We start from the raw sequence: 288,358 nt of genomic DNA, 5'->3' as shown, positions 1-288,358 counted from the left end.
CACACACACACACACACACACACACACACACACACACACACACACACACACACAGAGAGAGATAGAGAAAGAGAGAGAGAGAGGCTGATTAGTTTAAGAGGGCCTGAGGGCTTCATTACAATATCACAACAAACAATTATCATGTCTCTGGAGGGATGGAAAACACTCGTGGAAACACACACACACACACACACACACACACACAAACACACAAACATTTTTTTTGGAACATACTCCTGATGACAGCGTGTGAAAATTAAAAGCAGTGCTGCCAGTGTTTCACTTCTTTCGGCATATTTTACAACCTTATAAGTTATAAACCTTTTAACATTTTCCTTTTCCTCATATGCAGCAGGTGTTTTTGTGAAGTCCAGAACAAAATATCAGAGTAAAGTCAAAGAACGTACTAAACAGGTTTTCTGGTCTTAACCCTGACTTCCTGTTGTTCTTCTGTCTCTGGGGGAAATTCTGTAAACTCTGTATAGCTCGTTAAACCTGTGAATTTTACTGTTCGTTATAAAATACATTTTAACATCACAAGCTCTGCTTTACATTAACACATGATTTGCTTTCAGCTACACACTGTCATTACTGAAACAAGAACAAAAGCCTTTTTTTTTTATTTTTTATGTCCCTGTCAGGAAGAAATAAAATCATAACCAAAGTTAAAACTACAGACTGTTAAATAAATTGCTTAAATTATCTATTATTAAGTTGTTTAAGCTCATGTAATTGTAGGAGGTAATGGTCATATGAAATGAAAATCATGTACACTATTAAAAAATTGCATTTGGAAAGAAATGAAACACTCTGGTTAGCAGGCTGTGGTGAGCTGCTGCCCAGACAAAGAGCTGGTGTTCGGTTGCAGTGCAGTAGCCTTTGCTCAATACTCACCGTGTGCACGCACGTGCATATACACACACACGGCACTGACCTTTTACTCATTCCCCAAGCAAAGGTTAGTTTGCACATAAATACATGCGATGGGAGTAAATATGTGCAACATTGAGTAAATTCAGTGTTTGACAAGGTATTTTATTTATTTATTTATTTTATTGAAAGTTAAAATGCATTGCTACTTTTTTAATCTGTAAGTTTAATTCATTTTCCCCCAGTGTCACATTTTTTTCCTGAAATTATTTTGTCTTGCGTGTGAAGTGTGTGTGTGTGTGTGTGTGTGTGTGTGTGTGTGTGTGTTCTGGCTCTGATTACAAGGTATAAGACTAATATTCAGTCTGTAAAAAAATAAAATAAAATTGAACCACTTAAGTAATGAAACACAGTCATCAGAGCTGATGCCATACAGTATATTTTTGTGCTGTCATCAACACGCTAATTATCTACCTGTCCAACAGCAGCCCAAATGTATTAAAGGTTAGTAATACGCTCATTACTTGTCAACAATGTCCAGAGCTCTTGTCAAGCTCATGATTAATGACCCTCTCACTTGGACAATATTTTTTTCTAACATGATTTTTAATAGCGGTACTTGAACTGCCAACAACACCCAGAACCAACTGTGGGGTGATCTCTGGATAAAACACAGAACACGGACACTTATGCAACAGACACTCAATTGCTGAGGACAAAGCACAGACATGGATAAATGTGTAAAATCATACATAGTGTGCCCCACATCCCTATGTCTATCTCTGCTGTTTTTTTTTTTAACACAATGTGTCACTTATGTGTGAGTATAAGCAACATTCTTACATTTTATTCATCGAATGTTTACAGAATTATGTGAAAACAATAATGCACCTCACTTTGATTTTAGATTTAGCTTTCATTCACCAAAGAAATTTTCCATAAAAACAGCCGCGTCAAATATCACCCCCTAATATGTCAGTGAAATGAAAATATACACTAAAAAAAACAAACCTATCATGCATCTCAGAGTCACTTATGTACACAGCTTATTTCACTTTAAGATAACAGAAAGATTCCCGCACATGAAAGGCATGTCATTTAAAAATAAAGATACAATGTTTATTTTTTGCCCGTAGCATAATATCAATTCTGCGTTTCCGCAAACATAATATCAAAAAACCCTTAAATGGGGGTAATGGACCATCTTTGGACTGTAATCATGTCCTCGGGCTGTCTGTCCAGCATTATGGACAATGAAAAGATATCATTGTCAGTCTCAGCTGCAGTGAATTAACAGCTACAGAGTTTCAAGGCTGAGCCCAGCAGCCTCTTCTGACTTGAAATAGTCTCTGGTATAGTGCCCTCTGCATGTGTGTGTGTACTTGGAATTGTTGATTTTTCTGGTATAAAAACTGACCTTGTCAGGACCAGTAGTCCTCATGGAGACCAAAACCCGGTCCTAATGAGGCTGAAACTCATTTCTGAGGAACTGATTAAGTTTAGGGTTAGACATTAACTGGTTATGGTTAACCTGGTTATGGTAGGCCGCTCAAATGAATGGAAGTCAATACAAGTCTTTAAATGGATAGAGATACGAGAATGTGTGTGCGTGCGTTTGTCTCTGTGTGTGTGTGTGTGTGTGTGTGTGTGTGTGTGTGTGTGTGTGTGTGTGTGTTCCACAGCCGTGAGCGCTGTTGAAGGCATTGGTTGGGAGGCTCAGCAGGGACTGCAGCATGGAGTCCTAATTCAATCTAAAGCTCTATTTGGACAGGAGTTAAGCGTTAGCTGGGGTGACAAGAAAGCTTAGTTGTCTGCGTTGTATGGATGAGGAACGCACACTTTCATGCATGTGCCCATGAAACACACACACACAGACTCGGTGCATCACTGGTGAATTTGTAATGGTGACAAAAATACAATAAATCACCTAAACTCAAAGCAGTGGGATCGTATTTAGCAGACTCTCCACATAATGAAGTCTCCGTCTTTCTCCATTGTATTATCAGTTTTGGTTTCATAGCTCTGCCTCGGACTAATTTGATCTAGAAGGAGAGATTTAAATAAAAGGGAAATACTCATTTCGCTAATAAGTGCCTTAAGGAATGAAGGGGAGCCGTGTCATCCACCGTAAAGCGCAGGCGACAAAAGCTAATAGCAAATACCACAAATTAATATACTCAAAAGAGACAGCTATTCTCTCTGTCTGCCCTAATTACACGTGTGTGGGGTGAGATGCGTGCGTGTGTGTGTGTGTGTGTGTGCGTGTCTCCCGTATGACCCTCTAAGTATATTCATGTGTGGAAATGTGTGGCCCCCTGGAGACAGAAAGCAATATGTTAGAGATTTGCATATAGAGCTGGGAGAAATATACAATAAATTCTAATTTTGTATATTATTAATCATTTTCCCACAAGGGGTAGGTAAATAGGTATGTGTTCAGCCTAAAGGGTGAAGCTATATGCATACACTGCGCTGTCTGCAGTGTTGAGTGTGTGTGTTTATGTGTGTTGGCATATCAGAGTGTGAACACGGTGCCGCTCTGTATGTTCTGCAGCATGTTTGCGGTCAGACGTGTGTTTGTGTGTGTGTGTGTGTGTGTGTGTGGTGTCTGGACTGTGTGAGCTGACCGTGTGTGTGTGAGAGAGATAAAGAGAGAGCGAGAGAGAGAGAGGAGAGAGTTACACCAAAATCAGTGAGAATTGGATGGAGACAGAAAGAGAAGTGATTGCAGTGCACTGGTAGGCAGGGTAGGTTATGAGGCCCTATCTATTTCATGTCCTCCCTTCCCATCGTCTGGTTTCCTGCCATTGATCAGAATAAACCCCCCCGCCCCTGATGGACACGAGAGAAACCTGATCGTCGGGTGAGGAGTCAAGGAGTGGAGGGGGGGGGGGGGGGGGGGGGGAGGTGCAAGGGAGGATGGCAAAGAAGGAGAAGAGAAGGTTAAAGGCATCAGTGCCGTCTGCAGCCTCCTTTGTCGACAATGCAGAGGACCCTGCAAAGAGAGCCACATCATAAGTAGAGTATCTTATTCTGCCTTAATCTAATTTCCCCGTTCCTCTCGGCTTTACTGTACAATGAAAAGATCATCTGACGTGTGTGTGTGTGTGTGTGTGTGTGTTCAGGGGATTGTTAGTGGAGAGGTGAGAGTGATGGTGTGTTTTCCATGGAGCAGATGTTGCACGAGTGTCAGTCACTACTATCATGAGGACCCTGTTTGCCCTAACACCCTCAGAGCCATAACACAACCCTCTCCCCTCCTTTCACTTTGTTCCTTTCTCCACACACACACACACACACATATCCACACGCTGGGATTTTGAGCGACAGTTGCGCCCCTGCTCTCACTTGCTGGGGGGGGTCATCACCCCGTCCATCTGTTCCTGATACGATCGCCCCCCCGACGTTGAAAGCAGTCGCCTCGCAAATTCTCGTCCCTTGAATAGAAAAAGAGTAAAGTCAAAATGTGTTGTTTGAGTTTCTTTCTTTTGAGGCAGTTTGAACTTTAGGACTTGACATGTAAATGTGAAACATTAGAACAAAGAAACTCAACTATGAGTCCGGGTTATATGAGCAACAGTGCGGGGGGGAGGACAGAAATGGGTTTCAACAGGTCTTTGAACCATCGCAGACTGCTGTCAATAAAGTTGTCTCTCTGCATTTGATGCATAGACGCAGCATCGCACCACACCAAGTGGGTCAGTACAGTAAAATACATCAGTCCACTGTAACACTTCGGTGTTGAGTCTACAAACAAATAACAGGAGTGTTGAATATTAAAAACAGATCTTTTTTTTCCAGTTTTTTAAATAATGGTAGATTGGGGATGTTTGATGAGAAAGGGTCTCAATATGTATTGCATAATTAGGACTCTAAATTTGTGTCTGTAATCATAAAAGCAAATAAAAAAACTGATAAGTGAAGGTTAAGTTCAATTAAAATAATTATAGCAATTAAGTATGTCGGTATTTAAAATGAAAACAAATTATATAAATTTTATTTCAGCATTTGCAATTAGTTTATATTGTGAGAAGCACCGTTCGGTTAATTCTAATATTCTTCCATATGACTTTGCCAACACGTAACCACATTTTTATCTACACCAGAATCATGATTCTGTGAGGACAGTAACCATCACCTGAGCTTTCAGACACCTGCTGAATATTCATGCTCAACTGTTGCCTTCATCTTCAGCTTCCCTTATTGAGAGGGAAATCTTTTACCGAATAAAGACAACACCTGGCTCTATTTCATATTGCAGAAGTATCTGTGATTGTTTGCTCATAATAATATATGGCTTGTAATAAAAAAACATAATCTGAGGAGTGTTAAGTATTTGTTTCTGCTTTGGCCACAAAGAGTCACTACCATGAAGCGCTGCTGTAGTTTGACAGCCTCATGTTACTTCACTCGACTCCCACAGCTCAGTTTACAGTAAATAAATGTTGTTCCCTTTTTGCTTTAAACATTTTACATATTTAGCTTTAACGCGGTGAAAAATGTCCTTTTGATTCTGAGCTCTCCGTCCTCCATCTCCAGTCAATACTGCAACCCGATAGGCCCACACAGTCTGATCCCTAAATCCCCGTGGGTCGCTACCTCCACTGTCGCAGCCACACCAACATGTTCTTTTATTTTACCTCCAGTCTCTGAAGAATCACAGTAAAGGAAAAGGGAGAAGTTGTCAAGAGGAGACATGGTGATGAAGTTAAATGAAGCATGGAAATTCCTCATTCCTGTACAAGGTTTGTGGTTGTGATTCAAAGATAAGGCTTGGATGGTGGTTTACGTTATTGAATGGCTGGGTGAGTTTAGCACTACGTGACGTGACGAGATAAAAACACATTCTCTTAACAGCTTATTTACCTTAGATTGTCTGCATTCTACTCGCAATTCATCAGTACATCAGTGGGCCTACAGGCTGCAGATCATGAACACAGGTGTCACTAAGTAAGTGTTCATTTTATCTACAGAGGAAATCTGGAGCAGATGTGTATTCATCAAACTGACTGCTCTTCTCCACTTGCCTGTGCTTTTTGTTGAGCTGCCACTGTGTTTCTGCTCCCAGAGTTGGGGAAACACAGCTCAGGGTAGACTTCTTTGGGGATTATTATGGGCTATGAGCAGAGGCCGACTGGTAGAGGCAGAGAGCTGGGTGAAGTGGTGGGAGATAAGTGGATGTGTAGGGGCTGAAATGTGCTGTAAATCCAAGCAGGATGGGAGTACATGGGGAAGATGAGTCTAGGACGGCCTGTTTCCTGCGATATAAACGACTGTATATGTGTTTAAGATTAATGATCGGCCACTGTGTGGAAGTGTGTCTCTGAACATATGGCGTATGTAACTGGAGACAAAAGATACACACGTGTAAAAACACGAGACGCATCGTTTTATCAATTTTAGAGTCATTGTCTGTGGTTTTTTTAAAAGTCTGATTTCACACTGCAGTGAAAACAAAGCCACTGCTGAGGTGAACTGATCATAGTCAATCTCTGTCAAGACTCTGCTGTTTATGATCATAATAAAAAAGAGCAAACACACACACACACATTTAGGATGCACAAACAAATTGCCTGAGGCAGTTTGCAGTGCCTCCTCAGTAGTTTATTCCCACACTGCTCAGCTAATAGAGTCAGATAATGAATTTACTCCCAGTCACCAAAGCAGTTTTTAATAAAAGGCAAATTCTCTCTCTCCCCACGTGTTATTGCCAGCAGTGTCCTTACCACCTCAGAGACCGGCAATTATACCCTAATGGCATTATGCTGTCTCGCTAACAGTAATTGACATTAAAACTGTTCATACAGTATATGCAAAGTTATTATATGCAAACCTTTGAATGAATACATGAATAAATTCACGTTAAGTATTTAGTTGTGAGACACACACACACACACACTGAAAATGCACGAAAGTTAAACATGAGCACAGTGAGAACTCTGCAGAGAAGTCTGCATGTGTATTAGTCAGAAACATGAGGCAGATTTATTTTAGTCAATCTAATTTGCTTTAAATTAAACCCTTAACCCCTTGCCCATATATTAACAGAGTGTATAAATGGATTACAGTATGTTAAGGCACCTACGCTGTGTTGGTCACTGGTGGAAAAGGAGGCATTTTACTGTGTAAATAAATGATTTAATGCATTGAAACCTTTCCCTTAATTTACCCACAGAAACTTCACAAAAACCCAAGGTTATGCGAAGGAAATTAGATGATTTCATTTTCCGTGCTGTAAGAAAAAAAAGAAAGAAAGCTGCAGCTGTCATTTTTGTAGGAGTTAATAAATGTCATGGCCAGAAATTGAAGTTTATGTTCATGACCGGTGTACACACCCTGAGCGAGGTCGCTGTGCAGCGGCAGAGAATATACTGTGCTCACTGTATTCTCTGGCCCTGCACACATGCAGAATAAATGTTGTAAACTCAGCCGACCGTAAAACAAACTGCTTCCTAATTATTATTTCGTCATCTCCTGTTGATTTATTTTCTTAATATTTACTGCGGCAGGATTAACACATTTGCTCAGATTTAAAAAAAAAATCCCACTTGAGGGAACTTCAACTGTAGATTTTCAAAGGTTTCTGTTAGTTAAACATTTTTTACAGTTTATATTAAGAAATATCGATGAGATTGAGATGTGTCTATTTTAAAGAGAAGTGAATTAAAATAGTTCATGAGCTCAGCTTTTTAAAGACGATTGCATGAAGACAGTTGTTAAAATAGCACGATGCATTTTAAATGGTAAAGATAAGAAAAAGAGACAATATTTGATTTGATTCACTCTCATTAGTGCAGCCTTTCCTCAATGTACTAAATTCATCCACAGTATTTTTATTTTTATGCTTCCTCTGGGCAAACAGTTCTGTATATGTCTCCGTGTCAAGACTACATATCCCCACTCATCTTCATCAAACAGGGAAACACTCCAATAACTAGTCTTATAACTACAGCCCATAATAAATCACTCATAATTTACAGAAGATCCCTTTAACAACTTTGGACTGCGCATCAATCAGACCCCTGGGTCCCAATTTATCGTCCCCTCTGTGCTAATGCAGCACTAATGCAGTGAACTGAGGGCTTGTTTTTATTAGCTAGTGTCCCACTGTTTGGATAATCTCTCGATTTACCAAAGCCCCTTGTTGACAGCTCTGCTAGTCGAGCCCCGAGTCCCTACATGTGTCCAAACACCGGCTAATGGAGCCAGCCTGATTTTTACACAAGACGTACACGGGGGAGAGAAAGAAGCGCCCGGGAAGATGTTTCAACTCCATTTTCAACGCGGGTTTTTCTTACAGATTCATCTCGAAGTTGCTGCGTAAGCACAAACACAAGCACAGGGAGGCGTGATTTAAATAAAGAAAATCTGAAAACTGAAATGATGTACTAAATAGGCCACTGAGATGCTTGGGCCAAGTTCCACTTCCACACTGACTGTGGAGCAATCACAGCACGTCAAACACAATTAGGCTTCAACTTTAGCCTGTGGATGAGTACCATGTGTCCAAGCTAATAAAGCCAGGGAGAGGCATCGTCACTACTGTGCTGATATTGATGATAGTGCAGGAGACACATTGATAGAATGAATAGCAGTAAGTAGGATGTACACATTTATGTTTATTTATGATTCCACACTACAGGGAAATGATTTTGCATCTAAGTTCATTTCTCGTCCTTGCATTTTTTTTCCCCATTGATACAGACGTGGATAGAGAGAAACAAATTCTTGGCATGTTTATTAAAAACATAAGAAAGTCAACACATACTGATTTTAGTTCATTTCACAATTAGTGAATCTCCCAAAATTTCGAACCGTTATTCCCTGAAACACCCTAATCCACAGGAACAAATCTCCTCAATCTGTCCTTTGCTCCACCTCTTTCTACTAAGCCTTCCGTAGGTGTTATAGTCCCTGAAAAGGAAAAGACAAGCAGAACAAATTGGAGGTACACAGAAAAACGCAGCCAAAACGTGTAACTAAAGTGAATCTTGATGACTATTGTATTCCCCTCTGGAATGTAGCGTACAACCCTGTCGAGAAAGAAAGTGCAGTCGGACGTCCGCTTGTGTGTGTATGCGAGGGTTTGCTTCATGTCAGCCCTTTGGAATGGCTGATGAGTTCACACCAAGCAGGCGCGGGGGTGATGATGGGATAGGTCTTAATGTAGACAGCCATAAACACAGCAAGCCATGTCTAATCCTGAGAGGCTCCTTTGTGTACCTCACACTGCACAAACTGTTTTGATGAATCCTCCGACCCCTGACCCTTTGATGACGGATGACGCTCGGAGGGGAAGTGTAACTAGAAGGCAGTGGATTGCCTCGCCATCCTGTTTGTGGGAGATCTCTTGTGGACTCTTGCTTCATCATCCTCGCTTTATTGCCATGATATATATGTAGTTTTAGTCCGGCATAGCAGACTGAAATATTTAATACACGGAAGAGGAGTTAATGTTTTGTTTTTATTAATGAGTATTGCTCGGATGTAAGTAAAACTTTACATTACACTTATTTGTATCGTAATAACTATGTCATAACTTCATAATAACAAGTGTGTAGGACATAATTGATATATTGGAGAATTTAAACCTTATTATAGCCCAAACATTTCAATGTAAATATATTAATCTGATAGTGGCCTACAGTAATTTTCATCACCAAGCTATAATCTCAATATTACTTTTTTAAATGACTGTAATGTTATCTCCTTATTACCACACAATTGCCATTGTTATTACCAAGCTGCAAATTGCATTATACTATAATGGTGTTACCATAATACTTCCTCCATTTAAAAAAACAATTAGCGGAATGTTGTTGTTACTCAGATACTATACATATATTTATATATGTATATATATATATATATATATATATATATATATATATATATATATATATATATATATATGTATCAAACATAAACCCTCACATTCAGACATTTCATTCACTTTGTACTCCCCTTCACTGAGTGAAAATAATCTTGTATACGGTGACTGATCGCACAGGAAAGGTCCACATGGAGCGAAACGTCGAGTATTGAAGCTGTTGAACATCTGCGGCCCAGACACAATCACTTGTCAAGAAATCTAAACTACATTTCTGCTACATCATACCAACACTCACAGAACATTACGCTGAGCATCAATCATGATTGTAGGAAGTGTCACTGTATTAACGGCTTAATTTTATCAGTTGCCCTCGGTTGTTATTAGCGTCAAGTAGCTGTGACATTAAAGTAGATGGGGAGGAATTTAAGTTATAAAATCAGCTCAGTTTTTGGAGGAAAAAGTATTAATGTTAGTTCCAAAGCCAGAGAAAAATCAAATTCACTCTTTTAAAAAAAAAAAAAAAGTTAAATACGGTACATTCAATTTAAAGGTCACAGTCAAACTTTTTAAAAACAAACACCAGTGTGTGTTTGACCTGAAGCCTTAAGTGGGGAGTAATGGAAGCATGATAAAAAAGGGGTAGAATTAATTTATTTGCATAGAAAATAGGCAAATACAGTTCAGACTGACACACACACACACACACACACAGACACACACACACAGAGGTCATGTCTCTTTACACACAGCCTGTTTGTAAAGGCAGCACGTTTGTGAACCTGACAGTGGAAAATATGAGTCGCTGCCTCAGCCTCCGTTTTGGTCTTGGCGTTTTGATTTGTTTGACAGGGAAAAATTATAACAGCCGGGGAAAAAAATATAAAAATATGACTGGTAATACTTTCAAAACAGATATTTTCCTCTCTGTCTTTGCAGAATCCATAGTGTGAGTCTGTGTGTGTGCGTGTGTGTCTAAAATGTGTTTGTACTGTGTGCATGTTTGCGCACATGTTTGTTTGTATGTGTGTTTACATATGCCGTGCATGTGCATGTGCGCACACGGGAATGTGCATCGGGTTCCAGCGGTGCAACAATAAATCATCTTTACTGAGGACATGGTACGCTAATCGTTTGTCTATATCTTGCAGGTTTGTTTCCATATCTCAGGGGTTTCTTGTGGTCTCCTCGCCATTTTTCTGTCTTGATTTCATGATCTTCTTCTCATTCATGTATTTATTTATCCAGCCTGCTTTATTGCTTTGATTCTCTTCGCCCGGGGTTATTTTGTTTTAATGAACGCCTTATACTCCGCTTTTGTGTGAGTCAGTAACTGAACTTTTCAGAGTAAACTATCTCATTGGAGATGATGGTTCAGTTGAGGAGAGCAAACAACAGCCTGCACTCTGATCATTCATAAATCTGGCATATTCACATGACCGAGGGAGAAAACCCTGAAACACTACAAGGAGGAAAATTCATCTTCGTCTGTCATTTCTTTTTTTTTTTTTTTCAATCTGTAATTTTTGTCTTGTTTATTTAGCCAAACACTATTGGTTTCCTCTTTCAGGAAATGCACCTGATGCTGCCAAAAGGACACATTTCTTTTCCAAACAGAGACCCTGTGACACTTTTTTTTACCACAGCCACGGGACCTCACTAAACTCAGCGGCCGCTTGAAAAAAAACTAAACCAGGAAACAACCCCAACAATTTAATGCGACGCTATAACTTAGTGCACCACTAATTCTGCTAATTCCTGCAGTTGATAAGGTAGGAACGTGAATATTGTTTTAGGGTAAAACAAGTAGAGCTCTGGTGGAGGACTGTTTGTGTTTGAATCCAGACTAATCACTCATCAGCTACTGTGTACGGGCTACTACTACTGTGCACATAGCAACTCGAGTCCCCAGAGAGTGTCACGATACAGTCAGCTTCAAACAGGCACTAATTGGCTCCCAGCAATAACACAACAGCTACATTCACCCTGTAGCACCAGGAGCTGAAACTCTCACTGTGTGAATTGCTGCTGTGACAAAGTTACTGCTCCAAAGCTAAATCTTATTTTGACACAGAAACTATTTTTTTTTTTTTTTACTTAAGAACGTTGATAATGAACAAACGCCTGGTTTGTCACAGAAACCTGGTGTTCTTGCTACCACAGTACGTTTCACACACTCACTGAGCAGACAAGTCTTTATTGGATGAGGCAGTGCGAGCTAATATATCAGACAAACCTGTGGTGAGGCGAGTCATAGAGATTAAATGACTGTTCAGTGTTTAGGTTGCGAGGACTGAGGAGTGTTGGCCATTGCTCATATGCCAGAAATGAACCTAAATTACACAGTGGCAGAAAAACAGACACCGAAAACACTGATTCTATTGTGCAGCGTGTGTGTGAACCCAGCGAGTCTGTTAATGTGGTGGTGAAAGAGGAGCATGACATATTAAGGATCCAAAAATGAGGAGCGGCAAGGAAGGAGGTGTGAAATAATTGCACAAAGGACATGGAATGACACAGCAGATTAAAATAATATTAAAAAGAAAACAAACTGAAAAATAAGGGAGGAGAAAAAAAAGAAAACAGGAAGAAAGTAAGTGAATGAGAGGGAGTTTTAGGAGAATTGATGCAGCGCCTCTCCACTGGGACCACGCTAACAGCACAGCAGACCGTGGATCTCATGTGTCCAGTCGATGGCTGATGCATTAGGCTGCTGATACCCGCCGCTTTGGGTTCAAACACACATTTTCTTAATACAACATGAGCCCATTTCCCTCCCTCATTAATCATGTAACCTGATTAGGGCTCGAGGTCTAGCCTGTACTGAACCCTGCTCTGCTCACAGCCTTTCATTTTGTCAGGCTTCTCATCACACACACACACACACACGCATGCACAAGCACACGCACACACACGCGATTACACATGTGATTGCATTCAGTCAAATTAACCCGTGCTTTCCCACAGATTCAGATGTGTTCATGCAATCCGGCCCACTGTACGGTAACTGTACTGCAAGTATAAGCACACTTACAGTACAGTTACCATGAGCCAGAAGTCTGAAAACACTTTCCAAGTTATTTGAATGGAAAAGTAGTGCAAACAGCAGTGCTCAGAAGGTGCTGTTTTGTATAAATATTTAAAACCAGGATCCATTTGTACCAACTGAGAGCTCTGTCACCTTAATATTTTTTCCTTTTTAATCAGCTTGGTGGTTTTAATGCCTGTGGTACATCTCTAAAAATACATTGGTTTAAATTTATACTGTCTAAAAGGCTAATTAAATCACTATAATCAAAAGTGCTCTCACCTTTTTGACTTCTCTCTTCTGTTCTGTCTGATTCATTTTAAGCCTTGTTGTTGTTGTAAATAAAGATATACTCTTTTCAGAGATAGTTTCTTTAAACGCAGCAGTTCTTTGCAAACAGGAGCAATGTATTCATGTTTAATAGTTTTCATAGTTGGAGGACTCCTCAACCCTAACATACACCCTAGGATACAACACTGTGGTGTCACAGCTGTGGGAGAAAGCGATTCTATCCCTTTATAAAAAGTGATCTTGGAGATGTCAACATTATGGTTAAGACTAATGTCAGCCACTCGTCAGGGCAGTGAGTGTGAAAGACAAGGTGACAGACAGAATTAAACATTATACCCCTCTATTGAATACCAGTCTGGTATTCACTGACAGGTGACAGGTCCAATCATTGATTTCCTCGCGCTCATTGTCATGCAGAATTTGAGTTGTGACATATATAGCTGTGACCCGAAGCTCACATTTTCTTTTTTCTTTCTTTCGTTTTCTCATAATATTATGCATGCACATACAGTAACACACGTGTGCGATCACACATTAACTGGATTCACAGGATCACAGTGTGTGTGGGGGGGGGGGGGTTCCGCTTTTAATAGAGCAACATCATGCATCGGTGAATGCCACTGTGGAACCATTGCTTTGCTTGATGTGAGGAGTATGTGTGAATCTTGAGTAACGCTGGATTTACTTGTTGCGTTAGCACTTTTCGGTGTGCAGGTCTGATGCTTAATGCTGGAGGAAGCTATGGATGATTAGTAGAGCAGGTACAACAACCTTGCACAAGAGCCTCGTTCCAGCTGTGAAGGGTTTGAGCTAAATGTTGAATGTAATTTGATTGGCTAGCAACTGTTTTGGTTTATTTGCATGACATGATTTGATTGGCTGATGCTCGAGCTGTTGCTTGGAAAGTTCAACATTTCTCAACTTGTGCCGAATGTAAGCAAAGCAAACCAAACCAACGTAGTTCAGCAACACTGTCTAGTACATTTATGGGCAACCTGTGGCCAAGAGGAGACGAATTGGGCTTCTAACATGAGGGTCACTCGTTCAAATCCTGGGGCTCCCCTAAGCAAGGCACCCAATCCCCCAAAGGATGGGTTACATGCAGAGGTCAAATTCACTATCACTAATTGGTGTGTGTTCAGAAATTACTAATTTTAATTGTACATGTGAATCCAGCAAGTGTTAACTCTGTCTTTCTTCTCACTCACCTTTCCTCTTTCTGCTGCTTTTCTGTGGCAAGATCTCACCACTGTCAACACACACACACACGCACACACACACACACACACACACACACACACACACACACACACACAGAGAAAGAGTTATTAGTTTGTGAGGCCCCTCATTTTGATATCATAAACAATTCTCATGTTGCAGAGGGCAAGTACACATGCACACAAACATTCCATTGACCTTTCGAAGTACAAACAACTTATCCCGAGTGGAGACACAGATGAGCCTTTATGTCAACTGAGAGGACGGGTCAGATGTTCCACTATGATTTAACTTTTCTGCTGCTTTTGCCTCAGTGGTTGGAAAAAGTTGCGCGTGTGTCTACTTAAACTTTCAGTGACTCCGGCCTGTTTGTAGGTACACATGAACACACATACAGTGCGCCGCCCATGCAAACCATATTAATATTTAGGTATCCATGTTTAGCCCACGTTAGGGTAAATTTCTGCTCCTATACCTATAATCCCTGAAGTAACTAGAGTCACCCACACAACACTTTAATCATTTATAATGGAATAAGATGGGGGGGGGGGGGAGTAGCACTTATGTCAGAGCATTTATCTAAATATAAAAAACAATATTAAGTGATATAAAATGTTATATGAGAGCAATGAAAAATTGTGAGACGTTAGATATAATTTAGGTTTAATTATAAGTCAAGTCAAGTCAGTCAAGTAGTTTATTTGTCAAATGTACTATATGTACGACATACAGCACAGATGAAATTGCAGTCCTCTCAGACCCACGGTGCAAAACAGGCAGTAAACATAAATAAACAATCAACAATAAACAATCAACAGACATGAAGTAAACAATCAACAAGAAGAGAATCTTCTAAGAGAAGATAAGTGAGGTAGTGCAGTTTAGTGCAAAATAGTGCATAGTGCAATAGTGAATAAAAGTAGAGATAATGCCTATTTATTGTAACATATAACTGTAAGATTGCAACATGTTTAGTGCATTTGTTTGAGGGGGATATGTAGTACATGTGAAATATCTTTAAATGTATTAACAGTGTTAAGTAATTTCGCAGTTTCCAGCTTAGTTGTATTCCGTTTTAAACCTGTCAGTGTATGTCGCTGATTAAATGGCCCTGAAGCATTTTTTTATGGTCAACCAAAGAGGACAGAGAGCAGCTGATGATCTTCAGGGCAGTGTTGATAATCCTCTGAAGGGCTTTGCTCGCCGCTGCTGAGCAGTTGATATACTACACAGCAATAAAATACGTTCAGCGCTGTCTCTGCACAGCAGTGATATGACACCAGCAGTTTCTCCTGAGTATCCTCAGGAAATTGTGTTTCTTCTTAAATATTTTGGTGATGTACATAGGAGGAGGACGCTGTACTCTGAACGCCACACTGTCAGTCTTTTGGTGTCAGACTATTCCTGCAGGCTGCTGCAGAACCCACTTTGCAAAGCACATTATTAGTTGAGACATGCATACGTCTGCCATTCAAATCCAGCAACATGGGCAGAACTTCATGATTCAACACTTCACATAAAGTGGCACACTATTATTATTATAGAGTTCATGTGCTTTGTTAATATGATGCCTCTGTGTCCACTGCAGTTCATGTAGTTCCTGCTATTATCTTACAGCCTTAGTTCAGTTTACAGATTAAAGTTATTAAATTACATTATTAACGTAGAGAAGAGATCAGCTGTCTTCAACATAGTTAGTTATGGAACATCTCGTGGATTTACTTTTCCAGCTTAGTCATTAGACAACATGTCATTGAATTCAAGTTGAGTAACTGCAAAGAAAGCACTCATAATGGACCAGTTTCAAGTGTTATTTATCGTTTAATGTAATGTTGCAACTTTAGCTACTTACTGGTGGATGAAAATATTTCTGTTGTTTTCTGTTGAAAACATGCCTCATTAGAAAAACATCACCACAAGTTAGAACATCAGCATGTTGGTGAGTCAGCAAAGGTTTGTGTGTTCGTGTGTGCGTGTGTGTGTGTGTGTGTGTGGCACCTGGAAGGCCATAGTAGACCAGGTCAGTCTGGGTTTACATTGCTTGACACACTGTCATGGATACCCCCACTGCGCCCGTCATTTAGCACAAACATATAAACCCAGACAGCGACCAAACACATTATACACACGCACACGCACACGCACGCACGCACACACACACGTGTGTGTACTTGAACATGAACATTATCGGCCACTGCCCGATCACTATCTCTCAGTAAAAGCACAAAAACAATCATATGTTTCACACAAGTCTCTCGATTGGTTTTATTCTTGATCTGATCAAAGACCAACCTCTTTGCAAATCGCCTACATTCACAATGAATGAACCCACAAAATGAATAAAAATAGAATATATAGAGCTGTGCCTTGTATACAGACAAGCAGCGATTATATCAGCTGAAGTATTAATTACCTTTTTCCTTTGGTCATGTAAATTGATTCTTACTCTCAGCCAAATTACTGATTTCACAGATGAAGTGATTGCACATCATCTTTTGTTGTAGGAAAGAACAGGAAACCTGACTATACCTGAAGTTTAGAGTGTGATTTAAAGTATTTAAATTCAGTACAATGTCATTTTCTCTCCTTAGCTTAACCACACACACATGCAGACATATACACACGAAAAACCCACACAGGGATGATATTTCACTCCAAAGACAGTGCACAGATTTTGAGCATGCTGTCTCTGCGGTTTCCTGATGGAGATTCAGCCTTCAATAATCACAATGGCTCGGATACAGGATACCTATCCAAACACACAAAGACACGCTTACCTTCGGCCCATAGTCGCATTCAACTTGTATGTGAGAACTGATACACTAAGGACATTGAGCCCCTAATTTAAGAGATGGCAGTTAAACAGCAAGATGTATTTCCTAGAATACATTGATGTCTGGTCTGCTTTGTCCTCACATTTATTGTATTTTAATTCTTCATCTTGCTGATTCCTCTTGTAATTATTGTCATAAACTGTAAAAACTGTCCACTCAAGGTATTGTTTCTAGTTTGGTGAATAATGTTGATTAAAGTGGCCTACTTGGTCATTTTCAAGTATATAAACTCATGTCTACATTGTATTTATGAAATCCTCCACCATTTTGTGCTTATTTTGGTTTCGCAAATCAATGTTAAAATTCCCACAAATGAAAATAACTTTTTAACTAGTTTCCTCTACCCAGTGGTTCTCTAAATATACAGCTAATTATTACATTTTCCCTTTTTATTTACAAATTTCAATTGTTATGCATTCTAAGATAATGTCAATCACAGTTGACAGATCCTCTACCACCTGATAATTCATTTTTTATTCACGTAGCCTCCTCCCATTTTGTTCCTCCTGTTTTTGCAGTCAATTTCATACCCGTTCTGTTCAAAATTCATTCCTGAATTGGTGATCCATGTTTCAAATATGGCAATTATAAGCTTCTGCTATTGAAGTGGGTTATTGATCATTTGTTGTCTGTTTTAATGGTCTGACTGAACTATTCATCTGTGCTGTAAAAGTATCATTTTCCAAGTCCAGTAAATTATGGTCAGTATATTGAAAGGTTCTCAGTTCCAGTTTATCATGAACACCATTCGTTTCTGTTATGTTGTTGTTACCTCCAAATGTAGATGAATGAGTCATGGTTGTGTCAAGTGAGTGTTCATACCTCCAGTTCATGATGCTTGTACGTACTTGTCCAGGTCCTCGATGTTTCACATGATCTTTGACTTGCTCCAGTGTTTAGTTTAGTTGAATGAATACTTTACTGTTCATGGTCCATGTACTTTGAATTTAGTCCCTATTGTTTCTTGCAATGTTGGTGTTCCTCTTTGACAAATGCTTCTTTAAGAAGCTTTTTGAAGCTTTATCTTGTTGGCTTCCGTCTTCGTTGTTTTAACAGTGCAGTTTTGTGTTTTCTGTTGACAAACTCATGGTGATGGTTGGATTGTCGCTGTCTCCTCTCCGGGTAGACGGTGGCATGCCTCAATGTTGTCATAGTCCATCATTTGAACTCCTTTGGATTGAGGCAAGGTAACCACCTTTTGTTGTATGGAGCTGTTGTCCAGTTTGCCGGGCTTTCCCTTGTTGTAAGCGTATGGCCGGTGTTTGATGATCACATCATTTATCCTGGTGTATTGTTCCAAAGCTGCGACTCTACTCCCAAGGTACACCAAATACCGGTCTTTCTCAGCGTTCTGCATACTGTATCTTCACTACCAGGTCCAGTATGGCTTTCTGCTGCAGTTTGACAGCATCTCCTTCTTAACCTTCCTCAGCTGTCAGTGCCTTCTTGGGACCCATAATCGGTAGCCAAGACTCATGCTAGCAGGCTTGCCAACGAGCTCAGTTCTTTCATCTGTGTTCCAAAACTCAATGTCTCAACCAGGCAGTGTTGAATCCCAGGGGGTCGACAGATAATCCAGTGGTCAGAAAACACAAAAACAGTCGAAAGCCGAGCACAAATACACAAGCAACCATCAAAACAGTCTTTCCAGGAAGTGACAGGAAGAATTACAATCTAAAGGTTGAAGACCTTCAGACAAGAAAAAAAATCACTGTAGTTATTTTAACACAGTTGACATGTTCATCATTTGGGTCCAATGCAGAGACAAAGGCAACTCTGTTTTCATTTTAAAATGCATAAATTCAGCTCCGGATACACCTGCTTTTCACGCTACCCCAGAGTCTCAGCAGTTTAGTTTGGACAGGCAGAATCAAAGACACTTTCACATTCTCCTCATGGTCAGTCTCATAACAGAAATAACTGCTCCATATTTTCACAACAGTTGTCTCTGGCTATTTGTACTTTTTTTAAACTCGACTTTCCAATTGTACTCATGTGCAGCATACCAGCTTACCCGCATGGACACGTTTGAAAACAGTTCTTTATCTGAAAACCATAGTAGTATCCTATTAGTACAAGTCTCTTAGTATACAAGCTTCAATCAGTGCTCTGTGTATTTCTTTCTAACCTTGAACACTCTTGTAGTGCACAAACAGACTATTGAACAAATATCACACAAACCTCTGAAATGTGATTGGCTGAATATGCTTCTCGTTGATGATGTACTGAATGTCAGATGAGAACTATGCCTAGATCTTCTCAAACAAAGCCTTATCTCTTCGGTCGGCCATGCATGACCTTCAAAGACAATCATGGTAATAATCCTGGGCAATGAAATTACTTGGTGGTTTGTTATCATGTGTGTGGTGTCTGATTCATTGCAGGCCACAGAGAAATAAAAGTGTTTGCCAAACAAATGGACATTTAGTTTGCTGCAGTCACAAGTCACATCCTTACAAATTCTCCCTCTGAATAAGATTTAACTTTCCCGTTTCTCAGCTTGCTTACATCTCATCTTGCTCTTAAAACACCGTCTCTGTTCGAATGTGCCAAAGACTCCACTCAAGTGCATTCACTTTATCTAAGCACATGCTTCCATGCAAGTCATCAGGTTTAGCTGCATGTTCCCAGCTGCGATGATTTCAGAGTTCTTATCACTGTCCATCTGGCTTGTCTTCACTTCAACAAAAATAAAATAATTGCGAGTCCATTTGTCTTGGAAGGATATGATGCTTGTCATTGATAACATATGATACCGTGACCATGACCTAACAGAAAGGACCACCCTGAAGGACATTTTTGTTGAATATTATGTATTTTTTTTAATTGGAGAGATAATTAGCTGCTGTCATTAACTTGGTGGTAGTGGTTCTGTGCTAGTTTTTATATTTATAAATTGCCTCAGGTGTTGTGTACGACTCTGAGGCTGCATGTTCTGCACCCCTGGACTAATGAGCCTCCATGGTCTCCAAATCAATAGTCTTAAGAGCCCTTTTGAAAATAACATTGCAGTGTTAAGTTAGTCTGTCAAGCTTAAGGTCCACTCGCTGGAAAGAGGCACTTGAACTAAAGAGCTACCATCTTGTTAACATGGATTCACTTATCGCTGGGTTCGTGTGGACTCATACAAGCATATACCACTAACACACACAATGAAAATTGTGCTCACTGGAAATCCACTTATTCTTCCACAACTACTATTTTGTTTGGTTCAATTGTTTTAGCGCAAAGTTGATCACGTATATCTTTTAATTTCAATTATAAGGAAGAGGAAGAAGTGTTTTGTGGTGACAGTGTGATTTAAATTATTGAAAACAACAAACTAAAATACATATTAACTATTTAAGATTGAAGGTAGCTGGACTGATGATTTGAAAGAAAGTTGAAAATGCAATAATATATAATACAAATAATATAGAAAATACTTTTATTTACTGAACTGGACTTCTCTTCCAGATCCATCTCTCTACAAGTCACATTTAACTTCACTCTTTTTCCCACCCACAGCCCAGCAGCACACACACACACACACACACACACAAACACACAGACACACACTCGCGCAGTAAGTTTGAGGGCGAGCTAGCAAATTCCTGAAGGCTATCAGGTTTCGGGTTGCCTTGACGACTGAGCAGGGAGGCAGATCCATTAATCATTGAGAGCAGTTCACTCCAGAGTGGAGGTCAGACTTATTGCCGTGGATAGGGTATCATCCTAAAACACACACGCACGTATACACAGACACGCACAAAGTGTGGATGAAGGACCATCATTTGAAAGAAAAAGTGGAGTCTGTTTCTTTCCCATCTTCCGGTAATCTTCTAAAACACTTACCAGCAAAAAGAGAATAAAAAGAACGTACAAATGCACTGGGACTGAATTAACAACTACTGAGCTGTTAACGTGGAGAGGCAGATTGACGTTAATGCCCAGAATTACTCTTAAACTTTCTTGTTGCTTTCTCGTACTTTGGCTCTGTTTGCCTGTCTGGAAGACACACAAAACAATCCCTCCTTTCCGTGTTGTCTGGGCATCAGGACGGTCGTGGTGGTGGTGTCGTGTGACGTGGATGCGTGGAGCCCAGTGGATTAAGAGATTGGAGCTCCACATTTATTTTTCAGGGACTCGGCTGAAACACTAAACCTGCACAGGTGTCTGGGAAAACTGAGAGAGCAAGACAGACAGAAAGAGAGATGGGAAAGAAAAAGACATACGGGAGCAAAAAAGAGACAGACGTGTTTCCTTCTTCTCTGTTTTCATGCGTCTGCCTCTTCTGTTGCCAACTTAAAACGCCGTATTAGTTACTTAGCATTATAATTGCTTCATGTTATAATTAGCTAGATGTGATCTGACAGATGGGTGGATTGAAACCTCAGTTCAAACAAAAGCAGAAAAAAGGGTTTTTAGTTAGTTTAACGGATCAAGCATTGGAAATCTGAGCATATTAAGAGAGAGCAAATGTTGCAGCCTCACTTATTTAGATATAAATAGGTAGTTACACACAAAGAAGTGAAAGATAACAGTTGTGCATGACAGTGAAGTGGATTTCTACATTAGTTTGCTGAATGCAGACTAAGCGTGTCCACATTTGGCTGTAGCGTGACAAATAGATTGCATTAACTCGGGTGACAGAATGCGATATTTCTTCATATGAAACAGAATTGTACGCAAACCTTTTAATTATTATTTATTTCTTGAAATACAGTGACTATTTCACATGGACTGAGACCTGACGGGGGATCTTGTTTCACTGAGTGGTGCTCTGTTGCTTAACATTCATGTTGTTGTTGATGGGTCCTCACAGACCTCCACCTAACACTGCGGTTGCTTAACACTTTTAGGCCGTGATTGTTTTTCTTAACAAACCATGTGTGAAATTGCTTAAAACTGAGAGCAGCGGTGTTTGGAGCCATATGTAGCTACAGTTACTGTGAAGGAAGAGAGAGGGAAAAGGTTTTTCCTGTATGACTCCATGCAGGGTCATGGTAGGGTATGGATCAAGTCGTTAGTGTAAAATGGGTCAGGGAGCAAACGCACATGACGTCAAAAAGCGTTGGCAACAACGATGCTGGTTATGGATTTTATGCTGCCTCATGTCTATTGTCAATTACTATATTATATATTACCACAGTACAAGTTGAGTGCATGTGACAAAAATGTCAATTGGTACTCTGGAAGTTTACATTTACAGAAGTTAAAACTGTAGTTTGGAACTTCAGATTCAAAACTGTTGTTTAATGAGTTCACACGATGCTGATTAAGCCTATCAGATCAATGTGAATTTCCTCGGCACAGCGCGACTCCATGGTTTCTTTTGCTTTTCCATTAGTGATAGTACCTGGTACTTTTTATTAGTCATGAGCGCCATGTCCGACACAAGAATCAAACCGAACAATTAACGCTGAACTGCAGATAGGTTAAAAAGACTTAAAAATCCTGAAAACATGCATTAATCTCCAAGGAAATGTCTAAAATCTCAACATTGAACAGAGGAGTCTGGTGCATTTAGCGACAGCACTGATGAAAGCAGCAATCCCGAGTGGCGAGCGGCATCACGACTCCTTCTGCCTTGCTTGAGTTCAGTGACTATGTCAGATGGACTCTGTGCTCCGGTCATGCAGGAAGTACTGAACACATCTTTTTAATTAACTGAGTCTAATGATTCAGTTTCACCAAAAACAACTGCTTTACAAGTCACTAGACACTAGTTTGTGTGTGTCACATGTAAAACGAAGTCACGGCAGTTTCATGCAGCTGGTGCTATGATGGCTCCGCCCGCGATAAGGAGGTTCTATAGTAATGGAAAATGAACCAAACCGTGTAGAGTTGAGCCGCACTGTTCCACCCCGTGCCACGCCGAGGCGAGACGTGCCGGGACTGTGCAGTGGAAGAGTGCCTATAGTGTTGCGTTGTTCATGCAGGCAGAATAATAACATAAAGAACAATATAACAAAAATAACAAAAATCACAAAAAGTGACACTCCGCAGCTTTAAGAATCACCTCTGATGTCCTATCTGTTACATTGCAAAATCTATGAGCAAGGGTTGACCACAGATGGTTGACCACAGATGGTCATACATGGTCCTCATGCATGTACACATACACACACACATACCCACACACACACACGCACACATTCAGTAACAAGTATCTATTTCTCATGCTGTTTGTGCAGCGAGATTTACAGCATCCCCAGAAACTCGATGTAGACGGCCACAAATCAGTGTGTATGAAACAGAACGCCACACGTATATTTATGCACACATGTGTACGCACCGAATCTAAACATGTGTCGCACACACAGGAACAGAGGCACAGCCATGCGTGCGCACGCTCATTCTGCACACAGGCACAGGCATGTGCACACATGAAATATAGGTACAGGCACTGCACCACTGAACCGACTCCCAAAGGTGCCCACTAAATTTACTGGCTCCTGCAGCCACTTCAAAAGCTCTCCATAACTTAGAGGCCAGACGATTTTATTGTTTCAAGGAAGAAAGGATGATGAAAAAAAAAGGAGTAAAGGAGAGTGAAGGAGTGAAAGATGCAAGTAGTGGGACAAAGATTAAATCCCTTGTTGTCTCAGACAATTAAAATTCCTTTGGTTGTGAGGCACGAGCACACACATCTACAGTACAAGTGTATGCACGCACCTTTGTCAATGCACAAAGTCCACCTTTAATCTCCTTAGTCCAACTTCTGAGGTTTATTTCCTCAACGTGGATGGATTCATTTGTTTGTTTAATCTAATGTTTGTTTGTTAAGTATCTGTTTGGCACTGTGTCCTTGTCATACAAGTTTTCTTTTAATTAGTTAAATTTCTGTGGTCCCTGTAAGTGAAAGTCAGAATAAGAGTCACGGTACTTTCACACCAAACGTGAAACGTTTTGGCAAATGTTGGCCTCGGGCTAATGCTAGAGCTAAACAACAGCCAACAATCAAGCAACAACGTGGGATTCAGAACCTACAACTTCCTCCCTCGCTTTCTGGCCCAGTCCTCTTCCTCTTCGTCTGGTCTTGCTCACTCACACATGCAGCATCTGTCAGATCCTCTGTTTCGGATACAACATCAGACAGCTGGAAGAACATCTCACGTCATCACGTGCTGAATTTAGTGATTAAACACTGTTAATTTGATGTTTTTGCAGGATTTGCATCATTTGCAACTGACGTGAAATTGCCTTTTACTCGCCTCATTGTGTGAGGACTTCCTCTTGCGTTCTGTGTTCAACTAGTAAATGGATTTGGATTTATGGAAGTACAGCAAAACTCTATAGAAGGATGAGAGGACTTGTGTTTGCAAATACAGTGCTTTGTGTGTGTCTTTAAATACATTCTTTATTCACCAATTTATTGTGTACAAACAATCTAAAAATGAAAAAAAACATAAATCCAGGGCATAGACAGGTAATGTGACATTGAAAGAAGAAGAAAAAGTTTTTTTCAAAAAACTTTGAACCTTCCTCACCCCTCCACAGTTATTCATTTATATTTAATTGTTATATAATTCACATATTAATTGATATTCATGTGGTGGTAATTCCACATGATTCTTTTCCTTTAACTGTATCAGTAATCAAATACTTACACCTCAGTTGTTGGTAAAAACACACACACACACACACACACACAGGGATGAGTTAGATGAGACTTTGTATTAAGCAAACTGAGCTTCCCGGCAGGTGGTCCACCAAATGTTATCTTACTGACCTCTGTCCTCACACACACACACACACACACACACACACAAGCCAATTTATTAAGTGAGCAGAGCGGATCATGGTGTGATAAGGACACCTCTGATGGTAAGACAGAGATTTACTGACTAAATCAACCTGAATGAGAAAAAGACACACACACACATATACATGCAGACTGTTAGATTCTGTAAAATGGTGAGTTTGGCTGTTTGTTATCGTGTCAAAGTAATGCTAGTTGATCAATAGAGTCGTACTATCTGCTTTTTGCAATGGTTAGAGACCACCAAACTCTGGTGGTTTCGGCTTTAAAAACACCACAGATTGCCTACACGTGTTTATATGTGCATGTATGCATGTGTGTGTGTGTGTGTGTGTGTGTCCGTCTGTGCATGCATGTGTGTGCATCAATGTGTCGTTCTTAACTTCTTCATAAAGTGAGGTGCTGTTGTGTGTACTCTGCAGCCCACCAAGTCAGGGACCCAGATGGGATGAGGGATCGTATTCTTGATTAAAAATCATGAAGGCGGTGCTCAACTCTTCTGTGTGTGTGTGTGTGTGTGTGTGTGTGTGTGTGTGTGTGTGTGTGTGTATGTGTGTCTGAACATACACTCACACAGAGTGTGCGGAGTCAGTTAAAGCCTGGCTCTGAACTAGTTGATAAATTCCAGATATCCTAATCCACCCTATGCACAAACTGTGCAGATGGAAAGAGAAACGTGGACGGCGCGTACTTATTCGACACAATTAACCTTTAATTAAGCAGGAAGACGCAGAGGTGAGGCTGCAAAAAGCCACCGAGGAACAACACGCTGTCTGTTCATTTACTACATGGCGTAAGAGTCTCAGCCTAAGTCACAGCCTGATGGTTTGATGCATAAAATCTGTATTGTGTTTGATCAAAGCGTTTTGAAATGAATTGTTATAGGCACCATAAGAATCAACAATAAATTCAAGTGCAATCAATTTTCTTTATGGTAAATAAGCATTATTTTCATAATAAGAAACACACAGCAGATGGCTACAATACTTGGTAAAACAACAATTTTGCATTGTAAAATTTAAACCAATTTCTCATTGTCTGCTGTGGCTAATAACGGAAATGTTGGCCGGTTAAATGTAAATCCGAGACTCGACCAGTGCTTTGGAAATATGTGGTCTACAGAGGATGGATTTTAATATTTTTGGTCACTCCATGATCTTTCATGCGGTGCCATCGTCAGTGCAGAAGTCATGCAACTACCAGTAAAATATCCCTACAATCTAATAAACAGATCTCTGATAGATAAAAGTTCGGAGTGAATTTATGCTTTCGAGAGGACGAACTCCCCTTTTTCCATTTTGGAAACTCTATCAGCTTCAATTGCGCCAGTCTCGGAAAAAAAACATATTTATATTTTGACTTGCTATCCTGCATGAGAAATCAAATCATTTCAGGTTTTTACTCCACGTGTCATGGACACAGATTTTCCACACGTCTCTATCATGGGTCCTAATCATTGCACATGTAAAAATAAAGACAAAGTGTGTCTGTGACAAAAAAAATATTCCGTGAAAAGACACATCTATAGATTATGTTTATATGTCCACCACTGCTTTTGTTACACTTTCTGTCAAACAGGATTAATTTATCTCATGTTGTAAATGCTCTTACCATATGCAATGTATTTAGGAGACAGTGCCCAGGAAATCAAATTAAGTGTGCTGTAGACACCTCACATACTTTATTTCTTTAAAGAAAAAACTAAAAAAAAAGGAGAAAAAGAGTCATTTCTGATCTGTGCGTTTAAAGCGCCGACACGTGACTTTTTATGGCAGGTAGCATGGAGAGGAGATTTGCTCTTTTCCTGTCAGATATATCTTTGCCCTGCGCTGCCCTGCAGATCGCTGCACACACTCCTTTGACTATTTATGGCTGCAGTTAACTCCCAGTGCTCTGGTAAAGAGCTTCAGCAGCAGGTGAAGTCAGCGATGTAGCGGAGAACCATATCCCAGACCCGATACAACATTACAACACATAAACTTACGGGGATGAAAAATAGCGCAGGCCTGTCTCACCAGGGTTAAAGATTAAAATGTGTGTCTTTGTGTGTGTGTGTGTGTGTGTGTGTGTGTGTTTGTGTTTTAGGGTTAGTAGTGCGATAGCAGATTGATTCCAGACTGGGGTTTTCTGTGGATTATGGAAAGGGAATACGCCCTGCCCTCCTTTCGCATTAGCACTGCTGTTGCATAGCCTCGATCCATTCAACTGATGGATGACGCCCAAGAGACTCACAAACACACTGCAACCTGCAATGTCAGGGCAGAGGAGAGGACAAAAGAAAGAGGAGAGAAAAGAATAGAAGACAAAGGAGGAGCAGAAAAGAGATCTAGATGCAGCAAGGCCCAGTGTTGTTCAGATTGTACTGGCAGCCACTTCTCTGCTGCTCTACTCTACTTCATTCTATTCTTTCTGTGACACACAGCTTATTGTCCATTTCACCTTCCTCATTCCAACGGAGCATCCATGCCTCAGGCCACAGACCATTTCAAAACAGGCCTTATTGTAGCATGCTGTTTCTTTTGATTACAGGACAGTCTCACTTTACCCCACCACTCCATGGCTGAGGATATTGTATTACGGTTGTGTGAGTGCATCTGAGTGCACGTCTGTGTGTGTTACTGTGCACATGTACATATGTTGTGTCCATGCATATGACATGTTAGTTGTTTGTGTTTGTGTAAGAATGTGCAGCATCGTGTTCTGTGGATTGACCGCGTCGTTCAGGGCAGATCTTCTGTTCTGTTCCCAGAAATCTGTAAACATTGTGGGCAAAATTGTCTCTCCATGTTGCATCTCAGAAATAGTGTTTTATAGAAACACCTGTATTATGCGTGCAAGCTTATTTAAAAATACTCATTCAATGCGTCTAAAGTAAGGGTTAAAATACCTTTTTTATATCTCTTTCCAAATACATGACTACCACATTGGGTGTGACTTACTTGAATGCTGGGAATAGAGTGCGCATTGTTTAATAAATTGACTCTGACTGGCCAATAAAACTCTGCCGTCTGTTCTAGAGGGGTCATGCGGGGGTCAAGGGCCCGGCCCCTGATCCAGACAGACAGCCACAGTTCCATGTTTTCTGGAAAACACAAATGGGTGAAATTCATACTTCGGCAATGTCAGCTTCCCTCTGCAGCGTTGTCACTTACAGCACATGCCTCAGAGAGTGCAGAGAGAGGATATATCCTGTATCATTTCCTGTTCTGCCAAGCGATGTCTTTCTGACCTTGTTCATGATATGCCTCCATTCTTCTTAGTATCGTGTCCCCTGTGCTTTTAGACACGATTCTGTCTCTGTATCTCTCCCTCTCAGTGATAGTTTGTCTTGATCAGTCTCCCTCTTTCTTCCTCTTGGCCCTCCCTGCTTCCCTCCATTTTTATCTCTCTCTCTTTTCCTAACATATACTGTACCTATATGGCCTGCAGCTGGCAGCAGAAGGGGCACATTGCTAGCTGAGGTTGGAGAATTAGCTCCCCCTCTTCTCTCCGGGCATGACGCCAGATGCCACCTCTCCCTCTACATCAATTTTTGACCACACCGTCAGGAGGGACTGTTGCTCTTGGACCGCACTTTCAAAAAAGCCTTTTCCTCTCCCTGTCTGTCTGCACTGCACGTCTGACGAAAACTCCGACTCCTTTTTTCCAACCAAAAGTGCTAGTTCTGGCAGGGCGAACAACTTTCTTCACACACACACACACACACACACACACTGAAACAGCAACTATTTCATTTCTAAAGCAGGGACGAGGAGGCGAGAGGTGAGCGGGGGGGAAAGAGATACAGTATATTTATGAAAACAAACTGGCTGGCTGCTTTGATAAGTGCAGTTTAGAATGTGGGTATACACCAACAGGAAAGGTGAGAGGCAGGTAAATGTAAACGTTAATTACATTACCATCGACTGCTGAGCCTCTGATGTGTGCGCCCTGGTTTCTTAAAAGCTCTCCTCTGACCAAAGTCTTACTTCTTCTAATTCCACATAGAGCGCTGGGAATTTATTCAATTACCTAAAATGATCACCTAAGAAAAAGAGCTTCAGAATGTGCTGAGGTGCACAGGATAAGCTTTCAGTGCTCGCGACAGAATCTCTTTAATTCACCAAAAGTGTGTGTTTTACAACATGAAAGTGCCTCAGAGCAGCGTTTTTTTTTTTTTTTTTGCTGAGTCCATTAAAATCTGCCACGTTCTTCTTGTGGTAAACAGGGAAATTATTAGACATACAGAGTGAATCTGTCGGTGTAGTATTTTGAAGTCTGTGCTTCTTACTGGAATATTTATTAGTTTTATACTTGCTATATAGAGTTACACGTCCTTCTCCTTAACGTGTTAAATGAAGCTGTGTGATTCAAATCTTGGAAATCTTGTTCAATTGAGTTGATTCAGTTTTCAGTTGAGAACTATGGGTCATGATGATATTAAATTTAATTTTTGTCATTAATCCAAATATATTAATTGCATTAACATATATATATAAACAGAAATCCACCTAAATACTTTCATTTACTAAACTGGAAATAATTACTTTTGAATTATTTGTCAGTGCTTGTTCATGTACAACAATAATGTCTGACTATTTTAAATGTTTTGTTATTTTGTCACAATATGACATCAGGATTGCCTAAGTGACAATTGCATAGTAATAAATTACATGTTTTTTTCTATGACGAAAAAGGATTTTGCATCTAATATTTTATTCATGTCCCACAAGGAAGGAATCATCTGTGAGACAATTCATTGTCTGAAACACATCGTCTCTCCTCCCAGAGTCGCTCTGTCAGCACCTTTTTATTGTTGAAAAGTCTCTTTTTACCTTTTACAAGACTTATCTGAGCATGAAAAAAATCCCCACCAAGACCGCTACACACATACATTTTGCCAAATTCCAGATGCACCAACACAGAGAACACTGTGTTAATGACTCTGCTTCTGTTTCCTTCTCTTTTCCTCTCCATCAGGGAATATAAAGTTTAACAGGCATTTTGCTGTCAGTGACCCTGAGGAGAAAACACAGTCACAGCTGAGAAAGACAACTAGTTACACACAACGCTGTGGTTTTCTCTCTGTGTGTGTGTGTGTGTGTGTGTGTGTGTGTGTGTGTGTGTGTGCAGCACGTATGGATGCATTTGTTTTCTTAAATGTAGTCTTGCATGTGCAGGTAGTGCGATTATAACCACAGTTTGCAGAGTGACTGTATGAACTCTGTGTGTGTGTGTGTGTGTGTGTGTTTAGGAGGGGCTTGAGGTGAAGTTTGAGATCGGTAGGTGGGTTGGGGTTGCAGACTTATTTATGTCAGCACTATAGCAAGTTCCCAGATTTATTAATGGTAATGTAATAGGGGAGATCTGCTTCTTCAAAAACGCTCTGCAACTCCCCCTTCTGCTTCCACACACACACCTACACACACACACACAATTGTCTTACATCACTTGTGAGGACACTTGTGCATTCCTTACACACTTACCCAAACATTAACCATCACACATAAATCTATCTTTAACTCTAAAGTCTTCCACTTCCACTTCAAACAGCACTTCTAAAATGTGACAATGATGGTTTCAAATCCAACTTTGTCCACTCAACTATAGAAAGACATGCATGAACACACACACACACACACACACCCTCCCACCTCCTGTTAAACAACATGTCTGTCTTTCACACTGAACCTGACTGTAACTGTAGAGGCCATACTGCTGCTGTGCTGACACAAAGGACATATGGTCCCGAAAGAAATCATTAGAAGTGTAGGAGGGTGGAGGCACACTCTCTCCCTCACACATACACACACACTATAAAATGGAGTACTTGAAATTTGTGGAGGGATTAAAACCAAAAAAAAGGGGGGATGTGAAATGGTTTGGAAATGCCCACTAACTTTTCGGGAGCAATTCTGTGTCTTCCGCAATCATTTAATTATTAACATTTATTTGTTAGATACATCAGGGTGTAATATCTTAATAGTAGTGCCTTATACAGTGAGGACCTTCCCAATTGAGGTGTTTAATATTCATATTTGTTACATAACGTGATGTTGGGATTGTCTGTCGTAAAATCTCATATGTTCATTTCCATCTATTTGTGTGGTTTTATTTTTCACCTATTCTAGTCTTAAGAAAGTAACCTATTTGAATATTCCTTATCAGTAAAATATCTTTCTCTTTGCATGGCCGTGTGTATTTGTATTTGAGCCCCGAGTGTCTCTTGAATGGAGATGAGGCGAAGGAGAAAAAAAAAAAAACTTCAAAAGTCTTGCACCAGAAAGCTCAGTACTTTTATATGCAGGCCTGGGTTCTCTCCCAGCTGTTGTTATTTCTATAGAACTAAAGGCTTATAAAGAGCCATGTTAGGGTTATTATGTACATCCTATCTGCTTCAGCCTTCACTGACCCTTAAACCGTGTGTGTGTGTGTGTGTGTGTGGTCATTAGGCAGAGCTACAATGGAATCCGTTTACTCAATAATTTTTCTGTTCAGTTTTTGTGAGCCTGAGAGGAGGAATGAACATCCTGAGTTTATTGGCCATTAGAGTGCTCTTTTGTGTGTGTGTGTGTGTGTGTGTGTGTGTGTGTTTCAGGAGAGGTAGTTTGTTTGGCTAAGTGAGGCAATTTTGGTCTTTAAGTATCTCATGTCACTTCCCCTCAAAAAGGGGCAAGTGATACAAACGCTCCATTCTTAGCAGCACACACACACACACACACACACACACACACACACACAGACAGAGTTGATTATTTCTAATCAGTTGGTCATTTCAAAGACTAGATTTGTATTAAAATATGTGCCGTGAGCAGTAAGCTACACAAAAAAAGATTCTCTCATTCACTGTTGTTTTTTCATGCATATCCATATCGTGACTAATGACAAATGTAATTGAGATCAAAGTAGTGAAAACAGACCCACTGATAAGGTCAGGGAAAACAGAAAATCCCAAGCATGTACTTCAGTGCATCACAAGAAGAAAACATGCATAGTTGCTCTTCAAAAAGTGGCCTAATTCCTGTAAGTCAAGTACGATGTTACCTGATTGGTTCTCCAGGGTGGTCGTCTGATTAACCTGACGAGCCCCAAACCCAGCTGCTTTGATCCGTGATTGGTGAGGTCACTCAATGAGGTCAGCCAGCGTCTGCAGTGAAACTGAGAAGGCCGGTGATGAAGCATTTGAAGAGCATCTTTCCAAGATGAGATGTGACACCTAATTAAAAAGAAAAGGGGAAACATGATTGCTGGCATGCATGACAGTGGAACTCATTGATTTAAAATGAATTCATCAGTGCGCAACAGTCCTATAGAAAACACAGTTTCACTCTGGTATGTTTGAATAAACAAAGGCTTTTTGATATAGATATTCTTTATAGATATTCTTTAGATATTCTTTAAAAAAAACATGGACGTGTCTTAAACTACTCCAGTGGGCATTATCAACAACCTACAAGCAACCAGAGCGACAGAAATATGCAAACAGACCACAAAGTGCAGCAGCTGTTGATGAAATATTCCGTCTAGTTTGTGTAATACTGTCTCCACATGAGACTGAAGACACTTCTCCACATCAACAGTAGTCATGTTGGTTTTTAGCCTTTAAACTTCAGCAGTTCTTTGTCTGTTAAACCTGCTTCATTTCAGGTAACTGTTCATGGGTTCATAGTCTTACCAGAGTCAGGATGAAAGGAAACTGGTCTGAGTGAGAGAGAAGACGACTCAAGTGATGTTTGATGTGGTAATGCATTATTCAAAAAACTTTATACATCAGCTTAGTCTCAGATTATTTTTTGGACAATGCATTACAGTGTGATTAAACCCACAGTAGCAACTGACTGTTTTAATAAACAAAAGTTGTACTTATTATTTCAGTCTTTTGAAACAATTACAATTTTTTTTTTCTTTTTTTAGTGGATCACCCTTTGAGAACCATCTTGTTTTTGAGACAAAACAAGACATATTTACATTCATAAACATAAATAAAAGCTTTTTTATTCGTTGTGGTTTAATGTTAAAATTTATATTTTCTGATTTTGGACTTTAGTTCTACACAAAACAATAAATGTGCAGAGGTTGAGACAAGCATTTTGTCCACTATTTAAAAACTGTGCAGTTCACATATTATCAAGCAACATAATAATCACTAATTTTTACGTTTAAATTTGTGTCTTTATCTGCCCTCTTTTTTTCCCCTCACCCTCGACGTTTCTCTTTCGTTGTCTCTGCCCTAACGTCTCTGCCTTCGTACAACCCGCTGCTTCAGAGACAGAGGAACTCAGAACAGCTGTGGCGCTCCCTGCCTGCCATGAGTTATAGCAAGCCGCTGTCCTTTTGGCTTTTATTGATAATATTACACTGGCTGATGTAAATATGACTCTGGCTGCGACAACTCTTCCTGCCCCCTCCATCAAACTAAGACAAACCTGGGACCTGTCTGCATTTGCGCTTGGTGGTGAGTGAATGTAACGTGTGCCTCTGAGTGTGTGTGTGTGTGTGTGTGTCATATTGATTTCCTGACCCAACACATCCCCAGGTAGAGGCACAACATCAGTTATCAGGAAACTGAACTAAAATGCAACTGAAGTTGTTGAAAGGAACATCCTGCTGTTGTGTTTTATATAACTTGTTGTCTGTGTATGCTGAGCTGTGACTTTCTACAGTTCCTACAGTAAATAATATGCATTTCATGGGTTTGTGTCTCCGTGCGCTACTGACAAAGAAACATGAAAGCTGGATTGTACTGTTCAGTCCTTGACTCATCTCAGGCAGTCATTATTATCGTTAGTGCACAGAAGAGATAGAAGAGAGATGGAAGAATGAATGGGATGGTGATAATCAGTACAGGTGTGTGCAGAATAAAAGACCTGAAAAATACCACACACACACACATATACATACACACACACACACACACACACACACACACACACACACACACACGCACACAGTGAGCCAATAACTGCACTGTTACCGCTCATTAGGTTTTTGTGCCCTAACCTTAAGGTGTAAATTCTACATGAATGCCTTGTCTATTAACCTAACTGAACTCTGATGCTCTCACAGCTGAAGATCTAACACACACACACACACACACACATGCACACACACACTGGTTTCCATGGCTTCAGAGGACATTGTATTGACTTACATTAATTTCCTGGAGACTTACTCTAACCTTAACCATAATTACGACTGACCTGATACTACTGACTGTGTAAACAGATTTAGGTCCCCACAACATAAGAAATACCTGGAACACACACAGTATACATGTGCATACATATTCAGACTCACACAAGGAGACAATTGCAGCTGCTGTCCACCTACACACCCACACACTCCAACCATCTCACTCGCCCACCCCCACCATCCACACATGCACACACACAAACACACACACACTGTATTACATTCACATTACAGACAGACAGGAAGCAAATGTGTCGTTCATTGGGGCCTGTTTCCAATCTGTGCTGATGATGAATATCTCCCATCTCCCTCATGCTGCTCCTGAATATTCTGAAACAAAGGCCTCTTATGAAATTATACTGTCATTAGAATGACTGCTCTGATTAGATACTGGGACTGGATTAGCCATCTGCTTGGCTCTCAGGCAGAGGGAAGATATGAGCAGAACTAATTACGACGTATTCCTACACGAGAGCCCAGTGACGGGTTGAGTTTCAGAGTTGATAAGCTGCGTGTATTTAAAGTGAGTGAAGGATTGCCCTTGTGTGGTGGCGTTGATCAAATACTTTCACATTGTTCTTTAAGAGACTACAGATGATATGAAAAGGGAGTGAAAGATTTTCTTTGCTCCTAAATCTCTTACTGATATGTATCGTGTTTAAAGACTGCTAACACTCATGAAGGAAACAAAGTATTTTGAATATCCCTGTACAAGCGATTGGACTTCCACTTGCTCCTACAGTGATGTCGTCCCCACATGTCTCCACACGTCAAACAGCATAAATGAATGGAGATCGTTGTGGCCAGTGTGCTGATGGCAGGAGTCGCCACTGTGGAATGGACATACAGTTTGCGAGCAATTTATCACTTGTCTCTCAGCACATGTGTGGGTGGCCTCGTATCGGGTATTATTGCAATTTGGGAGCAATTGACAGTAATCCTCTCCTTTCTGCTCGTGCGAAAGCTCATCATCCCCCCCGCACGCCCGCAGGCACTTGAGATCACTGGTGGAGATGACCCCCAGATCTGGTACGAGAAAGTTTCGGATCAGTTTTAGCTCGTGTTGTATATCATTATAAGCTCGCCTCTAAAAAATGTTTCCTGGTGGTCTTGAGGGGTCTTCTCAGGGGAAACCGAGATCCTCTCAGGGAATCTAAAATAAATAAATAAATAATTCCTGCAGACATGGTGATGCCAACAGCAGCAATAATATTCATGCATAATCTTTACTCATGAATCCCATTGTCAGTGTTATATTACTGATATTGTATTACTTTATTCAGTAACAAGTACTGCGAGGATGTACAGTTCATCATCAGTAGGGATATGCATTGAGTGTTTACAATTCTGCAGTTTGACTGCTAAATTTAGTTTTAAGAAAGTGTATTTGCTTAAAAAAAAAAACTGGTACATCACTTTTTGATTGCATTTACAGTAATATGACAAGTAATTAAATCTAATTTGATAGCAATACACAAAGTCATACTATTTATTTATAAAGATCTGCAGCAAGCACAAGTGACAAATGTTCACTAATTCATACAGGAACATTGTTTCGGGTAGTAATTCTGTATATAGTAGAGCAGTGGTCTGGTCCTTAACTCTAACGAGAGTTGAGCACATTAGAGGATGTGGCCATGAATTTGATAAAGTAACAACATATGGACATAGCTCTCAGTTTAGAGGTCAGTTCTCCATCTACCCTTCGCCTTTGTGTGTGTGGCACTAAAGTAATAAGATAATAAAACTGATTAAAATGCTTATTTACTGACTATCTTTTTAGACGTTGAGGGGAGGAGAGCAGCGTGGGTGGTTTTGACACCAGGGACCAAAATTCTCTGGTCGTTGGCTCAGACACTGGTTTAAATCAAATTATGATTTTTGTGAAAAAAGTGTCCTGTCCACTCACAGTTATTAAGTAACCTAACCTTGAACAAGTTTTTAGAGCAACAACATGCAGATATTTTATGGACAACTCAACAAATTATTGAAAATGATGCTCCAATAATGTTTTCATCAGAATATTGTGTTGAAATGCTTCATTGACAATGAATGAATGGTAAATGAAGAACACAGTGCCAGTGAAATTATCCATTTGATTGTTACGTACATTAACCAAAGGACATGAACATAATTTAGCAATGATTTATTCAACACAGACATGTTGACAACATCTAAGAGCTTTAGCAAGTGGTGGGTAAATGTTTTAAAGAAGCTATCATGCTATATTATAGTCATGTTTTGACCACATTTTATCTGCGCTACATAACAATGTAACACTAAAATCCGTACACTGGCTTAAAGGGAGAAATTTAAAAGGGGATATAGGCTGAATCACTGCCATAAACAGCAGCAAAGTATGGTGAAACCGAACCTTAGCAAAGTCTAATGATGCATGGCAGTTCCTCGGCCTTAGCCCCATCTTTTCTCTCAAATAGCTGTGGTTGCCATATGCTCAGATTGACTATAATTGTTAGTTTCCTGAACAAAGTGTTCGGCGGTTTGCAGGCATTCAATATACCTTCCAGGCTAATTTAAAAAGCAATCATGAAATCCAATTCTTTCATGTAAAAACAAATGAGTGATATGCTGTGTCACCCTTCTATTTACAAAGGAAACTTGCTCTTTCATCTTCACATAATCTTATATTCTTGCTTAACAGCGAGCAGAAGACGGCAGAAAGTTTGACGGATGGTTTGGTTTAATGGGAACAAAATCATTTAGACGATGAACGCTGACACGTTAGAGGCCTTGGTGTGCAAATGGTATTTGTCGGGCCTGAATAACGAATACGCTAAATTCTGCTCTCAACTCCCTGTCAGTATATTTACAATGGTGCTTTTCCATTTTTCGCCATATTAAAGGATAAAGGGGTGTTTGTGGTTAGCAGTTGTGCCTCCATATGTAAGTCAGTATGTGATTGGTCAATATCAGCTGGGATTGGCTGCACCTCCTCTTGTGATGGTCAGAGTATAAGAGAGGTGGACGAATGGATGAATGGACAGAGTCTTGGACTCTGCTGGTTGCAAAAAGAAGTCAGTTTGAATGGAAGTCATTTGGACTATGACCCTCCACCTCACTTGATTTATAACATCAGTAAACATTTTGTTCTCAATCGCTAGTTTCACGACGGCAGAACATGATGATGTAAATTATGTTCCCATTTAGAAAAAAACAAAAGACAATAAAGCACAGCTTATATGATTGGACACCAGAGTGATTGACAGCTGCTATTGTCCTGTTGGTGCCAGGTTGTGTGTGTGCGTGTGTGTGTAACCTGACTTTACACAGATCTCTCTGCTTCACAATTAGTATGCAGTCTACAAGCACGTTTTCATTTACCATATGTGAGACACTGTATCTAGTTTGCTTAATACTCTGGCACAACATGTTGGACAGACATCATTACCTTGATGATGCCACCATTAAGTTGATATTTGTGGTTTTAATTAAAATGCCTCGACATGTACTTAAACCTGAGAGTCCCCTCTGGGTGAATTGTTAAAAACAAATCTTTGATCATTTGCTAATGTAGCACATTCAACTGTATTGTGCGCTGAGTGCAAATTAACAAGTGAACAAAGTGCACTAAATAACAGCTTCAAAGAGGCCGTTGAATTGCCACAGACGCCCTTGTCTATTTTTACCTGATCACATTAATTGCCTTTTAAAACTGGTTTTAATCAAAGTGACAGTGCAACTGAAATCAATGTTGGTTGAATGCTGCATTTCGGATGGAGGATAGATTTTCCTCCTTAGGGATGAGAGCATTATTAATGCAAGTGCAAACAAATTCATATATTTATTTGCAATAGGAAAACAAATTACATTTAAACTTGTATGTTAAAAGTGCCTTGTATTGAGCTGTTTTCAACCTATATTGACATTATGAAAACTTCACTTTTCACCATCTTCATTCCACAAAGACACTGTGAGGTAAAGGATGTATAGTAGCAGTCTGTCTGCTGTACAGTATCAGCACGAACACTGACTCTATCACGGAAATATTTACTGCCCATATGGCCAGTGACACGGGGTCAAGACTATGTTTCAAGTCAAACCACCAAGTGTTGTAAAAACCCTGCGTACAGGAATGGATACAAATTCAAGCATTAGCACATTGCTAATTGCAGCGAGTCCCTTTTAATAAATTCTTTCCTGACATACGAGTTCCAGCACTGGTAAAAGGGAAGAATGTTGCATGAGGGAAAAACATTAAGCAGCACTGCAGACTTTTGCTTTAATGAAAACGCTTGGGCTCGGGGTAAAGGAATACTGTGCTGTAAGATGTATAAGATTCACACAGGGACTGAAATCCCCCGACTGACTTAAATATTCACACATTTCTTGGCTATCCGAGCCATGTTCTCTGAGAGAAAATAACTTAACAAGCAGACAGCGTGTAAAAGCTGCACACCGACTGCACAGCTCTCTGTGGGTAATTTGACATTTTTGTTTTTTGCGTCTCCTTTGCTTCTTTCACTATTTTAGTAAAACCAGTTTCCAAAATATGTTCGACTCGGAGCCCTGGCCTCATTCATGCTGAAATAACATTGTGGTATCGCAGTCAAGTCCTTTTTTTATTTATTTTAGGGGTGGGGCAAACTTTCCCCTCATGTTTCAGTTAAAAAGTCATTTATTTGCTGTTTTGAATGTTACATGATCAGAGGCAATTGGTTATCATGTTCCAATTATATGTCCCAGGCTTCTGTCCACTTGGCTGCAGCAGGCTATGGTTTATCTGATCCTACATATTGGTCCCATGGTGGTTTTCCTAGTTGCTCACTGTAACAAAATACTTAAAGGGAGCAGGTTAATTTCTAGCTAGGTTTACAATTTATTGGAGCATTAAAACCAGAATCAGCTTCTCCTAAAATACATACTAACTGTGTTAGTTTAGAGCGTTGTGCATTATTCAGATTAAACGTAAAGCAGAGTAATAAGTGTTGTTTTTGTTTTTTTTGCAGCAATCTATTAAAAATCCATCCGTGAAGAGCACACGGCCCATAAATGTGTTCAAAAGAAAGTGCATGCATGCAGAGGCTGCACACTTTGCCCTGTGCACCATTTGCCAAATTGTAGAGGATAATAATACATAATTCCACACCGGAGTGTGTTTGCAGTCATTTAAAACAAGCCCACAGCGTTGACATAAATCAGTGTGAAGCTCGTATACCTGCATGTCTGCACACTACAGGTTTGACGAGAGACAGGTCTGAGGGGATTTCATCATAAAGGTTAGGAACCGTGAAATATCTGAGAAGTGCTGGAACCGCTCTCCTCTCCAAATTGTAGGCGAATGCATGCTACACAGTCTCAGTGGTCGAGGGGGGAAACGCCTTGGCAGAGCATAAAGGGCTCAGTGTGTGGCTGAAATGACCGTGTGACTCCTGAAAATAAACAGGAATCAAATAGAGTGATTGATCGAATAAATTAACCTCAGCAGCAAGCACACGCTGTACCTCTCTCTCTCTCTCTATCACACACACACACACACACACACACACACACACACACTCATTAGTCATTAGCCTTGTAGAAAAACAGACACTTGTTGCTGTTTGCTCCTGTATTCTGGCCAGATGCAATTTTAGTGAAGGTTCCATTCCAGTGAGGTGGTAATGGGTGGGCAGTGCAGTTTGGGTTGGTCAAGAAGTGAGTGGATGTAACTGCATAAGTGCAGTACAGTGACTGGGGCTTAATTGCATGGCTTTTAATTTCTTCTTTACTCATGTGGAAAGTGTTCCAATTACAATTATGGGGGAATAAATGCACCTGAACTCAATTTAACTGCATGGAAACAACTTGCCTACTTGTTTAAGATAAATAACTGTACAATATAGCTCTTTGAATGACATGTTAGAATTAGAATTTGTCATTTTTGCAAACACACCTATTTGTGATAGTAAATTTGACCTGTGCATTTAACCCATCTGGGTGCAGAAGCAGTGGCCAGCACTTGGAGCAATTGGGGTGCCTTGCTCAGGGGCATCCCATCCCTTGACCTGGGAGTTAAACTGCATGGCAACCCTTTGGTTACAAGCCCAATTCCTTTCCTCTTGGCTATTGATCCAAATTGCATGAATAATACATAATCAAAGCATTGGTTAACCATTAGATAACAATAGCCAAAACATTCACTACATTTGCTTTTAGTAGAGTTTATTATCAAACTGTCAGGGATTTTGTCTCAGAACTATTTCCATCTTGGAGGAAAAATAAGGAGGAAAAAAGTTGGACAACTATTAACTTTTTATCTCACCAACGTATTAAGCAGAAATATTGAATTTAGACGACCCATGTACACCCCAATTGGTAATAGGCTGAAAGTGCATGTGAAAAAAGGTTATTCAGTAAAAAAAGAGATTAGCTTTTCTGTCCAATTTTGTTGATGCTCATATTTGCTCTTTGATGACCGTGGAGCTAAAGGTGACGCTCAACTCACTTTTTTGCTGTGCAGACCATTAAACTCTGGGCCTGAAACAAAAACCACACAATCTGATGAACCTGTTGAGCGCTCAGAGGCTTCTGCAAATTAAGACAAGACCTCCACACACACACAGAGACACACACACACACAGAGACACACACACTTCATTCCCACCCCTCCCTGCTGCTTAGCTGTGCAGTTTAGTGAAATCTCTTCCTTGCTCTATAGCCCCGGCCTCTGGGGTAACAGGATAGATGTAAACAACCAATTATTGGATAGACCCTCATTCATATCCCCTTAACCAATATAGACACAGAGGTTCTGGTTTTAATAATTTCTCCCATGCCCAGCATTTGGATGTGTGTCTGAAAAAAATGTTACTCATCAACCCCTTGTTGTGCTTGTCTCAGGTTGGTGCATGTAGCTGTCTTACAGGATGAAAGCCACATCCCCTCCTGCACACCACGTTCACCAGCCCAGCACACACAGACACGAAACACACACACACATCTTGCAATAATCAGCTCAATTAGTGGAGGTCATGGTGGAGAGTGGCCAAGGTGAGCGGTGGGAGGTTGTGAAAATACAGGGATTGTCTATTAGAGGAAACATGAGCTCCATTCATCAGCAGGCGTAATAATTACTGTTTCAGAGCCAGAGCCCTCTGATCAAACTGATCGGTGGAAACAAGTGGTTTACAAACACTGTCAAGGGCCAGACACTGGACCCTGATTTGCTCTGTCACTGCCGGGGCACACGCTCAGCATAACCAACCATGAACAGGCCGGTAAGGTGAGGATGCTTTGTGTCTGCATCAGGGATGAGCCACTACGATACTCAGCATTGATCTGATGGAGGTCAAAATCACATCGCTCAGATATCAGAAAATAAAATGTGATAATGCCCAAATAACCTGATTTTTCATAAATACTTCCTTAGGTACACTTTGTAAAAAGGTGATTTCTTCTTTATTGGAGTAAAATATTTGTCATACTTTGTTAATATCAGCTCAACTGCATTGGACTGATATTGTGGCCTTAGATACTCAGTGATCTGATATCAGCATCAGTATTGGGCAAGAAAAAGTAGCATCCATAATTTGTATTTACATTTTACTTGCTTGCTATTCTCGTATTTGCAATATATCCTATAACATTTCGTCACTAAACTGTCAAAGTGGATGCAGTCAAATAAACACTTTAACTAATCAGACAAGTTTATCCAGGAGTGATAAAGACAGATTGAGCAATAGATGTTGACGGATTTGTTATGTCAAATATTTTACTATTGGAAAAAAACTAACAAAAGAAACCTATAGTTAATTTGCTTTCATGTTTGGCAGTAAAAACACAAACAAAGTCCTGGCACCATAGTTACATACATTACACACCTGCTTTCCCAAAGATCCATGCACATACAGTATATAATGTCTCATCAGAATGACGGGCCATGCATCTGAAGCTCCTTTATAAGACACTGGACCCTCTTCTAGTTACAGCTGCACCCATCACCACCCACAATAATTCAAATGACTAATGACACAGAGAGAGAGACAGAGGTGAACTACAGAAGCAGGAGCACACACAGACACACACACACACTGCTGTAACTAAGTTAAACACAAATGACATAACTGGTGTCAAAATAACAGCATCAAAAGACTATTTTTAAACTACAGTTTGTATAAAAATGAATATGCTTTACAATCAGAGTGGCCTTTGCTGCAACGTGTCATTATTTTTCTTGAAAGAAAATAATCTGTGTGTCCGCTGAGAGCAAAGTCTGCTCCTCATTCACCAGTGGAACAGTCTCCTGTGGGCTTTAGGCTCAGTTACGAGGTCTTCAGGTGTTAGATGGACAGCAGTGATACGTTTTTATCTGAGCTCGGTTTAAATGTCACATCTGTCAAACAGACGCTCGTATTTTCACTCATCGCTGCTGTTTCCTTGAGCCAACTCATTATTATATTATTATTATATATATTATATTTTTATTTGTATTAGTATTATTATTTTTATTGTTGTTGTTGTTGTTTAATTTATTTGTCTTGTTTAACACGTATATGAGCTGCATATGGAAACACAATATATATATATTTAAATTGTTTTTTTGTTTTTTTGTTTTTTAATCTCCCGGACTATTACCATCAGTCATCCTTTATAATGCCGTGATGTTCTGTGTTAATTGCTGTAATTGCAGGCGGGACATAACCCGGAAACAGGGATCAGGCTCCCCATCTCTTGTGATGAACTAACTTTATAATTACACTAATCATTTATTTTTAACAGCGACATATAGTACAGCTGCAGGCCCGTCACAGAGGAGCAATATTAACATATTGGTTTTGAAAAGTTGCACTGGTTCAAATATGAATTGTGATTTTGTGAAAACATATTTGTGAATTTCTTTTCTTATTTCGAACCCCAGTTTTTTCTACATAATCTTTATTTTGTAAATACAATACTTACGTTAATTACTCCTATTCTTAATCATATTATTAATTTATAATCATAAAAATAATAATGTTACAATAATAATCATAGTTATTTTGCGTGTGTGAACGGTGCCGCAACAGGTCTGCCACGTGTGTGCGTGTGTGTGTGTGTGTGTGTGTGTGTGTGTGTTTTGAGGCTGCGTAGAGTGTGGGTGTGCACTCACTGACAATCGTATCTCTAATGAAGAGGTCCCATGGTGAGGCGATAGAAATCTAGCAGCTGGTCAGTCTTTGGCCCATGAACAGTCAGTGACACACACGCACACGGACACACACACGCACACACACTCGTCCTGCTGCTGCCACTGTTGTGTGTTTGTGCAGAGCTTCAACACTTCCATCACTTTCCTCCAGCGCCTCATAAATCCTCTTCACTGACACATCACTCCCCTCTCACTCTATCTTTCTTTTTTTTACCTGCCCTCTTTCTCTCTGCCAGTCCTCAATCACCAAACCGAAATAATTATTCTAGGCTTGTCTTCAACTATTTTTTCCTCTAATCGTGTTTGATGATATCTGACTTTAGATTCCTCTATTGTTGCGCCAAAGCGTGTGGTGTCAGCTCGACGATTTGGATATAAATGGAATTTTTTGGTCTCACCGGTGCGCGATGATGTTGATGCCGTTTTCCTTCTCTCTTTGCCCAGGCACTCTCTCCCTCATCTCCTCCTCCTCCTCCTCCTCCTCTTTCGCTTCTCTCTGCCCAACAAACTTGCGCACATGCACGAACTCCCCTTTTTACCATTACACCTTAAGATTGTTTGCCACAGTCTCTGCCTCAGCCCTCATTTAGATATTCATCATTACCTTTTGTTGTCACGTGCACGGAATAAAATGCCGCCTCACGACAAATATTGCGTTATAACCAGCTGTTGAGTAACAAGAGAGAATAATGTGTTTAATCAGATTAGAGTTTTTAATATAAATCACTCAACACAAACAATTGTAACACTTATTATTATTACATTACATGACGTTATTATTCGCCTTATATCCCATTCTGTTATAACTCTACATGCATATTTAAAATCGTTTATATTTAGTAAGCTGCAGTTACAGTGTCTAAGATATTTAGCAACATGTGTGGTGAAGCTGCGTGTTGCAGAAACACCATCCTTCCCTTCCAAGTGTGTTATGTAGCATTCAGTTGATATTAAAGCATGTATTATAAAAACATGGTGGTACAAAGTGGTGGAGGTATAAATATATAAATGTAAAAGTCTCAGTGTGAAAAACAACACTTCATACAATCTGGTGATTGTGCACTTATAAGTAATTAAATGTGCTTATTTCATGGTTTATCTGCCAAATGAAAGTACGTTCGACTAAATTTAACATACTGAAACTTTAAAACACAGTGTTAATTATTCCAAATCAATCTCAAAACACTTACCTGCGACTGTTAGAGTGCATGTAGTGTCTCTACATTTAACTTTTTCTAACTTTTTTCAAAAGTATATTATTTTCTTACTTAATTGTCATATAACAGGCTTTGTGGAGTTTTTCTGTAACACTCACTTCACCTGTAAGAAGTGACACGTGTATGACGTTAAAGTCTCAGTCTCTGTCTCTGTGGAAGTCATTTCATAGTCGGCGCAGCTGCAGCATGCGTGGCTCTGTGCGCGCGGCTCTGTGCGCTCTGTGCGCTCTGGCGCCATCCTGCCCTCAGCTGCAGGATCTCCTCTCCTTTCCTCACCTCTCTCTCCTCCTCACACTCCTCCGGCTTTGCGCTCTTTGGCTGCCGGAGGTGTCTGTCAACGTGAGGGTGGGGGGCGGGTGGAGACGAAAAAAAACAGTTTGAGCCGAAAAATCTGAGCAATATTTCTATTGGTAGGCGGGCCGCTCGTGAAGGGAACAATTGGGTTGACTTTGCCAGGGAGCCACCTCAAAGCATATCAGGTTACTTTGAGTGACAGCGTAACCATGGCAAATAATTATACTAAGGCTATTGTCTTATCCTCACCATCCCCGGGTCAAATAACCGACCAATCAGAGTTCATATAATCGCTTGTCTTGCCAGCTTAGAATAATATTATTAAAACGAGCCAGCGAGCCCGGTCTGCGGGAGAAGGTTATGTTGAAACGGTGTAGAAAAGGTGGAGGAGGACGGTGGAAGGAGTTGCAACTTTCTTTCTCTCTTTCTCACCAGTTTCACGAGGAGTTGTCGCGTGAGGTTTTTGCGCAGCTGAATGGACTTGAGTTTATTCCTCAGCACGCGGCTGGATATTAAAACGCGGCTCACTGTCAAACTTTTTGGGACCTTTTGTCACTTATGGACTCACTGCGTTCTGATTTCATGTGAGACTGAGTGTGGGGAGACGTGGAAATAAGGCACAATATAATCTGCAGCGGTTTACGTTGTCGCCATGTCCATGCTCCCAACGTTTGGGTTTACGCAGGAACAAGTGGCGTGTGTGTGCGAAGTCCTCCAGCAAGGAGGCAACATCGAGCGGCTGGGCCGGTTCCTCTGGTCCCTCCCGGCGTGCGAGCACCTCCACAAAAATGAGAGCGTCCTCAAAGCGAAAGCCGTGGTCGCGTTTCACCGCGGGAACTTCCGAGAGCTCTACAAGATCCTGGAGAGCCACCAGTTTTCCCCGCACAACCACCCGAAGCTGCAGCAGCTGTGGCTCAAGGCGCACTACATCGAGGCGGAGAAGCTGAGAGGCCGCCCGCTCGGCGCCGTGGGGAAGTACCGCGTCCGGAGAAAGTTCCCACTGCCACGCTCCATCTGGGACGGAGAAGAGACGAGTTACTGCTTCAAGGAGAAGAGCAGGAGCATCCTCCGCGAGTGGTACACCCACAATCCCTATCCGTCTCCGCGGGAGAAAAGAGAGCTGGCCGAGGCCACGGGACTGACCACCACACAGGTCAGCAACTGGTTCAAAAACAGACGACAGAGAGACCGAGCAGCGGAGGCAAAGGAGAGGTAAGACTTTTGAATAAACTTCTAATAACTACTTTTTTACTATTATCACGCACACCGTGCACTGTGTAATTTAATTATCTGGAGATTTATTACGTATAATTTAATACATTTTAACTATATTAGTAGGAGAAACATTTTTGAAACTTTATAAACCCTGGTCTGTTGCTGTTTGGGATAATTATGCAGACCCTGAGCATGAGTTTAAAGTTTCTCCCGAAAATGTAATGACGTTTTTGTCTGGCTAATTACAAGTCTATAATAAACTCCCCAATTACTCCGCTTTTATGCGTTAGTAATTGCATTACACTTATTATGAGAGGGAATGTAACTTTCACACCAAGTTCAAAGAGCTAAACAAACACTATTAACTTCCCTGATAGTGAAGAGAACCCACAGTAAAACACCTTAGAACATGTTTAAAAGCTGTTTCGTTGGTGTAAAGTCGTGGTGACTCTTCAGTCTCCTTCACTTCAGCCTACATGACATTTCATTAAGTCCTTTTTTTTGTTTTTTTGAAACACACTCGGACACTCAGCAGAGGCAGGGGAGTTTTGGAGCTTCAGCAGCAGCAGTCAGGTGCTCGCTGGCCTGGTGTCTTCTTTCACCCTCTGGCCACTAATTCGGGCTGAAAGCTCCACGTAAATCATGTCTTCCCACTGCGAGCAGCCGCGCTCACTCAACGCAAACAGGCGTGAACTTTGCCATGTGCAGCGTGCGCGCGGTTTGCGACGATTAAACACGTCGTTTATTCCCAAACAACACAAGGAAAAACGCGTCCACAGTTTACAGGTGTCAGAGGGTCACTGTGGTTTCATTAAGTTGCAGTCAACACACACACAAACAGTGATGCAGCTTTAACAGACAAAGATTTATTGTTTTGGGTCAGTCACTCACTGTAACTCAGTAACTGGGCACTGCTGCGGTCAACTGCGCGATAGCCTCTAATTATTACAAGGACTGACTAATTGTTTGCTCCTTAAATACACGCGTTTATAAATCACTGGACTATAGAACCGCGCGCGTGGTTTTATATATATATATATATATATATATATATATATATATATATATATATATATATATACATATATACACATACATATATATATTATAAATATATATATTATAAAGTATAAAACACAGTAAAAACAATCATACAAATTAATAAACAATAATAAGAGAATAAAAACGTTTGCATAAAAATGAATAAGGCAATTACAGGTGACTTTATGATGAGGACTTTTTAATAGACCTGGGGACAAATACACTTATTATTGTCAGTTTCATCCACAGTGTGTCTGCATACAGACCTGCGTCAGACTCGTGTGTGATCTACATTTTGTGTTTTCTGTTCGCAGAGAAAACAACGAGAACTCCAACAGCAATAGTCACAACCCATTGACTTCTTCAATGAATGGAAATAAGACTCTATTGGGCAGCTCGGATGACGATAAAACGCCCTCGGGGACGCCGGATCACACGTCTCAGAGCCCGGCTCTGCTGCTTGCCTCAAACGCCGGTTTACAGTCCTTGCACGGCCTCGCTCCCCCACCGGGACCCAGCGCCATCCCGGTACCGGGCGGCGCAGACTCGGTGCACCACCATCACCACTCATTGCACCACGACACCATACTGAACCCTATGTCTTCTAATCTAGTGGACCTTGGCTCTTAAAAACCGGCACTTGAATAAACTCAAACACCCTCCCCCCCTTCTCCTTCTCCTTCTCCTTCTTTTTTTTTTGGGAAAAGTATTTCAGCGAGCTTGAACCACTTGCCGGAAAACTATGGTGGTGAAAAAAGCCACAGTTACAAATCATTTAGCCCCAATTTCTAAAAAACAAAACAAACCCTGAAAGTCTTACAAACACAACAGGAGAAGGAAAACTTTTGAGTGGACTCAGAATCTCCAGCTATCAACATCCTTGTTGCAAGGAACAAGTGACAATAGAGCACTTACTTCAAAACAGTCGCCATTTTCTTACACTATTGGCATATTTAATTTTTTATTGTTATTATTATTATTCATTTTACTACAATGTAGCGTGAAAGATGAATACTTTTTTTTGCAGTGGTGGTGCAGATGAAAGATGAGGTTGGTTATTTAAAAAAACAGAGACTAAAAAAAGGAGGGGACAAAATAAATATATTTTACCGGAATGTAATAACACAACCTGTTATATTGTCGAAAACAATACAATAAAATGTCTTAATTCTTGTTATTATTATATTATTTGTAGGGGTTTAGATGTATCAGCGGACTCTGTATAGGCACTGAGTTAAAGGCACCCCATCGCTTTTTTTTGTTTGTTCGTTTCCATATTTTTTTTTCTAAGAGAGCCATAAACAACCTTTTTTAAGTGTGGGCAGGGGGTGGGATGTGGAGTATGATGATCATATATCAAGTGTCTTATAAGAGCCGTGATGAGATGCAATATCTTAATCTCTTGATGATATTGTTATTATTAATATTATTTGCATTGTTTCATTTGGAAAGAGACTGCATGTAAACTTTGCGACAAATGATGAAACATAAAAAAACGACTCACCTATAGTTTCATATACCCTTTACAATAAAAGAGAAAAAAAATCAACTACATGGATTAAACCGGAGGATTTCTTTCATTCTGAATGATTGTGTGCAGCAAACGTTTCTGTAGTTTGTCTCCATCTGCATGCGGATCACTGTGTTATATGAGATTATATCGTCATAGGTCTAAATGATTCCACTTTGATTTTGCAGACATGGACATTAACGCCTAGAATTCCTGTGCATTATTAATGAGCACTGAAACACCAGTTGCTTTAAAAACGACAAACAAAATACGCAGAATGAGGAGCATTTGACGCACATGCCTGCAGCTCTGTGAAAAAGTGGATATTGTTCTTCTTGTGTGGACAAACTCCCCGCGCGCATGGGTCGATATCCCCGGGATTATCTACCATCTCTGCTCATAACTGCTGCGAGTGAAGGCGTTAAGGACGAGAACTGTCTGTTTCCTCTTATTCCCCCACAAGGCTCGTGTCCTTGGCTTGTGCAGTTAAAAGTGAAATTCAAGAAGTTAAGGCCTGCTAAAAAAAAGAAAGAAAAGAATGTGCAGTAAGCAGTTTAGTCTACTGGATGTGTCAATGCAGTTTATATCTTAAATTATAGCGTTTTGGGTGGGGGAAATCGAACTGCATTGATTTTGAAAAAAATATTTTTCGTCATATTTCTACCTGAGAAAGAGTTAAAAGTAGTTGTTAATGAATCTCACAAAGTATTGGAAGTTGTGTTCATGAGTGTTTTCTGCAATCCAGGGTTGTTTTGAAGACATTTTTTTTCAGTTTTATGTGATGCATGTTAATTTGAAGGCTTGTGCTTTGTCCATGCAGTTTTGAAAGCTCTGTCCATTTTGGCCCAGTATTTTATTTTATTTTCCATATACAGCACTACAGTGAACATTGCTTTTCTAGTTGCCCTGGTTTTATTTATTTTATTGTTAAAAGATGAGGTTAACTTTGACAAAAAGCTGATTCTTGAGTCAGTCTCACAATAATTGTCTCATTACATTTTGTTTTTAAGAAGGAATAGAACATTGCAGTTATATATACTATTGAATCTATTAAATACAAATCCAGTGGCACCCAAGTTTGGATACAAAAACCTGTGCCCCAGCAGCACTCATTTTAAAACAAGTTTAATTGTTTTTTCTTAGATTTATTTCCAAACATCTGAGATAAAAAAAAAAAAACATTGATCGCTGACGTAGGTTAAAGGTCAACTCTTCACTGAGAGTAGACAACACTCACTCCAGTGCTTTGGAAAAAAAAAAGAAAAAAAGAGAGTGAAGCATGTGGCGTGTGGCCATTAAAGAGACAAAGCTGGGCGAAATTCAAACGTGCTTTTCCAACAGGGGAACTCTGATGTGATGACACCTTATCTCTGCGCTCGACTGACAAGGAGAAAACTGCCGCAGAGGAAAAAAAAAACTAAACAAAAAACAGCACAAAGTGTTGAAAGAAGACGCTCTGCTTGAACAGTTTCAGCAGCGTCATCCCCCTCTCTCCCATTCTTCTACTCATTATTACTCCTTCTCCTGCTCTATCTACAATTTATGCCACATTATATTTCATTTTTGTGCAATTTATTTTACTCTATATCTGAGCATATAATGTGGGAATATGCACACAAAGTGCACACTGTATATATGCGCGGTGCAAATGTGTGTTCTCCACTACTTTCTGTTACTAATGAAACAAAAACAAAAGAACTAATATGGTGGAGTAGTAAATTATCTGTTGGGTTCGCGCAGACGTCTCTCGTGGAAGAGTTAATATATATTAAAAAAAGCGCTCGAGGAGAGAGTGTGTGTGAATCTCACGGTTGTAAACGCGCAGGATCGGTCGCGCCTTGTTGTGTAAGCTGCAGCTCCTGACGCGTGAAGGTCAATTACGCACTCGGCCTTTGGAGGCCGCGGTTTATAATTTCTGTGACGTCACAGCGTGAACGTGTCCGTCTCAGAACAAAGATCTAAGAAGAGACACGACGTGGACTAGGTTGGTGTCTCTGTGGAGACTTGTAACGAGCTGTGATGAGTGTGAACTCTGAGGCACAGACTGGCTGTTAAACGGTAGTTTGGGCAGAAGATGTGGAAAATCCTTCAGTGTGAAGGAAAAAAATAAAGAAGCCTCACAAGACGCACGGGTTATTAGCGCCGATTTAATTCTGCCGAGCTGGTTTGTGAGAATAATTGTCCTCTTAAGAGCAGCAGAGCAGTTTAAGGATAAACACTTAGACAGGTGCGAACTTGTCGGGGTTTCGCGTACAAATTCATCCTGTCAGTTCACCACGGGGTGAGGATGTTGCGGATATTAAACGTCAGGTGTTCACCGGGCAAACACTCTTTTTTGAGAGAAGTTAATCCTCCGTCGCCTCGGGACAGAAATCATGAAGAAATCACAGGAGAATGCTGAGTCATGATCACACTCAGGACGAGCTGAGGTGTTCTGACCTGACATCTGTTTCTGTTCATCATCATTCACATTATTTCACAGTGTGCACAAAATGCTTTTTACGCACACATGCTGTAATATGCAAAACGCTGTAGTCTTGTTTTTGATTTGCATTATTATAAAAACAAAAAATATGCAAAGGTTTTATACTAACACGTCACTGTACTGTGTATCAGAGCTCTCTTTTAACTCTTTTTAACTCTCATACATTATTATTTTAATAAGATAATTCAATAGATAGATTTACATTGTCACAGCAGCAAAAAAATAATAAACGTTGCATTTCCACATAATTATGTGAAAGTGCAATATATAAAGATATTAATAATACGACTTATGCATTTAATTTACATACTTTAACTATAGATAACATAAATGTTTAATCACAAATATAATACAGGAATTACTCACTTTAAACTCGTGTTAAATCAATTTATCTTAATTACTATAATTTTCTATCTCTGTCAATTTAATGTTTTTTTTGTTATTATTTTATTTTACCCTGCACTCTGATGTTTGATCCCAAACACAAGACATCACATGAATATAAGAAGCTGATTTAATTGCATATTATATAATATTTTCAGTAATTAGGACAGTAAATATATTAGAACACAAATATTTCAATGCAGCCAATACACAGTGATGAATTATGCTCAGATTTTTGAGTTTTCATTGAAAACCTCTATAACTTGCAAAGAAATGCTACTTTCACAAAACCTTGTGAAAAGAGAAAAGTGGACAGATAGTACATATACAAACATATTTATTATAAAAATCCAAAGTGATCATTTTTTATAAAAGAGCACATTAGTAAACACATGATAAAGTTGTCCACACTTGACACATGAACTGATAATCTGCAGTAAACTTTAGATAGATAATGGATAATCATGATGGTTCTCACGGTGAAAATGTTTTGTATATTGACTGTCATTCTGTCATTATTAAAAAAAATATTTTCTCAGATTTTCTCAGATTTAAATCCCCCCACCAGCTCCACTTTCTTTAACCTGTATTATGCTGAGAAAAAACCTAAACAAAGCTATATGATCAGAGACACTTAAACACATAAATGACTAATGTGGTTATAATGTGACACATTATTGCTCCCAGGCAAATTGTCTTTACACTTAGACCCCTTGAGGGAGGTCAGAGGTCAAACTCTTTTTTACAGCGGCAGCAGCCTCAACACTGGAAGAGATAGACAACAGTATTTTTGCTCAAGTAAAACCGTGCCTTCAGAACAGAGAGGCTCAAACTCACTTGAAATCTCTGGTCAACTCAAATGATTTACAGACCAAATGTGCACCACGTGACAGATTCCAGTCATAGTTGTCAGGAACGTGAAGTTGCTGCGATGGTTGTTGCGTTCGGTACATGCGAATATTTCTGAGTGTGAACACTTTATGACACGCCACTTGTTGCTTTGAGAGGTTGATGACTGTGCTAACAAGTCAGCGTGACAGCTGGGATTAACATTACTGATACTACTGTGACTGCACAGTGCACAGTGGAAAGTGCAGGCAGACAACAGAGAGCAGAGGCGCGCATAGACATTTCAAGAGAGCAGGGGGGGGGGCTTTAGTCAAAAACTGGCAACCTCAAAATGATTAGTTGAAAAATATAATGTTACAGTGGCAGAATTTGTACTTAATTACACATGCAGACGTTTTACTGAAGAAATAAACTTACTGCACTTAGCTGGTCAGAGGGCAAAGGTGCAGGTGCTTTAGCACCACCTGGGGTCGATCTGTGCACGTCCATGACAGAAACAAATAGCAACTCATTCCATTACCTTCTTTCTGTGGGGTTGACTTAACCACCCAATTTAAACAACTTATATTTTAGTTTTAAACAAACACCTGAGGAAATCTAATTCGTAACAAACAGCACATCGCCAGTCCTTCAGTCCAATGTGTTTATCATATTCACTTTGACAGTATCTGACCTGAACTGTAGCCGGCATTAACTTCACTTAAGGCGGACGTACACTCTTCCCTCTCCTCCGGTCGTAGGTAAAAGAAGACGATTCATCAACACAGATCAAACTGTCATGTCGAATGAGAATAACATGTTTAATACTGAAATTCCTGCCCGGTAATGTAAAAACCACGGCTGGATAACATAAGAGCTGTAATTGAATTGCCAGGAGGAGGAGACACTGGACAGTAAACATCCTGCTCCAAAAGGTAAAAATACAAGTATGTATATACTTGTATTTTTTTTAATATATGTATATATATATATATATATATATATATATACATACGCTATATACTATATTGTGTATGTATATACGGTATAAAGAATCTGAATTACTTATCTTGTGAGCATAATTATGACGAAAAGTTTCATTTCGACTCTTGATTTTGTGTGATGGAAAATACCTGCTGCTTCTATAGGGAGTTCTGGGCTGGACCTACATTCAATCAGATACAATAGAAATTGTTTTTAGATGGTACAACTGTCTGTGTTTTCATTCATTTGTAAACAAATTACACTCTACACGTCCTACCACACAAAGGCACAGCTGGTAACCTGCAGTCACTGCAACAGGACACAACAGGTGTCTTGCAGTAAAGCATCAACCAGCACTATAACAAAACAAAAGAATTATATTGTTTCCTGATGGTGTAAGATTTATTTCAGCACATTTTGTAAATAAAGCAGTGTACATCTTAACTACGACCTTCTGGGGTAAACGAAGCAATTATAACAATTAGTGCCAAACTGAATCTCTTTAAATACCTTGATTGGTCTAGAATAATAAAGTTTTTGATCCATATTGACGTCACTCTGAAGTCAAACACACTGCTGTGATTATTGATGAGCACATTGATTTGAGTGTCTCTTCAGCCATTATCCAGTTTGTGGGGTGTATCAGGTGTGTCCCATAAAACGGAATAAAGCAGTAGGGGGTTTTGGGAGTGAGGAGGAGGAGGAGGAGGGGGAGGAAGGGGGGCACGGTGTAGAGTTACGGTCAGAAGAGAGAGAGAGAGTCACAGAGAGGGAAAGAGAGGGATGGCTAAGGGAGTACGAGCATTAATGCACTCCCTGTGTGCTGGACGCGTACAGTTACAAAACACGCGCACAGACACACACTGTGGGCGCCCTTTGCTCGAGTGAAAGGTCAGACTAAGTCCTGAGACACGCAGAGACATGTCAACAAACTTATAGATCACTTCTTTGGCTGTAATACATTGATTTAAATAGCACGGCTGTAAATGTGGTCACATGAACTTGAGTTCCTATTTAGCATTTAGCATAATACAAACTTATTTTACTCTATGCTGTTGGTCATTACCTTTTTATTCATCAGGTAAAGGAGGTTGTGGGGAGCCGTATGTGGAGTTATTGTTTTTGACAATTGTTTACAACATTTGATTATGTCGTAAACTATTTGTAAAACGTTTACCTGCAGCCTTTAAAGTGTTATAAATAGGGGGGGGGGGGGGGGGGGGGATTTGATTTGAAGAGGGGTTTTGTACTGAAGCTTCATGTGCATGTGCAAGAAGAAAGGGCTATAGTATTGTATAGTGGTACTGAATGTGTGTGTGTGTGTGTTTGGGATGGGTGTCTGTGTGTGTGTGTCGGGGGGAGGGGGGGTTAAGAAAGGATCACCTGTGTTTTTCCCCCCCTACTGTAAATTCCTAGTCAGGAGACAGACACGGACTATTCTGATCGCATTAGGTTCACTCCAATGGCTTTTCCAGCTATTGTCACTTGACACCGTTCCATTAAATCTGTCCACCGTAAAGATTAACTACACGTTCTTTATGCTTTCACTGGGTGTTCACTGTGAACGCCAAAGGGCAGGTTAAATCATGCACAGGATTTTCATAGTGCCCTGTATTTCATGTTCAGTCCATCGAGCATTTTACTTGATGTTATATCAACTCGCCGAACAGAATGACACCAAGAGATATCGTTGTAAGAGTAGCCCATTCATCAGTTTAGTCACCCTTTCATTACGGTTAGTCGTATCTGACAGTGCACTAACATATACACATGAAGCGGAACTATTTATAAAGAACTTACCTTTTGTCTATTTGCTAATTTTCTCTCAGTGACTAATTGTAATTATGATGATATAACAATTATGGCACCATAAATTTCACATGCAGTGATTTGACTAACAATCGTGAGGAAATCCTTAAGCAGCACTTATTTATTGTTCATTAATAACCCCATACATACAACTCTGTGCTTTAACTTTTGCCAAAATGTGACTCATTGGGTTCACTGGGAAATCATATTCCTTTGTGTTTGCTTTGTTTACTTGGAAGCGAAGCATTTAAAGGTGTGAAACATTCGGACACAATGCCATAGTCAAGGTAGTGAGAAAGTTGTCAGCTTAAAGTAAAGCTTATAAAACATTTTGCTGTCACTGTCAAGTATGTTTTTTAACCCTTTTTTCAGACAAATATGTATAAGAAGCAATTACAACGTCACTGTTTTCTTTGAAAATACTCCAGCTCATTGTGTGTGATGTCCAGCACATTATTTTACAACATTATTTGTTTCCAGTCCCATTTTGCTTCCTGTCATAACATAGTTCATATCTAGTTGTCTCTATTTTCTATAATTAAAATTGAACTCTATATAGCTTTTTTTATGACATGTACTGATGTTTTGCAGGATGAAAACCCTGTTTTTTTTTTTTTTGCTCCATCTCATGAGTGGACGAATTTTTAATTGATCAGTATTAGTGTTGATTGTGCACACTGGGCCTGTCTGTCTGTGTGTTTACAGTGCAGGATCCTTCATCTGTTTCCAGCTAAACACACTAACGGGTTCAACCTGCCAGACCGCTGTCTCAGCACACAGTTATGTGTGCACAGGATTTCATGTTAACATTGGCTTAAAAATAAGAGAGGACTTAACGTTTTAAAGACATGTTACTGAAGACGCACGTTGTGTACAGAGTAAGGTTCACACAGACTGTTGAATGAACTGTCATTTTGTAAGTTGCAACTTTAGCAACAGTGTGGCCACTCACATTAATACTTGTTTTTATTTTGTTGTGCAAAAGAGAAAGAAACAAAGCCTCTTATAAACATCCCCTGCACCTGAGATGAAAAAAAGGAGCAGAAAAGAAGGATGAGTATGAGTGAATGTGTCTGCTTAATAAACCCAAACATTTTTTTACATGATCCTGTGACAACAATTAACACAGCGTGACCTGAGAGATAGATGCCCATGAAACCCAACACTTCCACTGGTGCACCGAGACACGCTGTCACATTGTATTAATTCCACTCAGAACAATGTAGATTTGTTTAAGGAGTAACTAAACCTGAGGACAGATGTGATGAAAGCAAAGCGTCTGGTTTTTCCACCGTAATTTATCGTAAGACAGCAGAGTTTGCAGTAAAAAAGAAGCAACATTTCCTGTGTGTGCTTAGCACTGCGCTCACTTGTAATGTAATTGGTTACTGTAAATGCTCGCCTGTTCACACCTGACGAGACTCTGGTAACAGTGGTGAACACAAGATACACAAGGTGGCACAGCTATTAGCTAAGGATGTGTGCTGTGGTGAAATGGCAACACATTCACAGATTCACAAAGACAGCATCAGTAAACACAAAGGAAAAAATGGTCACACGTCACTGTGAAATATCACATAAAATGATATGTATCGTGAAAGATATTTAAAGGCTATTAATCCAAAAACAAATCAGTCATTCTGAGGGTGGGGCTGATACAGTTTAGGCTACATTTAAGACCAGCCTTGTATAAAGTACCTTAAATGGATACTTGTGCACAAGTACAAGTATCTTACTAGAAAATTACTTTGGTAGAAGTTGAAATAACTTTTTTCAATATTACTTAAGTAAATATCTCAAAAGTAATTTTCTGATATAAAATGTACTTACATTTTAGAAGTAAAAGTATTAAAAAAGTGAAGTGGAGATTGATGGCTCAGTGGTAGGGCAAGTTGACCTTAACACATGTTGCAGTGTGTGAATGGCAGAACTATGGTGTCACCAGCTCATCGAGACTAGAAAAGCTCAATATAAATACAGACCATAATACCAACTCTTCTTCTTCTGATTTTATGTGTTAGTAACGATGTAACTAAGCTAGTAAGAGGAAATGCAGTGGAGTAAAAGTAAAAGTCCCAAGAAATAAGTTTTTACACCTGTGACCTCTCAAAATGGCTGCTGTGCAAAGGGCCCCCTCATTGTCCTGTAGTGATTTTATTTAACAAAAACATGCTTAACTTGTCAGTTCATGCTCAGAAATGAATTTGCAAACCACATGTTCCATGTAATGTAAGTAGAACTCACTATGAATCAAAATACTGCCACTCACCCAGCAGTCTGAGCTGAAGGACACTTGTGTATTATTGAAAGCCATTTAGAATGATAATATTGTATTTTCTTTTTTTTTTTTATCTATGCAATGACTTCTGATGGAAAAACTGAGAGAAAAAGTCACCTGCGTAAATACTAGCAAACAAAATATAATTATTGTCCAGTGTGTTGGAATTAGTGACATCTAATGGTGAGGCTGCAGATTGCAACAAATAGAGGACTCCTTTGCTTACCTACTTTTTCCAAGTGTGTCAGGAAACTTTGGTGGCCTTAGCATACCACTTAACAGCATGAAATGCACGCCCTGGCGTTTTTGTTTTTTTTGCCTTGTTTTCTTTTTTTTACCGGTGAGTCTTTGTTACTTTCACATTTCTCACACAACAGGAACGTGATCAGGTGTTGGAGATAAATAGCTTAATAAATTGAAAGGTGGACCAAAAAAAATTATAGTTTTTATTTGGGTTATACTGACTTCTAATTATCCAGTAGAGTGTCTGATTGGAATGCACAAACATAATTATATTAACCTCACAAGCTCAGAGAAGTCAAAGCTCTGCATCCCCCCCATGTGATCTCTGGCGCCCCCCTAAGGGAGGCTTGGACCCCAGGTTGGGAGTATATAAAAAGGCCTATTTTAAATTTAAAGGGTTTTTACACTTATACAAACATGTCTGCCAATAAACCCTCTAAATGTCACACACTGGACCTTTAAGTGTCACATGGCAGCAGATTCAGTATCCGTTGGAGTGTTAATGTCAGTACATTTGTCATAAATGGCTGTTAAATTGTCTTTCTTGTTCAGTAGAAGTAGCTGCAGCTCGCTCCTCTCAGTGCGTCCATGTGTCCACTCTTCTTACTCCTCATAAGTCACACCACACTGATTCCTACACTGTCGGCTCACCTTATTGTTTTCTTTTCTCAAGCGCAGCAGTGGCAGCAGCAGCAGTTTGAAGGCTTTTGCTTTGTTGACACTCACTTGCTGCTTGATTAGTTTCTCTGCTGCACCTCAAATGCTTCTGGGTTTCAGCCAAAACTATTTTGTAGGGAGAAATGCAGACAGCATGCCACAGGTGTAATTTCACTACACAATGCACACTATACACGCACTGTGTGTGTGTCAGTGACCTTACAGCTTCTGTTTACACCATTTGTTATTTATGGCACATTTGAATTCACACATCATTTACTGGAATGGATCTGGAGGCCATGGATGCCATCATTAGATGCCACACATAACAGGAAATGCTTCTCCTTACAGTAAATGTATAAACGTATGATAGTTTTACATATGGCATTTTTAACGAAAGCGTTCCCGACACCGATGCTGCTTCGATGTTTTACTTCAAGCTTATTATTTCATGAATTAAATCAAATTTCCAAACCCGGGCTCATGATGACCCCTTGTGGCTAAAGTGAGACATTTCTCGAGGCACAGATGAAAATGATTTCTTAGGTTTGTGTCATTCTTAAAAAATATAACACCTACATTTTATTCTTGTACAGTATAAACATCCACCATATTTCGATGACATGTAATAATGTATTTGTTTCTATTTATTGTCACGTTACTCCAACTCTTCTCTTTAAATTGCAGTTTTATTCATTCATGTATTATGTGGCATCTTAGAGGGTGAATCTTAGGAATATGACACCTAGTGTCACAGGCCTAGTGGTGGTCTTTTTCAGAGAGTGTTGTTATGATATTTAGGATACAAATGAATTGCACTGACTAATATGACAACAGTTGCCCATTAGCAGTTCATGCTGCAAAAAGAAACAACATCAGAGTGTCAATTATCCTCAGTCAAGCAGTTTTTTGTTATCTGTGTCAGAATAACATAGATATGAATTATATTTCAGTGTGGATGGATTTGCTGTCTGATGAAAAGGAAAATGTGGTGAAAGTGGCTTTAAATGAGTCACTAGATGGCAGTGTAACACAATCACAGCTTCCTACCGTGCAAGTACAGACTCACACAGATAGTGTGCGTGTGTGTACAGTGTGATAAAATAACACAGTTGCTTTCATACTCAGTGGTTCCTCCTCTATATGCTCTGCATGCATGCGTGACATTTGAATGAGTGGCCGTGAGGCAGTGATATCTTAATCCCAGAACAAACAGCATCTCACTCATCTCTCTCCTCTGGGGGACTTCAGAGTACCACCAGTCCACTATGCTGCAGAGGATTACATCAGCCAAATCAAAGGAGTGTAGATTTGCACGTTGCCCACTGACTTTGTCACCAGCGCCACTGAGTTAAGCCAATTGACCATTTACACAGCTCTCAACCTCCCCCTCTGCCCTCTCTTGATTCTCTCCTACTGTTCTCTTCAATTATGCGTGTGTGTGTGTGTGTGTGTGTTAAACCAGCAGGATATTGATGGAACAGTATGCATATTCTTTTTTTTAATTTTACTCTTTATCAATTGCATGTGTGGCTGTGGCCGCATTGTCTAGAAACAATTTAGATTCTTTATTTTCTTCCATCGTTAAACATCTGCACATCATATTATTTCTCTGTTATTTATTCACTCTCTCAGAATAAAACATCTAAACTTCATGACACTGGGGGAAATTGAATTCACTTTAAACTCTAACTGCCTCTCTACTATCCACCCTCACCGTCATACAGCTGGTCTCTGAGCTCCGAACGCTCAGGCCGTGTGTTCTGTCTCCTCACGTGCCTCTTGTGGGAGCCGTGCAGCTCCTGCTGCTGCTTGCTGAAATGGACAGAGTGAAGGCACTGTGGAGGACAAGGCCAGAACATGCTTGAATAATGCATGTGTTTTGGAGGCCACCACGGGACAGGGGCCATTTTTAAAGAGGCGCTTTAGAGATGCTCCACGACCAACTCATGTACAGGAACCTATTAAAAATAGAAAAAGTGGTCGGACAAAACAGCCGGCTTCAGCTGAGGACCTCTGGAGCTCAGTTATTAAGTAGCAAGCTACATCTTACATGAACCTGTTAAGTACATGCTCTCATATGCTGTGGGTTTCAGAGACTTGAAACAGGAATTTCATTTAACTTTCTCCTTTTTCTTTTTTTTTTCCACATGGTTAATCTCCATCCAAGAGCGGCTATAACAAGTAAAACCTCTCAGCTGGATAGAGAGAAGTGAATATACATGTTGGGAAGTGGACAATGGAACGTTCCAAATGAGGAACGTATAAAACAACTGCTCCTACAACATGCAGGCATGTGCTTTAAATGTTAATCATCGTTATTTATCTTACAGTAAAAAGTCTATGTGCCCAGTGACTTTAAAATACACACATCCGATCAGCTTTTCCTTAAGTGCATTTTTTGCCTCCAGGACCTATTAGTTAATACGGCTGTGAATGTCAGATGTACATATATCTGTGTAAATGTTGATCTGGTCACACTTTAAATCAACTCCAGTGACCCCAGATAATAGTTACTAATACGCTCATGTGAACCTGAAATCAGGCTGGTATCGTTTTAGGGCATATGAGTGCAAACAAAGTGGGGGAAATGAAAAAGTTATTGCTCTTGGCATGTAACATACCCATCTCCTCCTGCATCGATTTAATGGTAGATTCACATGTATAGCTGCCAAAAGCATTTTACTGTCCATTTACAGTGAAACCTCCTTGTTGCCGGCTCTCTCTCTTCATCCTCCCTCTGCCCCTGCTCTCCGCAAAAGGGGAGTTCACCTCTAAAAGGCCGTGCTCCAGCGGACACCATTATCCCACAACCCTCTCCCCTCCATCACACACACTTTCACCAGGCAGTCGCTTGGCTCCTTGGCGGCCTCAGTCAAACTCAGGGTATCAGTTTTGAAATATTAAACAGGGATCAGGGGTTCCATTACACTCTCTGGTATCTGAATCCCTGATCGAGCACTAAATGGAGGAGCCGTCTCAGTGTTCCAACATCATTTGACTTTCATGCAATGAAACTTTAATGCATGTACAGTGTGTATATGTATGTGTAAGGGAAGCATGACTTCACTGACCAGCAGGTCTGTACATGCACACTATATGTTCGTGCCTACACAGACATTAACTGGAGCGCATGGATGGAAGGAGAGGGTCTGTGGGCCATATATGCTTCATGGAGGACTGATGGGATAGTTTGTCTCTGCGTTGTAGACCATAATAGTGTAAAACCACTTAAAGAACACTCTGATGGAAACATGGCTGCATCAGCAGAAGCTGTCAAACATTGTTCAACAGCGCCGACATGTAAAGGTGCCATGTATGCCCTACAGAGATGTATATAAACAAATACAGGAGACTTGTTTAAAGCTCCAGTGTGTAACTTCTGCCACTGTGTCGCTACCACCGCAGATTTGCCTCAGGTCCACAGGTCAACCTGCAGAGGTTTCTGAAAGGATGACCCTATCACCACATTCCAACCAATTCAATTTGTTTCAGTATCTCACTACCCCTATCCAGTTTCAGAGAACTGGGTTACTTCCTTAACCTATAGTTCTCTATCAATGTTTCAGAGAACCGGGAATAACATTAAGTTTACTGTCATCCCTCTTCTGCCTTCTGCTCATACTCATAACTGCACCACTCAGCAATACTGAGAGCTTAATCAGTACTGTAGCTTTAACTTATTTGACAATATTTTGAACATATTTTTTTCAAAATGTTCACATCACAGCTTCACTATATAAAAATGAAAGGACTACCAGAAAGGTCAAATACTAACTTGTCTCTACATCTTCACCTTCTATGTCAGAGACGCTTAACATGAGAGAAACAGTTACAGTAGACTTGCTCTGGGGTCAGACTCTTCCACATAATGCCACTAGATGGCAGTCAAGGAACATGTTTAGCTCTCTGCTTCCCCTGCAGGCCCTGCACCTGCCTGTCCCACCACTGTCCCCCCACACTGTGGACTTTCCTGTGGTCGTGGGCTGTCTGTGCTGTGAGCTCAGTGAGGATGACATTCTGGGTAATCCATCCTATGACTTTGTAAATGGAGGTTAAATTGATAAGGACACCCAGCCCCCAGTCAATCTCTGACCTTTGTTAAATTGAGGCGTGGCCCCAACAGGCAAGCTTCACCTTAAAGTGAGGCTTTTGTCACAAAGGCCAATCGCTGATATATGCTGCACTTCTGTACAACAAATGTGCTATAGATTTATAACAAATTGTGTGAGCTGTGCAGCTGCTCTTGAAAAACATGCAGCACCAAGCAGAATCTGTTTAATGCAGTTTCCTAATTTAATTTTATTACACAATTTCAGTTTTACTTTTATCATAAATTAGCTTGTCTTAAACCTTAGTTTGGGGAGCTGATTTCCCCAAAACATGAAGGTTTTTAAAGGAAAATGTGTGTGTGGATGTAAAAGTCACCAAACGCACACGTTTTCGAAGTTATTTATTTATTTATTTGATAAACAAATTGTCGAACAGTTAGTGAGATTTATCAGATGAGGATAAGTGAGAGCAGAAATCAGAGGCAACAGAGCTGTAACCAAAGAAAAGACATGTTTTGTTTTGTTTCCCCATTTGTTAAAGACAAGCTGCAACAGCGAGGCTTTGTTAACTGTAAACACGCTGCAGTGATACCAACGATGTGATTCTATAAACGAGACCTGTTTTATTTTATTTTTTAATAAGAATGTTGGGTCAGAACATGACTGAAAACGTGGGTTCTCTTTAATCACCAGTGTTACTTCATGCCCCCACTCCGCACCATATTTCCCTTTTATTCCTGGCATATGGCGGGTGTATCATATGTGCTCGTTGACGATTGCGCTCCTCGGTGCGCACATCAGTGCAGTGCCGTGCCATGCTAAGAAGGCCTGAGAACGGCGGTAGAAAACACAGGTGCTGGGGCATAATTTAAGCTGCTCAGCCCTCTGTCCGGTCAGTGTGCAGGAGGCGAGAGATCACAGGCTGCAGTGAGGGCCCCCACCACACACACACACACACACACACACACACACACACACAAACCTCCATATGTGCTGTGCGTGCAAGGCTGTACGCGTACACGTGCGCGTGCACGGCGGTGGTGCTGGGGGGTGTTCGCTTGAGTAAGCCACTGTTGGGTTGCTTTCATGTTATGCTTGTTTTAAAAAGATGAGGCTTGTGCAATGGCAGTCTTCACTAATAAGCATTAGACTGAACTATTTATTGACACCCCCCCTCCAATCACCACACACACACACACACACACACACCTCCCAACCTGACTATGAAGAATGATCCCATCTGCCTTTATATACGGTAGCCTTTGGGCTAATGGAAGCTTATACACGACTGATCCTGTATCATTGCCTCCTGCCTCGTGTGACCTCCAAATTACTATTTAATATAAGTTGTGTTTTTTTCTTGTTTTTTTTTTTTTTTTTTTTCTTTTCAAAAGCTGCCCGATAGACAGAGTGACAAACACACAAACACACACACACACACACACAGGGCAAGAGGAGTTGACCAATTGACAACAAGCAGCAGGTGCGTTGCGCCTGGCACTGGTAAACAAAAAACAAAAACCCGCACAATTTGTGCGTCTCAGTCAAGGACACGCACATAATTGGAGTTACACAATAAGACACGATGTCACACACCTCGTGGCGTTTACCTGCACAGGGTCAAGTCACAGTTTAAAGGTGCAGACCTAAACACTCAACCACACATAGTGAAGCCATTCTGAAATAATCCCAGCTCAGTTAATTTGTTTGTTTATAAACTATGGTATTTTATTCATGATATCGTGAGGGGAAGAAGAAGAAAAATAATAATAATAATAATAACTGTAGCTGTTTTGTGTAATTCCTCTGAAGCCGCTGTGGTATAAGGGTGATGCTGAGGTTAACATATAATTTGTAATCAGTGCTGACGCGCTTGTTTTGGCCTTTGATAGTGACTAATTGCTGCGAGCGTGTTTTTCCACTCGGCGGAGGAGGAGGAGAAGAAGAAGAGCAGCAGCCGTTGGTGTAAAACACAGGCAGACTGGCGGGTCATGGTCATATAACTGAGTATAAATGACCAGTCCGTCAAGAGGAATGCTGCAGCTTGTGTCTTGTCTATTGAGGGAAGTTTAGTGCAAAGGGTCCCGCTCATTCCTGCACTGACAGCCGCTCTGCTGAGGCTATAGGGAAGCTGCTGCTGCATGAATACACACCAATAGGAAAGTTGTGTTCAGTTAACCGGTGAAATCCGAGAAGAAAACAGGGCAGGGCAAGTATTTCTCACCGCCAGACTCTGGCCTAATAGCCCCCCCTCCCTACTCTTGTTCTCTATAGTTCTACTGACAGCGCCTACATTAACTTCCAAATCCATGATGTTGTAGTTGAGAATGAGAAGGGGAGATAAACTTTGACCCCTGGACGCATCATCATCATCAGGACGCAAACGCAAACACGTTTATATTTGTCAGAGGAGGATTCCGCTGCGCCTGTCTCCTCTTTAAAAACACTTTAAGTCAACAAGACTTCAAATCTGGAAAAAAATATAATCGTCTTTATGTTGTTGATCATGTAAATCCGTTGGACAGACGCACTTGCAAATACATGCAAAACAACTTCACAGGGCGAAAAACAGCAAAACAACATGAGTGTGTAAGTTGGATATAAGCACAGACCGACATGTGTGAGTTCAGGGCCTTTGTCTTGTGTGTGTGTATTATTTTAGTTTTATGTTTGCTTGACACCAGGCTCCTCCTTGAGAATTCACTTGTTATATTATGAGTGTTTCTTGTACATGTGCCTCTCAGTGTTCCAGTTATATATGTTGTAAAACACTGCAAACAAACAATGGTGGGAATCACCGAATCAAACAAAAACATGCGAGTCTCCGTTGTTGCCGCACTTGTCCCACAATCTCGTTTACTCTCGTGAAAGTATCACACACACAGATTACTCCTCGCTAAGTTCCTTTGTCTCGTGATCCATATTTGAGTTGACAGATCACGAACACGAGCTCCCCCACTGTTAATGACCCCAGCCTGCAACAGATCCACACTTTCAGCACTTTTTTTTTGCCACTCTGGCCTACATATGTTAACACCAAGGACAATTATGTACCTGTTTATGTGCTTCATATTTACACTCTGGATGGAAAAATCACTATATTTAATTAATATTGACTTGTTGTGTCATTGGCTTCATAGCCACGCGTGGGATCCCCCCCCTCATTGTTTCTCGAAAGCATAGTTTGTATTCATAAAACCAAAAAAGGCTGCAATTTGTTTTCATGAAGTGCGACCGCAGCGGAGCCGTGGAAGGCTGTTAAAGTTACGTACACGTTATTCCAAACAAACAGTGCTTGTATAATTATCTTCTCAAGTTAAGTTAAGTTTGTGTCTGCACATTTATTCCAGAGCCTTGAGTTTAATGAATGTAACATTTCGCAAATGGAGCACATTCATGGCTTCTTTTGTATTCATGAGTCTATCTGAGGCTCCATCTCGTAGATACAGCTCTAATCCTCGTGTCTTCCTTTGCCGATAAAAAAAATGCTCTTCAGTTTACGATTAATTTAATCTCAATCATAGCCCGGGTCTTGTCGCAGCCAATAAAACTTGTGGAGTGCGTAAATGGAGAGGTGCGGTGTGTGATAAGAGTCTGGTGCTGCTGCGGTTCCACGGCCTCTCGATGCTCTTTGATAGAGCCTATCTGTGTCTGACAGCCCGGTTTAAGATTTAAGACCCGGGACTGAGTTAAAATATGACACAGATTTTCTTTACATTTGCAATCGACTGCCACTCCAAGGAACTGCTGTCACTGCCATCCTCGCACTCAAGGCAGCACTGCCTGCTCCTTCTGGTTCTCCCCATAGTGAAACCAGTAAAATCCTAAAGAAACCTTCCTCCTGAAAACTCATGTCTTCCGAGAAAACCTTCTCTCCTGCACGTCCACCACCCCAACAAGCACTTATGCGCGCGCTCCTTCACTTGATCTCATATTTATACCTCAAAGTTGCTCTGTTTTAGTCTTGTCCCTCACTTGTAATTCGCCGAGGATAAAAAAGCAGCTAAATTATGTAAATGCGCTGTGTGTGTGTGTGTGGTTTGTTTGAGGCACACAGGCTGCGGGGAGCTGCATCATGGCCTCGGTTATTTCAGGATCACAGGCCCATTGAGTCTGCAGCTTTTCACACACTTGTTTCTGTGCTTGGATTGGTATCCGTCTGGGTTAGAGACTTACGCACGGAGATAACTTATGCGCACATTTCAACCAGTGCAGATTTATGCAGAAACAAAAAAAAAACCAACAGAATCCACTGTGAGAGCTCAAGTTATCTACAGCAAAGTATGTATCACACTGTGGACTCTTCAAATAAAATAGGATTTCATTATACAACAACAAAGCAAACAAAAATATTTCCACTTGCCCGTGCGCGTTTGTTAATAACTTACAACCATAAACAAAATTGTGGTTTGCATTTTCTGTCCTGCTCTGCGACCTCACCGCGCGCATTAGTTTATAGTTGAGTTTTCAGACTTTGCAAACAATTACACAAAACACCCTGAGAAAAATATACTGACATCTTCATCCCTGTCACCACAGTAAAGGCCCAAAAGGAGCCGTGTTACGCAGCAAAGCGTCAGTTTCAGGTGCAGAGACAAATCTGTCACAATTACAGAGCTGCAAGTTTAACGCTGCCGATGTCTCCCTGAGCCAAACACCGCCGTCTGTCCTACTTTCTGCTGCCAAAGACGCGGCTGCAACTCTCAACAGAGACGCGCGAAGCTCGCGGTTATTGCTGTGTCCTGTTTAAAATCCTCGCCGCTGCAGCCAGGAAGCAGAAATCTTTGCGCAAATGTTTTTTTCCACCAAAACTCTAGCTCCTGCAACAGTGTCCTGTAGCAAATCTGCTCTGCTCTGCTGCATAATTGGTTGGGGATTTAGATGGAAAGGGACTGCAGGAGAGAAAGCCTTTTTTTTGGAGGGGAAATGGTTCTCGTCCGTGGAAGAAAAGCTCTTTTCAGCGGCCCACAATGGGAGATTGGGACAGGGGAGGAGTCCCATCGTGATTAGCCCATTTAATGGCGCGTTTACTTAATTTCTGCATTCACTAGCAACGGTAAACAAAAAGGGAAATAGCACTCAGATTTTTAAGTGCTGCATGACGTTGACATTTGCCAAAAGAAAGTGTGCATTATACAGGAGCTGTCATATGGGACGATTTTTTTTAGCAATATCAGTCACTTCCATTATAAATAATCTTGCAAACTCTATATTTGCCATGTGTCGGGAACTAGAACCACACTGATTGTAGGTGACTTCATCATAACCAGCATAAGCCATGACGAGCATTAATAATCCAATAATGACCCAATATGAACATGTGTTTAGACACTCATCAATGTCCTTATCCTTAATCGGACGGAGAGACAGATATCATGCACACAGATACAGCAAATTGAATACTGTATTTGATTTAGAAATGTATGGTACATTAACATAATAACCACACAAGAAAGAAACACTGAATGGGCGGATGTAAATAAGCGCTTTGTGCGACCCCGCGGGGCAGCAGAGGGCAGAGAGAGAGAGGGGGGGGGGGGGGGGGTGCAGCCTTTAGACACTGGAATAAATGTTAAAATTATATTCCACCTTCATCTTTTTTGTCTCAAAGGTGACATGTAATATCATGTCGTGATCATCAGCCCCCCCCACCCACAAAAAAATAAAATTAAAAATAAACAACTGAAAACAACAAAGACGCCTAGAGCACTTTAGTTGTAAGTTTTGACAAATATTTTATGTAGGAACATCAAGTCAAGAAAAGTGAGGGAGGGATAGAAAAGAGGATGAGACGAGGGAGGGCAATAACTATGTACAAGCATATTTCTACACGTATATTACAGACCGGGAGAATGATCGCATTATTTGAGATATACATAATTCAATATAAAATTTTGAAAATAAAAATAAAAATCTGATACAGTCATAAACCGACATTTTCTTTTTGAGCATGTACCCCACACAGGCAGTGACAGAAGTGTTTTTAAAAAGGTGCTTACGACTTAAAAATGATTGTCTGATGAACACAAAGTTAAAATAATAATAATAGAAAAAAATAATAATAATAAATAAAACAGGGTTTGCATCTTGTCTGCGGCTGCTTCACCGTCATCATCATCGTCGTCGTCGTTGTCACTTGGACTAAAAACGGAGATGAGGAGGGAAAAAAAGGCGACGAAGACACCAAGACGATGTGTTTTTATTCCCTCTGATCGATGTTCCTGATGGAAAATCTTGCATTCAGGTGGTTTTCCCTGAATACAAAATGAAAAATAAAAAAAATAAAAAAACATCATGCAAGTGTAGTGGGTGGTGGTATGGGGGTATGAAGAGGAGGGGTAGGCGTGGGTCCTTTTTGAAAGCGCTTTTGATTAAAAAAAACGACGTGCTTTATCTCTTTTTTTTACTTTAATATTTATATGAATCGGTCCTTTTTCATCCGCGATATTTCATAAGTCTCTTTCCTTTCTCTCGGGTCCATTTTCCCTGTAAATATTTCTCTTTTTGTTTGCTTTTATGCGTGTTTTTGTTTTTTGTGTGTCCTCCGTATCATACATCGCACTCCGAGTCACTGGATGTGACGGACAGGATGGACGTCCCAGTGTCGACTCTCTCTGTCATACTGGAAACGCTGGTGGTGGGACTGGCCGCGGTCGAAGGCGACTCTGCCGAGCTGTGAGGGGTGAGGCCGGCCTCCGACAGCGACCTCATACCGGCCGGTCCTATTGCTTGGTGCTGGAGCCTGGAGAAGAATAGAGGCGAGGAGGGGAGAGAGAAAAAAAGAGAAGAAAATGAGTGAAATGGCAATTAGACCTTAGAATGTCCCCCATTACCATTCCCCTCCTCCTCCTCGTCCTGCTGCAAAATAGGGGTTCAAACTCGCCTTTCTTTCCCCCTGCCGGCCCCAGCCATGCATGCATGCTTTTATCAAACAGCCAGCTTTCAGCGGACAAAAACACAGCACAATTTAAAGCAGCACATGTAATGCGGTGTCTTCCTCTTTCTTTTTGCACGGTTTTTGTTGTTGTTTGTTTACAAAAGTAAGCCTGATAATCGCACAGATCAGGGGGCAGAAATTACTTGTTACATCACTGCAGAAAAATATGAGCTTTAATTTAAATCCAACTTGGAGTTGTTGACTTTCGGAAGGCAGTTTAAGCGCAATCTTTGCAGCAAGTCTGTATCTTTTTTCCTCTGATATTGTAAAATGTGTAGCACATTTGTTGTTGTTGTTATTATTATTATTATTATTGTTATTGTTATTATTATTATTGTTATTATTATTATTGCTTCTGCTCAGTGTTATTTATCCCACACAGCACGTGCCTCTACGGGCTTATAAAGGCATCATTAACTATTCAAATTGAACGAGATCTTTTTATACAAATGTCCCGTTGCTTTGACACGGTCGTGTTTCATTGTGACCCACAGTACGTGAGTGAGTGACATCGAGATCCAGGTTAGTGCAATCATCCTAAATGTTTATCTCCAATCCACTCACGATAATAACTCCATCACGGCGGGATAAATGTCAGTGTGGAAATATATCTCTTCATTTAGCAGAAAGATTAGAATACTGTTCATATGGCTTAGTTCTCTGCGAGGTATTTTTCTAATCAATTATTGCATTTCGCTGGAATGATACCACACTTAATGTTATCAATATAGCCTCTCTGGCAATGTTTGTTTTTTTTTAATAAAAAAATAAATTAATAAATAAACACCCACGCTTACTTTGCTCATGTAATATCAATAACATCTCCATTATCCTTTGATATAATCTTCACCAACAATAGTCACATGTGATGTTAAAAAATAATAACAAATGCACTGCAGCACACAGGAGAAATTTAGTTATCATATGTTTTAGTAAATCAATACATAAAAAATGCAACACTGTTTAAATGTATGCACGAAATAGCACAATTTCAAATTATATAAAAAACATTATTTATTTAACTTTTGGCAAAAATAAATATTAAGGCTCTTCCTCTTTAATTTTATTTCCCTGATTAAAATATTGTGTTTGGCTATTCACACAAAATATTAGTCATACGTGTAAAAAAAAACTATTATATTCATTTCATACAAGTTGTCATTTATTCCATTACGGAACATATATTTGTAAATTACAGTGCACAGCAGCAGTTTACATTTTGGTTATATATAATAAGTTTATGAGTTGAAAGGTTACTTTTTGTTGTGTGAAAGATCACACAACATTCTGCAAAAAAAAGAAAGAAAGAAGTTGTAATTATGCTGCCATGACGAATCTGCCGTAAAACGTTTGTATTCGCGCTTGTAAGGTGTGTATATTTTTTACATTTTCAGATTCAGCCAACTTGAAGATATTTGCAACAGCATAAATAATGTTTTCCATGTTTATACTGACACCACTTCAAAACAAAAATGTCGCCGCAGCTGCTCCCTCCCTCCCCGCTCCTGCCACACAAACACAAGCGACAACACAACTAACTCCACGTTTGAGGAAATCTCTTGTTTTTGTTGTAAATGCGCACATTTAGACCAACTTTGCAGCGTTGTCGTGTTTCCGTGTGTGTTGAAGGAGAGTATAGGACAAAAAGATCACCAACCTGTTTTTGGCTGCCGCGGCTCTGTCTCGTTGCCTCCGGTTTTTAAACCAGTTTCCGACCTGTGTGGGAGTGAGTCCAGTGGCTTGAGCCAATTCCCTTTTCTTGCTGGGGTTTGGATATGGGTCCTGAAGGTACCACTCCCTCAGCAGGCTCCGTGTCCGCTCTTTGAAACAGTGCGTCTTCTGCTCGCCGTCCCAGATGGTTCGAGGCAGCGGAAACTTCTTCCGCACCCGGTACTTGTCGACCGGTCCGAGGGGACGACCGCGGAGCTTCTCGGCCTCCTGGTAGTGCGCCTCCAGCCACATGGCCTGCAGTTTGCCGTGCGAGTCCTTGGTGAACTTGTGGTTCTCCAGGATGTGGTAGAGGTCTCTGAAATTCCCCGTGTGGAACGCCACCACGGCGCGGGCGCGCAGGATGGACTCGTGCTTGTTGATCGCTTCGCACGCTCCCGGAGCCACAGGCAAGGACCAGAGGAAGCGGCCCAGCCGTTCGATGTCCCCGGTCTCCTCCAGCGTCTCGCAGACGCTCGCCACCTGCTCCGGGGAGAAGTTTAGGGTCGGTAGCTGAAACATGGACAAGTCTTCTGGAGACCTGGTGGTGGGAGCGCTGTTCGCCAGGAGCAGAGGGCGATCAGCGAAGTTTGGCAGGAAGAAATGGGAGGGATAAAGCTCTAAAGGGGACCTGAAAACCATGGAAATGACCTGAGAGAGAAAGAAAATTATCGAGAAAAAGGAAAAACCGAAAAAATACGGCAAGTAAAAAAGATTGAATGATTCAATGGCTATCGCCTAATGACACCAGCCTCATAATATCTCCCCCCTAAATCCGCCGTTGAGTGTAGCATTGAAACATTTTGTTTCCCTTTTCTATTGGTCTTCTTGGTGTCGTTGTAGCGTTGTCATGGCAGCCCTGCCAATCACTGTCAAGCGTGCCAATCATTAGCCAGTACGTAGCGCGAGGCTTTCACCACTTGTGCAGCAGGCACGGGGGGTTATCAGAATCTCGGATCTCCACAGCAACCCTCCCACCGCACCGCGCGCATCATGCACAAGCCAATGCTCGCCTATCTACTGAATGGAATGAGCAATTAGAGGGTGGAATATTATTGCGATCTTAACGAGGCTCGTTAAAGCTAAAGGAGATATGTAGACTGGAGATGCTCAGGGAGGGAGGGAGGCAGAGGGAGCTTTAAATGGGTGACAAATGGACAACCAGTGACTGCTACACGGGAATACACGTTTTAAATAGAAGCGGGTCCACTTGCACATTATTTTCGTATAGTTTTTTTCCCCTCTAGTTACTTTTTAATCTTTTTTTTATCAGTCTATTCATATTCTGTGAATGGGTGAGCGATGAGCGAGCGAGCACTATAGTCTATTCTGCGCTTTTCCTACTGTATATTATCACTTTCCATTCTCTTGCTTTCTAAAAGATGACATTATGACAGTCCTTTAATCCTTTGGCTTTTTCCCTGGATCTGCATGAGATTAAAGAAAATGAGATTTTTATTCCACAGTCTGAGCATGACTTACTTGTCTCGTGCACGCTGCTGTGTGGTCACTGTCTCTGTGTTGGTTTAGTTGCTGTGACTGCAGTGTGATGCCGCTGCTCCCCCTCCTGCTGTCCCCGGCCTTTCCTCTGGGACACCGGGCTCAGCTCTGGCCTGCTGCCCACTGCCACTTCTCCAAAAGATATTTTGTTTCTAATGAATATCATTGTGAAACATCGCAGGGATGTGTTGATTAAACACATATCATGGCGGTTTAGTTCGAACGCTAATTTGCCAGTGGCATCGCCCCTTTAATGCCACCACTTTACCAGTTTTTTTTTTTGTTTTTTTTTTTTTTTAAATAGTCCAGCCCTCTAATTATTACAACTGGTGTTGGAATTACATTGGAATGGTGTCATGGACTCGGGACATAAATGTAGTTCTCATGTATTTGATCTTGTGGTGAGGACATGATCATTGTCCACATCCAGTCACAGGACTCGGCTTACAGCGGTAGCCACGGCGGTGTGATTTTAATGTTTATGGCTCAACCGGCTTCATATTTAGACAGAGCTTACAGGGTGTTAAAATAGTGTGAGTTCACTCTCACACGAACAGTGCCCACATTGTGAAAAGGCCGTGTACAAGGCGTAGCATCTAGACTCCACTTAATCCGCCCTCAGTAAAGCTGACATAATGATCCTAAGCCGCCTTTTTACAAAATCATTCAGGAATTCAAAACTTTTCTTTCCCTTTTTTTCAGATTTGCACATTCTCTGGGGCCGGACTGATGGACCGGCGACTCCAGGCTTGGAGCGACAGTGAGTATACAAGCTTGGCTTGCATGACTATAATAATCTGTTTATTTAACCTCAGTGGATTTTCTGCTGCAATTACGCGTATTTACGCACTGGTTAATGACGGCGTTTTGGGGCAAAGTGAGACCCTTTGGTGTCTGCAGATGTGTGAGATACAGAGCAGAGGTGATGACGACGACGACGATGATGATGATGATGATCTTGTTGCAGGGTCAGGCGCTGGGTCTGTGTGCGCACGCGCGCATGTGTGTGCGTATGTGTATGTGTGTGAGGAGTATATTTTCAAACCTTAGGACCACTAATTCCAAGTGGCAAGACCAAGCCCCCTGGACTGGAAGTGAAAGCTGGTATTTTCATGCTGGTGTTAAAAGTAACCTCCACCATAATCATCATCATCATCATCATCTTCATCATTATCATCATCATCATCACCACCATCATCTTCATCATCGTCATCATCATCATCTTCACCCTTTCCCTGTGTCTCTATTACACACGCGCACTCGCCCCTGCACGCAAGGACGACCCCAAGAGTGCAGGCTTACACACACACACACAGACAGACACACACACCTGACTGGGCTCCAAACTGAGGCGGTCACCATTCAAGCAAAGGCTGCTGCAGGTTTTCTCCAGCATTATGTTGTGGAGGTGCCTTGTTCAGGAGTATATCCCTCGCAGGCAATACGGAAATCACTTCATGAAGAGAGAGCCTGGTGAAATGTAAAACCTGAATGGGGATTGAGGGGAAAAAGCCACTGCTAATTCACATTCTTTTACATGGCTTTTGTTTACGTTAAGCATGTAATTAACACCCCCAAACAAGTTTATTCACCTGCCGTAATTGTGTGTTTATCCGAGGACTTGCTGAATGTTCCGAGCAGCGGGGGACGAAAGCTCTGAAAGCACGCGGAGTATTTAGTTCTTCTCCGTTTACCTACAGCCTAAAATCTCCAGACTTGACAACACAAACAGCAATTTGTCTCGTGAAACACTGGAAATGTGTGAGTCGAGCTGCAAACAGACGCGCATGCACGTCTTCTCCTCTCCTCTGCGACCTCCTGTTAATTAAAAGTCTCAGTCAAACTTTGTTTGCAAAGTTTTATATCAACAAAGTTATTGTTTACGGTCGAGGGGGGAAACAAATTCTGTTATTCTGCGAAAGTATCAGCGCAGCAGCAGCAGCAGCAGCAGCGCATTGAGTCTAAAACCTTAGCATTCTCGTTAACTGCCAATTAGAGAGTTATTTTCATTATCAGTCTGTTCCAGTGAGATGAGCAAATAAACAAAGCTGGATGTTACGTCATGGACGAGAGAGTGAGAGAGAGAGAGAGAGAGAGAGGACCGGATGAGATGGAAGAAAGAAAAAGGTGTTGGCTGTAAAAGGTAAGAGGGGAAGAAATGGACGGCACGAAAGAAGGGGTCTTGAATTTTTATTATTATTATTTTTTATTTATTTATTTAATTTCATTTTTTTCTCTGTTTGCTCCCTCGTTGACCCCACGTCTGGCAGAGGCTGGTCAGAAAAGGCACCTCCTGCAGTCACAGCAGAGACTCCTGCGCCTGCTGCTCCATCCTGATTCACCGCAGCAGACTTTGGAGAGATGATGGGTATGTAACAGAATAATCACATTTTCCCCTGTTTTCTTTATCCCTGTAAAACTATGGCTGAATAGACTTTCTCTGAACGCACACGTGCATTTGTGCGTTGATTTTCTTTTCTTACTTTTGAAAACTTTTTGAAATAGTCATGTAAGACCCTAATATGTTATTTATCAACGGACATATGTATATATGCATATATATGGTATTTTTTATTATTATATATTATTTTCTTCTTCTTGCTGTTTTTCGACCCCCTGCAGAAATGTGAGCAGGTCTCGGTCCACGCTCTGTCACGGACCATTCCAGCTTGAGACACTGGTCCATTCACTGCAGGTCAATATGTCCAATCAAGACCAGGAGTAACATCCAGCACCTGCTTCTGTAAGTTCCGTCCACGCAGTCCCGTGTCCACATCTGCTGCTCAGTAAACGAGGCGATTTTTTTTGTGTTTGTCGGACACAAGAAAAAAAAACTCCCATGTCTTTCTTCTCTTTCTCTGTCACTTAATCCGCTAAAGTTAATTTGTCACAAGTGCATTTTTTTTAATTCGCGGAGCAGCGGGGAGATGTGTGCCTTTGCACAGCAGATGTCAGATGCTGTCGGGACTGAGCGCACAACGCGCTCCGTACCACGCTGGCCATGCCTGTGTGCCAGATCTATACACTGTAAAAAATATCGATCTGAACAAGTCATTGAATGTGGGCCTTGCATTTTACGAGTCTTTATGTTTCTTAGAATTAAAAAAAACAGTAACAACACAGAAACGTGTTGTGATTATTTCATTATGTTTCTATTACAACTTGTTTTTATGAAAAGTTAGAATCAGTTTACTTTTTGAAAATAGTAACATAAATTACCAATATGATACCAATGTGTTTTTATGCGTAAAAATGCGTAAAAATCACCGCATCAGAGCACAAGCAATACATACATATATAAGTAAAAAAAATAGTAAAACAATTTAGTAAAAAAATTAACCTGAAAATGAAGTTGATATTTTTGCAGTGTACCTTCTCTCTTGCTCTCGAGGACAGAGCCGCTGCCGAGACGATGTTGTTTTAATTTACAAACCTTTCTTTCTTTGGCTAAAACAACACGTTCCAATATAATTCTGGTTTATTTTTGATTGAATGACAAACTCAAAACAACTGATAGTGAACTTACTCAGTCACGTGAGCAGTAGGTCAGTCCACCCCCAGAGCACAGAGCGTGCATTTACACAAACATGAAGTAAATACAACAGTGAGAAAAAGATAGAAAATAAAGTAACGGGTGCAATTTATTGTGATAATGTTGGGTGAATGTGGCGCCAACCTTAACAGCAAAGCTTGTACAAAAGTTTTTTAACCTCTCTCTCTCTCTCTCTCTCTCTCTCTCTCTCTCTCTCTCTCTCTCTCTCTCTCTCTCTCTCTCCCTCTCCCCCTCTACCTCTCTCTCCTCTCTTTTGTTGTTTTTATTGTGTGGTCTCATTAGGGGGACTTCCTGGCAGGGCTGGGAGCTTGTATCGGAGCTGTCCAATCAGTGTATTTACACGGGTTGTTAGCGACAGTTAATGAGGGCTCCTCCGCAGGCCGGTAGAGAAAGGCGCCTAAACATTAAGATTTACCTTGTGTCAACTCGTTACTTCTAATGAACCTCCACGCAAAAGCCTCCTGTACTCAATGGTGCCGTGCGCCCGGATCCTGTGTGTGAGACCCTGGAAGAGTGAAGCTGCAAGACGGCATCCTTCGCCCCCTCTTCTTTACCCCCTTTTTCTTCCGCTCACTCAGGGAGACATGCTTTTTTTCTCTCTCTCCCTCTCTCTCTCTCTCTCTCTCTCTCTCTCTGCAGGTCCGAGCTCTGTGGTGCATGCATGCATGCTTCTGCGTGCGCGCGTTCATTGTGAGCATGAGTGTGTGTGTGTTCCCAAACTTTTAAAATGGGGACCAAGATGACAAACTCACAGGACACACTCTTCATAATAATATAAACCGTGAAAACCGCACATTAGTGCGTAATATGACGTTTCCGACTATTTTACTCCAATTTCTGTAACACTTGATTATGTACTTTCGTGGAACGAAAAGTATATTCATGCGCTATTTATTGAATTTAAGTAAATAATTCAGCAATTTGGCGGCTCCAGAAATCATTCCCCGACTCATGTCCTGACCCTGACTCCTGGATTGACTGAAAGAGAATATGAATTCATCTGTGTTGACGTGGATACAGGAGCAGGAGAGCGTCTGTGTATCACAGACACGATTTGTCTTCTGCTGTTTGGTGAATTAGGCTTGACATGTCAGCTTACTGCCTCTGTAGAAGTAAGTTCACTTCATAATAATCACCCCACACCCATCGACGCGCTCCAACAGAGCACGGAGCAGCTCCAGCTATGGCCCCTCCGTCCGTGGCCCCCCCACACACACAACTGCTCATCGGTTCAGGTACAAACTGGAGGAGTTTGGACCCTCTTATACTTTTTCAGCCCATAGAGACGCCACTTAAAATCAATTAGTCTCGTCTCCTCGCGCTTCATCCACGCCAGTCAAACATTTCAGAAACAGGTGGCTTCCACCAGTTTTTGGGAGAGATTAAAACGTAGGCTTGTGTGCATCAAGATCCATTATTTAATTTGATCCATGAATTATTGGACATGCTCCCGCTTAAACCCTCCATCTGCCTTCATGTGTGCATTTACATTTACGTCTATAGGATACATTTCATTAAAGACATAAATATGCTGCAATTGTGAACCATTCATTTAAAAAAAAAATCTTAGCCCATTTATTTAATTGCAGGGTTAGCGATGGCGATTTGTTTGCAAAATAATGGCACAAACTGGCAAAAGACAACATCCAGCAGCAGCAGCAGCAGCAGCAGCAGCAGCAGTATAAGCAGACGACAAAAGGAAACATATATTGGCACTTGTCACCTGCTGATTATTGTGACAGAAAATATCTCCTTTAAAATCATCTTATCATCCACAAAAAAAATCTTCTTAGCTCCATTTCAGAAACAATTTTTGTAAAGAGCAGCAGCAGCAGCAGCAGCAGCAGCAGCGCTGGAGGCCGTGTGATGTGCTGGGCTATGCTGTGTGTGCGCATTCTTCCAGGTAGATAGTCTGATTTGGAGACAGAGATGGAGGAATAAATTGAATGGTTGCATATCAGATGCCCCGAGCTCTACATATGATGCTCACCCTCCATTCCCCAGTGAACCCCTTTTTTCTCATTTTGGAAGAGCATAACAAGTCGTTTTCCACAGTTTATTCCATCATCTTTGAATATGAGTTTTTCACCTTCCCGCAGTGCCGAAACCACGGCGGCCTAAGTTACATCAGCACATGTGCTGGTTAAAAATATCTGAGAAAGTAGGAACTGTCGGGCTCGACTGCCAAGGCTGATTAAGTAGACAGAGAATGTGGAGTTGGCCCTTTAGCCCAGTGTCACAGGAGGCTGACAAGCCGTAATTACACTCCCTGACACTCCAAGCTTTTACTAGTGTTTGTGTGTGTGTGTGAGAGAGAGAGAGAGGGAGAAAGAGAGAGAGAGAGAGAGAGAGAGAGAGAGAGAGGTGGATATTACAGACAGCATGTACACAGTCCACACCGCTTATAGTCCGATTAACCGAGGATCAGAATTGGGGCTGACCTCCTGCCCAACAGCTGATCTTTTACCGTTTTAAACATCTCAGTAGTGATACGATCAATTATTTATAAATAATAGATTTATAAGATGCCTCATGTCCAAAAGTTAAGGCTAAAATGTTGAATTTCTAACGTTAAAAAAAATAAACGAGCACATACCTTACTGGATTTTAAACCACTTTACTGTACTTTTTTTTTACTTGAGTTAACTTTACTGGGTCAGATAATTATTGTCGAGGTTCTGAATGATAAATTATGTGTTTAACAAATACACAATACCTATTTATAGAATGAATCATACTACATTAGGTAAAGACTGTGCCACTTTATTTGATAAAACATAAAAACCCCTACTGTCAGGGTGTTAATATGAACTCATAACGTTATATATACAGCATAATGAGCACTGAAGCTGGCCATATATAACTAATGTACTTTAATTACTTTCACCTAAATGTTAAAAACAAATTGTATTTGTAATTTCACTTCAGGTTTTTTTTACATATATCTAAAACATTTTTACACTGCTATTGTCGAAACTTCTGTCTCTCTCAGTGTGTGTGTGTGTGTGTGTGTGTGTGTGTGTGTGTGTGTGTGTGTGTGTGTGTGTGTGTGAAGGTTACAGTCACCGTGTCACCAACGATCCTGTCATTGTCTCACATTTTGTTTGTCGCAGTGTTTGCATGACGCGCAAAGAACAAAACCGACGTCTCTCTCTCTCTCTCTCTCTCTCTCTCTCTCTCTCTCTCTCTCGTCCTCTCTCGCCCTCTCTCGCCCTGCTCCTTGACTGCAGATTCTGACGTTACTCCGCTCGATTGCCAGTTTACCCCCAAGTCAAGTCAAGTCTAAGGCGAGCGTGAAGTGTAAAAGAGGTGGGTCATGTCATGTCCGCTCAGTGTGCGTGGGACTGTTGCTCTGCGCGACTGTGATCATTGTTCAGCAGCACAATGGCAGCATATCCAAGAAAAAACACAAAAGAAAAGTTGGAGGAAAGCTGCAAAGAGAGGCTGCTGCAGTGTCACCAGATATAGATGTGTTTCTTAGTGTTAAACTGCTATTTAACTCACGTACTTTGCTGGACAACCATATGATCAAACTATTATCAACTTTGCATTAACTTTAAAGATATTAATATTATGAGTTATAGGCAATGTGTTTTCCTTCGCTGTGAAAGTCAGTCTAAAACCTAATGTTATCAGACGCATTGCATAAAAGTGTGGGGCCTAAAAATAGAACGACATTCAACACTTAGAAAGAAAATGGTTGACACATTTAAAGCATTTTTTTACTTCCGTTGTTAACATCCAAATTAAGTAACCAAGTAGCTTTTAAACAAATTGCTATTTCTTTCTAAGTTTGTTTGCCATTTTCTTTTATTCTTATAATTACCTTATTTTTTTTTTACTGTCAGTGAGCATAAATATCTTCATGAACTGAATGAAAGGACTTAAACATGTCACATATCTTGTCCATGGTCATAAACATATAGATTATATAGTAAATATGTTTATAAGCCATGTCTGTTCACTCAGTTGTCCTTTGCATTGTGAATGTATATGAATGGAGCGCAATTCTTCAACAAAAGTCAAAGCACTTAGGATAAAATCGCTAATTAAGATGTAACGTTTTCGCAGCTATGCATAATGGTTGCCATGGCAACAAATTGATGCCGCTGTTGTGGTTATAGAGCACATGCATGTCGTGGGGAAGTCTCAGGTGAGTGTTAATCGAGCGCATCACAGTGACTGCGCCTCGGCAGCCAATCACAGGTGAGCACCGGGATGAACCGCGCACTGGGTGGATATTAGTTTACAGGATAATAACGGAGGGATGCGGCGGCAGAGGAGCCGGTTACTCACGGGTGAGCAACGCCCGTCCAATCTGATTTGTGTCACGCATCTCCGATTAGCTCGCGAGATCAATAGCGGACGTCTTTGGGAGCAGGGGGAGGAAGAGGGAGGAGGAGAGCGGAGGAGGGAGGAGGGAGGAGGGCTACAGGAACAAGGACACCGAAGAAAAAGGTGCAACAGGTCAACAGCAGTTTACATGGAGCAGGTCCACTTTAAATCAAGTGTTCTGTGCAAATGATGCTTATGCAGACACAAGTTTAGTCTGTCTGAATAACCAGCAGCAGCAAAGACATACAGGACATCTGTTGTTTACCTGGGAGTTATTATTTTATTATTACAATCGTTATTAAAACATAACACTAAGCAGATTATAACCAATAACGCCTCAGGTGAGAAGGCTTTATTACCACACACACACACACACACACATATATATTTAATTAATGATAATCATACTAATAACATAGTAATAACAATAATAATAATATACTAGTACATATTTTGTTATTATTATTTTGATATTGTTATTATTTGTTATTATTATTCAAAACTTTATTCAAAACTACAGGACTTTGATTAAGCACTTGTGTTTTTTGCAGGTTTAAAATCAGTGTATTTTTTCACATTTACTTCTTCAAAGGTGCACTCTGAAAGACGAATATGACACATGTTTCTGTTTCATACGTCATGAAGTGTTTTGTCGTCATGGGCTGTCTTTGTGGACAGGGTCAACTTTTTCCTGATGATGTGATTTGGTCTGGACCCGACGCTGATTGGCTCGTATACTTTCAGGAGTTTGTATCAAGTTAGACAGACTGCAGCACCCACGGCCTGTTACTGAAACCATCATGTGTACATGTACGCGTGGGCCTCATATGGCTTTGCTGAACCCACTGAAGCAACACAAACACACACACACACACAAACACACGCACGAAGACAATCACAAGTATTTGTGTTGTTGTGAATTTATTAAACAAACTGAGAATAAACACTTCTCACAGCACATACTTGACCTATATTGAGACACATCGAGCTAGTTCTGCTTTATTTTTTGAAAAAGGGCTTATTCATTATTCAGGTCGGGGTCTATTAGTTTTAGGATGGCAGATGTCAGAGCGTGATGGAGATGTTTATGTTTGACTGATTTAAGAAGCCATTATCCCGCCTGCTTATCAAACATTCATGCGTGGCAGCTGTAGTCGTGGATCTGCCCTCCGTCGTGTCTCTCGTGGCAGCTTCATCTCTCCTCTGTACGACCTTTCCACACAGTGAACCAGTTCTGTGTTTGAACCTTTAACAGACACCAGTCTCATGATATGTGTGTATGTGTAAAAATGTTTTAATAGATTCATTAATAACACACATATTAATTTACAAAGAATTTGTGGGATTTTTTTTTAATCCAAAAACGACCTGTCATTGTGGACATTTATTAAATTAACCAACATTGTCTTTTTATTTCAGGTTCAATCCATTAAAAGCATAAAATGAGGTGACGTAATGCAACCTATAAAGCTTATAAATATAATACATTGTTTTCTATTACTGTTATATTTCTTTAGTTTAAAATTATTATATCCATGCCATTATTTATTAGAATTTGTAAAGACACAAGTTAATAGAGTTTCTATATATTTTCAATTTTTAATTTTTTGTCTAACCTTTTAAAGTGAAAGAGGGAAAATGTCAAGTTTAATATTGAGTGTGTGTGTGTGTGTGTGTGTGTGTGGTGTGTGTGTGCGCATGCATGCATGCGCGCAGCTTCTAAAAGTCCGTGCGTGCAGCATTATAATATGTCTTGTCCCTGCAGAGCATCCAGCGTCCTGGTCTTTTTGTGATTGCCCAGCGAACATGATGGTTTTCATTCTTTCGACCCCTCCACGACCAGCACGCCGCCGCCTCCTTGTCCCACCCAAACTGCGCCACACAATGCCGCAGTGTGCGTGTGCGCCCTGCTCCGTGTGGGCCAAAATGTCGTGCAGAGGTAATGGGAAGTAGTCGGAAGGTAAGGTCGCGGGTTCACGGCGGGGTTACAGAGACCTGACCGTGGCTCCTGTTTGGGTTTTTTTTCTTTCTTCACAACTCCACTTCCTTCCTACAGGAGGATGTGTCCAGTGCGCCATCGTCCTCACCCCGCAGCATCCCCGTCACGGCCAGACTCTGTTTGTTTTTCTGAGTTTATTAAATCTTCCCCCGGCAGGAAAAGCACCAGTAACACCACGTCACTGTGTGCTGGTGAGTTAAGCACTCTGCATCCCACCCTGAGAAATCTTTTGTGTTTGTGTAGGCTACAGACAGCATGTGAAGTCTGCTGTCTATTTTTACCCCGCGCTGGCTGACTCTTCCAGGCGGGTCCAGTTTATCCAGACTTTTTCACCCCCGAGCTCTTTTCAAGGTTTTATATTCAAACGACCAAAGTAGATTGTCGTTTTTTCTAATTTCAAAGCAAATAATGAAATGTCTTAATTATAAGGATCTAAATGCTCAAAATCATGAACTGCCAATTTTGTGTTACCATATTTTAATTTAGGCCTCCACTCCTACATGCCCTTTGTTTAGAAATTGTTTGACTGCAACTGTGTGTGTTTTTTTTTTTTTTTGTGTTTTTTTAACTTCTCCAGGATTAACAAATTCCCCCCCATGAATCTATAATATTCAGGTGTATTTGTATGAGAGTGACATAAGGGAAACAGACCTAAATTATGTTGTTTTTTCTTTACTAGAGATTATTATTTTCTCATTATAGGGAGACCTTCTTTCAGGTCATGTGGGTTTCCCACCATTTTATTTGCATTATTGTTAACATGTCACTTACAGTGGCAGAATAACTGTATTTTCCTTTAGATTAATCCTTTAAGAAGAAGCCAAGTGAAGCATGAATCATTAAGGGAGTTCTATATGTTATAATATAGAATGTCTTTAGTCAGATTGATTTTAATATTAAGTTAGACTGTAGAGTCAAAGACTGTTTGAAATTCGTGGAATAAAATTTGTTTTTTCACCAATTTGACGTCTTTTTTTCCTTTACTTTTGAAAAAATAACTTTGGATTTGGATTTTGGATTGAAATTCAGATGTGGCATTAAAAATGACATATAGCCAGTTGCAGTTTCCATCTTTAATGACTTCACGATTCTTTTTAAGCTCTCAGTTTTTTTAAGTTTTGTAACTAATTAACAAATTTAATAACGGTAATTTTTAGGTTACAGTCATGTGATATATATATTTTATGTAAAGTAAATGCAATAAAACAATAAAAACCTGTCAAAATAAAAAATACAGGTAGAATATTTTCTGTCACTGAGGCAATTTAGATTTAGATTTAGATTTAGATGCTACAAAATAAGTGCTGTGCAAATATACAATGCTAATATTACAACGGCTAATATGCTGAGAAAGAAACGTAATATTATTTATTATTTAAGAACAATGAGTGTGTGGAAGTTCAAAGGTTCACAGAGAACAGCGACACAATAAAGAAACTCAGTAAAGATGGGATGAGGAATAACAGGATGAACTAGAGAGGATCCTGGGAGAAAAGATTAGGAGCAGAGAGAGAGAAGTAATGGAGAAGTCATACATCCTCAAAGAAGGTGATTGAGATTCACCTGACAGAAATAAGACAAGAAACAGACAGTGTGAGTATAAGAGGTGCAGTGGTGCTTTGCAATGACACAGAGAGGGCCTGTTCTGTTTTGACTTCCTCTGTTTCCTTCTCTCTAAGTCTTTTCCATCCTCTTTCTCTCTCTGTACGTCTATGAAGAGACATCTGTGAGAGCGAAGGAGAGAGAGATTTTGGTAGTCTGCCTATCTCATCCTCACCATGGCGCCCCTGTGACCAAGCAAGCAAGGAGAGAACACACACACACACACACACACACACACTGTGAGTTGTCACTGAGGAACAGCTTGGCTCTGTGTTACACTGTAAACCGCACTTTCCCTCAATAAGACAAACAGGTAGACAGCTGGATGTTACACTTAATCCCTTCCCCATGTGTCCTTCCTATAACAAGGGCTTTGCTCTTACACTTTTTTGTCACTTCCCTGCTCTCCTCTTTATCTCGTGCCTCAAGCTCAAACCGAGAGGAGACAGTGAGCTTTGAGAAATACTATAACTGCGATATGACTGCTAAATGCAAAGCAGTTACGAGTCGCTTAGAAGGATACCGTAAATAAAAGGCAAAACGCATCCAGCAGTGGTGTTATCTCTTTTGACATTGACCCCAGTTTTATTCCTTTTAAGAACCACTTCACCCCCCAAGTACACATTTAGTGGTTGTACATGTGCACATGACAGGAAGATGAGAGAAGATGTTGGTCAGGCTCAGCCACAGAAAACCCTGTGTTGTTACAAGAAATGAAGTCATCGCACACTTACACATACAAGCCCTCCTAAAACGCACACACACACACGCTGACAGCCTCTTCCCACCAGTCTTTTGTTGTGCTTGCCAGTGATGATGATCTCACCACATAGCAGAACTAAACCTCAATAGTCAGTCAGTCAGACAGATTGGCAGTCAGACAGGCAGCCAGTCAATATGCCCATCAATCATTCAGCCCACCAGTCAGTTAGTAGTAGCTAATTATCAAAATAATAAGTTATTCAGCAGTTGGCCAGGTAGTCAGCTACCAAATGAGATCACATCGCCCCATGTTAGTCAGAAGCTTCAGTTATCACCTCACCCTTAAATCATCTTTTCTCTACTCTTATTTCTGTTAAGAAACCTGAATCAAGCATTCGGGAAGAGTGAGAATTTAAAGAAAAAAACATTACTTTCCCCAGAGCACATCTCTTCTTCTTCTTCTTTGAGACAAATCAAGTGAGAAATCCTGCTGTATGGGCCCAGATATGAAATCTAATAGCCACATGAAGTCAATAACAAACTCTACTATAATCTTAAAATCACATCACAATTGTATTTCCAGCAGGTTGAGCTTCAAGACTCTTTTCAGTTTCCTTAAGACTGTGGCTGATACACAGGTCAGACACAGGCGGAGAAAACTGAATGTGTTGTTTAAAATACTCATCCTTTGTCTGGGAACATCTTTCACGTGTATCCTCCTGATCTCTTGGGTCATCAGATACCTGCACTCAGACCATTATCTTACTTGTACTTCAATTCTAAACCCATGCCCACTTATGTATTTCCCTCCTTTAATTAATATCTCCATGTCACTATGGATTTTGCAGACACTTGATTTAATTTCCCCCACATTATTCACAAACAATGTTTTATTCCTTTTAAATTGATAGTTTGTGTTTTCTACTTTAGTTGAGTTTACTTTTTTCTTTTTTTCACTTAAAAGGTTGAATTAATCTTGAATTATGTCAAACATCAGTCAGACTTTTTTTTAATTTTCTTTAATGCACCTGCAGGTACCACAACATACACACTATTTAATATATTTAAGTAGCTCACAGTAGTTTAAATTCCTGTCCCAGTAAAAAGCTCCTCATTTTAGTCAGATACAAAGAATGCATCTCCATTGTTTGCGTCTGTGAGAAAACACTATGAACACGCCACAGAAATGTGAAAAAGAGAAAAGTGTGGTCTGATCGATTGTTTACTAGATAATGGCTGCACTGTCATTACCTATTAAACACTACCTGCCTGATTGAGTTTCACTTCCATCAGGCTACCCCACAACTGTAGCATGGAAAAAATATTCAGGTTTATTAATTTATTTAGTTATTTTAAATGAGAGTCAGGCGTTGATATGTAAGTGGTATGACTGATGAGCAAGAACAAAACAGAGTGCTGGAGTTGGAATATTCTAAGAACAATTGTATCCGTTGTTGTGCTAATCCTAAATGAAATATGTATTCAGTAAAAGGATTAGGGCGTCCAGTGTCATAAAAGAAACCACTTACCAGCACCAAAGGTAATTTGTAACCTTAGCAACTGCTTGTGGAAATGAATGGGGGATTAGGATTGGCTGCAGCCAGTGTTGTCCTCATGCTCAGTCAAAACGGCCTACACACACTATTTGTTCATACCAAATTTAGGCATACTGAGTACATATGCAGGCAAAAAAAATATGGAAAAGTTGTGCACTTACACAAAAGGAGGATTCATACATAATGTAAAAGTAACAGGATTAAAGAGTGAGGGGCAAAAGAGAAGAACAAGACAAAACATTAGTAAAACTGAGCCTGTTCTTATAGTTTAAAGGGGATTTTATTCTCATTTTTAAAATGGTAATGTCCAGGCATGTCAGGTTTGCACTGCATACACTTTAAGCTACTGACAAAGTGAAATTTGTTGGCCTTTGTTTACCAAAATTGGGCGTCTTTGTTTAAAGGTGTCTGTCTATTCCTACATACCAGATCTTGTGTGACAGGTCTCAGAAAATGGAGGCATCAACTGTACAGCTTCTCACATTACATCTAATTATGTCAGCAGTTGCTTAAACATACAACAGTGAGTGTGCGCCTTAATGTGTACAGTATGTTCACTATGTTCGCAGAAGAAAGACGCTAGACAGACAGAGACACACCGCACATACGTGTACGCTCATAGGCTGAAGGCTACGCAGGTGCAGACACATCAACAGATGTGGAGATAAATTCAGTCAGAGTGGAAGAGGAAGAAAGCAAGAGAGGGATTATGTTCTCAATAGCCACTCCTGTCTAGCTGCACCACCTCATTGGAGACATCTCAAATAGCTAATTGCTTAATCATGTGGAAGTGACAATAGAGCAGCCTAGTTCTCATCTGTTCTCTTTCTCTCCGCTTAATCCCTCGATCATTTCGTATATATTTCCTCATACATGTGTGCATTTGTTTGTCGCCACACTTTGTCTGTCTCTCACTCCATGTGACTCATCATCTTCCTTCTCTCACCTCATACTTTCTTACTTCATGTCACTCCCTCTGTAAGTCGCAGGAAGCTATTAAAGAGGTGGCAAATAGCTTCTCGGGTGACATTTGCTGACATTCAAGGAAGTGCATTTAGCGGCGTACTACAGTTCACCTTGGTGAATGAAATCCATTTGTGCCACTGTGGCCTGGTGGCCTCGCTCTCTTTCTCTCTCTCCCTCCCTCCCCCCTCTCTATCCCCTGTCCCTAAATTGATGCCCAGTGTGCAGGGAAATGGCAAGGTGGTGTGCAGCTTCGCTGCAGCTCTCAAATGTCATGCTGAACACAAAGTCTTTAATGGGCTAAGTGTAGCCTTTCCAGCCCTAACTTGTCAGATAATCAGAAATCTCTCTCTCCCTGTGTCTCTCTCCTCACCCACCTTTTCCTCCCTCCTCAGCTCCCCAGGGCCATGACACACCACTAATTACCTGTTATACCAATCGGAGCGAGGAATGGCATGAAAGAGGAAGACTGCTTTTAAGATGGGAGGATATCTCATCCTCTTCCTCATCACTTTCATTTAGTCACGCTACATATTTTTAGCCTGTTTATGAGGGATTTTTGAAGCCAAGGCCGATCTTCATGGCATTGGAGTCACCTGTAACATGACACCACTTTTTATAAGTGGGCGATTTTCACCTCAGTGTCGGGATTTCTTTCACAATACCTGCAGGGAACCAGTCTTACCATCTGGTTGATTGCCACTGTTTCTCTCAGGAGGGTTTACATTGTGACACAGGAAGACAGACTTCTACTCAGACTGTAAACAAATCCAACTTAAATCGTGGCAAAATGTTAATGGAACGCATAGCATGTATTCAAATTATACGTTCCATATATACACAACAAAATGTGAATGTAGCATATTGTTTTTGCCCCCATTTTCCATAAATTGAAGCTTCACAGCAAGAAGGTTGCCAGTTCAAATCCCGGTTTGACTGAGGGCCTTCCTGTATCTGATTGGACACTCTAAACTGACTGTAGGTGTAAATATGAGAGTTAGGGGTTGTTTGTCTCTATGTGGCCCTGTGATGGACTGGCAACCTGTCCAGGATGTAACCCGCCTCTCACCCTGTGTCAGCTGGGATTAGCTCCAGCTCCCGCGACCCTCATGTAAAGGATAAAGTGGTAGAAGATGGATGGATGGATATATATATGAAAACAAAGCTTTATTTCACTTGAATTTAGTTCATACATTTGTTTAAATCTGTATTAGTGAGCACTCCATCCACCTGGCTGCTGAAGATGCTGATTAAAGAGTAGGATTAATGCACAGGAGAATCTTAGACTGGTCATAAAAAAGGCCACACCACAATGCAACAGATAACAGATAAGTAGGGAGTGTGTTATTGGCATGCTGACTGCAGGAATGTCCACCACAGCTGTTGCCTGTGAACTAAATGTCCATTTCACCACAATAAGCCTTTTCTAATGTGGTTTCAGAGAATTTGGCAGCAGGCCTCATAACTGCAGACCAGGTGTAACCACGCAAGCCCAGGACCCCACGTCAGATGTCTTCACCTGAGAGATGGTCTGAGAGCAGCTGGTCAAACAGTTGCTTTGAGTCAGAAAGCGGACGTTTTGGCTCGTTGAGTAGCACAGTAGGTTCCAATTCCTGCCAGCGTCCAGCAACTTTGCACAGCAATTGGGGAGAAGTGGACCAATATTCCACAATCACAAACTTGTGGTCATGGGCTTGAAGGGCCATCCCACTTCAGGCTGATTCCCACCGTTTCCGGGTTACCTGGGTTTGAAGTGGGTTCTAAGTGAGCATTGCACACCCCCCCTTAAAAATGCCCTATAGTTCAGTGGCTAATTAAGGTGTTTCTTTAAGATAAACTGCACATTTTGGAGTTTAGTTTGTAGTAAAGTTGTAGTGCTCACTAACACAGATTTTAACAAATGTGAACCTAATTTTACGGGACATCTTGTTTGTATACAGGGCATCTTAAAAACTTTTACTTCAGTTAATCCTCATTAGCTTCATTAGGAGGTGCCAGTGTTGTGTTTAATAGCATGTAGTGTGTAGTTCAGCATGTGGTACACTTAATCCCTTGTGTCTCGTGTCGCCATCTAAATTTAAATGTTACCATTCACAATGAAGGTGAGTAATCTGACAAATGTGTATGTGATGGTGAAGTTCAAACCTGGCAGCAGTTACTGTCTCACCCTGTGGGTGTCAGGTGATTGACAGTAATCAGTGTCATGTAATGTGCACAGCGGTACTGAGACACTTGTCTAAGACATAACAAAATAACAATACGCCAAGAGCAATGATGATAATTATATGACTGATTATATTTAATCACTTAATGCAACAGCTATTAAATGCAGTTGTATCCATAGGCAGAATTATTGCACACGGATGCAAACCTAAATAGTGACAATGAAGACGGATTAACATCTACCAAAGTTTGCTTGAACCTTTATTCTGTTTACGTCTTGCCAAAAACTGTGGAAGTAATAGAAGCAGATGAGAATAAAAAACAGAAAGGCAGAAAGTTAAGTAGTTTATTAAGTGAGCAAAACATTGTTTATTGTTATGTTCTGATGGAGGTTTCTGGTTTTTTTTGTTCCAATTGTGATGGATTTTTTTTTACCCCATTAAAATCACTGACATTCTCTTTTTGTCAGCAGTCTTTACAGTAGTGAAATGTTATTCTGTTCTGTTGGAGGCCTCTGTTTTGTGTGTGTGTGTCTATTGTGATGGATATTTTTTTCCCAATAAAATCACTGACATATTCTCTTTTTGTCAACAGTCTTTACAGTGCTGAAATGTTTATGTGTGTTGTGATTAAAATGCTAATGTCTGCCGAGGAGCGACCGTCTGAAGTGCTTTGTACGTGGACAATATTCCAGGTCAGTGTAAAGAGACGAGCCAGGGGAAGGTTGATTGTGGGAGCAAACTCCAATCCACCTGACCTACACACACACACACACAGACACAGACACACACACGTAAGAGGCTCATTCAGTAGCAGAGTGTAATGTTATTTTCCTGGAGGCAATGTTTTAAGAACAAGAAGCAGAATGAAGAGATGAGGGAGGCGTGATGAAATAGGAGGCATGAAAAGAATTATGAGCGAGAGGGACGAGAATAAAAGGCATTAAAGGATTGATAGTGATTTCCCACACTGATTTTTTACAGCAGAGCCAAATATAGTTTTTGTTTTTTTCCTGGCACACTTCAGAAAACATGCAATGTGTGAGAGTATGAGTGCAATTCCTGACATAACATCCTGTTGTGGTACAAAGTCATTCCTTTTTAAATCTGAATATATTTTAATACATATTATTTTTATAGATTTATGTATGCCTAAAAGATGACAGCATTCATTAAAAGAAATATAATACAACCCAATACTTGAACACATGAACGTCCTGAAAAGACTGTGTTATGTTTGTTATTTGGGTGAAATTAGTTTTTTCCCCCACAATATTTCAATATTATGTAGTATGTCATTTATGATTTATAAATCATCTGTAAGGTCTGTCTAGTTATATATTTGATGTAAACTGCTGTTTTCATTGATAAATTCACCTGTTTTACAGGCATTTTAGATAAGGAGGGTGAGTTTGGCCCTGCAATTTTCTGTTGACCATCATATATCTTTGTTTTGTGTATATATCATATTATTATTTTTCATCAGTTACAGTTTGCCTTTAATCGTTTTATTTATATAAACTGCATAAACTTCAATGGACTTCGCAATGATTTTAGTTTTTACGCACACGTCACAGTTAAGGGTCAACTCAACCTCGGTGCAGCGTTTCCACTCAGGCTTTCTCGTTGCTACAATCATTCTTTAGGGAAACAACAGGAACTCCTCTAAACTGAGTGGCAGCCATACAAGTTTAAAATCACAAGATTGAAGATGTTTTATTTAGAAAATGAGTCATGGTGAAGGTTATATTTAACTATGTGGGATGTTATTGTTTTGTTGCACATCTTTTGTGACTCATATACTGTAACTCTGATGAAAGCAACGTAGTGCTAAAGGTTTATCTGCACCAAAAGTGTTCACGTTACATATATGTACCCATCTTTGCATTACTACACTTACATTTTGAAACACGTGCACACTCACTTCAGAGAGTTGTTGCAGGTGTTTATTGTTGTTTTTCAGCTCTGCAGTCGAGCTGAATAGGCAAAGGTTTATGAGTTTGCCATTTACTTTGTCAGCCACGTGCGTTGCCTTTCCACAAGACCAGACCTTTATAAGTCAACCCTTTCTTCCTCCCCACATTCTGGCTTTTCACAGTGCTTGGCCTCTTTATTGATAAGCGGGCTTTTCATTCAGGGGAACATGGACAGCCACACAAAGAGTTGAGAACTGGGAACGACCTTTGGGGTTACACATCATTCGAAAGAAATTATTCCATTTTTCGCAGCTTGGCTGTATAAAGATGCAGGTCTGATGCTGCTAATGCATTGTATCACAACAAGACGGCACACAAGGCAAAACACATGGGGACAACTTATCTTTTCTTGCTGCCTCACTCTCACTTGTTTCTTTTTCTCCTGTCCTCCCTGTGGGTGCCACAAATAGGGGTCTCTTACTGTGCAACACAGCTGCTGTCAGGGATTCACCCCCACACTTCGAGTGAGACCAGTCTCTCAGGGCCATGTGTGTGGAAGTGGTTTTAGCAATTACTCATGTTGTGGGGACCTTAATCTCTTAACATTAAGGGGACTTAAGGAGAGCAAACCAGACACAACACAAATCCCTAAATTTTAAGGTGAAGATATATGCTTAGGTTTAGGTTACAGTCAGGGTTTAGGATTAGGAAGTAGTTATGTTTAAGCCTCCAGGAAATTAATATAAGTCAGTGTAATGTTCTCTTAAGTGATGGAGACACACCTGTGTGTGCATGTGCACGTGTGTGTGTGTATGTTGTGTGTGTGTGAGCACGTGTGTGCGTCCACATGCAAAGCTATTAGCGTAGCTCAGCATCTTCACAAAAAAAGGCCACAAAATATCTTGTCCACAGCTTTCCCCAGACAGCCTGTCCATGAAGTGCTTTTTTATGTTAGAATCTGGGGCAAATGTGTAAAGGTGTACGTGTGTGTGGCTGTGGAAGCCCCTGTAGACTTTGCTCTGCTACCAACAGTGAGTTGACGTGAACATGACTGAGTGGGTGTCTCAGTTATGATACGGGAGACTGATAAAATGTCTGCAGTTTTTCTTTCTGCATTTCATATTAATCAGAAACAACAAACACCTACAGTCCCGGTCTAAGAACAAGTGTTCATGGTTCTCAAACTGTGGTACGGGTACCACCAGTGTACCACGTGAGCTTCCTCTGGTGGTACTGATACTGTTCTACTGTATATACCAGGGTTTGTGATTGGCTTGGAGCTGAGGAATCTTCTACAAATGCATCGAAAATGAAACAAACAACAAAAAGATAAAGAAATTAAATAATACTAATTAGAGCCACCTTATCGCTCACTCCATCTTAATTTAATTTCAATTTTTCTGTCTTAACTGACTGCCTGTGAGTAAGAGGAGGATGATGAGAGAGCAAAGTATCTTATTTGGAATAGATAGATAGATAGATACTTTATTCATCTCACAGAGAAATTCACAGTTCAGCAGCTCCAGAATATGTCAGAAGATAGAAACATAAGAGGCATGCAATGTATAGTATAAATATAAACTGAAACATATGTATAAAAAGGAAAAAAGAAAAAATATATAAAAAATATAAAGACGTTAAAAAGAATGAGATGAACATGTACATGTGTGCTTGCGTGTATGTGTCATGTATGATGCAGGTTGAAGAGTCTGATGGCATGGGGGAGGAATGATCTCCTCAGTCTTTCTGTGGAGCAGGACATTGACAGCAGTCTGTCACTGAAGCTGCTCCTCTGTCTGTGTATGGTGCTGTGGATTGTCAATGATGGACAGGAATAAATCTGCCTTCAGTGAAAAGTTTTTGCTCGTCTTATTTACATCACTGTATTTTAACGTTGGCAATCATGGTGATATTTTTGCAGCTGGTACTTGGTATAAAAAGTTTGAGAACCACTGTATTAGAGCAATGTTTTTTGTAATAATTAATTTATTTGTGAGAATCATCTGTTCTGTGACACTGAATATATGTTATCCCCATAAAGAAAAACATATGTTGATTGTATATACATGAATCAAATTAATTTGAGCAATATCCGCTCCTTAAGGACCTGTTTTTAAAATAATGATTTGTAAGCGCCAGTGACACATGTGTTGAATGGTGGCAACGTCAAGTTTCACTGCCTGTCATTTGCATTTTGGAAGAAGACACCTGCGCAGTATGGCCTTATTTACACTAAAGTTAGCAGGTATATCCAGGAAGTGTCATCTGTGCATGAACTGTGGTGTCACCACGTGCTGGAAACGAAACAAGATAGTAAACACAGTTGTTGTTGTTTGTCGTTGCACTTGTGTTGTGGGACAGTATGGAAGAGTGAAGGCACGTTTATAATTTCTATATTTATGAATATTTTAGGAAAACAAAGAAAGAAACACCACAGAGCTTACATTCACACACATACAGTAGAACGCACACACTGAAGATGATCAAGTATCTCTCTCACTCTCCATCGCTCTCTCTCTCCTTAATGAAAAAAGCATATCTGCAGTTAAAATTTGTAATTGTTAATTAGTAGAGAGTACACTCCCCCGCAGTTCTTAGGAAGGTGATGGGGCCATGGTGATAAGATGTAGCATCACACTAATAGTGCCATCCACCAGCACGACACTTCAAAGATGCTGGGAGTGGCAGGCATGACACTTTGAGGCTTTGCTGAGGAGGCTGCGCTGTAATCATAATTGTTTCGAGATCAAGAAGGCCCTAATTAATTTGCCTGTCTTGAAGTTCAGCAAAAGGAGAAAATGTCTGCTGGTGAAGAGGAGACAGTGGAGGGTTGTGCATATGTGTGTGGCCTTTTTTTAATTTCCTCCGAGAGCATCTAAGCTTTGCAAAATCAATAAGCAGGAGAAAAAAAAAGAAAAAGTGTGAAGCAATGTTTTGATGTTCAGCTACGTGCCTTCTGTGCGTAACAAAGGCCAAGGTGTTTGTGCATTTGTGTGTGTGTGTGTGTGTGTCGGAACGCCATCCTATTGTGATGCAATTGAAATTCCATAACGACGGTGTGTCCAGTGTGCTTCCCTCCACTTAATAGTTCCGCTGTGGCGGCATTTAATGCAAGGGGCCCTGGCTTTTTAAAAACTATTTAAAAGAATGCACACAAATCACAGTGTGCAGAAAATGACCGTCTTAATGAAAACAGTGCTCCCTCACCACTGCCCTGTGGGAGGCCCAGGACCTGAGGGAGTACTTGGGAATGCAGGGACCACAGGGTGCAGAATAATGACCATGGAACCTGGACTGCAGAGTGTATGCTTGTTATGCTAAAAGGCAGGACCGTTAGCCCGAGGGCTGAGATTGGAGGGCAGAAACATACATACATAAACAGAAGGAGGAGACAGCCGTTCCTTAATAACCTCTGGTAAATGGGGTCTGAGGTAATTAAGGTGCACAGTAGGAACACAATAGGCGACACTTTCACTCAGCTTCAGTAAACAAGTTTGGAGATCCAGACGAAAAATGACATTCACGACAGTCAAACAGTTGTTTAATTCTTTGTTAAAATGACCTATTTACATTTTCCTCGCCACAAAACTCGCTGCCCTTTCCTTCTCATTAATGACTCACTTCTCTCAGTGAAGAGGAGTTGGATGTTACATAAAGTTTGTAAATGTTGCAATAAAATGTAACCACATTATATTATCTGCATCGATCACCTCGATCATAAAAGTGACACAGTCAATATATTTACATGACTAAATCTGGACATTTACAATACATGTTAATATGGTAGTCCAACTGAAATTGTACTAAATTGGATTTCTCAGTCGCACCCAAATAATTGGGGGTCAAGCTACTAAAGCATGTTTATTTTCAGTTGCTCCACAGTTGCCATCATCTTCCCTGGGCTTTGACTTGAAAATAATAGAAGAAGCAGAAGAAGACAACAGATATGGGGGGGTGACAATCTCATAGAGTGAAAGGCGGGGGAAAACCCTGGACAGGTTGCCAGTCCATAGAGACAACCATTCACTCTCTCTCCTACGGTCAATTTAGAGTGTCCAATTTGCCTAATCCCCAACTTTTGAACTGGACTGTGGGAAGAAAACTGACACGGTGAACAGAAAGGCCCTTGTTCCGTCCGGGTTGCGAATGCAGGTCTCCTTGCTGCAAAGGCAAGAGTGCCAACCACTACACCACCATGTGGCCCCACACTTCATTCAATCATTCAATTTCCCACTTGTGTTCACATAGTAGACAGTAGTCCAGTAGCAGTTCAACGTAACTGTGCATGAAAACATACTGAGTATGTTTTGTACATTCCACTGTTTTTTGAAATAGCCCGGAGAAGTTGGCTTGCTTGAAATATTATTATATTTTTTTTAAATAATACATTTGGAGTATTAACTTCCTGTTTTTGCTAATGTTTAACCTCTGCATGAACTTGAATTTGGTGTGGCAGTTCACAGACATCATAATAAACGGACTCAGTGCCATTTCCTTGTGTGCATGTGCGTGCATTTGTGTAGGTGTGTGCACACGCCAGTGGAATTATATTTAACATGCACTTGACTAATGTAATAAACAAAGATTGCTGCCATCAGAATGCCGCGATCATGGTGAAGATGATGATGATAGCAATGACGATGGCAGATTTGATGATAAGACAACAGCTGTCACTGATGATGGCAGTGATGCTTCCTTTGTTTGTGTGACTATATGTGTGTGTGCGTGTGTGCGTGCGTGTGTGCCTGCCTTATTTTTCTTCATCCTCAGATTGGATTCCAGAGCAAAGAGGTGTGTTTCTAATCTTTGCAAGAATGTCAGGTGTGTGTGTGCATGTGTCTGTGGATGTGTGTGTCTGCATACGTGCACACTTGTGCATGTGGATGACAGAAACAGGGAGAGAGAGAAAGAGAGAGAGAGAGAGAGAGAGCGTTGATTACACCCTCCTCTCCAGCACCAAGAGCCGACATTTCTCAAGTGTGTGTAATTATGGTGAGCACACAGCCTTCTAAGCATCCTGTCAATCTGAATCAGAAAGAACACACATACTGTAAGCACGTGCACAAATGGATGCATTCATACGAAAAACTAGCCAAAAAAAAACAACAACAAAAAAACTGTTGTGTTTTAAATGTGTGCCTCAAATAGTGTGCACTGAGCTTGTGTGTGTGTGCATCTAACTCTAACCCAGCAAACCTCTGTTCTATGTGAGAATTTGGCTCTAGAGATTGTGTGCATGTCTGCACAGAGCCTGCTCCTTGCTCCTCCTCTTGCACAATGACAAGGTTTGGGTTTCACACACACACACACACACACACTGACGATCAGGTGTTAAACTGAGGCTACACCGATTACCCTCTAAGCTTATAGCTCAATTATGGTCTTAATGAGTATCTAGGCCTGAGGCCAAAGCTGTCAAAACGTCCTGTCTTCTGAGAATTCAAGTCATGGTTGGGAGGTGAGTTCACCGTCAGAGTTGATAGTAGATGATTCTGTAAACCTTGGATCCGGTTCAATGACAATGTTCACTGAAAGTTCACTGTCAACATTTTTGGACATGTGACATCTAAGGCCCTGGCACAGTAAGGCAACAACAACCACTTAAATCATTGCCATTGTTGTGACACCACTTTATGGACTGATCCAGATGTGACGTTAATGTGCTGCTGTAATTCGTGTTAAACAGTTACATAATTACTGATGGACAGCTGACACAGACATGTAGCTCATGTTCTCTGGATACCCCTGCACCCTGAAATGATGTGCAGGTCAGGTTACCTGGCAACTCAAAATCAAGGGAATGTGTGCATGGATGGTTGTTTGTGATGGACTGTCGACCTGCCTGGGATGTACTGCAACTCTCACTCCAGGTCAGACTGGGTCCAGGTTCCCTGTGACCCACAGAGGATAGGGTAAGAATGCATGGATCATAAATCATGAATATAAAAAAGAACATCTTCCAAATTAAATGTTTACAATACTTAAATATGGTTTTCTTAGGGTTCTCCAGTTTCCTCCCACAATCCAGAAACATGCAGATTTGTGGATTGGGCAAATTGTAGAATCAAATAAACATTGACAATGTTTTGGATTCTGGAATTAAAGTAAAATATGCCATCTGTCGTAGTTTGTAAGGTTGCAGTAGAAGAGGTGTTTCAAGTCAAATTCCTGACTGACATGAATCTGACAGCAAAATACATCACGACTGAAATCACACCAGGTGTTCCCTTTTTTTTCTCCAGATAGTTATGTTTAATATGTAGTGAAAAAAAAAGGTTTCTAATAAATCTGTTTCCTGTTTTATTTTAGTTGTTCAATATTACACATTACACATTCACCACCTCTGTGAAACAAGACCTGATGCAACAAGACAAAGGCAGTTTTGTCTGCAAGTGCGTGTTGTTAGCTGCCATGTGATGTTGTTGTTGTGTGTTAAACATGGTCTATTCATGATGGAAACCCCGGGGCCTGCTTGAGTTTCGCTACCTCACTTTCTCCTTCTTGCTATGAATTAAACAGAGAGACGGCGAGAAGAGGGTGGTGAAGAGAGATAGAGGGCGAAGGAGAGATGTGGTAAATTACATTGTCAATTCAAATCCTGCCACTAATGCATCTCATTGAGTCTGTGTCGCTGTCGTCCCGCATGCTCGGTTATCTGTGTCAGTGCAGCCAGCATAGGAGGGCTGCCATGTTAACAGCCCAGCGGAAAAACGGCACCAAGTTTAGCAAGAAGCTAATGTGCCGTGAGCTGGGAAGAGAGAGACAGGAGAGAAGGCAGAGATGAAGTAGACGTGTGAGACATGAAAAATGAATCTTTTCTCTGTGTGTGTGTGTGTGTGTGTGTGTGTGTGGAGCTGTATCAGTTTAATTACACCTAGCACCCCAGCCTCCATTCCGACACGGCCTCTTTCCTACATGAATTAAAACACCCCATGTAACTTCTCTCTTTCTCACACACAGCGTTGACATGCACACAGCCACAAGTACCAGTGCTACACACATGTGCACACCAGCCTGTTGTAGTTGTCATCCCCTGCACGCCCCCTCCCTCCCGCCCTCCCTCCACCAGCCCCATCTCCATTCCTTGTCCTCAAAACTATTTGAAAATCAATTATCTCAACAAACCAGCTGTAAGGAGCGGGTGCCAGCCACTTATTCCTGAAGTGAATAACTTATTTGAAATTCATTATTGTGTCGAGCAGTGTGACAGGGCCCTCCAACACTCTACATTTCCCACTCTCTCTCTCTCTCTCATTCTCTCTCTCAGTGTTTCTCTTTCTTAACACAAACTAACTACTGTGCTTGGACTGATCTTTTTTTTCTCCTTCTTTTTTTAATCTCTCCCCCCCTCCTCCTCTTATTCTGTCATGCAATTTTAACTAGCTGAGCTCCATGGACACACTGATTCAACACACATACAGAGAGAGAGAGAGAGAGAGAGAGAGAGAGAGAGAGGTCTCTTGATTGGTTCAACTCATTTATTTATCATATGCAAATCATGAAACACCCAGAGTTTTCTCTCCTGCCTGCTCCTTCAGGCATGCATATGTATAGTTGGAGCAAAGCTGCCATGGTCAATGAGGAAACCAGAAGTGAATATGGATGGGCATTCTAAATTATATTTGCTGCAATATCAATGAAGACTTTATGATTTATATTGTCACCTATACTTCAGTTTTACACAATAATGTCCACAAAATGTTATGGCAAAGGTTTGACAAGGACAGTGATTCAGAATGCTCAATAAGGCTCTGTTGGTTCACCTCCACGTTTACTGCATCTCAGTGGTGTGCTCAGATATTGGGACGGAGAGGGTTGAAATTAAACCATGTTAGAGGACAAAGTTGCACAGGCATCTTAGGGCACTGCATCACTTCTCTCCATCACTTTTAATTTAGAGGCCACACCTCATTACTCACGTCTCTGTGTCCAGGTTTCTGTTGTTTATATATAAATATCGATTTGTTTCCAACAGGCCCAGAGAAAAACCTGATTGCAACAAGAAGGCGATTTCCTCTTCCCAACTCCCAAAAGAATCACCAGCAACAAACTAAGTAAACCATTTTAAAGGTTTCTTAAAAACAAGTTGAAAACATCTGCTGGCAGTGGTTCAACTGAAGTCCCCCGCAGCTGTCATGATCAGGCCTCTTATACCAGAACCTCCTGTGCATGACCAATCAGCTCCCAGGATCCACCTAGACACTCACACGCCTGTCATTCACTCAAACATGCACAACTGCAACACATCTCACACTCACATGCAGACACACACACACACACAAGGAAAAAGCAGTCACCACCCTGGGGCCATAACACCATTTAACAAAGACACTAATGTGATACAATGTCAGTTAAAAACTGCAACAAGACGGACGTTAGAGTGAATCACACACAAATAATATCAAATTAATTTTATTTGTGTAGCACCAAGTCACAACATTCATTCTCTCAAGGCACTTAACATTATATATAACATTATTATATTATCCCAGTGTTTTTTTAGAATAAGACACAGACACATTGATTCAATATTACTGCTCCTATTATGAATGATCATAATGTATTACTTCACACAAACACACACAGGCAGGTGGTTTGTCATTAGTACTGAGGTTGACTGAGAGAGAAACCAGTGTGGAAGCACCGTCAAAGTGACTTGATATAGTGACACTGTATCAGCTTCCTTTTTTTCTTTCTTTACTCCATGTCTCCCCTGGTTCCGTGTCTGCTCTCCTCTTTTTTCCTCTCTGTCTTTCCTCTCACCCACTGTGTATGACTCTACTCCACTCTCCACACAGCGATCTCTTGATGGAGGAGAGGGAGAGTAAATGAGAGTGACAGCACTGTCATGTATGTTCCAGCAAAGGCCAGCGAGGGCCAGTGCAGAGACAGGAGGTGTCATATCCTTACATCTCTCTCTGTTTCTGCCACCAGCTGGACTTTCCATCTCTCTCCTTCAGTGTCACACTCCATCACTCTCCCTTTTCTTTTATGTCCTACGTCTCTCCACCTCTCATCTTCCCACACTCACACTTCTCTCTTCTTTCTCCCTCTTCTTTTTGCATCCACACTAAGCCTGCTAAATGTGCAAACACGTCTGCATTTTTTAAAAGAAAAATAATGGGGAAAATAATTTACTTTATATTAGTCACATATTAAAATCGAAATTGAAATTTTGCATCTTAATAAGTCCATAGCCACTTGAAAGGGCAAATTAGCTTCCAACCAGGTGGTGAAAGAGGATTGCAGAGTTTAGAGTGGGTGAACTCTAACATGGTTGTAGCAGCAGCATCTTCAGGCCTTCATTTGGATCCACACACGGTGAAATCAACCACAGTACTTATGTGTTTTTCTGGCAACATATGAAACGGAGACTGGAGATGGATAAAACACAAATGTAAGAAAACAACTATACTGTATTGGTGAAAATAGAATCAGAACCATTATAACATACATAGAAGAGATACTTGCTGCTTAATGATATTCCGGTCTTAAATAAAGATCAATAAAGCTTCACCTTCAGAGATTCTCTGACACAAAACATGGTCAATTCCTTCCTTTGCTGAATCCCTTTGTGTCTTTTTCTTCCATTTTCATTTTTTAACCGTGCATGCTCTGTCACCAGCAGCAAACACCATCTGTGTCTATGTGTGTGTCGTATTTTTAGTGCATGCAAGTCCTTGCATATTGTTCACTTACTGTGTGTATGTGTATATGTGTGTGTGTGAGACTCTGCCCTGCGGAAATTGGTCAGCTGAACCATCAGCGTGAAAATGGGGTCAAATTGGCCTTTCAACTGGCCTTAATCTTCCAATCATTCCTAAAACCTGCCTGCCGCTGCACAATGCAGCTCGACTCTGTAACTCAGTTCATTTCAACGTTTGATGAACACACAGAAAAAAAAACAAAAAAACACACAGCGGAGCATCCGCTGAAAGCCTGTGTGTGTGCTTGTTCTGTGTAAGTGTGGTGAAGTTTGAGTATGTACATGTTGTGTTTGCCGCTCGGCTCTCTATGTGAGTGTACATGTGTGATTAGTGCGATCGCTTTGCCTGTGTGTTCACATGCCCTCAACTTCTGCAGTTGAATGGGGTTTGTTTGCATTGGGAGGGAGTTAGGGAGAGCCACGATCAATGCCAAAACCATTACGGGACACGCTTTAAGTAGAGCAGCCCCATTTTAGCAATTTGGCAGTGGCCGAGTCCCGCATATGGAATTATTCTATCAATAGTCTTGCGGCTTGATAGAGAGGAGTAAATTAGAGGATCAATATTGTGTACTATGCTGCTATCTGCTCACTTTGTTGAGAGTTTCTGTTTGTGTGCGTGATTCCTCTTGAATGTGAGACAGTGATTGTGTGCAGACAAACAAACGCATGTGTAGGTGCAAATATGTAATGCATTTTTCTGTAGTGATGTGGTGTGACAACAGCATGTATTGTTGTTAGTTTTGCTTCCTACAAATTGATGTAAAGAACTTGCTTCCACAGGCTATTCCTTCGCTTGCTTTCTGGACATAAATAGGCTCTGTTTTTAGAATGGAAGCAGATATCAGGGATATCAAATAGCAGAGATGGAAATAGAATGAATGGGGAGTAGGAGAGACACGATAAATCATTGATGTGTATTATATAGTGGCTATGAACACAACACAGCGAGCCATCATCTTGGCTATTCTCCTCCAGCAACACACTCCTCTCCTTCCACCAACAAGTACACCTCACATACCCCACCATTTATAATACATTTAAATATAATCCATGTCCACAGACACATATGTTATCATGTTCTCTCACTATGGTACATATGAGTGCAGACACACACAAAAGACCAAGAGTGTTTTGGTTGCAGCGAGTGTCATCTCAGAAGGAAACTCTGACGCTGAAGTGGTTCATGAATAGGAGGTGACTTTTGATACATTCATACACCTCGACTGTGAGTCTGTGTCTGTCTCTGAGGATGAGATCACTACCCTCTCTGTCACTTTGAAACACTGCCTGTGTACGTCCAGGTCTGTATGAGTGTGAGTGGTGTAAATGTGGGTGAAGCGATACCTCTCCTCATTGTAGGTTCACGGTCACGTACGTGTCATGGAAGTCACTGAGAGACAGAGAGAGAGACACGCTGATAGCCTGACAGAGCCGTCTTGGTTGGAGCCTGATTTGTTTTTTTTCATTCCCGCTCTCTTCCTCTCTCTCTGTCTTCCTCTCTCTCTCCTGTCACATGATAAAAGTTGAACCATCGTGGAACGATGAGCAAACGATAAGAGGAGGTTGGGGCAGGAGGAGAAAGGGATGGGTGGAAGGATGGAAGTAGGGACTCAGGAAGGAGGAGGGGCGACAGAACGACACAAAGGAGAGCCTGTCACACTCACTTAGATGCTGAAATATTAAAGTGAGCAGTCAGGTTGTAATTTTCCTGAGAAAGCCCAGGGAAGAGGGGGATAAGTGAAGCGAGAGAAGGAGGAGGCGGAGGGAAGTGATAGAGACACGGGGAGAGGAAACGTATCACAGCTGATCTCTCTTTCCTGTCTTCTTGGAGGAGACACGGGCACACTTTTAATACCACAACTTTAATTAGCTCGGCTCTTTACGGTCTGTCTCTTCCTTTCTGCTCCTCGTCTCTGCAAGACGTGAATAATTCAGCAGGAATGGTGTACCGCTGCTCTTTAAAGACAGAAGGCCCACTGATCTGCAATGTATCTGTGGGAAAAACATAGATGGTGAGAAAGGTCAAAGTAGAGGTCTCCAGCATCAGGGAGTAGGTGCTGCTTGTCTAAAACAAGGCCCTTTGTCCCAGTTTGACAGATCAGTGTTTATTTTTTAATCACCAGTGGTCTTGCTTTGCTTCAGTTTGCTCAGTGTCAGTGAACACATAAACAAGTGTGGTTAGTTAATTTTCATTTTCATGTCATGTCAAAAATTTAGACCATCCCACAGGGGGATGACAAAGCAACGCTGTGTGTTAAACAGCACAAATATCATACAGCATATTCCAGTCATACGTATGCTAAATCAATTGGAAATATATAGATGTATGTGTATATATATATATATATATATATATATGTGTATATATATATATATATATATATGTATATGTGTGTATATATATATATAGAGGAAGACCTTGTTTGGCCCTGACATTACGATTAAAGTGTAAATTGTGGTTAAGGTTACATTTAAGGTTAAGGTTAAGCAAACCTGTGTGTGTGTGTGTGTGTGTGTGTGTGTGTGTGTGTCAGACTCTGCTTAGCTCAACAATTTGAATCGTTGAGGATGATGTGTCAGGACACTGCAGGTTAATGGTTTAGGTGGTGGACGGGAAGAGAAAGAGGGGAGAAACAGTGATGCAGCACCTCTCAAGTCAAATATGTCATGATGCTGATGATATATATCCATTGTCGTGTGTGTGTGTGTGTGTGTGTGTGTGCCGGCTGCAGAAGTATATTATGTCTTCATTTGGTATGAAAACCTGTCAACCTGCAACTCAACTCCAAGAACCCCTTCTGTCACAGCCTCTAAACCGTGTCACTGTCTGCATGGATGGGTTTGGTGATGGAGGGGGTTGTGATGGTGTTAGTCGACCAGACAAGGTGAGGGTATGTGGGCCAAGCTGAGGTGAGTTGTCCCCAGCGTCAGCGGGACCTTCACTGTCACTGCTGCGGGGAATAACGCGCGCACACACACACACACACTAATAATAGAAGCACTGCTCTGCTGCTGGCCATCTTTCAGCATTTGAATAAGTTTTAATGAGTTGAGAATAAAGAAAATTCCCCCTTGTCCTCCTCTGTGCTGCTCTCATTCTATCTTTGTCTCTGACTCCCCTTTGTGTGACTTGTCTCCATTCCAATCATTGCTCGCCTCAGCGATTGCTGAGTCACTTCTGAAATAGAATCAACATGGCAGCCTGAGTCAGCCAGGTTAGCGAGCTGAGCGCAGATTAGTCACCCTGGTGAGGTGCTGTTGTTCAGGGACGATGACCGAGCTATGAAATGAATAGGAGAGTGATGCACTGTGGGTTGTCTGCCTGTCTCATCTAGGGTTTACAAATACTCCTCAGTGTGGTGAGTTGTGTGAATGTGTGTCCGTGTCTAGTTCTTTAAAGAGTCCGGAGTTACTTTGGAGTTTACTTAGCAGTGTTTTGTTTGTCAGCATGAGCTGAGCAGATGTGCAACAGAAAGCTCAATACACTGTCCTATATCCTGGTGTGTTTGCCATGATTTTCCTCCTGTTGACTGAAAGCAGCCACTTGTCTCACACTTGTAAGGACTGTTTCGGAGTTTCCCAGTCAATCATGATCCACAGTCACTAATCTTGTTTGCAACTAGATCCATCGCCGTAATCCTTTCCAAAACAAAGCTACAGCGCACAGTGAAATCCTCCTCCAAGCAGGATGCAGTGCTCTCATGGTATCACACACTGAAAATCTATTTTATCATACCACCTATAATTTGTCATTGAAAGTGCAGCATCCACTGTGACCCTTTTTAATTTCTTTTATTCAAAGCACCAACTGATATGCAACCAATTTGAATTATGAACATAAAAAAATATTTTCCATTCCTGAAACTATTTGCCATATAAACTACCAATTTGGTAAGATTTTCTACATTTTTCAGATGTTAACTTTAACCTCTTTATGTTTTGAGGATATTTGGAGAGACCAGGGACAGGTATATGTCTGTGACTCCTGTATTTTTAAATATGTCCATTTCTCTACCTTTTCCTCACGAATTTGTTATTCCTCGCTGTGTTGAATTGTATTTACTTGACTTTCTCATCCATGAAAGAACAAAGGAAACATGTCTGGATTAATGTTTTTATGGGAGAAGATCTGAGCTGAGAGAAACTGGCCCCAGGATACTTCTGTGTTTCGAAAATTAACTACAGTCCTGTTGTATGGCATGTTTAATTTTCCCCAATCAAAATGCTCAGTTTGACAAATCCTGAGGGAAAATTGGACTAGATACAGGTTTAATATGATCAGCAGGGTTTATATATATACATTTATCATTCATATAAACATGTTTATATGAATGAACAGGTTGTAAAGCTGCTTGTTGGACATCTGAAAAACAGATGGCCACATGAGACAGAGTTGTGGTGACACAACTGTCCCAGCTGATTTTGGGACTTTTGAGTGAGCTGCAGTGTTTTGATGACACACACACACATACAACCTGGTGGCTCTCTAATTTGGACTAAGGAGGAGTGTGTGTGTGTCTGATTAAATAAACTTTCATTTGTAATTCTCCTCAGACGCCGTGTTCTCCGGTGCCGTCACAGCAGAGGGATGAGAGAGACATTCCGCTATGTCTGCTGACTGAGAGCTGCTTCTCTAGTTTAATGGAGACAAAAAGATACGTCTGAAAAAATCTCACACAAAACATGAAGAGAGATGTTTAATCACAGTAGGTTTTCTTTCATTTCCTACACGCTACTCTCTTTACCCCCACATGGTCCTGCTGAAAGGCCATGCAGCTTATGTCTGTGTTTCTTTCCTTGTAGACTGAGAAGAAAATACCGACTGAGTGTGGGAGCCAAACTTTAAATTTAACAACATATGTATAACATTGGTCTGTTGTCAGTTGAACTGCTCTACATGTGCAACCAGGGCATCTTCTTAAAAGCATTCAGATCACTGCGGTCCCATGGATTTGCAGGTCAGCTAAAACAATTTAAATGCCGCGACACTACGGATGATTCAGTTTTTTCTGAGATATATTCTGAGGTCACTAAAAGCAAGCAATACTGTTTTCACAACAGGAGCCTCTGTTGAAGCTTGTTGACTTGGATGCCACTCAAAGCTGTGTGGCAGGATTTGCACAGTCAGTGAATTCATTGTTTTGATTCTGTGCAGGAATAAAAAAAATGGAGCAAAGCAGATCCAGTGGTGGATGACCCTGTTCATACCATACGTCTACACGAGACATAGATGATCTGATTACAAGTGGACAGAGATCTGATCGGTCACACCACATACAGAAGGCTCTTGTTCACAAATGTGGCCACACCACATCACTACATCATCGTCATAACACAAAAACAAATATTAGGCTTATGTTTGTCTTGAATGATGCCGTTTTCATTGAACAAGCCATCAAAAGCCAACAAAAATGTTGCTATTGGATTTCTTCTTCTGTTAATCTGTGGCAGATTAGGCACAGGATGTTCATGGCTGCCAGGCAGGATTTTCTGGGGTTGCTGGCAGTGGTGAAGAATACAGTAGAACCCAAGTTGTCGCTACAGTACAAAATTAATGTTCACATCAAATGCAACTATTCTATGCTTCAGTGAAATCAGTAAATTATGTTGAAGCACTACACTTTCTTGTTGTTCTTAGCATTATTGTAAAGTAATCAACCAAAACCCTAAGGACTGTTGCGTTTTGTAAATTTGTTGTCAAAAAAATGTAAATTTGTTTCAACTTTTGTCTACTTAGGACACTGTGTTGTCTTTCTTTCCAGGCTCATCACACCTTAGTCATTTTCTCCTTCCACATCCATCCTCTACCTCTACCTCCACCCCTCCCTCTTCCTTAATTGTGGACGGTGGTGAAATATCAGTATTGTTTACGCAGAAGATTAGGGCAGAATTGGGCGGAAGGCGGTTGTTCTGTGACGATGGAGATAAGATAGGAGATGGAGGTACACGTGTGTGTGTGTGTGTGTGTGTGCCCCTGTCTTATCTCTGCAGTAGGCGTAGCAGCCATATGAAGTTGTTCACTGTAATTACCTGTGGCAAGAGTAGATTTCTCATGGAGATTTACGGGGGAGCATGTGACAGAACATACGCAAGGGAGCGAAAAATGTATAAGAGAAGGTGAAGAACAAAGGAAAGAGAAACTAAGTGTGGAGATTCAGGGAAGGGTGTGAGGAGTCACAAAATGCACTCTGTCTCTGAGCATTTTACCGCTCTCATCTGTGATATCTTAATGCAGCCGCGTCTTAATGACCTTTTGTAAGTGTAACATCTTAGCCACTGTTCTAATAATCAGCAACTCATGACTCATCCCCATCTTCCGTCTGTTATTCAATCAGTGATCTTTTCTCTCACGACTGCCTATTGCTCTCCACTATAATTATCACACTGGATGAGAATGTCAGGTGCAGTCAACCAGATATTCATCTTCAAATGGAAAATCAATCCAGAAACATGCTCAAACTTATGCATATTTTGTGAAGTGTCATAAAACTTTCTAGCCAGAGAGTGTGAAATGATTTTATGAACAGCCTTCGATATTATGTTTGATCTGCGACAGGAATCTTGTTGACAGCTACACAGGGAAAAGGTCTCTGAAGGTTCTCAGTCATCAGGTCATCTTCAGCAATTAGGTTGAAACTGTTAACCATCTTTAAGATCAACTACATTTGCATCAACATCACTTCTAGTTTCTTCTGCACTTCTGAACCATGTAAAGACAACACAGATGCTATCAGTCTGTTGGACTTTCTCTGTAAATGTCAAAAGAAATGAAGGCCATGAGATTATTTTTTTATATTATTATCATTATTATTATTTTCAATCAACTACCATAATTAAAACAATAAAAAATGGTTTGTTATTATTTATCATGATTCACAATTTCTACATTGAGCCTAAGAAAGTACAGGTCATGTTGTCTCGGGAACGTGACTTTATTACATTGCAGAGACAAACTCTGTCATATGATTTTAATATAACTTAAAAAACTTATAAATATTTAAAACAAAATATGAAATACACTGTGATGGGTTAAATTCAGCACAAGATACCACCAGTCATATTTTAGAGGTTGTAGCTGTAGCTTTACATCACACTTCACACCTCACCATTTACCTCCTCATTACCTCTTGTTACAAAGATGCTAATGTTGAGCTAACACAACACAAGCTTTTAAAGTCTGTGTGTGTGTGTGTGTGTGTGCGTGTGTGTTTAAGCTTTTCTTCAGTTGAACGAGCCTAGCAGGAAACTTGCCGGAGGCAGACCAGACTCAAGGAAAGAGCCGTGGAAAATTGATTCACTTAAATTCAACTTATTCGGCCTCAGATCACCAGTGATCCATTTATTTTTGCTGCTCTAAGGCCAGGGCAAGCGGCTTTCACATTATTTTCTCAGTGACATCAGGATAAGGCTGGTCCTAATGGTCCAAACAGAATTGCTATTCGGGACTCGATGCACTTTATAGTGTACTCAGTAGAAGAGAGGAGGCTCAGTTGAAGGTCGCAGTCCTTAGATAATAGTTGAATGATAGTGCAGGATATAAGTTAAACAAGGCCAGTGAAAATATGTGAGAATCTGAGAAAGTTTAGGGAAAGAATCACAAAAATACATGAAGCCCTTTGAACCAAAAGTTGTTTTTCCCTTTTAGTATAGCTCTGTAATTCATTCATACATTGTCTACCTCTTTATCCTCCACATGGTGACACAGGGCTAAAGGCGAGGGACACCCAGGAAAGAGACAAACATATTCACACCTACGGTCAATTTATAGTGTCCAATTAACATCTGCGAGTCTTCGGAAATGCAAACTCCACACAGAAGGACCCTCAGTCGAACCGGGTGGCAAACCTGTGTATTTTTGCTGTAAGACAACAGTGCGAGCCACTACGCCGCCCTGTGGCCTGTTCTCTGTCACCTCTCCTAAAAAGAAAGACTCTGCATGTGAAAATGCTCAATCCGTAGATGAGGTTTTCCAGTTGTGTCGGGAGGAAACACCTCAACTGAAATGCAGACCATCATACAACCATGGTGGTTGTAGATGTTGTATCTTAACGGCACGTCTGTTCTCACATGCTTCGCATTTATCCGTCAGACTGTGAAGAGTAAACACTTAGAATAGTCTGAAGAGTTACGAATAATTTCCTCTGGGATAGGATTAGGGACTGTTCAACCGAAGACTTGTCCTTGTTTAATAAGTAATGATGCAAACGTCTACAGTTTTCAAGGTTGGAAAGGTATGTGCCTTAAGAAAGGATCGCAAAGCCAGCGGTGGCTGGTGAAAATACAACATACGGGAAGCTATTTCTTTCAATGGATGATGTGACATTATTATTGTAAAGTGTTGCTTCAAAAGCCCTTTGATGTCACCACAGGAATGTCATCATTTCCTAACACTGAGTGGTGCATCCCTGCCTTTGTAACAGTTTAATGAAAAGAAGTGGAGGTCCACAGTCTTGTCAAGAATTGATAATATTTTGCGGAGAAATGGGAAATTAATGTTTTTGTGTGCAGGCTATCAGTGAATGGTGCTTTGTGTCGCCCTCTCTTGTTCTTTTGCCACCTTGGTGCTGAAGCACAATGTGTGATTTGTGCATGCCTGTCTAAAGCGACCTTGCCATGAGAGAGAAAAAAACCCAGAAGAAAAAGGCGCTTAATCAAACTGTTAGACTCACTCTCTTTCTCTGTTTTGCCCTCACTCATTTATTCCTGCTTTCAATGAGACCACAGTTTTGTTTTGAAAACTGACGATAAAGCCGCTGTCGTCAAATCTTGTGTGTTCGTAAGAAGGCATTAAATATCAATATAAAAATAATATGAATAATATAATAAGATGAGAATGGACTAGTGCAAATAAACTGGAGAATTTTTGTTTTGTTTTTTAGATAAAAAGAATAAAGCAAAGCATAAAGACATGGAAAGAGGTGAAAACATTTGAAAAGGAGAACGCATGAACACGGAGAAGAAGAAAACTGGACAAGTAGACACATTTAATCTTATGTAGTATTATACAGCAAACTAAACCTATTCAGTCATGTTGTGCTTTATTTATATATACCTGTTTTAAATATACAGTATGTCTTAAAAAGACACACAGTCTGCTCAGCAGACACAGCATTAAAACATTGTTATAAATGATCTAAATAATGAAACAGCAATGTCTCATGGGGGAAAAGAATGCCCCGAGATAATCCTCAGAACTCACTGTCAGTCAGGTTAGTCAGGTTATAGTGTGTGTCAAAATACTGTACCCCAAAGCAAAGTCTTAGTCGGCGGGTGTACTGAACTACTCCTCTTCTTTTTTTCCATGAGTTTTCACTGAGTATGCTGCACCTCCTCAGGGCAGAACACTGCCTGAAGGAAGGCGCTGACTCACAATCTGGGAACAAAAGGCAAAGTTAATACCACAGATTAAATGAGAAATTGAAACATGACTGTGAATGCTGCCTTGCTCTGTGAGATGAATGCTGATATGTGTCACATGGTAATTTTTGTGTACACACATAAGTAAAATCCCCTGCTGTACCAAAATGACGCCTTTGCTTCCCAAAAGTATACACGGAATTAGCGAATGGTCTGTATTCATGCAGCACTTTTCGACCCTCGATGACCACACAAAGCTGCTTCACACTGCGTTTTTTTGCCAGTCACCCATTCTCTTTCATAAAGTGCATCGATGTGCAGCTGACATCTTTCACGCCCATTCACACAGCCGTCAGGAGCAACTTCGGTTAAGTGTCTTGCCCAAAGACACGTCAGCATGTAACACTGAGCTCCCATGTTGTAAGAGTGCGTTATAAAACCAGGAACCCTGAACAGGAAATAAACAGGATTCTCCTGTCTGCATGGCTCTTCATGTCTGTGTTTCAAATACAAACGCACGCCAATTGCCTCTGCTGCCAGTGGATTTAAACGCATGACAAATCCCTTCATGATTGTCTAAAGACATGTGTAAATATAGTATAGAGAAAGAAACGTCACAAAGTTTTGATGAGCAGTGGGGCACGGGTTTCCAGAAAGGAATGTACCGCTGATGTTGTTGAGCCGTGTTTTTCTGCCTGCCTCCCATCTTTCAACTGTCTATGGTGATAATGCTTCGCTCATCTATCATTCATCAGTGCTGACTTTATGATCCAGTTCAGACGATCCACATTTAGCTGCCTTCCGTCCTCGTGCACTGCCTCTCACCAGACCTTTTGATTCCTGCGGATTTGTTTTGTCCCTTTGTTTCTGTGTCGGCTCGTCACTCGCTCTAGCGATCTCTCTTCACTCGCTCTTCACTCTCATAAGATCTGCTTCTGTAACTCAACTCAGACACATATTGATATGTTCGCGTTTTCCAACGACAATGCTTTTATAATACTTGAAGCATTTTCCTTGTCCTCGCTCTCTTTCGCCGCCTCGCTCGCCTCCTTCAATTTCTCTAACATTTACACAAAGTCGTTCTTGCCACGTCATTTTCTCTTCCAGTGACTCTGTGTAAAATACACAAGGTGAGTGAACTCTCAGAGACAAACTATTGACAGTCAACTAGGGACATTCCCAAAGACAGCAGTTTATTTGACACTTAGCCAATCAGGTTTTTGCTTCTGCATGACTGACAGCGGAGGTGTCTAATTACACAGGAATGTTTGGAAGCACCAGGCTAATCCTCTAAATATCTGTTTAAAACTAATACTCCCCACTTTGGATAAACAGCACGAACAGGTCATTGTATTTCTAGTTGAATGGGGTTGACGAGCCGGGGAATCCCCACTCAACTTGGACGATTAAAGTACATATTTAGATGTGGAGAAATATCAGTGTGAGAGTGCACCGTAAGTGTCCAGACAAGTTCTGAGGAAAACCAGAGGTGTGACATTCAGAATTGTGCTCCTTGTTCCTATCCTCAAAGGAATCAGATTCTGACTAGTACAGGTAAGTAACTGGAGACGTGTCCAATAAGCCATTAAATGTGATGTTTGAGGCTTTACATCAAAACAACGTTCAGTGCTTTTTAAACACCTCTCATGGAGGTTGCCTAAGGGGAAATTTAAACCAGCCAACATTTAGAATGACGCTTTAGATGTCGATCACTTGTCTGGATCTGATATTGTGCGAGTTCTACAAATGGCTTTGTCCACAACAACAACTCAGAGGGAACTCAGGATGGATCATAAAAAAAAAACATGCATATTGTTGCATGTTCTTTTATGATCCATTGTTGTCTTACAGAGTGTTTAACTGTATCTGATTGATTAGTAAGTACTTTCCAGTTTTAGCTCATGCATCTCTCCCTTGTAGAATCACTGGACCTTCATCTGAATAGCAGCATTCGTTGGCGTGGACAGAATGACACCAACTGGTGTTGCATGTCTGCAGTGAATTTCAGCTGAGAAATACAGTGAGAACAATCACTAATGTAATAAAAAACAATAACAGCTCATAATCACGTCATTTACATTGTTGCATGTGGAGTGACGACTGATTGACTGACTGAGATTGACCACTGTCCACAAAAACAGTGGTCAATCTCCTTGACAACAGTGAGCTCTTTTAAGTCTATAGTGGCTTATTTTACACGCCAGATAATGTGCTAGTTATAATTCACTGTTCCTGGTGCCTTCACTGTGCATCACTGAAATCAAGGCAGAATAGTAGGGAGGACAGAATATTGTGCAGCTGTCAAATCAGCATTGAGCTAGATGTGACCTGATTTCCTTCAGTTAATATCACATGATATTTTGAAAATTAGCAAAGCAGACATGGGACGCAAGTCATTGTTTGCTTTGGGTAATGGTACGGTACCCATTATGCCCACTTTTGCCGTGCCTGCCTGTATGTGTGTAAAGCTGGGGACACACTACAAGATATTTGGCCCGATTTTTACACACAATTCACAGTTGGGCGGCGTCTGCACCAGTCAGCACTATAGTTGGGGACAGTAAGTTAAATTGGTAGTTTGCACAGAAATCTGTATATGTGTGAGGGGTAAAGACTTGCTTTGGCACATGTGTGAGGGTGTGTGAGGGTAACATATATATATATATATATATATATATTTCGTTCACTTCGGGTGATGGTAGTTCAGTGGTTCAGTCACTCGTCTTTCAACTTAAATGTACTGGGTTTCACTCTGGCCTTATACTAAACTATGCCACTTTGTTGCGATTTTGGACGAGATACTTAAAATATGACATTTTGGTGACTTTTTGGACGACATGCTAAACTATAAAATTTTGATTCCTTTTTGGACGACATACTATGGTATGACTTTTTGTGTGATGTCAGAAGACATACTATAGTCAGTCAGTCAGTCATCATCTACCGCTTTATCCTCCACCAGAGGGTCGCGGGGGGTGCTGTGCCAATCTCAGCTACATCGGGCGATAGGCGGGGTACACCCTGGACAGTTCACCAGTCCATCGCAGGGCCACACACAGATAGAGACAAACACCCAAACATTTTTGGGTGATTTTGGACGACATACTATAGTATGACTTTTTTGACCGATTTTGGACGACATACTATACTATGACTTTTTTGACTGATTTAGGACGACATACTATACTATGACTTTCTTACCTGATTTTGGACGACATATTATACTATGACTTTTTTGACTGATTTTGGATGACATACTATACTATGACTTTTTTGACTGATTTTGGACGACATACTATACTATGACTTTTTTGACTGATTTAGGACGACATACTATACTATGACTTTCTTAACTGATTTTGGACGACTTACTATTCTATGACATTTTTGACTGATTTTGGACGACATACTATACTATGACTTTTTTGGGTGATTTTGGACGACATACTATAGTATGACGTTTTTGGGGGATTTTGGACAACATACTATAGTATGACTTTTTTGACCGATTTGGACGACATTGGACGACTATGACTTGCTTACCTGATTTTGGACGACATATTATACTATGACTTTTTTGACTGATTTTGGATGACATACTATACTATGACAAATTTGGCTGATTTTGGATGACATGCTATTCTATGACATTTTTGACTGATTTTGGACGACATACTATACTATGACTTTTTTGGGTGATTTTGGACGACCTTTTTATAGTATGACGTTTTTGGGTGATTTTGGACGACATACTATACTATGACTTTTTTGACTGATTTTGGACGACATACTATACTATGATGTTTTGATGTCATTTAGGACAACATACAATAGTAAGGCATCACGAGGAAAGTGTAATGGTTAGCACTCTTGCCTTTCACATAGAAGACCTTGGTGCCAGATCTATTGGTGCCATTTTGGACGACATGGACTATAACATTTTTTTGTGATTTTGGACGACATACTATACCATGACTTTTTTGACTGATTTTGGACGATGTACTATACTATGACTTTTTTGGGTGATTTTGGATGACGTACTATACTGTGACTTTTTTGGGTGATTTTGGATGACGTACTATACTGTGACTGTTTTGACTGATTTTGGATGACATACTATAGTATGACGTTTTTGGGGGATTTTGGACAACATACTATAGTATGACTTTTTTGACCGATTTGGACGACGTACTATACTGTGACTTTTTTGGGTGATTTTGGATGACGTACTATACTGTGACCTTTTTGATTGATTTTGGACGACATACTATACTATGACTTTTGTGGGTGATTTTGGACGACATTATAGTATGAAGTTTTTGGGTGATTTTGGACGACGTACTATACTATGACTTTTTTGACTGATTTAGGACGACATACTATACTATGACTTTTTTGACTGATTTTGGACGACATACTATACTATAACTTTTTTGACTGATTTCGGACGACATACTATACTATGACTTTTTTGACTGATTTTGGACGACATACTATACTATGATGGTTTGATGTCATTTAGGACAACATACAATAGTAAGGCATCACAAGGACAGTGTAATGGTTAGCACTCTTGCCTTTCACATAGAAGACCTCGGTTCAATCCCTGGTTGACACAAGTGCAATCTTGAGATCTATTGGTGCCATTTTGGACAACATGGACTATGACATTTTTTGTGATTGTGGACGACATACTATACTATGACTTTTTTGACTGATTTTGGACGACATACTTTACTATGACTTTTTTGGGTGATTTTGGAAAACATACTATACTATGACCTTTTTGAATGATTTTGGATGACATATTATACTATGACTTCTTTGACGGATTTTGGATGACATACTATGACATTTTTGACTGATTTTTGACGACATACTATACTATGACATTTTTGACCGATTTTTGACGACATACCATAGTATGACTTTTTTCCGCGATTTTGGACAACATACTATAGTATGACATTTTTGTGGGATTTTGGACGACATACCATACTATGACATTTTTGACTGATTTTAGACGACTTACTATACTATGACTTTTTTGGGTGATTTCAGATGACATACTTTAGTATGACTCTTTTGCGTGATTTTGGACTACATACTATACCATGATGTTTTACTGTAATTTAGGACAACATACAATAACAAGGCTTCACAAGGACAGTGTAGTGGTTAGCTCTCTTGCTTTTCACATAGAAGACCAGGGTTCAACCCCTGGTTGATACAAGTGCTCTCTGCAATCTTGAGATCTATTGGTGCCATTTTGGACAACATGGACAATGATATTTTTGTGCGATTTTGGACGACATACTAAACTATGACTTTTTTGACCGATTTTGGACGACATACTATACTATGACTTTTTTGACCGATTTTTGACGACATACTATACTACGACATTTTTGACCGATTTTGGACAACATACTATACTTTGACATTTTTGACCGATTTTGGACGACATACTATACCATGACTTTTTTGACTGATTTTGGACGACATACTAAACTATGACATTTTTGACTGATTTTGGACGACATACTTTAGTATGACTTTTTTTTCCGATTTTGGACGACATACTATACAATGATATTTTTGGGTGATTTTGGACGACATACTAAACTATGACTTTTTTGTCAAATTATGGATGACATACTAAATTATGACTTTTTTGTCAAATTTTGGACGACATACCATACTATGACATTTTTGACTGATTTTAGACGACTTACTATACTACGACTTTTTTGGGTGATTTCAGAGGACATACTTTAGTATGACTTTTTTGCGTGATTTTGGACGACATACTATACTATGATGTTTTAGTGTAATTTAGGACAACATACAATAACAAGGCTTCACGAGGACAGTGTAGTGGTTAGCGCTCTTGCTTTTCACATAGAAGACCCGGGTTCAACCCCTGGTTGATACAAGTGCTCTCTGCAATCTTGAGATCTATTGGTGCCATTTTGGACAACATGGACAATGACATTTTTGTGCTATTTTGGACGACATACTATACTATGACTTTTTTGACCGATTTTTGACGACATACTAAACTATGACTTCTTTGACTGATTTTGGACGACATACTATACTATGACTTTTTTGACCGATTTTTGACGACATACTATACTACGACATTTTTGACCGATTTTGGACGACATACTATACTATGACATTTTTGACCGATTTTGGACGACATACTATACTATGACTTTTTTGGGTGATTTTGGATGACATACTATACTATGACTTATTTGGGTGATTTTGGACGACATACTATACTAAGATATTTTGGTGTCATTTAGGACAACATACAACAGCAAAGTTCGATGAGGGCAGTCTGGTGGTTAGCACTCTTGCATTTCATATAGAAGACCCGGGTTCAACCCCTGGTTGGTACAAGTGCTCGCTGCACTCTTGAGACGTATTGGTGCCATTTTGGATGACATACTATACCATGACTTTTTTGACAGATTTTGGACAACATACTATATAGTATGACATTTTTGGGTGATTTTGGACGACATACTATACTACGACTTATTTGGGTGATTTCAGAGGAAATACTATAGTATGACTTTTTTGGGTGATTTTAGACTTCTTTGAAGGATTTTGGACGACATCCAAACATGGTCGTCACACATTCACGAACAAAATAGCAACTGACGTTTATGTCTTCCGTTCGAGCCGCCAACACTCTCCATACTTCTACATTTTTGACCGATTTTTGACGACATACCATAGTATGACTTTTTTTGGTGATTTTCGACGACATACTTTACTATGACTTTTTTGTCCATTTTGGACAACATACCTAACTATGACATTGTTGTCAAATTTTGGACGACATACTAAACTATGACTTTTTTGTCAAATTTTGGACGACATACTAAACTATGACATTTTGTTCACTTTGGGTGATGGTAGTTCAGTGGTTCAGTGACTCGTCTTTCAAATTACATGTAATGGGTTCGACTCTGGCCTTATACTAAACTATGCCACTTGTTGTGATTTTTAAATTAACAGTAATGCAAAATGTTGCAGTGCCTGCTGATTTTTAATTTAAAGCACAAAAAGTCTGAACATTAGGAATCTTAACTTATTAGTATTTCAGGTGACTATGTAGGCCTTTGTATATCTGAAATAATGTCACTCTTCCAGCTCAAAATTTGAAACATGCACTGGCTGGTTTGTCTGTTTGTGCTGCTGTAGATCACAGCAGAGCAAAATGGTGGCTATGAGAACTAAATTATTTTTATTTTGAAGTGATCACACACTTTAGCGAACATATTTATGAGTAGTACACACTGGGCCTTTGTGTTAAATAAGTCTTACATGACACAGATGAGAGGGTGGATGTAATCTATAATCAATCATACCATGGTTATATTACTCTACATTGTATTTGTGAGCTCAGAAAAAAAAAGATACAATATATTGAACGCAGCTTCACAACACCCTGGATTTTCTTTTATCACACCCTCCCATTGATAGAACTTAATTGAAATATTTCAGATAAACTCAAGGTAAAATTGTCGTTTCACAGTGTGTATGTACACAAAGTTTGTTTTTTATTCTTTAACAAATGACAGAGCTCAGCTTTTAGTGCACCCCATTTGCTCATGAAATTAAATACTACAAAGTATTTCAATCTACCGCCAGTTTAGAAAAAAAAAATCAATCATCGCAATGTTTGTGTGCACAATGAAAATGGAACATTTCTGTTGTGGCAAGGTCAGGGAGTGAGATTTCTGTAAGTCGTCTATAGCAGAGAAACACCAGGTTGGACACACGACACACACACACTCTCACAACCTTGTACACGCACGCACACACACACACACACACACACACACAACCACACAATCCAAAAGGCTTTTGGTGAGTAAGATTTGCTTCTTGACTGAATTGATGAATGACTCTCTCTCTCTTTCTCTCTCTCTCTCTTCCTCCACTTTCACAGCCTTCCCACTGATCATCACACACTTGGTTTGGTCAAGAGAAAGCCAGTGTGTGCTCGTGCTTGGGTGTGTCCATATTGAGACATAAGTGCTTATAAGTGCATGTGTGATTTGACATATTATACGCCAGCTCTGTTGTGTGCGGGCATGAATGTGTGTTTTACTTGCACTTGACTAGCCAACTATGTGAAATGTGTGCAAATGTGCCACTGAGGTGTAAGTGTGTCTGTCTGCAGTCTGTCTGTACACTGTGTGTGTGTGTGTGTACTTGTATTTGTTTCCAGTTTAGTTGTTTGTTTACTTTTTCTGGCATAAACACTGACCTTCAGTCAGGACCAGTAGTCCTCATGGAGACCAAAACCTCTGCGAGGATAAGATAAGATTTAGGTTAGGGTTAGGCATTAACTGGTTATGGTTTGTTTAGGCTGTTCAAATGAATGGAAGTCAATGCGGTGTCCTAAGAAGAATAGCTGCACCAGCATGTTTGTGTGTGTGTGGTTGCTCTTACAAGTACTCGGACAGCGAGCTTGTGTACAGTGAAGGAGTGAGAAAAAAGAAAGAAACAGTGAGGAAGCAAGTCAGGGTTCTCTGAGGGTCAGTGGTGCTACATCATTGCAGTTGTTGTGGTTCAACCTGTTGTTGTCCCCCCCCCTTCTCTCCCACTCTGCCTTTCCCTCCTTTCCTCCCTCTCCCTGGCTTGCACCTGCCTACTCCGCCCCAGCATTGTGCCGTTGTGAAAACGTTTAACCGATGCTGAATGAAGCAGACGCCCCACCCCACCCCACCCTCGCCTCCCTCCCTCCCCTGCAATTCCCTTCAGTGTTAGAGAACTAGCAGGGGTGGTGGAAGGGGGAGGCAGGATATGGAGAGATAGAGAGTGCAGCAGGGGGCAACAAAGGGCACACATTCTCCCCTCCCTTGCATACTTTGCCCCACTTCATCTGCCCAGCCCAGAGCAGAGGGCTTTGTTTCAGGTGCAAGGCAGAAATATGGCCGATCGTTTCTCTCCTCCAAAGTGAGCATCACTGTGTGGAAAGAAAGGTGGAGGGGCAGAGAGGAGAGGAGAAGCGAGGAGAGGAGAGGCACAGCGTAAGGGTTAAATGGGTCAGGTTCAGGCGTACAGATATCTTCTCAGGTCAGGTGAGTTGATGTGTTTCATCGAGGACCTGAGTGTCTCCTTAGGCTGTCAGAGCTTATGTGAATATTATATCAACAACAGGGGCTCATGATAACATCAAACAGGCATTTCAGTGACAGCCTAAGCAATGCAGTGTTGCCACTATCATGTAACAGTCAGTACATTTCCATGCATGGTAAAGTTGAGCTATACAGTTAAACCTCATCTACACTGTTTACTTGAACTACTGTCCTTGAAGTGCCATACTTATTTGTAGGATGGGAGAATAATTTACTGAATGAAGTAAATAAATTCTCTACACTAGGTGGCGATATGTCCCGTGTCAGCTAGTTAGTACTCCGGTTGACCAATTCCATCACATACCAAGACAACTTGGCTAGTTGTTCGCATGTTTGAGGCTTTCTACCACCTACAAACTTTAAAATTTAAAATTCTTTGAGGATTCAGAGCATAAAAACAGTCCCTTCATCAGTCCAAAAATAAGTATCTGCCTGGACCTGAAAAACCATGTTTTCTCTATGTTGGTTTATGTAGTACGTAGTGTGATGGTGCCCATGAATATTATCCAATTAAGAGCATTGCTGCATGTTTTTGGAGATTATAACTGCAATAGCTTGAAGAGCTCCCAAAGGATGTCTCCTCCACAGTTAAAATGAAAATTAAGCCCTCGTTGAAAAAACATCACATTAAGTATTATTGTCTGTCCACTCTAAATTTCCCTCAAGTGTGAAAACTTGCATCACTGTTGTATTCTGGTAAGTGGCTCGTTAAAGAGCATTCTGGGAAATATAGGAAATCACTTAGGAGTAGATTTAACCCAAAAAAAAAATGGCAACAAAATTCTAAAATTCCACTTTTTATAATTGGCCCTGAAATAATTCAAGCCGTTATTTGAAACCATATTGGACTCTAAAATAAATAAAAAAAATGCTAAAATAGTCTATGTTTTAAGTGTGCTAAATACTGTCGTTCTGGTTCACCTGCAACTGTAAGCACATGTATTAGCTGACATTTTGTTGGTGCATCAGGATTTTCTGCATAAACAGAAAGGTTTGGTAACGCTGGAAATGAAAACTGAATGTGAGAAAATGTGAAGCTGAGACTGGCTATGTTTCCATTGTTTAGTGTCAGCTCTTGTCTCATTATCGTAGCAAAATGTATTTCATAACACGTGCTTTTACACCAACAGCCCTCTGATATGGAGGAGAGAGAAAAAAAAACAGCTAAGTAAACACATTTCAAGACTATATTCATTTTGAATTAAACAAGGTAAGTTCATTCAAGCCATGTTTTCGGTCTGTGTCTCTTGTACAAATTTCCACAGACACACACATGCATAGGAACATATCCATAGAGCGAAGCTGAAAAAACAATTACAGTTTCTCATTAAGGCACTCCTAATCCCTTTATGCAAAACACAGTTACACAAGTACACACAATGAGGAGAAAGACAGAACGAGGGAAGGGGAGGAAAGAGGAGGGAGAGTAAAGAAAATTTGTAGCACAAATGCGGGGAGAATAATTACATGTATCATGAAGTCGTCCCTTTTATTTCGGATGTCACTTCTGATGTCACTGGCCGGCTTTGGCGCTAATTTGAATTCAGACCTTTATCAGTCGCCGGCAGCAGATTTTGAATGACAGCGCGACCAAACGCCTCTCGCCAGCCGTCCTATTGATTTCTCTAAATCCCCAACAATAGCATTTGCATGCTTGTTTCTGTTATAATACAGATATGCTGTTTCGGAAATTAAAGAGCGGCAGGCAGACCAGAGGTAACTAATTGTGTGCCTGTGTAATGAGTGCAGTTTCAATTTGATATAACCCACAGCTTTTCCCCTCGCAGGCCTGCGCTAAGTACTTTCAAGTCTTTGTGGGGAAATAATTGATTTTTTGTGCTTTGGGCACAGGGAAAACTATTATGATCTTTTTGAATAATGGCAGCAGGAGGAAAGGCCCGTTGAACGATTTAAATTGGTATTAGAGGAGGGGAAGGAAGGAACGAAGGACTTGGTGACAGGCAGAGCACTGATAGCACGGTGGAGTCCTGGGTTTGACTGACATTCAGCAAATGGCTCCCGGTTTGCTGATTATTCATTCTCTTACAGTGGAAGTGGGGAAATGTGAGGTGTCGTTGAGGCAGTAAGGGAAGTCACTGCCAGCCTGATACCTGGACTGGTGACACGGTGACATGTGGTAAGGAGACGCTGGAGAGGTAGTGAGAGCAGAGTGGTCTTCTGGCTTGGATTTGTCACACCAAAGGCCGGTTAATGGGCCCAAACAGTTGGTGAATGGACAAGCATGCGGGGTGGGTTTGGCACACTGTCATTAAGCTCCAGAGTACTGTGTGTGTATTCTTAAACAAATTGTAAAAAGTGGTGTGCAATGTGTTAGTGTGTATAGTTGCCTTAAAAATGTATGTGTGTCTGTACCTCATGCCAACCAGTCAGATTTATTTGAGCGTAACATGCTGTGAAATGTCTGGATATCAGTGAGCCATCCACTCTCTTTCTCTCTCCTGAGGTTGTGCATCCTTTGTTACGAACGCGTGGTTTCTAAGTTAATTTAGCGTGTTTGAATTTCACTCTCCTAATTGCACGCAGAGATAAACAGGTTTTTTCCATTGTGGCTCCGGATTTGCACTCTTGTTGTCATTTTACATGGTGAAGAGGCAACAAACGCGCCATGTTCTCTTATCCATGTTCTCTAGAACTCAAAGCTTCTGAGTGACAGCGAAGTCAACATAAAGGGGAATAGAAGACTGGTATTCTATAGTCATCTGTTAATGCTGTGAACTGGACCCACTATTGTACCACCAACGTCACACATGGGATGAGCCTCACTCTTGCATGTCCACACTGATTAAAGGTGTCTCCTATTAAAAAAAAAAAAATAATAGAAAGAACAATAAGAGCATATGAATTTGATACAGTAAGTAATGTGTCCCCTTAGTTTTGATTGATCACATTGCTGTTGATCTTTTTTTTTTTTTTTTTTTTCAGTGGATTTGTGCATTACATGAATGGAATATAAATGATTGAATGTATTTTCTTACAGTACAACTGTGATTTGTTTGTTTATAGCACTTAGAGCCAGTTGTGGATTTTACACATTATGTATAAATTATCCATATTTAGTTTTTACTTAATAATTCAAATATTCGCTGGTGAAGACAGACCCAAGATATTTATTTTTTCTGAATGATCTGTTTTATCTGGTATTTTTCACTTGTAAACACTTGTTATACTAAAAAGGCAAAGTGACAAAATAACTGAAATAAAAAACAGTCAGTTGCACTTTTATGTGAAAACCAAAAATAAAGTGTGTGTGCCAGAGATTAACTGCTGGTAAATAAGCTTGTGCGCATTGATTTCTGGATTTTGTGAGAACATTTTCAGTCCTTTTGGTGCTATAAGAATGCCAGAGAAAAGACACAAATACAGAGATGGACAGAGGCAGCAGAGCTGCAGGTTGCTGTGCCTTGTACTGTCTCCATCTCCTGTCAATACAGATGTGATTGTGATGGCTTAATATTGTTAGCACAGGCTTAGCCAGGCGTAGTGTGACACTGTGTGTGTGTGTGTGTGTGGTCAACTAATGTAAACAGAGAGACAGTGTGTATGTGTTTGTGTTTGTGTGTGTCTGTGTGTGTATGCCCATCTCCCAAGCACACACACACACACATAAACAGACACATACAGACACATACAGTCCTCAGTATTGTGCCAATCACAACACTTGTTCCTTGGGACCCTCTGTCAAGAGAAGGCATGCTGTTAAACAAAAAGCAAAACAAACACAAAATACTGGGCATGATTTTGCCGGATTAACAAACAACATTAATATATTATTATTTAAACTTAAAGGCAAAGTTGAAAGTACAGTTCATTTTATTTTAATTTGAAATGCATCACTGATATTGTTTGACTGTAGACCTTTATAATGCAAATATATGTATGAATGAACACAAACACCTTGAAATATTTTAAATCACATACAATTTAGCATTACTTCATCATTCAGTGTGTGAGTGTCGGTGCAGTTTCAGTTCATCGGGTCTATTTATTTATCTGTTTATTTCGCCTAATTCTTTCCAACAAGGTGCTGAATGTGATAAAAAAATAAATAAAAAAAAACCTTTTAATGCCATTAAATGTCTTTCCTGCTCGAAGCGTGGCAGCTCGTAAGCCACAGAGATGCTGACAGGTGCAGAGGGTTTGTGACACTTAGCAGAAAATTGTGTTTATTTTTATATGATATTCTAGTCAGCTGCCACTGACACTGACTGAAAAGGAGAGCACTTTGTCAGGTGTCCTTATCACGATGAGGAGAAGTAATCATGATGAGTGGCTCAGTGCAGAGACAGTGTACAAGAGTGTGTTTGTCTAAAGGAACAATAAGAACATTTTGTATTCACTTAAGTCATTTTGAAAACAATGTCTGTTTGTTTTTAGACTTGTTGGTTAAAATACTTCCTGTTGGCACCAATGTCCCGTGTGCATCATGTGAGTGTCATGATATAATCTCAGAGGGTGTGTGTGTGTGTGTGTGTGTCTGTGTGTGTGTGGCCTGCATTACATACATCCAACAGTGGGCGATACAGTGTTTGCCACTTGATAGTGTACATACTCACTGCTCAGAGCACTTGGCCTCTCTCTCCCTCTATCCTGTTCTCTTTCACTCACTTCGCACCCTCTTTCCATTAGTCCCCTCCTTTTTGTCCCTCACTTTCTAAATGAACCACCTCATGCTCATTCCATTTCCCTCCATCCTCTTTGCTCCCTCCATTTCAAAGTCCCTCCTCTTCTCTCTCTCGCTCTGTGTCTCTCTCTCTGGGAAGCGGCAGTAGTTCATTTAGTTGGTCATAACTAATAGCGGCTAATCTGCGGGCGGGAGTCTGCTGAGGATATTGGACAGTGTCGAGGTTAATCGCAGCCCGCCCAGTTAGCCAAGGCAGACAAGGAGAGGGGAGGGAAGGAGGGTAGAGGAGTTGGAGGGGGAGGAGATGGGCTTAATTCCACCGAAGGCAAATGGCATGCCGGTTTTTATCTGGGCCCCTGATAAGGGAGCGCTAATACACCGAGGAGAATGGATGCTCAAGGGCCGGGTTCCCCTTATCAGCAAACTTTACAACAGGAGCCCCGGACTAACGCTGCAACCCCCACACTGTGCACAATAAGCACCTCATTTCACCTCTCAAGCAGAACTATCACCACACCACCACCCACTACCTACCCACCCCTCTCATATGCCTGCATGCATGTACACAGACGAAAGCAGCATCCTCTCCACTTCACTTTTCCTGGTATCCACCTCCAGCAACCCCCCCCCCCCCTACCGCCGCCATCCCATCAAGCCACAGAACACACACATTTACGTGGACACACACGCTTACACACATACCCGACGCTTCTCTGTGCAGCCCAGAGCAGGCAGCCACCAGGAATTGGGGAGTATTATGAGCGTGGGCTAATTGGAAGATCACTCTAATGCATTAAGAGATAAAATAGTTTGGCTGCGGGCCTAGAGGCAGGATCAGAACAACATTGGAGGAAGCTATCTGGCCCTGTCACACATTCGCAGATTTCCATACTAACACAGTGAGAGCAATTACCCCAAACACAGAGCTCTGTTGGCGCTACAACACACTCCCTGCCAGTAACATGGCCCCGGGAAATTAGAGGAGGTGTGTGTGTGTGTGTGTGTGTGTATGTGAATAAGCTTCAGCAAGGGAGGAAATTGGCTTAGTGCTGTTTGATTGTGTATTTGTTTTCTGGGTACAAGAGGCAGGAATTGGCTTTAGGATGAGTTTGGGTTTTACAGGGTGGCCTTGGGTCTGTGTCGTCAAGGGAGAGGGAGACCGGGAAAGAGACACACATCCACCAAAACAAAGATATTAAGACTGTAGTCTAATCAACATGGCTAATAGGGGACAGGCATCAGCTTGCTTACACCCCGTCTGTGTTGTTTTTCACATGCTAATCACTATTTGTTATCACCATCAGCGGGAGGTGTGTGTATTTGCGGGAAAGTGTGAGTGTGTTGGTGTGTATTTAGCTGTTAACTTCTCTTTGACAAGATCGTCCTCGCTGTTCTTTGCTTTTTTTTAATTAGCTCCCTCCTGCTCAAACTGAGTGCTAAATAACTCCTTTTACTGCATTGTGTATTTTTTCCTTTACAGGGGAAAGCTTCAAACTTCACAAACAATTTTTGTCAACTGTTATTAAAACAGGATAAAATATAAATTATTTAAAAATATATACTAAATATAAAATATACTAAATATACTCCAGGATACTGTGAAACACCATTAAAGCCATTTGTTACTGAAGCAGTTCACAACTGTTGTTTCATCAAACCGATGAGTTGCAGTGAACTCTCTTCACTGCACCTGTAGGCCATGAGTTGCAGGTGTAACAGGTAGGTTTTCCCACCACAGCTCATAGTTGGCCTGCAGTGGGACTTGCTGGGATTGAGTCTGCGGTGGCATGTGCCTGCGGGCAGACACGAGGACTCCCCTGACTCTCCTCAACTAAATGGATAACAGGCCACGGCTGGAAGAAGAAGGTGCTTACGGTCAGAGCGATTTCATACCTTAAACTAGACGAGCCCGTTTAGGCACTGAGGCCCACATTTCCACATAAAACACACTCGGAGGTCTTCGTAGATCCTCGCTGTAGGGTGGGACAGACAACAGCCCTTAGCGTCCTCCAACCATTGTTGTCTATGATTTGCCGTAAAATCCAATTTATCGCTGTTATGGAAATGCATCTCTACCCTCCGGCACATAAAGCAAAGGTTTGCTCCACACAACCTCTCCATGTATCCATTCTTCATCCCCTTGTTGATTTGCTATGGTACTAAAGCTTAGGTTAATGTAAAAGCAGCCCGGGGATACAGTACTACATAATACTTATATATTACTCTGTGTACTGTAAGTATTAACTAAACTTACTCAACGTGGTATGATGTACAAGTAGAAGCCAAATAGAAGATATCTTATTTCACTAAATTAGAAATAGTCTTAATGAAAATGAACAGGGAAACTGATTTCCAAAATACTGAGTTTGTTTTTAAAGGGTAATTTCTCTGTGTTCATTCAAATCTACAAGAATCATATCTTATAATCATGACAAAGAAAAGCAAAACTGATATTTATGTATACATTTTAGTTTAAATAATGTGGCTAAACAAATGCAGCTGATGAGTTAAGTGTGGTCCCTGCGTTTCGTTTACTTCTGTTCCCCTTTTTATCTATGACACCCCTGTGTTGTTGTTGTTGTCAAACAGGTAATCTTAAAAAAAGACAACAGATAAAACAGTGGCACAAACAAACACTCTGACAGACACACACACACACACACACTTCATTTCCCAGACATCAAACACACTGACAGACCAAGTCATGTGGGACAGTCTATGTTTTTTTGTTTTTTTCCCCCACCCCCTGTGCAGTGTGCTAATTGCTCACAGGGTGATATGAAACAACTAGAGCAACTCCTGCCACAGTTTTCATTTCACCAGGGGTAAACAAAGGCTCACTTTGTGGAGCTGGGTGTGTATGTGTCAGTGGATGCTGAGGTGTATGATGGGATGCATCATAAGACAATAAATATTCATTATCACGCGCACACACGCGCACACACATAAGCCACAGGCACTTTGGTTGTTTTCCACTATGCAAGGCAATGGCTTCCAGGTGTCAGTGAAAGGCAGCAAATGGCAGAGAGGCCAAGATATCTGAGATAGCTGCTGTCTGAGCAGGGGATTTCAAAGTGTTAGGATGCGGTGTTACACTTCTAACACTCCATCTGTCTGACTGGTTCACACACAGTCACACAAGGATATGTACACACACACACACACACATCAGATTAATACAGACTATAGGACCATGACACTGAGATGCTCAATGTGAGGCCAAGAGCTGTTTCTATCCGTCTGTCTTTTCTCCTCTCCTCTGCTCTTATTGTCTTTTCTATTCCTTTCACTTCAGCCTTCCTTAGCTACACCCCCCCCCCCCCCACCCCCATTGTCCCTGTGAAACAATTGGCAGATGTAACATTTAATTACGCCGTATCTCCTCGGGCGCTGTGGAGGCAGAGTGAACCTATAACGCCACTCAGAGCAAAGGAGGAGTTGCATTACAATTTGCAGTGAAGTGATTTATTCGCCGAACAAGGTGGTAAGAAGGAGTGGGGGCTGAGAACCAAACAGGAAAGGTAATTTCTCGATACTCACTACAAAAAGGTCAAATGCTTTTTAATGACTGTGTTTTCTGATAATGCAAAATGGAGCCTGGCAGCGGCTACAGTGGCAGCAGTGGGGGAAGTGAGTCTGTCTGGAAATAATAAAGTTGCAGATTGGTATCACATTGCGACGTTTTAATGGAGTCTTGTGGCTGAGGACTTCATTTGCTGCAGAGTTCGGCCCTTGCCTCACCGTGACATGCCTCTGTGTGATTTCTCTATTCCAGGCAGGCCCGACGTTGTCGTTTTCCATCAGTACAAACCAATTTTAAAAGAGCAAATGAAGTGTGGCCCATTAAATGTGCCAATTCACACAGTCATCGGGGGTTATTGAATGGTGATTAAAACAAGACAGAGAGAAGATACGAGCGTTTGAGCAAACTGAAAATGTCATGTTTGGATACCTTGCATGGCTTGAGGGCGGGGAGGGGAGAGAGGGCAGGGAAATGAATAAAAAGCGAAAGGAGCTGATAAGGATAAAATGGGTGGAGTGAATTAATGAAGATGACAGCTGTACAGTAGTCACAGAGTAGGCACACGGCTTATTACAAAATCATTTCTATTCTGAGGCTCTTGTAGGAAACGATCAAATATATTCGACTGATTAGTTTTATGTTGAATTCTCAGTGTAGTCCTGACTTTATTCTAACTTCTAATAGCACCTCATTTATTATTTGTTGTAAAATAAAAAGACGACAAGAAACCTAGCACTATCAAGTGTCATAATAGCCAGCAACATTTTAACCCAATTTTAGATTATTTCTGAAACAGGTGTATTATGATAAGTGCAGGTTACATGTGACCGTTCACATCAAACCACATGTATTTAGGGCAAAACATCACAATCCTGCAGGATTATATATAATATAAATGAGCTGATGTATATACTGTGTAATAATGAGAGTTGACAGGTGCAGGTGTGTGTATGTTTGTGCAACACACACTAAATTATATAGACTCTTTTTTTTAATTTTTTTAATTAACTTATCTACACAGTGCATATGACCACACATATTATGCAAATATTCCAATGTGGATGTTGTTGTAATTATTGCTTATGTGTAGCGGACATTGTTGGCCACAGTGTGGTGTGGAATTATTTGTATTTTATATGAACGCAAGTCGCCAAAAGTGATCAGTCTGTTGCTCAACATTCCCCTCATCGTCTACACCCCAGTCCTGTTTGGAAAATTACATAATTCGCCTTATTAATGAGTGCGAATTGTACTTGACAATTAGAGATGGGTGGGAAATGTTAAGTTGTGTGTACAGAGAAATGCTTCCAATTACACGGCGACACGGGGCCTTGTACCTTCCCAGCCTCAACCGCCGGTAATTAAATCCACAAGCTTCTTAACGAGGCAGCCATGAAATGAGAGTTGAAGGGTTAATGCGACTATCATTTCTCCCCGCAGAACGAATCCATGAGCGCGCAGCCCCCACATCCACACACACACACACACACACACACACACGCACATAGTCTTTAGATATTTGGATTCTAATGTGGGAAAAAAAAAAGTGAAAATTATAATAAAGCTAATGAATAAATTCCCTTAATTTCCTGAAGATGACACAGAGACACAATCGGCCACTGTAGATGTAGGTAATTGTCAAACATGCTCACTTATTATTTTTTTTGTCACAAAAACATGAATACATGGACTTTTGCCATCATATAGAACCTGGTAAAATATGTCTCCCACTGAGCTGACATCATCCTGCGAGCCTCGCTTTGACAGCTGAAGGGGAAAAAATAATATGCCAGAGAGGAACAATGTGAGCCAGAGTGTGTGTTGAGATGATGAGGGAGCTGCTGCTGCTGTTGCTGCTGCTGCTGCAGAGAGAATAAACCTTCACTGTAAAAGGCCACGCTTTTAATTTCCACACTTGGTTAAAATGAAAATGTATCCGTGCAGCTGCAGAAATCCTGACTATGACGCAGCTGCAGTTAAAAAAGAAAGCTTTTTCATTTACTTTATTGTAATAATTGGAGCCTGGATGATGTTTTCCCCCGTTGAATTATTATCTTATTTGTCGGCCCAGTGACATCTGAGTGAGCACGTTCTTGGCATGTTTGATAATTTTGTTAACTTTTCACCTCCGTTCAATATCTTGTCAGTATACGACTGAAGACTGTGCTTGTCTTGTGCCATTATCAGCAGCAGCCCGTGACTTATTGTAATGGTTCCCTTCAATCACGGGGAGGATGTATTTGAATTCATAATAGCAGCAGAATTTGCGTCTAATCTGCAGCGCGGGGAGGGGAGCGCGCGCACAGCCGCAGTGTGCGGTCACCCGCAATAATGGAGGGAGCGTCTCACTGTGACTGCGATGTGTGTGTGTGTGTGTGTGTGCGTTTACAACATTTTTATTTTATCATATTTTGATTAATCAGATCATTTTTGTTGTTAGTGTCACACCATTTTAAGATTAACAAAATATTTAAATGATGCATAACCACAACTGTTTTGCAGCACGTGCAACATATGAAACATATACAAAAAATATAAAGTGATATCTTAAAAGTTTTAAAACCAATACACTTTTCGCTCCATCATAATATATAAGGCTTGTACTATCGCCTAAATAAAGTTGCATAATCCGCTGACACAATGACTTCCCCATTATTGTGTTTGGCCCCATAATCCTCCTGCTTCTGAGGAGGTCACGTCATCCAAATTCTCCATCGCGGCCTTTTTACGCGGCGCAGCCAATTATTGATACCTTATTCCAATGGGCGATGCGTTTCATTTGTATTCCATTCAACGCGGAATGACTTGAAAATGTGTCAAAGAGCTGACATTGTTGAAACTCACCGATGTGGGGAAACCTCATCTCTCGTCCAATAATTAAAACACTGTTAAAATATCAATGTCCCGCGAGGAATGAGCGCGCGTCTCTTCTCAAAAATGGGCCACGGACATAAAAGATACATAAGGCTGTTCATAATTCAGTGAAAGAAATGGAGTCTGTCCACAGTAATGTGATTTAAGGTATTGGTGCCTTCTAATTTCCGAGGCCCTGAATATATCCCTGATATCCGTGCGTTTAAAATCACCTTCTCAGTGTGAAACGCTGGCGCAGTGCTGCTGCTATATTCACTCTCATACAATGGCACAAACTGGAAAATATAATTGTATGTATAGGCCGATCTCACATCGTTGTGTGTTTTTTTTTTTTTGTTTTTTTTTATTAAGGAAGGCTCGTGGTTAAGAAAGCCCAGCTCAACAAACAAAGCCTATTATTGCATAGTATGGTTTCATTACCTGTGTTTGTTTTGTCGACCTGTAAACAGTGAAGGCTGATCTGGTATCTGTAGCTTGCAGCCTTGTCCAGGCCAGACACAAACACATTCCTTTTAATGAGGCTACAGAATTGCCTGCACAGTCCTCCACTCGAGACAATTAATATTGTATTGTTCATATCATGAACTCCTAGGTTACACCGAGCATACATTTTTCATTGCGATAATCCTTAATTATTTTTATGCACCCTTAATCTTTCATATAGTTTCAGTGTTTTGCTTAAATATTTAATGGCATGATGATGTCTTTGCAGGGCTCGGCTTTCTTAGACGAGGGGGGAGAGAGAGGGAGAAGGAGAGAGAGTGTGAGAGAGAGAGAGAGAGATGAGAAAATGTTTTTTAACGCCTCTCCCAATATAAGCCTCCTCGGCAGTGTCTGGTTGAGTGACTCGGGCTCCAGTAGAGACGCTGTTTTAGTTCACATCGACACTGACCTCATTCAAAATAATCCTCTCTGCCTTAATCGCTTTTATTCTGGAGCTGCAACTCATTTCTTCACGTTTACCTGCTGTGTATCTATTTAAACAAAAAAAAAAACAGACTACAGTGACTATGATCATGCATGAATTCTTAGAAATGGTTCAAAACTATATTTTGTGTTACCATTATTATCATTATCATTATTAGTAGTAGTAGTACTAGTGATAATGTTATCTGCAATTAAGGCAGTTGTGTCTCATTATGGAAACACAGCCTTATGTATTTCAAACTATTCATATTACATAAAATATAATTAAGACAACTATTCTTCATAAATGTCAAATTCTTGGAAAACAATATAATGACCTAAATGTGTTCATACACACAATAATACAATTTATTATTCAATAAAACAAAATAAAGGGGTTGCCATACTTGGCTGTGCTTGGTTTATATATAATTAATAATTAAGTCTGTGAACTTTTTTATTCAAACTGCATAAAATGATCCCAGAGGTTTCTGTGAGACATACATTTCATTTTGACACACAACTACATTTAGTTTCCACTTGTATAAAAGATTGCTGATCGTTTACTTTTTATGAACAGACATATGAATCATGAAGGAGGAAATAGAAATCACCCATTATTAAGCAATAACATAAGCCAACCAATTAACCTGTCAGGTCCAATCAGCAGCAGAGGCCTAGAGGTTAGAGAAGTGGTGTTATGACGGCTATGAAACTCTGCACTGCCTGGGAAAATTAGCTGTAAAAAGTAAAGTGAATCATAAACATTAATCCCTCAACAACTTTGATTTCAAAGTTCTTGACTCGGAGAAAGAGGACTGCACGACTGTGCACGAGGAGCTTTTTTAAAGCCATGTGTGCATGTGATGTGAATGAGAGCATTACTGTATGTTCTGCACATCAAAAACAGTTCAAGTGGGGCTTCTTTAGGGTAAAGGTCAACTTGCTAACAAGAGTGTTGACTTACAGTGTGAGGCAGCTAATGCTGTTATAATAGTGAGGTATCATTGCGCCCTTGGCTTAGTTGATGGCAGATGGGTAAAGTTGCTGCTGGTTCAAAGGTCGGTACTCAGATGTGTTTATCTCCACAGATAACATGGAGGCAGTGCAGTTTAATTCACATGTCACGCTCAGGCAGGCATCTATTAATCTCATCTAGTATTATAATAGGAAGCAAGATGGGATAAGACTGTAGTGATAATGTCACTGTAATAATACCTATAGTTTTGAGGCAGTGTGTGTGTGTGTATGTTTGTCTCAGTATATATAGGGTAGTTCTAAGTAATCTGGTTATAGATCCAGCTCATGATGATAGGCTTGGAGGATGAAGCTGAAGCGAGTAATAGATTAAAGGAAGAGCCAGAAATAGTTTGATTAGAGCTTGATTATGAAAGAAGTTCAGACATGACGCAACACATTTACCACAAGGACCAGTCAGGTATCCCCACTTTACAAAGTAATACTGAGATTAAACAGCAGCTTACAGGTAAATCATTTTTTGTGTAAATATAGAAAATACAGGGGGATATTTTAATATTTTACTTTAATTACATTTTATTTCCTCAAATGCCACAACAAGTGTTACTAGGACGTTTTGAACATTTACTTTAGCTTGAGGGATTAGTCGGACAATGTTCTACATTTTTCCTTCATGTTAAGATATCAAAATACCAAAGCAAACACATTGTGTTTGTAGTGTGTGCTGCATACTTCAACTGTCATAAAAAAAAAACCTGGATAAAAAACACACTGTTGATGAGTCACACTACTTCACTGGATGACATTCTTCTTCTTCACTGTTATGAATGTGAGCTCTGCAGTTAATTTGAAGACATTTACTGTCTTGCTGCTGCTGTTATTACTCACCACAAACTTCCTGTGGGAAATAGTTCACGTCCAACACAGTATTTACTCCTGTAACAACCTAAAGTGACCACCTAGGACACAATTAAATGCATTTATTTATTTAAATTAACAACATATTCTGCAGTACTTGTGTTGGAGCAGATGGCCATGGGGCAAAGTGCATCACAAAGAGAGATGGACTAATGTATTGTCTTTGTTTCGTCTCATGCTTTATTTTAAGTTATTAATAGGTTAATAATATTATTGCAAAAGGCACTGCATTACAATCTTAAGTGGGTCAGTATTCATTTGGATGAAATCTTTTTAATATGCAGTTTTCAAAACATTAACCTTTTACTCCTGTGTGACCTTTTGCTCTTATTATATTATGTCAAGCTGAAAACTTATCTGTAAATGCCATGTTATGTCCACATAGTAACACGTATATACACACAGAAACATAAACGAGACAAAGGTGATGGGTATCTCCATCAGGTCTCCAGTGGGCTCCATCTCAGAATCAGACTTAAGAAAGAAAAATCGCCAAAGAAGAACAAAAAAGAAGAACAAATGTGCTAAATAGAAGGGTTTAAATAACAGCTGTGAGTTCCCAGGGAAGCTATACTTTTGCCCACAGTGAAACATAAGCTGAAGTCTGTGGTCACTGAATGCGTCTCTCCCCCCGCACTTCCTCCGTCCCGTCCTCCACCCCTGCAGTGCCTTCCTTTCCACACCTGTCTTATTGTACTGGAAAGATGCTCTTATCCCTTCTTCCTGATTCACTTATTCTCTGCTTTCACTGCGCTTAACTCTCATGGTGATCTGTTAAGACCTCCCAGGTTTTCATCATACTGACCTCCAGGTCATGTTTGGCTCTACGCGACAAAACACGTACTGTTGATTAGCAGTGTGCAAGAAAAACATTCAGCGGACGAAACAGATATATCACTTTGGAATCAACAAACATCATACTATCTCTCGTAATGTGGAATAATGGGGCGTGTACTAACATCCTATCAACTTTAATGCAAACATCTTTAAAGTGTAATTCAGACTTTTAAAAGAAATTTAGTCACAGTCCAATGATTTTTATACGGAACTTGTTCATTCCCTACAGAGTCCAGGCTGGAATACCGACAAAGTCAACAATGACCCTGTGGAGCTGTTTAACAAGGCTGCACTAGCATCAGGGATCCAGGACCCATGATCTCTAAGTTGCATACCCCGCGATGAAGAGCCCTTGTTGGGTCCCCACTGTGCATTTCTGATTGTGGAAGGCCTGATTGTGTAGTGTACAGTATGTCATGGCAGTAATATAAGAGGAAGCTGGGGGCACCATCTCAAAGAAATAATGGTAAATAAAGTGCATTCATAGTACGCAAGAAGAGGAGGAGCAGAAAAGCACAAGTATGAAAGGAAGAAAAGAAGGAGGAGTGTCTTCACTGCTAATTAGCCACCTAGCACAGGCCCTTTCTTCAAGAATACCATGATGGTGAGGACCAAGACACTCACATACACACACTGAAGCACTGGTGTTGTGTGGGGGGTATAGCATCCTCTGAGTGTTAGGTAATTGGAGCGTTGTACCTTTAGAGAAAACTGCTGATTTCATAGGAAGTGCTAACAGGACCTTTGTGTGCCATGTTTCCCTTTTCCAGGGAGCCAGCCGGGCCAGACAGAGAGAGCGCTATGGTCCTATAGTGGGAACAGACCCAGTCATACCTGAGTAGGGCCAGCCACAGCGGTAATGAACCTCTTCACATGGCTGTTCACCCAAAAGGAAAAGAGGTGGATAAAGAAAGGAGGAATGAGAGAGAGGAGGGGGTGCAACCTAATTTCACAGTCAGAGAATAGCAGGTGGGACAAAAGGTCTAGCTTGAGGAGCAGGGGTGGGGGTGGAGCTTTATTAGTGGTATTCTCCTGCCCCATTTACACCATCTCTCTCCTTCGCAATGGAGCACTTATCACAAGTGTACCCATCCAGCTCACCAATAGAAACAAGCAAATACTATCCGTCAATGTTTACCATTAAGGATCTGTCATTTGCAGATCCACCATATGTGTCAGATTAATGGGACACAGACCTCTCGCTCTCTCTCCCTCTCTCTCGCTCCTTCTCTCTCTACAGAGGACACCTAACGCACCGTGTGGCCAAACTCAATGTGATTCGGTGAAACAGAGAAGGAAAACAAGACACAGACAATGGAAACAACAGATATAGAGAAGAGTGAAGTGACAGTGACAGCGAGAAGGCAATGTTGATGGGCTTTGGTCAGTTTTAGATGAGAGTGTTAAATCTGCACTTTTATCAGGAGAGACTTTAAAAAAAAAAAAAGTAAAGCAGGTGAACAAGCAGATTAAAAAAAAAAGTGTAACTGTAACTGTGAAAACTAAATATTTAGATCAGTTTGTGTTATGGCTTTGGTTGACAACCCTGTTCCCTAAAAATGTGTTATCATACGAGGTACTTGTTTTCTATAGTATGTGTTAATGTGTGGTCTTTTCTTACAGCGAAGGACGGGAAAAAAAGAACTGACATGATAAACTGTTGTTTCCGTTATTAAACTGAGGCCTGAACAACAATAAAAATCTGAATTACATCAGTTGCTATATGGAGGAGATTTTAGTGAGCTTGTACATCAAATGTGCTGATGGATTCAACACCAGCAGCTGTTGCAGCTTGTTAGAAATATCTATATTTATAGATAAATGACTAGTCCCTTAGGCAGTAAACAGCCTTAATGTCTCAATGTTTCATACAGGTTCATAGAAGAGATTTACAACACTTCTCCCCATGATCAATCAAAAACATGCTATTTAATTTAAATGTATTAAAAAAAATCAAAGAACAAAAGACAGAAATCACAACAGTTCTGAAAGGGAAGTGAGACAAAAGACTAAAGCTAGAGGGAGAACAGAATTACACACGGGTGGATTTCCCATTGTAAATGCCAAATTGAGAAAACATGGAGACATTGAATGAAGGAGAACAAAGACATTAATTAAACTGCATTTGTGTTTACTAGAAATTAGAAATTCACAAGTGAAACTCAACTTTAGATTCATTTAAATCTCTGTGATTCCCAGTCTGTTTACAATGTGCAAGTTTTCTTTTCCAATATTGCTTCAAAAATTATATTCAATCAAACATATTCACCCAATTTAGCCATCTCACTCCACTGTCACTGTTCTCTCACACACACACACACACACACACACACACACACATACACATTCACATACACACACTGTATCTGAGGCAAGGCAGTCAAGCTGTCTTTGAGACACTGACTTCTTTTCTCCAAAACATACACAGGACATCTTTGTCATGTTTGGGTTGAATGGTGACCCACTGCCAAAGAAGAGGAAGAGGAAGAGAGGGGAGACAGGGTGAGGGTGACACTCAGGAGGTCCTGACTCCCTCTTTCTTTCTTCCATTCGTCCTCCTTGTCTGTTTGTCTGTCTGTCTGTCTGTCTGTCTGTCTGTCTTTGTGACTGTCTTCATCCACCAGGCCATTTCTGCCAATTCAACAGGATCCCATAAAAAAAGTGAAAGTGCACGAGGGGGGTGGACGGAAGGAGGAAAATGCAGACAAATAATTCAGGTTCTTTTTTTGTTGTGCTCTTCCTCCGAGCAACATAAGAGAATACAAAACAACACAAAAGAGAAAGTTGTGTTGGTTTTTCTGACCCCCTCTCTCACTCCCTTGTAAGCCCCCCTCCCAAACACACACAAACACACACAAGGTCCTTTCTTAACCACAACTTCTCTAACTCATGGCACAAAGGGCCCCTGCTCTGTGTAAAAACCTCCTCACAAATTAATCCACATCGAACGTAGCGATTAAACGAAGATGAGGCGAGGGATGGAGAAGGAGACGAAGTGGGCCAAAGGGGGTGCACAAGTGGGATAAAAGAGACCAACCTGCCCCAGTCATTATCACTTATTTCCAAATGAGAGAGAAGAGGGTAGAGAGATACTGAAGGGGAGGACGGACGGCCAGAGAGAGGTAATGAGCAGGAGAGACCAGACTTCCCTGAAGTTATCCCTCATTTCCGTTGGGCTTTTGTGCCCTGATGGCCTCCCTCAGAGGGGCTCAGATGGCTATTGTTGGTGCTGGACTGGCGGAGAGCAGAGGAGAGTTGTTAGGAATACCATCTAAACAAAAACTGATGATGTATGTGGCTACTAACGAAAGGATGTGATTCATAATGTCCAGTGAAGTTTAAAGACCCAGTGTGTAAGAATGAACGACATCTAATGGTGAGAATGTAAATTGTAGCAAACTGAGGACTCCTCTGGTCACTCCTCATTTTCCCAAGCAGGTCAGAGAACTATGGTGGCCTTCAGATACCAGAAATGTTGTTCTAATTTGTAAGCGTAGTACATGCAACTTCAAATATACACTCTCTGGCTCTGGTTTGTCCATCGGGACTGTTGTAGAAACATGTTGGCACAAGATGCAGAATCCATTAAACAAGGCCAATGCCTAATGTGCATATAAAAGTCTTAATCTGAGGGGACAAAATACAAACAATTGGTATTTTACAGTAATTACAGACTTATACACACACACTTATGGGTAATTTCAACCAATAAACCCTCGTAAATATTACACCCTAGACATTTAAAAACAATACACTGGACCAAGTGTGTGATCTATCTATCTATCTATCTATCTATATAACAGCAGTCCAAAAGCATCAAGTCACTTTTGACTATGTAAAATTTCTAAAGTACATTGTTCTTGAGAACAGGAGGAAGGTATGGCATCTTATTTTTGCATATGTGCCGTATATCATGTGCTGTGTGGAGCAGTGAGAATGGTCCTATATCCTGAAATCTCATGACATTCAACATGCTGTTAAACATGTCATTTGACACTTCATTTGGTTGCGAGATGAGTAGATGCATGCTGGGAATGTGTGACATGACGGGGACATACTTGGGGAATCTCGGCTCAAATGTAATCTCCATAGACAACCGCGAGACAGACACAGACACGCACCTGATACAATGCCATGAAAAAACACAAACACACTGCGTTACTGACAGTCAGGTAACTGTCGAAATACAGACTGTATAACTTAAAGAGTTTCTCATAAGCCAAGAGCGAGACAGTGAAAAGGAAAGCCACAGTTCAGACAGCCAGGTTTGTGTCACAGAGAACTGATGGACAGGTTTGACTGACAGGCAGACAGACAGGTCTGTGGCAGCCCAGTCAGTCCCATTATGGCACAGGGGTGTTCCCTCTACAGTGGAAGCTGTCACTCCTCTATCGCTCAAATGACAAGCCACTCTAGCCGGGGACGTGTCGCAACGGGCTGAGAAAGCATGTCATCTTTTTCTTTTCTTCCCCTTCTCGGCGATGTCTCGCTCGATAAAGGAGCAGCCTTGAGAACAATAGGAACGACGGACTAGAAAAGGACAGAGAAAGACAGAGAGATGGGGGAGAGGGCGAGAGCGAGACGGGGCGTTTTGACATCTGAATTACATTTCTATCGCCTCAGACATGAGAGAAGAATGGGGGATAAAAAAGAAAGAAGGAAGGAGGGAGAGAGGGAGGCGGGACAGCAAACCATCACTTAGATGTTTATTTTAACTTCACAGTATTTGGCTGGCATCTAAAAACTCAAACCTCTGCGCCTGTGACATGTGCTCTTTGAATATGGCTACGGGGAAGCAGCAACAGAGAAGTGATATTCTCTTTATTTGACAAGTGCAACAAATGTGGGAGAATCTGGCTCGTAGGCAGTTTTTCAACGAATCACCAACTTCAAGAGTTCCACACACTGCGGTCGACAAATACCACACATGAGTCCTGACAATGGGACACAGCAATCTGACAAAGATAACAGCAGACTGACTGAGAGATGATAACTGACACTACCTGTCTTCCCCACGGCTTTGCCAGCCTCGGACCACTGTCTGTTTCTCAAAACCATTTCTCCTTCATATCATGGGCTGCATGAATGTCGAATGTGGTTCATGTGGTGCAAGAGAACAACAAAAGCCAAGGGGGTAAATGATGAGCCTTCATCTATTCACTCATTGGGACGACATTTTCACCCCCTTCTTCCAGCTTATTATCCCATTCCAGGCTCTTTTCTCATACTTTTAACTTGTCACACATCTATACTTGTGTGTGGAGCAGACAGAAGTGTGCATATGTAAATGTGTGTGTGCGTGCGTGACACCCAGCCCTCTATAACCTCATTAGAATCTTTCAGATCCTGCTGTGCGCCCATCCACACACACTCACAGTGCTTTGATTTCTCAAAGTCTAAAGATGTCAATCACCTGCCTCCCCTAGTCAGAGCAGGGGAATTCATACACACAAGACGCACACGCACATCTGTACACATCCCCCTGCGCGCGCGCGTGCACACACGCACACACGTGCATAAACTATCCATCAATGTCCTCCTCCCACTCCCCTCCATCTCTATCTTGCTCTCCCTCGTCACTCCCCCTCAGCCATTCCACTATTTGAGAGTAATTTCATGTGCCAGCGTGGTGCATAATACACTTTTAATGGACAACTAATTCTCTGCCATTACTTCGTCAACATGATTATGGGATCTGCCGCTCGCAATCCTGAGGAGTTGGGCCCAGGCTTTTTAAATATACACAAGACATTAATGTGTCTCTATTCAGCTTTACATCAGGGGATGTCAGCCATTTACATAATGCTGCCATTGAGGTCTGTGACAGCCCCTCTCTCTCCCTCTCTTTCTCTCTTGCCCTGGCTCTACTTTTCAACATGATTTCCTTCCACAAAAGACCTCAGAGTACTGCCTTTTCCCTTCTGCCTCTCTCTCTCTCTCTCTCTCCCTCTCTCTCTCTCTCTCTCTCTTGGATTTGATGAATGCTTGCACTTTCTGCCAATGCCATGGAATAGCAGGTAGAGAGAAAAAGAGAAGCAGAAAGAGAGGGGAGCAGGGATTAGATGAGGCTGGTTTTTCTAAAGGGGTATGAATGGGGAAAGTTGCCTTTCCATCACCTGTACAAAAACGAGATATCAGAGGATAAAAAGGGATGAGAGTATAATTTGACCACTTAAATGGTTAGTTCATTAGGCCTGTCAGGATGGCACTTCTCCGCCTGTCAGTAGTCATGGCAGATATGCAAATCTCTTCCCCGTAGAAGACTGCTCTGCTCTGGATTTACGGCAAGAAAACACGGCATAGACTGTAAAACACAGTTTCTATTCAAATAAAATATAACATTTTAATGTAAACATGTTGGATTTGTGGTTTTATTGTTTTCAGTAAAGGGATTGGTCTAATTTAATATGACAGACAAGAGAGTTACAAAAGGTTAAAAATCAGATGATTTGGTTGTGAAAATGTTAACACAGTTGTGGGATATATTTGACAGAATGATGCCGCAGTCACCTACTCATTTATATTTGAATGCTTTGGTTAACTAAGAACTCTGAACATTACAACTAATACAGTTAGGGCTGGGTGTTGATGTAAAATGTCCAATGCGGTGTCAAGATCTGACCTTCGATACACATTCACAAAAAAAATACTTTTTCTCTTTCAACACCAATTTTATCAAATTACTTTTAACAAAAAAAATACATTATATATTAAGGTTAAATTCTTTAGTTTTAGTTGGCTCTCTATAGAGCGTGCACACACACACACACAGAGCAACTTCATGCTATCATATTAATTCCTTCTTGACATACCTTCATTAATTAAATAGCACCAGCTTCTCTAAACACAACACACAAACACAGGTTTCCATGATTTCAGAGGACATTGCATTGACTTCCATTCATTTCTTGCAGACTTACTCAAACCTTAACTCATAATTACTACTGGCCCAATCCTAACCCTGACCCTAACCTCGGCCTGATTTTAAAACATGTCTTCCCCCTTTAAAATGTAGTATTTTGTGACTTCATTTTTGTCCCCACAACATAAGGAATGCCAGGTACACACACACGTGCTAAGAATATCTTAATCTACACCTTTGAGGAATGGGCCCCAACTCTCTGTTTTTGACTGTCTCGGTCAAACAACATGCTTATTGGCTCAGTAACGCTAACAAGGTACTGAAATGTGATATCACATAACAACACGTTTTTAAAGAGGAAGTTTGAAACCACAAAGATATTTTGTGGTATCAAAAGCCCTTACATACAGTATACATGGAAATTCCTGTAACTCTTTGCAAAACTGCAAAATAACAATACGAGCGCACAGGGTTAACAAAACACTAAAAATTAATAACACAGCATTTGGACACAGAAAACAGTGGCATAGGAAACATCCTCGCTGTTGGCAGGAAGTTCAGGCAGAGTCTAAAGTCCAATACAGAACATAATAAAAGCCTCCATCCGGTTCTGGTAGTGTACCTTTTGGCCTTGGTACTTGTACACAGGCTTGCGTGTGGTGTTTGCACAGTGTATATCAAAGCCACCAAGGTTGTTATTGTCTCCACAGGGACATTTCCTATTGAGCTCTGTTTGATGTATGAGTGCAGGCCACAACTGGCCACTGGGGCCAAATATAGGAAGCTGTCTTTCATGTTGTTGGAAGCCATTTTGTCAAGTCATGACAGGATTATGAGTCTCTAAGGAGCAATAGGAGTTTAACAGGAGTTAGTAATTGTATGGCGTCAACAGATTTAAAACTGAATTTAAACTGAGGACAGCAAGTGGCAGAAATAAGGGTTTGGGATTTTTATTCCACTTTTCAACTTTATATTAAATTAAATTAGAATATTTCCCAATATAATTTACAGCAGTATAGACGTGAATAAACATTGTGGAAATTTACTGCCATTTGACAGTTTTTCTCAGCATTTCTTTATTATTATAATGAAAAAAAAAAGGTAAATTTATTGTCAAAATAATCCCCTACTTTAAAAAAGAAAAAGGAAGAATTTGAGGTAATATGTCATTATTGACAAAAGTACCATTTAGCTTGTTTTCCACCATGTACAATGCATACTTGACATGAAAAAGCCAGTTTTTTGACCAGAAGTGGTACAGCATATGAGAATGGTGGCGCCTGTGCGGTAGTCTGAGCAGTAATTGCCTCTAATGGAAAGATATATAATAGCAAGAGAGAAGTAAGGCCATGCAGCTTAAGAGTGAGAGTACTTTTCTTTAGAAAATGGAAGGAAAAGCCCGTAGAAGACTGTGTGTGTGTGTGTGTGTGTGTATATACGTGCAGTTAGGGGTGCTGTATAGTCTACCATAAGGTGGGTAACAGGTGTGTGTCCAGATGTCCAAAGAGCTGTGTATGTGTGTACCCATGTGTGCGTGTGTGCGTGTGTGTGGTAGTAATGGTTGAGCCTGGCCTGTAATTTGTGACTACTGCCACCATTAAAGGCAGTGCTGTACTCACCATGGGTGCATGCATGTGGACAAGTGCACAGGAACACTCTTAGTTATAGCCTCCTTTTTAGGAACTGAAGTACAATAGAGTAACAAGACTAAAGTGGGGGCCAGAGACCCCACTGTCTGAGACAGAGGGGGGCCCTGTCTCACACCACAGACAGGTTTTAACTCAAAACCAATAATGTCAACCTTCTGGTGGTGCTATAGAAAGTGCCAGCTGACCACTTCGAATAAGCTTGGCAATGTTCAATTTCAGTCTGATCATGACTGATATTTTTCCATGCTGGAAATATTCCAAGGACCCGTAACTGATATATTATGGACACTCCTATAGAAGAGATTTAAATGTACTTTAAATGTAGTTTTATTCCTGGTTTTAATGAAATGATAAGGCAATAGCTACCTCAAGACCCTGTGTTCCATAAATTCAGAACCAAGAGAAAAAAGTGTGATTCAAATTCATTCTGCCGATGACTCTTTGTGCCTCCACCGCAAAAGTGAAGCTTTGATCACAACAAAGTGGCAATAACAGCACTTTTCAGGTGGCACCATGTGAAATAGTAATTAATGAAATTTTGATATCAACGTCCCCTCTCTGGAAATCAGTTTTACAATGTGACTGCTCATATAATATTGTTTTGACTCCCGATGCAGAGCATTGGCATCTCAGTGTCTGAGGCAGTGACAGGTAAAAACACATGCTATATATGATAACAGACATTTCAATGAATAGCTGAACAGTGCCATTGGAGAGGTGAGGGGTGGGGAGCTATGTAGATACCACAGCAATAGAAAGATGATATTGCTATTACCAGGTGTTGACACATGAGATTGCATTTACATTTTCATCCAATGGAAACCTAAACACAGACTGTTGTTTGTGAGAGTTAGCAACAAGGCGTGAATACCAAAACAGTAATCAATATGTAGAACAACATTGGGAAATTGCATTGTAAAACATGAAAACCTGCAAACATCTTTCCCCTCATTTTTCCTTTCTTTGTCTCTCTTCTTCCTCCTCCCCAGACCTTTTACTGCTAACTCTCATTCTTCACTTCCTCCCGCTTTTCACCCGACACACTCTCACTCTGGAGCTTGAATAGGTTTGTCGGCAAGAGACTTTTCTGTTTGTGTTCTGTGTTGTCAATGGCAGTGGCGTTATCAATTAGTGCAGCAGTGGGAGCCCAATTAACAGCATCAAACAGCTAATTAATTGAGCTGTATGAGTTAGTAGCACACAGCCGCACGCTGCATGACTCTAAGCTTGCACAGCCACGCTATAGCATGATTCCAGCGCTGCTGTACACTTTACATACAGTCATGTGTATGCACATTTAGATACATGCAGGTGCATGTATCAAACATACTGTCTATACTGTGCATTTTACTACAAAAGGACAACAACACTTATGTACACAGGTGAATTTCACAGTGACAATAAGTATCACACTTTCCTCACAGCAACAGTACTGCAGTTTATACTTTGTCTCCTTCTACTTCCAGGTCAAAGACTAGGGAGGAAATGTTGATGCATGCGTCGAATGGCAGTCCGACTCCAGTCTGACTAAGCGTATACATGCAGGAGTAATCAGACTAAGAATCGCATTATCCAAGTATGTTAGTCCGACTAAGACTAGTGCAATTTTAGCCGACAGCAATCAGACTTTTAACACGTATGCAAACTGCTAGCGATCATTGTTAAACAACAAATTATAAGGCTCAGTCACTGACTAAAGTCTTTTTCCTCAAAACTGTATTATGTCATCGGTAATTGTCTCAACATATTCTGTCATTCATACATTTGTTCTCTACTGCTTTATCCTCCACACGAGGGTCATGAGGAGCTGGAGCCAAGTCCAGGTGGCACAGGGTAACAGGCGGGGGACAAACACCCTGGGCAGGTCAACAGTCCATCGCAGGGCCAACATATTCACTCTCACACTCACACCTATGGTCAATTTAGAGCGTCCAATTAACCACTGCACGTTTTGGGACTGTGGGAGGAAAGTGGAGAACCCAGATAAAATATCCAAATGCACACCATCTTGTTATGAGGTAACAGTGCTAACCATTACTTGGCCAAGTGATCTGTATATTCTATCATCCATCCATTTTCTACCGCTTTATCCTCCACAGGAGGGTCACGTGGGTGCTGTGCCAATCTCAGCCGACATAGGGCGATAGGCGGGGTACACCCTGGACAGTTCGCCAGTCCATTGCAGGGCCACATATAGAGACAAACAACCATGAACCATTCACTCTCACTCTCACATCTATGGTTAATTTAGAGTGTCTAATTTACCTAATCCCCACATTGCATGTTTTTGGACTGTGGGAGGAAGCCGGAGAGAACATGCAAACTCCATGCAAAAAGACCCTTGTTCCAACCGGGGCTTGAACCTGGTTCTTCTTGTTGGAAAACCACTACTCCAATCGTGTGGCCCTATATTATATCAATAAATACTAACTATAGGATGGATATATAGTATGTTTAACACGCCCATTTAAAAAATACAAAACAAAAAAAAAAAACATTTACAGATTACAGACAGCAGCGTGATCACAGAGAAGAGTGTAATATTTAGCTGAAAGATGCATTAATATGTTATAAAAATGATGAGGTGCTGTAGAAACTAAAATTAATGAAGTATTTTTTGTATGCTCAAAATCACCACAAATGTAAAAATCTAATTCCAGTTGTTGATGTAAGAGCTGATAACCTTGTGTCCCATTTACGCTCATTGGCAAAGAAAAGCTGGCACAACTGGCACTGAAGAACACAGATTGCAGACACACACACACACACACGCGACTAGTCCTGTGTGATTTAGATCACATATATCATACATTGTCGATCACACGAGCAGAGAAAATAAGAAACAAGAATAAAAACAGTGCATGGATTTATATGCAGGGTAACAACAAACTGGCTCCTCTGAATCATGCCAATATATTGGGGGGGATTCCAATATTTCCAGTACATACTTGGCTCAATCCAGAACTCAAGGCTAGTAGACACTTGACAGCTGACAGTCTGCCAGGACCACAGGCCAGAGTGAAGCTGGAGTCAAGAATTGTCCTCCTGCAGCGTAAATCCAGGCCATAAGACTGGAGCACAGAGTTTTAACTCGTTGGCTGGAGAAGTGGCTTCACTTTTGGCAATTCAGACACACACACACACACACACACACACGCAGACATGATTTACAGGCAAAGACACGTGGGATTTCATAAGAACATTATGAAGTAGACTACCCCCAATACTTACACTTGAATTTTAGTACATCAGAAATACACTCTCTCTCTCTCTCTCTCTCTCCCTCAATCACTCACACAAGGTTGTGGTTAAGGCTTAGGGAACACTCAAGCTCTATTCAATCAAACTGAGTACTCAGACTGAATCAGCTAAAGGTTAATTGCACCAATGTCCTTGTGCACATATGGACATGAAATATTTGTGTGGGCATGTGAGTGTGTATATGTAAGGATGAGAGTATCTGCTGAAACCCTTACCCAACTATTGAATTGAAGTAAAATGCCTTTTTGTCGCAGAAGGATTAGTGTGGACATAATCTATGTACCTTTACTCCTGAGGAGGCAGACAAGTGGCTACTGGAGTATTTACCTCCTCCAGAGAGAATAGCCCGAAAATTGTTTGGAACAGGTGCATGCCACCCTGTAGGCCGACACAGAAATAGACTGTGAGAAAAATGCTGCTCTATGCTGACTGCTGCAGTGTTATCAAGTGTCAATAAGCTTCAATTTGGAGTTATGAATAACAATTTCTTATGTTACCCCCCATGAACATGTAAAGTTTTACAAGTATTAAAGTTTTCTACAGTCGATAGCGGTCCTTTGATTTGATTATTTGATTAATGGGATAGGACTGTTATTTCCCAGCACTTTCAGCCTCCTCTGAAGAGGGAAAAATCCCTTTAGAGCTCATGACTCATAGACATATAAGACTTCTTACTCACAAGAAGACGCATTGTAGCTTGTTTATAAGGACATGAAATCCAATCTGCTTCTACAATATCAATATCCTACAGCAATTATCCAACAGCAATGCAATCAGTGCCAGCGTGGAATAGATCATACAAACCCTGAGCTTTTACAAAAGTAGGCTCCCCAGACAACACTTAGCTATACAAAAAAACTGGGACATTACAATATCTAAGTGATTTCATCATTGTACGGGGTGAAAGTGAGTCAGAAATTCACTATAACAACCAGCATATGCACTCTCACACTCACAGGACTTAGAACAATGGCTGTATCTGCATGTCCTTGAGTTGAACATTTGTTTCAAAGCTGTATTTTGTCATGCAGGTCTGGGAGCTCTAAGAGTCACTGGCAGAGTGCTGGGCTGCGGACTCATTGACCTTCAAAGCAAAGATGAGGGCCCTCTTCATCCCGCCAGTACCACTTGTAGCAGGAAGAGAGGCTCATTGACTGGCCCCTAATGGCCCCTTGGTCCACGGGAACATGGGTCAGCAGGTTAGAGCTGTTGCCCTGGTGACCACAGGCACATAGGCCAAAGAGAGGGAGATAGATGGATGGTGGGTGTAGAGATGGAAACAACAAGATGAGGAGCCAGGCAGACAGATGGTCACACATGAAGGTAATGAATCATAAATGAAGGTAAGAAAGAATGATCATTCAGAATGGCACTTCTCAATGTTTCCTTTTTGAACCACAAACTGTGGATGCCCCAGTACGTCTTCTGTACACTTTAACCTAAACTCATGTCCAACATGACTGATGTCCACACAATTACTGTTATAGCGGTATATAGTTTCTACAGGTAGGGATTCCTCAATTAAAACAATTAAAAAAAAACATGATTTCATGATGTTAGGAAGCAGTGTGGGACAGTGTGGAATTTATAAATGGATGATGTCATTTAAAAGTGACCAAAATGAAACAGTCTGTTGCCTTGAATGGAAATGCAGCTTTATATAGATTTAATTCAATTCAATTTTATTTGTATAGTGCCGAATCACAACATACATTATCTCAAGGCACTGTAGGTAGACAACATCATCGAGAGCAGAGAAACCCAACAATTCACACAATGAGCAAGCATCAGTGGAGAGAGAGAGGGGGAAAAAAGTCAATTTTAACAGAAGAAGAAATCTCAGACAGAACCAGACTGCCTTGACCGGTTGGGGTGAAAGGAAAAATGGGGGACAGAGGAGAAGTGGGGGACAGAAAGGGGGCAGAGAAAGGACAAGAGGGAGGTGAGGTAGAGACAGAAGAGAGAGAGACACCATGAGCAGAAATACACTTCTGAATCAGTTATATAGAACTACAATGTCATTTATACAAGCAGCAGAGATTGTTAAAGATAAAGAATTATACTGATATCAACATATACCTCGTCAACATTAATTATAGCATATATAGATATACATATATATATATACACACACACACAGACACACCTTAAATATATAAAATTACAAATGTATATGCACACATACATATTTAAAATATTAGAGAGGTCATTACCAGTCATTCTGTTACATTTCAATCGTACAGGTTAAAGCGGCTCTTAACTCATAAATGTTTGGCTTATTGATACTTGAGCTGAATGCCTGTCCTTCATCCCGCTGCATGTTGTGCGTGCAGTTTGACACTGAATGACTGTTTTCACATTCGTCTGCTGGCGGCGGATGAATCTCGGCGCTCACCTGCACATTTCAGTGGCTGCGGTTCGCTGACAATGTGTTTCACATTCTGATTGATGGCCTTACTGATTAACTGACTAAAGTCACCGTGCAGACAAAAGCAAAGGGAAACAGCTGCTTGTATGCAAAGTGGCAGGTGTTAATTCACTGGGACTCCTACGGCGGCTAATGTTGGCCCTCTACCATTAAAAGTCGAGTAATAACTGCCACAAGAGGCTGTCAACATTTAGAGGAAGGACTCTCAACCAACACAAACCACTTGTCTGTCTATATGTCTCATGTTCTGTGTCCTTTTTTTCTCCCTCTTGCACCCAAACTGGGCTAATCAGATTAGACTATTAGAGATGAAAGGGCTGAACAGGTAAATGAGGATGAATATAAGCAGCCTACAGAACCAGGCAAGCCTCCGGAAGAACAGATGGGAGTCAACAGAGATTTCATTTGTGATTATGTGTCTGTTGAACACATCCACAAGTGACAAAATCTGTTCTTTTAAAGGATGCACAAAAATAATAACAATAATAATAATAATAATAATAATAATAATAAATCATAATAAAGAGTGAAATCTATGTGTTCCACTCTGTGACGTATGCCATTCCACCCAGCTCCAGTTGACCGTGATAATACACCTCCACATATCTTTCAATTCTTTCTCCTCTCATCAAGGCCATCATCAGGTGCGTGCACAGGATGTGGCTGTGGTGTGTGTTTGTGTGCTTGTATGGGGGGGGGGGGAATAGTTTCCACTCTGCCATGTCAACTCATACTCAATGGCTTTCTAAATTAAAAAAGAAAAAGAAAAAATGCACTCAGGGACTTTGCTGCATTCCACTTCATGAGCACAAAACAAATGGATGAAAAAGCCATTCTGGAGGAAGTAGAGGGAGGTGGTGGGGGGTGGAGAGCCAAGGAGGAAAAAGCCCCTTAAAAACACAGAAAGGGAAAATGGGGGAGTGGGGTCTGGAAGACAACAGACAGAGCCGAAACACCAAAGTGACTCCACTACCGATAATGAGCGGATCATTTAAAAAGCCCTCCTCAAATTGCCTAGAGGAGGAGAAGAGAGACGGAAAGGCTTGAAAGGTTTTGAGAGATTTTGGGCAATGGACAGAGTGGTGGTGGTGGTGATGGTGGTGGTGGTGGTGGGGGGGGGGGGGGGGGTGAATCAGAGCAGGGGATGTGTAAACATGTGGAGCTGTGAGACGATCACTGTATGTTCACATACATTCAGACACATGGTGTGTGGAGAGGGCACGTAAGGTTAGGTGTAGTTGACTGTCTGAACCCACCTGACACTCACCATCTGTGTCTCACCAACACTGAGGCAAGTGTGAAAACCTACTAATGGTACGTACGTTTGCCAAAGCCAAATAATTCTAAATATGTCTGTTTATTTTACTAATTTTAATTTTAAACTAATATTAATCTATAAATTATTTCTTAAAAATTTGATGGAGCTCTATTTAATATTTGACAATCTGCCCCTTTAACTGGGTTCAAACCAAAACAAACCTACAAAGACAGCAGAACGCCTGTAAATGAAATGAAATAAAAGACACAAATACAACAACAACAACATGATGACCCTTGTAATTCAGAATCAGGAATTAAGACCTTTTTAGAGACCTATGAGAATTGTCACAACAAAAAACATGACAAAATCTATTAATGTACTGTTAAGTGGGTGAATGCGCATGAGTTCATACGGTGTGCTGTGAAACAGTGGCAGTCATTCTGAGGCCCTGGAGATGTCAGTTATACCTGTGGAGACAGTGGAGAATCAACAAAACACAGCACACGTCTAGACAGTGGCTGAGCCCTGAGCCCTGAGCCCATGGCAGCGTGTGTAAGATCCGTGCATTTGTCTGTATCATGAGGTGACTTTCATGGCTTTCATTGCCCTGGTACAGGCAGAAGAGACTCATTTAGAGAAGGTGATGTATGCAAACTTTCACTGTGTTGTTTTCCAGATTTCCCACTTTTACTCCCACACCCTTGATACTTTTTTTGTTTGGATAATTTTGCCCTGTGCATGAGTCAACAGGCGTTTGTGAACTATTATGAACCTTTTAAGATATCCCCCCCCCCCCCCCACCGTGACCTTCATGTGGAGGATAAAACGGTAGAAGATGGATGGATGTCCCCACAGACAGGACACGGGACATTTTTTGGGCGACAAAAAAAAAAAACAGAGAACAGAGACAACAAACTATTCACAGAATTCAAATTAAATACATATACATGATATAAGTGGTTAGGCAAGACCAGATATTAAAAAACTAAAACTGAAAACTGATGAAAAAAACAAATCAGTAACCACAGTGCAAAATGTGCAAGAGCAAAGTGACAGCACGTATCAAGAAACATGACAGCGTTAACCTCTTTCCTGGTTGAGTAGTAGAATAAATGTTAGAATATGTCAGAGCTTGAGGCGCTTACAGCTTATTACAGATTTCATTCAGATTTGTTCATTGTATGTTTAACATACCCATAATTAATTAAGAGACTTCTTTCACGGTGAAATTAGCAGGTATAGAGCTGCGGTAGCTGACATGACATGACATAACCAAGGTAACGCCCTCTGACAGGAAACAGCGCTGTTCACCTCTACAGACGTTTACTAGACAACAAATACAGTAAATCAGTCAGACAGTCGGACAATTTGTCTCTTCGCTGGGTGTTTTTGTCATAAAAGTGAAGATGGTGGATAACAGCTGAAGACAGGCTAATGGGAAAGTATTTTACCAGATCCCAACAGATCTGTTGTGAAAAGTGCTCACAGCGAGCAGAAGAGGACCAAGCAGTGGGAACAAACACAAGCAAACTTTCCGTGACTCTCCAGAGTAAGATCAATGGAAATTGATCAGGAAGTTGAAGATGTCAGGATGCTGCAGGTCTGTAATAATGTCCTTTTTGTGACATGTCGGTCGACCTCCGTGTCAGTGAACTCTGACAGGTTCAATTAAGCAGCGGTGCCGTTTCTTTTTGCTGCAGCTCTGACTGCCAACATGGCGGTTCATAGAAACCGAGTTACGTGACATCCGGAGCCTCTATACATGTGATTTTTAAACTTAAAAAAAGGCAACTAACGCCACTTCTGTTGCCAGTGGTTGTTCTGCCCCGAGGTGTTATTTTCACATCAGTGACATGACGGAAACAAATAACCCACCATAGCACTCAGTGATAATGATATAGTGGTTACTATTTTACATCTTCTTCTTCCATCTCTTTTTAAATCAATCATTTAGATCAGTGGTTCGCAAACTTTTTATAACAAGTACCACTTGAGAAAATGTTGAGCTCAATATTTACCATTATCACCAATGTTAAAATACAGTGGTCTAAAGAGGCCGAGCAGGAGGCAGATTTAATCCCAATATGATAATTTTCTCTGTCATCGTCCTCCTCTTCCGCACATACACTTCACACACTGGTTTAGATGTAGCAAGACCACTGGTGGTACACTTACCACAGTTTGAGAACCATGGATTTAGATGATGCGATTGAGGAAACAAATGATACTGAGAGCTGTACCTAGACTACAAAAATGGATGCTAATCATGGCATTGGACCAAAAATTACACATCTCTGGCAAAAGAATAGCAGAGAAGGAAGAAGAAATTAGCGTATTCACCTGAAGACTTATGTTTGGACTGAAAAACCCTTTTGCATTGCAGAGTCATTTGATCCAGGAGTGAATACACATTAAACACGTTCCCTCTGGTGAGCGGAGCGGGGTTTAACTTAAACCCTTATAACCATGCATTTGATACAACAACCCCTTTCCCCCCTGCTGTTAAACGTGCAATGACACCTGCTCTATGTGCTATCGACCACCGTTTCATCTAGGAAATTGAACTGTGAATAAATAAGAAAAGCAAACGGAGAGAACATCAGTAAACACAGTTAAGCTGTGAGTCACAGGAGCGCTGCTTTCCCTTGGATACTGTGCTTTGAGTAACTCATTTAATGGAGGGTGCTAAATCAAATCAAACCAAATCCATGTTAACAATTTTGTCATCCTTCATCATCCTCCCCTCACTTCTTTCTTGCCCTTGCTCTCTTTCCTTTCCTCCCTCCTCCCTCCGCTCGCCTTTCTTCCCCTTTCCTCCTTTCCTTCCCTCTCCATCTTGACACAGTGCACTGAGCCTAATCGTGGATAATTGGGTGGGAGGGGCAGTGGGCTGGCCCTGCCTTTGTGTGCAAAGGGCAAGTGGTCAAGTTAATGGGGCCCTTGTGTCGAGCTGGGAACACTCTGTCTCTTTTTCTCTGTTCGATCACTCACTCACCAGTCAATCTCAGTCTCTCAGTCAGCTTTCTCTTTTCTTTCATGGATGAAGCTTTTCCCCGCTGTTTCGATCTAGTTTCACCTCATTTCCAGCTGTCTCACTTCGCCTTTCCTTCCAGACATTCAGTCAGTGTCTTGTCCCATTTTCATTTCTCTTCCTCCTCTGTCTTCCTTTCTTTTGCACCCCCCCCCCCCCTTTCTCTCTCTCCTCCCTCTACAGCTGTTTCTATCTGTGTTGTAGAGGAGAGAACAGACCTTTTTAAATATGAAAAGACAGATCAGGAGGCCTCGCTGGTCCCTCCCTTTCTACCAACTCTCCCTCCCTCGCTCTGACAGTGGAGGAGTGGACTGTTGACTGGTCTTGATATGTGTGTGTGTATCTGTGTGTGTTACCATGTCTGGCACCAGCTTAGCCTGCGGGAGGCCATTGTGTTTGAAAGACAGGCTGCAGTCGATCCAGGCCTCAAGGAAACTTTATTAAATCTGTGAGCATTTAACACTGGATTTTTAATTCTGTAACAGAATTAAAATGCATAATGCACCTTTATTGGAGAAAAAAAAATATTACAGAAAATCTATACTCATCGAGGTAATCATAAATTAACTGAAATCATGACGTAGGGGTTTTATTTCTTTAAAAAAAGTGCAGAGTCCAAAATTTCTTTAAGAAAAAAGATTTTATTTTTATTCATCCACAAAAAATATAGACTGCCAGGTACAACCCAGTGATTACTGTGAAGCAGGGGGAATTTGATTCACTAAGTATAGAAACTCATGATATGAGGCCACATCCACACAAGAACTGACATTTCTCTTAAGCACAGTAGCAACTATAATCCATAAAAAAAAAGCTTATTAATGCTACTGCATTTGACCATGCACATAACTCTTAAGCCCTCTTGAACATGCCCAGAATCCCTGCACAGTAAAATGGAACAAGTTCAGTTGGAGGTTGAGGTTTTATTATTTACTGTGGAAAGAAAAATGCCATAACACCCAAAAGAAAATGAGATTCACTTTCAAATAGAGCAGGATTTGTATGGACATGGCCAGCATATGATCAAAGAACTCAATGAGCTGTGTTACAGGAGGAAAAAGCAGAGACATGTGACTGTGCAGTGATTCACCTGTCAGTTGCATATCAACATTTGTAAAATCCAGAGTCAAATATTTGAATTTGTTGTTTTGGCAAAATGTCCACCAAGCTGCAGCGTGAGTCCAAATCGTTAAAGGATTTGTTGTGCTGCTGTGTTTTCATGGAGAGGATGTTGTGACACTACGAGGGAAAAACCATTATCTTATCCAAACCCAAACTAAGTGCTTTTTGTGCCAAAAAAAAAAGAGCAAACAAACAAAAAACTTAACCACAGATTAATCAGTGACAGAGTTGTTTTTCACTCATAATCATGATGAAATAGGTGCATAAAATGCATCATTATGAAAGTTGTTTTTCAGTCACATTTCTTTGAAACACCAAAAGCGCCACTACTCTTTACAACGATATCCAGGTTTGTACATGTAAATAGCAACAATAAATTGTTGGTTCAGAGACGTGAGCTTGCACTTATCTATGGTTTGCAGAAATGTACATTTGCAACATTTGATCCTGGCAATTGGAGCATCTCTGTTTGATGTTTGCCCAAAGCAGTTCACAGCTGCAACAAAGCTCTCGTCTGTGATTCTCTGTTTTCTACACCAGCTGTTAAATTCCATATAACAAATACATCAACATGACCCGGCAGCAGCCTTTTGTCTATTTGCTAACGTCACAGTGAAGGAGTGGTGCAATATTATCACAACTATAGAAGTGCGTGTGAAAACGGGACGTCACAACAAGCTTGTGGTTGCACCAGGTGAGGATTTGGCCAGATGTTGCAGATGTCGGCACACAGTGACAGTTACCGATGCCGGCGACGCATCACAATTAGTGGTGGCGATGTCACGCAAGACAGCGATTAAGTCGCTGCTCAGAGTCACAGTTAGGATGGTGTTCATAAAGTATGATAGCGCACAGATAAAGGTACACAGCAAAAAGGAAAAGACTTAGACTTCTAAATGTAAATGTAGTTCAAGTCTACTAAGCATTGAGACGACTGATAATGTTAATTTACTGCAACCAAAGGAAATACTTGTGTGAAATGTCTGCAGGTGGATTACTGTATATCCCAACATGAGAAGTGTAAACAGCAGCCATTGGGAGATTACTGCATAGCTTCTTGGCTGCAGTGTACAGCAACGATCACAGTGAAATATGTAAACATGTTACTAGTAATAGGTACAACTTCAGCCTTCACTGACCAACTGCCACCTTAAAACTACAAAGACAAAATGGCTGAATGTAAGGGGGAAAGACCAGAGTCGAGACTGGACTTTTAATGACTATGGTTGCACATCATTGGTCAGTTTGACGCTGACATTTTTTAATACCCGGTTTTTCTTGAGTTTGCCATTTTGACATGATCCACGTGTTTCATTGCCAATAAATGTGTTTGGAGCATTTAATATCACGGTGGTAACATATACTCTGGAGCTGCACTTCAGTTACTGTATGCTTCTATTTGTGTATTTTGGCAAAAACGACAACTGTAACAGGTGATATGAGCAAAACATAAATCTAATACAGAATACTTGTACATCTTCCTGTCAACCGTCAGTGCATTACTAAGTGATTTAAATATATTCATTTAAGTTAATGACTCTGCCCCATCCATGGACCTGGTCAGGAAAGGAAACATTGCTGTGTGCAGTGATACAGTTATTTGTTTAGTCTATTCCACAGTACTGGGGTCAAGTTTCAATAAAACTAAGTTGTCGCAGTCTCCACAACTGATGTGGGTGTATTCTCTGTCACACACTACACAACCTGAAGGCGGAGTTAGACTTGCAGCCTTTAGTAGTAAACGTTTTAATAATAATCTGTACATTAGTGGAGCTGGTGGTGATGCGGGTGAAATTAGAGTCAGAATAAGTGTTGGATTTACAGCTCAAACAAAGATTACAACACCAACATAGCCCTGTAAAATGAAAATTGAATTCAAATGTGATCTGTATTTAAGGTCATGTTATTCTCTATGTAAATGTCATGAAGAGTTTCAGTATCATATGGCAGACGATCAAAACAAACGTGGTAGTTTACACCTCTCTTTTTTTGCAGTAAATGTATCCCCACTGCTTTTGGAAATGAGGTTGTTCCCCACAGCACTTCAAACTACAAAACAAACACACTGTGGTCAATGTAAATATAAAAATGCCTCAAACATGAGCACAACTTGAGTTCTGCCACCTCACCAACGTAAACGCGACCCTCTTCGAATACTGCTCTTTTAGTGCAATTTGATTAGATTGTTGAAATGACTTGTGTTGCATCATTCCTTTTCAAACGTACAAAGGCATGTAGCATGGTAGTGTGTCAAGTTGAGGGCTCACTTCTTTTGTTTTACTGAGAGTGGCTGACAGGTTGCGGTCCTTTGGTCAGGGTGATGAGGAGAGGATAGTGGATGTCCTCATCGTAAGCTTCTTTTCCCTCTCTCTGCATCTGAAATGCACACAACATGAAGAACATTAACTACAAAGAATACTAACACTTTATGCAACAATTATCTTGGAGTCATTTACAATATTTTAATGTATTTAATTTGAAAATACATTTGAGGTGATCAACAGAAACATTAGATTGAGGTAGTTGTTAAAAAGTCTCAAATTCTACTAATCTGGCGTCTCTTTAACCTGGAATGGCTGTGCAGTGCAAGCAAAAAGAACCAGTGACTTTATTCTGCACATGACTAGAACTCTGAATCTGAATGTCATAATGAGTACGTTGATTGGTGACGCGCTTTGTAAATTTCATTTGTATTAAATTTTTATTTCTTAATGATTTATTAGGTAACAAGTTTTAACTAGCTTAGTCTACGTCAACAAAATGTGTGTGTTGAGACTAATATTTTTTTATTGGTGAGCCAATTATTTCATTTATTTAACAAAATATTTAGTTTGTTGATGTAAAAAAATGAAGGACAGTAGCAAATTCTGACATTTGAGGAACTAGAAGAAAATAATGAGTCAGTTGGATGTATACATGTGATTATCAATAATCAAAGCTGTTGAAGTTAAGTCAGTGAAACGACGCCGTGCGCGCACACACACACACAAACTCAGACTTTCTCACATGAGCAGACTCACTAAACTCACTTTCATAAGTCTCTGATAATTTGGCGAGATGCTGAGCGAGCTGATTAGTGGGTGCATGCCCAAACTGCCAAGTCTGCTTAAAAGGGCACGGAGCGGGCACAACATGGACACCTTACAATGCTGAGTGTGTGTGCGTTCTTGAGTGGGTATCTTTGTGAGGACCAAAAAAAATGTATTTAAGCAGTGAGGACTATTTGGGCAAAGTGAGGACATTTTGAATTGAGCAAAAAAAAAGAAAAGAACCACAAAATAAAAATACACAAATTGCAAATAAAATCGATTTAATCGTTCAAAATGATTGTATTTTATTTGATTGGAATCCCACTTCTTGTTTGCAATAATTGGAATTTCCTTTGCTCCGACTCTTTTGCGTTTGTTCTCCAAACTTGTGCTCCCTGGGTTTTTGTTTGCGATTGTGACCATGGGCGGGGCTACGGAGGCTGCCTGCTGATTGGCTACTGAGTTTTGGAGCAACAGCTCAATGGACCTGAGGTATAAACTGGTCTGGAGTCACTGTCCGTCTGGAACTCGTTCCCCCAAGTTTTACCCGCCAAAATCTGACATGGTACTTGAAATAATTGTAAAGGTAATAACTGAAATAATTAAATTAATAAAGTATCTAACATTTGTCAGATTATCTTTGAGATATTACAAACAGATGACTAATTCCATATGAAATAAGTTGTGTGGATCACAGTCTTTGTGAGGACATTTTGACTGGTCCACACAACTTCGCTCTGGAATGCATTATGTCTATGACTGTCCACACAAAGAATGCAAAACCAGCATATGTGTGTGTGTGTGTGTGTGTGTTGTGAGAAAGCATAGTGCACAACTGTGTGAAAAGGTTTCCTCACAACAAACAGAAACTCCGGCTGACCCTAAATTCACTCCCTAAGTGCTGCGCCACAATCTCCCATCCAACCTAAATCTACCAATATCACAAGCTCATTTGCAGACTCTGGGCTGTTTTCCCAACAGATTAGGTGATTTGCTCGCACTCATGTCACTGTGAGTTTAAAGTTGTTCCTGTTTGCAAACCAATAAAATGAAGAATGAATGATATAAATGCTTTTAAGTGTCATAAATGTAGTGTAGTGTGCAACTAAAAAAAAACCTGGTTATGATGGATAACAACATCATAGTAGATGTTTGAAATGACTGGGGAATTTAAAGCTTCATGTAGTTAGGCTGTGATTAGGATAGCATTAGCGCTGCATGGGGAAAAAAATATTCTAAGAAACTATTGTGTTGACACAGCTGGAGTGCCAAAAAGTCAGCCTTTATTTATAGAGCACATTTTCAAAACAAAAGTGTTTCACTATTTAATGTAAAGTACAATTAAAACACACAGATGAATAACTGTAGCAGATAAAATTAAGCTTTAACCAGCTCATCAAGAATTGTTTTTTTTTTTTTTACTTGATTCCTTTTATGCCACACTGCACTGTAATCTCATGAGCATCACACTGTGTTACACAGCAAGACAAAGTAAAAATGTATTCATGTCAGAAGTACACAGGTGTAAAACTAGACAGAAATGGTCTCGTCAGTACTTCTCACAATATCACAGCACTACCTGAGGTTCTGCTTCTCGCTCATGTCTCATTACTCCTAACGCGAGTGATCTTCTTCACGTCATTGCTCCTAATTCTGCCTTTTTTAAATTTTCTGTCCATCTTTTTTTGAATATAAACACACTGCACAAGTCTCCCTCTCTCGTTTGGTCCCACCCTTCCTCCCTGTGTACCCTTCATGTGTGTTATCTTCCTGTGGCCATGCCTCCAGGCACCGACCAGTGGTTGAACCTGTGACCCTGAGAGAGAGAGAGAGAGAGAGAGAGAGAGGTAAAGAGAGAAGGAGCAGACAGCCCAGGGGGTGGTTGGGCGTGGAGGGGCAGCTGCCTGTGCTAAGCCTGCTATGGGGGCCATGGCCAGCATTCACATTCAAATTCTACCAGGCGGAAGGAGCAAGGAGCGTTAGATGGAGGGATGGAAGGATAGAGAGACGGAGGTGGGGGTGGGGGGGGCTTAACGTGGGGAGGGCTGAGAGCTCGCAAAGGTGAAAAGTTTAACAAGCAAAGCTGTTCCTCCTGATCGCAGGCTGCCTAATCAGCTTCATGGGTGGCTGGCTAAATCGGCTCTCAACTCGGCCCCCTATCCCCCTGCCCCCCACAATCTTTTCTCTTTTTTTTCCCCTTTCCAAGGTGCGAGTCATTTATTTTGTTGCCACTTTCGCCCCATCTTCTTTCTCCCTCACTCATGCTCTCATTTTGCCTCTCCATTTCTCCGCCTCCTGCTTTTTCTCGTTTATTCTTGCCCTGCTTGTGTAGGCCAGAGAGAAAGTGAACAAGGTGGAGGAAGAAAAAAAAAAAAAGGGAAGAGGAGGGGGCTCTGAGACAAGGGAGGGATGAACCGGATGTCTGGGGTCTCTCTGGGCAAGATTAGGAAACGGAGAGTGAGGGATTGGGTGGATGGAGAGAAGAGTGAAGGAAGGGATAGAGGGACAGGCTTGAATAAATACCGAAGTGGGTCGTGATGTAGGAACTGGGGGGGGGGGAGTGAAGGAGGGAGGCAGAAAGAACTAGATAGGAAAGAGAGTATGAGTGCATGGACACAGTGGGGATACTATTAATGCATGAGAGAGAGAGACGGGGGCACTACACATGTGCACACACACACACACACTCTCTCTTGCATGTGAGTGTGTGTGTGCATGTGCATGTAAGGAGAAATTAAAATTCATGACTCTCTCTTCACAACCATTTGAGTAACAAGATTAAGATGGTGGGTTAGAAAATAGCGTGGGCATTATCAGACTGCTTGCAGTCCCTCCAGCTGCTTGCCCCTCTATTCCACAACAGTGGGGATAAGAGGATAACGTGCTAGCCCTGCCTGTCCGTCCCAGCACACGCCTTACACACACACACACAGGTCCATGCCGCTATCCTTTTAAGGACTCACATTGACTTCCATTCATTCTGACAGCCTATAACCACCGCCGTATCCCTAACTTGAACAATAACCAGTTAATCCTAACCTTAACCTGAGCCCAATTCAAATTTTAAACGTAACCAGTTCCTCAATGTTTATGCCAGAAAAGACCCAAAGAGGTAACAAATACAAGAACACACACACACACACAGTGCTGCTGCAGGTCCGCCTGCTGTCGGCAGTCCCTCGAGTGTTTGTGTCAGAGAGCAAAACTGTGTGTACGTGTGAAAAAAAAGTCACAAACTGGGGGTGTGGATGTGCTTTTAAAAACAAAACCTCCCTGCAAAGCAAATGTTAAGACTGGCAATTCATTTCAAACAAAATCTAATTTGATGTGTGTCAAAACTGGCACAGCGAGGAATGCCAACATACATAATCACTGCAGCTACTGGGGGTATGTTTAGTTTTTTTTTTTTTTTAAATCAGCATCTGTGCCAGATGGAGGAGCTTGTGAGTCACTGAGGGAGCATGAAAAGAAGTGAACTTGGCCAAAATGACACCTGTGAAAACTCAGCCAATTATGTGATATTACTGAATGTCAATGTGGAATCACTGGAGCATGTTGCCAACTTGACAAAGTTTGAGAGATATTTCATTATTGTAATTTCTTTATACATTAAGTGATGGCCCTTTTGTCCTGTGTAAAATCTTAACATTTGTGTGGGTTTTCTTATTAAAACATTACAAATTGGATCAAATTATAATATTTAATGAAGACAAGTTAATGTTTCAGTGTGTAGCTTTTGTTAAATATACAAATAATAGACTAATTAAAGACAGAGGAAGCAACAAAACGGTCGTTTTATTTTTAACATACTAGGTCATTCTTGGGTATGAGAAACTAGCAGTGGCTTTTTTTTTTCTTCAAAAATGTTTATATATGTGGGGTAAAATTAAAAAAAAACAATCTTTGATTGTTTTAAGCCAGTGAAGGAAAATCTATTGTGCGTGTTCCACTGTCAGGCCTGATATGCATTTGCTTCACCCGCTGAAAGTAAATATAGCTGAAGAAAGCTAATCTGTGGTGTAAATGAGCAGCTGCTGCTCATTGGTGTGCATTTGTGTGTATGATGGCAGTGTATGTTTCGCTGTGATATCATCGTGAAGTGTGTGTGTGTGTGTGTGTGTGTGTGTGTGTGTGTGTAATGTTGAGCCAATATGCTGTCTGAGTGATGTCTAGTCTGTGTGGGATTGCGATATAGCTTGTTTTTAGCGTGTGCCCGCGCGCACACACACAAAAGCGCACAAACACACACAATGATTTTGCATTCATAGTAGGGCTGTCAATCGATTAAAAAAGATTAATTAATTAATCGTGCAATTTTCTGTAATTCATCGCAATTAATTGCGAAAATAAACCTGAAGCTTATAACATATACTGTATTATTATATAAAATCATGGAATGAATGTAGAATCAACACAAAAAAGTATATTTAAATTCATTTCTCTAAACCTTTAACACAGTTTCTCTCCTGTGAAGTACACATTTGGCACACAAAAAGGCATGTTGGTGTTTTAAACATCTTAGACAATCTTTACTCAGGGAAATACAACACACACAGGAAACACTGGTAGACACTTTGGATAAAAGCGTATGCTAAATGACATGTAACATTAATAATAATAATAATAATAATAATATACACTGAAAGAGACAAAACACAAGACAAAGTGCGCACACACACACACACACACACACAGAGGCACATACACACTTAGTTTTGTCCAACAAGCCATCCAGTAACTTTTTAAAATGAAACTTTCCGCCTAAAAGTCCGTCCTTATTCAACCAGGATGGCTCGGTTTGCCTGTACACGTCGCCACCGGAAATTAACAAACAACGTAAACTGTGCTAATTTCTTTCAACGCGTTAAATTATTTGAATGAATCTCCAAAATGAACGTGTTAACGTTGATAGATCATTCATAGAGCCCCTTATCCTTACCTTAACCATCACAACTAAACACACACAAACACAGGTTTTCTCCTTAGGACACTCTCACCAACGCGTTATCCCTAACCCATAACAAGTTAACGCCTAACCCTAACCTTAACCTAACCACAATTCAAATCTTACACCTAAACTTAAGCAGTTCCTCAGAAATGTGGTTCTGCCTCAAGAGAACACACATAAATAAATGATATAAAACACATACACAGTGGTGGTCCAGTGTTCATCAGAAGATAAGCAGAGGAGACTTAATCACCTTCACTTGTGAGTGGCCACTTCAGCATGTCCTCACATCCACATGCAGCAGCTGACCCCACTGTGTTTGTGTGACAGTGTCTGTTACTGATATGAAAGTGTGAATTTCAAATAGTGACTTGAATGGTCTTACAGTCCCACGGTATACTGAAGGGAAAAAAAAGGACACCATTTCTCTAACACGCATCGATATTAGACTGAATTTATTTCACTGTTAACACACCGGTCATTATGTTGTGAAGTAATTCTCAAGAATAAAAAAAAAAGGTGTGTCCCAGGGAACCTAGGTCCTGACCATTATTCACTGACTGTATTCTGTGGCCTTGAATTTGAGGCAAAGCTACTCGTTTCTTCACGTTTCTTCGAAATGTTTGTTCTCTTCGAGATCTTAGCTTCTCTACTGTTGCTTCCACCTGACACCAAAACCCATTTAAATGAGAGGGAAACTGAAAGAAACATTATCTTGTCCTGGATTCATTGGATTTAGTTATTAAAATAAAAAAATGCAACTGTTCATTTGGGAGGATCACTTATAAAAATAACTGAAAGTGACTGTGACTGATAAAGAGGGATAAATAAATAGCAAGGGAGAAAAGAAGGAGAGTTTCCTTGCTGAAGTTAAAGTCACTTTAACAGGCATTTTAATGGCCAGTCTGTCCAATTGTCCTACCAGTGTAGATGAACATGTGTGCACCAATTTAGCCCACTCCTTACTGTCCTGTTCTTCTGTAGCTGTGTGTGTAATGGAGATAACAGCTGGACACCACTTCTTTTAACACTGCCTATGTGTTTCTTGGGCTCTTTTTCCCCACCTGTTTTCTTTTTTTTAGTATCTTCGATTATCTGCTGTCTTTCTCTCAGAGTGTTGTTTTTTTTGTTAAATATAAAAATGTTTTTGTGTGTCTCACTAAAGCCAAGTACACACTTAATGTCTCTCAGAGTTGGAGGATCACTGTGCATCCCACATGACATCACATGACGTGATGCTAAATTGTGGAGGTTAGCGCACGTTTTCAGGATTTTTTAAGTCTTTCTAACTGATCGACATTCTTGTGTCGGACGTCATGCTCATGACTCTTCTAGTGACAACACTCTGACCAATCAGTGGCCGGCAGTCTGACGACTTGCATATTTCAGTCATAATAACTAATGAAAAATATCATTAGTTATATAAATATATAAATGGCTTATAGTATGATCCCAATAAACTGACGTTACTGTAGCTTCCTAGCTTGTAGCTAAGATATTTTACAATAATCTATGGATTATTATCTAAATGCAGGGAATGTCTGTGTGTCGCATAAGAGCAAATGAATCAATAATCTGCAAAATGGATGTATTTTTCCTGAAAAACATGCTGCATTGTCATTTTATTAAAGGTATTATTTTGTGTCCATTAATTCAAGATGTGTTATTGTAGTAATTTAGGACAGAACTGTAAAATAATACAGAAATGTTAGAAATGTCCCTTTATTGTAGATGTTTGATCACAGTGAGTTAGGAAAAACTGTGGAATAATGGTAGATTTCTGTAGAACTATACATAACTGCTGTTTGTTTGCTGTTTATTTAAATTTAAGTCGCAGTACTTTTTACTTAACCCTCTTTCTGTGTCTTATTACAGGATTCAATCATTTAGAGTCATGCTAACTGACTGAGTGTCTTTCCATCCTTGAGAACGCTTCTTACCGTTTGGTGAACTTCCCAGACCTGAGCATCATACTGCTGGTGTTGAGAGACGTAGAGTCCGGCTCGCTGAGCCAGTTCACAAAACAGCTTCAGAGTTTCACCTCGACGTGGAGCGAATACCAATGCCATGCCCTATGAAGAAAATGTAGGGAAGGAAAGTAAAACCACATAATTAATATAGGTCACCTTACACAGTATTTAAAGGGAAATTTCACCCATATTGCACACATGGACAAAGTATTTGCCGGTATAAAACAGGTGATAAACCAAAGATATTTGAGCCCTACAAATCCTATCGTGGAAGTGTTTGTTTGCATGCACGTGTGTGCGTGTATGTGTGTGTGTTTGTGTGTGAGACAAAGAGAGAGAGCGAGAGAGAAAAGCAGCGTGTGTGCATATGCATCACAGATGTCCTGCAAATACTAAGAGGATTACCAAGAGGTTCAAAGTTTCTTTGAAATCCCTCAGCTTTCAGTTTTATTTCATGCTGATCATGTTATTATTGTTTTAATTAAATGGAGCAGGGATGCTCAGACAAACACACAAATGAATGAACAAGCTAAACGTACACAAACACTGTGAAAACAGCAGGATCATCCTGTTTGACAGATGATTTTTCATCTGTATATCCAGCTGCATTTTTTTTTTTTTCTCTCCGGCTACCCCTCCTCTTTGAAATCAGCAAAACCAAACAAACAGACAAAATTCAATCCCAGCACTAATCAGCTGATTAAGGGAGATCCAGTCCACAGCATGGACCACCTTTGTCAGAAACAACAAATTAGTGCAATTAGATGGGTGAAATAATTGTTGCTTTGTTAATTGTTTAATCAGCTTAGTAAATTATTAAATATTTGCCAACGCTTGTTGTGGCAGCGAGTGTTTGATGGCCTCCCCTCAAATCATATTAGCCTCTGAATTATCTCCACTGGATTAAAGATATGAGCCTTAACACATAGATGTACAACAATGGCCAGATGTCATATCCGTCATTCACCCACATCAACTCCTGCATTTAACTGCAACTGAGACAGACGCTGCAGGTTTTTACTGCACATGTTCCACAAGGAAATGCAAACTGAAGAGCTATGTTTCACAGCTGGAAAATGACTTAATGTAATAATGTGCCTGCTTTTTGGTGTGTACAAATCTGCTGTGGGGTGCTGGGCAGTTTTTTTTTTTTCTTTTTTTTTTTTAATATAATACAATACTGACCAATGTACAAAAACCTACACTTTAAAATCATGAAATCTTTTGACTCTCAGCAACAGGAGACTTGTTACCGCTACAATCGTAATGTGTAGAGAGAAGTGACTGAGACTGAGCTCTATGAGACTGTTGGAGGCTTCTCCGCTTGTGTTAACTTTGAAAAGTCTTGCCGTTTCAAGGAGCACACTGTGAAACAGCACAAATGTGTCCACAAAAGGAGCTATGATTCTGCACGTGTCGAGTTCATATGTGGAAGCCAAAAAACGAGAAACAACCATAAACGTTTAGAGCTGGAAGACTGAGAGTAAAGAGTGGATGACATTATACATTCTAGCATACACAATGAACACTTAAAAGAATCCAAAGAAACATAAAACGTCAATTGTGATACAGAGCAAATGCTATAAATACAGAGTTAACCCAGAAACCTCTTACAAACAAGAGCCATGTTGAGATTCTACATGAGTTTTCCAGTTCCATCTATTTTCCTCTTCCATCTCTACTCCAGTGTCCACCTTTTCGAAAACCTTCATCAATGCCGTCTCACTTTTTTCATCCACATTCCTCCCTCATCTATCCCCCCCTTCCTTTGTCCTCCCCTTCTATTCCCCTGAGTGCCAGTTTCATCTTGTTTTCATGAACAGATATGCCTAATACCACTCTGGCCCGTGTCCTTAAAATGCACCCGTCTTTTGTCAGATGAATACAAATCTCAACCGTATCTCTTCCTGCCGTTTGCTTTCTCCCTCCCATTTGCTTTGGCTGTCACAGCATGGGGTCTCATCATGAGGCCAAACGGGGGAAGTTGCCCCGGATTTGTGATTAAGAGAAAGCCATGAAAGAGAAAGATGGAGATCAGAGTGATGTATTCAAGTTGCTTATAATAAGCATTAAAGCATTACATGATATTAATCCTGTCAGACTATTAATGTGAATTATGACTGGGAAGAGAATGAGTGAGAATTAGAGGAGGGGGATAAGCAGATATATATATATATATATATATATATATATATATACACACATATATATATATATATATATATACACAGTAGACACACACAGGCACACACACACTTACCTTGGGTTGCAGTAATCTCCTCATCGCATCAACCAGGCTGGCTCTGTACTGGTCGAGAAACAAACTGAGAGGGAGATGAAGAATCGTGTTAAAATGCATTCCTTTAATAGCAGCACCAGATAAAGCAGCAGGCTATTTATTTTCTTTTGTTTACAAATAAATCCACTGACAGGAAGAAGGTAAAAACAATTTGCATGAGTAAGATGCTCTTCCTTTTTGTTTGCATCAGTTGCACCTCAGCCTGTTGTTGAGGAATGGAAAGGAATGCAGAATATCACAAAGCACGGCATTGCGAAGATACAATAACCTAATAGAAAACACACACACACACACACGTATGTGCAAATACACTTTTACTGAGATACTTTAAAGCACCACAGAACACATTGAATTTGTGCAATTCATGACATGGTGTTCTGCAGTTACCATGAAGATAGGAACAAAAAAAACACACATTTGCACACTGTAAAATAATATAATATGAGCATAAATGAAAAGTAAAGCTTACTGTTTTTGCAACATTTAATTAACTGAGATGTTTTATACATTCTAGATTTGATTTGCTTTTACATCACTACAAAAAAGTAAGTATATATTTATTATATTGTCATCCCAACATAATTCAGTTTTTAAAACTTTTACGTAACTGTGACTGTTTCTGGATGGATGATTTGTGAAACCACACGTGTGTAAATTCCCAATGACATATTTCAATTCATTATGGACATAGGTGTGTGTGTGAGAGAGAGAAAGTGTGTATGTGTGTACCTATTTTTCACAGATGAGAGTGGAGTAATTTGTCTAAAATGCAACAATACAGTGCAGATTTGATATAATCCCACACATCCGTACAAGTGGCCAGTGACGTGGCGATCTGGATGCCAGTTTCCACTCACTGCTTCCAACCTTCACTTGTTCAAAATCCTCTCATTTCAGTATCTCCTTCCTGTGCCCGTAGCTACATGAATGTGTGTGTGTTCAGATTATATAAAGGCATATATAATAATTTTTTTTTAAAGAAACCAAAGGACAGGACCTTACTGAAAACAGGATGTGATGTGTGTAGGTACGCGTTAAGTTTATTGTTATTTCTGGGGTTAGACAGAGGTGCAGAGTTTATTTGACTTGAAAGGTGAGAGGTTTGTGTTTGGTTTATTTTGCCACAGACACCAGTTCACAGGAAAAGTGAGCGCTAATTACAACAAGGAAGTGAGCTAGTTGGGTGGAGGTATCATTGAAATACACATACACACCCAAAGACCCATATATACACACACACACTGAGGGCAGAGGAAGGACAGAGTGTCATTAAGAGGGCGACGGCCAAATTTTCCCTGCAGCTGTTAACAACAACTTAAATTCTGTCGCTGATAATACAGACTTTATGTGATGTAACATAAGTATAGCTTAAGTTTAAGCTAAAGGCCATATACAGCCTTTCTTTAGAAAAGACAATATTTGCAATTTGCAATAAAAAATTTGCATCGAGAGCTAAGGCCAATTCCAGCCATCATAGTACAGGGTGTGATACATTAAGCTTTCAGCACGATTTACAGAGAGAAAAACACAGAGATTTACATCAAAAAGTCATATAATGTGATATCTGTGCTCAGTAATTGTGACCTGTGAAGGACGCTATAAAAACTGAATGGAAAAGGTCTCCTACCCATGATATACTTCAAATATAGAGACTTATCCCCTTTAGGAATGTTTTTCTTCACAGTCTGGCTGAGGTTTGCCGTTGTATAATGTCAGGCCGACATTTATGGACTCTCAAATTGAGTGGCCCTCCCATTTAAGGTCACCTCTAATGCCCCCAGACTGTCAGAGGCCTATTGTCTCATGTTGACCCCTCCCACCCAGTACAGCCCAGTGAAACTGCCTGGAAGTCAAAGGGCACAACATGGGTGTGTGTGTGTAGGTATGTTTGAGAGAGAGAGAGCGAGAGAGAGAGAGAGAGTGCTGCTGCTATATTTGTCTGCTTGCATACATATGCCAAAATACAGGATGTTGTCAAAGCATGAGACATTGGAAACACATGACATCATCGACTAAGCCTCCGTTTCAAGAGGAAATGACATTGTATGTACTAAGCCAAAGAAAATATGCAGATATTTTAGTTTTTCAGCCAAGGAAGCACACAGTGACATAAGACTTCTTCCCTCATCACACAAACCCGCAGAACTTTCTTGAAAGGACGACTCTAGGTCCATATTCCCACCATTCGCTTAAGTCTCACCACCTCACTTTACTCGCGTAGCTGTTACGCTTTCCCTTTCCCCGTCAGTCATAACATAAAACACATGACTTTCTTTGCAGCATGACATGAAAACACAACACTGCCACACTGAGAAACACAGAGAGTCACATGGAGCTGGGTTACGGTTAATCAGCATTGTGCAAACTCATCAGCCAATGGCTTGAATGTAGCCGACATTTCTTCATATTGAAAATGAACGCACTACAGATTTATGAGTGGAACCCACGCCACACAAGCTTTGGTGAATTATGTTCATAACGTTCCATTTCAGACTAAAACAGCAACACAACCTTGTACAAAAACAAAGCCACTGATCTTGACCTTTTAAAAAAAAAAAAGACAGTTACCAGAACTGTCAGTCACTTGTTTCACCCAATGAAGGAAAATAAATAAGTGTTGCTCAAATCACACTTTTGGAATGCCGTTTACACATTTCTTGGCAGAGAGTGCTTCCATGATTCGCTCTGATTTAGTGGTGAAAAGGCTGAACACCTTGAGAGTTTTATGTTCTTTTTGTTTGTTTGTTTGGTTGGTTGTTTACATCTATCAGTCTAATCCAATGTCAATTAAAATACCATTCAGATCTGCTATCAGCTCTTTGTTTGCCTAAAATGCAGAAACATAAACCCTCTGAATACTTGTCAGTTTTCAGCACAAAGGCTGTGGTGCACCATAAATGACACCTGAGCACCAGAAGTTAAGACATGTCAAACAAATATTTCTAATTGACATAGTTTAAACACAATAATATGAAAGGATTTGCATACTTTTAGAAACTGTCTCATTCAATCATTTGAACCTTGCATTTGACTCAATTGCAATAAAGACAAAATGGTCTATAGACCTTCAAAAAATATGAAAGCAATTTTAATGTGGAGTAATTCTGAACGTAGCAAAAGCATTTCAATAGGCAAACTGGGGGAAAGGGACTGCTATTCTGACATCAATGATATGATTAAGATGGAGAAAACAAACAAACAAAAGAGAAGAAAAGTATTTTCAGTGGATGGTTAAATGGTTATTAAATTGATCTTTCTTTCATTACTCAGCATTAAAAAATACTTTGTTTAATGAAAGGTAGCATTAACATCAAGCTCACAATGGAAAGTAAAATGTAAGTAAAGTAAAAAGTAAAGTACAATACAATAGCAGTGTACTTTAGTGTATGATAAAGTCTATGTTGATCCATTATAAACTACAACCATCTGGCTTCTGTACATACAGTGTGAGCATATTTATTCTTTAAGTGCTACAAGCTGCCATTACATATTTCTGAGCTTCCTTGCAGGTTGGTTCTTTGTGTCAAATTATCTGTTTGAGTTTTTAACGAAAGCTGTGTTTGTGTTTTATGAATGTCTGTCTTTTTATGTAGTGTAATGTATCCACAGTTCCTGATCTAATCCAATTCTGCAGCTTCAGCTATACACACAACAGGTGTATGTGCATTAAAAGTGCATGTGTGAATGTACAAAATACAAAAATATGCTTGCACACAGATGTAGTACAAAAACAATGCACACAAGGGTATTAACACACGTTTGCACAGCATTCGAAGTGAGGACATAGACATAATGTATGCCCTAGCCCCTTACCTTTACCATCACAATTAGATGCCTAACCCTAAAACCCTAAAAATGTGAGGACCAGCCATACTGTCCTCACTTTCCCAACATTTTTTTTGGTCCTCACAAAGCAACAAATACAATGTTGAAATTAAATTCCCCCTCATTAGGACCAGGCTTTGGCCCCCATGAGGACTATTGGTCCTGACAAGGACAGTGGTTATACCAGAAAAGATCCTAAAGAGGCAACAACAACAAGAACACACACAGCAAACCAAACAAGGCTTTATCTCAGGAAACACACATGGAGCGTTTTTGGAAAAAGCACACATGCCAACCCCCTAGCCAAGGATTCTCTGCCATCCAGATGCCCACTGCAGGAATCCATCCCTCTCTCACACAAACATAAACACACGCAAGCGTGCACACACACTCCTGCACGCCTGTCTGTCTTTCTCTCTGTCATATATCTAATATATATCTGTCTAATATATCGCCTGTCACTGATAATAGCTTTGAGAAACTGATAAATACAAATTTAACAAGATGATGACAATGCTTATAATACTAATACAACCTCTCCTCCTACTATCACTATTATTGATAATCATTTAATAATTTTCCCTACCAATTGTACAAGTTGCTTTTAAAATTACATCTAACATACAGTATAATAAAAAATGTTAATAAAACAAACTATATTAAAAAAAAGCTGCTTGCAGAGACGACCCATGAGGTCATTTTTTCAACTAGTTTTTTTCAACTACTGCTGTTTACCAAGAGAATTTCAGCAGTGGGATATTGAACTACTTTTCTGGAAAAATTTAATTATTATTATAGAGATAGAGAGAAGGAATTGTTATAGTTACCTGTAGCCATATCTATGTTATATATGCAATGAGACAACTGAGAACACAGGATATACAGGAAATATACCATATAACCAATCAGATTGCTGGATCAGAGTAATTTAATTATTGAAATTTAATCACATTAGAAAAAAGGTGTTTGGCAGTGCCAGATTCATACTTTAACAACACTTCAGTCTCATCTCTAATGGCAAAATCCACTCCAGTACCTGACAATTATTGTGTTGCATTGATACCCTTCTTGAAAAAATAGGCAGGATATTCAAAGAATGTCGAGCATAATGGATGACTGACATGCCATGTTTCACCAAACTCTTCTTCCAGCCTTGCTCCCCTCCTCTCATTCACCCTTCTCTCCTCTCAGCAGTGGTTCCATTGCTCCTGGTAGGAGCTATAATTAATCGGAGTGGAAGCTGTGTTGTTGACCTTTTCGCAGGTGATCATCACAATGATGTACTCGTTAATCGGTTAGCCATCACTCTTCAACCAACACCACTGCAATTATCGCACAATCACTCGCTTGCTTGCTCACTCGCTCACATACACACACACATAAAAAAAAAGACGGAAACCACACAGAAATAAAAACATCGTGGTGCACACACACACAAACACACACACCCGTGGCGTAAGTATGCATCACTGCTGAAAGAAATGGGAAATCTAAAGAAGCATGATATCAAACATTCACACACAATTTACTTTGCTGTAACACTATCTGCTTCTATCCATCATACACATGTGCATACACACTAGTCCACTGAAAAATATCCTCTATTAGCTGCCTGCTCCCTCTCTCTCTCTCTGTCTCTCTCTCTGGGAGCCGTACCTGACTATTACCTGTAATGACAATGACATTACAATAATGATAACGGCATTTGCTAATGCTGCACTTACCACATGTGCACTCACTCGGGCAGATAGATACACAAATACCGTACACAAGCTTATTTTGTTCAGCAGTTGAGAGGCTGGAAAATAGTCAAGTACTTTTGCTTTAACCAACAGCATGTCCATCTTTTCATCAAGTGCGAGTGTTTGTACAGTATGTGCACGCGTGGATGTGAGTGTAGAGGTGGTGGAGGGTAAATGGGCAAAAGTGCTTTTTACTTACATTGACAAAAAAACTGGCTTTAAGGAATATAATGGTTCCTATGACTAAAAAAGTAGGAAAAGACCAGGCTTGTCCTTCAGTCCTGACAATATCCTCAGCCTCTATCCATAAATGAAATGTGAATCGTCCCAGTGCAACACCTTTCATCGCTGCAAGATCTTAGACTTAGAATGTAATCATGAAGAATATCTTAAATATCTTAAACACCTTTATCTCTAAAGTAAAACATGTGAGTGAGAGTGCAGTACAAAAGTATTTCTTAGTTTAATTTTGTACGCAGTTTATACCAGGAGTCTCAAACTCAAAGGACCTGAGGGCCACTCAGCATCTAGTCTGGTCAGATGGGGGCCGGTCACTGACAAGCTTAAAATGATATCAGGATATTCCATCATAATAACGCAATAACAATATTTCTGACGATAGTTTATAGAATTTCAAAGTAAAAGTTGTTGTGTTAAAATGGAACAATATTATTGTTCACATTAAAAATGTATTTATGATGAAAAACTCCCCTCTTAATTTAATTTCACTATAACGAAGTATATGTTTGGAAGAGGATGATGATGATGAAAAAAAGCAAATTGTCTTAAATCTGCCTCCTGTGAAAAGTCTGTCGCCGATCTTTTTACACCACTGTGTTTTAACGTTTGTGATAATGGTGTTTCTTCCAGAGCTCAATATTTTTCTCAGGTGGTACTTGGTATTAAAACTTTGAGAGCCACTGCTCTGGTTAATCTGACCTCCTCCACTTCAAGTTTAGTGATTCTACAAAGAATCCTTTCATCATCATCATCATCCAACAAAATCCCCACATCTTTAAATGATGACAATTTATATAAACATCTTACGTTATATGATATTCTTGTTTATGTTAAATAATATAAGATGGGAATTTCACATAAGGCTACTCAATTGGCTACTGTAGCCTTGTCTGTCTTTGTTGTGTAGGTGCAAACAAATCAAAGCTGCACAGATCATCTTACCTTTATTCTTTTTCTTGTTAAATAAAAGTCATGATGCAAGAAACACTAAAAATCCAAATGCATATTATTCTACACGCATCAGCTGAGCAATGAAACCAATGTTCTTTTTTTATTAGCTACAAGATCTAAATTTCAATGACCAGTGGGCTAATTGTTGTATTTATGTTGCACGCTCTCTCCATTTCCATCTCCATTTCCACTCCTCCCTCAACTCTGTCTCTTTCTTCATACTGTGTCTCCTTCCTTGTCAAGGCGCAATTATTTGCAATTTGCCTAAGTCATCCATTTGCTGGGACACCAAGCATGAAAACGAGGCAATTTGGTGTAAAATGGAGGCAGGCGGGCATCAGAGCATATGTATGTATGTGTGTGAGAGTGTGGTGAGTGAGAGTGTGTGTGTGTGTGTGTGTGTTTGTAAAAAAACGGAGAAGGTCTGGGTGCTGGTGGGGAGCCCCACAAAAGTGAAAATGAATGCCACGAACACACAGAGTGAATCCGTGTGAGTGTGTACTTACCAGTCTGCACACATGATGATGTCAAAGTGACCCTCTAGTGCTGAAATGTCTGACTCTATGTCCCACCTCACCACCCTGTAACCGACAAACACAGAAAAACAGAGACTTAAGTTTTGTCTTTGCAGTCTGTGAAAGACTGGCAGAGTTCATGAAACTGCACAGCGAGCAACAGCCGCTTGTGTTTTTTTGTTTTTTTTCCATTCTGAGTCCTACAGTTTGGCCATCTACCTCCCTGACACCCATCCCTCTCTCCCTCTCTGTGTGACTCCTGCCGTTTCTTCTGCCTCAGTGGAGAAACCATCGAGAACGGACGACATGTCAACTGTGAGGTAAAGAATGAGAGCTTCTGACATGACACTTGACATTTATACCATGTGCACACACTCGCGTGCGGACACACAGGCTGTGCTCATTACACTTTATTTTATTGGCACCGCCATTGCTAAAGCAGGTTGTCCTTTTTAAGTGCAGTGATTTGGAAAGCAGGAAGAAAACAAATACAAAATAAAAATGATTTTGACACACAATCACATCACATCAGGTCTAGTTTTGGAACAGGGAGAACATAAAAGAAAAAAGATTAAAAAAGGGAAAAAAAAGACTTTCACTGGTTTCCTGCTGCAACAGATGGACGTTTTTACAGTGTGTGTCTGCCACCTGTCTGTTTAGTGCTCAACAATACGGAATTTGGAGGTCCACTTTGATACAAGTCGTGATACACTTTCAGTGGACTACATTGTGTAAGGTCTGCACTGATGTCATGCGCTGTTCCTTTATCTCCTTTTTCATTTTCCATACAATTCTCTCCCTCTGCAACACAAATTGGGGGATTTATTAATTAAGCATTATTAACACTCAGTAAACAAAACATTAGGCCCTGTTGAAACACAATCTCGTCTCACAGCGGGAAGTCCCAACACACACACACGCAAGCGTACACACACCCTCATCCGCGACATACCCCTCCCTCTCCCTCCCCTTGTCCAATCGCAACGTGCCCTTCGCCCTCTTTTGCGTTGTGGCAATGAAAGCAGGCCTAATCTGAAAAGAAAACAATCAAAGTAATGTAGCCTAATTATACGTTTATTTTTTTTCCTTCCTATTACGCTAATATGTGCAGAAGGAAGAACTGGAGAGAGCGAGAGAGAGAGGGGAGCAAAACATTCAGCCAATTGAACATTTTTTGAACGATAATTAGCTATGCGTTAGCCTAACTTTGCATATGAGGCGTCTGCGTGCGTGCGTGCGTGTGTGTGTGTGTGTGTGCAAAGTTCTGTTGGTGGTTTCTGGATGAGAATCATTTTTGCTTGGTTGACTGTGCAGGCAGTGTGTAAACATATCTGCAGTGTGCAGCAATTAAGGTGTGATCTTTTGATACTTATTTTCTTTTTCACACTTCAAATTATACTTATTAAATAATCCTAATTCTAAAACTGATATTCATTTTAGATTAAAAAAAATCTGGTTTGATTGCATTTTAAGCAAAATGGTACAAAGATGTGTGCACTGTTCTAAAGTCAGACATACAGATATTAAGCAATCGCACATACTAAACAGAACCATAAGTCAGCCCCTACAAAAACAGTACACACATCGATTTTAGTATTTGTTGACTGACTGTCAGTCACCACCTTTGGTCTTAAACATTTCACCCTCACACAGTTGGGGAATTTTTGCGAAACTCTTGTGTTATTCACCGTGGAGGTTTAGTTATGTTCTATCTGTGTCGAGCACATTATCAATACAGCCATTGTTAGGATTTATATTTATCTTTCCATCTCACCTGGCAGATACATTTCTTGACCCAAACTTTCCAGCTTGACCATTTTTCTCCATGAGCCCTCGTACATCTCACGTGGCACGGTCAAGGAATCATCTTTAACACGTATTACATTCTGGTCCTCGATTAGATCAAGTAAGTGCTCACTCCATTTCCATACAGTACATATGACTAACAAAGAAAAAAATATATTATAGAGTTTTATATATAATATAAAACTTGTTTGTGTTTTAGGATTAAGGAGAGAAGATTGTGATCGACCTTTCATTTCCCTTAGTATTTCAGTGATTCAAACAACATATTATAGTGTTTTGTCAGAGCTACATTAGTGATTGTTTGTTGAAGTAAAGACATACTACATGGTAGACATCCTGACAGAGAAAGCATGAATAACCAGATGATCTCCAGGGATCAGGAGCCTGCCTGCAGAAGCAGATCACAGCAGCCTTACGCTGGATCAATGGAAAGGCTTTTAACCACAGATACACACACTCACACCATCCTTCTCACAAACACACACAAGCAGATGAACTCACACAAAGGCAGGGCGATTGATGTCAAGTTGTCTATTAAGACACTGGCTTGTGGAGTTGCAAAGCAATTCAATTAGGATTTTCTTGTCATTAAAGCCAGCAAAGAGCTGAGACAAATCCAATCGACACAGACAGCGAGCGAGAGACATAGAGAGAAAGAGAGGGAGAGACAGCAGGAACTCATGATAAGTTGATAGAGGAATTGATAGCTGGAGGGCAAAACTAAAATCAAAGAGGCATCACAGACACAGATACACAGTAATATGTAGGTCAGCATACATTTACATGCATTTGCACCTACACACACACACACACACACGCTGGACACCTGCGCATCAGTGTATTATGCATAGGGATGACAGGGCGAAGAGCAGAGCAGCTTACTGTAATCTCATCACTAGCACACCACTGGTGGAGAGGTCAGTGCATGCACAAATACAGACACAAGGTAAACACACACACAGACACACAGACACAGACACACACACACAGAAATAGAAGGAAAATGTGAAAGATAGAGAGAGATTTGAGTTTTATTGACCATTAAAGTGGAGGAATATTTGCTCCCATTGCTTGAAGTGGACCAGTAGCAGCCAATGACATGCATCAATCATTCTTAATGGAACATTTCAATTGATTTTCAACATGGGTATTCAAGGTCACAGCAATAGTGGCTCCTCTCTCTGATGTTTGTTTGTGTTTCTGCACTTTTATGAGATCAACCACTTCTGCGGAAAGGGGAAAATCCATTCTCAGGAGAGACGCTAACTAAATGTGTATTCAACTTCTGTTTTCTGAACTATCTTCTCATCTATTTCACAGAGTAAAACCGAGCGGTATCACAAATCGTGATCTCTTTCTGTTGCCAAACTAGCTGCACAATGAGCTGCACAGGGTTCATTAGCACAAGTCCAACAGTTTCCTCAGTGAGAGGAAATGCAGCATAGTGCCGTTAGCATGGGAATGGGCCAATCGAGGGAACAGAACAAATTATCTGTCCTTCTCAATCCTCCATCTCATTTCTGTGTGCGTTTGATCCGCTCTCACTATGATTTCACTTACAATTCTCCCTACATGTTTGTTCTGTGAAACAAAGCAGTCAGTCAATGGTGCATTGTTTGTACACCCTTGTGTGAATGTATTTTACAGGCTCCATGATGTTATTGTTTGGGTTTATTGTGATCAGTGAAGGAGCATTGTAGTTGACTGAGACAGATATATTGTAAGCTGAGCAAAATATGGAAATGCCATGTTGGCCAAGGTAGAAGAAATGTGTATTTATATTTCCTGCTTTTGTTAAATAACTGTAACAAGTGTTGTTTTCTTCTTTGTATAGTTAGTGGACAAATAAAACAAGATCTGGGCTGATGATAGAAAAAAAGACAGGAATGATGAAACAAAGATGGGAAGAAAAGTGGGAAAACAGAAGGCTTTCGAAGGAGACAAGTGTGAAATGAAAAAGAAGAGCAAGATGGTTTGCAAGCTGACAGACTTGATCAATAACCCCCTCAAATAACAAAATAAATCAGACCTAAAGATTTGTCCCAAAAACTTAATTATAGGTCTAAAACTTAACCACACACAAAAACACATTTTCAACCAACCTTGATTGTTCCTGCTTCAAAAACACTCATCAAGCCCTAACCCTAGCCTTGGCATTAGAAGAAGTCTCAAACCAAATCTGACAGGATGGCAATTACTCTGCTCTTAATTTGGCATTGTGGGTAGAAAGGATTGGTGAATGCCACATCAAGCACTAGTGCTGAGTATTTGTCACTGTGGGTGCCCCATTTGCTGCTTCTGTGTGAAGATAAAAGAGGTGGACGGCAATTCGTCCTTCACTCTAACCTAATCTCTGACTCTGGGGCTGAAACAACAAAGTTATGATGGCTATAATACAATATAATTAACATTAATGGCACAGTCTCCTATATATCAAGAGCAGGACCCCTGCAAAAATAGATCACAATGGACAAACTAAACATCATTTGAGTTCTGATGTTAACTCAAGGCTACACCGGTTCTGTAATACAGGAAATGTGACATGAAGGATATTCAGCTGCAACACGAAATGCTACATTTTACATACTGTACCTTTGATGGATGTTTAACACATAGTTCAACCTGCTTTTCTTTTAATTTATAACATGTGATATCTAAAACCACACACCCATAAACACACGTGAATTTACAGCGTGTGTAAACTGGAACTATGGATTTGCTTTTTAAAGTAGCAAAATGTATATGCAAATAAATATGGTATTTGAACTCCCAATAGAAATTCACAGAGACAAAATTATAGGAATGCATATAAATAAAAGTGAGCCAGAAGAATGGGACCGAGATGGAGAGATAAGCAGAAAGAGAAGAGAAGGAGAGAGGACGATGAAAGGATACTCTGAATGGACTTCTCATTCCCATCTGATAGTAGAACTTCCTTCACGTCAGCACAAATGGCAACCTGAGAGACAGAAAAGAGACAGAGAAATTAAACAACACAGAACAAAAAAACCAAACTAGAAGCACCCTTAGATGAGGCAAACATCTGAACGCACACACACACAATAATGACATAACCATATCTACAAAGCCTCACTCTTGGCAGCCCAGCCTGCCCCACCCTCTCTCTCTCTCTCTCTCTCTCCATTGCTCCCTCTTCTCTCTGCCATTTCCCTCTCTATCTTCACCCCATTTTTATGTCTGCATTATTTTAATCATTCAATCAAATCAGTCAATACTTTTATCATTGTGGCTAGCGGTGGGGGCTGCTATCTTGCTATCACTCTGTTCAGTAATTGCATTGTGACAGGGGATGATGGCAAGCGCAGAGCCTTTTCATTTGACGCTGGGTGTTTATCGGGCTGAGCCATCACTCCCGTTCGCCGCTGTCACTCTGCACTCGGCTCGCCGGGCCTGCATGATGCCCTTCATATAACTTTGCAGTACACACTATGAGAGATGGAGAGAAAGAGACGGAGGGAGACAAGAGAATGGGTAGAAGGCTTTGTGCTACGTTCTATGTCTCCGTGTGAGGGAGATCTATAGACATGTATGTGCTTTAGAGTAAGCTCATCTTTTCACATTTAATTTTTTTTGCAGAGGCTTTTTTTTATATCAGCAAGTATGTGTCAGCCTGTCAATTTAAGTTAAGGAGTGTGTGTATGTTAGAATATACCTGTGGGTGAGTGTAAGTGTAAGTTTAAGTAGCTATTGTGCTCAAATGGTATGTGCACAAATCCTTTTTGGTAGATTTAACGCAATCTTGACTTGTATGGCACACAGAAAATATGTAATTAAGTATATACAGTGTATGGACAATTGTAAAACAAATGCATGCTTTCACTCACACACACACACACACATTCACACAAAAACACACACATGTTCAGGCACTGCAGGGTGTGTGAGGGAGGTCAAAAGCACTCTGAGTTCCACCATCTGCTAAAATGGAGGAAGGAACCTCCAGGCTGAACCAGAGCATCCAGCTGAAAGATAAAGAGCCCAACCTGGCAACCCATTAGCTACACTCCACCACCCACCATCAACACCATACACAGAGAATTAGAGAGAGTCAGGCTAATTCTGTATCACAAACATCTCGTTCTACAAAAACTCGGGATTATGAAAAAACACAACAACCCTCATGAAAACTTAAAAAAAAAAGACTGGCATCTCATTAAGATTTATAAGTAACATTTGACTGATTAAATTCTGGACCAATCCAGCCATCACAAGACCATCATATTTAAAGATCTGAGTAATTGGAGAAGATTTCTGAGAAAGAGACAGATAGATACAGTCTGATACAGGGATTGGTAAGATGATGTTAAAAAGGAAAAATGTGGGCATTTGTCATCGTGGAGGTGATGCTAATTGGTCACTCACATCTAAAGCATTACATTTTTGCTTTCAGAGGGGAAAACATGAAGCCCTGCAGAACTCAGACATGAGAAAGTGAAGGCGTATTACAACTGACAGGCAAGTTATTAATATAACTGCATCATTGAAGATCATTGCAATTTTCTCAGCTTCAGTTATTACAGTGTTAGGACCTTGACTTGAATACAAACCATTACTCATCTGTCATGTGTAATGGTTTAAGCATTTACCATAAAGTTTTGCTTTGCCATAAAAACTTTGCATTTTTGAACCCTTACTGGTAAGTAGAGAAAGTTGGTATGTATTCCAATAATAATCAAACTTTATGTTTTAAATTAACTTACAGTATAATAAGTTATATATTTATACATTTAAAGAGGCAAAGCCCAAGCCACAAAGCATGTGTAAGACATAGGATGTGTCTATATGATACTTAGGCTTTAAACTGAATAATGGTACATTAATATTAAGTTAAAGAGATATGAGTGTCTGTGCCACCTTTCATTGAGATCTATAATTGTTGAGACATATCATTTCAAAGTGATGTTTTCAACTAAGAAGTCAGAAGCTCAAAGAACCATCATGACCATGAGCCTGTCCAACTATGCCGAGGTATTTCACTGCAAGTGAAGATCTGACCTGCCAGTGGCACGAGGTAAATGACGGGATCATGACGATATTAAGAAAAGATAAGAGCCTTACTCTGAAGACCATATCATGGACCCAATACGTGGACTAAACTGAAAAGACAGAGGTCCACGGTCATCTTCAAACCACTCACATGGTTATCACTGCAAGTTGTGTAATGGAGATCATAGTTTCTAAACCACAGGAGACGGTAATGATAGACAAACACGGTGTATTAACTGCCAGGAGATAAAGACAGACTCTCTCTCTCCACACACACAGACAGATCAATGAAACATCAAGAGACAACCTAATAAACCCTATGGCTGTGATATACAGGTGCATATGTGTGTGTAAAAAAAACAAAAACAAACAAACAATCGTTTTATCTTATGTTAAAATAAATCATCGTAAATCCTTACAAGGGGTGTGTAGCATCTAAAAGCACATTTTATTTTTTAAAGCCAAAAATTACAAAATAGAATATAATTAATCCATGTGGCTATTGCCTTTAATGAATGACTCCATTTTGCTCAAGTCGTGATAAAGCAGCATGTAGTTACTATGTATACCGCACTGTGACCATTTTAACAGTTATGGAATATTCTTTCACAAACATACTCTGATCAGCCACAACACTAAAAGAGTTATGTTTATTTTTTAATCCTGTGGCTGCTTAGTATACTGGATATGTCCACTGTCCACTGAGAAATTAAGTTTAGCCTGTAAAATTGGTAGCAGCGTTCAAACAGCTGTGTGTCGTTCCAGCTGAAATTGATATCAGTGCCAGCTAATAGGCACAACAACAGGGAATGTAGTACCTGTTGTCTGTCATCCTCACATGACACCTTACACTTAATGGCACACTGAAGGTTAGATTAATGTTGAATTAAAATGGGCAAGAGTGCACGTGTGTACACTTACATTTGTTCACACAAGAAAGGGAATGATAGAGAATATTGTGCCCAAACTGTTTGTGTATTGATTAATGACGGCCAGTGTCATTAAAGAAGCCACTCCACTCCCTCATACATAAGAGGTGTGTGTGTGTGTGTGTGCGTAGTGGGGTGGGTGTTTGTCACTCAGTGCATGTGTACCACTTACCATTAGTCCCGCAAGGCAAGTCATACCTCCTCCTAACTCACACACTGCACCCCTGAGAGAAACAGAGGAAGCAAGAGAGATGAGTGTGACTGAGATTCACCTAGCTGAGCCAATCCTGGCAGTTTAGCACTTAGACACACACACACACAGTGCACAGTGCAGTACAGAAAAAAACTGATGTATATATACCAAATCACACAAGCACATACACACAGTAAAACAGCAGGGTTAGAAATATCAATTCAACCATCAACCTGAAAACTGAATACTGAACATTGAGAAGCACAAGCTCAATCAGCAGGACACACACACACACACACAGAGTGAGAGAGAGAGGATCCTGTTGCTTGCATGCTCATTCAACCCCTCTCTCCATCCTCTTCCTCCTTTCATCTCCCCGTCCCCTCCATCTCTCGCCCTGTCCTCTTTCATCCCTCCCTGCCTCCCCTCCCTCTCTTTCTGACCTTCACTACGCTGCTCTGATCAATACCCCTCTCCTCCTCATCTCCCGCCTCTTGAATGTTAAAACAGGAAATCAAAGGGTGATGTTCCACCTTGAGAGGAAATCAAAGGTGCCTGGGTGCTTTTCAGCCATGTGCCTCGGGGGCAGCCCAGTGCTCAATAGACGGGAGCAGGAGATGAGCAACGCGGAACAACTCAGCGTGGCATAGGAAGGTAGAGAATGACGCGAGGGTAGCCGGCATTTGTGACGGGACCCAGTCAGATTTTAATGAGAGGGATAACAGCAGACTGACTGGTTTTGCAAGCACTACATTTAGAGCTTTCAATACTGTCACAATGTTATAAATGAACAGTTGAAATATAGGAAGGAGATAAAATTAAGTTAAATTCCTCCACCTCACAACAGCTATGCGTTAGTGCCACTTTACCTTCGTCAGTTTCACTAAGAATAAATTATGTTTTCAATTCTCTCTTTATTCAACCAAAGAGACAAATTTGAAATCCAGTTGTGCAGCCTCTCTGCACTGTATTTTCACAATCCAAGCTTAATGATTTCACTATTTTTGCACTGGAAGAATGATTGCCTTTTTCCTGGTTTGTATTATAAAGCAATTTCCTGGCAGACAGCAAGTTACACTGAAATAAAACGTGTTTAAAGGAGGGACATTACACGCTGCCTCTTTTTTTGAATTGGTCCAATAACAAAATTTAGATGGTACAGGAATATGAAAAAATGTCATCTGAAACATCCAAAACCGACAGAAGCTTAAAAACCACGTGTTTGCAATGAATCTCAACCGTTAGCCCTTGTTTCCTTGAGTCTTTTGACGGTGGCGTGAATAACTCACCTGAACATGTGACGTTTCTGCAGACAGTAATGAGCCATCACCTCTTCAGACGGCCACACACCTAAGTTAGAAAGAGACAGAGTAAGGGTTATTCACTTTATCACATTTCAGCAACAGATATTTATTATATTAAACATTATATCGAGCATTTCTGGTGCAACACAGCCCTTTTATTTGAGTGTCTAAACACCAACACACATTGATATTGATATAAAACTGAAATAAAGGTGTTCAGTGAGACATAATGGGCACATTGTATTTTACCGTCTGTGTTCATTTCCTTCTCTTGTGGTTTCCACCTTGCCTGTGATCCAAGGCTTCTCTGCCTCTGTTTGTGTGTCTGTTTTTTCGTCTACATTAAATCTTTGCAACACACTCTCTCATCGACTCTCTTACTGTCTATACAAAGCGTGTGTGCATGTGTGTGTGTGTGTGTGTGAGACAGGGGGTCCGGTGGGTGATAATCACAATGTGCAGGCCTGTCTGGCTTATCACCTACTGTCAGCCCTTCTCCTTCTGCTGTGCATGTAACACACACTAAAACGCACACACACACACACTTGCATACTTGCTGCTATTTGTACTTTCTCTCAACACACACACACACACATACACCCACAGAAAAAAATACACATATCTTGGCAGGAGAAGAAGTAAACATTCATTTGAATAAAACTTCAGCTTTCTGCTTCTGGCTTTGAACAAGAAGGTTCAGCTTGGCACTGTCTGTATGTCTGCGTGTGTGTGTGTGTGTGCGTGAGTGAGTGAGTGTTTATATGACGGAGTTGTTGAGAAATAGGAATGAGGGGATATAGGTAGAATGAGTTGGAGAAAGCAACTGAGGGAGGCAGAGATAGAAAATGAGCAAGGTAACAAGAGAAAACCAGGAAGGCAGGGAGGGACAGAGGGAGGGAGGGGGTGGGTTAGAGGAGGAGAGAAAAAAGGTGATAGTCAATATAATAAGCGGCTTACAGGCGGTCTCTCTTCACCTCATGGGGCAAACATCACTGCTCTCTCACTCTCCTTCCTTTAGCTATCTCCCACTCTCTCTCTATTTCCTCACACCCCGGTCTGCCAAGATTAGCTCAAGCAAGCAGGATTTAATAATGCCTATTGATAAAATGTCCAAATATTCCTTTTCCCTATTAGGAAAAAAAAAACACACTTTCTACGTCTTGGCCTGACAACACACATATACACACACACACACACCCACACACAGCCATAGCAGCTATACTATGTCTAAAAAATGTCAAGACACACACAATAATGGGACATTTTAAATTGCATCCCTTCAGCCAGACACTTGTCATACAAAACTTAACTCTATAATGTCAACTGATTTATCAGCAGTGCAGTAATACTGTGTGTGAGGCCATAATGGAAACAATGGTTGTGTTGATTGTCTGTGCATATAATGTAATTTACATTCTTTATATTGGCAAAGCTTAGTCACAAAAAAATAAATAGTGATGTTATCTGAGAGGAATCACTTGGTGCACTAAAGTGAGAGTATATATAGACCTCGTCAAAATAAATGGCTGATTTACTTTCATCTATATTTTCCCTCAATAATCAGTTAAGAAAAGTTAGAATCAGACATAATGAGCCACTATAACCTTGTCTAGTGTACACCATTCTTACACATCAAGATTTTGGCAAAATAAAACAAATGCACTTTAAATACTGCTACAACAAGTCCTGAGTTGAACTGGACTGAAAAGCTGCATCACGATTCTTCCCTCATTAACTCCTTCTGATGGTGTGATCATGTGCAGAATAATCATTTCCTGACACAACCTTTGCCTTTGTAAAAAGACATGATAGCCTCTCACTTCCATGTTCACAGATGTGTGTGTCACCATGACTGACACTTGACATCAGAGGCCACCCAAAGCATCTTAAGAAGATGAACAGTAGAGGGTGGTAATGCAACATTAAACAGGATGTAATCCACCACTGAACACAGACGGAAGAAGAAAAATGAGGACCCTCACAGTGTCATGTTTGTGTTTCCTTTGGTTTTTCAATCTGCTGTTGATTTCTGACGATGTGTACAAGTAGTGAGTGGTATCTCAAACCAAACCCTAATTTTCTTTACTTTTGAGTAGTCTACACATCCTTAAAAAGTGTTGATGTCTGAAGACTAACTGTGATTACGATTAAAAGAGAAAAAACATCAAATAACACTGACTTTAGTCCAGCCGGGATGACGTGAAGTTTGAATGTATCCGTCTTACTGTGATGTAATGAGATGAGGGCAGATTCACCAATGACCTAACTTTCCTCCACAGAAAGTTATGTGCCTGTGTGTGTGTGTGTGTGTGTGTGTGTGAACACATTCATGTGTACGAGAGAGGGAGTAAGACAGACAGCACTAAGTAATAAAGCTTTGTAAAGCATATGTGAATCTGGTGGTTAATCCCCAACTCCAATAACATTAATAGCCCAGGGTGACAAGAGCCGTGTGTGTGTGTGTGTGTGTGTGTATTTGCCTCCCAGGTGGAGGTGCACTGTAGAAAATGAAGGGATCAGGAGAAGAGAGCAGATTACTCTTCCTGAGGATAATGAAATTATTTCTCACCTTCAATTACTAGATGAGAAAAGGAAGCAACATAGGTGTGTGTGTGTGTGTCTGCGTGTCTGTATACTATAGTTATTAGTATGTACCCCCAAAAATGGACAGTTTGCATAATTTGGAGACATTAGGACAAAAAATATGTCAAATTAATTCATTAAAATTATTTTATGCACATCAACAACAATAACAACAATAATAATAATGTTCCGGTTTTCCTTAAACTACTTACATCCTTCTTTTCTCAGTTATTCATTAAGTAAGTCTACAAACATGATTAATTCCTGGTGTGTTTTATCAATTCTGACACACTTAATGTTAACATTGATGCCATTATCCTACACCATCATCCCATCACACCCTAGTGACCTGCTGCTAACCTTGGGAACTTTGGGATTTAAGGGAATAGGTCAGCAATAATCTGACCTCAGAAGCTGTCAGTAATCACATGCACAGGGATGGAATTAGCCATTCTTCCCTCCGTTTTATGCCGTTTATGTTTCATGCTATTTTTTAGATTTCTCGGTCATTAAAAATGTAACTTATCTTATTCCCCCTTGTAATGCCAGTGCCAAATGGTTAATTAGGCATTACTGCTGTTTGCCAAACATAATTAAACACTAAAAGAAAGAAAAAAGAAAACATGCACGGCCAAAGTCAACTAAAGCCATCAAAAATGTAAAATTCTTAAAAATGATCGCAGTGCAAATGTAAATGTTGAAACACACCCACTGAAAATAAGGCCACAGTCACAGCAGGCTAAGAATATATACAATAACCCAGGCATCTCTACACCCACACTGAGAGAATCCCAAGATGTTTTGCAAGTAGGGATCAGACAGCAGGGATGGGATTACCTAAAGGGTTATTTTAAATATCTGACAGGGATCCAGGTGCTATTTGAGGAAAGGCAACGTGACATAACTGAGCAACAAAGCCAAGATAAACTAACAATACCTGGGAAGGGGCTGTACATTTGTTCCAAGAACCAGTTTAAACACTTTGATTTAGTGGATAACAGAATCAGACTAAGAGGCCTTACGATAAAAAGGATGGTGTTTCCCATTTATCTGAAATCCATCATCTGGACTGGGCTAAGGACATATAGCATGCAATCGTAAGGGAAGCTCTAAGGAGAGAGAACATCAACGTTGTCTGCAGATGCCATGAAACCCGGAGAGTGACGGCGATGAAGCAAATATATTTATATCCACAAATGTAAAACACTTGTCCGTCCAGATGTTAAAATAGAGGTGGTTCTTTGTTAGTTTGACGTACACAACCTTTGCCATCACAACACCTGCTGACTATTGTGTTTGCAACTATTGAGTTTGATACTGACGAATTACCACTGGAAGGGATTTTTAAGGCTTTTTTTTTCATCAGTCTCTGACCAGTCGACTATATGAGGTTATCAAGATGATAGGGTGAGAAGAGGAAGTGATAGTAGAGGAGCATGTGGACAAGGAGGGGGGTGACTAGAGTTGAGATGCAGGAATTAAGAGGAGAAAGTGGAAAACCTTTAAAGAAGGGCAGAAGGACAGAGGAAGATAAAGGAGAGTTGGGGGAAAGAAGCTTTTCAAAGACGGAGGACACAAAGTCAGATATAGTATTAATTCCACAGCCCGCAGTTGTATATTATCTGACAATTATGCATGAAAAAAATAATGCATAATTGATATGCAAATGTGTGGTTGTGAATCTAATGACAGAAAATTAAAATTACATCTACAGCTTTTTCTTTTTTTTACAAATTCACAAGGTTTTAAAACATTTGGGAATATAATTGTATTATTTAAATCCATACTATATGGGCTAGGGAATAAAGACACAACACAAACCAGCTCACAGGACAAATGATTTGATGGTCTAATAGTGCATCATTTGGTAAGATGGTGTTTCTTTGGTAAATCCAAATTGGGTCGGAAACAAATTGGTTTAGAGATGAAGAAGCAGTGGAGGAAACACACAAATTAAGCTGATTAAGTGACAAGGAGGAAGAAGAGGAATATGAATGGGAGGAGTACGCAAGACAGGAAGGACAGGAATGGATGACAAAAATACACCAAGCACGAAAGTGAAGCGATAGAGAGGTGTCAAGATGGGGTTAAGTGGTCCGTGATGTTGTTTTGTGCGCCCATGCACAACACACACACACACACACCTCTATCACTATTACATACTGATACACACACCTCCCTGTTGTTGTTTTTTTTACACACCCGCACACACAAACACAGTGGCTTCTCTCCCCTCAGGCCCAGTGTGTCTTCAGGCTCTGTGGCTCTCTAGCAGTGATCCTTCTCCACATTAAACGAGGCCTCAGATAATTCCTAAGCCTCCTCCATGGCCGATCCAATAAGGGATAAGGTTCTCGGTTTGCCATGATCAACTGACAATCTGTTCTCTCACACGGCTACTTTAGTGGAGGCCGGGATTACCCCGGCCAGCACAGAGAGGATACACACAGTTCACAAGGGCATGGTGCTGATGTGTACGTGTGTGTGTGTTGTTTGAGTGTGAAAGAGAGAGAGAGACTCGAAAAGAAAGACAGAGACAAGAGTCTGTACAGAGGTAAAAGAGTGAGCATTTAATTGTGAGTGTAGGTATGCACATGTGGTTTATAGCACGTCATCACCAGTACAACACATTTATAGCCAAACCATCTTTGGCTATAAAGTGTGTATTACTTCAATAAATCAGAAATGAAGGATAACAGACACCATTGTCCCAAAATAACACAATTTAACCTTTGGATCCATGCAGTAGTGGACCCAGAGAGGGTTTTTTTGGATGCCTTTCCTAACGCAACCCTATGAGTAGACTGGATGTGGCCCCCCATGGCTGAGCTCAATTTAGAGTGTCCAATTAACCCAGTCAATGCAGAGTGATGGAGATTGGGTACTTTGCCCTGTCGAGATTTGAACCGGCAAACCTCCGGTTATAATTCACTGGACTGACAACTCTGTCCCAGTTATAGCCCAACTCGTCACAGGGAATGAGAAGCAAAACAAGGTGTGAGTTGGTTTAAATAGAGAACTTACTTCACAAAGGAGTGAAGGGTGTAGAATACAATATATATGCTGGCAGCATAACAACAGAAATGGGAAGTGGACGCTGTCCAAACAAAACAAAATGCAAAAGCTAAACTTATCAATGAATGAAACAACACCCCAAAAAACCCTATTCAGTTAGCAGTAAACTCAAACAATACAGATGGGAACACCATCCCTACAATTAAAGGGATCAGTTGTTGGACATGATTAACCCTTCTAGTAAAGAACATAACGAGGCGCTCCGCCTCTTAGAAGCGCCCCAGTATGACTTTCTGGTAGCCTCCTTAATTTGGAGTGAGGTCACTGGAGGTTCAATCACCGTCTCGTCCACCTGAAAGCTCCACCCACCCGGTCAATGATGGGTGAGGAACTTTGCATACCTCGAAAACAAATGACAGGATTAAATACTGAAGAGGTTTTCTGTATTGACTTTGGTGTAAGGGAGTAAGTGCTTTAAGAAAGGACCTAATTTTCTTGACGGAAACGGCTGTTTAACTGATAGAGTGTCAAACATATTATAGAAAACTGGCAGGGAAAGATTATTTTGAAGGGTACCAAAAAGCATCAATATACAAATAAAACCTGTATTTGATTAGATTTGATTTACCGCTATCTTGCTTCAGTACAGTGTGAAAGTCTTAGGCCTTCACTAGCTAGGTTTGATTTAAAGTTGGTCTTATACATGGGCAAGCTTCAAATACGCTTTTTGTACAAACGTATTGTATGATCATTATGTACAATATAAATGAAATAGTTGTAATAAAACTTGTAGAAGCGTTTTTTTCTGAAGCATTTCTGCTATTTTAATGCTGTATTTTCTGGCTGTATTCCGATAAAGACAACAGGAAATAATTATATATGATCATTAAATCTTGGCTAAAACAACAAATATGATGCTTTACAAAGAACTGTATATATGTGAATGGTAACCCACACAAGAGTCTCGGTTATTATTTTAATTTCATTGTTATTTAGTGTAAATTAGGAGTTGTGTTCAAAATCTTCTGCGTGTTTGGTTGAGATGGTATAAACAATTTTTTCCAGTATATGTGGCTGGAATTATATGCAGAACTGTATGTCAGTCAAGACTTTTGATTAATACTTATGCAATAAGTATTAATCCTGTTTTTTTTTATTCAGAATTAAAATCTTATTTTCTGATGGCCTGGAGATACTTTTTTTTTTTTTTTTTACTAGAGCCTTTCTGTAGCTACTACTAATATCTGATGACTTAGTTGTATGTGTAATCAACAGCAACATAAAAAAGCACAAGTCAATAGGGATAAACAACAAATGTTACTGATTTGATTTTATAGTAGTTCAAAATCAAAAAAGCAAAAATGTTTTGTAGCCTAGAAGGACCTTCATCATCTGAAAAAAAAAATCATAAATAGGTACCTTAATGATAATAACAGCATTACGAAGTGATCGTTCTGGCGAGCTGGTATGGTAAACACACATGCTGTGAATAGGCAGTTCAGATAGCCTATTGGCCTTTCACCAGAAGAGCCAGGCAGTCTGTGATAAGCATCGACATTCTAGCCAACAGAGTCTGCCTTAGAGACACTCCTGATCCCTTTTTCCATTGGAATAGGCTCATTTTAACGTGCACTCTCTCACACACAAACACTCGCACACTTGCACGTGCACACATGTTTGGAGGACTGTGTGTGGCTTCGATAAGCGTGGCCCTTCTCTCTCCCTCTCTCTCTTTCTCTCTCTGAGTAAACATCGTTTTGGATTAGGCAGCGTATAATGAGAGCAGGGGGCTATCTGCCCACCACGCCTGCATTGTGGCCCCCCGCTCCTCTCTGAGGGGGCCAGGACCAATCTTTACTCTGCTATTTATCCCCCTCCTTTGATAGCTTACTTATCTGCTGCAAAATGCCAGGGATGACTGCCTGTCTAACTGCCCCTATAACTGTCTGCTTGCCTTCTTGTCTGCCTGGTTCCCCACCTGCCTGTCTGCCTGTCCGTCATCTTGTCTTCAAGCTTGCAGAATTAATGACAAACGTACAACTACATCTTATTTTATCTCTCCTCCAACTGTCTGTCAGAGTCTGCCTATGACAGACTGACATTCTTGAATACCACTGCTGGCTGTTGCAGGGGAATCAGTGATATTATAAAAGCAGAGAAATGACCACTGTGCACTGCTGGTGGACATGAGGTAATATTGGCTCATAGGCTCTGACTGATTATCAGTATCTGAGCCGTCATTGTTAGGTTTGAGATCATTTAGAAATAGAGTGAGGATTACAGTTTCCAGTATATATTCAGATGACACTTGATGACAGTTGATTTAAATGTATAAAAGTTCCCGCTTGGCGTATTGTATATGGCAGTGAGGGAAGCTCAACTTCGTCTAAAATGTCATCAAATATGTACTGTGTTCTATTTATATTTCAGTTCAAAACGTGCGCAAGAACGCGATTAGAGTGTGTCACTAGTTTGTTAAGAATCAGCTGTTTATCGTGGATGACAGATGGTATTATGTGATTTTCGTATTCCCAACTATGGGACGACACAGAGTTTACTTTGTTTTCACTGCGGTGAGCTCGACATTGGACCATTGGATTAATACGTCAAAAACATCACTTCCAGGGAAGCTCAGCTTCTCTTGGAGTCAGTGGTGCAGTGGGCGGGCGCAGGTGCGGACACGGACGCATGGGCTATTGCATGATGGAGGAACTGTCCTGAAAAAGCAGGAGCAGTTTTTGATTGACAGCATTGCAGGAACATAGACAACAGCAGGGCCTTTTCTGCCTCATTCCTGTGTGGATTTTGAGTAGACAAATTCTCATTAGCTCATTTTCATTTGTACATACACTGTAAATAAAACTAGAACTTTGTTTCCTTCTTCTAGTTGTTTGTTTGCAGAATGTATGTATAAATAACTGGCCCTGAAACAAGCTTCACCAGCATCCGCCACTGGTATCTTTCAAAAACAAATTTCAACATTATAGTATAAGATCAATATTAAGAATTGGCTGTTCATATATCACACACATAATACTAACACTTACAAACCAACACAAATGGATGATATGCTCCAGTAAATCTACACATCTTTCTTTTTTATTCCCATCCCATCTACATTTGACTGAACAGAAACTGAGTGAAAGAAAGGGGTTTCTCAAGGTTTTTATTTTTTTATTTGACATAATATCAGTGTTTATAAACTTGCATATTTCACCACCTATCCCATTATGTCGTGCACTTCTCATTGACGATGGTTGGAGACATGAGTATGCACTTGAGGAAATTACATCTGGGGCACAACAATTGTCAGAGCAGAGTGAGTTTTTTTTTTTTATGAGGAGCAAAGGGAACAGGGGAAGTGAGGGGTTACAGGAGGAGAGTTGAATAAAGTGTGGAAACAGAAATAGAAAGAGGGAACGAGAGATACAGAATTACACAGAAGAGGAACGATTGAATGAGAGAGGAGGGAATGAGATGTGGGGAGAGACAGGAGGAGGCCGAAACAAAGGGGGAGTTTGACATGTGGCTAATAGACATATCGGCACTGAGGTGTGCGGTTTAGCTGGCAGACGACGAGAGCTTTGCAGAGCTTCATTCATTGATTAGCATACGGAAAGTGGCATGCGGGTGCGTGACAACCCCAGATTACACACACACAAACACGCAGATTGTCATAGATTACATCTCTCTCCTTCCTAGGAGAAAGGCAAGGGTGTCAAATTACAGGGTGTCACCTGCACCCAGTTTTCTTGTTTCTTGAATGTTAATGTATAAATAATTAGGGCAGGAGCCAAAAAGAGAGGGGGGGGGGGGGGATTGAAGTAGAGAAGGATGGAGAGATGGGAGGGTTAAAAGAGAGGAGAGACTGGGTGGGTGATGAGAGTCGAGTCATAAAAGGGAGGGGAAAAGGTGGGAAGGGACACAGAGAGAAAATAAATATCAAAGTTGAGATTAAAATGCTTGATGAGAGGTTCCTGTTTCTTGTATCATGGAAAAAAAATAAAGCAATAAGAGAGAAAAGATGACAGCTGCCACAGAGCACATCCCTGCCTTCACCATGTGGTGCTCTCTCGTCTATTGCAACATCCAGGAATACAAATCTATCAAAAGTGGGTGAAAACATTTCCCTTTTGTATTTCATTGTCAGTCCCTTGTCTGATGATAAGAATTTGTTTTTTTATTTGTTGTTTTTTGCTTGTTTTACACAGTAGTGTCTCCCTATTTGTCATCGAAACACAAGTTGTTTCAGCTAAACTTCTCAAACAAGCCTCATCTCCAAATAAATGAGACGGTGGGAGCTGAGAAAACACCAACAAGTGAAGCTGTGTCAGTTTGTAATCTGAGTGTGCCTGTGACACTCTGCTTGAGTGGTTTCTCCCATTATACGAAATCACAATGGAATAATTTGCACTAAATTATCCTGAGATCTAGTTTCAAGTTTCTGCTGTCTCTAGTTTGTTGTCTATGTTAAATTACTGCCATGAAAACATCTGTAACAGGATAACATTTTCATCTGCCAAACGTTTCATGACACACACCACTGCCAAACTACTGAAGATTCAGACCATAACTGCTAATCTCTCACTAGTGATAATTAAATCTATGTTTATTCTGACCCACAGTCCAAAGGATATTAACTTTACAAGGACAGCAGAGAGGAAAAATTGGAAAAGAAACAAACCACCATATTCTAATGTGATCTGTGATCTCGTCTTTGTATAAAATAATTGAAATGATTATCCAAGTACAAAAATAATTGCAAATTAATTTTCAGAAGATTGACCTGCAGCTCATCACGTACAAAATTACTAATAAAAAAAATTATTAATTATCTTTAGAAATGAGAAACCTTCACCTGCTGAAGCTTTCAAGCAGTAATTTGTGATTTGACCTGGGTGCTGCTGTTTTAGTCACCTACCACCTCAATGGTTGATACTGTGGCATCTAGACGTCTGATTTCTTTTACAAACAGAACACCACACAACCAAGGTCACAGCAGGCGAGAGTCATTAACAAAAACAGTCACCGCACATTTAGAAAACTAAACGTTTGGTCTGTTATGCTCTGGTACTTTAAAGGTGTTATATGCAGGACATAAAATGACTAAAGACATGTCATCAGAAATGAAGGACGTTCTGTCTCCACTGATAACAATGACACAGCCAGTATATTCAAAAAATAAAACGTTCTGTTTATATTTTGTTTCAGGGTCTTGGTCTGTTTCGCCACCCGCTGCCGCCCAATAACTCATCAAGTAACACTTCAACATACAGCAGAGCTACAGAACGATACTGAAACTACAACAGACATGCCAATCACTTACTTTATTGGTGGATATTTAACATATATAATGTTTTTACGGTCTGCTATTGTGGTATGTTAAAATTCTCTAATGCTCTAAATCTGACACACTTTCAACCTCAGCCTGTTGCTGGCATGCTAAAATTAAACAAATGGTCTTTGATGTTTATGAACATAAGACATCAGTGGGACAGTTATGGATGAACACAGTGTAATGCTGGCTATTAAAAGCATCTGGCAACCAATTTGAACTACGCTTCTGCGTACAGTGTTTTGATTTGTGATTGCAGTAACCATTTTAAAAGCTTAAAGCAAGAAATTACAGCACACTGCACCCACTCATGACTAAGCATATGTGAGTACAGGTAAATATGTGCAGTTTGGGGTAAAACATGGCCATACCACTGGGTTTGTATTTGTGTGAGCAGGGAATGATGATGAGTTATATACCACAAAGTTACCAGAACTCAAAGAGGAAGGCCACTGATGGGGGAGAAAAGGATATGTTCAGGAAGCGTGACAGAGATGGGGAGTGAGGTGAGAGGGGAGGCAGACGGAAAATCAAATTCACTACTAGAACATCCAAGAGTCTGCCCAACAACTGCAGTAATGCCTTAAACATGAGACCCAGATTTCCTATCTTGGTGAAGAGGTTCTGAGGGAAGAGGAGAGGAGAGGAGAGGAGAGGGAGGTGGAGGCAAGGGATGGGGTTTAAGGGAAGAAAGAAAGGAGTAAACAAGGGGGACATTCTATTTTGAGTATGAAAAGAAAAACTACATACGATTTTAAATTACTTTATCTGCCTAAATTGATTCATTCAATTGACCATAAGCTATGATGATTCCATTGTATATGCCTTGTGCAAGCAAACTTCACTATAGGCAGTACTTAAAAGGTAGGAAACAATAAATATCATATTCATAGCTGTCACCAATTAATCTGGTGATTAATGAACTGATTTATTGTTTGATCTATTGTTGTTGAAAAACTGTTACACAGAGATACATCTTAATTTCCTTGAGCCCAAGACAATGTACTATATATGATCAATGCTGCAGAAATATCCAGTTTAATTATAAAAAGAGTATAAAAAAATGCAGCATTTTGACAGTTGAAATAAGACGCATGTCAAAGGTGATATTCCACTTAAAACTAATTAAAAGATCAATTCTGAGGGATATTGTAATGTATTAAACTAAGAAATATTTCAGCTTTTGTATTATTCATGTCACATGTACTGTATTGATGGTTGGTGTAACTCTTTCTGATGGATATTAGTACCTCATTATTAATAATTAACAGCTCTGTGCTACTGTTCACCATGAAAATGGTGCCAAAGACACTTAGCTGCGACAAAGGTATTTAAACATGATAAAGTTGTTGACTCACAAACAGTTTTGTTTGCTCACAATTATGGACAGAATAAGAGAGTCTTCAGAGTCATGACTCGGCTGTGAGACTACAATGAGTTGTTGCTGTAATTGTGTGACCTGCACTGATCCTTTTGAATCAACAACTCCCTGCAGGGTCCCTCCAGCTCCTGATTGGCTGCTTATTTTTACACGCTCCAATCAACATCAAGCTGGCCGATTTAAATTTCCTAAGGACATATTTGGTGGCTTGCATGTGCAGTTGAGCAGCTGCTTTCCCTGACACCACACCGCTGATTTATCCTCAGCTTGTTCGTTTGCCGGGTCTATTATTTCATTGATTTAACAACTTTAATAGATTCTCCCTACTTCAAGAAATATGTTGCAAATATTTTCTGTATCTGCATTTGTAAAGAAAATTGATCAAACTGCTTTCAAATCAGTAACGACTGAAGATTTGAATTGAATTCAACAATTGAGTTTCAATGGTTCATCTGCCTGTTTTTGCACAAAATAATTTACCTAATACTGATCCAATCCAGTCAGTGGAAAATAATAACAAATGCAGGGTTGTGTGATTAAATATGAATATTTTGCAAATGGAGCTGCCATGAGAAAGACAAGAACATTTTCAGATGTATCTATTAAAAAAAAATCAACATGACTTTTTTTAGGTTTAGTGAGAGTTGCCACTAATTTTAAATGCTGAGATTCTGACACAAAAAGAAGAGGCTGAACTTCTGAGACGAGGGCGTTGGTGAAAGAGGGCTGGGTGAAAGCACATTGTGAGTAGGGCGGGAAACGGGTTAATGGGGTGGACGGAGGTGAGCTTGTGAGCAAGAAGTCCAGATGATTCAAACAGGTGAGGGCAGTGGCGAATGGTAGAAGGAGTGGTGGTGGCAGGGTGTTAATTTGGGAGGTTGAGAAGAGGAAGGAGATCCCTGCGGCTCTCTGTCGCTCTCTCTGTCTCTGTCTCTCTCTCTTTCTCAGTCAAGTGAAATAAACTGCACTGCGACAAACTCAAAATGAGAGATCAGCAAATGTGCATGTGATACAGCAGTGTATTTCCCTCTGTGTGTGTCTGTTAGTGTATTTGTGTGTGTGTGTGTACACAGGGTCATCCACATATGTGTGACAGGCTGCCTGAAGGCTCCTTGTGTTCAGGCGTTTCATTGGAGAGGCAGATGAGCAAGGCAGATATCCTGGGGCAGTTTGGCAGTGGCCAGAGCTTTATCTTAACTGAAATGATTTTAGCACTCAGTTTTAGAGCACTAACCCAGGAGCAATGTCAACCCTGCCTTCTCGTCCTCCTTCCGTCCTGTTCCTTCCTTTTTTTCCTTCTCTGTCACTTTGTCATTTTCTTTACTTAGCTACTTATTCTTTTATCCTCTCATCTCTCCTGTTTTTATCTCTGGCTGGCTACTGGCTACATGGGAGACGGAGTATGACGGCAAATTACTTTTCAATGGTTCAATCAATTCCCTGTTATTTAAAAAAAAATAAAAATGATTTAGTTTCTCTTCATTATGTACTGTGTGGACATTGGATGGACTTTTGTTACGTTTTATTATTTTATGCATTAGACAAATAAAGAAACAAGAGCACCCAGAGTGCAGACCTCTGCCAAGGCTTAAACACTTTGTCATGAGTGTTTTATATACCAGCAGTCTGATTTCTACGAAGCAGCATAAACGCCACCTTTTCTGCTTTTCAATCAACCCGTTCCCTGACTCACCCCCCACAACCACCCCTGTCATCAGTCTCTCTCTCCATTTGCCCCAGCTGCCATATTGGGCAGTTGGTGTAAATGTAAGTTGTATTCCTGAGAATAAAAACTTCCTGAGGTGTATAGCTGAGCTTAACTGCATTACATGAACAATTAATGCACGCCAAGAGTGTGAGAGTGAGGGAAAAGTGTGGGAGTGAGAGAAAGAGAGAAAGAAGAGGTCCTCAGTGAATTGTCAACTTAAACGCTCTAATCACAGTGAAAGCTCAGGACAGAGTATCCATGAATGCCAACAAAGCTCAACCTAAGGGCAACAAAAGGCCACTTAATCCAATCCTACACCTTTCCTAACATCATATATGTGTGTCTCTCTTTCACTGTGTATAGAGTCAGGTAACACCCAAGAGAAGAAAGGTGAAAGAAAAAGCAAGAAAGAGAAGAAAGTGAGAGGAAAATAAAAACAATTGTAAATACACCGGCAGCAAATTTAGTACTCATCTGGCAAAGGACTAAATCAATGAAATATATAACATTTCCTGTTGGAGCATTCCCCAAAGGCTGGTCAAAGGCTGGGGAACCCCTGAGCAATCCTCATTGCTTATTGTTAACTGGCCACTAAAACAGCCACAGGGAGGCCACATCCAGTTTACTCCTAGTGTTTGTCCCAAGCCTGCATTAAATGGGAGTGTCAGAAAAGACATTCTGGGTAAAAGAAAAAGTCTCTGCCAGATCAAATATGCAAATCACTGCAGGTGATCCGCTATGGCGACTCCTAGAGAAGGGGAAGCCGGAATATTTTTTTTATATTTCCTGTTGCAACATGTCAAATATCTTATAAACCTGATAATAACCGGTTTATTATTACCAATTTGCACAAACACATGCTTTCAGTTGCAATGCAAATTAAGTTTTTTTTTTTTTTTAGTCATCCAAAAAAGTCCTAAAACATTCATGTGCAGCCCTATGGTTGAGCTTAATCCATCCATCTTCTACCACTACATCCTCCACATGAGGGTCACGGGGGGCGCTATGCCAATCTCAGCTGATGGGGCAAAAGGCGGAGTTCACCCTGGACAGATCACTGGTCCATCAACACTCACAACTATGGTCCGTGTCTAGTGTCCAATTGACCTAATCCCCAAAATCTGCATGTTTTTGGACTGTAGGAGGAAGCCGGAGAAGATATATGCCAGAGCATACACACGGTGAACAAATTTGTTTTTAAAATAAAGCTCTATTCGAAAAAGTATACATTATAATGTATACAGATAAGACATAAACAGATTCCAATCCAGAGCTATTTAGGAAAGGAAATCAAAATTATCATAAAGTGAATAGAACAAACAAACTCTTTCCTTCAAGTTTAATATGGTATAGTCATTTAAAAGAATTGGAATTTCGACATTTTACTGTGGTCATTAATTAGGTTAACAGTTTGAATGCAAAATGTCTCTAAGCAGCATAACTGTGTTCCTCTAACTGACAGGCTGACGAAGTCATAATAAGTCAATTCCATTCCATTCATATTGAGAGCATTGGGAGTAGACCATTATCACACAACAAAAAGGGAGGACAGGACAAGACAGGAGAGTTTCTCACAGGTACCACACTGGCCTCCATTCTGGGTCTCAGCAGCTCTGCAGGAACTCCAAGCCCATAGGCAGATCACTGGCTTCCTATAGGGAAGGTAACCATGATGGTTCTATTCAACAGTCTTGCTAATGCTATGCTGATTGTCTGAGCACAGCTAGCATGTTGTGTGGCTAAGCATGGGTCATTTCCTCATTTCCCCCCATGTCTCTTTTTAAACGCCCAGTCAGGGAGGGCCTTTACTGGGACAATGTGGAGCCCGAGATGGGTACTTAAAATGCGACTTTCAGAATGCAGGAAGTCAAACAGGATATTCACAATGATTCACATACAGCAAGAACGATCATTGGAATACGACTACAATAGAAAACATGAAAAAAAAGTCTCTCGATTCTGAAGTGAAACATATCACTGTGCCCCCATCAAAGTGTGGCTATTGTACAAGGTGATAAAGGACGGCTCATAAAGCCTTGCTGCAACATAAAGGAAGTGGCCCCTTGCTCCACTACTTATTGTACCACAGAAGACCTCCTCCACAAGGGTGTGTGTGTGTGTGTGTGTGTGTGTGTGTGAGTGTTCAGACATGAGTGCACCAACTCAAACTCTGCACTGTAACTGTAGCCAGAAGAGAATCACAGAGAAAATGCGGCATTAGACTCTACTTTCTTCTTAGAGTTTAAAGGACAAAACATGAATCCTGAATCATTTTCATCTCTCTCTCAGCTCTTTTTTTTAATTAATAGGCAAACACAATTACACCTCACACTGCTGACCACAGAAGCCACCATCTCTCTTCGCACAGTAGAAATGAATACATGATAGGCCATTTTAAAATAATGACCACGGAAAATTACCTGACATTTATTTTTTAACTACCCTAAGGAAGAATGTATTTCTTAAGTTCCTTTTTAAGTGTCTGTCTGTCTATCTTTCCGTCCGTCCATCCAGAACTGTGACATGAGGGCTAAGGAGGAACCCTCTAATTTCGGGGGTGATCTTTATTAATTTACTGCACAGTTGTTGCGTTGATCCTTTCTGTGGATTATACTCCTCTGCAGCAGCAGCCACATGTTTGCTTCATGCAAACCTTTGTGAACTAAAAACACAGCTCTATAATGATTCTATAAAACAAAATCTTAACACATCTTATCGTTTAGAAAGTGGACAGATGAAAACACTATAAAAAGTGCACACAGGATATTATGTGCTGCCCACAACTGCTTGAAATTTACTTTTACTGCTATTTTTGGTTTGTTTCCATCTTCCTTAAGTATGATGATGTAGCGTTGAACTGACTGAGCTCAGTTTGATAAGTGACAGCAGTGACAGAGGCAGGCAGACAATAGTCAACTGTCAGACTTGAGATAGTGGGAGGGAGGAAAGAGTACACACACACACACACACACACACACACACACACACACACACACACAGGGTCAGTAATTGAGTGGGAGGAATAAGCTCCCCTCATTTTTTTCCATTTGTCCTCTCTCCGTCTCTAAGAGGTTGTCCACACCAGAATGAGTCTAGGTGAATACGCAAAAGTTTTTTTTAAGCATATCTGCATTTTATCCACACGGAAACAATGTTTTGGGAGCCCTAAACGCTTTTTGTTTTTGTTTTTTAAATGGGTCCCAGAGTGGGAAAATCTCAAAATGCCACCCTTGCATTTTCATGTAGACAACAATAAGCTACTTTGGGAAAACGATTAAGAAATAATCCCACCTCTCTCTTGCGCAGTTGCTTTGTCGGCTTCTTCTTCCACTTCTCGAGTTTGTTTCGTCTGTTCGCTTTATGATAACTTTTATTTTCTTTCCTTAGTCCCCCCTTAACTTTCTTCATTATGTCTCTTTTCCTGTGATTGAACACATTGTAATGTATACTTCAAATAAAGAAGAAGTTTATTAAGAAGTTTGTACACAGTGCACACATGCCATACCATCTTCGTCTTAGTGTGTTTATGCTACAGCGCCATGTATGGCATATATTCTACAGCGTTTAGGGTTGTTTTGGGAAGGTTTTAGATTATTTAGATTTAGATATGATATTTTTGTTGTTTTGGTTGTTTACATTTTGTTCTGTGTAGATAGGGCCTAACACACACATGCAGCATGCGCGAGTTACCAATGTCAGCTGTCATTAGTTTAGTTTGTCACCAGTGGTTAGAGATGCTGCTGCTTCATTAGTGAGATGCTTTGGTCCATATGTATAGGGAGTAACCTTTGCCTGAAACTGTCACAGAGGCCCTCGGTCTAAATTTGTAAGTCACACAAAAATATAAACTCTCTTTCCTTCCCACATACATCCAGCCAAACACCCACAAACACCGGCACACAAAGCCTTGAATAAGAAAGCAATATAAGATAGAGAATAAAAATGCATTGGTGCTGCCCCATATCAGACAAAACAGAGCAACACTGAGATTAAGCATTATACTGCTGAGGGAGGGAAACAGAGATGTGAATAGTGAAAGGGAAGATATCTTCCATTCATTTTAAACAGGGGAGGGAAGTGATTGAGTGAGCAATGCTGTGAATGAATCAGGGTGCGTGTGTGTGTGTGTGTGTGTGTGTGTGTGTGTGTGTGTGCATTCTGGCCCTAGGGTCGTAGCGGACACATTGACACAAAATAAACAGTGCTCAATCTCACAGCCTGTGATTGTTGCTCCAGTGTCAAGATAAGTCCAGGGCCACAAACCGACTGCTCACTCAAATATATGGAGACAGAGAAGGAGGAGAAGAAAAGAGGAGCGTCGACATCTGATGGACTTCCTCGCTCTGCTTGTTAGGTTTATTTTTCCAATCTAATGCCAGTAATATGTTATAGTATACCAATGGTACTACATTTGTATAGGAAGTTGCACCAAACAAACACTTGTTTGTGGTGTGTTTGACTGTTATATATTAAGGTCTACAACACTGACTGCATAAAACTGACATTACACAATTAACTGACTTGTTACTTGTTATTCAAACACCTAATTAGCCAATCACATGATATCAACCCAATGTATTTAGGCATATAGATATGGTCAACCTGCTGAAGTTCAAACTGAGCATCACAGTGAACCATAAAACAGATGGACTTAAGAAGCAGAAGACCACACCAGATCATTTATCAAGTACACATAATACCAGAGGAAGGGGTTAGATTTAAATCTGTCCCACACAAGATGTCATAGATCAACTATTCTACAAGTCAGAGAAATACAGACATCTCATTCACTTTCACCTGTATCTTTTTAAAAAAAAACTTGTTTGCTCGAACACTTTGATGTGCACCAAAGAAGCATCAAAGTTGCGTTGTAGTCTACAACGCAGGGCATTGTGGGTCAACACAACCAAAACATACACGTGTAGAACGATAGCCGGGAGAAATGACTGAATGCTGAAATCCCCAATTGAACTGAGTCCTCAATCGTACTGAGTCTAGCGGACTATTAGATGTGAGAACGACCTTAGACCACATGGGCAAGTCCAACATTTTGCCACATTGCTTTGTGGCTACTTGCTAGAACAAGGATAGACAGGCAAGAGCAGCAAAGCCAAGAGAAAGACTGAGAGACACAAGAAGGACATCAACACATTTAAGTCTTTAGGCCCTGACTTTCTCGCCTGCCTCCCTCCTCACCTCCTTCCCTCTGAGGCACCACCACCCTCCACCATTCTCTCCCGCTGAAGAAATGAATATTTCTCATCACCATATGAATATTGCTGGCGTGACAAGTGCGTGTAAACACGCACAGGCGGAGTGCTCAAATCCACTCACTGGGAGCTATTAAGTCGTCAGGCGGCACAGAGAGGCTGACAGAGGAGAGAAACAGTGTGCATGTATGTGTGTACGGTGACAGGGAAGAGAAGCGATGTAGCGGGCCACTGAACAGAGAAGCCAGAGGGAGAGAAAGGGAAAATGTGGACAGGCAGTCAAAAAAAAAGCTATGAGAGAGAGAATTGCTTGCAGACTGCTAATTTTACTTGTCGTGGAAAAAAAAAAAACACCTAGCCCATGTTCAAACTGTCAACATAACTGTCACCTCAAAACCCAGGGGAAGGTGTGTGTTTGTGTAGGACAGACGGGAATATGAAACGAGTGTGTGAATAAGACGCACGAGGAGAAAGAGAGAGCGAGAGAGAGAGAGAGAGTGTGTGTGTCTGGGGACAGAGCGAGTTGGTCGCTCTGATCAATGAAGAACCTGCCATCTTTATCTAGATCCTTTAACTGAGATGTGAATTCTCAGTGACGTCCACGTCCCATGGAAACACTGATAACTCTACCAGCAGGTCTAATTTTTACTTTGGATTCAACCAACTGCTCGCAAATGAACGCCATTCCCTTTGCCATCAGAACTCACCTTGCTCAGTGTGAGCACAATATTCAAGGAGCCACGAGGATGGCTGATTAATCTGAATCTTGTTTTTGCATATTTGGCATTGTGTACATTTTTTTTTCTTCCATAAAATTAAGTGGAGGAGTTGACATACCATTAAAGGCAGATTAAAAATGTTCAACAAGCAATGCTGTATCCCTGGAAATCCCTGCATTTCTCCTACTTAATTAGGGATCTTGTCAATGCAATAAATACATGATAAAAAACGTCTCCTTTATTATACTTATCACTTCACTTCAGTAGTGTAATTCACTGATATAACTGTCTGATATTGGTCTATGACAAGTGTCCTGCAGTTAAAGTCAGAAATAGTGCATTCACCACCACCATTGACCACTGTCACCTCCTCAATACCTCCGGATGAATGTGTGCACCAAAATAATCTAATCTATCTATAATCTATAGGCACACTGGTTACTGCTGACAAGACTAATTACAGTATGTGATGGACAGGTCGCCCAGTCCATCACAGGGCCACATTGAGACAAACTTTTCACACTCACATTTAGAGTGTCCAATTCACCTAATCCCCAAATCTGCATGTTTTTGGACAGTGGGAGGAACTATTAATAGAACATCATATTTAATAAAATTACCACAGGTTTCTGTACCTGGTAAGCACCTGTGCCTTCAGCTGATCACAGAGAAGAAATGCCATTGAGTAAATAATTTGAGGGTCAACTACACAGTTAGACAGACCGAGCAGATACAGCTGTGACATGAGCCATTAAGTGGGCCAAGAGTCTATCAGTCAGTAAATCCGTTAGGCTTGTAACCTGCAGCGACAGGTCCTTAACGCATCGCGCGGACAAAGCCGTAACAGATGCCCAGCTAAGTGCCTGATTAAAACTTAATGTGCAGAGGGAGACATGTGCGAGTGTGTGTTTTTCTACTAGTGTGTGTTGCACAGGGAGAGTATGAGATGGGCGCCAGCCCTCCAGCGAGAGAGAGGCCATGCCAGCTGCTTCTCTCTCCAGGGACGAACCCCTAAAGCTGGGCATCGAGGCAGCGTAGTCAGAAGAGGCTCTGCACAGCCATGGTACAGTCACAACACAAGTGGCATATGTGACATGACACTCCAGATTAAATTTTCTAATTAAAATACACCCCCATATTCATGCACATACACACACAGACACACAAATCAAAGACAATGGTTTGGCCCAAATTGAAGACAGAATACATGAGGAAAACCATGTGAACTGCATTTGTCAAGACAAATGTGCACACTGTAACATTTGGATATTAAAAACTTTCGGTTAATCAAAATCTGACTAACTAACTGACTCATTCCACATGTTAAGTGAAAATTAAAATTCACATTTTGACATTAGCTATTGGAAATAAAAGCTTTTACTTTTCACTACCCTTTGTTTTATCTTTAAACATTGAATGTGAAATAAATTCATCCATCCATCCATCTCCTACCGCTCTATCCTCCACATGAGGGTCGCGAGAGGCGCTGGTGCCAATCTCAGCTGACACAGGGCGAAAGGCGTGGTACACCCTGGACAGTTGGCCAGTCCATTACAGGGCCACATATAGAGACAAACAACCATCCACTCTCACACTGAAATAAATTCATGTGCCACTGAATTTAAATGACCCTTTATATAATGACGGTTTGGTCGAAAAGTGCATGTCATCATATTTTTTTTTTTTTACAAATAGTCCTTACATATAAATGCTCGTATGAATGACAGATTATGTGTGTTAATGTGTCTGTGAGGTATAGGTACTTGTGTGGGTCAACAAGCCAGCAGCAAATAATTTACCCACTGTCAGAAAATTTCATCCGTCTCTCTCTCTCTCTCTCTCCATTCCTCTCTCACTGATTATGCCGTCAATATGGTGCGGATGAGAGGAGCTGACAATTGACCAGCCTGGATCAATATCAGCTAATAAGCATGTCAGGAGAGAGGAGAAAAGAGCAAGGAATCGACTGAGAGAGAGAGAGATGGAGAGAGAGGGGGGATGAGTGAGAAAGTGACAGAGAAAAAGCCAGTTTGATCCAATTCGGCTGGTTGGCGTGTGGATGTGCAAGTGGGATGATTGGCCTGTTATTGCTGGTTTAATGTTAGGCAATCAGAGCCCTAGTGGTCTAGATATCAACAAACATCCATCAAATTGTCCCTTCTTCTTCTTGATACCACCTCCTCTGCCGGCCCCGCCTGGACCATGACAAACAATACAACAACAAGAAAGAGAGAAAGAAAAAGAGAGGGAGAGAGAGAGAGAGAGAGAGAGAGAGAGAGAGAGAGAGCCAAGCAATGGCTGCGTTTAAAAAACCCCAGGGGGGTTGAATTGATAGCCTTGGACTCACTGCACGAAGCAAAAGAAAACACGCTTGTTTGAGGGATTTTGTTTGTGTTGGGGAGATCTTCTTTTAATTTCTTTTATGTTCCTTTCTTTCCAGCCTCTCGTCTTCTTTCCTACTTGCAGAGGAGCATGCCGTTGTTGATGGTGATATAATAACACAGTCAGGTGTTTGTGGCCAATTCCCTGTCATTTGGACTTTTGCGTAAATCACCATGTATTTTTCTCTTCCTTTTTGCTTTCTCTTTTTCAACGCTCAATCTTCCTTTTTTCCCAAGGTGTCATTTTCTTTTGCTCAAATTACCTTTGCCGTGGCCTCCCAGATGCCACAATTGCTAGTGTTGTATGGATACTGATGGAAGCTTTTTTTGTGTAAATGCAACACTGCTTGCAGCACAGCTAGTCTGCACTACTTAGTCTAATACTGCCTATTACAAAGGAGTAGGAAGATAAATGACTGACTCTCAATTGACTGGCTCAAAGACTGCAGAGGAACACAGAGACAACAAAGAGAAATATGCCTGACTGAATGGATTGGAGTATGAGCCAGTGACTGACCGTTACTGGCTGTTTTCACTCTCCATCACTGAATGAAAAATTACTCAATGTGCGAATATGTACACACGATACAAAACACAACAGCCGTGCACCCCTGTGACATAGGAGGGGCATTCAAAGGAAAAACTTCAACTGATTTTTTTTTTTTTATATATGTAAAATGATTTAAAAGAGATGAACTGCTGCTCACCAATAACTAATCACAATACGTTTTTTTTATTGTGACATCTGATGATATCTTATTGCTAAGATAAGGCAATTCAACATGTTTCGTGTTGGAGAAAGTATTGACTTGGATGAATACTGAATAAAATCCAGGTAACACCATTTAATATTACTCAACTTATGACTGTACGCAACTTAATGTTGAAGTGTGTGAAAATAAAGTGACAGCTAATGTTGAGACATAGAAGACTCTTTCGCTCAACTCTACCTCTCATTAGCACATCAGGGAACTACAGTGAGCTTTCACAATCGGATTAGTTGGGTTTCCCTTATCCTTAGAAATGCACAAATTGCATCCCCCTAAATTAAAAAATAAATCAATCAAATATTGGCAAAAAATGTATCACAAAATTGTAATGGAAACACTTTTTTGGGGTCAAATGACGAGTTCACTTCAGACGAGATGGAGCAGTATGTCGTTCACCCGCTCTTCTGGTGAAGACAATCATAGCAACAGCAGTAGCGGCAATCTAGATCGACCTTCCAAAATCATGGAAACGCAAATTGCTTTCAGCCATCTTCCTCAAAGTGGAGTTCCATGAGACGAGATTTTAAGAGCAAAATGGAATGTCGCGAGACTAGGTTCATACGCAAAACACCCTTTAATGGAAACACCTGCAAGTGGCAACTGTACTTTGTCGGAATTTTAGAAATATCGCTTTTCTTTTGTGAAAAAATTCTTCTTCATTTGTGTAGTTCAAAATACACCTTGGTTTTCTCAATTAAGAGAGCTCTGGCAATGTGACGGCACAAGATGGTGGCCTTCATAAGCACGTACATTTAAGACATTACATTACATGTCATTTAGCAGACGTTTTTATCCAAAGCGACTTACAAGGGAATGGAGTACAACCTGCCAGGGGTGGAGTTGAACTTGCGAGGCTTGTTCTTATATAAAAACTAAACCATTTTCATTATGATACAATGATACGATTATACAGACATACTTATGCGTAGTACATTTAATTTCTGCCTCCTACATTTTACACACTTGACCTTTAAGTGCTTTTGTTACCAACCTCACAACACAGAAATGTCTTGCACTACTATCTATACAGAGGTTGCTGTAATTAAAGAACAACTCTGTGTTTGTTAGAACTCTACAGACAACTTCATAATGTTTCTGTCCTATCAAAGATTTGTTTCTTTCCCCCTGCTTGACATGTCAATCACCAAGCAGAGCCTCTTGAATATGTATTCAGCCAGTGTCCCGGCTAGGACCTTCTAAACAATATTTCCCCGTCACCCACACACATTGATTGCAGTACGGACGTAGGGGTGAGTGTTGGTATGGAGGGGATGGACAAAGAAGTCAAAAAAGGAGGAAAACAGGGTTGTTCTCATTTACATATTTATAGCTCCTCAGTGGGGAGGGGACAGAGCTTGTATGCGTGCATTCAACGGACATGTCCAATTATCAACCCTGTTGTGTCCTCGACAAAACACTCTCTGAATGTTCAACATGAGGCTACACAGACGCATACACAAACATCCATGTGAACCAGCTGTGACGGGAGAGTGAGCTGAGCTGGTTACTGTATTGTGGGCTACTTGAGAACACAGGGGTCATATGTCATATGACAGGTTTAGAAACAGCTGTGTGTGTATGTGTGCATCTGCGTGTAGGTTAGCATTGACCTAGATGACAGGGTTTCTTGGCCTTGTGTCTCTCACACATGCACGCGCACACACACACACACACACACACACACACAGACACAGAGAGGGTGATAGAAGAATGGGGTTAACTCATAAATCAAAAACTACAGACACTGGATGAGGATGAGCCATAACATATGCCATATGGCAAACATACAAACTCAAGCATACCTAATGTGTCATTTTCATGTAAATGCAATCCTCTCCATCACTATGGCAACCAAAATGAGTGACAGTACAGGATGGGTTGAAGGGGACGGGACAGAAAGAGAAGAGTTGACATGTTTCATACCAAATTTTTTGTTACCCATCTACCCCACAAATACACGCCCATGCACAAAGATAAAAATGCAACAATTTGTTCCTTAGTCACCCCCAACGCCACCACCCCCCCACCCGCCAACCAACCAACCTCAACCCCGCAAAAAATATAATCGAAGAGCCAAAATGTGAGCTGCAAGACGGATAACCACACACTCACATGCCATCTGATAGTCAGCCTCTCATCTCCTCATTCCTCAACCCCCTCATCCCTCACAACTGCAATGATGACAACACGCACAAAAACACACACCCTGGTTGGGAGGAGAGAGAATATTAAAAACAAACAAACAGAGAATTGACTTGCTGAGAAGAATTACAGAGGTGCTGATTACATCTGACCCCTCGCCTCTGCTGTCAAAAAGCGCTCCTCTCCTCTCTTGTTCTCTCTCCTCCATTTATGTGTCAACTCTCATCCCCACCCCCACTTTGTTAACCTCTACGTTTCTGCTTAGGATTTCCTACAAGCATTTTTTTTTCTTTGTCTTTAAGAGTGTGGCCTTGTTCAGGAGGCAGTCGAAAAGAAAGTGGGATGAAGAAGCAAAAAGAACAAGTGAAATCCCAAAGTGAGGATCTAGAAAACAACAATTCAGAGACACAAATCAGATGAGATTCACAATATAATACAGTAACTCACACAAATGCATAAACACATAAGCACTGTCAACAGGCCCAAAGACAAACATGCACAGGTTTGTGATTGAGGTCAGTGGTGCTCTCCCATCTCTGACTGATGTGAGATAAGAGGAGCAAACTCAAATTGCCTCTTTGTGTGTCCGCCTGACTTATTGACTGTCTGCCTGTCTGAGTGACTAGCTGGCTAACTTCCACTCTTTTTAAATGTATACCAATACCTGCATTCATTTGTTTCTAAGAAGATGCTTTGTTGTTTTTATTCTCATGTGCATCTATAATTCTTCCATTTATTTGACCAACATGCTCCACTCCATTGTTGCATCCCTCCTGCCTGCATTTCATTATATTTATCTCTCTCTGTCTCCTGTCTCTGTGTCCTGTTAGAAGACAAAAAATGAACATATTACTGTCCAACTGTTATTTAAATGCCCCTAATTTGTCCCAATTTTCTGCTCATGATTTCATTTTGACTGTCAGCACATGTGAAGAGCACAGGAGAGGGCCACACTGACTTGTGTATTTATGCGCCGCATGTGTGCTATTGGAACGCTAATAACTTGCATGTGTATTTGTGTCCTTTGTGTTTGAGCTCCCTGTCTGTTAATTATTATACATTTGTCTGTAGCTGCTAGTGATTGGGAGCTGTTGGGTTTTTTTTTAGCCTACATCAGTAATAACATGAAATCACCAGTTAACCGTGTGTTAAATGGTTGACACTGAGAAAAAAAACATCATTCTTCATTGTTGATATAAGGCCTGAAACACAATGGCAATTGTTTACATTCTCATGTACAGTTGAGTATGGGTTTTATAGTATTGATAGAGCAAATTGTACAGTCAAGGCTTACATTTCTATATAATATTTTATATTATAAAAATGATATAAAATATTAGGAAATTCAAAAGTTTGCACAGACTGACCACCTGCTAAAAAAACAAACACAAACCAATCAACTAACGGGCGAATGCATGGAAACTGTCATGCGAGAACAGAGTTCTTATATTGATATTGACATATTTGTCAGAGATTATCAGAGATATCATTTCTTGAATTTCCAGGTAATGTGGATTTCCATGAATGAAGCTAATCCTCATTATTGGCAGCACTGTGTCGGTGGAAACCCCAGCACTGCTGATCAAAAACAGATGCTTGACAATAAAGGTGAAAAAAAGGTTGCAGACACCAATCTTCTGGTTCCAAGTAAAGCTGCATTCTCACACAATTAAGTGCAAATAACTGGTAGCTCAAAAATATATTTGCAAGACTGAAATGCAAGAGAATATCATTGTTTTATCTTCCAGAGTATTCTATTGATACTTTGGTCAAAAGGCACGAGAGCAGTGAATACACGTTCAGATATTATCTCTCTACAGTAGCCAGTTATAACCTGTAAATGAACTGTGCCTGCCCTGATGCCAGCACTAATACAAAGACTGCTCATGGTGCTCAAGGTCAATCGGCTCTGTATCTGAGACCCGCCTTATCCTGCATGTGGTTCATACACATAGGAGAGCTGTCTGATCTGTTAAGGGACTTAGTTGCGCAAAGCCACTTAGGGCCTCTGATACACAATTGTCAACAGGCAAGCTACCTGGATTATGAGCTGGTTAGTGGGAAAGGTCGAGAGAGGAAGTGCCTCCTTAACCCTTGTAGATTTTGGCTTGACCATAAGCAGCTACTGAAAAAATAGATAATATAGTGCCTATTCTTACTCTCTTTCCAGTTTTTAAAGAAGGCAGTAATTGAACCCCTTAGACAGCATAGAGGAAGTGTTTCCTAACCTTTTAAATGGAACATTAATGCTGTGACAATACAAATTCAAGCATACTAAATAAAAATTTCAATATTATGAAATAAAAATTTAGTTTTTAAAGTTAGACTGATGATTTTCTGTATTTTAAGCATTACACATGAATATCATGGATAAGACCCGGGTTCACCAGAGCCTTTCCGCATGGAGTTTGCATGTTCTCCCCGTGTGTGCATGGGTTTTCTATGGTTTCCTCACATGTGGATTTGAGGATTAGGCAAATTGGACACTCTAAATTGACTGTAAGAGTGGATGGTTGTTTGTCTCAATGTGGCCCTGTGATGGACTGGCGACCATGGACGGATAAAGCAGACAGACAGACAGACAGACGACTTTATTAATCCCTTTGGGAGGTTCCCTCGGGGAAATTAACAGCTCCAGCATCCATACACAGCACTGTTAAAAATAGAGAATAGAATAAAATAAGATAATAATAAAAATAAAAATAAAAATATAAAAATGAAAGTGACCCATGCTATATATATGTATGTATACCTACATACACACAACCAATGTATATATATATATATACATACATACACAGATACATGCATACATACGCACACATACATACATATACATACACGTATACTTATATATGCATACATACACATACATACATACATATACACACATATATACATATATATATATATATATACACACACACATAGGTATAGGTACACACACACCTAGAGTTACCCCGTAATGCCCAGGGTTTTATTGCACATGTCTATGGTTTTATTGCACATTATGTTATTGTTGTGGTTGTTGTTTGTTTAGTTCGTACCGGTTTTTTTATTTTTTGTTTGCTTGTTTGCCCTCCTCCCCCCCAGTGAGGAGTTGTACAGTTTGATGGCCCGGGGGACAAACGAGTCCCCCAGCCTGTTGGTCCTGTATTTTGGGAGGAGCAGCCTGTTGCTGAGGCTTCTGTGGCTCCTCTGGCTGCTGATGACAGTGTGCAGAGGGTGGCTGGCATTGTCCAGGATGCTCAGCAGTTTGTCCACAGTTTTTCTCTCTGCCACTGTCACCAGAGGGTCCAGCCTCATTCCTACCACCGAGCCGGCCCGCCTGATGAGTTTTTCCAGTCTGTGGAAGTCTGCCTTAGTTGTGCTCCCGCCCCAGCAAACCACGGCGTAGGAGAGAACACTGGCAACCACGGACTGGTAGAACATCCACAGGAGCTTTTTGCAGATGTTAAAGGATCGTAGCCTCCTCAGGAAGTACAACCTGCTCTGGGCCTTCTTGTACAGATGCCTTGTGTTGCTTGTCCAGTCCAGCTTGTTGTCCAGCCACAGCCCAAGATATTTGTAGGTCTGAACGACCTCCACCTCCTCTGCTCCTATTAGAACTGGTCTCGAACTGGGTCTGTCCCTCCTGAAGTCGATGACCAGTTCCTTGGTCTTAGAGGTGTTGAGCTGCAGGTTATTGATGTGGCACCAGACAACAAAGTTCCTCACCAGGCTCCTATATTCCTCTTCCTCTTCATTGTCTCTGATACACCCCATGATGGCCGTGTCGTCTGCGAACTTCTGGATGTGACACGTTTCCGAGTTGTAGCAGAAGTCTGCAGTGTACAGAGTGAAGAGGATGGGAGACAGCACAGTCCCCTGAGGAGCTCCGATGTTGCTGACCACCGTGTCAGACGTGATGTCCTTCAGCCTGACATACTGTGGTCTGTCTGTGAGGTAGCTGGAAATCCAAGCAACCAGGCAGGGGTCCACTCGCATTCTGGTGAGCGGTAGGAGATGGATGAATGGATGGCTAATCTTCCGTTTGCAACATATCCAGATGGACACCACATGAACTAATTTCACTGAGCCTGATGCTTACGTGTACATAGAGGTTCTTAGCCATAGTGCAGAGGGGATCACGTTAGTGGACCTGATCAGAAACATATCACTGTTGCTCAGTCGCTTGAAACCTGTGACCCAGATTGTCGAGGCTGCTATTCCTAACTCTTTCATCCTCTACATCTCTCCATCTACCCCTGGACACCTCCTTCGCTCCAACACACACATGCACACACACAGAGTTTCTAATGACAGCAGTGTGATAGTTAACTGGTGCTGAAGTGGCATTTCTGTGGTGTGGCAGGGGCTGATTTGGCAGCAGTCACAGTAGAAAGGCTTTTATCCTGCATGGTAGAAAGTACAGACGTAGACATGCACAAGGACCCCTGAGAGATGGACAGACAGACAGAGAGAGGGAGACAGAGAGAGTGAGTAGTAGTAGCAGTCAAAAGGAGTTTAAATCGAGTGTTGGGTCTAAAGAGGTAGAGAAAAATAAAATAAAAGAATGAGAAAAAGGAAAAGAGTCTGACACAGAATTTCAGGAAGATGTTCCTGTATGTCACTGGGAGATAAACTACCACTGCCTCTTTTTATTAGCCAGAGGGCTTTGCAGTAGTCCATGAATCTGTTGATCTGTGTTCAGATCAATGTAGCTCTGCAGACCAATGCTATGGAGCATGATACCACGTCAAGTCATAAAAAAGCAGTGTTGGTGAGGAGATCATAAAGGGTTCGCAGATGCTGTTGCTTCTGCAGCCTAGGAAGACATTTTCAGCATCTTTCTAAACATGGAAATAAAATAAGTTTCCAGCTACAGTGCATCAAACAAAACAGTCAGTCCATAACACATACATTTTGTTATCCTCAGTTTTTGCGTTGGTCCATGCAGACCCTACACAGACAAATCAGCACACACCTCCAGTTTGCATCTGTGTGGAATATATGCACCCAACACCTTCCAGTACAGTTGGTGGCACAAAGAAGATGGTAACCATGAAAATTTTCTTGGTGTTTACTTCCTGGAAATCAATTAGCTAGGGCTAACTACTAAAACTACTATAGGACAATGTAAATGTTTTCGATCAATATTGAAGTTTTAATATTGAAGTTTCAATACATACATATACATACACATATATATACATATATATATATATACATACATACATATATATATAAATATACATATATATACATATACATATATATATATATATACACACACATATATACATATATATATAAGTGGGCTTAATAAGCTATTTACTGTTCACTCGTGAGTAACTGCACCTGCTTTAGACGCACTTAAAATGTGGTATTGTAGAGGGAATTTATATTGCTTTCATGAGAGAATTACAGGCAAGCAAGGCTTACATCCAGGCAAAGAGCAAAATAAGCTTAAAAACATAAATATTGGATTTACTTGCCAAGATTCAATAAACAAGCTATAATTTGTTTCTCAGTGAAAAAATAATTGTGCACAATGAAGGAATGTTTGAAACTCAGTCTTTTACTTCATTACCATTTTCAATTTTAATTTCACTGACATTCAAGACAGATTTCAGTATATCTTAAAACGTATTTCTGCTCCAGTTTCTACAAATACAAAACTGCATGGAGCCACCACAGAGTGCAGCAGTAGTGTTTCTCCCTTACTCGTTTGACTCTGGCACTTATCCGCCTACTGCAGAGAGAAAAGAGCAGATAGCACACAGATAAGCTCCACTGCCAGCGTGAGTTTGTGCACGAGTTTGTGTGCACGCATCTGTGCGCTCATACGTTACATGCGTTTCCTCTCCGTATGGATGTCGGTGCGCATGCATGTGCATGCGATCATTTTCCTCAGATTTTTCCACTTATCCTGACATGCAAACCCCTCTGTGTGAAGGTGTGAGATGTGAGTAGTGGCATCTGACTGTGAGGAGATTTGAGCAGCAGTAATATTCAGGTTTTGGATCCCTCTCTCTCTGTGGGATTAACCTCAGACGGGAAAGATCTGGCTTGCAGACTGTTGACAGAGTCACAGTAATGTAAGATACAAGAGCTCAGCAAATGCCTGACACGTTGAGGCCAGACCTTTCAGGTATATCAGACATACAGACATAGAGTACTGTGCCATGTTTTATATTGAAATTGTCCAACAGTTGTATTACACATGTGTTAGAGCCAATTAATGCTATATTTATATTGCACCTTTCATGCAGAACTGTAATAAAAAATTATAGTCACATCCAAAAAAGGCATATCCAAAAATGTAATTGATAAAACAACAGGCAAAAAAAGTTGTTTTTAAAATAGTGATTGTGTTCTTTGCTCTTCTGGCAGGTTGTTCCAGGGGTGAAGACCACAGACACTAAATGCTGCTCCCCGAAGTACCATGAGATATGCTATGCAATAAAAGATATTTATGAACCAGTGAAATGGCAATTCTAAGACAGACAGGAAACAATGAAAGGACTTAAGCACAGGAAAGATGTGGGCTCTCTTTCTGGTTTAAGTGAGGACATCTACTGCATTTGCAAGAGTTTTAGCTTATTTATGGCTGTCTACAGTAAAGCAGAAAAGGGGGACCTTGCAGTATCAAGCCTACGGGCAATGAAAACATGCATTCATTGTCTTCAAGTCTTTTGGTATCTGTTTGCGTAAGACATAATTGCAGTTTCTTAGATGATAAAAGACAGTTAACATGACAGAAATATCGTGGGGATTACAATTCAGATCAAGGTCTAAAAGCAAGAACAGATTCTTGGCTAAGACAATTAAAACATAATTCTTATCTTTGTTTTGCTGTAGGAAATTGTGGGTTATCCACAAGTTGATACGTACTATGGAATTAACCAGATCATCAGTCAGTATCAAGTATTCGCTGCACATTTGTGTGTGTGTGTGTGTGTTTGTGTGTCTGTGTCTGTAGTGAGCTGTGAAGACAAATTTTGATTCAAACCTACCTTTGTGAGGACACTGGGAGGCTACCTTGGATACCAACCATGGAAGGATATTTTGGCGGGTCCTCACAACTTTCAAGGGCATTTTGAGAGTTAAGACCTGGTTTTAGGGTTAGTGTTAGGCATCAAGTTGTGAGGGTAAGGACCTTGAAAATGCATTATATCTTTAAGTGTCCTTACTAAAAATGTGTGTACCAGAACCAGTGTGTGTGTGTGTGTGTGTGTGTGTGTGTGTGTGTGTGTGTGTGTGTGTGGAGAGGGAGCAAAGAGAAAAGGACCACTATGGGTGATATGTCCAGCCAATGGTCAGTTTGAAGCCAGAGAATAGCTGCTGTGAATCAGGTATGCACGAGCCGGGTATGCACGTACGCTTGTGTGTGTGTGTGTGTCTCTGTTTGTGTGCCACATTGAAAGGCAAAAGTGAGACGGACCAACTCCATCACTCTGGATGAATAAGGACACCCAGGGATGAACAGATGGAAGGAGAGTAAGAAGAATGGGAGAGGAGAGGAAGAGGGTGTGAGGAGTGACAGGTGGAGGTTATCTGGCCATAGAGAGAGTGAGGATGGTTTGCACATACATAGAGAGATGGAGCTATTGTGCATTATTACCTAGCATGCAGTGAAAGGACCCCAGACGTGCACAAACACACTCTGGGATTCAGTGTATGGCTCTATCAGAGATCGCCCTGTACTTTCAATACATAGTGAATGTGAAAAATATTCTGAAGCGATTCCAGGGGCCATTGAAACATCAAAACAAGTTGCTACTTCGAATTTAAGCAAACAGATACGGCACATGCAGTAATATAGTGAGTCTGTGAAAAGATAATTTAAAAATAAACTTGCTTTGAAAAGAGATACAGTGGCTTCTGAACATATTCAGTGAAAAATGAGGTTTGCCTATCTAATCCACTCCACAACTGTATCCTGTCTAAATGTTTGTGTGAAAAAAGTATTCTTTTGCATTGCACAATAACTCCAACCATCCATCCATATTCTACCACGTTATCCTTTGGGGATTAAGCAAACTGGACACTCAGGTGTGAATGTGAGAGTGAATGGTTGTTTGTCACTGTTGCCATTCCAACCATTCACTCTCAGAAACTCTGTGTGGCTCTGTGATGGACTGACGACCTGTCAGCCCGCCCCTTTTGCCCCATGTCATCTCCAACTATCTTAAATGAAATGATTAAACATAACCATGGCTATAAAGCTTTGTCTTGCACTATGGTGTGCCCATCTGGACAACATCATGTAACTTAATGGCAATTTCAGATGTAGAATGTCTCTAGATTCTAAATAAAACACGACATGTAAACTGTAGCTAAGTCCATTTTCACCACACAATTTCCAAGATAAGTTTGCTGGCTATCATTGATTCCTCCTCTGTTCTTAATAAAACAAACTTCCAATTTGGTTTGGTTGTTTTTACAGGTTTACAATTAAACAGAGGTCTTGGAATCATACGACTGTCAGACAGCAGTGATGGCAGGAATCGCAGAGATGTGACAGGTGCAGCCGAGGTGACTGTTCAACTTTGAAACACATGATGTGCATTTGTCCTGTTTACTACACACACATACAGTATTGACAAGCACAAACAAATTCCCAGCCCGGATGAATACACTCAGACATATGTATATTCAACACAAATACCCCACGGTTAACAAAACCCACCACATTTCATTTAACAATTATTACACTTCATAAAAGAAAGTGGCTTCTCTTTCTTCGTCTCTCTTTCAGGATCTATTATTTTCTCAACACTCATGGCGCTTGCACAGATATTCCCTCATTTCCTTCTTTTCCTGCAGGGTAGTAAATGTTCATCTGTGTCATATCTCTCTCCCACTCTTAGTTTTTCTTTTCCTCCCTCTGTGTCCCTCTCTCTCCCTCCCACCTCAGGGCCACTCCAGTCTAAATGGAGTGATTAGTCTAAAGTGGGTGCTGTCAGTGAGATCATCCCAAGATAGAGTCCTATCTGGGATGACCTAAGTCGACAGCAGACCAGCTCCAGAGAGACGGCGCGAAAGAGAGACACTATTAAATGTTCTATTCGTGACAGCTGGCTCGGGGCTGCGCCACTGCCATGTCTCTACTCCATCCGGATCTTGCTCTCTTGCTCTTGCTAAATCTGTGTGACCCAGTCTCTCACTCAACAGTAGAGTTAAAGCAGAGGAGGAGAGGAGAGGAGAGGAGTTTAAATGAGGTGAGGGTTAAACCAGACTAACACCCAACCCACATTAGGAAAATAAATGGAGACATATGATCATAAATAAATATGGTAGCTTAAAGATTAGAAGGCTTTGGTGTCCACCTGTCTCTCTCTCCCCCTCTCTCTCTTTTCACCTCTCTCTGTCTCTCACTCTTACACACACACACAAAAGGACAAGGACAGAGCATTACAATAGGCTGCAGAGGGCACAGGCTGACAAAAGCCATTTCATCATGGGTTAACCTCATTCGCACATTAATCTGCCACAATAGCTTCCTAATCACATAATCCACAGAAATTATACAGACACTGCCTTTAAATTATGATTGCACATCTGGAGGGAGGAGGTATTAACAAACGTGCACGTTTCTCATTATCACCTTTTTAGGGGCAAAAAGTTCTGTCTCTCTCTCACACACACACACACTTGCGTTAAGCATGGTTTGTATTGTTTGCAAAGTAAGTATAAACTCTCAAAAATCCCATTGTATTATTTTAGTGTGTGTGTGTGTGTGTGTGCCGTTTGGAAATCGAGCTTATTCCTCCCACTTGACAACACATATGTGCACTAATCACAGGAGTATTGAAACCCTGCACATACAGTACATACACCTACACAGTGACGTAAACACACACACACATGCTGAAGAGCTTTCTGGGCTAAGTGAATGACCAACATCTCGGCTGTTTTGTCATACAGGACCACTTCTCATTAAGGTCGTGTAACAAACTGTGAATGTACAGTATGTGTGTACCTGTGTGTGCATGGACTTTTGACTATATGCAGTAATGGGTGTACACATATACAGTACTGGGATCATCTGTATTTTAATTGGAATAATGTGACTGGAAGTTGGTATTCTATATTATATATAACAAATGTAATGCTCATGCATGTCTTGAATAAACCCGGTGTAACAGATCTTTTTTGCAGCACATATTTGTCGTCATGATAAAAAAAGGACAAACACCAGTGTAACCATGCACATTAATTGAGGTTTCAGTTCAGGTTAATGAAAGCCAGGGTTGTGCTGTTGTTCAAGTGTAAGGTTAGGTCACAATAAATACTTGACATTTTTTCAGAAAGATTTGTTATGCATCCTGTATCCTGTAATTTCTGGATGTGTTCCAATACAGTGATTGTGAAATAATTATACTTTGTGGCCACTATAACATTGTTAAAATTAAAAAAGATATAATGGTGGCCTAAGACTTTGCTCCTAAACGGTAGAGTGTGCGTATCGAGTAACGTAGTGTCACTGAGAAATAAGTCTCACTCCCTATGCATTAACTTGCAGTCAGCTGCTTTTATCCAAATTATGTGCCCCAGTGTCTGTGCGTGTGTGTGTAGGTTTAAAACCAAGTTCTTCAGTTAAACAAGGTAGGATTAAGAAGAAGGGATAGGCTTTCAGAGAGGGGGGGTTGATGCTTCAGAAAGTCCATCAAGTATGCATTGAAAATTTCATCCTCACTGCAATTATTCAATAGCTGCTGTTTGCCAGAAAGGGATGACCGGTAGCATTGAAACCAGGCCAATCAACGACTTTATGTTTGGTCGAGACCAATCACAACAATTTGTCTAAACTGGACAGGGTTTTTATTCAGTGACTGGCAGAAGAGCGCCCACTGGGAGCGCCACAAAGGTGTTCTCTCAAGAGCAGAATCGCAGGCCTGATTCTGCTGAGTGATACACTGTCTTCATAAAGCAAAAGCATGGATGGGATGGATGTCAGATGGTGTGTAGGTCTATGAGTTTACAGCAGTGATGAGAACATAAGTCACTTAAAGTTGGATGTACAGTGTGTATGTACACAATAGAGACCTGGCTGCTTTAGCTTTCTTTTTTTGCCTCTTATTAGAATGAGACTGCTGGGATAGATGGATGGAAGATCACAGAGAAAAGATGAAAGCAAGAAAGTAGAAGATTCAGAGAAGGTTAATACCAAGAGAATTGGGTTAAGACACATTCACCAAAAAAGTTCACCAATTCTGTTTGTTTTCATCTCACTATATGCTGCATACTGGCTTTATTTCTCTATTTGTTTATGAAGTTCCATAGTAAGACTATTATGTACCTCCTTTGCTAAAAATGTTTTTGAAAGATAATTCTCTAGATTATTATTGAGCACTGAACACAGTACTGTGATACAGCAGGGAAGATTGTGTGCGCGTGTGTCAGTAGGTTGGAACAAATCCTGTGCATCTCAGCTCAAACACTATAGCACCTTCATTGCTTTTGAACCTTGGCCTCATGTTAATTCAATTCAAAAAAGCAAGAGCAAAAACACATCAGCTGCTATTCTAAAACCTCACCATAAAGGTTTTATAACATTTGTCATGTTTTGAGTTGCATTAAATTAGTTTAAATAGGCAGAGCATCTACCATGATGGCAAAGATGCACTTATATACAGAATATACAGACATAAAAGCGACGTATACACACAGCTGCACATATATACATCAAACACCATTCTGAGCAGTGAAAGCTCTCGCTTGTTAGCTAAACAGATTGTTCTTGCTGCAGGCTTGCCTCTAAACATATAGAGCCTACAACCGCCTGATGCTAAAAGCATGACTTAGTCCTGCTGAATATTGCATGGCGCTAATGTTTCACAGCCTGGCACAGATTGGCAAAACACAGTCTCTTGGGTGAAGTGTGGGTGTAGGAGTGAGAGGCGTGGAGAGTGGAAAGAAGGTGAAAAGATTTGTCTCCTTTCCCATTGTCTTTGTGTGTTTGTCATTGTACACATGTGACATACCGCGTCACCTGAGGTGAGCGGTGTTAGAGAGGTGCAAACTGCTTTTTCATTTTATAAACAGCAACTTCAAGCATCGGAATAAAGAACAAATTAATAAAGCACCGTCTAATCTTTAGAAAGTCCCCCAATTCAGATTGCGATTTACCTGAATAAATAGCAAGAGACCAAATCAAGCACAGAGACATTGTGGCTGGATGGCACTTAAAAAGAGCTTGAGTTGGCTCTCAACCCCAAAGTTGTCAGAAACTAACATGATGAATGTAGGCCGATACATAACTGCATAACCTGCTGCAAAGCAGGGTTGTTTCAGTTACTTTAAACTCTTTTTCATCAATCACTTTGCCCTGTCTATTCTCCGTCAGTGTCACCTCTCTTTTCATAACCTTTCATAACCCCATCTCCCTGTGTCTGTGCATACACTATATCTTCAATATATCCTCAGACACTACTTTCCCTCTTTATCTCTCTCACCCTCTTTCTTCTTCTCCTTCCCTGTGTGACATGTCCTGTTAACATTAGTGAGGCAACCATCTGTTTCATGTACCTCTTTAGCCCATTATGTGGCTGACTGAGTGAAGGACTCACAAACAGAGTGTGTGTGTGTGTGTGTGTGTGTGTGTGTGTGTGTGTGTGTGTGTGTGTGTGTGTGAGAGAGAGAGAGAGAGAGAGAGGTGAATGTAAAATAGTAAAGCAAAGCTGGGAATTTATTTAAAAGAAATGTGTGCTCATTGCTTCACAAGACTGTACAGATTACAGAGATTTTATATGTATTCATTGTGTATCTGGCACTCAGAGTTTGGTGCGCATGTGTTTGAGTATGAAGGTGTATCAGACAAAAAGGTTTGTCTCTGTATAATGGGACAGCAGGATCTTGACAATGTTGATTTGGAAGCCCCAAAGGGGGCCTGCATCAAATTTCTCTCTCTCTCACACACACACACACACACACACTGGGGAGGAGCTCTCATCAGAGAAAGGTGCGCTGTTTTACCAACACAAATCACATCAAGTGATTAGACACAGCACACAGTCACCGTGGAGACAGGTGGGAATGGCAACAGATGATGAAACAGGGCTTCTATCAAGAAATCACACACATGCACACACAAATGCCATATGCAAGAATGCAAGCACACAGGGTCTCAATCAAACCCGTAACACACATAACACACCCTCACATGCTCAGATGGACGCCATCAGGAAATCAGCAGCCAATCAGAATAATTTGACTAGCATGATGACAGGTCTGTCCATGGAACAATCTTCCGTCAACCCCAGAGAGCATTGTTATTATCGCACACACACACACACACACACACACACACAACCTGTTTTGCCCTGTATGGTTATGACATTAGTGTGAGTATTAAAAAGCAGGGCCAACTGCTTATAGTGCTGTATATGTGTGTGCACGACAGTGTGTTGTCTCCCAAACTGCTCGCTTTCACAATCAGTAACGCGGCGAGCATGTGACTGACCGCTTGAGTGTGTTCAGGCATCAGCGTATGTAATTTGTCCATATAGATGCTCGGATGTTGTTCGTGCTGGATACAAATCCAGTGACGTGTCAGTCAATTTCCATGAGATTCGATTTAGAGGGCTAATGTATAATAGGCCCTTGAAAGGAGGTGGGAGAGTATTAATTGAGATGGACTGAGTTAGAGACGGGGAGGTAGGAAGAGGTAGAGACGGAAAGTGATGCAAGTCTAAGCCGAGAGTGGACTCTAGTGGAGGCTGTCAATCTGTCTCCCTCCTACACACACACATACACACACGTGTACACGTACACACACACACACACACATCTCAGAAAACAACGAGAAATGGAAAATAAGTCATGACCTGTTTTTTTTTTCTGAACTCATTGAGACGAAACGTTTCTTCCACGATGACCCAATACATCTCTTACTATTTTCCCTCTCAATGTCTAATAAAAAGATGTATTAAAACACAAATCAAAACTTCAAGCAACTCAAACTCTAAACACAGCACTTGTTTCCTCCTGAATTCAATAATTAGTTTTCTAAAAAGAAATGAACTGAGCCAAAGTATGAAACAAACACAAATAGAATCATTTGTAAACTACTATTACAAATGTTGTATTATTTTACTGATCACAGTAGAGAACTTTCTAAAGCTGACACAACTAATTGATTAGTTGATTAACTGAGCTTCATAATGCATTATTGAAATAATAATAACTTATAATGGTTTGGGGGGGGGCACAGGGAGGTCAGAGTTCAGGGACACAACAGTAAAGCCACACCTGGCAGGGTATTAGTACCCTTGGTTGCAAAACAAAGCAGCAAAGCAGATAACTGCTGGAGTAATTATGATCTGCCACATTTAATAAGCATCTATGATTTAAATATGCCAATGAAAGGAAATCAAGAAAGTTAAGTAAATTAAGTATTAAGTAAGTATTATTAACAACTTTTACTAAAATTCTCACCCTTGTTACATCTCAATAGCAGAGTCATTGCTATTTTTCACGGGAATCCTACCGAGGGTTTATGGTGCGTGTGATTGTGAGTGTCTGTATAGGTGTGCAACTCTGTTGGGCCGAGCCTGCCTGCGACCACTTTAATGCACTAAGATGTTGTCAAGCAGGAATGTTATTGATGTTTCTACGGCAACCTAGGGCTTGAGCAGAGGATTATGTTGGGAGAGAGGGAAAAGAAGATGGGGGGTGCGAGACCACATTGCAGATTGAAGTGAGTGGAAGGAAGACGGAGGAAAGGTTTTTTTTTTTTTTTTCAGTCTAATATCTCCCTCTTTGAGCAAATGGAAGGCCACTCAGAGAACCAGAAGCAACAACAGAGGAATGGTGGATGCTGCTGCAGTGTGCCCTGCAGTTGAGAAGAGAGAGGAGGATTCAGAAAATAAATGATATGATTATTATTATAATGAAATCATTAAGGAAAGGTTAGCAAGGGTACCAATTTCTTACAATGGTGAATTACCCCCTGATAAAAAAAAAAAAACAACATGTGTTCACTTACGTTTGAAGTAAACTAGCAAGGATGATTTAAGCAAACTAAAACTATCTGCATACCATAGGTGAGAACGTGTATGTTTGTAATCAACTTGAAAAAAAAAAAAACACCCTCAAATCAAACACAGACACTGCTCTGCCTGTTTGCAAACTGGAAAGTTACATCCATAGAGAGCCATCTAAACAAAGAAGCTGGTTGTTCTTGCAGATCACAGTAGATTTTTCACCACATTGTCTTTAAGCTATACTCTCACTCAAGTAAAAACATCCTTCAGACCATGAAACAACCGTGAAGTGTGTTGCAATAATAGGGGCAAGGTGTGCAATGTTTTGAAACGTGAATGTGAGCAAAGGCCCTCATCATCACAAATTCTATTAAAATGTTGATAAAATAAGGGAAGCAGGTATGTGTGATTGGTCAAATGAACTATCACATGATGAAGAGAGCAGAGAGATACAGTACCCCCACTCTGAGCATCATTCAGAGTCCAGCTGGCACAAAACGATGTTATATGTCGCCTTTTAATTTTCTCCCGCACTCCCCTCCCGTCTCACACGCACACACAAACCAAAAAATACGAGCACACTCCCTCTACCTCCTACCGCTCTCTCTCTCTCTCCCTCACACACACTCCTTCTTTCTCTGCCTGTCCCACATCAATCAAATCTACTCCCAAAATGATCATCTGTTTAAGGCAGATTATCTTAGGGAAAGCCATCTATCGAATTACAATAGCACTACTTTATCCACCTAGCCAGGCATCATCCCCGGAGTGAGTGCGTGAGTGTAAGCGTGTGTAGGACCACAAAACAATGTCCAGCGCAGTTGTTTTCACATGCCAACCTCCTAGTGTGCACATACATTCCCAGTCCCTTTCCTAAAGCCAAATCATTTTGGAAGCAGTTTGTTTTTAAGTGGGCATTTGCATAATTGTATGGTATCGTTGGACTCCGCTTCAGGTTCATTCCTTTTTTTTTTTAAATCAACAAATATGTATTTTCTCCTCTAAACATCCTCTGTGAAAGCAGCCAGGCCAGTGTATGAGGAGAGGGATTCCCAGACGCTTATATTTCCTCACGTTTAAGACCCAGGCACAACAAAAGGCTGTGTAAATACTGTATTTAATGATGAAGCTATGTGGTCAGTTACCAGACGTTTATTAGGTAAATGGCATTGTGTGATCTTGTCAGTTTTTCATTTTTGTACGCAGACTTATCGCTGCAGGCAGTCATTGACAGACGAGTAAAACTAGAAAGACAATTTCATCTACTTTATACAAAATGTATCTCATTAATTAGCCAAATGAAATTATCTGGCAAAACAGCAACACATTGTGGTTTCCCTGGCTAAGAATACTAGTCTCAAAATAATTGTCTCCTTTAATAATTGTGTTCTTTTGTCACTCTCCACAGAACAGCCTCCTTGTAGTTAGGCCCAAAGCTAACCCAGCACCAAAAACAAGATGTGTAAACCCAGATTAGTAATAGTGTGACATTGAGACACATGTGACGCTTTTTTCAGAGTTTGCTGTGAACAAATAGCCTGCATCACAACAGCGACAGAAAGTTATTCTGACTAATAATTAAAAGAATTTGCATTGCTATTGCCAACACCACTTAATAAAAAAACAGGAGAGAAGTACGTGGTGGTGACTGGGATCGGGCTGTGTGTGTGTGTGTGTGTGTGTGTGTGTGTGTGTGTCCCTCAGCCAAGGGGCCTTGTGCTGCAGGCACTCTCAGTGAACAATCAAAACAGCTCAATTTAGGCTTTATCTACAGCTCAAGCATGCGCACACACACACACGCGCACACACGCACACACACGCACACACACGCACACACACACAGGGCTGAAACAAAAGGACAGTGAAGTAAGGCAGGAAGAAAGCGAGTGGAAGGGGACATCACTGATGTATTGCAGTGATGATGGCAGCAGTTTGGAAGGTCAGGTAAACTTGGAATTCGATGCACACTGCACCTGATCAATATCTCTACCTCTCTCTCTTCGTTTCTTTTTCTCCTTCTCTCCCTTTCACCCAGGAATATAAGACCTGGCAGTATTGACTGGTGCCGACCACAAGGCAAAGGGTCAATCAATTAAGAGCACACATATGAGCGCACATCAAGGCAAAGACATAGAGAGTGACAATGTGTAATCAAGTGTTCACTGTACCCCTTTTTTTCTGTAAGTCACTCCAGGGAAAAAAAAGAATAGAATAGATTAGAGTAGAAGAGAGGAGAACACACCCTTAGGCACAGAGTAAGTTAAGTCAAAAACAAAACTGTTCTCCACTCCAGTCTGGCACATCCTACATCAATTACACATGAGTAAAAAGACACCAAAAGGAAAACCAAATTCAGACAATTAATTACACAAGTGTCTGAATAAGACAATTATCCTCAGTAATTTCTTACAATTGTATGTTTTGTTTCTACTCAAACAAGGAGAGTAGGTAGTCCCTTATAAGTGCAGATCAGTGTGTGTGCGAGCACTGTGGGTTTTCCTCTATTGCAGAAAAACTGCAGCCACTGCTCCCACCTTAAGGCCAAAGGAGGTACTGCAGGTCAGGAACCCAGCACTGTGGCCCTGAGCAACCCTGTGCCACTATTTCCACAAGGTCTCTGCCTTTTGTTCTGGCTTTAAGTGGATCATAAAGATTGCCACTTTACAGTGACGTGTGTGTGTGTGGTTTTGAAGTATCTCATCATCCATGTGTATTCATGGTTTTCTATTACAGTATGTTCTTACTGACAACCCTGTGTGACCTTATATACAAAAAAACCAAGCAGGTTTCAGTATGATGAGATATATGTATGTATATGTATATATATGTATATGTATACATATACATATATATATATATATATATATAAATATATATACACACACGTGTATAATGCTTTTTATTTAAATAGATGAGACGTGATGGGGAAATAAACGGTGGTGACAGAGACAAGGAATGACAGCAATTACACACCGCACATGACTCAAGGCCACCTGCAGATGCCAAGGGCTGCATTGTACAGAAATATTTCAGATGTCAGTGTTATTCTGCAGTTCCAGGTGGATGTGCTTTTATGAAGGAAGACTAAGCTGTGTAAACGACACCACGTTTGATGCATGAAGCTGAAGGTGGAGAGACCTAATGTGACCGAATTCGACATGAAAACCTCAAACAATGAAACTAAGTAGACAGAAATGCATAAAGGATGTGAAGGCTGGGAAAACAGTCACACAGAAATGCACAATGCTTCAAAAATATGTCAATAAACCAACTGTATTGACAGTTTAGCGCTAACAATAGTAATGTGTGTGTGTGTATTCTTGGCTGTGGTCAGGGTTGTTATGGCGATGACAGCGCTTCTGGAGGCTCCTTGCCTGTTCCTGTGTGATTGTCCTCTGTAGGAAGTGATGTCACCTGTTTGTCCGTGTCCCCCCCTCGACACGGGAAAAGGACCACTGTGCAGATGTTTTTTGTGTTTTGTTTTTTTTTATCAAATGAAAAAGGTCAATCCATCAAGGGTCCAATGATATCAAAGAAGTTGGCTGAGGATCCCTTCATGATTGTGCTGCACCAAGCAAACAGCAGTATGACAAACATTAAGGGAAACAAGCAATGTTGGCTTTTCATTTTACATTTGTCTGTAATATAAATATAAATCATAGTAAGTCTGCTTTATAGACTAGATAGAGACAGACAACAAAAGCAAATAGTTAAAGTGCTTTTGCTTTAAGTTTCATTTCAGAGTTACAGTTTGTTCCTGGCTACACAAATCAGGAATTTCTTATAATACTTTAAAATGTCTACAGAATTTCACTGTTGCACCACCTGACAACATCTTCTACTGTTTTATCCTCCACACGAGGGTTGCAGGGGGCGCTGGTGCCAATCCCAGCTGACATAGGGCAAAAGGTGGGGTACACCCTGGACAGGTCGCCAGTCCATCACAGAGCCACATAGAGACAAACAACCATTCACTCTCACACCTAAGGGCAATAAAGAGTGTCCACGTTGCCTAATCCCCAAATCTGCATGTTTTTGGACTGTGGGAGGAAACTGCAGAACCCGGAGAAAACCCACGCACACACAGGGAGAACATGCAACATGCCTTTGTTCCGACCGGGTCGCAAACCTGGGTCTTCACGCCGCAAAGCAGAGTGCTACCAACTTAACATTTTAGCCAAATAGAAGATTAAAAAACATTTTTCAAGACAATGGTGTTGCATTTATTATGTTTTGTGAGGTGAGTTTTTGTCTCATACACATCATCTCATAAATATTGAGGTAAATGTTCTCCTTAGCTCTTTTAACACAGCAGGGTGCCACATTTCATCAACACAGCTTGTGCCTTTTTTAACAGTATTATGTGAGAATTTCAATAATACATCAAGCACCATAGGTAGTGTGCAAAAAAAAAATCCTCCAACTCTGCGCCTCTGGCCTCTTGTGTCTTTATGTGTGTATTTATGTATGTGCGTTCATAGGCTCACCTACTCCTCTTCACAAGTGACAGCGCTGTAGCCAACAAGCACTTCTGCCCATTTTGACTGGGCAACAAGGGCTTAATGACAAGTCACATAACAATGGAGAGGAGAGGGGAGTACAGTAAAGCGCTGCAGCAAAACTATCAGTCTGTCAAACAATGGCTTGTCAGCCCTGATCTTCTCTTCTCACTCTCATTGTGGTGCAAACATACACCCTCACCTGCACGCACAGGCTCATGGACACAGCTTATGCTCGTTTTTGCAAAAAAACAAGCACGCTCATTAAAACAAACATGCATTAGCACACATGAAGATGTAGACAATCAACAAAGTGCAAACTTGTTTGTCTCTCCCACACACACACAGAGGCAATATAATTGGCTGTACAAGCAGGGTTTGATGACAGGCCCTTAACAATAGGGAGCAGAGCAGCCTAGCTATCTGCCTGTCAGACAATGAAGGGGGTACTACTCAAGAGGTTGTCACCACCAATACATGTAAACACACGCACAGGGGAAAAAAAAAAGCCTCACAAAAATAAAAAGACCCATGTGAGTGAGTGTGTACATGCCACTAGCAACACACACACACACACACACACACAAACGTGGTAATTCAGAGCACTGCCATTTATGTGAAGAGCGCTCCGTTTTCCAGACTGTGAGTGGAAGTGAATTTGCTTTTTCCGTCGAGTGCAAGTCAGGTTGGATTAAACAACACTTGGCAAGTGCAGATGGGTTATCATTGTGCATCTGTGTGTGCATGTGTGTGTCTGTGTGTGTGATGATGCCCACAGGCACTTGGGTTTGATGCAGGCAAATCTGTAAACAGCCCCCTTCCCCTGTCAGGACCCATCTCCCTCTTTTCACTCTCTCAAGGTGTCCTTTCACTGTTCTTTCTCATCATCTTTCACTTTCTTTGCCTGTGTGTCGCCATCATCTTGTCTTCTACAATTCCACTCTTGATTGTTGTCAACATCTGGGCTTGATGAGACTTCTTTGAATTGTTTTTTGTTTTGTTTTTTAAATCGATAAACAGGAGGGACAAGAAGACAAAAAGACACAAAGAAAGACTGGCCTCCTCAGAGCATGACACAACACTTATACTAAGACATACAAGTGTTGTTGTTTTTTTAACTCGGATCATTCTCTTAATCTAATACAGATATAACCATCAAGAGTTTCATTACAACTTGTTACACTTAAATTCTTCCTCCTATGACTGTTTTGTCTGAGCTCTATGGTTGCCTTTTAAAGTGCAGCACCAATAAAACAAAGCCTCTGTTGCAGTGTTGGGTAGTAATTAACTGGTCTAATGAGGAATTGCTGTTACTGACAGGCTTGGAAACAAAGAAATGAATAAGATCTCTGGGATTTTAATCATAATTGTTACTATACATGAACGCAGCTGTCTGTTAGAGGAATAGAAAAAAGAAATGTGTGGGGAAAAAAACATTTGTAAAAAATCAATGTTCTTCCAAACAAAACATGTTCACATGTTCAAAGACAATTATTACATTTCCTTATAATACTTTGACTAAATGTGTTAATCCGGTGGGTTTGCAGTGACGCTGGTATTAAAGTATGCTTTGAACACATGCATATTGAGGCTCATGTAGATATTCCACTTATTATTTGTTTGATACAGGGCCACATGGTTGGTGCGGTGGTTAGCACGCTTGCGTTTGCAGCAAGGCGACCCGAACGAAGGTCTTTCTGCATGGAGTTTGCATTTTCTCCCCGTGTGCTTGGGTTTTCTCCAGGTTCTCATGCAGATTTGGGGATTATGCAAAATGGACACTCTAAATTGATCGTAAGTGTGAAAGTGAATGGTTGTTTGTGGCCCCTGTGATGGACCGGCGACATGTCCTATGTAGGCTGTGATTGGCACCAGCACACCCTCGTCCCTCATGTGGAGGATAAAGCGGTAGAAGATGAGTGAGTGAGTTAACGTACATGATTGATCATGATTAAATCTAAATGAATACGCTGGTATACTGATGAAAATTCTGGGAATTGTAAGATTGTAGTTTGGACCTCAGGAGTTCTGAGCAGACGCTGGGATACAGTTGACAGTGGTGGACTGCTCTGTTTGTGCAAGACATTAACAGAGATAGCTAACAGATAATAAGATATGCTATACTACAACACTTACAGCTGGTAGATGACTTCCTACTTGATGTACTTCAGTCATCATGTCCAGAATGCATCATCATGTTATAATTGTTTGTAATATGAACTCTTTTCTGTTTGAGTTATTTGAAAACTGTAGTGGGGCCCAGAGACCTGCATGTATACATGTTTTTTTTCCTCTGAATGAGAAATAATACTGGCAATTTGTAAGCAATTGACTGTGCAACAGACTGTAGATGCACTCAATCTGCTGTATGGTCTTCGAGGTATCTGTTTTCTCATGTTCTACTCGATTTTTCAGGGACAGAAAAACTGTTCTTCAGCTAATTCACTGAAAAAAGGTGCCGTGTCTGACACACGGATCTGTGAGTGTACTCAGTTGGGTGGATTTGAGGGAGCTGCCAAAATGAGGGGTGTGGTGGTAAGAAAAAAAAATGAATGAAGAAAAGGACCAAAGAGCCACAGTAAAGTAGAGAGGAGTAGTGCTAATGGTGTCTGGATTGCAGTTCGATGGATAGCAAGGCAAGGGATCAGAACATAACACTTGACCCTGCAGCACTCTGAACACTGATGACATAATGACCATAACACTGCCTGGTTCAGGACAGGAAAGAGGAGCATTGTGTGCGATGGCATCATACACAACTACAGCCGCAGTGCACTTTTGAAGATGAGGTGTACTGTAGTAGATATGAACTGCATGTTACTTGGGGGAAAAGTGCGTAAGTAAGTAACCAAAGCACCAAAGAACATGACTTATAGAAACACCTTCAAAAACATTCAGTTTCCTTTTCAGTTAGATTCTGTACATCCAGGAAGTTTAATTCACATGTGCCTATATACTTTTCAGACTTTATAATGACGTTTTAAAAGTTGCCATAATATGCCATATTTGACTAAATGAATATGAACTATCCCTTTTTTTCATATCGTGTTGGTATAGAACTACTGTTAAATAAATTCAGCTGTACACACTGAGCTTTGTATATGCATGTATGTACTGTACATCGGTGTAACGGTGGTGTTCACGGTGTGCACGTATCTACTGTGTGTGTGTGTGTGTGTGTGTGTGTGTTCAAGTATTAGGTTTGTTTATGTGTTCCATGTAAGTGTAGCAATGTGTGTGCGTTTGTCTGTGTCCCAATGAGTCTAATGGTCCCCGGAGGCAAGCCAGTGTCCATCAGCAGACAGCAGGCATCAGAGCCCTGCCCAAGTATCGATGGACCACTGGTGCTTGACAACGGCCCCACCCTGTGGTCACAGGACAGGGAGTGTGTGTGCGCATGCGTGTGTGCGCGTGTGTGTCTAATAGACAAGGAAAGTGTTTCTGATAGATACATATATTTATACACACAGAAATACAGACAGTGGTGTCTGTGAATGACCCCTGACCTCAGGCTATGTGTCACAGCTCCGTGTGTGTGTGTGTGCGTGTGCGCATGTGTGTGTGTGACTGAGGGGCCGCCCGGCTGTCATCGATCTCACACGCAACAGGCCAGCACTTAACACTTGGACTGTAGCAGCTAATACACTCACACCCTCTATTACTGCCCCACTGGAAGCTCAGCGTGTGTGTGTGTGTGCATGGCCTTCTGCCAATCCCACGCTGCTGCTGTTCAATGGCAGCACAATAGATTACACATATAACAGTGTAATGATATATCTCTATCAGACAGTCTCCTCTCTTTCCTGTCCTCTCTCCACTCTCCCCAACCCATCCATGCTTCATTCTACAGCGCAGTCAACATAGAAGGCGATCATCACTGCATCATGTCTTTCTGTTTTTTTATAGTATATACTATGCAAAAGTCTTAAGCCACCATTAGATGTTATAATGACCATACAATCACTTTATTGAAAGTTTGGACTCAAAATAAATTATAAAAAAGTGCCAGATTCTGAAAGATTAAAAACACAGACTCCTATTAAAAAATAATAATAATCCATCTATCCATCCATCTTCTACTGCTTTGTCCTCCACACGAGGGTCACGGGGGGGCACTATGCCAATCTCAGTTTACATAGTCAAGTCAAGTCAAGTCAACTTTATTTCTAGAGCACATTTAAAAACAACCAAGGTTGACCAAAGCACTTTACCGAGTTAAAGGCACAGCACCATAAACGGTATAAAACATAAAATTAATAAAAACATAAAAGTAAAACAGTAAAATAGTAACATAATAATTCTTATCCTGAAGTGAAGGCCAAAGAGAAGAGGTGGGTCTTTTAGTGCGAAAGGTGGGGTCACTCTGAACAGATTGCCAGTCCACCACATAGAGAGACAAACAACCATCCACTCTCACACTCACACTTACGGTCAAGGGTCCAATTTACCTAATCCCGAAACCTGCATGTTTTTGGACTGTAGGAGGAAACCGGAGAACCTGGAAAAAAAAACCACGGACGGGGAGAACGTGAAAACGAATGTGCCCTTGTTCTGACCAGGTCGTGAACCCGGGGCTTCTTGCTGCAAAGACAAGAGAGCTAACCAATACACCAACCGTGTGGCCCCCATATTTTCATTTTATTGTTAAATATATGTTAATAGCAATTTGGACAGGAGCAAAGGATGAGCAGATGGATGACTAGGTTGAAAAAACATTAGACCTATTTACAATTATTCTAACCATAATGAAAAATGTCCTCTGACTTTCAAAAAAGTACTTATTTTAACCCAAGCTAGAATGTTTGCTTAGATGTAACCGAGTTACTTTTGCGCCTACAACAAACAAAGTTGTTTTTGTGCACAAGCCTGAACAAATTGTTCTCATTATTTATCAAGGACTTGTTGAGTGTTCTGCACTGAGATTTAAAAATAGCTGGCTTCAAACCAGCAAGAGAGTTTATATTGTTGCACCAATAATCGGATTTCTATACAAAAACAATAATTATGATAACAAAAAAACTTTTCAAATGTCATGGATACAACATTTGAGAACTCTAGGCGAAGAAAAGTACTCAATCTTCCCTCCAACGATAATGTGTCACTGTAAACAACTTCTCTTTAAAATAAGATAATCCTTTATTAGTCCCACAATGGGGACATTCACAATTAAAGCATTTAATCTGATCGGATTGAACACCAAAAACAGCTGAAGATCAGATATACAGTATAGTAATGAAGAGTGAGTGGATAGAAAAGGAAGCCTGAGTTACATTCATCCTAAGAAAGAACATACATTCATATGCATAACAACAACAAAACATAATAGTTAATAGGCAGAGGCACAGGGGCTAAAACATGTGCAACTGATGATTCTATTGTAGTACATGATTCTTTAATAGGATGGCTCACTGCCTTATAGAATTGATTTCAAACCAATGTAAATTCTGTATCTTTGCTGTGGTTCAGCATAGCTCTAGAAAAGACTTAACTATTAAACTCCCGGTGTCACCAAGGGTAAGGCTCCTCTCACTTATTCACTCACTCACTTAAAGCTTATTCAAATGAAAGTGATTCATAATGTGTAAGTAAAACACCTGCTCCTTGAGAAAGAAAGTCTTGTATTAGTCTCTGCCCTTCATTTCTTTCCAGCACTAACTTGACAAAGCAGCTGGCTAACTGAGGCTAAATAATGCCTTATAAACAACTTGGGTTTTATCTGCTATCTGGCCTCTCACCACAGATGCCCGGGGGCTAATGTCCAAATGAGATGGTTCATTTCAGCTCTCTCTGTCTCTTGATCTCTTCCACTTTCCCCTTTCTATGTTTATCTACATGACCTTGTCATTTTCCCCCCATGGAGGTAAAGGACTGAAGGCAGGACTGGTTGAGAGAAGAGGCAGGGTGAGGGTGAGGAGAGAGAAGATAAAGGGTGATGGCCATGGCTGCTGGGGTTTTTGTGTGTGTATGTGTGTGTGTGTGTGTATGTGTGTGTGTGTGTGTGTGTGTGTGTGTGTGTGTGTTGAAGAGACGCATTAAAGACAGAGAGGGAGAGAGACATATATAGGAAGACATGAAGCTTTAGGCCACAGAGCCTTAAGTGATCTGATTGCTTTGTCTGAGAACTGCAGTGACTGTGCTCAGGCAGAATGGTTACTAATAATACTAATAATGTGTGTACATTTAGATGGAGCCTGCAAACACAAATGCATGCACATGAAGACAAACAGCAACAGAAACACACACAAGCAAAAAGACAGGCAGACACGTAAATGTATGCAAACAAAAGAGATCACTGTCTTGAATGAAAGCAATCAGTAGCACACAAAAAGGATCTAAAGGACCATAATAGGCTTCCAATGATCACTGAAGCACTGTGTGTGCATGTATTCTTGTATTTGTTGCTTTGTGAGGACATTTTGGCTTGTCCTCACATCTTTGAAGGGTTAAGACCTGGTTTTAGGGTTAGAATAGGGTTTAGGTTAGGGTTAGTTGTGATGTTTAAGGTTATGGTAAGGGGGTAGGGAATGTATTATGTCTATAAGTCCTCACTTCAAAAGCTGCACAAACGTGTGTGTGTGTGCATGATGAGAATGGTCTTAAGTGACAATCATTGATTAGCTTTAGGCTTATGGCTTACATAGGGCACGCCATGTGTTTTTGGACTCACGCAGAGGTATCAACATACATACAAGGATTCACAAACGCATTTTTTCAGACCCAATATATACACACACATCTGTGAAAACCAACACAAAGTGTAGGTTTTGAGGCACCACCACAGCTTAAGTGCTGTTTGTCATAGTCTCTTCTGAATGATTACACACCATTCTTCCCCAACATTGTATCTATAGTGGTGTTCAGTGGTAGAGAGTACTGTTGAACATGTTATTCCAAAAATCTGCCACTGATATTTTACTGTGATGTCATCTGGTGACTGCTATAATTCTGAAGCAACTGCAATGTTTATCTAGTGAGTCTATATACACACACACACACACACACACACACACACACACACACACACACACACACACACACACACACAGTCATGTGGACTTAGAGCACCCCCAACTGGAAGGCAACACTGACAAAGTTGTGCGTTTACATAAATGGAAGCCCCTTCACGTACAGTGGCTTACTGTGATAGTAAAGACACACTATTCATTGCATTTCTCTCAATATTTGTTCCTCTCGTGCTCTCTGCACTTAGACACTTCACACCAGTTATGTGTGCGCTATGTAGCTTATTGTGTTTGTGTAATAGAGTTATAGCTAAGCAAACATTTTCCCACACATATTCCAAACAAAAGACAGGTGACATTTACATTTACACAGTTGCACACTCACACACACACACATGCACAAACATGCTCATACACACCATGAAAGAGGTGCAATTAGAGCATCCCACTCCAATTAACCAGCTCTCTAAACAAATCCACATTAGGCCCTCCATTGTGGCTGCGCTCGAAAACAGCCACTTGGGAACGTAGCATAAAAGCTTTAACTGTATTTCTCCTCCAGGACACGTGCTTGCGTGCGCGAGGGTGTGTGTGTGCACGCGTGTCATTTTACATGTCCACAGACTGGCAGTGGTTACACATTGGCACAGAATCCAGGCTGTTATGATTGTGGTGGTGATGGGAAGATTGTGCAATCACTGGTGGGTGGAGAGAGTGAGAGGAGGCAGAGAGGGAGGGAAAAGGCACAGCAGAGAGGGTGGAGAGCAATGAAACAGGGAAGCTGTTAATAGAAGCAGCACACAATGAAAAAAAAAAAAAAATTGAGCCTGTAACACTGACATGATAAGTTGCTGTGCAAAAATCTAACTTCTTTTTCACTGGTCATTCCCAATTTAACATACTTTTCAAAAGCCTCTCATCAAATTATATAATTAGGAGTCTGTAATCATATCCAAACAGCCAAAAAAAGACAAATAATTCTAGCAATATTCCAATTAAAGCAACCAGTGATTTAATTTGGAGCACCCACTTTAATTTGCTGATGCACCTGTCATTAACTGACCTGCATACCCTTCATGGTGCATTGTTATTATGTGTGTAATACAAGTCTTTTCTTACAGGCAATTTGGACTTGATGTAGTCTACATGGAAAAGACACTTTGCTCACAGTGTGTCCTAGTAGCAGAGAAAAGGTCAGACAGGAAGGGTTGGCATGTAAACCTTGCAATGTAGCCTGCCACTGGAAGTTTTCCACACATGGACAACTGGACTATTTGTTTTTCTTATTTATTTTCGAAATAACTATGTATTAATGGCTATTTGGGCAGGAAGAGTTTTAAACAAATAAGGATATAAAGGATCTCGGCTCATGGCTACATATCATTTATGAAATAATGGTGTGTGAGTGAGTGAGTGAGTGGGAGAGAGAGAGAGAGAGAGAGAAGGTGGTGGTCAGGTTGGGGTGGGGGTATATTCAGCCTCAGTGGACAAACACAAAGGTCTATGGCGCCATGGCCTGCTGTGGACAGATGAGGGACAGAGTGGGGGGGGGGGGGGGGTGTATGTGTGTGAGCATGTGCACGTAAAAGTGACAAAGAAAGACAGAAACAAAAGTTGTGTGACTTCAGTTTGCAGTACTTATACACTTATACACCTATTATAAATCACACACAGGCATGTTTTGTTATCACAGTTTTCATTCATTCATTCATTCATTCATTCATACATCTTTTTAAACTCTCAACACTCAGATGCCAAACAGACCATTTCTCTCCCATAACGTGTTAAAAGTGAAGCTGACATAAAAAAGTTTAAAAAGAAAAAAAAAAAAAAAAAGCCTTGGCACAACCTGGCAGCTCGCAGTTCAAACAGCCACGGCAGCTTCAGCCAACTGAGATACACTACAGCTAGTTAGTGTTAGAGGGAGAGTCTCTGAGGGCCACTTGAAAATCAGTTAACTTTCCCCTCAGAGGCCTGTGGTAACTCACATTTGCATTTAGCACACCCATTAACGTCAACACCTACTTTAGAGTTGGTAGAGCCAACTGACAGTTAAAGGCCCCCATGGGGCTATTTAGAGAGTCTCCAGACAGAGAGAGACCGACAGAGTGAACAAGTGACTGTAGCAGTTTGTGCGGTGAAGCCGTTCATTGAGTCACCAAGCAAGTTAATGGATTCTTGGACAAATATCAAAACACATTAGCAGTTTCAGCAAAGACATTTTTACAGGTTATACAGCTGATAATCAGCTGCTCCACTTCTCTGTTTGGGATTTTTGATAAAAATGGTCCCAGAAAAAATGTTTCCAATAGGATGGGAAACCAGGGAGAGAGTCTTAGTTTTCTTATCCAGTGCCTACGTTGTTTAATAGTAAATTCACATCTGAAATTAAGGTGAGGTCAGGAATATTGTTGATATATGAGGTATCTGAGGTAGCAGAGAGCAACTGAGGTCAATGGCAGAGTATCACACAATTATCTAAAGGGCACATCATCTTGGTAGTAATATGTGACTTGGGCGCATACACTTGGGTTTGTTACGCACACATACAACTATATCATAGTTTTAAAGGGAATGAGAGATAACATTTAAATACAACGCTTGTGAACCATAAGACTGATGAGTGACCTTTATTTCCATGGGTACGCTAACACAAGTCATGTGTTTTAGGCTATAAGCTTGGATCCTTAAAATGAATGAATTTATTTAAGTTATTAACAGTGAGTAATTCTTAAAATGCCTATCTAACACTAAGTCAAATGGAATATAATGTGACTACCTGAAACCAAGAACCATTCTATTGTGTAAAACACAGGGGTTGTGAAACCTTTGATAAACCAACTGTTCAACCAGGAAATGCATGTATTTCACTCAAGCTAAATACAATATTGTGTCGTCAAACTGAAAGATAAATCAAAAGATTTATAGTTATTATAAATGATATAATTATAACTTCAAAAATAAAATTTCTTTACATCATATAATGACCATGAAAACAATACAAGGACAATGCAAAGTAAATGAAACACTGAAAAACCCACAAACAGTGTTTGGAGTGAAGCCAAAACCTATTCCCATATGCCCATGCAGACATTTACTATAGCTGTTCAAATCCCCAACCAACACACTAATCACATTAATCATGTGTTTGTTTTAAAACATCATTACACACACACACACAGATGCACTTACATGTGCACACACTTGTGCCTTTGGAATTACACAGTGGTGCACTTGACGGGTACAAGAGGGAGGAGAGCCAAATTAACTACCATGCGCTAATCACTTAGCTCTCTAATGGAGCATACTCAGCACATTTGTATTTGTGGACACATTTGTGAGGCATGCAAACAAAATATACATGTACGGTTAATGTGATAATAAAAATAGAGAGTTATCGACATTCCTAAAAATATTTTAGACTGGGTACATGCTGTAATCTGCTTCAAGAAAACACCCGTTTTAAAATATGTGTCTGTGGTTTTGTTAATTAAAGTTCCTTTAATATTTGGGTAAGCTCGTTTAAACAGAGCTGCAAAATAATCTGTAACTTATAATGAAATATTGAATGAACCGCTGCAACTTTATTTTTTTGGTGACTAAAAAACAGATGAGGGTTAGGCACTTTTTGTTCATGACAGGTAAATAAAGAATAAAGAAATACTGTAGGCCACAACCATAGGCCTATACTCGGTAACATGATCGATAGCTCACTTTAAAACATTCAGGTAGAAAAAGAGTAGTAGTTTGAATGTCTGTCATTAACAATAAATTGAATATTACTCACACCTCATTCATCTTCTACCGCTTTGTGCTACACGAGAGGGTTGATAGTTTTGAATCGTTCACATTGCTCGCACACAAAGTCTGTGGGAGATGATCAGGATGACTGACTGGAATAACTGAATGTACAATCATATATATATACAGTATATACTGGTATATTGGGTGCAAACATTTTAAGCACTTCTAAGCTTTTAAGACATTTTTTAACTTCAACATAAAGGTTTTAATGCTTGCTTGATATGCCCTAGGTGGCACGGTGTTCCAAATATTAATCACCAGTCAGTGATATCACACTCTCTCTCACTCACTTGCATTGTGTGTGCATGTGTTACTTAGGTGAACAGGCCTGTGAATGCTAAGCTTAGGCACCATGGGGGACATTGCCAGGAGGGGCACACAAGGGTTGGATGACTTAAATGGAGAAAAATCCAATAATTGTATCTGTCCAGAGGGAGGGGGAGCTTTTAGGCAGGGAAGCGACCTGTTATTACTCTTTCTTTTTTCTTTCTCTCTATCCCCTAATTCTAGAGAGAAGGGGTAACCTAAGAAAGGGAGGGGACAAATTGGAGAGACATGAGGGTCACAGACTGTGGTGGCTGTTATGTCCTTGTAATTAGCTGAGTATTAGCAGTGGTGACAATGCAAGAGCACTGGGCAGGGAAGCACCCTTTAACGCTCTACTCATTTCCTGAACTTAATCCCCACCGCTTACTGGTAATAGTGCGCACACATGCAGACCCATACACACGCATGTGCACGCACAGACAAACACACACACTAACTCACTCTCTTTCATTCAAGCACAAATTCCTGTTGTGCTCAAAGTCATAATGGTGGTTTACTTCAGGGAATTTCAGCCTGTATGTATGTGTGTGTGTGTGTGTGTGCATGCATATGCATGCACGCTTGTTAACCTTAATGTGTGTATCTACACATTAGCATCAAATTGTGCTCACAACTACAGCAGTGACTGTTAACTTCTCGAACGTCAGGAAGCCTCCAGCACCCAACAGTACTTCAGGCAAGTCCCCGTTCCTTGTTTTCTCCAGTGAACGGATGAAGGAGACAAGGCTGCAGAAGCAAAAATCAATTGCCTACAATTAAATCAACTGGCAACTCTCTCAACGTGCCCTCAACCCACTCAAGTCTTGCTCACACTTTCTCCAACACCCCAAAGTGACACACACACACACACACACACACACACTGCAGTGCCCATGTGCAAACACTTTTGCACATCATTTTACTCGGTGGTTAAATTTAATGAAACAGTTGCAGTAACAATGGCTGAAAGAACATTATTGTATCTGTTATAGTTCACCTGTCTTCTGTGAAACATCATTATAGAAGTAAAAAATATATAAAGTAATAAAATATTTAGTAAACATATTTAATAAAATGTTTGAGATGACACAATAACTGTGCAGGCCACATTTACTGATCCCCTTTTATCTCAACAAGTAATAAAGCTAAGCATTGAGGTCTAATTAACCTCTATAACCACAGTATATTAAACAATACTAACTTAAAATCAATGTATAACGAAAAAGCAGGGTTTTGTTTTTTTAAATTTAATATAAGCTCCTATAGTAGTTTAGCCCAATTGTCAACATCCTACACCCAAACCATCTTATTTAACCTCCTTTAAAGCATTAGTTAATCATTTACATGAGTTGTATACTATGAGGAAATATTCTAAAGCCCAGTTTGGGTTACCTGGTTTTTATGTAAATCTGTATTTCAAGAAAATAAATTCTGGATTGATTTATGACAAAATCCATACAGTAAATAATGTGAGTTGTGCATTAGTGTTTGTAATCATAATGGACATATGCAACATCTAAAATAAATGAGATGTGGAGTTAGGAGAAATAAAATAAATTGCTTGCAAAAGGAGCAATTAGCATCAGCTCTGAGGAATAAGAGATAATAATGAGAATATGGGCATGGATTAGATTCTGAGGAAGCTAATAGCGTTAATGTTTTACATTGATTTTTGTTCCATGAGCTTAAATAAAAATCAGAGGAGCCACCTGAGCTCAGTCCAGAGCACACAGTAGAGAACATTTGCTATAGAGAGCATGTTATAAACAGCACAGAGGGGAACCACAAACCTTGTCATTGACACAACAGTCAATGAGTGAGCGTGTGTGTGTGTGTCTGTACGTGTGTGTGTTTCTGTGTATGTGTGTGCATGGCTGCCATCTCCCGGTCTGGCACTACTGTCTAACAAGGTCTAATTAGTACTATGGCACAATGAATTAGCATAATTATGCAAACAGGGCTCCGTTGTAGGCTTGAAACAAGGAGAGGCTACGGGGGGCACCTATTACAACACACACACACACACACACATACACACATATGTGCAGTACACACACACACACACAGTCACTAAGGACGCTTAGCAACAAATTAAACACACATACATGAACATGATAGATTCACTAGATACAGAAGAAACACACACCTGCCCAACAATGCAAAAAACCAACAAAGAACACTCTGCTCTGACATGTAGTGAGGATTGTCTTGTTTCTGTAAGTGTAACATATGCAGACATTTATAACCTCACAGAGAGAGCCACAGAAATGAGCGGGTAACTTCCACCAGTTCACCACTGCGCTCACTCATGACACTCAAACATTCTGGGCTTATAGTATTTACCAGTGGGGGTGATAGGTGAAGTCTGTGGTAGATAATAGGGATGACTGAGAGGCTGAAAGGCTAGAAATCCTTTCATACAATGACAGCCGGAGTGAAGAAGGTGCTATTAAGCTTCATTAGGATGCTTGGCTCTTGATTCCACAGACACACTAATGCACTGACGAACAGCATTGCTCTAACTAGGGCTGTGTGTGTGGAAGAATCCGAACAACAACAACAACAACAACAACGACACACACAGCAAAGATACATTTTCCCTGTGTGTATGCGAGTATGGACACTCGGTGACTTTTTCCTGCAACATCAACCCAACAAGTAACCCCACAGCCCTAAAAGTCCTCTTACCAAAAGCCCTGCAATGTCAACAAGCTCTACCTAAACCCTCTCAAACACACACACATACACACACAGACACACACAGACACCTCCTCTGATGCATTCTTGGTCATCCAACCCCAAGGGCCTGTATTGTGTACTAAAATCCTGATCCCTAGCAGGAAACAAGCACCCCTGAAACCCCAAACAACGCCCGCACAAAGCTCTCTTACAATTACAAGCTCCCACTGTCAGCAAAAGATCCAGGAAGGCTGGAAGTTCAGAGTTCAAATAGTTCAAAGTGATCTGAAATGGGACAAATCATTTAGTGACAACATAATGAGTTACAAATTTAACAGCAATTTCGTGACTTGTGAATGACCACCAGAGGGGGTGATTGTGAAAACATAAATGAAACTGTGTACATTATTAATTTCTTTGGCTAAAATATATTTAGCCAAACTTAAAAAAGGTTTTAAGGCATATGACCCAAAAATCTAAAATTCTGCAGGAACTCGAGCAAAAGTTGTGTCAGAATCAAAAAAGTTTTTCCCCCAGTCATTAACATTAATTTTGTTCATAAGAAACAGAAACCTAAATGTATTTTTCCAATGTGATTATGATGGACCATGTGACATGTGCTGTATATGAGAAGTCAGTGAAGCCTTTACTTTAACTTTGCGGTCAGTGCAGGCCCAAGTCTTCTCCGTGACAAGACATAATTTCTACAAACACTCCATTACTTAAATTAAAAACCATCGTCACTGAGACCCCTTGCTTTCTCCTCTCAGCTTGAAGTAAAACCATTGACTTCAGCTTATCGTCACCTTAAGAAAAAAACATATTGTTCAAATACGAGCACATTGGTGGGACAATCACAATAGCCAGGGGAGAGGCTCATGCTGAGAGGGGGTAGCAATTTTAAGCTGAGTCCACACATTTTGGAAGCAGTGAGCTAATCCAGACTAGACTTTTTAGCCTGCTATTCAGGAGGACAAGGAACCCTAGGATTTGGGCTTGTCCACACCTCAGGGGTGAGGGATTAGCAAGATAGCAGGAAAGATGGAGAGGGTGTGAATGTGGCCAAAGAGAATGTGTATTAACTAGCAAGACTGTGTAGATGTGTGTGTGTGATTGTACATCTTTGTGAGCAGGACATAAAAAATAGATATGAGTGAGTTTGTGTATTTAATGGGGATTCTCTCTGACTAACACCCTCAAAAATAGACCCCTGAGCTCCGACAGGGTCACCTCCAGGCCTTTCAGAGCCTCCTCTCAACCAGTCCTAATTGATCTCACGCATTACTAGTCCCAAACATGGGATGGAGAGGGAGATGGCTGGCTCATTGTCTGAGGAATGAGGTCCCCTTTACTAGTGGCTCTCCACTCCTTATGCGTGCACACACACGCACGCGCACACACACACACCTCCACCTCTGGCATGCCCACCCACCATCTCCCCCTCTCCCCTCCTCTATGCTCTAATCTCCGGCTGTGCTAATCCACAGGCCAAGTCAGGAACTCTGTTACCCATCTGGCCAAGCATGACTCCAGCTGGGAGGAGAGAGGGATGGAGGGGCGTGAGGGCAGAAAGTGGAGAAATGGAAAGAGAGAGGTAGTTTGGGACAAAAGGATGAGGGGGTATCTACAGTAAGCAGTCTGGACATGTCTGCTACGACGGAAAATAAATTAGGGAGAGGATTCTTTACACACATTTGTACTTTATAGAAAAGCAGAGCTAATTGGAGATCTGCAAATTACAAAGAGCTCAGTGGGGGCCTGTGCCACAAGGCAAGAACATGATGACCTCTTAAAAAGTATTGATCCTTTAGTCTCCTTGTAGAGAGAAGGGATTATACGTACTAGCTGCTCTGTCATGACTTATATATTTGATGCTTTTGTGCACTGAAGTAGCCTCAAGATACGACCTTCACCTATGACCCTGACTCCTGTGGGGCAATCGGGCTGGTTATCACTAGTCTGTGATTAGAGCTGCATGATATGATTATAAAAAAAGAACTTTAGAAAAACAAGTTGTGATTATTCTGACAAATATCATGACTGCTATGTAATTCATAGTTGGTGCAACTAATCATTTTTGCATCTTAACTATCATTTTCAAGAAAAGAAATATAAAACTGAGTCTATCAACAACAAAACATTTTCTCATCTTCCTGCAGCACTGCTGAATTCCATCAAAATGATTGTTTTGTCACACGTTTTATCTTCATAAAATAACAGAAGAGTCATTTCTATTGAGTAATTGCCCTTGGTCGTATAACAATTTCAATCTCAATCATGTTGTCATTAATTGTGTTACTCTTGTCATAACTCTTCACATGTATGTGAACATGGAAATTCAAAGAAACAACATCATAATGAACCAAATGGATAGCAAGATGTAGTGGGTTTATTAACTTTATCTACATTTAATAACAGCAAACACATGAGGAAGGGTCTTTAGAAACACCTTCAACACGTGTTACTATTGACTTTGTCTTAACTTTCCTCTAATATGACAATAAAGATGTAATGTGTAATAACATTTGAAATCATATGTTGCTGGTTTGTTATTACTCAGTATAACAGGCTGACTGTGTCTCTTACTCTAACACTTTAAAAGTTTTAGAACACAACTATTTTTCAGTTTATAATACAATGAAAGCAGCTCAGGTAAATAAGATTAAATGGTGTAAAAGACATGGTAAACTACCCAATGTATTAGCAAATAATTAAGCCACCAAAAACTATCATGGAAATTTACAACAACACAGGCCTTTCATAAAACCTCAAAATTAGTAAGTACAGCTGCAGCAATGAGATTAATGAGAGCAGTGCTGAAAATTCCTACAGGCACCCCAGGTTTTATTGAGTACGTTCAAATCCTTTATCAGTGCCATTATAATGCATAAATACTGTACAGCAGGGAGTATGGCTGTGCATTGGAATCAGAATTGTGAGGGTGGAAAAGGCACAACAAAGAGGTTGTTAGTCCGAGGTTCATTCTAGAGAGCACGAGGGAAGCAAAACACCCTACAAAATGCAACAGGACTGAACAGAGCGGAGTAAAACTGAATTACATTCAATCAAAAATAAACTCAGTCAAGCTTTACAAAGTGTGTGAAGGTCAACATCAAGGCTCTAGTGCTTCGATGATGTTATTCCACTCCATATCACACAGCATGTGCACATCTGCTTGACTTATACACTTTCTTTTCTCCCAAACCACTCATCACTGAACCACTCATCACTGTTGACTGGTGTAATAAGAAGACTGCAGCACGTGTCCCTTCTATGAGGCATTTGAATGTACCTGGTAAGAAAAAGTGTGTGTGTGTGTGTGTGTGTGTACACATGGACCTAGTTACCTCTTTAGGACCTTTTCTTACACAAACACTGACCTTGTCAGGACCAGTAGTCCCCATGGAGACCAAAACCTGGTCCTAATGAAGTTTCTGAGGAACTGGTTAAATGTAGGGCTAAGATTTGCATTGTGGTTAGGTTAAGTTTAGGTCAACGCTTTGTTACGCTTTGTTGACCAAACGAATGAAAGTCAATGCAGCGTCCTCAGGATAATAGCTGCGCAAACCTGTGTGTGTGTGTGTGTGTGTGTCCGTCTGTCTGTCATGGATAACGGTCAGCGAGTACAATAACTCAACTAAACACAATCCTGTGCACACTTGCATAAACACACTAACACATTAAAGCTATTCCAAGTAGAGAAGAGAAACAATGTACTCACAGACGTTACCAGTGTTGTCGAAACTGTTGAGCACTTCATTCACTTTCAGTGGACCCATGTTATCCCTGAAAGACACAGAAACATAAGTGGACAGAAAAGTATGTTGTGCATATTTATTACAGTCACGGAAACAAGACAAATAGTGTTAATTACCTTTTTTAAACTTATAGCTCTGTTCTTAAGAAACACATTGTATATCAGTTAACATCACTGATATTGAATAAGACATGGCTGGATACATTTATAACAATAAACAATATATTTAAACTATGTCTGCACATCAATGAATAGACATTTTTTAAATAAAACTATAACATGAAATTGAGCAGCATTTCAACCTGTTTTATGGCACACAGGAGTGGTTCCTTCTAAATTGACAAAAAACTAGACTCTAGAGAGGTGAATACCATTTTCTGACATGAACTCTGGGTGTTTTGGTCTGACCATACCTGGAGTTTGTCATTCACACAAGACAAACACAGTGGGATGTTGTCTGAATAAGCAGCGGTCACAACAGAAAGAGAATCTCCAGAGATTCCTGTCTTAAGCCTGCAAGAAGCAGGACACTCACCAATGCACATAATCTGAGATTATAGTGGGAACCTGTATTCTGTATTCACACATACAGCCCTTCTGCAGAATCACTGAGAATATCCAGAGTTCTGTGCATGTCTGAACGCTTAATATTAAATGCAGCATCACCTGGAACTTGATCCATACTGACTTTTACCCATTTAATCTGTACGTGTGATGCACTGTCAGCATGTTTTATCTTTGCCAGCATGAAACAATAAAACATTGAGTGTCCATTCACATGTTCATGCATGTACCTGAGTAAGGCACTGTACTCTGGAAAGTAGACACTTCTGTACTCCACCCACTGGCCATCTGAGGTATCACTGGGGTCTTGTTTGAAAAGCCTTTTCCTGCTGAAAAGGTCAAACGTTGCAAATCTGCGAACAGATGCCTGTTTGACCTGCGGACTGTCCACTGACTTTTGACGCAACACCTGTGTGAGTGGAAATAACATATTAACTTTCCAAAAAAGAAGCACATATTACATATTTCAAACTGAGCAACAAATACTATATTATTACTATACCAGCCTGTGGACCTGGCTCTATACTTATATTTGGCCATCAACAAAAGCTGAAGCTTCTGCCTTTAACATTTGAAATATCTGCATCATTCTACTGTGTGATAATGTAAAGTAGAAACAGACCCAAGTAGATATCTTGTAACATCTAATTAAAATTGGTGGTTTACGGAACAAATAGGTGGTGATCTAATCTGTTAGGTTGTCAGTAGTTTATTCCGTCATGCCTGATGTTTTCTAATGCTGTTTGTCAAACGTTTACTGTGTGGTGGACCCACTTTTTTAAAGACAACAACCCATTGCATCCCAAATCACAATATAAATTGTGTCAAAAGCAAACGTGTGTATAATAAAACATTAATTTCTACAACAGTATTATTTTGAATAGGTAAACCAGAGATTTACAGGAGACATACATTTGACAAATTAATTAACTTCACCTGTGGGTATTAAGAAATGTACACACTCAAGATTTGTCTGCAGCATGAAGCCCTGGAAATGATGAATTAGCAAATAAAATTTTAGTTTTTTAATTATTTTTATAAATACATTAGAAAATCTGAATACTATGTATTGCTTGAAACTCTGTTGTTTACGTGAAACTGTGTTGGTTCTGTCTATTTGCTGACTCTGAGTTAGAGGGAATATAGACTACGTGAAATACAACATGTCCAAAAACACATGAAAGTGTGACCTGAATAAAATGAGTTTAAGCTAGGGACGGGAATTAGTATCAGTATTAGTATCAGTATCGATCCGATACTGGTCAAAATCACTGGATCGGATATTGGACATGTACACATGTAAAATCCCATAGAATCCTATATATCACATGCTTCACTATGCCCAGCCTGTAATAATGTAAGTAAAGATCAGCAAAAGCATTTTAGCTCAGAGTCATGTTTGGGCTGTTTACATCTTCTTTTTGGGAGAACAAGATTTGTCACACAGTTGGAGTCTCTTGACTCTTCACAAATGTGTTGTTAACAGCTTCATAGTTCATAAACGGTCCAAAATGAGTGTATCAGACTAATATCAGTCTCGGTAAATACTGGAGTTTGTGATAACGGACACAGAAAAGTGGTATCATCACATTCCTCGTCTAAACCCGTGAGAATATTAGTGTTTACTCCTGGGACTCACAGTACCTGTCTTAACAGAATCCACCTGGCTCTGGCGACATCAGTGGCAGCAGCACAGGTCCCATCACGGCAGGTGTGGGAATCAGCTGCGCACCTGTCTTCATTAAGGTTTGTCCTCAAAGGCGAAGCAGGCTGCGTGTTTTCCGCAGCACCGGTGGAGTCCCTCTCCATCGTGTCTTCAAAGTTGTGGGCTTAAATGAATGTGTAAACAAATGTAGTGGCTGCAGTGGTGTGTCACAGTTATCGGTAGCAATGTAGTAGTAAAAAAATAAGGCTACACCAATGCAGACATGATCGCAGAGATGTTTTATCTGTGATCACCTGTTACCCTCACAATGGACGTGTGCTACTTCCGTACACTTTTGGTATTCAAGACATCCCAATGGATTATCGAGCTGCTCGATGGCAGTTCAGTCAGTTTATATACAGTATTATATTCCAATCTTGTATAAAGTACTAAATGGATACTTGGGTAAAAGCACATGTATATTACCAGAAAAAAATGTATTTATAATATTACTTTAAATTATTTAAGTATATGACATTTACTGTACTTAGTTTTATAAGTAAAAGTACAAACAAAGTGAAGGACTAAGGATTGAGGCATGGTAGCTCATTGGTAGGCCAAGTTGTCTTTCAACTAGGCTGTGGGTTAAATTCCTGGCTCTACTCTATATGTGTCCTTGAGCAAGGCACTTAACCCCATGTTGCAGGGTGTGAATGGGTGAATGGTAAATCTGTAGAGTAAAGCAACTCATCAAGACTAGAATAAATACAGACCATTACCAACTCTTCTTCTGATTTTATTTGGTAGCAACGAGTAACAACGATAGTTAGAGGAAATGTAGTGGAGTAAAAGGAAAAGTATCTAGAAATATAAATAGCAAAGTAAAACAATTGTTTTACATAAGTACAGTAACAAAGTATCTGTAGTTTGTTACAACACTGTTACATTATAATATCAGACAGACAGACAGACAGACAGACAGACAGATAGATAGATAGATAGATAGATAGATAGATAGATAGATATAAATAAAGATTATGTTCCACACACACTGCCTCTCATCAGACTGGACAGTTTCTAGTATCCAGTTACTGCTCATTTCTGGATTTGATTAGTTTAGTCTGGTTTAGCTTCCTACGTCATCAGCAGCGGGCTTTATTTATGAAAGCATGCACGTCTGTAGAAAGAGCTCGAAACAGCTTCATTAGTCACTAAATAACAGAATATAATGTGAACAGTTGACCTACAGTGATTATTATTTACGTGTTTAGTGTCGTCAGCCCCACACACACACACACACACACACACACACAGCTGACATGTGTTGATGCAGCAGTCTTTGATAATGGCCGTCGTTGTCTCGTCTCTGCTGTTTTCTCCTGTTCGTCTCTTCACGTCGTTTCGTGTTCAACTCGCTGTCCTCAGGCGGATAACATGTCTCCGTGTGTCCTCACAACGTCGTTGCACGTCGGTAAGACTGTCCACTGACTGTCCAAGATGTTGTTTTCACACCTCAGGCTTGGTGTCAGATTATAATCTGACACCAAGCCTGTTGCACGTTAAAATATGAATTATTGAAAAGGGTGTCTTGTTTACACACATTAAAACTAGGAAGGAGCTTCAAATGTGGCCATCACCATAGAGACAAACGGCAAGGAACAATTTATTAACACGAGTTCAATGTTTAGGATCATGATCTAAAAATATGAATACTTTACCAGGACAATGTTTTATGTTATGTATGTTATGTTAAATTCTTTTAGTTTTCATTTTCAAGAATCAGCATGATCTTTCACACTTTCAGTGATGTCCAGATCTTTCATACAACTATATATCATGACCGTAGACACTCTCTGTCATCACTTTCTCACATACTGTCGCAGGGATAGAATTTAGGACTGTGGTGAAATGAGGTGCATTTAGAATTTCTTATGTTCACATAAAGACTAATTAATGGTTCATTTCTGCATGTAACTCATCTTTAATATGCAACAGTAGTAAACACAAAGTGGGCACACTTTGCTCAGGAGCATCTCAGCCCCCACCCTGTCTCGGAATTTGCACCAGTAACTATCGATAGTAACTATATAGATAGTTAACAGTAACTATCGATTTCCAGGCTCAGTGCCCTTCGTCCTGACCACAGGCTGTTGAGTGCACACAATTTCTGGTTATCTAACATGAACAACATATTTATCAGGTGTTATACCTTAATGTACAGTGATTTTAGCTTTAGAAATTTGGTGTAATATTTTTAACAAGAGAAAGCATTCGAAGAGTGCACATCTCCACTAAGTAAATTTTTGACATTGCCCAAATACCAGTGAACTAACCGTATTTACAACAATGGGAGATGACTGTTATATGTTTATTTATGTCTAATTGCAGGACACTTCAACCTCATCAGATGATCATCTCAGTCCTGGACTTCAGAAGTACAAGGATTTACAAAATTATTTCAAGAAGAGACTGAAGGCAGCATACCGCAGGTTCTCCAGCACACAGGACCACTCAGTGGTCTGTGGACATCATCATGTGTATTTTATTGAAGGTGATGGCATCTACAGGATGGACAAGAGCCGGAGTAAGAAGAAATCATGAAAGCACATACAAGTATAACCAGATGACCCAAATCTGCATCTGTTACTTCTATGACATTTCCCACTTTTGTGAATAACCTAGTTTCCTTTGTGTGTTTACAGGAGATCCAGAGCAAGTGTTAAATCTAGAACAAGTTCCCGGAGGAGAGGATAAGACGGGACCTGAGAGAGGAGAGAGGTTTCATTGGGCTGTCCAGAGAATACGTTTGTCCCCACAGGAGAAACACCTTGCTGCCACACTAAAATCTAATCACAGAGAAGAGCCAAGGTGAAGTAAATGGAACAGCATTAAACATACAAACTCTAAGTTGCTTAGTTAAAAAAAAGATATATATATATATATATTGTACTTTGACAATCCAGGTGTGTTGTTGTGAGGCTTGCAAGAGAAAAATCTCCTTTGGATCCTTCAAACATTATTCTCACACTGGATAACGTCTTCAGTTTTGGTAGGTCTTAAATAGTTTGTATTTATTTTAGTAATGTCCATAACAGATAAATAATACTTTCTTCTTTGTGTAAAGAGTGGGCCACAGATGAGGTGATGTTTTATACAAGTCTCGAGGGTCTGCGTTGCAATAGCGTGTTTCGTCTGGACATGACCCTCAGTGGAAGCAGGATAACAACTGTGTACGAGGAAAAACAGCCTGAGTAAGTGTAAGTGATGTCTAACATTTAAGCTGCCTCAGTTCCCACATCATCTTTTACTTGAAACACAATGTCTCCCCAGTGTGTTTGTGGAGGTTGCCCTCTCCAGAGACCGACGGATATTGAGCATCAACTGCAACAGCAGGACAAGTTCAGAGGTGCTGCTGATCGACACAACAAAAAACAGTTTAGTGCCTCGCCTGGTTCAGCCTCGCCAGCAGGACCTCCTGTACCACGTGGAGCATTGGAGAGGCTTGCTGATCATCCTGGCTAATACAGGCCTGGGGCAGGAATATCAGGTAGAGTTATACCAATAAACATATATAAATATGCTAATTCTTCATAGGATGCTGCACCTTACTACCAGAGAATCCTGCACACACATTTTATTATTTTTGTTTTACGAGTGGATCTAAAGTTTGGTAAGTTAGTTGATTATTCAGGATAACAGAGAGTGAATATACTATCCTATTTGTAGCACATCTGAGTCAAGGTTTATATTTAACTGCCAAAGGATCCTAAAATGTCTTACCTAAAATGTGATACATACATGATGGAATGTTGTCATCCTCGCAGAAGAGTGTAGAGTAGTTCATATTTTGATATAGTATAGTATCTCATGTGGTAATACTCCATTTTAAACCTGTAACGCAGTGACTTATAAACGGAAGCTTGACTTAAAGGTTTTATTTTATATATTTGGCAGAAAAATGATTCATTATTCATCCCTACATGCTATACATACAGTACACAAGGGAGGAGACTTATGCCTCTGTTCACTCACTAGGTGGTACAAGCTCCTCTCTCAGAGCCATCCATGTTGTCCTGGGTCTCCTTGTCCACCCCTGACCCAGGTAACGTTGTCAAAGACATGGATATTGTTGGAGACTACTGCATGTTGGTTGCAAGAACGCCTGCTAATGAACTTGTCCTGACTGTGGTCCCACTGATGCACCCAAAGAAAGCATACACTCTACCGGTTAGTGTGTCAGAGAACTCTTTTATATATATATATCTCTTGCTGAAGTTCTTGCTTGTTTGCATAGTGTATATGTTTTTGTTCTTTCCTTTTTTCCTTTTTTTGTCATCCTCTTTTATAATTCACTCGCTTCACCTTCTCATATACTGTTATATTTATGCATTCCCAAGCTCCCTTCCTGGGCCTGTGCCATTGAAACCAAGAAGCCAGGCTTGGCAGACAAACTTGAAGCGTTAGAAATCCTCATCTCGTCTCCGGTCTACCCACCAGTGCCCTACTGTCTGTACCCCGAGGATGGGCTCCTTTTATCACAGAGTGAAGATGGATTCTCTCCAGAGAACCAGGACAATAATACCATCACACGCTTACAGGCCTGCAGCCAAGTGAGAACACTTGACATATGACACACATGTACACGCACACTGACATAGTATCAGAAGCATTTTGTATCAAGACTCAAGTGTCCACTGATACAGCTCTTTTGGCAACTGGACACCAGAGACAGAAAGGTACTCACTCAGTACATTAACATGCTGTCAGGGAAAAAATATGCATTAGTCACAACTTAAATTAAACTTTTGAAATGTAAAGTCTGATTAAAACTGTAAGTGAATTTCTCAAAGGTGGATTAACTTGCCCAGATAATGTGATTGGGAGTTGATTTATAATTGCATGTACTATATGTTCAACCCCACCCAAAGAAGCCTAGCTCTCTACATGTATATTCCACAGTTCCCACCCCTGGACTTTGACCTGGAAATAACAGAAGAAGTCATTTTTGGACTGCTACAGAGACTGAATGTATGCTCTGCAGCTTAAATAATTAAAAAAAGTTAATGGGTGGTTGAAAACTAGCCGCCAGCTAAAATTGGTTTGGTTTGTGTCAGAAAGGTTCAAATGAAAAAATGCCTAATACCAACAAGCTAAAAGGGAGCATATCGCCACCTAGTGTGGTGGAGTTGGACACGTTTCATTCAATCAATCAATGAACTGCTTCTGCTTTTATACTGGGACTGATATCATTGGCAAAACCAATTTATTTGACTCAAGATCACTTTACACTTGATATTTTCTACCCATCACCGTCTGATGCCTCTCCCCTATAGGATGGCACTCTTGTTCCACTGACACTGTTTAGTGCAGTACCTGTTGAAGGTTTGAGACCGGCGCCACTGCTGGTCCATGTCTATGGGGCTTATGGCAGAGATCTCTGCATGGATTTCTGCCCAGAAAAAAGGCTGCTGCTGGAGCAGGGCTGGGTTCTGGCCTACTGCCATGTCAGGTAATCATCACCTTGCAGGACCGACTCAGCAGTGCGTTTGCTGATTACAGGCATGTTAAAGTGTAAGTCAGCTTAATTGTGTACAAGTCTGTGAAAGTGAATCTGTCCTTCACACCCCTCAGAGGTGGAGCAGAGCAGGGTCTGTCCTGGCAAAGACAGGCTCGTGAGGACAGGAAGGAGAAAGGAGTAGAGGATCTTTACACTTGTCTCCAGCACCTCTTCTCCTTAGGAGTCTCCTCTCCTTCACTCACTGCTCTCACTGCCTGCAGTGCTGGAGCTGTGCCAGTGGGCGCACTGTGCAACAGACACCCACACATGATGCGGGCTGTCACCCTGCAGGTACAACGTTAAACCGCTGGTGATTTGTGTGTTTGTGTGTATGTTTTTTTTGTGTGTGTGTGTGTGTGTGTGTGTGTGTGTCACATTCAGTTTAAGTTTATTCATTTCAAGATCAGCTGATTTTACAGCAGGTTTTAAATCCCTTCTAAGAGCAAACTTTTATAACACAGCCTTCACTTTCATTTCAGTGTGATTAAATGTAACTTTTTAATGGTGTATTTTATCACTTTCTATCATTTGATAGTGATTTAAACTGATTATCCTGGGATTTATCTTCATATGTGTGTTAGTTCATTTTAAATGTAAGAGCTCATTTTTGTGTTGACATTTGTGATTATGATGAGTTGTTGAGGGTTTAGAGTATGACCTTTTAATTTAATTGTGTTTTCCTATTTATATAGAAAGCACTGTGTGCTTCAGCTTGAAAGTGTTATTATTATCCAAAGACACAGAGTCTCCTCCCTTCCTCGCCAAATGACATGACGCCAACTCTCTTTCCTGTTGTCAGGCTCCTTTCCTGGACGTGTTGGGAACGATGGAGGACCCCAGCCTCCCTCTAACCATGGAGGACAGAGAAGAATGGGGTGACCCCGTAGCAAACCAGAAACACAGACTCAGTATCGCTTCCTATTGTCCCCTTCATAACATTACTCCTCAGGTATAGAAGTGAAGAATGAGAAGTCAAAATGTGGCTGTTTTTGTTTTTGTACACTGGCTTAGAGTTCATTCAAACGTCCCTGTTTAAAAAGTAGGGATTCACTGTAGCATTTGATTTTAATGAGCGGATCCCCACTGAGATAAAGGTTTCCTGGCTTTTCTGAAAATCAGTCTGATTTTGGTTACCTTACTCTGCAGTGTAAATTGACTTGTAATTACAGAGAACAGGCAGATGGGATGAAAAGCCATTTTAATACGCATGTCCCACACAGCCTGAATATGAATCGTCCTGGTTCAAGACCTCCAGGCTTTTTCTGAAATCTCGCTAACATACATGTACAGTCCTTCTGACAGTTAACCATTTTGATTTAGAGGACACTCTAAATGCATTATTCATTCATAAAATCTTTAAAGTACTGCAATGAAAATGAGTTTATCGTGTTTGTGTGTGTGTGTAAGTGCTATCCATCGATGCTGCTGACAGCCTACAGAGGTGATGCCAGGATTCCATTGACGGGTGTCCTGAAATACACTCAACGACTTAAGGAAGCCGTTCATACTCACTTCACCACAAATCCAAAGCAAGGTACGATGCACACAATGTTGTGTGTACCCTTTCCCTATAATTCTACAAATACTAGCATGTGTGTGAATACATCGTTCAGCTGGGTGTGGTGGGTGGTGCGGTGTCAGTCTGTAGGTTTTACTCCAGCAACGTTTTTCCTCTCATTCAACCTCAGCACAGCTTTTATGTGTATGTCTTGACAAACAGCAGTAACAGATATACAGCTGTCTGTCTTGGGAAAACGTCATCAGAGCTTTAAGTTCATGACCAAAGGTCACCTTGTAGTATAGCATGCATAGCAGCAAATTGCTCTCATTTCCCTATAGATGGGCTCTTTCTACATCTCACCACATAAGCAGTTTTCCTCTTTACACCCTTCTTCTCTCTCTGCGCTTCTCTTTTACCCTCTCTCACTTTTCTGTTGTTCATACACACACACACACACACGCAAGACTGCTTTAGTCTACGTGTGTACTGTGTGTACTGTATGTGTATATATATATATAAAAATATATATATACACACACACTTTATGTACATGTGTGTGTCTGTCTCCCTAATCTCTCTGTTTCCAGAGTCTTAGATAAAATGCTGATGGCACTGACACGTAGAGGCGAGTGTACAGGCCCATTAGTATGGTGAAGAGATAGTGTATCAGAGCAAGAGATTAGACGCCACAGATTGTGAGCTGTCAAGGTCAAGACCGCACTTGTGAAACAGCCAGTACCACGGGGAGAGTGAGGAGGGATGATATGGAGGAGGGAGCAAGAATGAATGAATGAAAGGAGAGTAAAAGACACGAGAGAGGAAGATTAGATTTGGGGCAGAATGAGAAAATGGATGTACAATAAGGAGACACATTTCCTAGATAAGGTTTTACAGATTTTACCCCCATTCATCCTTTGACTTCTGTCTCTCTTGATCTTCCTCTTTCTTTCAGAACAAAAATCCGCACCCAACATTATTCTCAACATCCAGCCTGGACTAAGTCACTTTGGACCAGAAGACTTTGAGCTGATGATGGAGGAGGTAATGAACTCTTCCAGGGATATGAAGTATATCTTGTATTTTTCAAATCAAACTTTATGCGTTCATGTTTCCAAACACATTTACAAATTAGGCAAAATAGGCACAAGTAGCTGTGGTAAAATTATTTTTAATGCCCTTGTTATTCTTTTGTCTTACATCCAATGTAAGTGTCTCACTTTGACAACATAAACATTAGTTGGTGGTTACAGACTGTGACACTGGTTATTTGTCTCACACAGGAAGCCCTCAACTTAGCGTTTCTATACAAAGAGCTGAGTCTGGAACCTCCTCGACACAAGCGGAAGAGGAAGTAAGGCTAACGGTGAAAACTGATGAGCATCGTCTGTCCATGTCAGCATTTATAAAGTATGTCAACAACACGTATATAGCAGGCTTTCTCAGAGACATAGCACTGTTCTGAGTGGGTGGGATTAAATCGAGTGCTGATGGAGTACTGAATCACCAAACCCTCCCCCGCTTCTGTCGGGATATGAGACTTCTGCAGCACCTTGCCATCACTGACATGGTTTGTGCTCATCAGCACTGTTAACTGGTCCGGTAACTCTGGAATAGAGGAGAGATCTGTGACGGCAGCTTCTTTGCCAAAGTTGAGCACCATGAGGAAAGCCCGGTCAAGTCCGTCAAGCTCTCTGAGGAATGAGAAAACGCTGGCATCGGCACGGACGTAGCAGAACCACCCACGCTGAAGCGCCAGCTCTGACTGACGTAGAGTGTTCAGGAAACGGTACTGAGACAAAACGGAATCTTCGTCTTTCTTCTGGACCTAGTGGAGAAAGTGACAGTGGGTTACTTCTGAAATGCAGTCAACAAAAGCTCACACTGGCTTAGTGTTTAATGAAAGTGGAATAAGAGTAAACGAGATGCAGCACCTCCACATTGACGCGTCTGTAGTCAGGGTGTACAGGCAGCCAGGTGCTGTTGGTGTTGTTGCTGCTAAAGCCTGCATTCATGTCTCCACTCCACTGCATCGGAGATCGCTGTGGGTCCCGACTGGCACTCTGAAGTCAAAAGGCATTCTCAGATTTAATGAGCAGTGTCAAAATACAACAACCTTTAAATAAATCCTCCCTTTTTTTTTCTTATTTAAATATGTGTCACTGTTTATTGTCTGCACACACGTCTTGCTTGTGTATAGTCTTTTTAGTGAGTATACAGTACTGACTGCATTGTGTTTGCCAGCAGGGTCTTGTATCTGACTGTCTGTGATATTAATGTTCTCCATGCCAATCTCCTCGCCATAGTAGGTGGTCGGTGTGCCTGGAAGGGTCAGCAGCAGCATGTTGAGGACACGGATGTAGGCCTGACCCACACTGGAGGCAATTCGAGGCCTGTCGTGATTTCCGACCTGATAACAGAGGAGATGGGTGGAGAGAGGAGTGGTAGAAGTTGTGAATGAATTATGCTTGGAAGGAATAAGACTGAAGGGATAAATGGTTGGGTTGATTAAGTGAGAGAAAAGCCTGAGATGGAGAGACTGTAGATTTAGACGATAGCAAAAAAGTAAATAATGGTTTTTTTATCTCATATTGTGATGAATGTCCGAAATCTGACAACTCGGTCAACTATGGCTACAAACATCATCGGTAAGAATTAAAAGGTTAATCAGTCAAACCTTTGACAAAACTCGTAAAACAGGGTTGAAATTAGGATAATATATAGGGTAACTCATTTAAATTTAATATAAGAAGCCAAATGTGACCGTTGTGACTCACCACCCAATTGGGCCACCGTCCCTTGGGCATGTTGGCCATCCAGAGTTGGACCAGATGTTGAACCCACAAGCCACTGGTGTTCTGAGGCAGGTCCAGCAGATAAAAGTTAAAGGGAAAATCACTTTCTTTAACCAGCGGCGTCCCATAGTACATCATGGTCTTTTCCACCTCGTGGTAATCATATGACTCTGTCACCATGAACCTGGAATGAAGCACATACAAATTAACATGACATGGATTCATTTAAGTTTTATCCTTTACACACTTAAAAACAAAATGTCTGTTAGGTATTTGTTATAATTAAGATCAGGTGGACTTTATATTGAAAGACTTCAGATCCCGTCTTACTTAGTACCCTAACATTACTGTAGGTATTCGTTCACATGCCTGTATCTGCCAGGCTCACGACTGTAGCCGTCCATCTCTGCCCTCCAGTCCCTCAGGAGGTCATGCAAGCCCAGCTGACTGGTGGTGTAGTCATGGTGGAGGTCCCACTCTGAAGTGATCATCTCCTGGGGAGAAGGAATATAAAGACAGACGAGGTCATGTGCCTAATTACTGGATTTCTGAGCTATCAGACTGGTTGTAATCCAGGTTTTTACATCTAGTTAATGCAGTGGAGTGGTGGCTCGTTCATAGTGTCCTCACTGAGATCATCAACTGGTATTCTTCTCTGTCCACTGGGAGTCATAGGAGAGCTTGGGTAGGTTTACCAGTCAATTTTCCAACTTGGAAACTAGATACACAGATCAACAGTGGTGTTGTGCAAGAACGTTATTGAGCCATTATAAAATCAAATGTTTTATATGAGAGCTTTTGACCCAGTGAGCCCTATTGTGACCACAAAGAAGGCTTAAGGGTCCAGAGGGGTTTGTGGCAGACACTAAATGTACTTTGGTTTTTCATACCAGTAGAATAGGTCTTTTCTGTATATTTGAGACAGGGGGACATTTTAAGCTGCAGTCTTAATGGACAAACCAGCCAGATCTGCAGCATTTCTGAGTGGAAGCTCACTCCGCCAACCACAGTTTCCTGACACTCTAAAGAAAGGAAGGGTAAGTGGAGTTCTCTGTTTGTGATAATCTAAAGCCTTACCTTTAGGTGTTACTAATTCTTACACTCTGGACCAGTATGTGCAACAACCCTGGACCTATTTTCTCTCTACAGAACTATTAAGGGATAATAATACCCAAATAATGCTGAGTGCAAACCACTCAGATGACAGTAAACCACCAAAGCCACAATGGTTGTTTCAGATAATTGCCACAAACTCAAGACTAAAGGAGATGTTGCATTTGAGGATGTAGCACCTTAACACCTTGGACCTGAGATCTTTGGACTTGGTTGATGTTTTTAACAAGCATCTTCAGGCTTGCCTTTGTTTCATTGCCTTGTTGTGTTGTTTTATTTTCTCATTTATGATTGACTGAGTCATGTGTTTGAATATCCCAATAAACCTTATTGGTTTCATTGGTTGCATACACAGGTAATATAATGCTGTGGTTCCATAGTCAATGCACGATATTGCTACAAGTTGTGCGTGGCTAAGAAAATAGAAAAGAGTTCAACCTCTCAGCCTCTATGTTACATTGTTATTCTACGGTGGAAGGTAAATACCAGTGACTCGCTAATCCACCAAAATATGCCTCTCTCTTTCCTACTAATCTTCTGTGGGAAATAACTCGACCCCTCGTGGAACAAAGGCTCTTTCTTCATCAGCTTAACTCTGAATGGATCATTAACTCTTGAATTTTCTGCAGAACAGCACTGGACGACCTGGCACTGGAGCGAGAGACAAATGATGCATCGTGTGTAAGTGCAACTCTCCCACTCAGCTGCAGAAGCTCTTTGTTCTGCCATCAAGTGACGACAGCCCAGGCAGAAGTTGTTGTTTTTGAGTGGTTTGCCCTTTGCATAACAGGAAACCAAGACATACCCAACTAAAGAATCCCTGGGCAGCGGCTGAGGTGTCAGTCACTGAGTGGCACACCTGTGCTGTCACTGGAGACAGATCAGTTTCAGCTGGCAGGTCCGATAAACCAGGCCTTGCTTGGTGGTCATGTGAGGTCACCGTGAGGACAAGGAGCTGTTTGTCATTGTGTCCAGTGACTAAACTCAACTGAAGATTAAAAAAGCACTCACGGGTGGTTTGTTCAGGTCCACCTGTGGTTCATCCCTCAAATGCGCCGCCTCCAGGATGTGCTTGACTGCATCCATGCGAAACCCGTCCACTCCCTTATCCAACCAAAAGTGAATAATGTCCTGAAATAAAATAATACATATAAAATAAAATATTACAAATAAAGCATGTCTAAAATACTACTATGAAAATGTGAGCTGGAAACTTGCCTGTGTGTTAAAGTGTCATTTAATTGTTATAAATCTGGTTTTCATTCAGCTACAACAAAGTGCTATTTAGTATTGAACATGTGTGTTAGAGCCATATAGAAATGTGTTTATTATTGTGATGATGGTTACGTAAGGCTCCTTTAATTATCCTGCTGTTGTAAAGAATTCATTGAGGTTAAATAACTCATTGGTACACACCTGGTGGATGGAGCAGTTCTTAAGGAGCGCCTATGTTAAATATTAAAATTGAAAAGAAAATGCTAATTGGAGATTAACATGTTTTTTTTTACGTCTTCCAAACTAATTATAGTTCGGCATTGTTCGGTTAGATTCTTGTGTCAGATGTCGCACTCATGACTCTTCCAGTGACGACACTCTTTGACCAATTTTAGTATCGGCTCAGCTCGTCTGGACTCTCACCAGAGCAGGTACTAAAAAAGCACCAGGTACTATCACTAATGGAAAAGCAAAAAAAAAACGAGCGGAGCCGTGCCAAGCCGTGCTACAACTGTGTGGTGGAAAAGGGGTAGAATGTGATCGTTTTTAGTTCTAAGGAAAGTCTTGCCTTGTCCTTGGATTTAACGAGTCCGAAGCTTGACGTTACGCAAGAGTGGCGAGGAAGGTTTTTACAGGTGAAGTTGCCACAACAATGTGATACGCAACGATATATAGATTAAATAGTAGAAAAAGCAATAAACGTGTTTTATTTGTATGTAACTTCGGTTAAAAAGACAGAAGGTTTAACTGGGCTTGGTTAATGTGTAATCCTTTATAGGATTAAGATTACAGTCTTTTTAGTGTGTGACAATTTGCACACTGTTAAAGACAAGACAGGCCAAAGGTAACAATGTTTGAGAGGTTAATGTGTATGTCTGAGAAGCATATGACTATATGACTATATGACTAACTTACAGTCATCTCTTGGCGGACATGTGGGTTCCTGAAATTCAGGTCTGGTTGCTCCTTGAGGAACTGGTGCAGGTAGCATTGTCCTCTGACTTCATCGAATGTCCATGATGAGTTTCCAAACACACTCACCTGTGAGAAGAAGAAAAGTTAGGAGTGGATTTGTCTCAGCACACATTAACAGTGCAGGAGTGCACTGCTCATCAGCAAATACCAACCCAGTTATTAGGTCTCGGTGCAGTTGCATTGCAGTCGGTCCATACGTAGTAATCCTCGTAGTGAGGATCTCTCATCCGGCTCATGTTAAACCAGCGATGTCTGTCACTGGTGTGATTGGGAATGAAATCCATGATCAGCTTTAAACCTGATTCAGGGAAACAGTTTGAGTCAGTCACAGAAAAGAGATACTGAATTCCCACCAAACCACCACCACGATGTCTACAATGTTGAAGTTCACACCTTTGTTGTGCATCTCAGCCAGAAGCTCTTCAAAGTCCTGCATGGTTCCAAAGAGAGGGTCGATGGCCCGGAAATCCTCCACATCGTAGCCGAAGTCTCTCATGGGAGAGCGGTAGAACGGACTGATCCACACGGACTTAATGTTCAGAAACTCAAAGTGAGCCAACTGTTCCTGAATTCCTGCCAGACCAAAAATGATGTTTGTTTGTTTTTTGTAACCGTGAATAAATACTGTTACGATTGCTATGTAAAAAATACCAGCAGTAGAAAATTGAGAAGAAACTAAATGACCTCTGCAGTTAGGTGCAGGGTAAAACGTACATACATCGGTATCGGTTATCGACCGAAGCACTCCAGATATATCTGCGTTTCGGATATCGGCAAAAAGTCCAATATTGTGTATCCTTTTTATCAGGCAAATCTATAATACCACATCATCACAATCATTTAAATCTGTGCATTAACATTAAATTGCATCCCAATTGTTTTCAATGTCCCCTGTCCAATTTCTGACTAAAATATATAAATATAAATAAGTATGACTAAGTTTTGGTGATCTGCATATTGATTGAACAACCCTCATTGTGGCGCTTTTCCACTATACAGTTCTAGCATGACTCAGCTCAGCATGGCTCGACTCTGCACGGTTTGGGTATCAGTCACGTCGTTTTCCATTCCCATGGTACTTCCTCAGTGTGGACGGGGTCGTCATAGCACGGCTGCACGAAACTGCCCTGACGTTGTTTTCTACGCGACACAAACTACTGATGACCAAAGCAGTTATTTCTTTCTTTCTTTCTTTCTTTCTTTCTTTCTTTCTTCTTTCTGCGTGCCCGGAGCACAGACTCTGTCCGACATAGTCACTGAACTCAAATACGGTTGAATAAGTTGTGATTGGGCTCACGATCGCCAGCTTTCAGCAGTGCTGTGGCTAAATACACCAGACTCCTCTGTTAAATATTGACATTTTAGATATTTTCTTGCCAAATACTAGAAAATGACGCTTGTTTTCAGGATTTTCTGACCAATCAGTGCACGGCAGCCTGACGACGTTTAAGTATCAGCTCAGCTCGCTTGGAGCAGGTACTAAAAAAAAAGCATCAGGTACCAGGTACTATCACTGATGGAAAAGAAAAAACAGTCAAGTTGAGCCGAGCCATGCTGTGCTAGAACCCCACACAACTTACACACTGCAGCTTTAAGCACAATGTCATTAAAGTTATACTTTATACTTTATACTTCAAGTGAATATCTTAATATCCTGTCCACTTCTGCTATGAAGTTGTTTTGATGTATCACCTTTAAGGTCTCCAACCCCGTCACCGTCCGAGTCTTTGAAGGATCGTGGGTAAACCTGGTACACCGGGGAAAGCTGCCACCAGCTCAGGCAGCGCGGCGACACCGCGATCACAGTGATGGTGAGCGCCACTATGGCCAGAGTGCAGGCCACAATCAGCCAGAACAGGATCTCCCGGGGAACTCGGTACCGGGCCTGAGAGGAGTACAGTAGCAGAACCTCTTTGGGCATCCCGGCGTAAGGTTTGATCTGCGTGTAGTCCTCAGCCGCGGCCGACTGCGGCTTCTCCTCCCCGGCGTGGTCGTCGGAGGTTTTGGCCGCTGAGCCGTCACCTTCACCGTCGACATCGTTAAAGGCTGGATTATCGATGCAAGTCACCAGCTCTATGTGAGCCTCGTGTTTCTTAAAACTCATCGCATTTAGATTTGGATCTCAACAAAGACAGAAAGAGAGGAATTAAGAAGTGAACACAGTGGAAGTTTCTCAAAGGACTGAGGGAGAAATGAAGCTGCTCTGACACTCTGAGGGTTAAAGTACACACACACACACACACTCACTCACACACACACACACACACAGGATTGCATAGCCTTTTTTCTCAAGTTCATTTGAAAAGAAAAGCCTTAACAAAGCTTTAACCATAACAGTTCACATCAATCCCAACAATTCCGCCTTTGTGCATGTTAACACTTGATGTTCATTGCACTAAAACTTTTTTTTAAGTTTACTTTTTCATGATTTAGGATGAGAGTTTAGATCAGTTTAGAAACTAACAAGGTTGTTGTTGCTTTGAACATTAGTTGATGTCCAAAGTATTTATTGATCACTTTAGTCACTTTTTCAAACTGTTTGGGCGATATGACCAAACTTTTGATCAGAGTAGGTTTCACATCAGCTGTTATTGATAAACGATCACAGTAAAATGTCCAATAATTAAAGATTAACTCTCGCTTTAATGGTTAATTGTGATTTTTAACTTCTTGATGGACAAAAACATTAAACGGAAACATTTCGCAAAATCTGAGGGAAAGAATTTAAGTGTTTTTGCACAGTATATAAACCCATCAATATGAATAATTGAACCTCTTATATATTAATATTGAAGAAAATGTCCCAGTCACATACTGAAATAATGCCCAGCCGTAGACAGGCCTTACAGGCAGCTGGAGCTTCTTTCTCTCCACTGACACACAAATGAAAGCATAGCAGCTTGAAACATTCAAACTTAAAACCATTTTTATTGATGTTTGTTTACTGTACGGTCTGTAACATCACAATAGCATACTGGAGGGGGGGGAATAGTACAGGAAGAAGGGATGATGGTGAATGCCCCGGGCGTCTCTTAAAACTCACCATCTTCTCTTAGATGTATCAAAGTAAGAGGGTGAAAGTGAGTGGGTCACACACATTTCTCTCAATCACACACACCAGCTTATTGTCACCTCATTCTGTCTTTAAAATACAGCGTACATATAATAGGAGTTAAAAAGCACTGGAATAAATAAAAAATAATGTGGAATTCATCAAAGACATCACCATTTAGTCCATTTAGTCAGTTCTATCAGTGCGCATATATACTGACCCCCAGACAGCAGAGGGAGAGAGGTCACGAGGACAAAGATCCAGCCCCATCTTAAGAGCCCACCTGGGGAACGTTATCTCTGCCATTTTGTGTCTGTTTCCTAAACTTCCACTTCCTCTCTGTTGTTCTCATGACCACATTGACCCAGAATGACTGACAGGTTCTGGACACCACACCCCTTGTGTAAGTTTCTTTACTTTACATGAAAGCAAAGCAAACATATTAGAGTCATTCAGGCATCATCAAAGTTTTCTGTGTTCAGTCCGTGCAGTGGAATCAGTGTCAATAATGAAGAAATTACATTCAAAAAAAAAAAATTAATGTTTCTCCATCATTATTCTTCTCTTCACCCAGTGTCTGATAAAGCTTCAACATAAACCTAACCTGAGGGCCGTGTTCAGTGTGGTAAAACATTATTCAGTGTTAAAGTCGCAGCGGGAATCATTTAAAAAAGGTCCAACATGCAAAAAGAGAACACCTACATCAGACATCCACATCTTTACCGATATAAACTGTGTCATTCTTCGACAACAAACTAATGTGACGTCCACCCGTCAAACCAGCCACAGAGAATCAAAGACTGTGATGAATAAGTGTTGCCTTCATTTCCTTTTCCAGTGTATAATAGAGTACAAATGGATTGAGCTGAGAGACGTCACACTACTCTGCATGTCCTGTGTGTGTGTGTGTGTGTGGAGCTCCGGTAGGTGACGTCACAGAATCAAAACAACGCCATTTTGGCCGGATGCCATGCTGTTCAAATCCACAGACATATCTTTTATATCTTATTTACCAGGATGTGTAAATGTCGACGAGGGTTGTAAGTCGATGTCAGAATACGACAGGTCTACTCCACCTCAAGTTGCGACATATTGCTCAATCTATGGATTTTAAAGTGTGCGGTTAACTCTGATGGCTTGAAACCAGGACTGGTGCTGTGCATTTCTGCATAACCTTTTCCTGCCACCATGGCGACGTAAACAAACCGGGCCATGTAACCTTCGGAGCTCTAAATATAGTTCTCCTGGACAACTTGATGCATATTTTTATGTTGCGTGTCTCTTTTCACGACCTTGTTCATTTGGTCTGTCAGAAAGACCTGATCTGATGCTAAGGACCTGCTCAACCTGCTGAACTCCAGTCTCAATAAACCAAAAACGTCCTGCTGCGTTTACCATCACTTCTCCGGTCTCTAACATCGTGTGTTCCACCACACTGAACCTTTTCCAACACACAAAATACACTCCTCCCTCAGTCACAAAACATGCACAACCATATAGACCCAGCCCTCCCTCCCCCCTCCACCACAAAAAGAACAATCATCCCATTAAAACAGGGCAAATGCAAAAAAAACAAACAACAAAAAATCTACACATTCAAGTACCTATTTGCCATATGGCACGAGAGCAAGTGTACCACAAGAACATTAACCAGCCAGCAACTGTTTTAGACCTAACCTCTGCCAGTACTGCCACTTCAAAAAGCACAAATAGCTTGACTCAAAAAATGTGCAGCACAGTTGTGTGTATACACTTATAGTTGGCTTTAAATGAAGCTAAAGAAAATAACGCACACTCAAGAGCGAGTATGTGCATCCACTTTGTCTATATTCTATAATTCAAAAATACTGACAAGAAGAGTTTGTTTGTGAAAAATACTTGCTTCTTCTGAGGTTTTGATTAGTTTCTTTTTAGTGCTTGTGTTGTGACAGAAATTAAACTAGTTAATACAAAGTCGAACCTGGGGCTTTCCCACAATGCACCGCCCCGTGTGGGAAAAGTGGAAAAACTAGTGGAAGTTAAACGGAAAAGTTGAAAGAGAGCAATGTCATCGACAGTGTGAACACACACAACTTCAGATGAAGGGGCGGCCCCCCCTGTCTGTCCTAGTCTCACGCCATCTCTTTATACAGTGTACAAGATACTTTTAATGCTCCCCTTGGCATTTCCTTATCCATCTCTGATTGGACCACAGTACTGTGAAAAACACACACACACACACAAAAATAATCCAATCGAAGCAAAAGAAGGCATAAAAAAAAAAACAGGGAATAGGAAAGGCAAGTTATAGCACAAGCAGTTTTATGTTGTACATACACTGCGTATGTGTTGGGGGGGGGGGGGGGGGGGGGGTCTTTGGAAAGCTGCTGTGCAGGAATAATGAGTGTGCAACTTGGACTTTAATGTCTCACGCACATATTGAAAACACACATCAGGCCACAACACATGCCATGGATTAAAATAAAAGTATGTTCCTATGTGTGTACATGTATAATAATATTAATCTTTGTAATCTTTCTATATCTTAAACAACAGCAGGCTTTAAGCTTATAATTGCAAATGACAACAGAGTCTCTTCTGTCATATAAAGAAAATTGGGGGGGGGGGGGGGGGGCCTGTGGGCATTTAAACAACCTAACTCTGACCCTTCCATTACATGAAAGAAGACGGTCAGTGGCTGGGATGACAGCACTGACTCAAGTTTTTTATTTATTTATTTTTTTTTTTTAAACTACTTTGGAGGAACAAGCAACCGCAGTTTCAACAGGTTTTCCTGTGTCACTGTAAAACTGTCACTAAACTGAGCCACAGTCTGTGGACTGCGACACTGACTGAGGTAAACCTGGCTTGTAGATTGACAGAATATGTGTTCGCAGTAAGGCTGAACAATCAGTGGTTTTCAAAATAAAAAAAATCACCATTTAAAAAAAGCACAATTACCAAATTGCAAAGGCTGCAATTGACTCAGTCCATTTTTCATTTTTCTATGTCCATTGTCACGTTAAGGATTAGGGTAAGAGTTATAAAAATTGTAATACTTGATATTAGAAACAGTTCGTATCTAGAAGTTCTCATTTGTTTTATTAGCTTAAAAAAGTTAATATTTTGTGGTAGTAAGTCATTTTAAATTTTTAACACCGCAACACTGAACTGAAGCTCGACTTAAAAAATAGACCAAAACTCAATCACAGTGTCTGTCAGAAAACATTAACCATCAGACAGTTTCAGTTTGCAGTTTGACCTCGTGTGCATCGGCACAAAGTCCTCTTGGGACACAGGGTTCATTTATTCTGCCTGCTGAAGACTTTCTGGATTTGTTGACGGGTGAACGGCGTTTGTCCCGACCACGATAGACAAGTGAGTGAGTGTATGTAAGAGGGAAGAAGAGAGCACAGGTGGGTGGCGATAAACAAGACACCCATGTTTTACGTCTTCTATGCTGTTGATTACACATCTCACACTAACAGCCGTCTTTTTACTGTGAAGAACACAAATGGATTCTTGTTGGTTGACAGTTGCTAACTGATTAATGATTGTAATTATTCCCAGAACCATGCAGCCACAAAAAAGTTTGTTTTTAAACCCAGGCTGTTTGAGCTGAGGAAAGTCAGAAGAGTCAGGCTGAATATGAACGGATATTTTCTTGCAACATCAAATGAAAAAGTACTTTATGGGTATTAACATTGTTTGATTAGGACAGAATCAGACATTTCCATATCAGCCCCATTCATTGTAGACTTCCAGCACAAATTGTTTTATTTTTTTAAAGGTTTTATTCCAGGCCGTTTGAGCAGAGGTGCATTTTTTCTTTGATGTTTTGTAATGTTTCTTTTTCCAATTGTGAAAACGAATTATTTTTTCGTACTGGTCAGACAAAATAAAACGCATATGGGACTTCTAAAAGTAGTCGTTGAACAAGCCTGCTTCAAGCAATTGAGGGGTAAATGGGCGTGCAAAAAGAGACATCACACTTGGTGTGAGTGAATTTAATCCATGAAATTCCTCTGTGCAGCCTGGCATACCTGCCCATATTTTGTTTTACTTTGGACAAAGTATGGAGGGATGAAGCTGAAATCGGTTGCCCCCACAGTCTTAGTTCTCTCAAAGTGTTCCTCTTGTGTTCAGGTGATGGAGCTCCCTGGCGCAGACTTTGAGGCTTTAACCCAGACGTCCAGTTTTAACCCTCCAAGTTCTTTGAGGTGAGCTGGGTAGATATTTGAGCAGAGACCAGGACTTGCCTGAACTGTGTGCATGGGGAACCACAGTCCAGTCTATCAACCACTCAAGTCAAATCAGAGTCTGACTAACATCCAACAGTGGCTGGTTTGGTCATGGCTCACTGTCGACTCTCAGAACTGAGAAAGGCACCTAAGAGCCTTTAAGCGTTCAGAGCAAGGCTGCTCCTGTGTCTCCATCAATCCACGACACGACCACTACAAAAAAAGCAAGGACACAACGGGGCAAGAGAAAGAAAGCGTGCATGTTTGCCTCTCCAAATATGTATATACTATTATATATGCTGCTCTTTTTCCAAACAATTAATGCAGTTCACCATTTTGTTCTATTGAGAAAAAAAAAAGTCTGGTCCTCCAGTTTGCCGAGGGTTTCCCAAAACCATGATTTCTGCTTTGATTGATCTCTCAGTGTGGAGGGGGGGGGGAAAACAATCAGGAAATTAGAAGGTGATGTATGGTTGGAAGAGTGGTCCTGTGTTGTTGGATCAGGCGGTCGTGCTGGGCAGCTACCAGTGATACTCAAACTCAGCTCCACTCTGTGAGATGAAAGCGAGAGAAGGGGGAGGGACAATGCACAGAGAAAAAAGGAAAAAAAAATAGAGTACAACAGGAAAGAGAGAACCAATGGAAGTAAGAAAAAGAAAAAAATGAGACAAGGGGAGGGACAGCAGGGAGAAAGAGGGAACACACTTTTATCAAATGGCTTTACAGCAACATTCCATGATTTCACTCCGCAACCTGCTGTTCAACTGCAGCTTTCTCTTTGATTGAAACACAACCAGAAAATAACAACCGGAACTAAAAATAGCAATAGTAAGTGAGAGTAAGCGAGAGCATCCTTGTAACCTCAGCGTGTCGGTTCTTTCTGCAATGATATCAACACAAATCCAGTGCCTTCCATCTTATTGCGGGGAGTAACATAGAAAGAGAGACTGTTAAGTGCTTGCGTGCAGCTGTGCAAAGACAAGAGAGTGCATGCGTGTAGGCCCAGTGCATGCAAGTTTGTGTGCGACACGTGAGAGAGGAGCAGAGACAACGATCATTCATTCATCCTCATCAAACCTGGACAGTCATGTCCATACACACACACACAGGTAAGGCTTCAACTCGACTTGCAGCTCCACATGCCAGAAAGTAGACCAGAGGAGGGAGCAGAGATTGATGGAGGTGTGACAAGGAAAAGTGCGTAACAGGTCACCACTTACATGCCTGTACAAATGTATGCAAGTGTGTGTGTGTGTGTGTGTGTAAATGAGTGGTTGGAAGAAAGGGGGCACGGGTTTAACAATTATATATGTGATCACTTACCAAATGAAACAGGAGGGCTGCGTTAACCAGAGGGTGAACACACAGTTAGACAAATCTATACAAGCCTTATCAATGTAAATGAGTGCGTGTCAAGGTGTTTACCACGCAAGATTTGATATTATTTATTACTTTTAAGACACTGCCTGACACTAATATTTGGTTGGACCTCCTTTAGCTTTGATTACGACACTCATTCGCTGTGGCATTGTTCCGATAAGCTTCTGTAATGCCACAAGATTTATTTCTGTCCAGTGTTTAATCAAGATCTTGTATTGATGATGGGAGAGTTGGACCACTGTGCAAAAGCCTTCTCCAGCACATCCCAAAGATTCTCAATGGGGTTAAGATCTGGACTCTATGGTGAAAATGATGTCTCATGCTCCCTGAACCACTCTTTCATAATTTGAGCCCGATGAATTCATTGATGGAATAATCTGGTCATTCATTATATTCAGGTAGTCAGCTGACCTCATTCTTTGGGCACATAATGTTGTTGAACCTAGACCTGCCCAACTGCAGCAACCCCAGATCATAGAACGGCCCCCACAGGCTTGTACAGTAGGCACTAGGCATCATGGGTGCAACTTTTTTTTTTTTTTTTGGCCAGGCAGTGTATTTTAATGTTGTTTATTTTTTAGTTGCTTTTTTCATTCCCCATTTTGTACAAAAAACAATGCTTTACAAACACAAAATTAATGGTATTTGCCTGGATGAAGGCTTTACTAGCTGAAACAGCTATGAAAAATTACAGGCTTTTTTAATTTATCACTCTTTTAGTGGCTCAGATTAAAACAAAAAAAAGTTTATTCTATTTAAAGGTGTCTTCTTTTAAGGTTTTTGGTGCAACATAAATCAACCATTGCAAATTGGCAACAACTGCCTGCGCTTAAAGAAAGAATCTAAAATGTGCTTCGGTATCAGCAGAAATGTGGACAGATTGCCTCGAGTCATGTGTGGGTATGAAACAAGGGCATCTGTTTTTGCTTATCTAATGAAAAGGTCAGGACAAACAGATGCAATCCTGAAACATGAGTCACTCTTGCAATCCTGCTTACTGCAGCTTTAACAGGCTTTGGGTACGTCAAATTTATATTACTATTACTAGAATGAAGCCAAGATAAAGAGATGGTTGTGGTTTTTTTTCCATCCATCTTCTACCACTTTATCCTCCACATGAGGGTCACGGGGGATGCTGTGCCCATCTCAGTGGACATAGGGTTTACTTGTAAAAATATGACTTGCAATAAAATCAAATATGTTTCCCATGTCTATTATACAAAATCTAAATAGGAGTTATTTCAACCAGTTTTACTTCATGTCAGTTCACACTTAGAGACTAAATTCCTGAAGCCCCATCAAGTTAAGCAACCTGTGGTTATCTTTACAATGGTCAATAAAACGGCTAAACAGCAGAGGTTTATTAGTCTTGACGCATGCTCGAGAGCCATATTTCAGAGACAAAAAAAGTTATGGTCCTCAAACTAAAAACGACTTATGCTGATCAGTTCTTACAATTAAGAATCCTTAAGTAAACATTATGATTAGAAAGCGAATGCCACTATGCGTACAATTTAGATGTTAGCACCCTCGGATAAACCGGCACCACGGTTTCATTAAGATCAGATTTGTTTGCATTTTTTTAGAATAACAAAACTTGATGCATCACACAGATTCCTCTGTGCAGCAACATCAGCAGCAGCAGCAGCAGCAGCACCTTCTTTCCCACCTCGTCACTCATCTCTCCTCTCATCATGCTGCTCTGAACACAATTGTGTATTCTTAAGAGAGCCTGTACAACGGTGGGGAGACACTTCTGCAGTTAGCAGTGGCTTAACCTATGTCGGATACTTTGGTATATTGTGTGAGGCAATGTGATGGTCACCTCAGTGTTGTTTAAAATCTGGCAAACAGGTGAGCACACACAAACACACACACACACACACAGTGGAGTAAAAAAAAAAATAAATAAACAATTAGAATTTATATTTGTGAATGTGTTCTTACTTTAGAGCATTTTTTCCCACACCTGCCTAAAACCTTTATGGGATACTGTATATGTGGACAACCACACTTCAGGGAATCTTTAAAACACAATTTGATTGATGGATAACACCAACATACACTTCTTTGAGTCACACATCTTCAACTTTAATAAATACAAAATAAACAAATGTCTCTTTTATTTCCCATTCCGTGACTTAACAACTAACTGCACTGGTGACAAAGAGAAACCTATTGAGCATGACAACGAGACATAACTGATGACTCTCTTGCATGATCTCCCTGCGGTGAATATCCTACGATTATTTTGTATATCTTATCATTTTAAAACTGAATCATGGAATCAATCAATGAAGGAGCAAGTTTGGCATGAAGACGAAAGATACAGAGCCACATCTGACCTCCAGCAGGAACAGTATATTTTCAATTTACAACCATGGAGTCCTGTTGTTGTTTTATGGCAGTTGGCATGCGTAATGTTGCATTACTGTCTCCTTTTTCCTATTGCTCAACCTGGTGGGTCTAAACCTGATCACCTCACAACCATGGAGACACCCTCAAAAAGAGAAACACAACACTGTTTTAGAACCACTGGCAGATACGGGCATTCTTCATTGTATGCAGTATATTGTTCTAGTGTCAGTTATTGAATAAATGCAGGCTGATACAGAAAGTGTTAGCTTTAAAAAATAAAACCCTGCTGTTAACTGTGTTTGAACTGAGAAAACAGAGGAGTTGGGAAGGAACAGGCTCCTTTACATCTGGCATTAAAATGCGTCACCTGTGGTAAGATTGCAATCGGATAGCGCCTGGCCACTTGTAAGTACAGGTGTAAATACACCTGAGGACTGATTGTCATACGATCTGCCAAACCACTTCAGGAGGTTATCGGAGATGCACTGTGACTACATTGAACAAAGATACGTCTCCACTCCACCCACAACAGCTACGTGAGTGTCCTCGCACAGCTAACGTGAAAGCGGCAACAAAACTCTGCTTTCGTTGGTTTTCCACGTGTCGAAGACGACTTCTTCCCCTCTAAAAGTAACAAAGAGTCCATACAATAGCACAATTTCATGTGCGGCTAACGTTGTTGTTGGTCGATATGGCAGCGCAGAGGGGGAGGTGACGTAACAGAGGGATGACTGCATTCAGATAGCAATAAGATCTTGATGTGGACACCACAGACGCATGTTAATCCCAGGTGTAAATGCATGTGGTGAAGCGCTATCAGATCGCCATCTCATCACAAAGTAACGCATTCTAATCCCAGGTGTATTAAAATTACACGTAAAAATGTGATGCAAAGGGATTCCCCCACTTGAAATATTTCAGCATAGTTTCAGAAAATTATTTTACCTGTAAAAACCAGAGGGCCATTTTAATACTTGATCTGCTGTAAGTGTGCAAAAAAAAAATCTTTAAATCAGTCATCTGTTGTCTACCTTCAAAGACATCACTCAATGATCATATGTATTGACACTCACCCCATCTTCCTCCCTGTATGGGATTAGACGAGTGTATACTGCTTCAATAACACCGTGTCTGCAGAAAGAAATACAGATACAAAAAAACTGTGACTGGGTGGTTGTTGCTGCACAAGTAACACAAGGTCTAGTTGGGAAGGTAAAGTAAACATTGCTTGCAGTTTAATGGCTGCAAACTTGGTTGGGTGACATACAGAAGACCTGGGCAAGGCAGTTAGTGGCTTGTTCTATGCATCTGCTCTGGTCTCTACCCGTATCGTAAAAAAATACACTGTCCTTTGAGGGCAGTGGTCCTTACTTGCTGGCAAGGCCTCCCCCTGGAGGCAGAGGTGGCATCCCGTTGTCAGTCGACAGATTCCTCATCACAGTTACCAGGTCTGGAAATCCCTCCTGTACTGGGCGAGACAGCATCTCTAAAAATAAAACAATGGTGACATAGAGAAGGAGGCATTTTAGGACAAGTTGAATGATAATATCTAAAAGGCAGCAGTAATTTGTAAATGTGTAAATTGCCAAAATAAAACACTACCAGCTCTTTTGGACTTGACATTGTTTCTGAGATAGAGGCGGAGAGATGGTGACTCCTTTATTTGTCGCTCTTCTACTATCATTACCCACCAACAACAAACTAAACAACAAATATAAATGACTAGTCAACCATGAAACAGGAAAAGAATTTGACCAAATCCACTGAACAAATATTAATATGCAGTTTACAAAACTACAATTGTTTTATCATCACACGCTTTACCATGGTTATACATTTTGTTTCCTTGTGGACCAAGACAAAGGTGTTTTTAAAAGGTAGATTTCTATGAGTTTCAGAGTTGAAGAACTTATTTCCTCTCTTTATCTCTTGGGAAAAATCTGAAACAGCTGAAATGACCTGGTTTTCCACAAGCTACAAAAAGCAAGAAAAGAAAGCAGACATACAAGCAAAGAAGAGAAAAGCTGCAGGGTTTATCAGAGGGTGTCATGCATCGCAAGAAATAAATAAAATAAATCAGGACAGTGAATATTTGAGCTAGTGCGTTGAGGGAATAGGTGGAGAGGAGTGGAGAGGGAACTAAGAGGAAGTGGGTCACGATGGAGTCATTGTTCTGCTGTGAGCCAGAGCCAACTTGGCTGGTGGTGAGACAACAGAAGATGGAAATGGCATCAGTCAGTGGAGAAAACACACATCATATTATTCAGTTTTAGCTAGGGAAAGATGCAACACCTTTACAGAAAAAAAAAATATTGCCACTTTTATCATGAGTACACATTTAAAATGAGAGTACACTGATGCAGACAGAGCTTACCAAAACATTATCTCATGAGGTCTACTCAATTATTTGCCAAAATCAAAAGACCCAATATTAATTTTAAGCCTTGTATAGAAAACTGAATACTCCAGTTGCTTCAGGAATTTATCGAAAAAAGCAACAAATAATTATTTAAAATTGAACAATGTAGTGTTTGCATATAGAAATATTGATTTCTTTTCCTCCATCCATTTCTTCTCACCTTCCACTTGAGACTCCAGATAATTGTTGAGCTCAGCGTCTTTTCTCACGGCTTCCTCTGACACTTTGGGAGCGTTGGGCAAACACACCAACACAACACTCATGTTATCTCGACTCCCCTAAGACAGACAGACAGGAGAGAGGGACGAAGAAAGAGCAGGTAAGAGGTGGAGTGGTTTAGTAATGCTTTGAAACTGTGATGATTTCCTACACATGTCTATAATACAGCTCAAAACATTAGTGTGTAAATGTCACGTTTTATATTCGCTAGGGGTGTGGGGGGGGGGGGGGGTCGATACAGTGAAATATTGCAATATTTTGAGTGGTGATATTATATAGCTTGTGAGATACCAAGTATCGAATTTTTAAGTGAAAAACTGACAAAATTTTAAATCCCCCAAATTTATTTTGTTTAACTTATAATAGGTCTGGTTGTGAGGGGGGAAAAAAGAGCATCACAGGTCAATAAATCAAAAGCTCCCTTTTATAAGTGGTGTTTAGTAGGAAGCAGAGAAAGACGCGAATGAGCAGTCTTGTAATATTGAAACGAGTTCTGTCCTCAGTAAAACACAGGTTGCCTAAGCTTTTGTCTGTATTGTTGGTAAAAAAAAAAAAAAAAAAAACATCTTCCTACCAAATCTAAATCATCTAATGTCATCAGCTTGGGAGGATTAACTTTCGTTGCCCTTACTCCAGTTTTGTTTGTTTCTGCTCTGCTCCAACTCCACCTTCCTCTCTGGGAACTCAGACAAACTATGCTCACAATATGAAGTGGGCATATTCTGCATTTTAGCCAAAAAGACAGTCTCTGACAGAGTTGTCACACATTTCTGGCATGTTTTTGAGTAAATATGACCAACGTTTGTCATTGTTAATAACATAAATGTCCTTTATCTTGTTCAAAACATGCTAAACAACTGCATGTAACTGCATCCCAGAATTTGACACTGTGGGGAGTAAAAGAGAAACAAAAAAGCTGGTGGTGAACTAAGACTTTAGCACAGTGCTGTATAAACTCACTCATTAAGATTGCTTCATTGTACAGTCATCTGCAGATCAGAGGGTTCAAATTCCAAAAATTTCAATTTAAACTAATTTTCATTTCAATTAAAAATCTAATTTGTGAAAAACATGATGATTCAGACAGAGGTTCACTCCCGTTTCCTCTATGGGGTTTAACGGCAGCTTGCAAGATAATCTATTTGGAGAAAAAACACTCAAGTCATGTTTAGAAACAAATGTGTACACACCTTGTGCAGACATGTATCCAACACTTCACTGCAGACTCTTTCCAGGTCATCAGACACCTCAAGCCTTGATTTCACAAAGTCGCACAGATCCTCATTGGACATGACATCCCAGATACCATCACATGCCAGGACCACAAACTGATCTTGTTCCGGGGCCCGAATCAAGTCAAACACTTCTGGTTCAGGGCTGACCAGCTGCTCAGTGGCGCCCTTTCCATCCACACACTTGTAATCGTAGTCCCCCAAAGCTCGAGAAACAGCCAGTGATCCGTTAACCCTCTGAATCATCACTGACCCACCAGCATTCTGGATGCGCTCTCTCTCACGTGGATTACAAGGCTTGTGGTCGAGTGTGGAAAAGCACACCTGTGAATTGCGGTAAAGGACAGCTCGAGAATCACCACAGTTAATGAAGAAGAAATGCTCAGGTGACAGAAGAATTCCCACTGCTGTGGAGCCACTACGGTCCATGCCATTCCGCAGGTCTGAGAGGCTGCGCATGTGATTATCAATCGCCAGGAACCCGGTACGGATCCCGGATTTGATAGCTTCTACTGTAGGAGGAGCTTGAGCTGAGGTTTTGCTGTCTAAGCCAGCCTGGGAGCCTTGTGTCCCTCTGACCCTTAAGCTGGCATTGATTATGTGTTCCAGAAGATGTTTAGAGCAGTAATTGGCAACCTTTGAGCCAGCATGACCATCATACACAGCAAAAAATGACCAGTCAGTCATGCCAGGAGCAGGAAGTCCCAAAATGGCTGTATGAGCATCCTCCATCTCCACCCGCCAGCCCTGCATGGAGCTTAGGCCATAGCGCAGGCCATTACCTTCACCATGCAATTTGTGCTTCTCTGTCTTGGGTTTGTCTAGGAACGCACCCATGGCTCTGGCCTCTAGAGACCCACTGCTACCTGTCGGAGAGAAAAATAAAGAAATTCAAAAAAACGGTTCAGTCACTGAAGGGTTTGACTCAATAATATAAATATGACTTTGACAACAATAAGTGTAAAAGAATGAATCCTCAAGAAGTTCTGGTTTGGTATAATTTGAACATGACTTGCTAATCTTCCAAACTGTGCAGACTAAAGCCGCATTTCCACTGAATGGAACGGTTTGGTACAGTAGGTTTTTTTTTTGCGTTTCCTTTAGGAATAGTACCAAAATAACCAGCCCCAACCATTCCATTTTTCGGTACCCTTCCCTTGGGGTACCAGTATGGGTATAAACTAGCTAGACTGGGTCTATTCACAACAGTGAGCTGATTGGGCGACAGCTAAGTGTCACTACCCTGTAACCAGTTTTTATTCAATGCCTGCAGTCTATTCTCATACAAATCTGAACGGCCAAAACCAAGCAGGAAAAAAAATTAGCTGCTGGGTGTCCTCCTTTTTTGTCTGTTGTGTTGCGTTTGAAGGATGTCATTGTTCGTTGCAGATTTTCTGCTCTGACTGCCACCAAATTTAGGCACCACAGCAGACATACACATGAAAAAACACTCCACATGTCACTCGCACATAGTACCATGCTTTGACCACCTTGCCTCTAGCAAACAGGCTCAGGTCTCGCATGGCATAAATCAACATTAACCATTGCACACAACACAATGGTTAAGTGTTGGTTATTTGGTTAATGATTCACTATGCTTTGTTTAACATGGTTAGTAGAAGATTACTATCAGCTTTGTAGTGCCCCCTTTCCCCCACCAGCCTGTCAGAAATTTGAAAACTGCTGTCTGGTCTGTGCAGTCAAAAAGGTTGGAAGCCCCTGACCTACCTGAGGAGATATTATCCTAAAACCCTTCTTCGGCTTCTTTGAAACGCTGTTTTACAGCAGTTAGCACCTAGAATATCGCATTTGTGCCTTCTTTTGAAATTCAAACATATATTGCTTCTTTTCTCTTTGATGTGCAATCACATATACTCTGTTTTCCTGAGCCAGTGGTGTTTAAAGGCTGTTGATGATATCCTTTTATCCCTTTACCTTTCATCTTTTTGTTGTTGTGCTAGGTGTTTTACAGGATATGGCCAAAATATTGCCTGACTGACTTCTTTACTCTGTGGTTTTGTTCTTGTTAGCTTTCATTTATATTTGTTCATTTGTTGTACTGAAATTTGCAGCTATGACTTTTTGTTTCTCTCTTTTCTGTCCTTGAGTATGCTGTTTTTGCTCCGTCAGTCAAACCACTCTGTTGTAAACTTGTTCTACATAAAATTTAAAGAGGCACAATATTATCGGCTTGATATTGATATTGGCTTTAAAATGTATTATTTGACTATTTATGTATTTGACTTCTATGCTGGTGGCCTTTACAACTATGATTTTTTTTACCTTCAATAATTTTGCTCAATGAAGAATTCATATCTACATCTGCTGCAACATGTTATGTAAACTTCACTACAGAATAGACTAAATTGGGATGAGTATGAAGGGCAACTTCAAAATTAAAATCCAATAATAATATTGAGCAGGCTGTACACCAAGAGGTATAATGCTGCCGTCCACAGTTCAAAGTTCTTTATCACAATTCAATGTTCTTAATCACAGCTTGAAGTTTGTCTTCACAGCTTAAAGTTCTCCATCACAACTCTAACTTCCTCACCACATTTCCCCATATACCTTCCCTCTGGCCCTCTGGCCCTCTGGCCATCTGCTCATCTCCTCAGTCCCATCCTCATCTTCTCACCTCCTTACTAGCATCCGCATCCCTACATTGCAGTTTTAAGTGTTATATAAATGTCTCTGTGCTAGTGACTGTGTTATATCTTGTACTGGACTGTGACTCGCTTGTAATTCTGTTACAAATCACTTGTAACAGAAAAGCAGTGCTGCGGCTGGTGCAAACATTGTGTTAGGAGAACTCAAATCTTGAATTTACACTTCAAATATTCAAGTAACTGGGACATTTTGTTGTAAGGCACACGATATGTCAACTCCTTTTCTGTGAAACATTGGTGATGTTGCATTAAAAAAAAATCAAATACCAGCAAAATGTACATAAGCACTAAGAACTTTGGGGGAATGATGTCACCCCCGGTGTCTCCATAGTTACACAACTTGGAGTGGCAGCTGAGTGGTTGCCTTGGCAACGGAAGCAGTAAGATGTTGGTGGTTGCAGCATGGGACAAGAGTGCTGCTCAACCACACCATTGTGCATGTGTGAGTGAACATTTGTGTGACAATTTAAGGTACGCACATTTAGATAAATTAGGTCTTAAGGGGTGGCAAATCTGATCATGCTCCGATTTCCACAATCACAAAACAGATCCCAACTCTCTTACATCTTGCAATTGCAGACAGAGTATGTAACGATGTAAAAGGCTAATGCTTTTGAGTGTCAAACATGAAAGCTGGCTAACAGACAGGTCCAGAACATTCACAGTTCAGACTTCAGACAAGCAGGGTAGCCTTAACAGCCCGCTCAATTTAACAGTCAGCTGCTGATGGGATACACACAGAGCCAGCTTAGCCTGTCAAACACAGACGTTTAGTCTGTGTTTACAGCAGCTAATTCCCAACTGCATAGTGTACAATATGCATTATGAAAGACAGTATTCCCTTTTAAATGATGGCATCATGAAGGTACAGTTGGATGGTATTTGGTGGGGAAAAAATAGGGGACTGGTGTGTTTGTGGATGACTTAACGTAACATGATCACAACACACTGGCTAAAGCGCACTAGATATAGAAGCAGTATCATGTGAGTTAAGGAGAATGCTGTAGTTCTTTTTGTTGCATAAACCTAAAATTTAGGTTTACTAGAGCTGCGCCTAACGATTATTTTCATAATCGATTAATCTGTCAATTATTAATTGATTAATCATTTGGTCCATAAAATATTAGAAAACCTTAAAAATGTTGATCGTTTGTCAAACCTGGAAATGATGATGTTCTCAAATGTCTTGTTTTGTCCACAAACCAAAATGATTAACTTTTAATGATTTATTTGTTATCCAGAGAAAAGAAATTAAGAAAATATTGACATTTAAGAAGCTTAAACAATCAGAAATCTTGTTTTAATCATGAAAAAAGCTTCAAACCCATTAATCGATTATCAAAATAGTTGTCGATTAATTTAGTAATTGATTAATCGATTAATTGTTTTAGCTCTATAACTTACATAGTGCCAATACAGGTGATGCAGAACTAATCAGGCTTTGACAAAGGGGACATTCACACGGTTTGTAAAATCAAAAAAATCTTTGAGACATTATTTGAAGGTTGAAAACCTACATTGTGTCGCTTTAAAGAGCCTTATACCCACTGCTCATTTAAGTTAAAGATGGGGTTGACTCTGATCCTGAAAATATAAAGAAAGAAAGAAAGAAAGAAAGAAAGAAAGAAAGAAACCCTTGAACCAGGATCAGAGAAAAACCTAAGATTAATCAGAGAGCTAGGGAAACCCACATGCGAAAGCTAAAAATTCTCACTATCTTTGAATCAACAAATGAGAAATTTAAATATAACAATATTAAAATACAGCTACCTCAACAAATACAATCTAATGTGGTGGAACACACCAGGTCTGGCAGTAGACACATTTTAAATGATGTGACGTCTGCAAAAACTGCACTAACACATGAATGACAATTTGTGGTTTACATCTCCACTTAATAAAGTTAGCCGAGAGTGTAGAGTATATAAATATGTTCTTATATTTCCATCTGGGCAGCAGATCATCCCTCCCTTTCCATCAGTCTAATCTACATTCGAAAGAGTAAAAAACTGAGGGCGTCTAGAAGAGCTGGTGTAATGCACTGTCATGATAAAAGACTGTAGCTAACATATAGGCAGTTGTATGCTTTGTGAGGCTTTTTGGTCTTTTTAAACAAACTGGAGTCGTAGAATAAACAGGCAGGGGATATCTTAGATCCCATCTTTGATGACTCATCAGTGAAGCCGCATCAGAAGCAATCAATTTCCTGGAAGAAGTGCTCTATGAACGGACAGCTTCAGCCATCTTCAGTTGTGGCGTCAGGGAAGCTAGAGCAATTACTTCACTAGACTGGAGTCTATCAGGCTAGAGGCAAGAGAGGGTAAATGTTTCATGATATACACTGGACTGTTTTCAGCAATAAGAGTGTTTGTACTTGTATATACCTGGTCTTGCAATTCAGGAACCTGGTCTGCCTTCAATTTGAATCATTAGCCTCTAACGCTGAAAAAAAGATGTGGTGAGGACAGAGGCAAAAGGATGAACCAACATGCATGGGTTAAGCGTTACCATAATATCTGAACGAATGGTGTAAAGCAGTCTCTGTTCCAGTAAGACATGTTTAACACATGTCATGTGGTATAATGGACTTTAAAACTGTTCAATGACACTTTTCTGTCTATGTATCACAGGTTTATTGCAACCCAAACTCTAATATCTAGGTGACATCGAGATCAGCAAGACTGGTATATGAAAAACTTAACGTTCCCCCTTTTCACTGCTGCACCACACATGCTTTGAGCTTAGCTGAAGAAGTACCTGTGGTATAAATTGCAGGAATGAGTGATCAATTTATTCCACCATGTCTGAGAGTAAGAATGTATACAGTTACATTATCAGACACACACACACACACACACACACACACACGCACACACACTCAGCTGTGCAACTCCCTCTCTTGCCCTGGCACTCGCTGCACTGCTCTCTCTCTCACTCGCTCGCTCGACCACAGACCCAATACAAGCACACAAACTCAACTGTGCCTCTCTTGCTGGAGCACTCGGTCATGCTCAAGCATAAACAAAAATATTGTTGTACTAGACTCCCAGTCAAAATGCTTGCATCTTAATTACAAATACCCTTGTGTAAATGAATATGCCAAAGGTAGGTGATTGGTAAAGTTTTAAAATAAAACATACAGTAAACTACATTACTCAGTTTGATGGATGATTACAAATTCAGATGTCATGTACTGTATCATTTGGAACACCAGCTAATTAAAAAAAACACTGTGTAAGAAAATGAATCTGCATCTCTCAGTCTTCACTTGTTCAGACAAGTATACAGAGTCAATTCAAATGCCCCTTTTAGCTGTTGAATTCTTTGAGTTATTTTGAGGTTGCCATTCAACACCATATCCAAATATTCATCTCTGAGTGAAGTGATTCAGTAAACAAACATGGGCAAAACTGTATAGAAAAATGCCTTTGGACAGACTGGTCGACTCACTGGCTGAAACAGCATGGCTTGAGCAGGATTTCACATCAAGGTGCAAACACAAACATGCCTGTGATGATGCTGCCGTTTTTGGAACACACGTCACACTAACACACAGCATGCCACACAGCCACATACACACACACAACAACCCAATTAAACTACCCATCACAACCAAGTCAATTCCTGTACACATGTATCATGAAGACCATTAAAGAACGTTGATTTTAAATTAAGTTAAAACTCTACTATGAACATTAATAGCAAATAATGTTGGGACTCACACTTGGGACTTCATGGCATAATTTGTCGATTCAATAGCCATTTCTTTAGACACCTGTTGAACTGCTTTTTTTTAAAGCGGATATTTGGCACAGAGAAGACCATGTCAAAGTGTTTTGGTTTGCAAGTTAGGGATAGAGCATTAGCTTGCAAGCACTTTTTTTTTATTAGTGAACCCAGGCATGGCACAGCGATAACATTATCTCCCTCCCTGTTGCCTGTTGATTATGTAACCAGCGAAGCACTGTGTGCGTGTATGCACGCAATATTAAACCACACTACATCACAGATACACACCTGTGCTTAATCACACCTGAGCAAAATTAAGGACGACTCAGAAAATGACGTTATGAACACAATGTTATTATGATTAAAGCCCACCCCTTGGCTTTTACACACTTTCACCAATATTTTGTTCTCATCCACTTTCTTCCTATACTTGTGAAATTACACTTTCTTGTCTAGCACCTGCAAAGTCTGAACAGTTTCTAGTCTGCAGCCTCCAGACAATCTGCACATTTTTTTTCTTCATTGACAAACCAAATGTCAATTCTTTATTTTGTAATTCCCAATTCATATTACAAATTACACTTTAAACTAACTTACATGTTTAGGAGGAGTGTATAGTATGTATTGATGTCATTAAAATGTTTTGGAGCTCACCAAATTTGGATTTTTATAGCCAAACTATTTCAGCCATGCCACCACTGCTAAGGAAAATACTGGAGGAAACACTGTACATGAATATATCTGTTCATTATGTAATTTCCCAGGGACCCATACAAATCACCACCTGAGGATCCCGGGACTCACTACATTGAAAACCTATCAATGTATTGCCTCGTTTAAAAACAATACAAAACAATTGTTGAGATACAATGTGAATGGCGCACATAATACAACTAGTCACTTGAAACAAACTACTTAACATACCTAACATCAAAAGTTGTCATTCATGAACCAAGCCATTTGACTCCAATTAAATAAAATCCCGTAGGGGTGTTTTAAATTATCATTTGAAAATAGTGAAATACAAGATAAAAACACAGTTAACAAAATGGGACCCCGGTGTGGTAACTGTTACTGACGTAACATCAGCAGGATCATTAAACCAAGACACACACTAGATCACTTAATCGCTATAACCCATAGCTAGTATTTAACAGTTTAGAGTCAAGAGTCTCTGTCTGGGGAAGAGGCTACTTGTGTTAATAGTTGACAAGCTAGTGAAGTTCACAGTTGTCAAAGTGTTGGCTACACGTTAACGGATGACTAGCTCATGTTACGTTACCATGCTACATGTACTAGAAACTTTGTTTAACCACCGCACCAGACGTCACTTACTTCGTAGTATAGGAAATAATTCAGTCAGTCAGTCCTTCTCGTAGCTCCGGGGCCAGGTATGTTTAAGTGCCCAGGCTTGTTGTGACAGGATTAGCTTCCGTTAATGGTAGCTACTTTGGTCTCTCGGCCCCTGCTCGTCAGTTAGCTTTACTGACGCTAACCAGTATTTCACACGGTCAGTTCTCCTTTCAGCATGTCCCTGCATCGGGGTAAGGCTTTGATATACATGTTTCGTATTGTTAAACCAGATAACACCAAATAAATAACCGGTACCCCGGTATGGTCAGCTGTTAAGAAAAATACTCAGTTTGTACGCCAAGCTAATTTTGGCTAAAGCTAAATTTGTGAGGCTGGTGACGTTCTTTTTCAATATCCAGTTTGGGGGCGGGACTATCCCTTTCTTTTCTTCTTTGATTGGACAAGCGGCGTCTCACAGCAGAGCTACGATTGGTCGAATGAGAAGTCAGTCAGACCCTCCGCTAGACATGCAGGGGGAAAACACACGCGCTGACATACACACACACTTAACATCCCTATCCGAACTTTATCCAGAGCCTCAGAAATCACGTTCAGCCTCACCAGGACCAGCCTTTGGTCCCTATGAAGACTGCTGATTATCACATGGTCCGGTTTATACACGAAAAAGTTCTACAGACATAACAAAAACACACAGACGCTCATAATTTGTCAAACCAAAAATGCATATTCCCTATAAACACCAAGAGATGCCAGTCAACTGCTGGATATCTGTCATAACTTTCAAAAATAATTTCAATTAAGATTTTTTTCTGTATTTATTGCTAAATACATTTATACATAAAAGGAATTTGACAACCTAAGATATAAAATATTTTACCACTAAATACTTTACTTTACAAAGTTCAGTGATTGCTATTTAAATTTAGATTTAAACCATTTCATGTCAAAATGGCTTTAATAAAATAAGTATACAGAAGGACATTAAAACAGGTGATTGATGGCAAGATGAGATCAATAGACTATTGATCTCATCTTGCCATCAATCACCTGTTTTAATGACCTTCTGTATACTTATGTTAAGCAAACAAACTGTTTCTGTTGAAAGGTTTCTGTTGAAGATTAGATTAAAACATTTTTAAGCACTCGTCAAAGATCTGCACTTGCTTTGCTTGAAAATACTTTGAAGGCCATACTATTCGCAATGCCATGGCATTTGTGAAGAAAATGTTGATTTAAATGTTCCACCATCATGAAGGTGAAATAATATTTAAAAATGAATATTCTTCAAGCTTTTTGTACCTAAAAGAAGCCAAGAAGAATGTTGGATTTCTGCCTGTGCTAGTCTTTTAAAGGCTCAATGTGCCATTGAATTAAAAAAAACAGGTTGAATTTCAAATGACCGTTAATTTTGCACGTTTTAGATTTTTTTTCTTTTTTGGCCTTTGATTATCTCAAACTTGGCAAGTAAGTTTAGATGGATAATAATCGATGGATGAACCTAGAATGGCCCATTTAATTGTTTTATATACAACAAAGACCTTTTTTAGTAATTGTTCACTGAAAAGGTTAGTGCTCATACTGTAGCCTCCCCCTGTGACATCCAGGTGTCATCCAGGTGTCCTGGTTTCAATTAAATTATCTTCTTAAAAAAACACCTCTGGGTCTGTCTACTGTTCACTTTATTATATGGATGGATAGATGATTTTTTTTTAAAAATTTATGTGTTTATGTCCTATATCTGATAGATAAATCTACTGGTGAGTTGACAATTCCAATCTAGACAGTTAGTTCACTGACATGTCAAATGAAAAAAAAATATTATTGTACCAAATTAAAAACAAAACGTAATATTAAAAAAAAAAATCAATGTAAAAAGTTAGCAGAATAAAAATTGAATTTAAGATCCAGTATATAATAATTAATGATAGCTAATGGTGAGACTGCAGATGGTGCTTCCCTTTCTCAAGTGTGTCAGGGAACTGCAGTAGCCTTCCTCGCCACAAAAGTCGTTTGAATAAAAATGTTCTGCTGTTTGTGCTGTAAATGCGTGGCGGCAAAGAATAACGGCCTCCAAAAACAAGGCCCTTGCCCAAAGTACACAAATAAGGCTTATTCTGAGGCTACAAAACCCAAACAATTCATATTTTAAGGGGATTATACACTTATACATACTAATGGGCAGTATATTCAATTTCAGCAACCCTCCTTAATTATACACAGTGGAGCTTTAAGCACTTGCACTTAATTCTGGGTTTATTTGTGTATAATATGTGAAGGAGTATTTGTATATAATGTGTGAAAGAGATTTAAAGAGCAAGCCTTGGCCTTTGCTGCTTTCCCTCTGCTCAAAATCTCTCCATGTCTGATCCTCTCTGCACACTGCTACAATCACGCCTTGCCTTGCCCTCCACTCTTCAAACACAAGAGCACTTGAAAAGCTGATTTCCTGCTCCTCAGGGGGAGCAGGTTTCTTTTGTCAACTAAGGAGCCAGGTCAAAACAATAATTGTAGGCAAATTGGACCTGAAAATATACAGTGCTCATTTGATTTACATGTCATTTTCATAAGTCTGCTCTCAGGGCCTTCTTAACAGCTCACTGTGTTACATTATGGCTTTGTTTGATGCTTATGAGGGCAAATCAGTTTAATTTCCCGGCTATTGTGTGTGAAGTCTCTGCTTGTTTGTGTGAAAAAAAGATGTGCACCACAAACATACACATATATAATAATGCATGTCATGTGATGGGGCAAGCCGCTTCCCCTGTTTAATGGGATTAGAGTCATTAACCAACTGTTTACTTAATAGGAGCGGACCTCTCTTTCTCGCTTTGTATCCAACTCTCCCCCTTTTGTCTCTCCTTCTCGTTCTCCCCCATTCTCCACCCTTCCTCTCTCTCCCCCTCTCTCCTTTTCTCTCTGATCCCTAATCAGTGAGACAGCCTAGATGTGCCCTGGGGTCTGAATACAAATGAGCACAGCTGCCCAGTGTGGATTATTCAGGATTGTGCCTAGTATACAAATTCACACACACACACATGCACACAGAGAAAACAGTGCATGTAAACATAGTAGGCAACGATAGGGCATATGTCATTCACATGCATTGCCAGGACTTGTGTGTACTTTCCGAGCATATGTCATACGATGAGTGCCACACACAAACTGATCATATGCCTGTAACACTGAGTAGCAGACGATTATCCACTCTTAGTGGGTCTTTGCAACATGTGTGTACAGGTTTTAATGTCATCTGTCATCAGCAAGAGAACCACCTCTATGAGATGAACACCTTCATGGTGAAATTCAATAAACAGAATAATATGGGGTGGTGTAGACCAAAGACTTGCCCATGAACTGTATTAAGGTAGAAAGATTATTGGAATGCTGTTTAAGTGCCCCCTACTTCTTTAAAACCGCTTAGTATTAACTTTGTAACACCTACCATGTGGGGTCAGGCATAAATGATTTCTGTGGATCATAGTATCACACCCCCATCTAGTGGGAGGGATAGGTACAGCTGTCCAACATATGGGGTCGACAAGGTACAAATACTGTAAGAGAAAGATGGTTGTGAAAATGTGTGCTCTTGAAAGTCTCCAGTGAAGTGGATTTTGGTTCTTGTGGTGGTTTCAGGTTCAGGTTCAGGTTCAGGTTCCAGGTTCCAGGTTCCAGGTTCCAGGTTCCAGGTTCAGGTACTTCAAGCATCATCATGTGTATTACAAAGACTCCGCTAAAGGCCTTATCGTCACATCACTGTTGTGACATGACAATAACTCTTATAACAAATATGACATTCATTTTAGGCCCATGTGTGTTTACATGTGTAATCACATGGTATTTGATTAATTCAAATCCTTAATATCCTCCCTCAGCACTAAAGTGGTTTCCAGCTGGTTTATTTTGCTCTTATGATCATGAGACACATACTGTACATCCAGAAAAGTATATGTGGGGGCCCGACAGCAATGTGGCCAGTGTGACAAGAATAAACTGAGTCGCTATTGACATGGCAATACATAGATTGATTAACTGTGTGAACTGTATGCCAAGGTGACCCAAGGAACTCTGGGTAGACATGCAATCTTTGTTTACTCTCAGTGATCTCTCAGCGATCTCACGTTGACTGATATTGGGAGAAGAGTTCAGCTGGAAGAAATCATTTAACAAAGCAAGGACGATCTTCTCCCTGAGCAGGCAGCATGAAGGCAAAAACCTTGAAAAAAAACTCTGTATTACCTTCATCCTCATCTTCATCTTCTTCATCCTGTGTGCTTTTGACAGGTATTGCTCATGTTGTGGGGACCTAAATCTGTCCACGCTGTCACATTATGAGGACATTATGAGGAAATGGTGTATGGTTAGGATGAGATTAGGATTGGGTTATGGCCAGGATTAGGGTTAGACCACGAGTAGTTATGGTTAAGGTTAGAGTTAGTCTCCAGGAATTTAATGTAAGTCAATGTAATGTCACACTCTCTCACTCTGCACATACAGTATGTATAAGTGTACATATATATATATATATATATATAGTAATTTATATATTATTCATATATACATATATAGTAATTTAATTTAATTTATATGTACACATGATCTTGATGCGGTGGTTAAAATTTTACAATATTAGAGTTCTTTCGAGTCCATGTTTTTTCTCTGATTTCAACTGATTATTGAAACGTTTGTAACTGTAATTTAGCTCAATCTCTGTGTAAGTTTGCCTTCATGTGTGTTTTGTGGTGTTGCTTAGACCACTGTGATCTAACAGCAACTGACAGGTATAGGTTTGAGGCCTCTCTCCAGAGTCCTCAGTGTGTGTATGTGTGTGTGTGTGTGTGTGTACCCTGCTCTAGTGGTGTGTGCTAATTGGAAGCTCAGTGGGACAGGCAGCAGGTCCTGTGTTATGCTTGTGCACGTATACTGTATGCTCATACAGTCTCACACACATACGAACACACAAAAAGAGGGGAAAGAGAGAGTGAGAGAGAGAGAGAGCTCAACAGTAGTCTGGTCTGTGAGGGTTTTACATTTAACATGAGTCCAGTCTGCAGCCTCTTCACTTATTCATCCCTCTCCACCTTTTCCTCGGCTACCTCTCACCTGCACTAACTTGAAATGACAGCTGCACTGTGGCCGGTGGAGACCTGCCCACAACCCTGTGTCACTGGATGCCAGAAAGACACACAACGTCAGACAAGAGAAGAGAAGAGAAGAGAAGAGAAGAGAAGAGAAGAGAAGAGAAGAGAAGAGGAGAGGAGAGGAGAGGAGAGGAGAGAAGCTGCAGTGATCCTTCAGCGCATCAAAAACATCAGATTAAGAACCACATTGTGTTTTTGTGTCCCTCAAGGAAAACAGATGAGAGGCTTTTTATATTTTGCCACACAAATAACTTCCATTAAAACACAGCTAATATATGAATACATAGTGTAAGTGAGGGCATTTGTTTAAATGGTTAATTTCAAAATCTATGTAAAACAAAGGTGTGTGTGTGTGTTTGCGTGTGAGCTTGAGTGCGCGCATGTGTTCAGGGATTAGATGGCAGTTACTTCCCCGCACATCTGACAGCCAACATATGATCCTGAGACAGCATGACAGCTGCTGTCAACCGCTTCCCACCATAAGTTCACACACACACACACACATATATGCTCAGTGAATGACAGCATTGCCAACCAGTCACAGACCTGAATCACCTACCTGCATCCAACAGGCCCAAGGGTGTGGTTGAGGCAGAGGCTGGAATGTGTGACATGGATTATTTATTGATTTATTGTAAACTGGAAGTGGGAGAAAAAAGACTGAAGAATTGGGAGGAAGAAATAGTTTGAGTTTGAATGGTTCACAGAGTGAAGGAGG

At 40.6% G+C, this 288,358-nt stretch overlaps 6 protein-coding genes and 1 long non-coding RNA gene across 19 annotated transcripts; 3 read left to right on the top strand and 4 right to left on the bottom strand.

Moving 5' to 3' along the window:
* Positions 1 to 44,775: 44,775 nt before the first annotated feature.
* On the top strand, positions 44,776 to 49,282 carry six2a (SIX homeobox 2a). Its single transcript, XM_058652244.1, has 2 exons — positions 44,776 to 45,836; positions 47,195 to 49,282. Exons 1-2 carry the CDS (start codon positions 45,277 to 45,279, stop codon positions 47,508 to 47,510), a joined length of 876 nt encoding a protein of 291 aa, XP_058508227.1. The 5' UTR covers positions 44,776 to 45,276; the 3' UTR covers positions 47,511 to 49,282.
* An 18,519-nt stretch (positions 49,283 to 67,801) lies between these two features.
* Positions 67,802 to 71,695, bottom strand: six3a (SIX homeobox 3a). Its single transcript, XM_058651840.1, has 2 exons — positions 70,705 to 71,695; positions 67,802 to 68,852 (listed from the first exon to the last, which is right to left on the bottom strand). Exons 1-2 carry the CDS (start codon positions 71,394 to 71,396, stop codon positions 68,660 to 68,662), a joined length of 885 nt encoding a protein of 294 aa, XP_058507823.1. The 5' UTR covers positions 71,397 to 71,695; the 3' UTR covers positions 67,802 to 68,659.
* An 830-nt stretch (positions 71,696 to 72,525) lies between these two features.
* On the top strand, positions 72,526 to 76,079 carry LOC131474102 (uncharacterized). Its single transcript, XR_009242265.1, has 4 exons — positions 72,526 to 73,014; positions 74,271 to 74,397; positions 74,525 to 74,622; positions 74,877 to 76,079. It is a non-coding gene; the product is annotated as an uncharacterized LOC131474102 (long non-coding RNA).
* A 79,054-nt stretch (positions 76,080 to 155,133) lies between these two features.
* camkmt (calmodulin-lysine N-methyltransferase) lies at positions 155,134 to 247,109 on the bottom strand. The gene is made up of 11 exons (XM_058651262.1): positions 246,757 to 247,109; positions 245,343 to 245,521; positions 244,513 to 244,577; positions 182,311 to 182,371; positions 181,001 to 181,052; positions 177,788 to 177,851; positions 174,861 to 174,927; positions 173,078 to 173,152; positions 165,775 to 165,838; positions 163,485 to 163,616; positions 155,134 to 155,943 (listed from the first exon to the last, which is right to left on the bottom strand). Exons 1-11 carry the CDS (start codon positions 246,919 to 246,921, stop codon positions 155,845 to 155,847), a joined length of 1,023 nt encoding a protein of 340 aa, XP_058507245.1. The 5' UTR covers positions 246,922 to 247,109; the 3' UTR covers positions 155,134 to 155,844.
* Positions 247,110 to 247,916: 807 nt separating this feature from the next.
* On the top strand, positions 247,917 to 255,965 carry prepl (prolyl endopeptidase like). Of its 2 annotated transcripts, none has more exons than XM_058651259.1 (14): positions 247,917 to 248,228; positions 249,146 to 249,341; positions 249,460 to 249,625; positions 249,721 to 249,806; positions 249,882 to 250,008; positions 250,088 to 250,304; positions 250,793 to 250,984; positions 251,155 to 251,367; positions 252,091 to 252,266; positions 252,389 to 252,605; positions 253,114 to 253,263; positions 253,722 to 253,848; positions 254,768 to 254,856; positions 255,096 to 255,965. In XM_058651259.1, the coding sequence occupies exons 1-14, from the start codon at positions 248,085 to 248,087 to the stop codon at positions 255,168 to 255,170; spliced, it is 2,175 nt and encodes a 724-aa protein (XP_058507242.1). In that variant the 5' UTR covers positions 247,917 to 248,084; the 3' UTR covers positions 255,171 to 255,965. The 2 variants fall into 2 exon arrangements, with proteins under 2 accessions (XP_058507242.1, XP_058507243.1); XM_058651260.1 differs by having other exon boundaries at positions 249,146 to 249,370.
* slc3a1 (solute carrier family 3 member 1) lies at positions 254,964 to 262,131 on the bottom strand. The gene is made up of 10 exons (XM_058651261.1): positions 261,603 to 262,131; positions 260,304 to 260,483; positions 260,063 to 260,208; positions 259,851 to 259,976; positions 258,732 to 258,851; positions 256,977 to 257,101; positions 256,590 to 256,791; positions 256,040 to 256,222; positions 255,747 to 255,875; positions 254,964 to 255,640 (listed from the first exon to the last, which is right to left on the bottom strand). Exons 1-10 carry the CDS (start codon positions 262,012 to 262,014, stop codon positions 255,209 to 255,211), a joined length of 2,055 nt encoding a protein of 684 aa, XP_058507244.1. The 5' UTR covers positions 262,015 to 262,131; the 3' UTR covers positions 254,964 to 255,208.
* Positions 262,132 to 266,613: 4,482 nt separating this feature from the next.
* On the bottom strand, positions 266,614 to 282,899 carry ppm1ba (protein phosphatase, Mg2+/Mn2+ dependent, 1Ba). Of its 12 annotated transcripts, none has more exons than XR_009242220.1 (8): positions 282,524 to 282,899; positions 274,749 to 275,656; positions 273,500 to 273,617; positions 272,292 to 272,406; positions 271,994 to 272,051; positions 271,866 to 271,902; positions 268,506 to 271,062; positions 266,614 to 267,733 (listed from the first exon to the last, which is right to left on the bottom strand). XR_009242220.1 is itself a non-coding variant. In XM_058651142.1 (8 exons), the coding sequence occupies exons 2-6, from the start codon at positions 275,625 to 275,627 to the stop codon at positions 271,888 to 271,890; spliced, it is 1,185 nt and encodes a 394-aa protein (XP_058507125.1). In that variant the 5' UTR covers positions 275,628 to 275,656; positions 282,524 to 282,899; the 3' UTR covers positions 266,614 to 267,733; positions 268,506 to 268,522; positions 271,866 to 271,887. The 12 variants fall into 12 exon arrangements, 11 of the variants coding, with proteins under 11 accessions (XP_058507125.1, XP_058507129.1, XP_058507123.1 ...); XM_058651142.1 differs by having other exon boundaries at positions 268,506 to 268,522; XM_058651146.1 differs by having other exon boundaries at positions 268,506 to 268,522; positions 271,866 to 271,899.
* Between the last annotated feature and the right edge of the window lie 5,459 nt (positions 282,900 to 288,358).

The sequence above is a fragment of the Solea solea genome, chromosome 15 (genome assembly GCF_958295425.1).
Source record: "Solea solea chromosome 15, fSolSol10.1, whole genome shotgun sequence".
NCBI classification, from domain to species: domain Eukaryota; kingdom Metazoa; phylum Chordata; class Actinopteri; order Pleuronectiformes; family Soleidae; genus Solea; species Solea solea.
This window is presented reverse-complemented; position numbering and strand designations above follow the sequence as displayed.

Bases quoted from the DNA above. Each gene is read 5' to 3' on its own strand.
- six2a (XM_058652244.1), top strand. From the start codon at position 45,277: ATGTCCATGCTCCCAACGTTTGGGTTTACGCAGGAACAAGTGGCGTGT. The intron at 45,837-47,194 runs GTAAGACTTTTG...TTCTGTTCGCAG, and splicing joins GCAGCGGAGGCAAAGGAGAG to AGAAAACAACGAGAACTCCA.
- six3a (XM_058651840.1), bottom strand. From the start codon at position 71,396: ATGGTTTTCAGGTCCCCTTTAGAGCTTTATCCCTCCCATTTCTTCCTG. The intron at 68,853-70,704 runs GTTGGTGATCTT...ATTCTTCTCCAG, and splicing joins GCCGCGGCAGCCAAAAACAG to GCTCCAGCACCAAGCAATAG.
- camkmt (XM_058651262.1), bottom strand. From the start codon at position 246,921: ATGGAGAGGGACTCCACCGGTGCTGCGGAAAACACGCAGCCTGCTTCG. The intron at 245,522-246,756 runs GTACTGTGAGTC...CCACTCACACAG, and splicing joins GGTGGATTCTGTTAAGACAG to GTGTTGCGTCAAAAGTCAGT. The intron at 181,053-182,310 runs GTGAGTTATTCA...TGTTTCTCTCAG, and splicing joins CAGAAACGTCACATGTTCAG to GGGTGCAGTGTGTGAGTTAG.
- prepl (XM_058651259.1), top strand. From the start codon at position 248,085: ATGCAGCAGTCTTTGATAATGGCCGTCGTTGTCTCGTCTCTGCTGTTT. The intron at 250,985-251,154 runs GTTAGTGTGTCA...TGCATTCCCAAG, and splicing joins AGAAAGCATACACTCTACCG to CTCCCTTCCTGGGCCTGTGC. The intron at 253,264-253,721 runs GTATAGAAGTGA...TGTGTGTGTAAG, and splicing joins TTCATAACATTACTCCTCAG to TGCTATCCATCGATGCTGCT.
- slc3a1 (XM_058651261.1), bottom strand. From the start codon at position 262,014: ATGAGTTTTAAGAAACACGAGGCTCACATAGAGCTGGTGACTTGCATC. The intron at 260,484-261,602 runs GTGATACATCAA...TTGGTCTGGCAG, and splicing joins CGGGGTTGGAGACCTTAAAG to GAATTCAGGAACAGTTGGCT. The intron at 257,102-258,731 runs GTGAGTGCTTTT...CCTTCTCCCCAG, and splicing joins TGGACCTGAACAAACCACCC to GAGATGATCACTTCAGAGTG.
- ppm1ba (XM_058651136.1), bottom strand. From the start codon at position 275,627: ATGGGTGCGTTCCTAGACAAACCCAAGACAGAGAAGCACAAATTGCAT. The intron at 273,618-274,748 runs GTGTGTACACAT...TGTCTGTCTTAG, and splicing joins TGGATACATGTCTGCACAAG to GGGAGTCGAGATAACATGAG. The intron at 272,407-273,499 runs GTGAGAAGAAAT...TTTTATTTTTAG, and splicing joins TCTGGAGTCTCAAGTGGAAG to AGATGCTGTCTCGCCCAGTA.